Genomic DNA, 283,196 nt, shown 5'->3' with positions numbered 1-283,196 from the left:
TTAGCTAATAGGAAGAAAAGAGAGAGAAGAAATGACAGGTTCATACTAACTATTAGAAACAAACATTTTCCTCAGTGGAGTAGAGTCTCTGCAAATAGAATCCCGGCCTGTCTTGGAGTTTCTGAGGAATTCTGATTGAAATGATCACCAACTGCAGCTTCAGGTGGCATCCATCTTACTGATGGTCAGTTTGTGCTAGAATCCAGTTTGGGATCTGAAGGGTAGCGAATGGGATTTAAGGCCTTTGCACCTCATGTGTCTTTCCCACTGGTGTGCCCAAAAGCTGTTGACAGAGTGACTTTGAGACATGGTGTTGCAATGACTGCTTCAAATGGACCTTTATGTGGTTCCCAGCCTTTCTTCTTACTCACTGAAAGCAGCTTCTGAAAGATCCTGTTTCTCCCAAATGGGCATGCAATTATTGGAAAGAAAATCTGCAGAAGGGAATTCTGTCATGTAAGAGCTGCTTTGAGAAAGAGGAAATAAGGGTCTTTGCCTTCTGGGGGAGAATAAGCAACTTCATAGGGAGGAGATATACCATGTTCAGCAAGAGCCCTCCTGAAGCACATGATTCTCTGGGCTTCAGTCACCTAGGCAAAGGACCATCCCTCTCTAGTGGGGAGGTAGCTTCCTCATCCATAGGCAGCTGGTTTCATCAAGACGAGAAGCACAGAGGTTAAAAACAATGTGGGGGAATGATGGAACTTATTGTACAGGAACTCAGACTATCTCTGTTTATGCAATTGGCATTACATGCCTTTCTGTAAATAACAATGCAATTGTCATTACATGCCTTTCTGTAAATGTGACAGATTTTTCCACCTGGATCTTGCACATTTCTTATTAGGATATTCCTAAGCATCTTCTTTTTTGTTTCTGATGAGAATGGAAGTCCTTTGAAATTGAAATTCTCACTTGGTTATTTCCAGTGAATATCCTGCTATCTACATTTGTATGTAAATTTTGAATCTATATATCTTGCTGAACTTTTTTATTAGCTGCAGGAGTCAACTTGTGAATATTTTATTTAGGATGTTTGTACCTTTTTCATACGTGTGATTTGCATGTCATTTTCTCACGCTCTCCTTGTCTAGTTTTGCCATCAGGGTTATGCCAAACTCATTAAATGAATTAGAAGGAATCTCTTACTTTAGCTCTGGGATAATTTACACAGTATTGGAGGTATCTCTTCTTAAGAGATTGGTAGAATGTACTTGTCCAAATTTCAAACCGAGTGGCATTTATTAGGAATATATCTTTGATCACTGTCTTTCAGGTTTCCTGTGGGGTGTGTGTGTTTGTGTGTGTGTGGGGGCAGGGGAGTGTTTCATGTCAGATCTTCTTAAGCCAAATTTTGATTAATTTTTTCTCTACACAGAAAATCATCTTTCTCATTTATATTTTCTATATTTAAGGCAAAGTCACAAAAAGTATTCTTCATTGTTTTAAAAATCTGTATCTTGAGTCCTGCTCTTTGTTAATTCTAATTTTTCTTATGTATGTGATTTCATCTTGTTCTTGATGACTTGCCAAAGATTTGCCAATTTTATTCAGCTTTTGTAAAGTACCAAGCATTTGTTTTGTTCATCCATCCTACTAATTTTTTTAAATAACATTTTGCTTAATTAGTTGATTTTTTTCTTACTCCTTAGGTTTGACTTTGTTATCTTCTTAACTCTTTTAGTGCCAGATTAGTTTACTTATTTTCAATTGTTCCTATTGAATTAGACTTCTTTTACTTACCCACTTCTACTGAGTATTTATGTTTTAGGTGGAGCAGACCCGCTCCTCATTCAAAATGGTCACATTGAAGTTAGTGGACTCTTGCTTCTTAGCAAAGATGCTCATTTTCTCTTAGGGTTGGTGAACTGAGGGTGGATAGGCCACGCACTGCAGCTGATTACTATTTTGCCACTACAGAAAGAACCTGCCTAAGAACAAAGGCAGCACAGAGGAAATAGGAATTGATGGTGTTTTTTGAGCACCTGGATCTAACCATGTTCGAACTCTACTCTGGACTCTAATTATGTAAGCCAAGTTTTTCCATTTGCTTAAGCCGGTTTGAGTTGGGTTTTAGACTCTTGTAACTAAGGAATCCTGCCTTGTCTTTGAATAAGGGCTTTTAGGCTTATCTATTTTTTTTTTTTAGCATATTGACTATATGCTGCGGGTTTTGATATGTTGTACTTACTGTATAACATTTCTAAACATGTAGCTAATAATTCTTATTTTAAATTTCCCTTTAACTTGAAAGGATTTAGAGTTTTAAAATTCTAGTTTGATAATTTTTAATATATTTTTTGTTTCTGTCTATCTCTATAATATTAATTTTATTGCATTATTAGTGAATGTGGCTTAATTTTTGCTTGATTGGGAATTTCAGAATTTGTTGAGATTTTCTTCCCATTAATACATGAGCAGCTTTAGGAATGTTTTATGTAGGTTTAACAAATATCCCAGCACTGTTCGGAGGCCGAGGCAGGAGGATCACTTGAGGCCAGAAGTTCAAGACCAGTCTGGGCAACATTGTGAAAAAAAAAAAAAATTAGCCAGGTGTGTCCCAGCTACTTGGAGGGCTGAGGTGGGAGGATCGCTTGAGCCTGGGAGGTAAAGGCTGCAGTGATTCATGATTGCACCACTGCACTCTAACCTGGGTGACAGAGTGAGACCCTGTCTCAAAAAAAGATCATATATTTCTTATGTCTGCACAGATATAATTTTGGTTTTTGTATAAGTATTGTTTTGTAAACAGTAATATATACATATAGATTAAGGTTATTAATTGTATCATTCAGATGCTGTGTATCTGTCTATCCATTTTTGTGGGAAACACTTTAAAATCTTTCTTTAAGATTGTGAATTTGTTTATTATTCTTTGTGTTTGTGCCAGTTGTTGCTTTATGTAGCTCAGGCAATTTGTTGGTTATATTAGAGTTCATGTTATAATTTCCTAGTTAATCGTAACTCTTCACAATATGAAATACAATCTCTTTGTTTCTTTCATTGCCTTTTCTTTTGCCTTGCATTCTATTTTGTCTGGTATTGTATTGTCACACTTGAGGTTTTTTGTTAGCATCTGTTTTGCAAAACTTTTTCAACCTTTCTGTATCATAATTGCATCTCTGGCAAGTAACATATAGTTGCATTATCTTATTGTTTTTGTTTTGTATCCAGTGTGAGAATATTTAGCAGGTGAACGTAATTCACTTATTTTATTGTAATTGCTGGTATGTTTACTTTCTGAAAGTAGAAGTAAAATTGAACCAATTAGTGCTATAGTTCCACACAAGGAAATATTCTTCTAAAATTATTTCCCTAAAGTTATGTTCTTAAGATTTTCTTCCCTTTCTTCTTTCTATCCTTTTCCTTAAGGTAGATGTTACCATATTTGGATATGTTCTCTAAGACCTTCCTTTCCCATTTTCCATCTTTCTGTCATTTGGAACTATCTTCTTAGAGAACTTTTTAGCTCCATTCTCCAGCACACCGCTTTTAAGATTTATCTATTTGCTATTGATCCATCTATTGAAATTGTTATTTCAATAATTATGATTTTTATCTTCAAGTCCCCTATTAGTCATACAACCTGATTTTGCTTCGGGAATGTGTGATATCCTATTCCTTCTGAAGATATTATTCATAATGACATCTCTTTTCATCCTCCCATCTCTTTCCTCTATTGGCTCTGTTTTCTTTTATTTCAGTTCTCCTGTTTATAAGTTATAGTGTCTCTCTTAAGTTGTTTATTTACCTAAAATGTTACGTAATTTTGGTTGTGGTTCACATTTGCATTTGAGATTCTCTCCTGCCTGTTTGTAAATGCTACATCTTGTCAACCTCACTTGTCCCAGTGATGTAAGGAAGGGGGAGGGTGTGCTGTCAGGGTGTGTTCTAATCAATAACTGGTATCCTGGGTCTAGGTCTCCCATGCTCCCCCTGGCTGTGAGCTGCTTCTGGGTCCGAAGTGCTCACAGCCACTCCTGAATGTAACTGAAGGGAAACATTCCCGCCTGCCATTTTGTGACATCCCAACCTTTCATGCTGTTGTGCTTTGTGCCACGTGGAAGCTAAAAACACCCTTAGCTTCCAAGGGTGTTCCTGGAACTACACCCACCATAGACAGCAGGCTTCTTCTCTCTTTGGGCTTCATTTATTTTATTTTATGAATATCCAATTTTTAAATGTGCTGGATCAAAATAGTTTGCAGCCCCCTGACACATCGCAGGATCACATAATAGAATTGACTCCTTTCATAACCTTAGTTTCAGAAGGTCTCACATTTGTATTACATAATTTAAAATATTTACACTTTGAATTTGCTTCAGACTGTCCCTTTAAAAAACAAGGAAACATTTTCCAATTTAAAGTGAGATGTTTCTTGGAATTATGTTGCACATTTCACTGTGTTCCAGAGGGTTTATAATTAATAGTCAAAGCAGCACCTGCTCTAAATCTTAATTGCTTTCTTCCCCACGAAAACTGATTCTGCAAGTGTTGGTGAATTGATTTGTGCTACATAAGAATGGCTGCAATCTCGGCTTTGGCATACGCAGTTTAGAAAACTGAACCCAGTATTGAAATTTTTCCCAAGGAAAAAATTAATTATATTTGTTTCAGATATTCAAGTCAAGTACCTGCGAATGGCTGTGATGGCAACAGTACCATTATTACCATTTTGGGTCACCCATGACTCAGGGGGTGAGGTCTATGTTCAGACATCTGAAGAGATCCAGAAAGTGTTATAATTTATCTGATAACAATAGAAACGTTCTAGAATTCAGTAACTTTGTTTAGCATAAACTGTCTGCAATAGATTGAATGTTTGTGTCTCTCCCAAATTTATATGTTGGAATCCTAAACCTCAATGTGATGGCATTGGAACTTGGGGCCTTTGGGAGGTAATTAGGTCATTACCTTATAATGACCTGGTGTAAGGGACCACAGAGAGCTCTCTCACACTCTGTTATACCTTATGAGGGTTCGAGGAGAAGTGGGTGATCTGTAACCCAGAAGAGAGCTCTCACCAGAACCTGACCTTGCTGGCACCCTGGTCGTGGACTTCCAGCCTCCAGAACTGTAAGAAATCAGTTTCGGCTGGGCACAGTGGCTCATACCTGTAATCCCTGCATTTTGCGAGGCTGAACTGGGAGGATTGCTTGAGGCCAAGAGTTCAAGACCAGCCTGGGCAATATGGTGAAACCCCATGTCTACAAAAAAATACAAAAATTATCCAGGTGTGGTGTTGCACACCTGTAGTCTCACTACTTAGGAGGCTGAGATGGGAGAATTGCTTGAGCCTGGAAGGTGGAGGTTGCAATGAGCCAAGATCATGTAGTTGCCCTCCAGCCTGGGTGACAGAGTGAGACTCTGTCTAAAAAAAAAAAAAAGAAAAAGAAAGAAAAAAAGAAAAAAAAAAAGAAAATTTCTGTTGTGTATTGTGTATAAGCTACCTAGTCTATGGTACTCTATTATAGCCATCCAATCTGATGAAGACCCTGCCCTAATTCCCTTTGTATTCAGCCTCCTCATCACTTTCATTTCAGTGCATCCCTCTGTGTAATGGGGTCCTGGGATCCAAGTCCACCTGTGCCAGTCACGGATGTGCCTGTGAGTCCATCACTCACCTTCCTTGAACCTCGTCTTGCTCATCCTACAGAAGGGTTCAGAGTCAGGCTTGGCAAATGCACAGCCTGCAGCTGTAGTAGAGTTGGCATCAGCTTTAAGACTCTGTGAATAAGATTTAATTCAGAAAATATTTACGGAAATACCGCTTTTGTAAATTAAACTGCATTAAAAAGAATATCTTCCATTACTTTTTCTTTTTTAAAAAGTCACATGTATTTGTTTCAGAAGAGAAAAAGAGACAGAGAGAGAGAAGCGAACGAAGTAAATTTCCTGCACTGCTTTAGTTATAGCCTTCAATACTTAATCAGCTGCATTTTAAATGTCCTAGGGGGATGCGGACCTTAAAAGAAGCAGAAAATGAATTCTTTTGTAATATGAATGCTTGATTTGTTAGCTCAATTTTTCATGTAGTAAATTTACTCTTAAAAGTATTCAGTGGTATTTCTTGTGATAGACTCATCCTTTCGTTCAGAAAACCCTTCAAGGGTCCTTCTGCTGGAAGACCATTTCTTGTCCCTACTTCTTTCTGTGTCACCTCTTGAGTCAAGACTACTCTTTTTTGTGTATAATTGCAGGTGTTTTTGTTTCAATTTCACAGTGTGGGGCAAAAGGCCCACTTGTCTTTTGATTGGCTCACCATCCGTGCATTTAAGGGCCCTAAGTTGCAGAAACTCTGGTGACTCAGTGCAGACAATGAGATACCAGTCAAATACCTAAGTGAGCTTTATTGGTGTTGCATTATAAATCTATTCTCTAAAGGAAGCATTTTTAAAACATGATTTACTTTGGGGGTGAATTTATTGCTTTTTTCCCAGTCCCTTGGGTGGAGAGGTAGGTGAGGGGCCAGGACAGCGAACTGATAATTGCTCCAGAGGGGCTGAGGGAGAGAGCTGCCAGCCTCACTCTGACCATGTATTTCATTAAATGCTTAAGTGGAGTAATCAGATTCAAGCGCAGACCAAAGAGGCGCTGGAAGACTTGAAAGGCATAGGTCATGTCACATCTCAGGTCTTATTGTAGCTGTTGTTCTGACATCCCCTATCTGAATGTAGAACAAGGAGGCCCATTATTAGTCTGCCCTGAAGGAACGATCATCATAAAAGGAAGCCAGGCTGATTAATTCAGTCATGGTCTTTTGGATTCCCAGTTCAGCTTCTCATGTTAATGAAACATGCGTAGTCGTTACAGTAGCTGTTGAAATTACCTGTCATATTTACGGTTTACCACAGCCTTTTCTTCTGAGGTTTCTAACAAAATGACAGGGATTTCCCAGTAGTCTCGTTCTTTATTTCTCTGGGTTTATTTGAGATGACAGTAGATGCAAGATGTGAGTTTTAAAAATGTCTATTTTTCCAAAAGAAGATTTATTTGATTCTCCAAAAACGTCTTCTTTTGTATAAAAAGATAGCTATTCACAGTATTGTCTTATTATCATAAGTATAGCATGTCAAAGCACGTTGATTAAAGCAACCAAGTGCACAGTGCTCAAACACAAGTCACCCTCGCAAGGTTTTCAATAGATTGGCAGTATAAATGTAGGCATATATATCTCAAATATATGTACATTTTATATGATGATTTTAGGTCTCGACATAAATTTTGGAGGCTGTTTTATTTGCTTGGTGCATATTTACAAAACATATCCTGAAGAAAATATGAGATCGGTATTTATAATTTCTAATGTACTTTAGACATCAGCTTTATAGCATTAATTATTAATATACTATTGGAAATAATTATAAAATGCTGGAAGCTCTGTAGTCATTTGAATTTATCTACAGTGAGTTTTTAAGGGTTTAATCAGTCATTACTATTATTATTTATTTTTTTTTGAGACAGAGTCTCGCTTTATTGCCCAGGCTGGAGTGCAGTGGCATGATCTCGGCTCACTGCAACCTCTGCCTCCTGGGTTCAAGAGATTCTCATGCTTCAGCCTCCCAAGTAGCCGGGACTACAGGCACACACCACCATGCATGGCTAATTTTTTGTATTTTTTGGTAGAGATGAGGTTTCACCATGTTGGCCGGGCTGTTCTCGAACTCCTGACCTCAAGTGATCTGCCCACCTTGGCCTCCCAAAGTGCTGAGGTTACAGATGTGAGCCACCACTCCCAGCCATCAATTATGTATTAAGGGATTTCTCTGCATTGTGTGAGTGAAATAAGACACTATTTCTAGGTTGTAGGGAAATGATGCTTCAGTAGAGGGACAGCATCTTTTGCAGAAAGGGGGCAATGAACTGCTACAGATACGGATGATGGGTAGATATTCAGGCCAAATACAACTGGGCCACTAGGTGAAGGATCATTAGTCCATATGGAGGTAAAAGAGAGAGCTCAATTCTCATGCAACGACCCTGGGTGAATCTTCAATTTGGTCTCACACGGTGACATTCTGACCCACAACGTAAGAACAGCACATAAATGCAACCTACTTAATGTTGACTCCAGGAGTGGGACGAGTGCAGTCAGTGGGTTCCGGCTACTTCCCTAACTTTCCCCACATAGTTGCATCTCTTCCTAAAAACTGCCCAGCTGTGACCAACTCCTGGTCACTTATTTTATACCAAGAGGAACACAGAGAGTTCTCCAGGCTCCTCACAGAGACAGGGTTTGGCCAGGCATGGCGGCTCACGCCTGTGATCCCAGCTATTCGGGAGGCTGAGATGGGAGAATCACTTGAACCCGGGAGGCGGAGCTTGCAGTGAGCTGAGATCGCACCACTGCACTCCAGCCTGGGCAACAGAGCAAGAGTCCGTCCCCCCCGCCAAAAAAAAAAAAAGGAAAGAGAAAGAAAAAAAACTCAGAGATAGGCTCTACTTAATTATTGTTCTCGTATTTGAATTAAAGGACTTACCTGTTTCTGGTTAGAAATTGATGGACATTTTCCTTCCTTGGGTGGGTTAAAAAAATAGCAGCCATGATTTGTATTAGCCTCTTTGGTTTTCTCTGCTACTTGTGTTTTTCTCAGCAGTTTGTCATTTAATGTGTTAAAGTCATGGTTCTCAATCGGAAGTGATTTTGTCCCCCAGAGGACACTTGGCAATGTCGGGAGACATTTTTGTTGTCACAGCCAGGAGGCAGAGTGGTGCGAAGATGTGGAAGAGGCCAGGGATAGTTAATAAGCACCCTACAATACACAGTAGAGCTCCCCCAACAGTTTTCCAATCCAAATTATCAATGGTGCCAAGGTAGAGAAACCCTGTGTTAGAGAATAACATGATCTTTTCAAAGCATGAGGCTGGGGGAGATGTGAAGATGATGGTCTGAGTGGAAGGGGATAATATTTTTCTAGAGGTCGGTCTCTTGGTTGTGAAAACTTAAAGGCACATCTGCCTCCAGAGACATTTAGCAAAACCTATGGCAAGAGGCAGCAGTGGCTTGCTGACCTGTCTGAAATGGAACTCACTGGATTGTTGCTTCTGTGGGCAATTCCTTCCACCTTCCAACCGGCCCACCATCCATCCACGCACACACCTTCCCCTCTCTTCCAACCCAGTGTCTCTGCTGCTCTTCATTTTCCATACTTTCCCCCTTCTTTTTTTCAGATGGAGTCTTGCTCTTGTCACCCAGGCTGGAGTGCAATGGCACGATCACGGCTCACTGCAACCTCCGCCTCCTGGGTTCAAGCAATTCCTGCCTCAGTCTCCCAAGTAGCTTGGATTACAGGTGCCCACCACCACACCCAGCTAATTTTTGTATTTTTAGTAGAGATGGGGTTTCGCCATGTTGGTCAACCTGGTCTCGAACTCCTGACCTCAGGTGATCCACCCACCTCAGGCTCCCAAAGTGCTGGAATTACAGGCGTGAGCCACCCCAACTGGCCTCATATCCTTTCTTAAATGCTGTTTTATTTCACCATGAAATACCACCCATGAGAAACACAACCCTGGAGCCTGCAACCTAATTCATACAGCTGAATCCTTCTTCAAATTAAAGAATGTTGATGGCAGGAGCCGATAACAACTGCACATTTTTTTTTCTGGCATTCGCAGAGAGACATGTATTTCAAAAAGCTGCCTCTTCTTTCCAATAACCATTAGAGGAAACGTAAAGCAATTTACCCTTTGAAGTTTTTTCATTAACAAAGGGTGGGGGGAAGAGTGGTGGAGAGAAAGAATGAAAAAAGGAACTTTCCTCAAAGGAAATATTCTAGACAGATGACTTGATTTAGGGCTCTTAATGCACTCAGCTTTTTAACAGTCTGAATAACTCAGCAAGACTGAAACAAAGAAGGTTCTAAAAAAGCAACCCGTGGCTGGGACTGTGGGTAATGAAATTTGCTTTGAACAATATGATCACTGTATGTGCATGTTTCAAATGATCACCACAACATACACACAAAAATCTTTGTTCTGTTAATGCTGTTCTAATCTTAGAACCAGATTAGATCTTGTGCTCTTCCCACTGTGGAATTTCGCTTCCCATGGAAATAGTTGCTCCTTCCTTATCCTTACGAGTGGGTAGAAGACAGTATTTCAAGCAGTGAGAGATGTTCTAAGGCGGAGGTGGCGAAGATGTGTGGCATGAACGTCACAGCTGCTGGTCTCTACTCCCTCTCCTTTCCCATGGACAACACTGTAAAATCATCACCACCTCTTTCTGGTTGAGCCCAAACAAGGTCTCAGAATCCTCACATGGCATTTCCTTCTGTTCTAAGACACTCGAAGAAGTCTCACTGTAGACTAGAAGATCTGGCCAGAGGTGTTTAGTGTCCCTTTTCACCCATACAATGCAGCCCAGAATGTTGCTCTTTATGAAATACAGCCAAGCAACTGCACTACTTTAGCTGGACCAGAAGTATCTGTGAATCCTGAATGATCAGGTGAACTACTCAGTTTTCATAACTGTAGTGGACTGATCACAAAACAGCTCCAACCACCCCCTATATCCATACTCTATGAAATGTGATGTTGCAGCTACTCCCATCAAGACATGTGACTGCTTTGCACCTTGTATTTGATCTGATCTAGTGACTTGCTTTGGCCAATAGAATAAAGTGAAAGTGACAATGTGAGGGCTGCCTGGGCCTCAGAGGGCTTCGTGCTCTTCCACTGTGTCTCTGGCTCCTCTGTCCTCCTCCTGACACTGTTTCTACATCCGCTGCTAGCCTGCTGGAGGACGGCGAAGTGGAGCAGAGCCAAGTCAGCCCACTGGGCCTAGCCAAGTCCCCAGATTTGAAAGGGAGCTCAACCAAGATCACCAAAACCACCTAGACTGCCACCACCAACCACAGATGCGTAAGTGTGCCCTGCTGAGTCCAGTTCAGATCAACACATCCAGAGCAGTGAGCAAAAATCCGTGTTTATTACATTATACATCTGAGGTGAGCAGTGGTTTATGAAACAGTAATAGCTAACATACAATAACAAATCTCTGCTCAATTTGCACCTCGTCTATGAAGTATTCTTTTCTTTTTTCTTTTTTTTTTTTTTTGAGACTGAGTCTCACTTTATCACCCAGGCTGGAATACAGTGGCGTGATTTTGGCTCACTGCAATTTCCACCCAGGTTCAAGCAATTCTCGTGCCTCAACCTCCCGCGTAGCTGGAATTACAGGTGCTTGCCACCATGCCCGGCTAATTTTTGTATTTTTAGTAGTAGAGACGAGGTTTCACCATGTTGGCCAGGCTGGTTGCAGACGCCTGACCTCAAGTAATCCACCTGCCTCAGCCTCCCAAGGTGTTGGGATTACAGGCGTGAGCCACTGTGCCCAACTACAAATTATTCTTAACCACTTCAACCATACTGACTTCTTGCTTTTCTGCACACCAGGAAGAACTCACTGACCAAGCCCATGGTTCCCAACTTTTGTTCCAGTAACAAAAACTTTATGTATAACTTTGTGCTATACCTTTAACGCTTGGGAGTTGAAAAAACAAACCATCATGATCACCTGAATTCAGTAACCGTTACAAATGAATATTTATTTTCATAATCACATCACTGTATGCACGTGAAAAGAATAGTATGCATATGTATGAGATATTATGTATTCAGTCAAAAAACAATGTGTGGTTCAGCTGGAGATTCAAAGCCTCCTTATTAAACTTGAGTGTTCTTTGGGAGTCTTGGACCCCAGTGATGGAAAACGTTGGTCCTTGCTTGCTTTTTAACATTTACTCATGCAATATTTGGGAATGTGAGTTAAATGTTCTCCCAGGTATCCTGTGACATTGTTCATGTTTCAGAGGAGGGATTCTGTCTTGTCCTTCCCTCGCCCTGTTTAGTGCCCCACCTTGTAGCACATAGAACCATGTTGTGCACACAACAGCATCAGTGTGGATGAGGCTGGTTCCAGCCACCCAGGCCTTGTGCTATTTGGAAGGCTGTACCTTCTAGTCATTAGACAAGCAGGCTCTGCAGTCAATGGGCCTGGGTTCAATACCTGGCTCTGCCACTTACTAGCTCTGTGACCTGGAGCAAGTCACTTACTTAGCCTCTCTGCCTCAGTCTACTTATCTGTAAAATGGGCATATTCTTATATCCTCATTAGCACCCATCATTTAAGGTTCTTGTGAGGATTAAATGAATTAATACATATAAGACACTTAGCTCATTGCCTGGCACATATTAACATGTTAATTTGTTAATATTAACTTATTAGTAATATAATATAAATATTAACTTAAATTATTGTTAATAATGAAGTCCTTAGAAAGAGTACCTGGTGCAAGTAAATGTCATTAAACATTAGATGTTGTTATTAATGTTGGTATTGTTATTATTACTATGAAACCCTCAAAGTCCCTGAAAATTTTTGATTTGTTTAAAAAGACATTTTGCCAATATCATTGCTAAATATATAATCCATGATCTAACTCAGCAAAGCTCCTCAATATGGTAAATTTGGGGCATAACTTTGGTTACTTTTGGTAGGTGGTACTCGATTTCATGTGGGCAGACAGACCATTCTGAGGAAGCAGCCAGCTCCCTTTCTGTGCAGGAGGGAATATCTGACAGGTCCTTGCAAAGTGTTTTTCTGGTCAACATTCTCTTCTGATCCTTGGAGTTGTTCATGCTCACTTTCTATACTGTGAGCCCTTTCACATTCAGGAGAAAGAGAGGTAAAATCTGGGGACACCTAAAAAGGAGGTTTCTAATGTACTGTTGAAATGATACGGTGTCTGGGATTGATTGCTTCAAAATAGTTACGAGGTTGAGGACAGGAGAGAGCGAAGCTATTAAACCAGATTGGCCATAGATTAATGACTTGAGATTGGATGATGGATACATGAGATTTCATTTTCTTGTTCTCTCTGCTTTTGTGCATACTTAGCAGTTTCCATAATTAAAAAATTTAAAAAAAACCTGCATGTACCCTGTTAAGAGGGCTAAACAAAGAGATTTCATTGTCTTCTAAGATAATGTATTATATTGTCTCTGAACACTTGCTTTTAGTTAAATGTTTCCTTTTACTTATTCTTACATGAGTCTATTCTTCACCTAAGGTTCATTTCTCACGGCCAATGAAAAAAGAGCCCATGACCCCTTGTATTAGTCCATTTTCACACTGCTGTAAAGAAATACCTAAGACTGGGTAATTTAAAAAGCAAAGAGCTTCAACTGACTCACAGTTCCACGTGGCTGAGAAGGCCTCAAGAAACTTACAATCATGGCAGAAGATGATCCCTCAATACCTGGGGATTACAATTCAAGATGAGATTTGGATGAGGACACAGAGCCAAACCATATCATCCCTCATTCATCCACTCTATAAACACTTATTGAGCAACTACTATGGACGGTGTATAAGATAAAGAATGCTTCTCTTCTCTCTCATGGAGTTTATATTTTACTAGGAAAAATAGAGTACAAGCAAATAAGCAAGAAAAATAACAGATAATGAGAATTTTTATAGAGGTGACAATTTTTATAAAGGTGATCCCTTAAACTGAGGGGTTATCTTAAATTAGATGATCGAGAAAGAGCTCCCACAGGAGATAACACTTAAGCTGAGATCTAAAATTTAAAAGAAGCCATCCATCAAAGGTTGGCAGGAAGAACACTCCAGCCAGAAAGGCCAGGCAGTACAAAAGCTTCAAGGCAGAGCAAGCATGGTGATGTTTCAAAACCGGGAAGATGGTGGCCATGCCGGGTGTATGCTGGGCAAAGGGATTGTGGCTCAAGATGAAAGTAGGACAAGAGAGAGGCAGAGGTCAGTTCAGACTTTGAAATCCAGGGTGAGACTCTTGACTTTTATCCTAAGTGTGTTGGAAAAGGAGCTGGAGGGTTTACAGCAGGGATGTGACATGACCTGGCTTCAGATTTAACAAGAATACTCTGCTGCTGTGAGAGAATGAGGTGCAGCAGGACTTATCGCAGGCAGAGCATGTGGGAGCTTTTATGGCCAGTCTTGGCCAGAGAAGGTACTGTTTTAGAGCAGGGCTACAGCAGGGAGGTGATGAGAAGGGGTCCCATCCAGGCTATTTGAGGAGTGGCATTGACAAGTCTCGCTGCTGGCTGGGGTGGAGGTAGGGGGATGGCGAGGGAAGGACAGGAATAACTTTTGCGTTTGGAACTTGAATGACTGGGTGGATGGAGGTGCTGTTTTCAGAAATAGGAAAGACTGAAAGGAGACCAGTCTTTTTTGGCATTTGCATGGGTAGAGGGAGTGAGGGTGGGAGTCATTTGCATGCGCCAAGTGGTTAATACTAAGTAGCTAAACACAGTTGTCTTAAACTCTGGGTAGCAGCTTCTTTCATTGGCCTGATATGTAGATGTGTCAAGAAAACAGTCACCGTCGCAACAGCTTTTTTGAACATGGCCAAGATTACAACTGCTTCTTAAATAAGTTCACAGGATCAAGTATTTGGTAGGGTTTTCTTTTACAGCCTTATGTGCAACGAAGTACATAAGGAATGCCTTTTCATGAGAGCAATAGTGATAATTCATTGGGGAAAGCCGACATTTATCTTATAAACCACAACAGTGTGATGATGTGTGTAACTGCTGGTTTATTGTCTGTCTCTATCACTAGAACGTAAACTCCCCAGAGGCAGGGCCTTATCTGAAAGGTGGAGAGATGAAGACAAAGAAGTCAGGGACCTCAGGATCTAAGGGAAGAAAAAAGTTGGTGAGTTTCTTTTAGCATCATAGACCTGAGACTAGTAGCTGAAGAAGTAGCTAACCCAGAAACGCAAACAGGTGCAGACAAAAAAAAATTTCCCCCCAAACCTGCTCTCTATAGCCAAAGGAGCAAGAAAGGAGAAGCCTAGCAAGACAGAAAACTTGTAGACAATAACCATGGTACTCCAGCCAAACATGCGGAAAAACTACAGCCTCACCCCATCCATGGTATTAAGGACTAAATATTTGTGTTCCCCCCAAAAAGGAATATGTTGAAATTCTAATACTGTGATGGCATTTGTTGGCAGGGCTTTTGGAAAGTAATTAGAATTAGATAGAGTCATGAGGCTGGAGTATTTATCAATAGGGTTAGTGCCCTTGGAAGAGCTTGCTGGCTTCTCTGCACCACGTGAGGATACAGCAGGAAATGGGCCATCTGCAATCCGGAAGAGTCCTCATTGGAACCCGGTGATGCTGGCACTGTGACCTCAGGGTTCCAACCTTGGAACCATGAGAAATAACTTCTGTTGTTTATAAGCCACTCAGTCTATGGTAATTTGTTATAGCAGCCTGAAATGACTAAGACACACACCAGTACATCCAAGTGGAGAGCCAGACTTCCACCCACACGAGACTGTCTCAAGGTGCTCCAACACCTCCCCTGTAGGGAGCATCTGAGACAGTCAAACAGAGCCTGTCATAAGGCCACCTCGTGGTATCTGTGGAGAATGTCAGGAGAGTCTTGCCTTTCTCCTCCACCAGCAATAACAAAGCGCCTGTCCTCCTACCATCTGGGTGGCGTCAGAGGGATATTCTAGTGGAGACTCGGGACTTTCAAGATTTACCATCAACAATGAGGTCAGCTCTACCTCAGTATCAGTGGAGACCACAAACACAGCTGAAAATTCCTCTTCCATCCAACCGTAACAAGGAGCATCCCCACCCCCAAACTTGGGTGTCAATGAAGGATGGGTGGAGAACCTGGATTTCTTCCTCTACCTGGCAGTAAGAGACTCCTGTTTTCCTACTGAAGTAGTGTTGAAAAACAAAACAAAACAAAACACAGCTCAAACAGAAGGTTTAAATAAGATCCAGGGGCTCACAACATAGTAAAAAAATATCCAGGTTTCGAAAGAAAAACACTCATCATACCAATAAGCAGGAATAATTGTAAATGAATTAAAAAGTAGAATCAAACTAAGCATGATGGCTCATGCCTGTAATCCCAGCACTTTGGGAGGCCGAGGCAGAAGAATGGCTTGAGCCTAGGAGTTCAAGACGAGCCTGGGCAACATAGCAAGACCTCATCTGTACGACAAACAAACAAACAAACAAAAATAGAATCGACAGATGTCAACATTGAGATGACAGAAATGTTGAAATTATCTGACAAGGATTTTAAAGCAGTCATTGTAAAAATATTTCAAGAACACACTTGAAACAAATTAAAAAATAGAAGGCCCAGCAAAGAAATAGAAGATATAAAGAAAAAACAAACAGAAATTTTAGAACTAAAAAATACAATAACTGAAATAAAATTATCCATGATGGGCTTAATAGCAGAATAGAGGGTATGAAAGAATAATGCAGTGAGCTGAAGGAACAGTAGATGTTATGCAATCTAAACAAGACAGAGAAAATAAACTAGAATTCAATTAACAGAGTTTCAGGGACCTGTGGTCTCTAACAGAACAGTAACATTCAGGTCATTGGTGTTCCAAGAAAAGAAGAAGGACGATGGGGCTGAAAATGTATTTAAAGAAATAATGGCAGAAAACAGAAATCTACAGATTTAAGAGCCTAAGTGTAACTCAAACACACACCCCCACAAAGTTCCATGCACAGACACGTCATAATTAGACTTCTGAAAATTAGAGGAAATGAAAAAGTAAACCTTGAAATCAGCAGAAGAGAAATAAGATCTCACCTACAGGAGAAAAACAATTAGAATGGCAGCATAGTTCTTATCAGAAATCTTAGAGCCAGAAGGAAGTGGCACAAGGCTGGTTCATGTTTTGAAAAATCTGTTAATGTAATCCACCTTCTTAACAGGCTAAAGAAGAGAAAGTATATGATTATATCAATCAATGCACCGAAAAGGCATTTGACAAAATTCAGCATCTGTCTGATAAAAACCCTCAGAAAATTAATAATAGAAAGAAATTTCCTCAACTTGATAAAGATTATCTGTAAAAAGCCTGCAGCTAACATTACACTTACTTAATGGTAATGAATTGTTAGCAGTGTAGGGAATTAGAGGCAGTAGAATTGCAGAGTGCCCGTAGCTGAAGGAGTGACTTAAAGGCCGCCTAATTATCCTTCTCACTTTTTAGGCAGAAAACCAGCGTCTAGAGCTCTCTAATATCACGACAGTGCCAGATGCACGTTTCCACATTCTCAACAACTGTTTTTCTTCATCTACATATTTCCCCTCAGCATTTGATGTCTAATCTCAGAAGAATAAAGAATATAATACTTCCAAGCACAGTGGCTCACGCCTGTAATCCTAGCACTTTGGGAGGCCGAGGCAGGTGGAGCACCTGAGGTCAGGAGTTCAAGACCAGCCTGGCCAACATGGTGAAACCCCGTCTCTACTAAAAGTACAAAAATTAGCTGGGCATGGTGGCACGTGCCTGTAGTCCCAGCTACTAGGAAGGCTGAGGCATGACAATCACTTGAGCCCGGGAGGTAGAGGTTGCAGTGAGCTGAGACTGAGATCACACCACTGCACTCTAGCCTGGGTGACACAGCAAGACTCTGTCTCAAAACAACAACAACAACAACAAACATATATATATATATATAAAATACTGTATGTTCATAATTTGCTTCTATGAGAAATATTAGACTATAAGTCCCTGGAGGGTAAAATTTCTGCTTTTTGTTTTTTTGTTGTTGTTGTTTTTTAGAGACAGGGTCTTGCTATTTTGCTCAGGCTGGATTCGAACTCCCGAACTTAGGGATCCTCCCACCTCAGCCTCCGGATTACAAAGATTACAGGCACTGGGATTATAGGCACCTGCCTCGAAATTCAGCTTTGGTATTCATTGTGTATACCATCTAGCTCAGTCCCATGTGTGGTCATTGAATACACTCACATTTGAATGGATAATATGAGCATTTATCCCTTCTTTCTTAAGGCGAGTGCTGGTGATTTTTCTTGATGAGGGCCTGCATGACATTTGCATTTCTCAGAAGGGAGTAGCTACACAGAGATAGTTCTGGGCAGAACTGCCAAGCAAAACTTTTGGATGAGCCCTGGCCTGTGCACTCGGCAGGTTCGCTTTCTCACAGTCAGCTCATCCAGGGGCAGTTTGATCTCCTCCCGAGCAGGGTTCTTAAAGCTAAGGGGTGGTTCCACACTGCTGGCAGAAAGGCATTTTTCTCCTAACTGCCTACTTTTTAACTGATTGACTTAGGGTCCAACCAATTTGCAGCACAGTGACAAGCAGGAAAAAAAAAAAAAAAGCACATAGTCACACGTATACACATTTTACAAATTTGCTAAGGACACTGTTTGAAGTTGATTTCTACTTGGACATTCCAAGCCAACTGAGAGCCTCTCAGGTGTTTTGACATCCACGGGCATAACTGCTAATTATCGACTTTGATTTGAGTCTTTTTTAATTCCCTCAAAGCTATCGGCTCATGCAACTTCTCTGAGAATTTGAAATGCATCATCCAGGTGAGTTTGAAAGGGGGTCACCGTCCTCAAGAAAACAAGCGTATGAATAGTCCTCGTGGAAAAAAAAATCTCACACTTTCCAGATATCAGATCTTAAAGGATAAGAAGCCTTAAAATTATTTACGGTGATTGGTGTGAGATTTTTAAAGCCTGGCTATGTCTGTGACTATCAGAGGGCCCAGCCTCTTCACCCACTCTGGGAGCACAAAGTGACAGAGATATGGGGCAACACAAATATGAAATGGAAATGATGCTTGTGATTGCCATCTGGCAATACTTATTACACGACGTAGCCCAGAACGTCACAGAACAAATCACTTAGCCCAAGAAAAGCATTCAGATCAGGAGCAGCTGGTTGGGGTGTGTGTTTCCCCATTACAAAACTCACAGAGTTCGGTGAGTCCTGATTGGTACCTCCCACTGTGTGTGGTTCCTCCCAGGGGAAGCAGGTTAAGGAAGGGTAGACAAATAAGCATCAACTTCTTATCCCATGAGCAAGCTAGCCAGGGGTCCTTTTGTACATGAAAAGCAACCTGTCCCTTTTTTTCTTCTAGTTTCAGAAAATTATTTTAGGAATGAGCTCTCACTATGTCACCCAGGATAGAGTGCAGTGGCTCTCCATATGCATGATCATAGTGCACTACAGCCTGGAACTCCCAGCCTCAAGCAATCCTCCAGCCTCAGCCTCTCAAGTAGCTGGGATTACAGGTGCACACCACTATGCCCATCCCGTTCCTTTTTGTAATCCCCAAAGCAACTATTGCTAAAGAAAGATGTCTGTGAAAGAGACAGCTCCAGCCAGGACGGTAGTTCGGAGTGTCTGGGCTCAGTTTCCAATCGCAGATGATTGCAAAGCATTCCTTCTCCCCTTCATCTTCCAAACTCCTGGATGATGAGCTAGTATAGTAGAGGAAGATGAAACTGGTGGACTGCTGCCCAGACAGAAAATCTTAAAGGACCATATTGCCCTTTGCTGAGGCTCCATTACCACTGAGATGCATTCCTTCACCCATTCATCTTCCAAACTCCCAAATGATGAGGTAATATAATAGAGGAAGATGAGATCGGTGGACTGCTGCCCAGACAAAATCTTAGAGGCCCATATTGCCCTTTGCTCAGGCTCCGTTACCACTGAGATGACTGGAACCTTGGATGGTAGCTGGTTTCACAGTGAGGGCCTTTGATGTGGTGCACAACTGTTTCTTTGAAACCATCATAGTGCATTCCTTTTTTTTTTTTTTTTTTTTTCAGAGAAACACAGCAGAAGGCATAGCAAGTCCATGCCCATCCCTTCTTCCCAGAGGTAACATTAAGCTGGTGAATATTTCAGCAGCCCTCTGGCCATGTCTCCTTTGACTTCTGCACAGGACTAAACAAGTGAGAACAAAATCAGAAAAAAAGTTAGTGCACACACAGACCTTGTCTTCTGTGATAACTCAGAAAAAAATAGAATGTGAGGAGTAGAATTACGCAAAAGCACTGACTCATTTTTAAAAACTTTTTCTGTGTATTTCATATCAAACTATAATTTATTAACATGGCAGTACACAAATCACAAGTAGCTAAGTGGATTTTGACAAATGCACACTGCTGTAACAATCTTCCAGTTAGTCATTATTTTTAAGTGCTCAGATTTCTAAAAGCAACATTAATGGGCTAACCTAGTTTCTCCATTGTTCTCAACTGAACCTGTAATTTTTTTTCTTGAAAAGTCAGATCTTGGAGAAGTTGATAAACAGAGAAGGGATAACAACCTCCTGTTTCTTCATTGGACAAGAGTTTTATGAGTTTGAGCTAGGTAAGAACCCACCCTTCAGAGAGAAATCAAATCTTTGAGTAAGCCAAAGTTTCTTTAACTTTCGGTATTACAGAAATCTTTTTTTTTTTTTTCTTTTTTTGAGACAGAGTTTCACTCTTGTTGCCCAGCCTGGAGTGCAATGGCGCAATCTCGGCTCACTGCAACCTCTGCTTCCCTGGTTCAAGCGATTCCTGCCTCAGCCTCCTAAGTAGCTGGGATTACAGGTGCCTGTCACCATGCCCAGCTAATTTTTGTATTTTTAGTAGAGACAGGGTTTCACCGTATTGACCAGACTGGTCTCAAACTGCTGACCTAAGGTGATCCACCCACCTCGGCCTCCCAAAATGCTGGGATTATAGGCATGAGCCACCGCTCTCGGCCAGTTTTTGGTATTATAGAAATCTTGAAGCAAGTCTTTAAAAAAAAAATACTCTTTCTACTTTTTAATTGAATTTCCGATAATTTTTATTTGACCAATTTCCTCCCCCCAACCTATTAAGAAAACAAAACTGTGACCTTAAAAAGAAAAGTCTGAAGAGCTCTGAATGCTACTAATTTCAAAAAGAAATATTATTTTTGATGTGTAATTTTGATTCAATATGGCATTGAATTTTAGGCAGTGCTTTCTAAATCCGAAAACATTAGGCTTATTTGAGGCAGTTATTAAAAATGTAGCCCCACCTTAAGCCAGTCAAATTAGAATCTCTGAGAAGTTGTATTACACCAGATGATTCTGAAATCAGGGCTCCTAGAACAGTTTGAGAAACTCAAAGTTAAGAGGACATAGGCAACAGGCCTAATGAATATCTAGAAGTGCCTAAAACTATACAAAAGTATTGTGTTTTTCCTTTTTTTTTTTTTTTTTTTCTTTTTGAGACAGAGTCTCACTCTGTCACCCAGGATGGCGTGAAGTGGCACAATCTTGGCTCACTGCAACCTCTGCCTCCCAGGTTCAACTGATTCTCCTCGTGCCTCAGCCTCCCGACTAGCTGGGACTACTGGTGCTGGCTACCACACCTGGCTATTTTTTTTTTTTTTTTTCTTTCTTTCTTTCTTTCTTTCTTTCTTTCTTTCTTTCTTTCTTTCTTTCTTTCTTTCCTTTTTTTTTGTATTTTTAGTAGAGACGGGGTTCTACCATGGTGGCCTGGCTGGTCTCGAACTCCTGACCTCAGGTGATCCACCCGCCTCAGCCTCCCAAAGTGCAGGGATTATAGGCGTGAGCCTCTGCACCTGGCTTCTTTCCTTTTTAATTACATCAGTGTCACCTTGATGGGTAGGCTCTGGTCATGGTCAGCTGTGCAGTCCACGGTTTGAAATCACTCAAGGGCAACATGATTATAGGGTTAACTTTCAGCCTCATACACCAGACTTAAATCCCAACTCTACCGCTTACTCGCTGTGTGACCTTGGGCAAGTTGCTGACCTCTCTGTACCTTCATTCTTTCATCTATTAAAATGAGAGTGACATTTTTGGAATCTGTTAATAAATTTTTTTACAACTTATTCAGGATTCTGGAACTCATTCTGAGTTCTTGATCCTTATCAGGATCAAAGAGGGGCGAGGATAACACCTACTTCATGAACTGTTAACAATTAAATGAGTGAATACTGCTGATCCTCTTAATTCTGCATTTGTGATCTTGCCTACTTGCTAACATTTATTTGTGACTCCCAGATCAATACCTAGGACACTTTTGTGGTCATTTGTGGACACGTGCAGAGCTGCAAGCATGTGTGTCACCAACATGCATGTTCCCAGCTGTGGCTGAACAAGGTTACCCTCTGCCCTACTATTTCAGCTCTCAGTTTGTAAACACGTCTTTTTTGCAGTCTATTTAGTACACATTTATTGCACGTTTGTACTTTTTGTTAGTCATTTTTCTATCTGAAATGGGCCCCAGGCATGGCGCTGAAGTGCCGCCCCGTGTTCCTAAGCACAGAAAGTTGGGACGTGCCTTACAGAGAAAATATGTGTGTTTGGAAAAGCTTAGTTCATGCATGAGTTATAGTGTTGTGGGCTGTGATTTCAATGTTAATGAGTCAACAATATATGTGAAATAAGATGTCTTTAGACAGAAGCTCATAGAAAGCCAAATTATGTACTGACCTGTTAACAAAACATTGTGACCTTCTGCTCATACAAACCTCACTCTGGCTCTCCCCTAGGAGCAATGGTTCAGTATTTGTTAACTCAGTGTTTGCTGAGAATCTATAGAACATAACTACATACCAGGCGTGGTGGCTCGCACCTGTAATCCCAGCACTTTGGGATGCCCAGGTGGGTGGATCACTTTAGGCCGGGAGTTCGAGACTAGCCTGGCTGACATGGTGAAGCCCCATCTCTACTAAAAATACAAAAATTAGCTGGGCGTGGTGGCAGGCACCTGTAATCCCAGCTACTTGGGAGGCTGAGGCAGGAGAATTGCTTGAACCTGAGAAGCGGAGGTTGCAGTGAGCTGAAATCATGCCATTGCACTCTAGCCTAGGTGACAAGAGTGAAACTCCATCTCAAAAATAAAAAAGAAAAAAAAGAACATAACTATGGCAAGTAATGAGAATTGATTGTGTATGTAAAACACAGTGCTGCCAGGCACATAGTGACTGTTCTAGAAGTGTTTGTTAAATGAAGAATATCTGATGGAGTTTGTAGGGAGGCCAGATCCCATCTGCAGGGAGCTATACAACCCAGTAGAAAGCAGATAGACTGGGTAGTTCCAATGTCCTTCTGATGAAGGAGACCGGGGTCCAGGATGAAGGGAACTGCAGTGGGTCAAGGCAGATCTGGTGGGTGGAATCTCAGGTCTCGGGCCTTCTTACAAGCACTGATGCTGCTTTCACCAGGGTCAGAGGTGTCGGTGGGAGGGGCTGGTGCCGTGTGACAATCTGGTGCCTGATCCAGCTAAGGACCCAAATTACCAGGAGGGCTTTAGAAATATTTGCTGAGGCGTATTTCTCAGCCTCACCTCAGAACTTCTAAATCAGTTTTTCCAGAGCTAGAAGCAGACATCTGTATCCTTAAGCAGCTTCCAACACCAGTCGGCAGGTAGTATTTGGGTTCTACTCTCATCATGGAAAGAACTCTTTCTTTGGAGTAGGACCAGCCTGGCTCCAAATCCAGCTACATGGCCCTGGGGTAGGTGACTGAAAGTCAGTGAGCCTGAGTTTCTTCCCCTGTAAAATGAGGATGGTAACTCCAACCTTGGGGCCTCCTTTTCTTTTCTTTTCTTTTCTTTTTTTTTTTTTGAGACAAATTCTCACTCTGTCACCCAGGTTGTAGTGTAATGGCACGATCTCGGCTCACTGCAACCTCCGCCTCCCAGTTTCGAACAATTTTCCTGCTTCAGCCTCCTGAGTAGCTGAGATTACAGGCATGTACCACCATGCCTGGCTCATTTTTGTATTTTTAGTAGAGGCGAGATTTCACCATGTTAGCCAGGCTGGTCCCAAACCCCTGACCTCAAGTGCTCCACCTACCTGGGCCTCCCAAAATGCTGGGATTACAGGCATGACCCACTGTGCCCAGCCCAGGTCTCATCTTTGAGAATAAACTAGAGTGAACGTAAATTGTCAGATCCAATATCTGGTATGTTGTAGACATCCAATACACGTTGGGCCGACCTTCCTTCTTGTTGGTTCAGCTCTGACTGCTATTTCCACATTCTTCCTTTATCTGTGAAAGTGGCATTCGTCCAGAAGGGATTGGATTCTTTTCCAGCAGGGTGGAAAGTTAGAGCCAATCCGCTCACCTTCCTTCTCCTCCTCCTCCCACTGGCTGGGCTCACAGGTTTGGTGTAGAACATACGAATGCAAGGGCACCCGGGCAAGGGCCAGGAGCACTCAGCCTGGTCTCACTGTCCTTGTGGTTTCTGTGACGCAGGGACACCTGCCACAGGCTGCATTGTTGGTTCGAATGGGAACGGGAAGGAAGCATTCCTCCCTTGGGTCTGATGTCAGCCTTCCTTGGGAACTTGATCTGGAGCCCCTGGAGCTTTTGCAGATGCTATCGGTGGGCTGAGTAAATGCACACAGGCCAGGTGGGGAGCGCGGGTGCCAGAGCTCAGGTGGTCACTGCCTCGCGGGCATCCTCCACCACCAGCTGCATCTTTCCCAGGGTCATCCGCAGGCCCTCCAGGCTACATCTGTTCGCCACTGTTCGGAATGCAGGCCCCAGGTCCCTGAGCAATGAGTCTACAGGATGATGAACTGTCCTTAGTGAGAAGACCGTTCAGCCTTCTTCCTTTCCTCCCCTTCCATCTCTGACACTTGGTCCAAAACTGCCTCTCTTCCTGTTCCTTTCCAGTCTCTCCTCCAACTCCCACCCCATCTCCAAGTTGAAGCTTCTCTCCAGTTTGCTTTGGGTTATTCCCAGCCTTTCTCCTTCATGTTATTGCTGGACCTGTGCTAAAGGCTCGGCAAACAGGAAAGCCTCCCTTTCTAGTGGCAAAGCCATAACCCTCTGATAAAAGTAATTTCCCTCTGATTCCCTGGTTGTTAACTTGCAAAAAGATGTCAGTTTCCTGGCAGACTGAGATGAAGTCCCAGATGGCTTCCCTTCTGTTCCCCTTGACTGGGCTTGGCCTCAGTCAGTGTCCAGAGCTTCTTGAAGTTCAGTCCTGACCATTAGAAGGCAAGCATCGTATGATCTGTCATCAAGGTGCTTTCAAGTCAAGTGGAATTTTCCTAAACTTTCAAGTCTGTTCCATTGCTGTCATCCACGCTGATTGAAGAATGTGGACAGCTATGCTGGATTGGAGAGAGCTGAAGGGCAGTTCATGAACACGTGGACTGTATTACCTGACATTTCTTGAGTGCTTACTCTGTGTCCAGCTCTGTTGTGTTATATATGAATGAATTCATTTACTATTTTCAACATTCAAGGAATTAGGTACTATTAGAATTAGGTATAATCCTAATTTTATGGATGACAATATTGAGACATGGAGGAATTAAATAATTTGAACAAGATCTCAAAGCTTGGAAGCAGCAGCAGCAATCAGAAACCAAATTGAATGTCCCCAGAGCCAGGGCTCGTAGTCGCCATGCTGGGCTGGGCTCTACTTTGCATTTTTGCAGCTGAGACACCACTGAGTCTTAGAGTTCCTGAGACCCTAGGAATAGCCAGGGAAGTAGAAGGTACCAAGTTTATGGGGCACCAAGTTACCCTGCCTCTACCTGCCTTCCCCAGTATCTGCTGCAACCACAGCCCTTCTGCTTTTATCTGGTATAGATGATGGACATCCATACAAGTCTTAACTTGAAAGGGGGGATCCGAGGGAAGTATGTGGCTCATCAGACTGGGTTCCATCGGAAAGGAACTGTTAGATTTGTGTTCCTAACTCTGGCACCTAGTCAGAGGTCTGGCAAGGGGTCGCTTCCTTAACAACTGTTTGTTGGATGAGCAAACAGAGAAGTTTCCTGGCCCTGCCTTCTTCTCCTTTTTAGAGATGAAGAAATGAGGCCAAGCATAGTAGCTCATGCTTGTAATCCCAGCAGTTTGGGAGGCCAAGGTGGGTGGATCACCTGAGGTCAGGAGTTCGAGACCAGCCTGGCCAACATGGTGAAACCCTGTCTCTACTAAAAACACAAAAATTAGCCGGGCATGGTGGTGGACACCTGTAATTCCAGCTACTTAGGAGGCTGAGGCAAGGAGAATCACTTGAATCCGGGAGGCGGAGGTTGCAGTGAACCAAGATCGCACCATTGCACTCCAGCCTGGGCAACAAGAGCAAAACTCAGTCTAAAAAAAGAGAGAGAGAGAGAGAGAGAGAGAGAGAGATGGAGAAACGAGCATAGAGAGAGGAAGAGTGTGACCAAGTGGCCAAAGGCGGCCAGCATGATTCTGGAAGTGACCCTGCGCTCACTGCGCTCCTCAACCAACGAGCTCCATAGGTTTCAGGGGCCTCACTTGCAAACTCTAGGGTTCGGATTACAAAACCTCAAGTTCTAGTACACCTTTAAGTTTCTGTGTGTCAACAGTCAGGATGCCAGAACCGGGAGCCAGCTCAGCATCGGAGGTGTCAATCACATCTCTTTTTTTTTTTTTTTTTAATTTTTTTTTTATTATACTTTAAGTTTTAGGGTACATGTGCACATTGTGCAGGTTAGTTACATATGTATACATGTGCCATGCTGGTGCGCTGCACCCACCAACGTGTCATCTATCATTAGATGTATCTCCCACTGCTATCCCTCCCCACTCCCCCGACCCCACCACCGTCCCCAGAGTGTGATATTCCCCTTCCTGTGTCCTTGTGATCTCATTGTTCAATTCCCACCTATGAGTGAGAATATGCGGTGTTTGGTTTTTTGTTCTTGCGATAGTTTACTGAGAATGATGGTTTCCAATTTCATCCATGTCCCTACAAAGGACATGAACTCATCATTTTTTATGGCTGCATAGTATTCCATGGTGTATATGTGCCACATTTTCTTAATCCAGTCTATCATTGTTGGACATTTGGGTTGGTTCCAAGTCTTTGCTATTGTGAATAATGCCACAATAAACATACGTGTGCATGTGTCTTTATAGCAGCATGATTTATAGTCCTTTGGGTATATACCCAGTAATGGGATGGCTGGGTCAAATGGTATTTCTAGTTCTAGATCCCTGAGGAATCGCCACACTGACTTCCACAATGGTTGAACTAGTTTACAGTCCCACCAACAGTGTAAAAGTGTTCCTATTTCTCCACATCCTCTCCAGCACCTGTTGTTTCCTGACTTTTTAATGATTGCCATTCTAACTGGTGTGAGATGATATCTCATAGTGGTTTTGATTTGCATTTCTCTGATGGCCAGTGATGATGAGCATTTCTTCATGTGTTTTTTGGCTGCATAAATGTCTTCTTTTGAGAAGTGTCTGTTCATGTCCTTCGCCCACTTTTTGATGGGGTTGTTTGTTTTTTTCTTGTAAATTTGTTTGAGTTCATTGTAGATTCTGGATATTAGCCCTTTGTCAGATGAGTAGGTTGCGAAAATTTTCTCCCATGTTGTAGGTTGCCTGTTCACTCTGATGGTAGTTTCTTTTGCTGTGCAGAAGCTCTTTAGTTTAATTAGATCCCATTTGTCAATTTTGGCTTTTGTTGCCATTGCTTTTGGTGTTTTGGACATGAAGTCCTTGCCCACGCCTATGTCCTGAATGGTAATGCCTAGGTTTTCTTCTAGGGTTTTTATGGTTTTAGGTCTAACGTTTAAATCTTTAATCCATCTTGAATTGATTTTTGTATAAGGTGTAAGGAAGGGATCCAGTTTCAGCTTTCTACATATGGCTAGCCAGTTTTCCCAGCACCATTTATTAAATAGGGAATCCTTTCCCCATTGCTTGTTTTTCTCAAGTTTGTCAAAGATCAGATAGTTGTAGATATGCGGCATTATTTCTGAGGGCTCTGTTCTGTTCCATTGATCTATATCTCTGTTTTGGTACCAGTACCATGCTGTTTTGGTTACTGTAGCCTTGTAGTATAGTTTGAAGTCAGGTAGTGTGATGCCTCCAGCTTTGTTCTTTTGGCTTAGGATTGACTTGGCAATGCGGGCTCTTTTTTGGTTCCATATGAACTTTAAAGTAGTTTTTTCCAATTCTGTGAAGAAAGTCATTGGTAGCTTGATGGGGATGGCATTGAATCTGTAAATTACCTTGGGCAGTATGGCCATTTTCACGATATTGATTCTTCCTACCCATGAGCATGGAATGTTCTTCCATTTGTTTGTGTCCTCTTTTATTTCCTTGAGCAGTGGTTTGTAGTTCTCCTTGAAGAGGTCCTTCACATCCCTTGTAAGTTGGATTCCTAGGTATTTTATTCTCTTTGAAGCAATTGTGAATGGGAGTTCAGTCATGATTTGGCTCTCTGTTTGTCTGTTGTTGGTGTATAAGAATGCTTGTGATTTTTGTACATTGATTTTGTATCCTGAGACTTTGCTGAAGTTGCTTATCAGCTTAAGGAGATTTTGGGCTGAGACAATGGGGTTTTCTAGATATACAATCATGTCGTCTGCAAACAGGGACAATTTGACTTCCTCTTTTCCTAATTGAATACCCTTTATTTCCTTCTCCTGCCTGATTGCCCTGGCCAGAACTTCCAACACTATGTTGAATAGGAGTGGTGAGAGAGGGCATCCCTGTCTTGTGCCAGTTTTCAAAGGGAATGCTTCCAGTTTTTGCCCATTCAGTATGATATTGGCTGTGGGTTTGTCATAGATAGCTCTTATTATTTTGAAATACGTCCCATCAATACCTCATTTATTGAGAGTTTTTAGCATGAAGGGTTGTTGAATTTTGTCAAAGGCTTTTTCTGCATCTATTGAGATAATCATGTGGTTTTTGTCTTTGGCTCTGTTTATATGCTGGATTGCATTTATTGATTTGCGTATATTGAACCAGCCTTGCATCCCAGGGATGAAGCCCACTTGATCATGGTGGATAAGCTTTTTGATGTGCTGCTGGATTCGGTTTGCCAGTATTTTATTGAGGATTTTTGCATCAATGTTCATCAAGGATATTGGTCTAAAATTCTCTTTTTTGGTTGTGTCTTTGCCTGGCTTTGGTATCAGAATGATGCTGGCCTCATAAAATGAGTTAGGGAGGATTCCCTCTTTTTCTATTGATTGGAATAGTTTCAGAAGGAATGGTACCAGTTCCTCCTTGTACCTCTGGTAGAATTCGGCTGTGAATCCATCTGGTCCTGGACTCTTTTTGGTTGGTAAACTATTGATTATTGCCACAATTTCAGAGCCTGTTATTGGTCTATTCAGAGATTCAACTTCTTCCTGGTTTAGTCTTGGGAGAGTGTATGTGTCGAGGAATGTATCCATTTCTTCTAGATTTTCTAGTTTATTTGTGTAGAGGTGTTTGTAGTATTCTCTGATGGTAGTTTGTATTTCTGTGGGATCGGTGGTGATATCCCCTTTATCATTTTTTATTGCGTCTATTTGATTCTTCTCTCTTTTTTTCTTTATTAGTCTTGCTAGCGGTCTATCAATTTTGTTGATCCTTTCAAAAAACCAGCTCCTGGATTCATTGATTTTTTGAAGGGTTTTTTGTGTCTCTATTTCCTTCAGTTCTGCTCTGATTTTAGTTATTTCTTGCCTTCTGCTAGCTTTTGAATGTGTTTGCTCTTGCTTTTCTAGTTCTTTTAATTGTGATGTTAGGGTGTCAATTTTGGATCTTTCCTGCTTTCTCTTGTAGGCATTTAGTGCTATAAATTTCCCTCTACACACTGCTTTGAATGCGTCCCAGAGATTCTGGTATGTGGTGTCTTTGTTCTCGTTGGTTTCAAAGAACATCTTTATTTCTGCCTTCATTTCGTTATGTACCCAGTAGTCATTCAGGAGCAGGTTGTTCAGTTTCCATGTAGTTGAGCGGCTTTGAGTGAGATTCTTAATCCTGAGTTCTAGTTTGATTGCACTGTGGTCTGAGAGATAGTTTGTTATAATTTCTGTTCTTTTACATTTGCTGAGGAGAGCTTTACTTCCAACTATGTGGTCAATTTTGGAATAGGTGTGGTGTGGTGCTGAAAAAAATGTATATTCTGTTGATTTGGGGTGGAGAGTTCTGTAGATGTCTATTAGGTCCGCTTGGTGCAGAGCTGAGTTCAATTCCTGGGTATCCTTGTTGACTTTCTGTCTCGTTGATCTGTCTAATGTTGACAGTGGGGTGTTAAAGTCTCCCATTATTAATGTGTGGGAGTCTAAGTCTCTTTGTAGGTCACTCAGGACTTGCTTTATGAATCTGGGTGCTCCTGTATTGGGTGCATAAATATTTAGGATAGTTAGCTCCTCTTGTTGAATTGATCCCTTTACCATTATGTAATGGCCTTCTTTGTCTCTTTTGATCTTTGTTGGTTTAAAGTCTGTTTTATCAGAGACTAGGATTGCAACCCCTGCCTTTTTTTGTTTTCCATTGGCTTGGTAGATCTTTCTCCATCCTTTTATTTTGAGCCTATGTGTGTCTCTGCACGTGAGATGGGTTTCCTGAATACAGCACACTGATGGGTCTTGACTCTTTATCCAACTTGCCAGTCTGTGTCTTTTAATTGCAGAATTTAGTCCATTTATATTTAAAGTTAATATTGTTATGTGTGAATTTGATCCTGTCATTATGATGTTAGCTGGTGATTTTGCTCGTTAGTTGATGCAGTTTCTTCCTAGTCTCCATGGTCTTTACATTTTGGCATGATTTTGCAGCGGCTGGTACCGGTTGTTCCTTTCCATGTTTAGCGCTTCCTTCAGGAGCTCTTTTAGGGCAGGCCTGGTGTTGACAAAATCTCTCAGCATTTGCTTGTCTATAAAGTATTTTATTTCTCCTTCACTTATGAAGCTTAGTTTGGCTGGATATGAAATTCTGGGTTGAAAATTCTTTTCTTTAAGAATGTTGAATATTGGCCCCCACTCTCTCCTGGCTTGTAGGGTTTCTGCTGAGAGATCAGCTGTTAGTCTGATGGGCTTTCCTTTGAGGGTAACCCGACCTTTCTCTCTGGCTGCCCTTAACATTTTTTCCTTCATTTCAACTTTGGTGAATCTGACAATTATGTGTCTTGGAGTTGCTCTTCTCGAGGAGTATCTTTGTGGCGTTCTCTGTATTTCCTGAATCTGAACGTTGGCCTGCCTTGCTAGATTGGGGAAGTTCTCCTGGATAATATCCTGCAGAGTGTTTTCCAACTTGGTTCCATTCTCCACATCACTTTCAGGTACACCAGTCAGACGTAGATTTGGTCTTTTCACATAGTCCCATATTTCTTGGAGGCTTTGCTCATTTCTTTTTATTCTTTTTTCTCTAAACTTCCCTTCTCGCTTCATTTCATTCATTTCATCTTCCATTGCTGATACCCTTTCTTCCAGTTGATCGCATTGGCTCCTGAGGCTTCTGCATTCTTCACGTAGTTCTCAAGCCTTGGTTTTCAGCCCCATCAGCTCCTTTAAGCACTTCTCTGTATTGGTTATTCTAGTTATACAGTCTTCTAAATTTTTTTCAAAGTTTTCAACTTCTTTGCCTTTGGTTTGAATGTCCTCCCGTAGCTCAGAGTAATTTGATCGTCTGAAGCCTTCTTCTGTCAGCTCGTCAAAATCATTCTCCATCCAGCTTTGTTCCGTTGCTGGTGAGGAACTGCGTTCCTTTGGAGGAGGAGAGGCGCTCTGCGTTTTAGAGTTTCCAGTTTTTCTGTTCTGTTTTTTCCCCATCTTTGTGGTTTTATATACTTTTGGTCTTTGATGATGGTGATGTACAGATGGGTTTTCGGTGTAGATGTCCTTTCTGGTTGTTAGTTTTCCTTCTAACAGACAGGACCCTCAGCTGCAGGTCTGTTGGAATACCCTGCCGTGTGAGGTGTCAGTGTGCCCCTGCTGGGGGGTGTCTCCCAGTTAGGCTGCTCGGGGGTCAGGGGTCAAGGACCCAATTGAGGAGGCAGTCTGCCCGTTCTCAGATCTCCAGCTGCGTGCTGGGAGAACCACTGCTCTCTTCAAAGCTGTCAGACAGGGACACTTAAGTCTGCAGAGGTTACTGCTGTCTTTTTGTTTGTCTGTGCCCTGCCCCCAGAGGTGGAGCCTACAGAGGCAGGCAGGCCTCCTTGAGCTGTGGTGGGCTCCACCCAGTTCGAGCTTCCCGGCTGCTTTGTTTACCTAAGCAAGCCTGGGCAATGGCGGGCGCCCCTCCCCCAGCCTCGCTGCCGCCTTGCAGTTTGATCTCAGACTGCTGTGCTAGCAATCAGCGAGATTCCGTGGGCGTAGGACCCTCCGAGCCAGGTGTGGGATATAGTCTCCTGGTGCGCCGTTTTTTAAGCCGGTCTGAAAAGCGCAATATTCGGGTGGGAGTGACCCGATTTTCCAGGTGCGTCCGTCACCCCTTTCTTTGACTCGGAAAGGGAACTCCCTGACGCTTGCGCTTCCCAGGTGAGGCAATGCCTCGCCCTGCTTCGGCTCGCGCACGGTGCGCGCACACACTGGCCTGTGCCCACTGTCTGGCACTCCCTAGTGAGATGAACCCGGTACCTCAGATGGAAATGCAGAAATCACCCGTCTTCTGCGTCGCTCACGCTGGGAGCTGTAGACCGGAGCTGTTCCTATTCGGCCATCTTGGCTCCTCCCTCCACATCTCTTATCTCTTATCAATAACAGGGGAATCCTCCTCTTTCTGCAAGGAGTGCACAAGGCAAGTTGTTCCATGCTGTCTCTGGGAGTTTCCCTGGGGAAAAATTAATATTAAATTTCCCCAGGAAAGAAACAAACACATCGATAGTGTCATTTCAAGCGTAACTGATCAAGAATGCTGCGTGAGAATAGGACTTGCAAGAAGGTTCTGTCTACAGAGATAATGTCAATGAAAGACTTAGGCCAATAAGTTACTAAGGACCTACAATGAGGCCCCACTGTTACTCAGACAGAGAAAATAACAAATGCAGAGATACCACCAATCAAATCATGCCCCTCAAGCATATCAACACTTAGGAGAGTAGAATGGTGGCCACCAGAGGCTGGGGTGGGTAATGGAAGGCAGGGAAATTGTAACGGTTAATGGGTACAAAAATATGGTTACATACAGTGAATAAGATCTGGGATTTGATAGAACAACAGGGTAACTACAGTCAGCAATAATTTGTTGTACATTTTGGATTAGCTGAGAGAATACAATTGGAATGTTCATAACACAAAGAAATGATGAATGCTTGAGGTGATGGAAATCCCATTTATCCTGATGTGATTATTACACATTGCATGCCTGTATCAAAATATCTCATGTAACCCATAAATACATATACCTACTATGTATCCATACAAAATAATTTTAAAAAATAACACGCAAGACAGATAACCAGCTCTTTTCAGAAGCATTGAAATAATTTTTAAAATTGTTTCTTTTATAAACAGGATTTAAGGCCATGTGCAGTGGCTCACAGTGTAATCTCAGCACTACAGGAGGCTCAGACAGGAGGATTGCTTAAGTCTGGGAGTTCAAGACCTGCCTGGGCAACAAAACGAGACCCTGTCTCTAAAAAAATAAAAACAGGATTTAAAATGGAATTCTTTCCACCCTACTGTTGGCTAAGATTCTTCTATTAATTTTCTGTGGCTGCTGTAACAAATTACCCCAAACTGGGTGGCTCAAATTTATAACAATTTATTATTTCCCAGTTCTGGAGTCCAAAAGTCCCAAATCAGTATCCCTAGGATGAAATCAAGGTGTCTGCAGGGCCGCACTGCCTCAGGAGGCTCTGGAGGAGAATCGATTCCTTGCCTCTCCCAGCATCAGGTGCCGCCAGCATTCCTTGACGTGCGGTTGCAGCACTTTCATCTCTGCCTTCATGCACGCTGCCTCCTCATCTGTGTGTCAGCTCTCCCTCTACCTCCCTGTTCTAGGGATTCTTATGATTTCGTGAAGAGCCCACCCAGGCTAATCCAGGATAATCTCATCTCAAGATCTGGGGCAGCCCTGGAGAAACACCTGAAAGAGCTCATTATTTTCTTTAGCAGTAGATAGCTGAGAAAGCTCAGTATTATTTCTTTTTTTTGTATTGTTTTTTTGAGATGGAGTCTCACTCTGTCACCCAGGCTAGAGGGCAGTGGCTAATTTTTGTATTTTTAGTAGAGATGGGGTTTCACCATGTTGGCCAGGCTGTTCTCAAACTCCTGACCTCAGATGATCCACAGATATTATTTCTTAAACAGCTTATTTTATTCTCTGGATCTCTTGGTATGCTAGCTCACAAGGACTCCTGATGGTCCAGCAGCTTCAGAACATTTTACCAGTTATCAGAGGAAGATAAAGCCTGCTCAAACCCAGAAAAAACCAGAACCAGCAACTCCTTGTTGCCTTTAGATCATTAACATATCATTATAATACTAAAAGCCCCACCCATGGAAGAAAATCGCCGCCATTTTCTGAACATGCTTTGTATGAAGAGGCATGTTTATGATTTGCACCTGCACATACTTACAAACCTCCCACATCCATAGCTAACGCCTTAAAATCCCCCAGCTTCCCACAGCTTGGGGAGTAGGAGGTGTCTTGGGAGCGAGAGCTCACTCCTTCTCCTTCTCTGGCCAGAGAATAAATCCTGCTTGCCTTTTTTCCAATTGGGTATTCTTTCCCTGTGACCAATGTAAAGTAGGAAAGGAACTCAGTTTACCAGTGACAGATGCTCAGTTTAACCACATTTTTTTGCCAAATAAAGTAATATTCACAGGTGAGGATTAGGACCTGTAATATTTGAGGAATGTTTTCCATTCTACTATGGCTCCCAAAGGCCAGGGACAAACCACCAGGAGCCAGGCTAATGCCAGACTCAAAATGCATCAAAGGGGTAAATTAAAAAAAAAAAAAGAGTCAAATGCCGTCACCTGCCTACATGTACAGCAGGGGACACTGAGGAGGCCCAAACAGGGGTATAGCTTGTGCAAAGTCAGCAGGATGAGTTTCCTCCCATCCCCACAAAGGAGGAGAGGGGACCTTTTCCCCTTTTCCCTTCCCATCAGGCTATGTACAGTGCTGCTGGGAACACAGGGGAGCAGGGTAGCCACTTTTAACTTGATTTGCATCCCCTAAAACTGTGCAGAGTGCAGACATTGGCACCTGACTTATTTCTGGGGAAAACTAACAGCAGAGACTGTGACCACTGGCCTGACCTAGAAGAACCGAGTGAGAGAGGGGTGGGACTGCTATGGATAGAGAAGAGTCTCTTATGAACCACATGAGAAGCCATGGAGGACCCTGCCAGCACAGATGGCTTCCTGGAAGGCACCATGACCCAACAGAGGGACCGACACACAGAAGCCCCAGGATGGAGGGAGGAATCTTCATAAAGCTGCTTGCCCAGAACACGGCACTGCCTGCATCAAGAGATTCACAATCCAAAAGGTCCCGGAAGGGAGAGATGTAGAACTGGTCATCTCTACACCCCATGTCTCATTACAGCTGTGCCCGCCAACGAGGACTTTCTGGTCCCTTCCCATATCTCCTTCCCCTCAGCTCCAGCCCCAGGGAAGCCAGAATCAATATCACGAGGCAGCAGGAGGAGGAAAGAATCTCCAGTCACGGATCTTGAGCCTCAGGCAGGCACAGAACAGAAGAGGAAAAGAACTTTGGCTTTAGATAAAGCTTTCTGTTTTGATGCCTACATTGCCTTGGCCATTTTATTTATTGAAATGCTTGATTTCCAGGAGACTCATCTTGGATTTTAAACAACCTAGAAGACTTTTTATTACCAATAGCGATAAAGTTATTTGATTTGCCTGATTTTTCATCCAGCGTTGCAGAATGTACAAAATTACAACATGGATTCTAATGCATTGGAGAGAGAAAATAAGGTCGTTTTCTGCAGGTACCTTATCAAGGCTGGTTCATTCACTGTATTTGTTGTAATTTCTTTTTATCTTTCTATCTCCTTTTATTATTTAAGCCAGAAAGCTATATTTCACAGATGTTTCTAAGACACCAGGCAAGGCTACTATCAGTATGTGTAGCAGCCAGAGCTTCCCGCGTCTTTCTATTTTCAAAGATGAACTGTAAAAATCACCTTCACAATGTATGTCCCTAAGCCATAGATTACAAAGATTTCTGGGTCTGTGGGGAGTGCCCGTGGTTCCACAATTAGCTGAACCCCTGACCTCGCCGCTTAACAGCAGTTCATTTGGCTTCTAAATGCCATCCAGCCGGCCGATGTCAGTTTAGATACAGCATTTTTCTGTAGCCTGGGAACAAAGGTCACTGTTTTCCTCATTCTTCCGGTGCCTGGGAATCCCCTGTCTTTTCTCACCCTTTGTAGGTGCTGCAAATGTGTCCATCTCTGCATTGATCTGCTTCTAGGGTAAGCAGCCCTCACAGTTGGAGCAGATAAAGACAGACAAGAATGGAATGAAAGAGTTTTACACCAGGCTTCCCTCTTCTGTTTCTCTTCTTTGTAGACTCAGGCTGTGAACATGAAATTTGAATCAAGGTGATAAACAGCATCAAGGTTTCCCATAATCTCTGGTGGGCCCAGGCACATCATTCTTTCCCGTTTCAAGTGTTGTCCTCGGAATAGCCCAGGATAGCATCTGAACACGTGGAAATGGCACTGGGTTAGATGTCAAGAGACCTGCGACGTGGTCTCGGCTAAGCGCCCTATTATTCCCGTGGGCATATGAAGGCCTCCTGACCTATCTAAAACGGCTGTGAGAAGCAAGTGAAGCAGGCTTGTGGAGGTGCTTATACACACTCTCTAGCAGGCAGACAGTCGATTTTCTATCATTTTAATAAAAGTGGTGATGGGGCGCTCTGATTCCTCCATTAAGGATGATGGATTGAGCACACTCGTTTAGCTCCACTCCTATCTGTGTCCCCAGTAAAATGAGGGTAGAAAGTTTCAGTGAGGACATAAAGTCACTATGACAAAGAGATTGAGTCACAAGGTCATATAACAGATACATGTGTGTAATATAGATACGTGTGCATACTTTTTTTTTTTTTCACACAGAGTCTTGCTCTGTCACCTAGGCTGGAGTGCAGTGGCGAGATCTTGGCTCACTGCAATCTCTGCCTCCTGGGTTCAAGTGATTCTCCTGCCTCAGCCTCCCAAGTAGCTGGGACTACAGGCACACGCCACCATGCCTGGGTAATTTTTGTATTGTTAGTAGAGACAGGGTTTCACCATGTTGGCCAGGCTGGTCTTGAATGCCTGACCTCGTGATCCACCCACTTCGCCCTCCCAAAGTGCTGGGATTACAGGTGTAAGCCACCGCTCCTGGCCCGTGTGCATGATTTTTTTTTAAAGCAGGGGCATAACTAACTGATCACTGGCAGAGTGCATTCTGGACAGATGCATTCTAAGTCAGCCAATGGGAAAAGCTGAGATGCAACTCAATTTGCATCCAGGTCCTTGAAAAGCCTCAGGAATGGATAGCATGGGTACCTTTGGAAGGGAGGGTAAACTAGGAGCTTAAAAGAAGATGGTTGGTGAAAAGTGTTTTCAAAACATTTAGATGCACAGATCCCTTTCCTAACTCTGCATGTTAGTGATACCGATGCTGGAGTTTCCTGAGGAAACGTTCAGTGAAGCCAGAAGAGACAACCCTCCTTCTCCCCATTTATGCAGTTTCCAGTCTGCTTTCTGCACCTCTCTGACACTCACGAGCAAACAGCCAAAGATCACAGAACATCTGAGGCGGATTCCAGAAGAGACAAACAAAAAAGCAACTTGAAGTAAACAGAAACTATGCAAGAACATGAGATTACACCTCACCCACCAATGAAAGCAAACAAACAAACAAACAAACAAGAAACCAACAACCATGATTACTCTGAGAGAGATAACAGCAGATTCTACACCTTGGTAACAAAATAGAGTTGTTTAAGAAAGGAAAGAATAGTCATATGGTGAACATATTGCATAGCTCTGCTATTTACACAATTCATAATACTTACACAGTCCAAATAATGTAATCCACTCTGGTATCATCAAAGGTAGATCAGGAGAAGTGGGCAGTAATGGGCAATGAAATCTACACCCTCATTTTCCATTTGGGAAGGTAACAGCCAAGCCTTGAAGTGAAAAAAGCAAAAGTCACATTATAAACAATGATAGAGGCATAGATATCAATATGAAAAGAAATAGCCAAAATGATTAAAAGTGATCACCTTGAGGATGAGGAAATAGATCAGCTGGGGGATAAGAAGGGGACTGGTAGACTGGTATTTTTGGTAATGAGCTTTGGAGAACTATTTGACTCCTTAAATTATGTATATTTCAGCTGGGTGTGGTGGCTCACGCCTATAATCCCAACACTTTGGGAGGCCGAGGCAGGTGGATCGCTTGAGGTCAGGAGTTCGAGACCAGCCTGGCCAAAATGGTGAAACCCCGTCTCTACTAAAAATACAAAAATTAGCCAGGTGTGGTGGTGCACCCCTGTAATCCCAGCTACTTAGGAGGCTGAGGCACAAGAATTTCTTGAACCTGGGAGGTGGAGGTTGCAGTGAGCCGAGATTGCGCCACTGCGCTCCAGTCTGGGCAACAGAGAAAAACTCTGTCTCAAAACAAATATAGGCCGGGTGCGGTGGCTCATGCCTGTAATCCCAACACTCTGGGAGGCCAAGCCGGGCAGGTCACGAGGTCAGGAGATCGAGACCATCCTGGCTAACACAGTGAAACCCTGTCTCTACTAAAAAATACAAAAAATTAGCTGGGCATGGTGGTGGGTGCCTGTAGTCCCAGCTACTCAGGAGGCTGAGGCAGGAGAATGGTGTGAACCAGGGAGACGGAGCTTGCAGTGAGCTGAGATTGCACCACTGCACTCCAGCCTGGGTGACAGAGCGAGACTCCATCTCAAAAAATATATATATATTATATATAATTTATATATATTATATATAATATAATAATATTATATATAATATATAATAAAATTGATTATGTACATTTCATGTTTTAAATAAAAAGCAAATTGTGAAAGAGCTTTGCCTCTGAAGTCAGATTGTCTAGATTAGTAACTGGTTCTCTTCACTGGCTCCCTGCAAAAAGCCTTGGAAAATCTACTTAAACTCTGTGCACCTCTATCTAGTTCCCCTTCTGTTTAGGTGGGATAGTAAGAATACCGCCTTATAGAAGAATTGTTAGGATTAAATGAGATCATTCATGTAAAGCACATAGCTTGGAACCTGATAGGCAGTATATGCTCAGGACTACCTGCTGTTGTTCTCACTGATGTTTTTCCTACCCCAGAGATCTGATTTAATTGGTCCAGGGTGCAGCCTGGATATAAGGAGTTTTCAACTCAACGCAGGTGATTTTAAGGTACAGCAAAGGTGGAATACCAGTGGCCTGCAGCCTAGAGGAAGCTTCCATGCAGAAGTGGGTGAGGATATGTAATTACTGCCACAAAATAGCTGATTCCAGATGTTTCCTTGTCGGTCATTCCACTTCAGCCCTACACTACCCCGATGATAAGGAAATGGAGTGTTAACACCACCGTACTCCTCATTTTATGAGTTACCCATCTGAAAAAGTTGACTGTAAGCAGTTATCTAAATTGAACCCCATGTACTCTCTTAATTAGGTTTGATTTCAGAGATAAATTCCCACAGGAGAATGCTGACCCTAAGAGATACCAAAACTCAGGCTTAAGAATGTAGCAAAAAAATTTAAGAATGTACAATTTAACAAGAGACAATGATATGAAAACTATGAATAAGCTCTACATTTGTGTTGGGTTCAGCTATTGGCATCTTGAAAGCCCATAGTTTGAACCAATATCAAAAGCTTGGGCGGGGGGGGGGAAACCAATGTATTTCATCTTTAGACATTTTACAGATCCGCCTCCAAATTTCCAGGTTTAAAAATGGCAGTACTCCAACACAAGTCAAGTTAGCCTGTGCAAAAGTGGGAATTAATAGGCTCTGGTAGCTGGGAAGGCCGCTGTTGAAACCAGCAGAATAAAGGAAAGAACAGCTGGGACCAGCACCCGGAATGCCAGGATTGCAACTGATTGTAGTCACTAGGTTTCAGGGGCCATTCAGTGTTTCAGCTGAGCGTTTCAGGTTTCAGCTACACGGTGATGAAAATTATGACATCAACAACAAACAGAAAAATAAATATATAGTGTGCAAAAATTACAAAAAAAATAGCCGTGTCAGAAGACAGAGAATTGTGTGAGTGGAGGGGAGGGGTGTGGTGGGGTAGGGAAGGCCCTACTACTAAGGTGACATTGAATAAAGGCCTGCAGGGCTTAGGGGGTGAGCCCTGCCATCTTCCAGGCAGATAGAATAGCCAATACAAAGACGTGAAGCTGGGAACGTGCATGTTCTGTTCAAGGAACAGTGGGGAGGACCGTGAGCAGAGGTGGACAGCAGGTTGCAGGGAGTGGCAAACTACCGTAAGGCATTGGCTTTTACTGTGAGTGAGATGGGAATCATTTGGAGAGTTTGAGCAGAGGAGCGACAGAATGTAAGGACTGTTTCAAAGCTCTCTAGCCAAGCAGACAACAACCAAATGACCTCTTTGCTATATGGAAACTAGCCTATGCGGAAGCAAAGCAGAGAGCAGGGAGACCAGATAGAACACCACTGTTGTTTTCTAGGAGAGACCTTCTGCCCTCTGGACTTAAGATTGTCAAAGTGGGCCTGGTGAGATGTCATTACATCATCAGAATTTGGTTCTCTTTCAAAGGTGGAGATGAAAGACCTCGCTGATGGGTTTCACATGGGGTTGGGGAGAGCGAGGAGTTGTGGTCGACTCCACACTCCCAGGACTCTCCCTGTCATGCAGCTTCATGCCCGCCTGCATTTATCTTTCATCCCTGCCACCTGTCTGTCGGCCTCATTCCAAGTCTCCCCATGTCAGGTAATAACACGGTGCCCAAGAGCCCCAAATTCACAGCCTCCTATGGAGCAACCATGGATATTTACTTTATATTTATCGGACCTTGGCAAGACCCAGTTTGACCCTTGGGTCAATCACTAACGTCAGGACAGAATGATTGGTCACACCTGAATACATACCTACCCCTGTGGCCAGGGAAGCAGGCAGCCTTCTGGAACTGGTGAATTAGGAGAGGCTTTCTTGGCGAGCAAAACAAACAAACAAAAAAAAACAAAGTTAGCGTAGTCTCACCACCAACTACAACCCAAGTTGTTTTTCCTTTGAGTTCAGTCCTCTTCCCTTGGATCCTGAAGATTCTACCCCAAACCCAGAGCAGCTTCCAATATGGGGAACTCACTCACCTCAAAAAGAATATTGCTCTTTCAGTATAGAACAATAAGAGATCAAATTCAAAGCCATAGTAATTCTGAATCTGGCTTCAGGGCTCAGGTTAGCCTGTCACTCAAAAGCAACTGGAACTGGGAAAGAGGAAGAGGGAGAAGGTTTTTCCCTAACTGCAGGAAAGCTCTTCCATCCCACACCAGCTTAATTGTTGAAAGAGAGCCGCCTTTAAACGCTTTAGACAAAATCTGGATGGAGAGGCACTTCCAACGAGTTCTTTCATCCTGAGATGTTTTAGGGCAAGACACACCTGCATTTTTTATCCTACCCAGGGCTTACTGAGCTCTTTGTCAGTTGAGGATTCTTGGCCTTAAACCAGCTCCACCACTAGCATTTGTGTGCTTTGGAAAAAACCTCTCTGCTGAAGAATTGAGAAAGTAGTCCATGGTCTCAAAGTAATGACACACTGTGGCGATACAGGATCTTGAAATGTGTGGGTAAGATGTGGCAGGGGCCTCGTGTGCTGTGACGTTGGCTGCCCGGCCACATTAACCCTCAGTGACTTCCCTGAGCCCAGGGTCTCATTGCCCATCCCACTGCAACTGCTATCTTCATCCTTCCTTTTAGAACACCTGCTCCCACAGTCCCTGAGAAAGAACTGTTCTATGTTGACAGTTCACCCCAACCCCAAACCACCTTGGGCTGTTTACAGTAAATACTGCACACTAGTGAGGTCTTATTGATCTCTTTCTTCCCAGACACCTTCCCAGCCCCTCCCTCCCTGCTCTCATTTCTGTGTCTGCCACCTGGAAGCAGCAAATGCGGCTCGGCTTGCTTTTCTGCATACCAGAGGCAATGATAATATTTACCGTGGCAGTTGGAGGACTTTGCTGCAGTCTTCACAGCTCTGGCACTCAGGTTGCAGTGAGATCCAGGGAGAGCCAGAAGTGAGGCGCCCAGAGAAGTGTTCACTTGTGGCTCGAAGTCCAGGTGTGATACTGCATGAAAACCCCCCGATTTGGCCATCCAGAGCATGGTAATCAAGAAACGCCTAGATGTTTCCAAAAATGGATTGGGTGTCCCTCCAAGTGTTCATGAAAAGGTTGAATTTCCTCTTGGTGGGGAGTTACAGAGGAGATTAGCAGATCAGGCTGAATTAGGTAAGTTGTCTCCAAAACAGATTCACATATCCCAAAAGGAACAAAGCTAATCCATTAAGGCACAGGAGAAAATATTATCATTTTATTTATTTTTCTTTTTAAATATAATTTTTGTATATGTCTTAAAGTATGTTGGTACAGAAGTATGTCATTTATAAATGAATAAATATACATCAATTGAGGTTACATACTCAAATTATTTTTATTGCTTAGGACAACTGAGCCAAACCATTTGAAGCCCATTAAATTAGGAGATGCCTAGGCTCTTTTCTCACACCGAAACTGGGGTGTTCTGTAGTTTTATGTTCTGGGACAAATTCTGCCATGATAGACCTGAGAAGGGGAGAGAGGAGGAAACTGACAATTGAGGCAACTGGTCTCGGCTGGGCGCAGTGGCTCACACCTGTTCACACCTGTAATCCCAGCACTTTGGGAGGCCAAGGTGGGCAGATCACTTGAGATCAGGAGTTTGAGACCAGCCTGGCCAACATGGTGAAACCCTGTCTGTACTAAAAATACAAAAATTAGCTTGGCATGGTGGTCAGCACCTGTAGTCCCAGCTACTCAGGAGGCTGAGGCAAGAGAATTGCTTGAACCCTGGTGGCAGAGGTTGCAATGAGCTAAGATTGTACCACTGCACTCCAGCCTGGGTGACAGAGGGAGACTCTGTCTCAAAAAAAAAAAAAAAAAAAAAAGGGCAACTGATCTCCCGGTGGTAGCCAGATTCTGTGGGCTTTCTGCTCTCTGAGACTCTTGATCCTCCCGGCCTCCTGGAACCTGGGATCATGGCGAACACTTGAGATGGAGATGAATGAGTTTACAGGCACAGGACAGAGGATGGGCTGGTTGTTGCCCCTTGGAGACATCCAGGGGCTCTGTCTCTTCTGGGGGTGCAGCTTCAGCAGGCAGTGGGACCAGGCTGGATCTGATACAAAGAGAATGATGGCTTCTAGTCTTAGAGACTGTGCCGCCTAGATGGCATCATCCTAGTTCTGTTGAGGATTTTTGCCTGATTCAGGCCATGTTATCTCCAGCTTTAAAGTGGAAAGGTTAGCAGGAATTTCTGATGTCACAGAAAAAAATTAAAAATGAAAACATCAACTGGAAAGGCCTGTCTGCTGATCATTTGGCTTAACTCTGGGTGCTTTGTAATTCCTCTTCGGAGGTTTAATAGAAGATTTTTCTTAACCTTTCCACTTTTTTGTACTCTTTTATCATCCAACTACTCTCATTTATTGTTTCATCACTTTTCTTCTTGCCATTATTCATTCCACCTTCCTCCTTTCTTCTGAGGATGCCTGACCATCTGTGCCCCTCTCCCCCAGGCAGTACATTTTGCCAGTGACTCCATTCCATTCAGCAATCATTTCATAAAGAACCTCTGGGGAGTGTGAACCTTCACTTCAGTTGCTCAACATTGATATGGATTGGCGGTGTGTCCCCATCCAAATCTCATCTTGAATTGTGACTCCCATAATTCCCACCTGTTGCGGGAGGGACCTGGTGGGAGATAATTGAATCATGGGGGCAATTTTCCCCATATTGTTCTCATGGTGGTGAATAAGTCTCACAAGATCTCGTGGTTTTATAAGGGGAAGCCCCTTTCACTTGGTTCTCATTCTCTCTTGTCTGCTGCCATATAAGACGTGCCTTTCAGCTTCCGCCCTGATTGTGAGGCCTCCCCAGCCACATGGAACTGCGAGCCCATTAAAACTCTTTTTCTTTATAAATTAACCAGTCTCGGGCATGTCTTTATCAGTAGCAACAAATACACCATTCCCTGCAGTGCTTCTCACCTATCCTCCCAAACTGCTCCTGCCTGGGAAATTCTCACTGATATTTTTAAAAACACAGCTTAGACATCACCTCTTGCAGAAGCCTTCTCTACTTCCTTATACACCATCCAAACAAACTAATCACTCCCTTCATTATACTGTCTGCGTATGTGTCTTTCATGGCATCGATGATGTTTGGTTGCACGGATACATTGGCGTATCTGTCTCCTCTCCCTCTGCTGGTCTGTAAACTCATTCATGGCCAAGCCTGAAACCCTTTTTACCATCTTCTAGCACAGTGCCCGGTGCATAGCAGGTTCTTAAGAAAGTGAGTGAATAAAGGAATGAAGGAGATTTGAAGTCAGCTACTCTTTCTTGGTCTTCTTGTGGGTTCACCAGAGCTTAGCCAGCTGCAGAGCTAATAACAACAACAACAAAGCTAGCATTTATTGTGTGCTTTCCTTTGTTCTCAGTGAGAAACCAATTACACATATCACTGGTTGAGTGGAGACCACCAGACCAATTAATTATATACTCCTTTCACTAAGAAGCAGCGCCCTTCTCCCCACTTACTTGGAAAGGATGTTCCAGGCTAAATAACAGTACCCTGCTGGCTTGGTTCTAATTGCCAGACTGTTTCTCAGGTTCATTTCTGTCTTTTAATCAAAGTTTACATACATCTTTGTTCCTGGATCTTAGTAATTCAAACCTTGCACCAGGAGCAGTAACATGTTCTTGCTCCCAGAAATGTATTGTACAATTTTCCAGTAACAAAAAGACTAAGTCCAATTGAAATACATTTTTTTTCTTTGAGACAGGGCCTCACTGTGTTACCCAGGCTGGAGTGCAGTGGTGCAATCACAGCTCACTGCAGCCTCGACTTCGCAGGCTTAAGCACATCTCCCACCTCAGTTTCCCAAGTATCTGGGACCACAGGTGCGTACCACCAAGCCCAGCTAATTTTTCTTATTTTTTGTAGGGATAGGATCTCCTTAAGTTGCCCAAGCTGATCTTGAATGCCTGGGCTCAAGCAATCCGCCTGCCTCGGATTTTCAAAATGCTGGGATTACAGATGTGAGCCACCATGTCTAACCTGAAACACAGTTTTAAATGAACACAATTTGTTGTTGTTGTCTTCTCCACCAAAGAAAATTAGTTCTTTAAAGACTCACCAAGTTAAAAAATAAATAAATAATACAATTTATCAACTTTAGTTTCTAATTTCTTCAACTGATCCCTCATTCACAGCCAGGAAAAATCACACTTTTTTCTTTTATATCTGATCTCTCTCTCTCTCTCTGTCTCTGTCTCTGTCTCTGTCTCTCTCTCTCTCTCTCTTAGAGACACACACACACGCACACAGGCTGGAGCCATGAAACTTTAATTCCCAGGCAATGAAAGCTTTTGCACAGGTGAGAGCTTTACTCTCGGCCTTACAACCGAGTCAGGTCTTACAACCCAAATCCTCCTATTAGCAGCTGCCCAGAAACCGACAGAACCTGGGAGAATAATCTACCCCACTCTGGCCTCTGCCAGAACTTGCCTTTTCTTCCCAGTCCCCACTCCCAGACTGACACACCCATCCCAACAATGTGTCCACGAAGAAAAACCCTCTTGAAAGGCATGGAGAGCCCCTTTTTAATGTTACAGGCATGGCTGTCCTGTAACATTAAAAATATATCCTCCCCTCTCTGGTTGAAGCTGTAATCACCCAGTGACATCATAGTGTAGCCTGGAAAACTAAAAATTGAACTAATAACCAAACATCCAGGTTCTAAGATCATCATCCATGCGATACCTGTGAGACCCATGATGTTTCATTAAGCCTCTCTGAGCCTCTCTGGGTCATTTGCAAATTGGGCAAAATTGCATTTTCTCCTCTTTTTCCTTCTTTCTCTCTGTCTCAACTGACCACTCTCTTATTCTCTCTGCTTCTGTCTAAGGCCATTGCGAGGACAAACAAGATAATGTTTGTGAAATGCCTTAAATTCCTCCAAAGGAGGTTTATCAATTCAAAACACTATTGATTTTTGAGATGTTATTTTTAGTGCTATGCCAACGCTGCTAAAATATTTGTATTGATGAAAAGAGTTCTGTGGACAGATGGTGATGGTGGTACAACACTGTGAATGCCCTTGATGTCACTGAACTGTACACTTAAAGATGGTTAAAAGAGTAAATTTTACGTTATATGTATTTTACTGCAATTTTAAAAATAAATGTATGCAGCCATGAAAAAGAATGAGTTTTTGTCCTTTGCAGGGACATGGATGAAGCTGGAAACCATCATCCTCAGCAAACTAACACAGGAACAGAAAACCAAACACCGCATGTTCTCACTCGTAAGTGGGAGTTGAACAATGAGAACACATGGACACAGGGAGGGGAACATCACACACCGGGGCCTGTCAGGGAGTGGGGGGCTAGGGGAGGGAGAGCATTAGGACAAACACCTAATGCATACGGGGCTTAAAACCTAGATGATGGGTTGATGGGTGCAGCAAACCACCATGGCACATGTATACCCATGTAACAAACCTGCACATTCTGCACATGTATCCTAGAATTTAAAGTAAAATTAAAAAGTAAATAAATAAAATAAATGTATGAAAATAAATCACTGCAGCAACTAAAATCTTTATATTGTTCAGGTAACTCTCTGTGCCCCCATGTTTCTCAATTTGTGTGATTGCTCTTGTGTTTGGTGTAGAATTTTCACAGAGGATAAGAAAAGGGGTTTATTTCACTCCTTCTTCCCATGTAATAGATGAGGAATGAGGCCCATTCGAATGAAAGGGCCAGCTCCAATGTAAGTTTCCTAATTCAAGGTCAAATGCAGTCGTCATAGAGGAAAGTAACACATCATCCTATGTATTGTCAGTAGCAACAACTCATGATATTAGTAGCTATCATAACAAAAATCTGTAAGAAGAGCCCCCATCAGCACACCCACTCCTACTGGCCCTAGGAGAAGAGAGAGCTACAGAGAACTGCTCCCAGCTTGGTGCAAGCTCGCAGCATTGCCCCATCCCCTCCTGGGAGGGCACACCCCACAGCAGCTGCTCTGGGACTGACAAGCAAGGGCGGGGCTGCCACCTGGAGCGGACCTGATTTCCGTCCACCTCTCCCTCAGCTTTCAAAGTGACCAGTTCGCAATGCTCTGCCATCTCAGAGAACTGAAAGCCAAGTTTCGCCCGAGAATGGGCACTTTACAACCGGCTTATAAACTGTAATCAAGGGGCTCTCCGAGACGTTGACACAACCTCCAGCTAGCCTGACCAAGTGGCGCCACAGGAGCTGGCCCTGGTTCCTTCTGGAGAGTGCTCTCCCTGGAAACAAATGTGCTGAACGTGCTGTGTCATCACCAGGCAGGGCAGAGTCCTGGGAAAGGAGGCACAGCTGCATGAGTCACAGAGAGACTTCTAGAAAAGCAGAGCAAGAAAGGGCTGCAGTGATCTAGACAAAGCCCATCTTTCTGTAGATAAGGATCTGAGGACAGGCACCCAGGGTGGGGTCAGGCCAGCAACCTGCCCAGGGCCGCCATCCATCAGCTGCATCTAGGAGTGGACACCACACCATTTAACAGCCGGCGTCCAGCGTTCTTGCCCCCAGTGCCATCCCACCCGTAGCCCGAGAGGCAGAAGGGTACGGTGGGAAAACACGCACTTATAAGCCAGACCCAGCTATGCATCCCATCTCCCTTCATGGCTCCAAAGCTTTGGGCAAGTCACTGTCTCTGAGCCTCAGTCTCCTCATCTATAAAACGGGCATAATAATTCTCATCTTTCAAGGTTAACGTAGGATTAAATTAAGTGATGTGTGTAAAGTGTTGGTGCAGTTTCTGGCAGAACAAGTGTCCCACAAGTGGTAGCTATGACTTATGACTATTAATATTACCTTGGCCACTACAGTTCTCTGTGCATGATGGTCCTTATCTGGGGCAGGATTCCCAATGCCCTGTGGGTCCTGCTTATTGGATTAGGCCAGATTCAGAGCGCAGAGTGAGGCCGCAGATCAGAATGGGGCAGAGGACAGAGAGAAGGCTTCCCTCCATAGATGGAGTGCCAGTAGGTAGGAGGGACTCCAGGCAGCTGGCTCATGTATGCCCAGGACACCATGTTCTTTGGGATTATCTGACACCACAGGGGAAATTAGATGGCTTCTAGAAAAATAAATAAATAAATAAATAAAAAACAAGAACAGCAAAGACTGAAGCCCCTATATTTTGAGACTGGAAAAGAAGAGGCTGTCCCACTTCACCAGGCTTCAGTGACTTGAGCAAATAAAATGCACAACTTGCCCTTCAAGCACACGCAAAAGAGCATCCAGGGAGCTCTGTCGCTGATTTGAGAGGGCCACAAGGAATGCTGGATGGTTTCCTTGTCTCAGCACATGGTAACATGGTACACCTCGGCTAGGGGTCCTCAAAGCGTGGTTCTCAGTCCAGCAGCATCAGCATCACCAGTGAGCTTGTTAGAAATGAAGAAACTCCTGCCCCACCTTTACCTACGGAATCGGAAACTCTGAGGATAGGCTCCAGGAAACTGTTTACCAAGCCCTCCAGGCAATTCTTAGCTCTGTTCCATGGCTGTCAATCTTGGCTGTACCTGAGAAGTCAAGGCTACACCCCAGGCCAATTTAATCGGAGTCTCTGGGATTGGACCAGGCACCAGGTTTTTAAAAAACTCCACCAGTGATTTCAATGTGCAGCCAAGCTTGAGTCCCACTGGTTCAGAACAAGAATTTGAATGGATCTGTAAGTAATTCATAATGTTTGTTAGAATCCCGCAACATAAAACAGTAGCCATCAACTCCAAATACTGGGGACCTACCTCTTTTCCTGTGTTTAGTGTTTCTGTTTTATTCCTGCCACTACTTCTTCAACGGTTCTGTGCAAATTCCGTATCCTAGAGAAGTTTCGAATACACTTGTTACCCCTACATATTCACCCACCAGTACCACTGTTGATTCAATGAAGTTGAATTCTTTGGCTCATGCTAAGGAAGACTGAAGAGGAGCCTCCATTCATTCCAGACCCTTAGGATGCCACGCAAATTTGCACACTAGAGATAACTATGTTTCTGACATGTATGTCTCTTTTCTGTTGGATTTTGTCTAGTGTTCTTGTTATGTTTATGCATTTATTCAGCTTTTAATTCAGATCAGCACCAAAGCAGGCTAATAAGGCCGCCTTTTTTGTTGTTGTTGTTGTTGTTTTCTTTCTTTCTTTTTTTTCTGAGACAGAGTCTCACTCTGTTGCCCAGGCTAGAGTGCAGTGGCGCGATCTCCGCTCACTGCAAGCCCCGCCTCCCGGGTTGACGCCATTCTCCTGCCTCAGCCTCCCGAGTAGCTGGGACTACAGGCGCCCGCCACCACAACCGGCTAATTTTTTGTATTTTTAGTAGAGACGAGGTTTCACCGTGTTAGCCAGGATGGTCTCGATCTCCTGACCTCGTGATCCACCCGCCTCGGCCTCCCAAAGTGCTGGGATTACAGGCGTGAGCCACTGCGCCTGGCAAGGCCGCCTTTGTTTTATGTTTTCTTCAGCCTTTGAAACGCATAAAGGTTTCACCTGATACTTAACATCAGTGAGAGGGGGTGATTCTCACCAGTGCTTCCTCAGCTGGGGGATCAAGGGGCAAGGATAGGAAAACAGAATCAGTTATTCTTGAAGTTTTCTGTGGATTATACTGCAAGAAAGCTGGTCAGTAGACTTAGGATCAACTCTTTCAGGTCCTAATGAAAGTACTATATTTTTTATATATATGTAAAATATATATATATATATTTAAAAATAGGGCAGTAGAATAGTACAAGATGTTGTCATAAAGGCTAAGCTTATGCCCTTAGCTTCAGATCAATTACTTGGAAGGTTTAGAAGTCCTCCAAGAGCCCAATTTAGAAATATGTACAGTTTGTGGAGTTAACAATCTTCAGTCTGCCAATATAAAACAAATGTTAATTCACAGAGTGTTTCCCAGGGTGCCATTTTCCACGAAGTCTCCAGGAGTTCTGAAAAGACTCTATTTATGCAGCAATGAATATTGAGTATTATTGGCCATGTTTCTCCTCACACGTTAAGGTGAAAAATCATTCTGAATCAGAAACTCTGCTGGGCTCCTGGAAGCTGTTTACCAAGACCTCCAGGCCATTCTTAGGCACATTGCAATTTGAGAATCACTGACCTAGGCTGTGTCTCCTGAGCTCTGCTCAAGGGTTGTCAATCTTGGCTGCACGTAAGAAGTCAAGGCTGCACCTCAGGCCAATTAAATCAGAATCTCTGGGAACTTTTCCATTTTAGCACGGAAAGTCCCACATCCTGGGAAACCCTTCTATCCCAGGCAAACTGAGACAGTTGACCACCCTATATTCTCCCCAGATTTCCTCGCCCACCATCTCATTCTTTTTTTTTTTTGGTTCATAAATCCTTTCTGTGTATGATTCATGATGCACTACCTCATCTCAGAACATCAGCACTTGTGCTTAGAAGAAAACACACACACACACACACACTCACACACACAGTCACTAAACGTTCCCAGTTCCTCAAATGCTACTGCAAATATATTCATGTATTTGTTTCTAATTTCTACTTTGCATTTTCCCATTGCCATCACCACCTTATCTCTCCACAGGGATGATTCCGAAAACATCTTGTTTTTTTTTAAATCAGATCGACAGAACAAATGTAGGAAAGAAAGAAAAGTGACTCCTACGTGTCAGAGCTGAATGTGGATGAAAGAGTCCATCATAAAAATTAAAGAATGCCTTTTTTTAATCCAGTGAAATAAATCTTTATTGCCTGACCCTTCTGTGCCAGATACTGTGCTACTCAGCATCTGCAGAGCACCAGACAAGTCACCTATGTCAGGCTGAGAAATGAGACAAGTGTGCTCCCTTAACTCAGTAACACTCACCAGTACCCTAGATTGCTTTGTTCCTTGACTTCCCATCAGACTGGAAAAACACGACTGTGCTTTTTGCCATTTCTTATCTTGGGCTGTTAAAAAATCAGCTGGATCTACTACCAATTCATGCTTTCTAACTTCAGGGCTTCTCCAAAGTTATAATAAACTTAATTTCTCACAACAGTTCCAAATATTTTCTACTCAGCACCTTAGCCCTCTGTCAGGCAGCCCATGACTTTGTCACCTACCTTCCTGAGATCAAAATCCTTTCTTAAAAATAATTTCAACTTGTATTTTAGATTTAGGGGGTACATGTGCAGGTTTGTTATGTGGATATATTGCATAATACTGAGGTTTGGGGTACAATTGATCCTGTCACCTGGGTAGTAAGCATAGAACCCAATGGTTAGTTTTTCATTTCTGACCCCTTTCCTTCTCTTCCTCCTCTAGGAGTCCCCAGTGCCTATTGTTGCCATCTTTTAAATTTTCTTTTGAGACAGGGTCTCTCTTTTGTCACCCAGGCTGGAGTGCAGTGGCACAGTCTCAGCTCACTTCCGCCTCTGCCTCCCAGGCGCAAGCGATCCTCTCACCTCAGCCTCCCAAGTAGCTGAGACTACAGGCATACCTCACCACACCCAGCTATTTTTTTGTATATTTTGTAGAGACAGGGTTTTGACATTTTGCCCAGGCTGTTCTCAGACTCCTGGGTTCAAGTGATCTGCCCAACTTGGCCTCCGAAAGTGCTGGGATTAGGGATTACAGGCACGAGCCACTGTGCCTGGCCTGTTGCCATCTTGATGTCCATGAGTGCCCACTGCTTAGCTCCCACTTATAAGTGAGAACGTATGGTATTCGGTTTTCTGTTCCTGCATTTGCCTAGAATTATGGCCTCCGGTTGCATCCACGTTGCTGCAAAGGACACAATTTCATTCTTTTTTATGGCTACATGGTAATCCATGGTGTATATGTACCACATTTGCGTTATGCAGTCCGCCACTGACACTACCGTGAAGTCCTGCGATGAACATACAGGTGTACATGTCTTTTTGGTAGAACAGTTTATTTTCTTTTGGGCATATAACTAGTAATGAGATTCCTGGGCCGAATGGTAGTTCTGTTTTAAGTTCTTTGAGAAAATGAGATGGAGATCATTGGATGGAATTTCAGCTAACATTGACTCTTCTACATTAAATTTTCTCTGGTTCATCATGGTCATTTTCTCTTGCCCTTTTGTCTTTTTTTTCATCTTTTAACACCTCTCAGATATGTGTAGCCTCTCTTGTCTTAAATAAGGAAATATATTTTCCCCTCCTTGAAGCTACTTCCTTTTTCCTTTATCACTTCCTCTTTTAACTTGTTTTGTCAATAATTACTCGTCTGATGTATTTTTTTTGTCTTTTGACTTCTCTTCAACATGCAAATGTGTTTACATCACAATTATTCTTAAGAAAAACAAGAGGCGATCTGATTTCACCACAACTCTGGAATTCCCACACCTTTCCCTCTTTTTTGTGCCTCCCCTCCCCCTTCTCATCTCCCATCCTTCTCAGCCTTGTGCAGTCTGGGATTTGCTCCTGCTAAACTGAAATCTTCTCTCAGGGGGTGCCAGTAAACTACTTGTAAAATGCAATGCCTCTTCAAAACTCTCATCCATTCCAGTGTCTGCATCCAGAGAAATGCAATGCCTCTTCAAAACTCTCATCCATTCCAGTGTCTGCATCCAGAGAAATGCAATGCCTCTTCAAAACTCTCATCCATTCCAGTGTCTGCATCCAGAGTGCCACGACACTTTTTTTTTTTCTGAGATGGAGTCTTGCTCTGTCACTCAGGCTGGAGTGCTGTGGCACTATCTTGGCTCACTGCAACCTCTGCCTCCCAGGTTCAAGCGATTCTCCTGTCTCATCCTCCCAAGTAGCTGGGATTACAGGCACCTGCCATCATGCCCAACTAAGTTTTTTGTATTTTTAGTAGAGACAGGGTTTCATCATTTGGCTAGGCTGGTTTTAAACCCCTGACCTCAAGTGATCCATCCGCCCGCCTTGGCCTCTCAAAGTGCTGAGATTACAGGTGTGAGCCATTGTGCTGGGCTTTTTTTTTTTTTTTTTTTTTTTTTTTTTAGAAGAATCTCACTCTGTTACCCAGGGTGGAGTGCAGTGGCATGATCTTGGCCTCACTGCATCCTGTGCCTTCCAGATTCAAGAGATTCTCCTGACTCACCCTCCTGAGTACCTAGGATTACAGATGTGAGCCACCATGCCTCGCTAATTATTATTATTATTATTTTTTGTATTTTTAGTAGAGATGGTTTTTTACCATGTTGGTCAGGGTGGTCTCCAACTCCTGACCTCAAATGATCCACCCACCTCAGCCTCCCAAAATGCTGGGATTACAGGTGTGAGCCACCACACCTGGCCAAGAGCACAACAACACTCTATGTGTCATTAGAACTACCCCTTGTGACTCCTCTCACCTTACACATGCCGATTCTCCTTGTCGTGCTCCCACAAGGCCGTGTCGCCTGCTTCTGTTCCTTGCCCAGTCCTTGGTCTCCTTCTAGCCCCACTCTGTTCCTCTTGCAGTGTCATGGCCTTCAGCTGCAGCTCCGTTCAGTTGGCTCCCAGATCTACAGCTTCATCCCTGAACTCTCTGCTGAGTTTTCTATCCACGTTTCCAAACAACAAATGGAACAGCTCCACATGGGAAAATTCAAAGATCCTCAAACTCATTTTGCCCAAAACTAAGTTCATCATTATTATCATCATCATCTCCAAAACCTGTCTCCGTGTGTTTTCTATGAGTCACTGAGTCCACCTTGCTCGATATTCCTGCTTGATTCTTGACTCTTTTCTCTTGCTCACATCTCAGCATCTGCCAAATAACAGCATGAACTTTATTATTATTAGAACTTTTTTATTACAAATGCAGAATTCCAAATCAAGTTAGATTAAACAAGGAAAAGGGATGTATTGGCCCATGAAAACAAAACGTAGAAAGGAAGTTTTCCCAGGAATGGGGGCAGATTTCTGCCTTCGCCTCTCATCTCAGCCTCTGTTTTGGCATGGCCTCATTCTTTCCAGCTTCTTCGTGTGGACGGGACCCAGGGCCACTGGCAGCTCTGAATGCATCCCCTGATAACAAGAATGAGAAGAGACACTTAGCATATACCAAGTACCATTCTAGGCATGAATTCTAGGCAGAGCTCATAAGGCAAGAAGAAAAAAAATTCTCTACTTCAGATTTATTTCTCAAAAGAAGACATACAAGTGCCCAAAAACTATGAGTACATGCTCAGTATCGCTAATCATCAGAGAAGTGCAAATTAAAACCCCAATGAGACACCATCTCAAACCAGTCAGAATTGCTATTATCGAAAAGTCTAAGTACAACAATTGGCGTGGATATGGAGAAAAGGGGACATTTCTACACTCTTGGTGAGAATATAAATTAGTACAACCTCTGTGGAAAACAGTATGGAGATTCCTGAGGGATCTAAAAATAGAACTACCTTTCGACCCAGCAATCCCAATGCTGGATATCTACCCAAAGGAAAAGAAATCATTCTATCAAAAAGATACCTGACCTGGCATGGTGTCTCACACCTGTAATCCCAGCACTTTAGGAGGCCGAGGTAGGCAGATCAAGACTGAGGTCAGGAGTTCAAGACTGGCCTGGCCAACATGGTGAAACCCCATCTCTACTAAAAACGCAAGAATCAGCCAGGCATGGTGGCAGGCACCTGTAATCTCAGCTATTTGGGAGACTGAGGCAGCAGAGTTGCTTGAACCCAGGAGATGGAGGTTGCAGTGAGCTGAGATCGTGACACTCCACTCTAGCCTAGGCAACAGAGTGAGACTCTGTCTCAAAACAAAACAAACAAACAAACAAAAAGACACCTGCACTCATATGTCTACCAAAGCACTATTCCCAAGAGCAAAGACAGAATCAATCTAAATGTCCATCACTGGATGACTGGATAAAGCAATGTGGTATGTATACAACATGGCATACTATGCAGTCATAAAAAAGGATGAACTCATGTTTTTTTGCAGCAACATGGCTGGAACTGGAGGCCATTATTTTTTTCTCCCAAGGACAGGGTGGTGTTCTTATTTTTTAAAATTTTTATCTCAATAGCTTTTGGGATACAACTGGTTTTTTGTTACATGGATAAATTCTATAACGAATTCTGAGATTTTGGTGCACCTGTCACCCAAATAGTGTACATTATCCCTAATATGTAGCTTTTTATCCCTAGCCTCCCTCCCTACCCTCTGCCTTCTGAGTCTTTAAAGTCCTTTATAGAGCTCTGTATAAAACCTCTGAGTACTCATAGCTTAGCTCCCACGTAGAAGTGAGAACATGCAGTTTTTAGTTTTCCACGCCTGAGTTACTTCACTTACAATAATGGGGAGGTCATTATCCTAAGTGAATTAACTCAGAAACAGAAAATCAAACACTGCATGTTCCCACTTCTAGGTGAGAGATAAACAATGGGTACACATGGACATACAGAGAGAAGTAATAGACACTGGGGATTTTAAAAGCGGAGGAGAAGGGGAGGGAGGCGAGAGTTGAAAAATTACCTGTTCGGTACAATGTCCACCATTCAGGTGATGGGTACACTAGAAGCTCAAACCTCACCATTATGCAATATATCCATGCAACACACCTGCACATGTACCCCCGGAATCTATAATTTTTTATAAAGGCCTGGCCGGGCGCAGTCACTCACACCTGTAATCCCAGCACTTTGAGAGGCCGAGGTGGGGGGATCACCTAAGGTCAGGAGTTTGAGACTAGCCTGGAGAACATGGTGAAACCCTATCTCTACTAAAAATACAAAAATTAACTGGGTGTGGATGAATGTGCCTGTAATCCCAGCTACTTGAGAGGCTGAGGCAGGAAAATTGCTTGAACTGGGGAGGCAGAGGTTGCAGTGAGCCGAGACCGTGCTGTTGCACTCCAGCCTGGGTGACAAGAGCAGGACTCCATCTAAAAAGACAAAAAAAAAAAAAAAAAAAAAAAAGGCGGGGTGCGGTGGCTCATACCTGTAATCCCAGCACTTTAGGAGGCCGAGGCGGCTGGATCACGAGGTCAGGAGATCGAGACCACCCTGCAGTGAAACCCCGTCTCTACTAAAAAAAAAAAAAATACAAAAAATTAGCCAGGCGTGGTGTTGGGCACCTGTAGTCCCAGCTACGCAGGAGGCTGAGGCAGGAGAATGGCGTGAACCCGGGAGACGGAGCTTGCAGTGAGCCGAGATTGTGCCACTGCTCTCCAGCCTGGGTGACAGAGCGAGACTCTGTCTCAAAAAAAAGAAAAAAGAAAAAAAATTACGAAGGCCAAATGGATAAATATTGGTATTGAACTTAGAAAACTGAAATTTAGAAAATTCACTAATGGAATATAATCTGGACCAGCATGAAATATAATCTGGTCCATACCGAATGGAACAATCACTGGGTCTGGAACCAGGAAGTAGAGTCACTTATCAGGCTTGGTGCATTTTCCCACCTTAAAGATTGGGTGTTTCAAGTAAAAGAGCCCTCATGAGGCATAGTAGGAGAAAGTGTGCATGGTGGACTCTGGGGCAAGAAACTGAAATCAGAAGCTCAATGGTGCTAATTAAAGTACACATGTCTTTGCATTATTTTATGAAAATTAAGGGGCCCAACAAAAAATGATTTCTAAATAGATGCCTCACCCACCAAAAACAAGCAAACAAACCCATACAGAAGAGAAACAAGACTTTCCTCACAACAGTTTTGGGAATACACCAAAACACAAATAAATGAATCATCAAGGCCTAAAGTTCTATGCCAAGAATTCCTAGCCCTTCAAGTACAGAATCCTCCTTAAAAATATTTTTTAATGTTTCAAATTTCTAAACGCTAGTGGCTGTCATGAGAAAATGTGTGATGCTGAGAAAAGAGTGCACCGTCGTGTAAGATCACTGGTTCAGCTTGCAGGCGATGGCTGATGCATTCCTTGTCGGCCTCTTGCACTGACTCCAAAGTCCCATGGAAGTCTTACAGTCACGGGTGAAATTTCGCTTTTCTTTCGTAGAGCGTTGGGAGGATTTGTACGTGGAAAACATTCAAAGTGCATTCTGAAATTGCCCACTGCAGCCATGCAGATCTCAATAATGTACCCATAGGATGTCTGTTCTACACAATTTTTCTTTCTTTCTTTTTTTTTTTTTTGAGATGGAGTTTCGCCTTGTTGCCCAGGCTGGAGTGCAATGGCTTGATGTCAGCTCACTGCAACCTCTGCATCCTGGGATCAAGTTTTTCTCCTGCCTCAGCCTCCTGAGTAGCTGGGGTTACAGGCATGCGCCACCATGCCGGGCTAACTTTGTATTTTTATTAGAGACAGGGTTTCACTATGTTCACCAGGCTAGTTTCAAACTCCTGACCTTGGGTGATCCTCCCACCTCGGCCTCCCAAAGTGCTGAGATTACAGACGTGAGCCACTGTGCCCAGCCTTTTTTTTTTTTTTTTTTTTTTTTCCAGACAGGGTCTCACTCTGTCGCCCAGGCTGGAGTGCAATGGAGATCCTCCCACCTTGGCCTCCTAAGTAGCTGGGACTTTAGGCATGCGCCACTGTGCCCAGTTAATTTTCGTATTTTTCTACAGATGAGGTCTTGCTATGTTGCTGAGGCTGGTTTCAAACTCCTGGGCTCAAGCGAGCCTCCTGTCTTGGCCTCCCAAAGCGTTGGGATCACAGGCTTGAGCTACCACACCTGGCCTCCACTGTCCCTTTCTAAGATAAATAATTACAAATTGCAACCTTAGGTAACTGCACAAGTGGAATTGATGTCATGGTTTTAGACCCCAGAATACTGTGCATGCAGATAGCACTTACGGTCGTGGATGGTATACTCTGTTTTTCTTCTGGTTCTACATTCACAGTTCCTCTGGGTGTTTATTGACTTCTCATTAATCAGAAGAGAATTTGTAAACATAATGAAGCCTAAATGGCGAGCAGATGAATATGAATTCCACAGCATGTATAAATTAAGCCTCCCACTGCAGCATCTGGGGGAGATAGTTCTCCCGGGACTGAATGCTGCCAACTGGCAGGTGTGTTATGAGACGCTATTTTCATCTTCCATGGTTTAGGGTTTAGGATGTGACTGGAAACATTCCGTGTGCTTGGGGAGGAGCTAGCCCAGTGATCCTTGTGGGAACTGTTATTCTACATCATGCCCCACTGGGCTTGGGAGTGAATAAAAACCAATGTTCAAGAATGCCATTTCCACATTCAGCTAGTTCATCTGTTTTCTTGTCCTCTTGCACCTAAATGTGGCCAAAAGATCTTCTAAAATAGAATGCAGTCAGCCTTGTATGAAATCAAATTAATTGCTTATTTTTATTTTACCAGAGAATATTTGGCCTGAGTATTATTAGCCTGCAAAGCTATTCTATTAATATTTATGAATAATAAAGAACAGAAATAGGGAAAGCCATTTGAGTTAAACATTAAAAAGAGAAAGCTATATAGTGTGTTCTACATTTGCAGTTCTGCGAGCTGTCAGGAAACTGAATTCTTCCGGTAAGGAGAGAAAGGCATCTATTTGTTGGATTTCTCCACCTCAGTGTTCACTTTTACCATGCCCAGTCAGATGTGTATGAAGTTCAAAACGTTCTAAGAAATGCCCTGCCCTAGCCAGGATCAAAGAGAAAGCTTTCAGAATGGAATATCAGCTGTGCAGCTCCCTTTGTTCATGTTTTCCGCTCCATGTTATTTTTTTTTACTATTAGCAGTGACTACGTTTCAGAAACAAAGCCGCCTGCTATCTAACACAAGTGAAGGAATAGGCTTTGTGTGTGTGCATGCAGGCATGTGTGTGTGTCTGTGTTGGAGAATATCGATCTATGTGTTTCCATGTAAGAGGTGTTATTTACATGTCTAACCTTCAATAGTGTTACTTTCTTTAGGCTATTACAAAATATTCAGCAGGCTGTAATTAACGTCTCTGGAGACTGCTAAACCCCAAACAGACGTGTCAGAGAGTGACGGCTCAGTCACCTCTTCATAGGAAGGGTCAGAAGTTGTGTCGTGAAGGCACTCATGCTGAGAGGCTTCTAGCTTAGCGGACAGAGCATTGGCCTGGGGTTAGGAGACCTTGTTGGGGGCTGCAATTCTTCTTCTTTTTGTTTTTTAATCTGGAAGATGAAAAGTTTGGATTAAGTCAGGAGGTCTGCAGTCTGGCTGCACATTAGACTCACTTGATTTTTTTTTTTTTAAATAGTAATGCAAAAGCCTTACTCCAGACCAATTAAATTAAACTTCTGGGGCTGAAACACAGATCTGGGTATGTTTTTTAAAGCTCCCGGTTGAGTCTCCGTGCCCTCTGAGGTCTCCACAGTGCGAACCCTACTTAGATTTGCTCCTGTCAAGTCAGGTGCCCATGGGGCCGGCTCTATCTCCTCAGCTGTCTGCCTTGCCCACCCGTTCCGTCTTTAATGGAAGGTTCCACGTGCATAAGACATTAGGACCGCAGCCCCAGCAGAATCTGCTGGAACGATCAATGTAATTAGCTGGACTACCCAACCTAAAGGGTGAAGAGATTGAGAGAGTGGAGTGAAGCAGCTATTGTTAAAGGAAATCTTCATGGTTCCTAAGAAAACTACGGGACGGCAGCAGCGAAGCCAGCTCTTTTCTCCCTTGGAACTCTGCACAGCAAGCTCATTTGCCAGTTTGCATGGGCTACGATTCCTCTTTTGCAGCGCAGCGCTGTGCTGCAGAGATAAACTAACTTAATCAACAGCAAGAGCTGCATTTTGATCTCGTAATCATGTCACATAATTTCCTTTTCCAGGGCAGTGCCACACTTCTCTCTTTGAGTCCTCTCATCTCTCAAAGCTTTTTATTTTTTCTCTGACTTCTTTTCAGCCCATCCATCCCCAAGTCATATCATCCGCAGACCTGCCCTACTGCTGCGTGTCCCCAACACCTTCTGCGAGAATCTTTGATTCTCGCCCCCTCTTTTGTGTGCTGCCCCACTTCTTCCTACCCCTCCGTTTCCCAGCCAATATTGCTGGGCCGCCAATGGCTGTGAGGATGTGACAATCTGAAACACAGGCATGAATAATGAATTGGGAGAGCCAGACTGAAGCCAGTGGAACTGAGAACAGTATTTCAGAAATGCAGCCAAATCATTTAGAGAGAGGCAATATTGAGTTCCTGCAATCCCTGGAAGACCCAGACACACTGTTAATTATGAAAACGCAGTTCTGACTACGTAAGAATCCGCCTTCTTCCAGAGGCCGACTAAAGCTTCCTCCCATGCTTTGGGGCTGAAACTTGGAGCTTGCCTGACCCCATTGCCCTGACCGGCTAGAGAGCCTGCTACCTCATTCCAGAGTTATCACTGCCACACCTCGGGGTCGGGGGTGGAGGCTCGATAGGGCTGGTTAGAGGGTCTGGAACTAGAAATTCCACATAGCAGCCAGATGAGGAAACAGGGAAGACGAGCAATCTAGAGCTTGAGGTTGCCAGAGGGGAAATAGGCCAGAGCTCTGGAAGCCAAGGAGGGCACTGTTGCTCTTCCCAGCTATTAGGAGTCAACCTAAGCACCGGCCCTGGGCTCAGAGCATTTCTTTTTTATTTTTATTTTTATTTTTTGGGGACAGTTGCCCTCACTATGTTGCCCAGGCTGGTCTCGAAATCCTGGACTCAAGCGATCCTCCTGCCTTGGCCATGCAAAGTGCTAGGATTACAGGCGTGAGCCACTGCGCCCAGCCTCAGATTATTTCTGATTCCAGACTGTTCCCATCTAGTCTGAGCCCTCCTTTGGACCTCCTTCAACAAGCAATACTTGGTGATTGGTCTGTGAAGCCCTTGGTTTAATCTGGGGACTTAACTGGAACTGGGATAGCACAAGAGGACTTCAGGACAATCATCTTGGCTTAGTATTCTTACTGCACCTCTGCATCCAGACACATCTTTGTAAAATGTAAACTTGGCTATCCCGCTCTCTTGCTGAAAACCTGTCAGCAGGTCCCTGTCAACTACAGAATAGAGGCTAAATTCCTAATCATGGCATTCAAGACCCACCATGACTTGGCCCAAACTTCCATCTCCAACCTCATGTCTCCCCGCTCCCTAACCTCACCTGACAATCCTGCAGCGCCAAATGCCTTGTCCTTTCTGCATGCTCTGCCTCCCTCCCTTGCATGCCTTTGCTCAGGCTACGTCCTTGGCAGCAATTTCTTCCCCAGTCATCTTGTCTGGTGTAATGAGCTCCTACTTAGCCTCCAAGAGTCAGGTTAGGAGTCCTCTTTTCCGGAAAGGTCTCCTGGTCCCTCGAACTAACCAAACTCTCCTCCCCTCATGTTCCCACCATGCCTACTCCCCACTGCACATTGAAAGCATCTGTTTGGAACCCTGGAATGGATACTCTGAGGCCAGACACCATGTCTTTTTCACCCTTTAAGGTGCCTGGCATCCGATACAATGCCTGGAATATAGTAGACACGGGTTTCTATTTGTCTAGAGAATCCTGGCTGGGGTAGGAGTATAGGATAATTCCAGTCTCATAGGCATGGATATGACCATAGTCCCAGCAATCTGAGCAATGGTCCCCTTCCCTGCTCCTTCACAATAGAGAGCTCCCCAGCACCCACCCCACAATTCTAATGTGCCACAGCTGTGATCTCATGGTATCAGTTGCTCCCAGTTCCAGACTCTTTTCATCTTTATTCTGCCTTGGCAGGCAGCGGAGACACGCCCTGATGACTCCTGCATTGCCAGTGGTGAGTTGAAGTTTCCAAGCCAAACCTGACTTCATTTTTGCTAAATAAGGGCAATGCTTGAGTCATGGAGGAACAGGTAGAGCAGGTTTGAATCTTTATCTGCGAATTCAAATGTGCAAAAATATGTATCTTGATTTTTTTTCATAGCTCAATTTAACTTCTATTTAACGTCCCATTTCTTTTCCTGGGGTGGCAGAGTCAGTTTTCATCCTCTCCCTTTTCCCTAGGGTGGCATCAGAGCCCCAGGGGGTTTGTGTGGTGCTGGGTGGGATGTATCTTGTCCTCATCCTCAGCATCGTTTGTTCACTCTGGTTCTAGCTGGGAGGCCCAGTCTTGTCAGATATCACTGTCCATCCAGGTGGCTCCTGAAGGGTGGCCTCATTCCCACCCGCTGTCTGCCATTCTACAGGGCCAAGAAGCCATGTGAAGGCCATGATAGGTCCTAGAGAATACTGTAGGCTGATTAAGGCCATGTTCCTCTATTCTCAGATCCCATAAACTTCTATGTGAAGGTTTTCTTTGTTGTTGTTTTTTTTTTTTTGTTTGTTTTTTTATGGAGTTTTGCTCCTGTTGCCCAGGCTGGAGATCTCAGCTCACTGCAACCTCCATTTCCCACGTTCAAACGATTCTCCTGCCTCAGCCTCCCAAGTAGCTGGGATTACAGGCATGCACCACCATGCCAGGCTAATTTTGTATTTTTAGTAGAGACAGGATTTCTCCATGTTGGTCAGGCTGGTCTCCAACTCTTGACCTCAGGTGATCCGCCCGCCTTGGCCTCCCAAAGTGCTGGGATTACAGGCGTAAGCCACCGCGCCCAGCCCTATGTGAAGGTTTTTAACTGGTTGGCTTGCTGTTTGCTTGGTTTGGTTGGTTTTGGCTCCAGCATCCCTAAAACTTGACATGGGACCCAGGGTTCATGGACCTCTTTCTCAGGGACCTACCACTATCTACACTCTCAACTCCCAGACCCAATTCATTCTCCTCCCAGTCTTAGGCAGCCTTTTCTAGCCTATATGTATGCAGGCGTGAAAGGCAGAACCTCTTCCTATTATTCATTTGATATTCTATGTATCTCTTGTCTCTGTCCTGTCTCCGTTTCCCTCAGAGCTTACCTTTGAAACTTAAAAGCCAGAAGAAGACTTTTTTCTCTCTCTGATCTTTGCCGTCACGTCCCTTCCCTGTGTCAATGATCACAGACTACAGTCTAGTCATTGGCTGGAGAGAAGGAGCAAAGTGTCAAAGGAAATTCACAAAGGAAAATACATTTAAGAAGATAAGCAGGCATTTCTCTAGTTTTACAAGGAATCAGGCACTGCTGTAAGGACTTTGCAGGCATTAAGTCATTAAATCACAGCAGCTCAATGGGGCATATATTGTTATTCCCATTTTACAGATGAGAAAACTGAGTAGGAACCAAGTGGGGGAGTTAGAACTTGAACTCAGGCATCTAGCTCCAGAATTTGCACACTTAACCACTAAAATGACGGCTTCTTATACATCATTGCCCCAACACACATGTTATTCCATTGTAGATTCTTCTTCCTTGAAGATGTATAGGAAAAGGAAAGTTTAAAAATATAATAGAGGCTTCTTATTCAATTCAAAGTGCTTTTGCTGGGATTTAACAAATTTTGGTTTTTATGAGAAATGTATCAGTCATTTGTGTGCCTGTTAAAGAAAGAAAAGTGTAGACATCTTTAAATACAATCTCCTACCACGAGCAACACCATTGCCTTCATCTGCTTGGAAGTATTTATTAAACCCTTCAGCAGTGGGGTAAGAATTAGAGGGCTTTACTTTGTTTTGTTTTGAGACAGAGTCTTGCTCTGTCACCTGGGCTGGAGTGCAGAGGCACCATCTCGGCTCACGCACTGCAACCTCTGCCTCTTGGATTCAAGTGATTCTTCTGTCTCTACCTCCCGACTAGGTGGGATCACAGGCATGCATCACCACGCCTGGCTAATTTTTGTATTTTTAGTAGAGACGTGGTTTCACCATATTGGCCAGGCTGGTCTTGAACTCCTGAACTCAAGTGATCCATCTGCCTCGGCCTCCAAAAGTGCTGGGATTACAGGCTTGAGTCACCATACCCAACCCTTTGAGGGTTCTGTCTAAGAACTATGATCCTTTTTAATGAAAAGATGTCCAAGAAACACTTGTGTGCTTCTAATTCCTCTAAAGCAATCATTGTTAACATTCTGTAGATCAAAGGATTTTTGCAATCTCTAAGTACCTTCCCAGAAAAAAAAAGATGCATAGATCCAAATGCATAAACAGTTTGTCATAAAATTTTAGGCAAATTACTGAGCTCTCTGCTCTGAATTCTTCTCAGAGAGAAAGTTACTTTACTGGTTCCTGTACCTTCAACAACTAGAAGAGAATAAACTCATTGAGATAGACCCATTCTCCTCCGACTCCAGCCCATGGATAATGTCTTTCTATAGTACCATAGGAGACAGCAAATCTTCCCCCACTTCTTTGTCCACCTCAGATTCTCTGCACATGCCTGGTGCTAACAGAAGACAGTTCTTTGTGTGTTGCTTGTCTGGGTACTTGTCTCAGAGAGCCAAGCACTGACTTTTTGCAGGAACTGATTAGAAGTGGCCACTCTGGTTCTAGACAATTTGGGGATTGCCCACATAACTCTACATGCCTCGTAGGAGCCAGGTAGGAAAGCACAGACACTCTTGTCCTCTAAGCCTCTTTATGTCTGCAAGGTAGACAAACCCATGACTGGGATTTCCCCTTTCAGGAGGAAATTATTTAACAGCTCAAGTTTTAAAATATCTTCTCAAAACAATTAATGGGTTTCCCTGCAACTGAAGAGTATCATGGAAGTGAAATTAACTCAGCTTCTCAATTCTCTAATCAGGCAGCAGAGAGATGTTTGGCCAAGGCCAAACATTATTCTTTTTTGAAGGAAGCACAGAGATGGTTCAGAATAAACTTTCCATAAGCAATTCAGAGAGCTTTGCAAGAAATCATTGTACCAGCAAGTGCAAACACTTGCATGATTATCATTTGCGATTAGTTGGATTTATGCCACCAAGCTGATTATTAAGAATGCACAGGCCAAACAAAGCAGATAAAGGCAATATCTTCTTTCATTTCTTTTTTTCCTTTCCTCTGGTGTTGGGTGGCATGGATTATCTTTTTTGCTCCTTCCTGTCAGCATTCTCTTCATAAGTTTCTTCGATGATTTTTTTTCTTGTGATCTATTCTTGCTATCAAGTTTTAGTATCTTAACTGTGTTCATCAATTCCTGTATTATACCCGTAGAAAAGGCCACCTGATTTCTTATGTTGATCTCTGAGCCTTTGTGGTTACACATCCATCAGTAACTATTCTGGACATGTTCCCTGTTATGAGCATATTTATAACTATATAAAGTACATGCATATAAAATCGTACAAGCACATTCCATATATTATAAAATTCCACTGAAATAAATTGTAAAATGATGAGATGAAATCATTGTAAATAGAGCTCAAATATTTTATTCCCTCTCTTAATAGACTGTCCACTCCACCTTGGGGTTTAGGAATCCTGCTTTGGAACATAGGGCTAGTGTTTCATCAAGAAAATAAACATCAGAGCAAAATACTCCAAAATATTTAAAACTGACTGTCACTGCCTTCATCATGACATGTCCCTTAACACCTGACATGTATATAGGTGAATTTGTAAAAGACTTAAAAAAAACTTACCTTATTATATCTTTAGTGTCAACTTTATAAACATGGATTATTCCTTTACTCAAAACTCTGTGAACTCTACCAAGTTTGTCTTCTGGTACCAATTTTATGACCAGCTTTGATGCAAAAGTATGAAATGTGTATGAGTGTGTGTGTGTGTGTGTGTGTGTGTGTGTGTCAAGTAAAGAAATACTTCAGGTTTATAGCATTTAAAGTAAAAATAATCTGATGAGTTTATGGAGTTTCAGAAATGTACCAGCTTCCTCACTGTGCCATGGTGTAACCGCTCGCATGTCATAATTGATTTCAGCATATGCCTCAGAGAGGCAAAAATTGAAGTGGCTGTGAGAAGTAATTAGAAACTGAAGTTCAGCTGTTAAGAATTTTCTGGGCTGCTGTTTCTTGACATAGTGCTGAAGAGATAGCCTCATCTGCTGTTCCACTGAAAACAACAAAAATAGATACCAGTTTCATTTACTTATTTTTAAATAAATACACCTCTTTCTAAAGCATTTATGAACATACAAAAGAAGAAAAATCATTGGAGAGTATGAGTTAGTTGGGTGTTGGATTGTTTGTTTTGAGACAGAGTCTCACTCTGTCACCCAGGCTGGAGTGCAGTCCTGAGTTGAAGTGATTCTCCTGCCTCAGCCTCCCGAGTAGCTGGGACTCCAAGTGTGTGCCACCATGCCTGGCTAATTTTTGTATTTTTAGTAGAGACAGAGTTTCACCATGTTGGCCAAGCTGGTCTTGAACTCCTGACCTCAAGTAATCTGCCCACATCTGCCTCCCAAAGGGCTGGAATTACAGGCATGAACCACTGTGCCTGGCCAGAGTATGAGTTAGTTAAAAGAACAAATACTTATACACAACTGAGCACTGAATCCACCTTTTGTACTGGGAAAATATTTTAAAATGTCATTTATTTGAGTTCTGGTTTTGACAACTGTGCAAAGTGTGAGAGACGTAAGAAAAATCCTTGAGTCCAACCAAAGAGGAGAGTCTGTAAGGAAAAACCCACGAGCAATCTATGAACATGTGACAAAGCTAAGAACCCACAGAAGGAACTGTTAAGAAGTACATCTTTTTTCAATCTTGGAGCTAGTCTCTCTTACCGAGAACTCGCAACCATAATCCAATTTCCATAGGAATTTTTTTAGCAGAAATACTTCAAACCTAGAATTGATTTTAAAGTTTCCCTTTGAAGGGAGTGCCCTTCTGGTGCCAGGTAGAAGTAAATGCACATTCTCTCTGAAGGAACTTACCTTCAAACATGGTTTCAAAAATTACTAAATGTAAAGCACCAAGGAACATGTAACTACAATCAAAATTATAACAAATATATAAACGCAAGGCATCATGAGTGAAAGATTATAAAATCAATATAAAAGATCTCAAAATAATGTTTGAAAACAAAAATACAGTAAATTCAATTTAAAACTCAATATTCAAATTACATAACAAATAAAGCTTAAGACTAGGTTAGTGAAATGGAAAATAGCTCTTCAGGAATTAACCAAAATGCAGCACAAAGAGAAAATTAAATTAAAAATTTTCAGAAGATATTAAGAATTTTATAGTATGGAGTGAGTTTAAGAATCACAGAATCACAATCAGAATTACAGAACATAATAGAAAGAATGGGGAAGTAGCAATATTCAATTTGAAAATGGCTAAGGATTTTCAGCCGGGCATGGTGGCTCATATCTTTAATCCCAGCACTTTGGGAGGCTGAAGTGCATGGATTAGTTTGAGCTCAGGTGTTTGAGACCTGCCAGGGCAATATGGCAAAATCCCATCTCTACAAAAAATACAAATACAAAAATTAGCCAGGTGAGGTAGTACATGCCTGTAGTCCCAGCTACTCAGGAGGCTGAGGAGGGAGAATCACTTGACCCTGGGAATTGGAGGTTGCAGTGAGTTGAGACCCTGTCTCAAAAAAAAAAAAAAAAAAAAAAAAAAAAACCAAGAATTTTCTGTTACTGTTGAAAGATTCCAATTATTATATTTAAAACACATTCAAAGAAGATTAAATCTTTAAGAATCTACAGCTATACACATCATAATCAAATTGCAGAAGGAAAATAATGAGAAGATTTATCTAAAAGCAGCGAGAAAGAAGTATCAGCTACAAAAGGGTAACAATTAGACTGGCAACTGACTTCTTTACAGCAACAATGGAAGTCAGAAGACAGTGGAACAATACTTTCACTAAGCTGAGGGGAAAAAAATGCTCAAAACCTAGAATTTTACACCAACAAATCTATTATTTGAAGGTAGAATAAAGACATTTTAAGATACATAAAAACTGATAGTGTTTATAATGTTTTCATCAAACAGACGGTTGCTATAAGAATTTCTAAATAAGCATTTTATACAGAAAGAAACAAATGTCAGATATAAGATCTGGGATGAAAGAAAAAATGGTGAGTAAAGAAATTCATAAAATTGTGGGGATACATAAGCACATTTTAATGTGGAAGACAATAGTATCTTCTTTCAGAGATAAACAAAAAATATAAACTACACAATGGCATGGAAGTAAGAAAGAGGTGATTGGAGTTAAACATTTATAGATTGAGTTGTTTGCGAGAATGCTAAATATATTGGTTAGTTTTATAAATCATTTGCATTCATATTAAAAACTGCAAGGGTAACGACTAATGGAATACAATGCACATATTCAACAATTCTACTTTAAGAACTTGCAAGAATAGCAACAAACCTGAAACATTATAAATGACTATTAATAGAAAAGTAGTTAACATATTTATGTTATAACAGTAGAATGGTATGCAGCCATTAAAGATGCAGTAGAGGCCGGGTGCGGTGGCTCATGCCTGTAATCCCAGCACTTTGGGAGGCCAAGGCAGGTGGATCACCTGAGGTCAGGAGTTTGAGACCAGCCTGCCCAACATGGCAAAACCCTGTCTCTACTAAAAATACAAAAAAATTAGCTGGGCATTGTGGCAGGTACCTGTAATCCCAGCTACTTTGGAGGCTGAGGCAGAAGAATCACTTGTACCTGGGAGGCAGATGTTGCAGTGAGCCGAGATTGCACCACTGCACTCCAGCCTGGGCATCAAGAGTGAGACTCTGTCTCAAAAAAATGAAAAAAAAAAAAAAAATGCAGTAGGTACATATGTATTTCTTTGAAAGAGTCTCCAAAATAAAAGCAAAGTTCAGAATGGTGCATATCATGTGCGACTAATTTTAGTGGAAAAAAATTAGTAGAAGGGATAAAAAAATTATATACGTACATAGATGCTTGTATTTTCATAGAATATCTCTTAAAGATACATAAGAAACTGACAACAGTAATTGTCTGTGGGTTGACTTTTGAATTTCCTAATGCATATATATTCAAAAGAAAGATTTCTTTTAGAAACTAATCAAATAAACAACAATAGCAAAAAGCAGGAGATAAACACACAGAAATCAACACCCAGAGAAAGATACACATGCACACATACAAATACACAAATATAAATTCATAAAGGAACCCATGACAAAACGTTCCATCTTTAAACGGTGTTCCTTTGTGGAAGAAAAGCAGTTAAAAGAAGCACTCTCACTTTTCCTCCTCTCATATATGATTACCAAGCTTTAATTCTTACATTTGTTGGAATGTCTAGTATAAACGTTACTCCTTCTCTCCTCTGCACCCTCTGTACATTTCTTGAGGGCCTGACTCAATTACATTATTTCCTTTCTCATTCTCATAAAACATATAGTATAAAGCTTTGAATGTCGGAAGGATTTCTAGGATCAATACAAAAAAAAAAAGCTTTGTATAACATATAGTAGGTGCTAAATAAATAATTAACATATATAAGTTACTATGCACCATATTTTATGGGTTTGAAATTGTTTAAGCTACTAATTTTATCTGAATCATATTGAGATTTTTATAACATGATATGCAATGGAATGCAATATGAGTTTTGTTTGGCTTTAAATTTGAAAGTTTACAGGTTTCTTGCACTTCTAGATTGCTTGCTAAATTTGGCACAACAGGGAAGCCTTACTTTAGGCATTTAGAAAAGCAAAAAAAATGATATAAAATGGTCTTATAAGCCACCATATTAACATGTTCTTAATGTCTTCATTCTGTGTGACCTAAAAGTGTGCATATGAAATGCATTGCATGATCATGTTTGTATATGTCACCTTCTTAAATTTTATCTGAAATCGGGATCTGTTGGGCTAAAGGCCAGATTTGAGTATTAGCTGGGGGTAGGTTCTTGGGCGTGGAACTAGGGGTAAAGCATTAATTCTAGATACCCAAACCAACACTTACTGGGGTTTTCAGGGATCTCTGAGTTGTACAGATTAGTTGCAGCTAGAGATGCTGAACTGCATCTTAGTGGTAGATGAAGTAAGTAGCTTTCTATGTACTGAAGTTATCTGGACAAAATCACTTTCTTATGCCTTCATTTGTATTCTAAACAGAAAGAAATAGCCATTGAAGATAAGCATGAGACGGTCCCCTTCTAAATATGTATGTTGGAATAATTGTTTCTTACTTTTGTTTTTCTTGCCACAAAAGCATTTCTGCAAATGAAAGCATAGGGAGGAATCTGAAATATAAAATAGATAAATGTGGAATGAGGTGGGGCATCTGAGAACCCCAATTTCCAATTTCTAGCTCTATGACCTCTTAATCAGCAGTGGTTCCCAAACTTTAGCTTGTGCAAGAATCACCTGGGATTCCATAAAAGATGCAAGTTACTGGGTCTAACCCCTGGAGAATCTGATTAGAAGGTCTGAGTGGAACCTGAGAGTCTAAATTTTAACATGCACCCCGGGGGTTTTGGAGACTGTGAGGCTGGCCAGGCATTCGTGCCTGTAATCCCAGGACTTTGGGAGACAAAGACAGGTGGATCATCTGAGGTCAGGAGTTCAAGACCAGCCTTACCAATATGGTGAAACCCCGTCTCTACTGAAAATACAAAAATTAGCTAGGTGTGGTGGTGTGCACCTGTAGTCCCAGCTTCTTAAGAGGCTGAGACAGGAGAAATGCTTGAACCTGGGAGATGGAGGTTGCAGTGAGCCAAGATCGCACCACTGTACCCCAGCCTGGGTGACAGAGCAAGACTCTATCTCAGAAAAAATAAAAAAGGCTGTGAGTCCCAAGGCCTGTATTGTCATCTCTGTGGTGGTCTCAGTAGAGCCCAAAGTGAAAACTGCCATGCAAGGGCATCCAAAGTTAGGCTGATTCTTTGAGTTAGCAATAAAGTGATGGAGGCCCAACAGTCTCAACCCACTTTACTTGACTTTCCAGTAATTTCCTATGCTCTCAAATCAGAGGACACAACTAGATTTTATCAGGCTGGGATAAAGAATTCTAAGAACCTGTTTATTTTAAAGCAGCATTAGTGATATGTACAGAGACTAAAATTCCATCTGACACTGATTTCCCAAATTATATCAACCGAAGGAAGTGGGGCACCTTCTAGGTCATGTGGCGCTGGTCAGGGCACCAGCTGAAACCCTAAAAATAGCTGAATCATGTCTGAGGCCCAATCAGAGAATTCCTTCCAGACATTTGTCTTCAATGGATTTCCATGAATGCACAGCTGCCCGGGGCCAAGCAAAACCGCCCCACAGTGATGAAACAAAGAGTCTTACATTTCAGAGACGCTGGTCATGGGTGCCCCAACATTTGACTTGCTATTTTCTTGTCCAAGAAATTGAACATTGGCAAAACCTCTAGGTCCCGAATAGGGAAGTTATGCAGGGTAGGAAATGCATTTGTTGGCGTCTTGGGTGTAGGAACGCATCACACTTGAGTGGGCACCCTATCTCTAAGATTAGACGCTGGAGATACCACAGAGCAGGAACCAATGTATCTGGTTTTGTTTGTCCAGATTCTATCACATTTTGTTTTGTTTTTATGGTGGTTGGTAATGCCAGGTAATTCCCTTAGGGCAGGAAAAACCTGGGGTTTTCAGAAGACATCATGAGGATACTTAAATATGTTGACAGAGGTCACAGCATGGTGGTTTTGTGAACATAACATCTAGAACTATGCATTGGCTTAAACAGCAACAACTAAACTATAGTATTGGTATTGGTATTTCTCTAGAATCTGAAATGTCAGAGAACTTGAGAACCCACTAAAAAGACATTATATAATGTATTAGTCAGGGTTCTCTAGAGGGACAGAACTAATGGAACATATGTATATATATACATATACATATATATACACATATACATATATATGTGTGTGTGTGTATATATATATATATATGTGTGTGTGTGTGTGTGTGTGTGTGTGTGTGTGTGTGGGAGCTTATTAAGTATTAACTCATAGAATCACAAGGTCCCACAATAGGCCATCTGCAAGCTGAGGAGCAAGGAGAGCCAGTCCAAGTTCCAAAACTGAAGAACCTGGAGTCCAGTGTTCCAGGGCAGGAAGCATCCAGTATGGGAGAAAGATGTAGGCTGGGAGGCAAGGCCCGTCTCTCTTTTCACATTTTTCTGCCTGCTTATATTCTAGCCAAGTTGGCAACTGATTAGATTGTGCCCACCAAGATTAAGGGTGGGTCTGCCTTTGCCAACCCACTGATTTAAATGTTCGTCTCCTTTGGTGACACCCTCACAGACACACCCAGGATCGATACTTTGTATCCTTCAATCCAATCAAGTTGACAATCAGTATTAACCGTCATATATAACTTGCTCTTTTTTATAAGGATTGTGGAAAATTTCTGTCTAAAATTTGCAAAGCCCTCCAACTTTGTGGGAAATAGCTGGATGGGAAAGATATGATTATCAAGTATTAACCTAATTTTTAAGTGAATAGGGTAGAATATTAAGATTAAAGTGAGCATTAATTTTCAAAATAGTCACCCTAGAAGGTTATGCCTATAGCTCAATGCAACTGCTATTTCTCAAAATATTTCTAGAGAATTATTTTTGAATTGCATTTAAAATTGAGTTAGGAGCCACCCCAGAAAAGCAGTCTTATTACAATATACTTTAACCTTTTTAAAGCTCATATATCTTTTTGAAATATTAAAGGAAAAAACAAGACCCTCAGCTACTCCCTATCCCAAACCTCATATCACTTATATCATATAAGAAGGCTTAGAATTTTTTTTTTTTTTTTTTTTTTTTTTTGAGACGGAATCTCACTCTGTCTCCCAGACTGGAGTGCAATGGTGTAATCTCGGCTCACTGCAACTTCCCCCTCCCTGATTCAAGCGATTCTCCTGCCTCAGCCTCCGGAGTAGCTGGGACTACAGGTGCCCGCCACCACGCCCGGCTAATTTTTTTTGTGTGTAATTTTAGTAGAGACGTGGCTTCACCGTGTTAGCCAGGATGGTCTGGTGCCCAGCCTTCAGACAGATTCTTAAGGACTTTTTATATTGCTATTCTGAAATGGACAATAGCTTTTGTATACTTAAAATCCAATAGATTAATTTTAAAAAATTAAATTAAATTTTAAAAATTAATTAAAAATTAACTTAAAAAATTAATCTTAATACTCATATCTATGAGTTACAGTTTTTAAACATAAAGCTTGTTCGGGCCCGGCGCAGTGGCTCACGCCTGTAATCCCAGCACTTTGGGAGGCTGAGGCGGGTGGATCAGCAGGTCAGGAGATTGAGACCATCCTAGCTAACACGGTGAAATCCCATCTCTACTAAAAATACAAAAAATTAGCCAGGCGTGGTGACAGGTGCCTGTAGTGTGAGCTACTCAGGAGGCTGAGGCAGGAGAATGGCATGAACCCGGGAGGTGGAGCTTGCAGTGAACTGAGATTGCGCCACTGCACTCCAGCCTGGGCGACAGAGCAAGACTCTGTCTCAAATAAATAAATAAATAAATATTGTTCTTGTGTTACATGTCATTGTAGATTAGAATCACATGTACTTGGCCAGGCATGGTGGCTTGTGTCTGTAATCCCAGCCCTTTGGGAGGCTGAAGTGGGCAGATCACCTGAGGTCAGGAGTTCGAGACCAACCTGGCCAACATGGTGAAACCCCGTCTCTAATAACAATACAAAAATTAGATGGGCGTGGTGACAGGTGCCTGTAGTCCCAGCTACTCTGGAGGCTGAGGCAGGAGAATCGCTTGAACCCGGGAGGCGGAGGTTGAAGTGAGCCCAGATCTTGCCGCTGCACTCCAGCCTGGGTGACAAGAGTGAGACTCTGTCTCAAAAAAATAAAAAAGAATCACCTGTACTTAGAGAGCAACATCTGATCCCAAGTTTAGTAGTGACACAGTGTATAAATCTGGGGACTTGAGAGACAGGCCATGGGAGGACATTTGTACTTAGAGAACATCAGTATATAAGCAAGTTGTTATACAAGTAAGTGTGTGTGTATGCAATCGCGCGCGCGTGTGTGTGTGTGTGTGTGTGTGTGTGTGTTTTGGGTTGGTGAGTGAGTCAGGCAAAGCATATATTGAAACTTACTTCAAAGACACTTTTGAAGGCTGACCACTATTATGTAAACAATGAAAAGAATTTGACTGATCAAAGAGAGAAGTTTGTAAATGACCTCTGCCATGCATGCATCTTGAATATTTGTTTTCACTTACACAAAGTCTGTATCCTGTCAAAGTCATGGTTAAAATATTTGAAGTTTGAACAGGCATGGGTAATTGTGGGAGATAACTTGTGGGGGATAATTTATGATAGGAAAATCATAAATTCACATGAGGAAGAGGAAACTACCTCATCTGTCCTATCCTAGGAAAGTCTGATGATGATGATGGTAATGATGACAGTGACGATAAAAATGATGTTGTTGGTGATATTGATGATAGTGGTAATGGTGATGATGGCTGTGGTAGTATTGATGATGATGGTGTTAATCATGTTTCTGCTGGCTATGGTTGTGGTTGTCAAATTGTTCCTTACAGGGGCTGATTCTTCAGATTTTTATAGCAACTTTGTCCCAGTTGGCTCCACTGAACCAAACAGGACTTCCTGAAGTTTCATATTATCTCAGAAGCAAAAACACAGAAAAAGAGTCATCTTTGTTTTAAAAGAGTGGAAGAAAATGTACCAAAGTGAGAGACCATCTATCTTATCAGAAATAGTATTTTTATTCCATAGCGAACCTGGGATCTGAGCCTTAATTCCCAGGCAGCTCTCCAGCCATACGAATTCACTGTGACATTCAGTGGTGTTCTGAAGCTTTGTTGTATTCTGGTAAAGGTTACAAAAATATCCATTTTGAAGTGCCAATGTGAGTTTCTCTAGAAATACAATTTTTAGCAGCATCAGGATTAATATGAACATTTCAGAAGTTAAACTGATTGTTTAAAAAAAAAAAAAAGAGTAAGCCAAGCATGATGGCTCATGCCTGTAATTGCAGCACTTTGGAAGGCACAGGTGGGTGAATTGCTTGAGTCCAGAAGTTTGAGAACAGCCTGGCCAACATGGGGAAACTCCATCTCTACAAAAAATACAAATATTAGCCAGGCATGATGGTGTGTGCCTGTAGTCCCAGCTACTCAGGATGTGAGGTGGGAGGATCTCTTGAGCCCGGGAGGTGCAGGTTGCAGTGAGCCACGATCGTGCTGCTGCATTCCAGCTTGAGTGATGGAGCGAGACCCTGCCTCAACAACAACAACAACAAAAAAAAAAAAAAAAAAGAGAGAGAGAGAGAAAAGAAAGAGTAAACAGCAAGATATTATACAATTCTGAGGAACTCGGGTTCAAATCTCATCTTCCCACTCTCATGCTTTATGAAATTAAACAAGTTAACCTCTCTGAGCCTCAGTTTCTTCATCTGTGAAATGAGAATAATCTATTTGCCACATGAGTTAGAGGGATTCAATCTGTCGCTTCTTGACAGCCACCTGGGTCAGAGCAAGTGTTCCCTCGGTGGCAATGACCTAATCTCTCCTCCTCCCACAAAGGCACAGTCATCATTCCTTTGTGCCAGTCTGTGAGCTGAACACTCCTAGAGATGCAAAAAAAAGTCGCAGACAGGTTATAGTCTTCCAAACACCTGCATAGATTTATGTGGGCCCCTTAAAGAGATAATGATTTGTAGCAATAGAATTTTAGCCAGCTGGGCATTTATTGTTTAAGTGTGTCAAGTAGCAGAGTGTTTTGAATGTCAATGATTAGCTTACTTCCACCCAGAGTTTAGACACTTACTTCATGTGTTTGTTTGGAGATCAAGGCCTGCGATACCAAAAAAGGAAATGGAACATAGTTCTCTCACGTGCTCAATCTAGAGAATTAGTTGGAGCTAGGGTCTGTCTAGTCTTTTTAAATGAGCTGTTGTATATACCTTTGCTTTTTAAAAAAGAAAAAGAGAAAGAAAAATCTACATAGCTACAACAGCAAGTGTTATTCAAATGAAATTAAGCATTTTTAAGCACTTTATGAACGGTATGGAACTCTACAAATGTCTGGCAAGCTTCCACCCACACATTTGATTACCTTTCTTATTTTAGTGTGGGTTATAATCAAAGGTTTTAGGATTGTAAGAACGTAAGTCCCCCACCTGCACTGCGGATGCTTGAGAGACAACAGGGTATGTGTGCCTGGGAGTGCACAGACTCCAGGGCCTATGGGAAGAGGTCAAAAGGGAGATGTGGCACTTATGGGCTGCCATTAGCTTAAAATGTTTGAAATAGTTTTGTTTTGTTTTGTTTTTGTTTGTTTGTTTGTTTGTCTGAGATGGAGATTCATTCTGTTGCCCAGGCTGAAATGCAGTGGTGTGATTTTGGCTCACTGCAACTTCCACCTCCCGGCTTCAAGTGATTTTCATGCCTCAGCCTCCAGAGTAGCTGGGACTATAGGTGCTCACCACCAAGCCTGGCTCATTTTTGTATTTTTAGTAGAGATGGGATTTCACCATGTTGGCAAGCCTGGTCTCGAATTCCTAACCTCGAGTGATCCACCCGCCTTAGCCTCTCAATGTGCTGGGATTACAGGCATAAGCCACCACGCTCAGCCTAGTATTTTATTTTTAAATGCTATTTTTTTCCAAGTAGGTACTGAATTTGTTTCTGATGTGCAATATCGTGCCTTTTATGGTAGAAAATTTACAAAAATGCGTTATGGAGAAGGGAAAACCTAAATGTAACCTCTGTGTCCCTGGTATTTCCGAACTGTGGCCTACAACTGAAATCATACTGTCTTTGCACTCCAAAGACATTAATGCATGAGCCTTCCCTGGTGTAGTTACTAGAATGTGGCCCACAGTGCATCCCCATCCATTGCCTTACAGCTGTTCTCAGGTTTCTCAAGGTGCTACAATATATGTTATCAGGGACAAGTTTGGGGGTTTGCTTAGTTTTCACTTCTTGGCCTGCAGCCTTTGCTGCCCCTTATAACAGTGCTGCTCTTTGAGGCCATGCATCTCTGTCATCACAAGCAACCCTTCCCAGCCTCCAGGAGGGATACAGTCTCTTCAACTTCCCTTAGTACATCGGTATGTAATCTATAGTACATCTTTGCTCAGGCTCGTAGTAGGATTTTACAGAAGCCTTGGTCATAAACTAACTTAATTCCCAACTGCTTTTAGAATTGGATGCCCTTAGAGTTTCAGGCTCAGACCCAACCTCTGCACCCTGGCCTAGTTTCCATAGATGTCCCCCAGTGCAAGGGCCCCCAGTGATCCCCAACACTTCAGAGCCCAAGCCCTGTTCAGTCTCCAAAAAAGGAAAAAGAGCCTGCTCTTCCTGCTCCAAAACCCCTGGACCAACTCCTCTCTTCCTTGGATTAATTGATCATTGTTCCTTCTCTTTTGATGCCCTTCTCCCAACCAGGTACAATCTGACCCTCAGAGCTCAAGCATGACAATCATAGCAGTCATGAGAACGTCCCAATGTCCGGTATATTTCATCTTTGATAACCACTCATATGGGCAATGGCAGCAGTGCAAGCTGCGTGAGCTTGGTCCAGCCATTTGCTCTCACATTCCTTCCTCCAGCCTGGAGGGAACAGATGTTCAGGGAAGCTTGTCCTTCCCAACTAAGCTGCTGATTGCTCCCAATTTTTCAAAAACTACTGTTTGTACAACAAAGTACACATACCTCTCACGAGCAAAAATAATAATCTGCAAAGATTTGGGGAAAACCTTTTTCTATCTCTGCAGACTCAGGGTGAAGCATCTGCCCTTGGTTTCCTTTCCTGTGTTCCAAGTTTCCCTAGAACAAGGGGCAGTTGTTTGCCTTATGATTTATCTTCCAAAAGGTCCTGCCAAACAGTCCCTCCTACCACAGGGGGACGCGCAACCCCCAAAATACTGTTTACATCTCCTAGTGTGGCAGTGTTTTACACATCAAAAGATATATTCCAGTGTCAATTGAGCGCCCTGTTATATTACATTAATGTTAAGATTTTAAGTAAATCTTTGTTCAACTTTTCAACTCAAACATACTATTCCAGAGTACAGCTCCTACCTTGTCTCAATCATATACACCTGCTGTGGCAGTTGTAGTAATGGATATTCCCCCATTTAAGACTACTTTACAGCCGGGCGCAGTGGCTCACGCCTGTAATCCCAGCTCTTTGGGAGGCTGAGGCAGGTGGGTCACCTGAGCTCAGGAGTTCAAGACCAGCCTGGACAACATGGTGAAACCCCATCTCTAGTAAACATACAAAATTAGCTGGGCATGGTGGTGCATGCCTGTAATGCCAGCTACTCAGAAGGCTGAGGCAGGAAAATCACTTGAACCCAGGAGTTGGAGGTTGCAGCGAGCCGAGACTGCGCCATTGCACTCCAGCTTGGACAACAAGAGTGAAACTCCATCTCAAGAAAAAAAAAAAAAAGATTATCTTACAGCACTATAGGGTGGGCGGCCATCCTGGGAGTTGGGCAAGGGGAACGTGGAAAGATTTACAAAGCATTAATATTCTTAAGGAAGATAATCTATTGGTTGATTTGCTAATGCCAGCAAGCCCATTCCTCCTCCCTCACCTCCCCGTGACTAAGAGCAACAAACAACAACTGTCTTTCCTTCCTTTATTGGCATAATTCTACATGAGCAATTGTATTAGCTGTTTAGCTAATGTGGTTGGCGTAACAAATAAAGCCTATTAAAACAAAAAACAATATCGTAGATCACTTGCAAGTGTAGATTGGCTTAATTGTTGTTTTCAGCAATCCCAGATTGACAAAGGGGGTTATAATTTAAGTTGTGCTGATGGCTTTTGTATTAGACAAAAGCTAGTGTTGATTTTAGTAGTTATTATTCTCCCCTGCAGTTTAAATTGCTTTTTTTACTAGGAGCAAAAGAGCAGTAGGAGAAAAACAATTCTAACCTTACATAAATGCAGTTCTACAAATAGATTATTTTCGCAGATTCTGGAACCACTGAGGGAGGCATAGTCACAGATCTAAGGAATTCTAGAATTCTGGAGATGTGGCCATAAATATAACAATCTAGTTTCCTTATTTGGTGCTTTTTAAACTGTCATACCCGTGCCCTGATTATGCAAAGAGGTACCGGGGACAAGAAACTATAAGATAAGATCCCCCAGAGTGACACTGGTACAGAACCTAACACAAGGTAAGGCCCTTGGGAAATATTTGTTGAATTAATGAACCCCCTAGCTAATCAGTTTTACTGGATGTTAAGTAATTTAAAATTTTTTTTTCCTATTAAAACAAACCTGCACAAAGAGTGAGCCTTAGTGTATCCAGATTTTTAAAAATCAGGAGGTGGAGGAACTCCAAGATGGAATGCAGAAAGTAACAAAACAAATTTCACTGTATTGCAATCTCACTGTATTGTGATTTAACCATATTATGATCTAACTGTACTGTATGAAACAACCTCAGTGAAGGATGTTGGGGGAAAGGTGCCGGCCTTAGTAACTTTGGAAATGAGTGGAGTCTGTGAGACTAAAGGCAAAAGAAGCTGCACCTAAGCATTGCACTCTGGTTGATAAAGTAGTTACCTGTGGGGTATGAGTTAATAATTCAGATACTGCTGTACATGTATTCTGGAAATGAACAATTTAAGTAAATGAATGACAGATGGTGGGAGTTAGATTTATCATTGCTGAATGAGAGTTTAGCAAAGAGAGAAGGCTAGAAGAATCCATGTGTTAATGCAGGGGTTCCCAAGTCCTGGATCACAAAGTCTCTTGGCCTGTTAGGAACCAGGCTGCACATCAGAAGGCCAGCAGCAGGTGAGCAGGCAAGGCTTGATCTGTACAGCCACACCCCATCTCTCGCATTACTGCCTGAGCTCCACCTCCTGTCAGATCAGCCGTAGCATTAGATTCTCATAGGAGCATGAAGCCTGTTGTGAACTGCACATGCAAGGGGTCTAGGATGCGCACTCCTTTTGAGACTCTAATGCCTGGGCCACGTGCGGCGGCTCACACCTGTAATCCCAGCACTATGGGAGGCCGGGGCGAGTGGATCACCTGAGGTCAGGAGTTTGAGACCAGCCTGGCCAACATGGTGAAAACCTGTCTTTTATAAAAATACAAAAATTAGCCAGGCATGGTGGCGGGTGCCTGTAATCTCAGCTACTCGGGAGGCTAAGGCAGAAGAATCACTTGAACCTGGGAGGCGGAGATTGCAGTGAGCCAAGGACGCACCAGTGCACTCCAGCCTGGGCAACAGAGTGAGACTCTCTCTTAAAAAAAAAAAAAAAAAAAAGCCTGATGATCTGTCACTGTTTCCCGTCACCCCTAGATGGGACCATCTAGTTGCAAGAAAACAAGCTCAGGGTTCCCACTGATTCTACATTACAGTGAGTTGTATGATTACTTCATAATGTAATAATAATAGAAATAAAGTGCTCAATAGATGTAATGTGCTTGAATCATCCTGAAAGCATCCCCGCATCCTCCCACCCCGTTCGTGGAAAAACTGTCTTCCATGAAACCGATCCCTGGTGCCAAAAAAGTTGGGGACAGCTGTTTTAATGGATTTCATTTGGAAACATTGTATGAAGATTAATTTAATATAGATACAAATGTATATGTACGGATGGAAATATTTTTAGATATGTTTCCTTGCTCCATCAGCTAAGAAGGACTAGAAGAAACAATTATCACACATACCTAGCAAGTGGATATTGGTTTCTAATGCCATTCACCAGTAAAAAAACACACAGGACTACTTGGAGAAATTGACTGATTCTAGGACTGAGGCTAGAAATACTCAAGATCAGCCTGGAGTTTCTTATAGTGCCAGAAAGTAAGAAAGTGCTTGAAAAAAAAGAACCACAGAGTCCCACAATAATAGGAGTATGTCAAAGACATGAAGGAGCCAACTGAAGGAGCTCTTAATGGCCAAAACTCGAAAAATTGGAGCAATGAAATAAAGTAAAGCAGAATTGGATTATAACCTAAAGTATAAAATAAGTATTCATAAGTCTATGCCAATAGAAATGATTGAATAAATAAATGAGGAAAAGGGGCAAATTTCCTGTGCAGAGAAATTCCAGCTGATTTATGTACTCCTCTCTCAAGTTGGAGTATAACACCTAACTTCTTAAGTGTCGGTTGGACTTAGTGACTTCCTTCAAAACTATACAGTATGAAAGGGGAAGGAAAAGGTAACTTTACCTGGAAAAAGCTGACACATGCTACCTCAGCCAGGAGATCAAGTTCAACATCAACAGTGATAAGTCATATTGATGGTATGTACATTTATTTATGTATTTATTTGTTTGTTTGTTTTTGGTAAGAGACAGGGTCTCACTCTATTGTCCAGGCTGGAGTTCAGCGGCAGAATCATAGCTCACTGCATTCTCAACCTCCCGGGCTCAAGCGATCCTCCCACCCCAGCCTCCCCAGTAGCTGGGACTACAGGTGTGCCACCACTCCCAGCTAATTTATCTAAAAATTGTTTGTAGAGATAAGGTTTCACTATATTTCTCAGGCTGGCATACTCTTGATATGATGTGCTGAGAGATGTACTTCGTCTGACCTCTTCCTCCTAAAAACCCACAACCCCAGTCTAACCATGAAAAAAATAGCAGTCAAATCCCAACTGAGAGACATCGTACAAAATACCTCACCATTCTTCAAAGTTATCCAAAATAAGGAAAGTCTGAGTATCTGTTACAGCCATAAGGAGGAGTATTTGAAAACTTGGCTGTTAAATATAATGTGATATCGTGGCCAGGTGCGGTGGCTCATGCCTGTAATCCCAGTACTTTGGGAGGCTGAGGCAGGAGGGTCACTTGAGCCCAGGAGTTCAAGACCAGCCTGGCCAACATAGTGAGACTCCTGTCTCTCTCTCTCTCTCTCTCTCCATATACATATGTATACACACACATATATACACACTCATCTATACAATATATTATAAAATATAACAATATACTATATGTATATAATATTCATATATGTATATATGATATAAAAATTGTATATGGTATATGTGTATTATATATGTTATATTTAGTATTACTATACATATATGTATACACTATATATATGTATAATGTGGTATCCTGAACCAGAAGAAGAATATTAGGTAAAAATAAAGGAAATCTGAATAAACTATAAACTTTAGTTAATATTATATCAATATTGATACATTAATTATAACAAACATATTATACTAATGTAAGATGCTAATAATAGGGTGACCTGAGTACAGGGTATATGGCAACTTTCTACCCTATCCTTGTGATTTTTCTATAAATCTAAAACTATTATAAAATAAAAAGTGTTTAAAGCTGGGCACAGTGCCTCACACCTGTAATCTCAACACTATGGGAGGCCGAGGCAGGAGGATCACTTGAGCCCAGGAATTTGAGACCAGCCTGGGCAATGTGGCAAAACCCCATCTCTATTCTTAAAAAAAAAAAAAAAAAAAAAAAAAAAAAAAAAAGTGTTTGAATCTCTAGATAGGGCATGGGTAAATGCTAAATATATATGAATCTTTAAAGATAATAGGATGAAGGCAAGCTGGGTGAGAACTGCCCCAGAATGTTAGGATATGCCTTGACTCTTCAGTGGTGGCAACGTTTATGGTTCATAGAACAGCTTCTTAAACTTTGGACTTTGCCTGAGCTAACTCCAAGGAAACTTCAAGGATTTATGATCCTTTTGTTGTTTAAGGCGTGGAATAAAGCGAAAGACTTGGAGTTCTGTAATGATTAACCAAGATGTTTACATTATCCAGGTTTAGAAAGAACTTCATGTATAAAGAATTAAATCAATCACTTAACAGTAAGACTTACTAAAATATTTTGTTTTTATAATTCATGAAAGTGATAAGTAAAGCTACTTTATTCTAGCAGTATTTTCTTGCTCACTTTTAAAGTCCTTTGGAAGTTTATAATGACTGCATATATTTATTCAAATAATTCACTCAACCTCATTTCCCTCTTTTCACTTTTCTTTGCAAATCTAATATCCCAGGTAATTCTTGGGGATGAAAAATCTTATCCATTTAGTTTATATTTAATATAGATACTTAAAAGCCTTTTAAAATGTATTATACTTACTTTTCTTTATATAAGGCCCATCGTAGCTATTGTGTTATAACTTGTGTTTTAATCCTAAGTAAATCATACTTAGTTTTGAAAAAAAGTCTCATCAGACTAAATACATGTTCTATTTTGTTTAATAACATTATAGACATTATAAGTGAACTTTTTTCTCTCCTTCCTTCCTCCCTCCCTCCCTTCTCCGATCCTGCCTCTCTTCCTTCCTATTAAAATGCTTATTGAGCATCTGCTTTGGTTGGGATTTAGGAAAATCAATATAAATAACATATGGTTGGTATCAAGGAGCTCACAGTCTAGCACAAGAAGCAGATGAATGGGCAGATAATTACACCTCATATTATGATGAGGTTTAGGCTAGAGAAGTGCCAAGATAGGCATGATGAAACACAGGACAGAAAGCTGTTACTCAGACAAGGAGTCCTTTCTGTCCAGTCCCCTCCCCTCACAGAAAATGTGGCTGTCACTTTCAAGAGGTTGCCTCTTCTGCCCTGAGGTGCATCTGAAATGTGATCACTTCAATCAATTTCCAAATGCATCATATGTAATGGAATCAACCTTCTTTCTTACTATGTTCCAACTTCTCTTTGCAACATCTTCTACGAGTAAAAACTAAGATGTTTTGACAAATCCTTGTGAGGGTAATGAAATTCTTTCTGTTCTCCAGGTCCTTTCCACATTAAATACATAAAGCAAAGTGGTTTAGAAAACTGATCAGGTTTGATGGCGTCATGTACTATTTAGCTAAATATTTGAATAGAAAGCCCGATTCTTTTAAAGGTTTAGAAAGCTAATGAAATAATTTTGAATATTTCTATAAAACTGTCTTCTCTGATAATATTTTGGCTTTTTAAAGTTGTTGGTGATTAGGGACGCCTGGTTTTCACAACAATCCAAAGTGATAAATAGCTATCAAGCCATAATCTGTTAGTGCTGGTCTCAATGACTGTCTCAGAAAAAGAATGTCCCCATTGTAATGTTGCAAGGGGCAAAGTGGACGCATTTCAGAGGGTCTTAGTGTCACATTTACTTCAAAATGTGCTGAATATCATGGTCTCGTGTTATATTACTGTGTAAGGCAGTGCCTGCATCAATACACAAAACCTTATTATGTAGAATAGATAAGCACTACCAACAAATACTAACGCTGACATATGAGCTGTTAAACTGTCTCTCAGCTCAGTCTTCCAGCCATCAAACTCTGCAGTAGACTTTCTAAGGATTTCATGTAGAAAATGTTTTATTAAAATTCTTATTTATTACTTAATTCAGGACAGAGATAGTTTTAATTTGTGAACATTGGAAGAAAAAAATATGTTATTTATGTGTAAATTAGAAATACCCCACCATGCTTTATTGAGTGTTTAAATCGTATCCTGCAGAGAGTCTGCTAATGCTGAATCTTAGTGGAAGATATTTATGCAAGTGCCAGGCCGACATCTGAACTCTCCTTTTGTGAGAGCCAACCATTTCTGAAAAGAAAGAGACTACTGCTTACACAAAGCACTTAGTATATTACCTGGCTTGAATAAACTGTGGGTGAAAGTCTGGGTGCAGTTTTGGTTTGTCAACAATAGTTTCACTAAATAAGGAAAGTCCTCAAGGCAGTTCTTTGATTCAACAGCACACTGGCAGATCATGCCTCAAATCAAATGTAGATAAGGAGAGCTCTGCGGAGGAGCTGTAACTGGCACCACCCAGGGTGAGCGCACCCTCCCCGGCATGTGGAGGAAAAACCTGATGCTGTTTCATACTGAGTAAGGTGCTGTTACCAGAAGAAGAAACAGACAGGATTTGGGGCTTCACCGAGGTCCGTGATTCAATAGAAGACACTTCGTCAGTTACAGGGCTGGGCTTCATTCATCTCCCAGAACACTGTTCTGCAGAAGTGTGGTGGGTAGTAGGCTGAGGCAGGAATTACCTCCCGGGAAAGGCTATCCAGAACGCATGGCCAAGTGGCTGCCCAGGTCTCCAGAGCATTTGCTATTCTTCTTCCTTAACTTACCTCCTTTTCTCTTTTCTCCCCTTCAGTTTGTTGGGAGTAACCATTACTCATCCTTTATGATTCTAATCAGACACCACCTGTGCCAGGAAATATTTCTTGTGACCAGCCTGGCCAACATGGCGAAACCCTGTCTCTACTAAAAAATACAAAAATATTGCCAGGCGCGGTGGTTCAGGCCTGTAATCCCAGAACTTTGGGAGGCTGAGGCGGGTGGATCACTTGAAGTCAGGAGTTCGAGACCATCCTGACCAACATGGTGAAACTCCGTCTCTATTAAAAATACAAAAATTAGCTGGGCGTGGTGCCAGGCGCCTGTAATCCCAGCTACTTGGGAGACTGAGGCAGAAGAATTGCTTGAACCTGGGAGGCGGAGATTGCAGTGTGCTGAGATTGTGCCATTGCACTCCAGCCTGGTCGACAGAGCAAGACTCGGTCACAAAAAAAAAAAAAAAAAAAAAAACCTGGGCGTGATGACGCATGCCTGTAATCCCAGCTATTTGGGAGGCTGAGGCAGGAAACCTGCTTGAGCTTGAACCCTGGAGGTTGAGGCTGCAGTGAGTTGAGATTGTGCCACCGTACTCCAGCCTGGGTGACAGATGTGCCAGGATAACTTAGTTGCCCCCATGGTCCCACCACACGCTGTAGCAGTTACCACCTGCAGGGTGGGTGGGCGCCCCTTGAATTCTCTTTATGATGTTATTACTCCAGCAGTGCATGGCGATCGCAGTCACTACTTGAACATTTGTCCAGACAAAAACTTTAAAGAGAAGCGAGAATGTGATAATGAAGGGTGATGGGGAATTGGTCGGGAGGAGAATGATTTGCAAGACAGAATGCAGCCTGCTCTGAAATCACCAGTGTGGATTTCAGCACAAGAGGAAAAAGATGAAGGCAAATGTAGTCACTCCCAGACTGGAAGAGAAGAGGAACAGAGTGAGGACAGGAACAACTCTTCCTCTTGGAAGCAAAAGAGGAGTTATGACAAAATAAATCTCAACAGGGAGAAGGCTGGAGTGCCGGAAATATGTGTGCATGTGTACATATGTGTGGATACATGTGTATATAGACAGCATATACATGACACTGAAAGTGTAAACAATTGTGCCAGCCATTCTTGGCATGTTTCCCTTTGCTTTCGAGAGGAATTTTCTGGGTATGCCATGACTGGCGTTAATTCAAATGAGATAATCCCAGCAGAAATACTTACCAGGTCACTCCAAAACCCAGATAACATTCCAAGTTTTAAGGTAATTATTTCTGTCCTTCTCTCAGAGGTGATTAGGCCACACTACTACTTCCCAACCTTATCAAAAAAGAGATCCACGAGAAGTCTGTTACTCATGATACTGGCACTGTTAATAGATTCAGAAGGATCCTACTCAAGAAGCTATAAGGATGACTAATTTTTGTTCAAATATGATAAACTGGGTCACAGAGTTCTAGCAAGACTGCCTGGTATCTCTAATCGGGGCCAAGCGTGGTGGATCATGCCTGTAATCCCAGCTCTTTGGGAGTCTGAGGTGGGAGGATTGCTTGAGCCCAGGAGTTCTAGACCAGCCTGTGCAACATAGTGAGACACTGCCTCTATTAAAAAAATAAAAAGAATAAAAAATAAAATCTTCTAAATCTAATATTAGGGAAACCAACGTAAAGATAGCTATGTAAGAATGTGGCTCCTGATTAAAAAGAACATTACCTAGTCAAATTACTTGTGAGTTATTACTGTCACAATTTTCCCTATCATAGGTCAGAAGTCAGGAAACTTACTCTAGAAAGGGCCAGACAGTAAATATTTTCAGCTTTGCACACCGCACTGTCTCTGTCACCATGACTTAACTGTGCCATTGTCGTGTGAAAGCAGCCACAGGTAATACACAAACAAATTTGTATGGCTGTGTTTCAATAAAATTGTGGGAGTATAAGAAAGGGTTTCTAGCTCTTTGGGGTTTTTTAGTATCCTGTCTGCATTTTAGGCTGCAATAACATATACAGGGTAAAGGATTTTGATCTAGGTAGGATCAGGATTTGAATGCTTGCTCTGCCCCTAATTAGCTTTGTGACACTGGGTGATGTCATTTAACTTTCTATGCCTTGATTTCCTTATCAATAATATAGGTTAACACTGGTAGTTATGTCATTGGGTTGTTGTGGGAATTAAATACAATAGGTGTCAAGCACAGAGCATGGTAACTGCTTAATAATGTCATCTGTGGGCAGGCACGTTCGCTGACACTCATAATCCCAGCATTGTGGGAGGCTAAGGAGGGAGAATTGCTAGAGGCCAGGAGTTCCAGATCAGCCTAGGCAGGATAGCAAGACCCCCATATCTACAAAAAGTAAAAAAATTAGCCAGGCTTGGTTGCATGCGACTGTGGCCCCAGCTACTCAGGAGGCTCAGGTGGGAGGACTGCTTGAGCCCAGGAGTTTGAGGCTGTGGTGAGCTATGATTGCAGCACTGCACTGTAGCCTGAGTAACAGAACAAACCCTATAAAAATAATTAAATAGCCGGGTACAGTGGCTCATGTCTGTAATCCCAGCATTTTGGGAGGCCGAGGCGAGCGAATCACTTGAAGCCAGGAGTTCGAGACCAACCTGGGCAACATGGTGAAACCGTGTCTCTACTAAAAATACAAAAATTAGCTGGGTGTCGTGGTACGTACCTGTAATTCCAGCTGCTTGAGAGGCTGAGGCATGAGAATTGCTTGAACCCAGGAGGAAGAGCTTGCACGGAGCCTAGATCGCACCACTGTACTCCAGCCTGGGCGACAGAGCAAGATTCCGTCTCAAAAAAAAAAAATAAAATAAAATAAAATAAATAAATGTTATCTGTGACATGCATTTACAATGTCCTCAAAAATGCCACATTCATCACCAAGAAAGCCAAGCACTGCCTCACCTGCCTGTGAACTCAGCAATTTTAAATTCTACAGAGTGATTCCCAACCATTATAAATGTTGGCTGCCTATAAGTTCTATACACGGACTAGCTCCTTCAGGGGCTCACCTAATGATTACTTTTAAGGTTAAAAATTAAGGTAACCAGGCCGGGCAAGGTGGCTCACGCTTATAATCCCAGTACTTTGGGAGGCCAAGGCGGGTGGATCATTTGAGGTCAGGAGTGTGAGACCAGCCTGGCCAACATGCTGAAACCCCATGTCTACTAAAAATACAAAAATTAGCCGGCTGTGGTGGCAGGCACCTGTAATCCCAGCTACTTGGGAGGCTGAGGCAGGAGAATTGCTTGAACCCGGGAGGTAGAGGTTGCAGTGAGCCAAGATCGTGCCACTGTATTCCAGCCTGGGCAATAGAGTGAGACTCCAACTCAAAAAAAAAAAAAAAAAAAAAATTATCATAAATGCCTTTAAGCAGTCCTGCATAGCAAAAAGACATGAGACCTTTTTACATTTTTAAAATTAATGTAATGGTGTCATTTAATTGCACTTGCTCACAATTTCGTGTTCTCTTCCAGGGAACAAGGCTCTTTTGTCTTTGATTTTCCAATCAAACCAGAACAATTTGCATTCTGGTTTGCCTCTTCTCCAAAGAATCACAACTCCTCGCCAGCAAGGGAGAAAAACTGGGCAGAGAATGAATTTAATGAGTTGACAGAAGTAGGCTTCAGAAAGTGGGTAATAACAAACTACTTCGAGCTAAAGGAGCATGTTCTAACCCAATGCAAGGAAGCTAAGAACCTTGACAAAAGGTTAGAGAAATTGCTAACTAGAATAACCAGTTTAGAGAAGAACATAAATGACCTGATGGAGCTGAAAAACACAGCACGAGAGAGAGCTGGTGAGGCATACCCATGTATCAATAGCCAAATCGATCAAGCAGAAGAAAGGATATCAAAGATTGAAGATCAACGTAATGGAATAAAGCATGAATACAAGATTAGAGAAAAAAGAATGAAAAGGAATGAACAAAGCCTCCAAGAAATATGGGACTCTGTGAAAAGACCAAACCTACGTTTGATTGGTGTACCTGAAAGTGACGGGGAGAATGGAACCAAGTTGGAAAACACTCTTCAGGATATTATCCAGGAGAACTTCCCCAACGTAGCAAGACAGGCCAGCATTCAAATTCAGGAAATACAGAGAACACCACAAAGATACTCCTCGAGAAGAGCAACCCCAATACAGCAAGCGCTTAGTAAACGTCTTCTGAAGGAATACTCGTAACCGGATAGAATGGAGACGAGGAACCAATTTAAAATAAAAGTACCTGCCTGTGATTCCCAGCGTGTTTCCCAAGGCCATGGTTTCCCATTCTATATCCAGACCCTTCCAGGGACAGGACTATTCTCAGAGCAAAGAGTCATTTTCTCTAGCTTCTTTGCAGTGATGAATAAAAGCCACTGTGGAACTCATTCTATTCTCTCAGTAGTGAAGAAATGTCACTAGAAATGTAAGACATGTAACTGGCTAGATTTTTCTATAAACCCGACTAAAATTTTCTCTCATGCCCCTATTCAGTGGAAGAGATTTAAACCCAGCCAATTCCAGTTTTCTTCTTTCTTGCTTGCTCTGTCATTGTGTCTATAGCATTGTGGGAGCTGGGGTTCATCTAGTCCCTGGCTATTACATCTCCAAGCCACATCCCTGAGAGACGCATCATCTGGCCTGGCCCTGGTCACCAGGTGCACAGTCCATGTGTGCTGTGCTCCATTGCCATCTGGGCAATTCTCTCTGATGCATTGCCCTTTCTGCTCTGTCCCTCCTCCCCCCAGGCACCCAGAATCGACTCTGTCCTCTATGTTCCACCATCTTCCCTTCCATGGAGCATTAGGCATGGCTGTCTTAGGTGATTTAGAACATCCTAAATATGCAAACGAAACTCGTTAATATTCCAAAATTATTCTGCTGCATAGATTATTCAAATTTAGATCAACTGGCCTGGCGCTGTGGCCCATGCCTGTAATCCCAGCACTTTGGGAGGCTGAGGTGGGTGGATCACTTGAGGTCAGGAGTTCAAGACCAGCCTGGGCAACATGGCAAAACCCCTTCTCTACCAAAAATACAAAAATCAGCTGGTTATGGTGGTGCATGCCTGGAATCTCAGATACTCAGGAGGCTGAGGCAGGAGAATAGCTTGAATGCAGGAGGCAGAAGTTGCAGTAAACTGAGATCACGCCACCACATTCCAGCCTGGGTGACGGAGCGAAACTCCATCTCAAAAAATACACATAATTAGTTAATTAAGATTAACTGGACAAGGGGAATGTACACCTGTGTACAAGCAGCCTATGCGACTGCCAGACACCATTTTGGGCCAAAGGGTAAAAGACATTGGGAAATAGATTGGGCTTGCCATATAAAACAAACAAACAAATAACCAAAACAAAAGAACTTGAAGCAATTAAAGCTATCCAAAAATAAAAGTCGCTGCCTCTTTAGCTAGTGGTTTACTGGGCAGAAAATATTCAGCTGCAGTTCAATGCTTGCTTAGGCAGATGTTAGAGAAGAAACTTATGGGTAAGGGTTGGAATAAATTGTCTTTAATACTTTCTAAAATATAGAAGTTCTGCGATTTCTTAGGAAGGGTGTGTGTGTATACAGAGGGAAAGAGAAAGATGAATTGGCTCACACAAACATGGAGGCTTAGTAAACTCAAAATCTTCAGAGGAGGCTAGCAGGCTGGAGACGCAGGGAAGAATTGCTGCTGAAGTTCAAAGGCAGAACTCCCATCTTGACTTGGGAGAGGTCAGTCTCTTATTCCATTCTGGCCTTTAACTGACTGGATGAGCCCTACCCACATTACAGAGGGTAATCTGCTATATTCAAAGTCCAACAATTTAAATGTTGATCTAGGCCAGGCGCGGTGGCTTACGCCTGTAATCCCAGCACTTTGCGAGCCCAAGGTGGGTGGATCCCTTGAGGTCAGGAGTTTGAGACCAGCCTGGCCAACGTGATGAAACCCCACCTCTACTAAAAATACAAAAAATTAGCTGAGCATGGTGGCGGGCGCCTGTAGTCCCAGCTACTTGGGAGGCTGAGGCAGGAGAATGGCGTGAACCCAGGAGGCGAAGCTTGCAGTGAGCTGAGATCTTGCCACTGCACTCCAGCCTGGGTGACAGAGCAAGTCGCCATCTCAAAAAAAAAAAAAAAAAAAAAATCAGCCAGGTGTGCTGGCGAGCACCTATAATCCCAGCTACTTGGGAGGCTGAGGCAGGAGAATTGCTTGAACCTGGGAGGCGGAGGTTGCAGTGAGCAGAGATCACACCACTTTACTTCAGCCTGGGCGACAGAAGGAGACTCTGTCTCAAAAAGAAAAAAAAAATGTTGATCTTATCCAGAAAAACACTTCACAGAAGAAACATCCAGGATGACGTTTGACCAGATATCCAGGTGCCCCACAGTCCAGCCAAACTGACGCATAAAATTAACCATCACTCTGTGGTTCGCCACCATAACTCATTCCAGTTCCTACTTAGTTTTCCATGTCCTATCCACCCAGTAACGTTCAATAAGTCTGATCAAGAAAACAGCTTTTGAGATTCTGAGATAAAAGGTGCTGTATCATTACCCAGGCTTTCTGCTTCCTTCTTCTCCACTCTCCCCGCTCCCATTTTCTTTCCTTCTTTTTTTCCCTCCACCTCCCCTTTTGCTGGGCAGAGAAAGAGGTTAGAGAAGGAAAGATAAGTTTCAACAGCAATAGGTTTGCAGCAGTGATATGGTAGCATGTTGCAACACTATTATGCCTGAGGCAAGTGTATCTAAAAGACAAGCTTTCTTAGATGCATGTTAACTATATAATAAATCAGCACTTCTGGATCTTAGAACTTTGATGTCTTTATAGAGATTTCTCTTCTCCCTTCTCAGGTAGGTAATTTTAAAAGTGAAGCCAAGTCTGATGTATTAAAGTTTGGCTCCCAATTTCCTATAGGTAAAGTTTAAAAACCTTTTACATATGATTACTTACATCATTGCTTTATTGCAAAAGGGACTACTAGATCTCAGGCAATCATCCTGTTCTCTTCTGAGCCCTTCAGCTAAGAGTAGCTTTGCCAGTTAAGATGTGGACAAGAACCAGGGTTCTCGTCTCCACATGGAAAGTTACAGGCCTGGAATGACAAGTGCAGAAAGAGGGATACCTTTTGGAACACCTAGGACAAGGCTGCCCTCATAATGATTATATTTTAGAATGAATGCATTAGCTGAAAGGGCAGAAGAAAATTCTTTAATTTCAAATCAAACTAAAAGTGCAATTGCTAACTGTTAAATGAGTAAGTTTTGATATGTTGCTTGATAAAACAAGGTTGATTTAATTTAACAAAAAAAAAACTTTCAAAATAAATTTTTGTTTTAAATCGCCAAACCCCATAAACAACTCATCTGTCCACCAATTGGCAAATGGATAAACAAATTTGGTTCATCCGCATAAAGAAAATACCATGTAACAATGAAAAGGAGCTAGGCGCGGTGGCTCACGCCTGTAATCCCAGTACTTTGGGAGGCCGAGGCAGGTGGATCACCCGAGGTCAGGAGTTCAAGACCATCCTGGCCAACTCGGTGAACGCTGTCTCTACTAAAAATGCAAAAATTAGCAGGACATGGTGGCGGGCGCCTGTAATCCCAACTAATGAGGAGGCTGAGGCAGGAGAATCACTTGAACCTGGGAGGCGGAGGTTGCAGTGAGCCGAGATCGTACCATTGCACTCCAGCCTGGGTGACAAGAGCAAAACTCTTTCTCAAAAAAATTAAAATTAAGACAATAAAAAGAAACAAATCACGACTACTTGTAACAACTGGATAAATTTCAAAAGCATTATGCTAGGTGAAAGAAGCCAGACTTAAAACACTACCTACTATACAACTCTACTTATATAACTTTTTGGAAAAAGTAAAACTATAGGAACAGAAATCAGACCAGCAATTGCTAGGGAACTGTGATGGCAGGATGGGGTAGCCTATAAGGTGTATGAGAGATTTTGTAGGGGTTATGAGAATATTCTGTATGTTGATTGTGGTGGTGGTTACATGACTGCTTAAGTTTGTCAAAATTTATAAAATAGTAACATCTAAAAGGGTATATTTACTGATTATGAATTATGCCTCAATAAAGGTGAGCTCTGAAAACATGATGTAGGATGATGCAAATGTCCGCAAAGAGAGACAATGATTTCTAGCAAATGGTTTCAGCAGGGAAAAGATGGCAATTATGAATTACCAACCCCTCATGCTCTCCTGGAGCTCAATTCAACAAGGAAGGGCACTGAGCAACTGGTTGGAGAAGTAGGAGGAAGGGAAGTGACAGAGCACAACCCTGTTCTCTGTGCAATTCTAGACACTTCTGCTGAGATTTGCTTGTGCTTCAGTTTCTTCATCAAATACTTACCCTATCTTGTTTTTTTTTTTTTTGGAGACGGAGTCTCACTCTGTCACCCAGGCTGGAGTACGATGCTGTGATCTCCGCTCACTGGAACCTCTGCCTCCCGGGTTCAAGCGATTCTCCTGCCTCAGCCTCCCTAGTAGCTGGGACTGCAGGCATGCTCCAGCACACCTGGCTAACTTTTGTATTTTTAGTAGAGACATGGTTTTGCCATGTTGGCCAGCCTGGTCTCGAACCCCTGAGCTTAAGTGATCCACCCGCCTCAGCCTCCAAAAGTGCTGGGATTACAGGCGTGAGCCACCATGCCTGGCCTCACTTGCCCTATATGAAGATTGAAAACATACACAACAATTTAAAGCTTCTTGGTGCATGAAGGTGTTGGACAGGTGATTCCCCCAGAAGAGAAGCCATGTTCTGTCTGGAACTTTCTTCATGGGTGTATTAAGTGGAGTTAGTTGTGTTTCCTTCTTTCTGTTTCTGGGCGGTGCCTTTTGGTGGTACATAAGAAAAAAGAAAAAATATATAAATATATAAAAAAATATATATATATATTTTAAAGGAGTCTTCTATTTGCCTTGAAGAGCTAACCAAAAAGGGGGGAGGGTGCCAGCATAAGTCAGCAAAGGAGTTTTAGGGCAGTGACGTGCCACTAAAAGTGCCAGCCAGTGTTTCATTTGGACTCAAAGCCAGCGAGAGGTAGCAGAAACAGCATGATTGAATCCTAATTGTCAGCAGAAGGGGAGGAGTAGTGAAATAGAAGCCCTGACGGTGAGAAAAGAAAGTTAAAAGAAAAAGACGGCCAGGAACTGTGGCTCACGCCTGTAATCCCAGCACTTTGGAAGGCCGAGGCAGGCAGATCATTTGAGGTCAGGAGTTCGAGAACAGCCTGGCCAACATAGTGAAACCCCGTCTCTACTAAAAATCCAAAAATTAGCCAGGCATGGTGGTGCACGCCTGTAATCGCAGCTACTCGGGAGGATGAGGCAGGAGAATTGCTTGAGCCAGGCAGGCGGAGGTTGCAGTGAGCAGAGATCATGGCACCGCACTCCAGCCTGGGCGACAGAGCAGACTCTATCAGAAAAAAAAAAGAGAGAGAGAAGAGAATGTAGGTCTTAATAGATTCAAATAGGCATCTCAAATTGCATCCACCAGTGACTTGAACTACTGAGCTACCTCCAAAGTATACTGTGTCATTTAAACATCTCGTTTCCTAGTGCCATATGCCCTAATTTGCTAGGGCCTTAAATCCGTTTTCTTCTCTGCAACATACAGTCATTAATGCATACTCTGCATTCTCCCCACAGGGGAATGTGGGAAAGCCATTTGTGCAGCCCTGACATACTGCTGACTTGCACTGGAATTGCAAGTCAGATGTTACCTCAAGATCCTCTGAAAAATACACGGCATCATTACTGCTAGCTTGCTTATCAGCTCAGTCTTGCATTGTGAATAAGCTGCAGATCTCTGGCTTTTGCAAGCTGTGTGCTTTTTCTCTTCCCTCACCTGAGACCACTCATTGTGCACACCTGTGTTAATCGGACAACGAGCATTTGAGCCCTGTGCTAGATGCTGCAAGAGATAGGGAAAGATTATCAGAGCTACCTATAGAGAATAACCCCAGGCAAAGAAATCAGTTGGAGCCAAGGAGAGTTCCACTGTTATCAGTAAGTCTAGCTTCCCAGGAATAGTTTGCTTGTCCTGCCTCTCCTCTCCTGGGATGCTTCCCCATAACTTGACTCTTCAGGAGTATCTTTTGAGCCCACCAGTAACCTTCGGTGTAGGGAGATAAAAAAGAATATATACTCTTCATAATAGCTAAAACTTACTTCCTATGTTCATATGGTGCTAGGTGCTTTCCATGTACTATTTTATTTACTATTAAAAACAGTCCTGGCCTGGTGCAGTGGTTCACTCCTGTAATCCTAGCATTTTGGGAGGCTGAGGTGGGTGGATCACCTGAGGTCAGGAGTTTGAGACCAGCGTGGCCAACATGGCAAAACTCCGTCTCTACTAATCATATAAAAATTAGCCGGGCATGGTGGCACACACCTGTAGTCCCCGCTACTTGGTAGGCTGAGGCAGGAGAATCACTTGAACCTGGGAGGCAGTGGTTGCAGTGAGCCGAAATTGCATCACTGCACTCCAGCCTGGACAGTGGAGCGAGACTCTGTCTCAAAATATAAAAAAATAAAAAATAAAAACAGTCCTATAAGGAAGGTGCTATTAGCACTTCCATTTTCCCAGTAAGAACACAGAGACCTAGAGAAGTGAACGTATTTGTTGAAGGGCATTCAGCTACTTAGAGGGCAGAGCTGATATTTAGCCTGTGCATTGACAAGACTAGAGTTCTTATCCATTCAGCAAAGACTACTCCATCCTTGTAAAGTAAAGCCGTTTTTTTTTTGTTTTTTTTTGTTTTTCTGAAGTCATGGACATCTCTAAACATGGCCTTTTATCTTTCAAAATATGAAGGATTTATGATTAGGGACTATAAGATCCTGTGCAAAAGGGATATAGCATCAGTTTGGCCTAGATTCAAATCCTGGCTCAACAACTTAATGGTTGTGTAAACACAAGTGAGTTGCTTGTTCTTCCAGCTCTATCAACTGTAAAATTAGAATAACAATGCTTATCTCGTAGAATCATTTAAGAGTTCGATTGTGGTAGTATGTGTGAAATTAACTCAACAAATGATACTTTTTCTGCCAAGAATAATACCATTCCCTAAAAGTCAAATTATTTTCTACTCCCAGCCATTGTACATAAACATGCCTGGACATGTGTAAAGCAACGTGTGTTTTTCAAACTTTTAAAGGTTGCAGAATGCCTAAAACCCTGGTGTGTGTATTGAGTTGTGCATTGGACGTGAAGGAAGGAACAAAATTGGTATTGTATTGTCTTCTGCATGACTGCCATCTTTTCAAAAAGACTACCTAGAATGAAGACATCAAGACTGATTTGGGGCAAGACTCTCCCTTTCCCATACACAGACCTGCAAATCCTGCCTTTGTATAAAATCTTGATTCATTTGAAGCTGGAATTCTATTTGTTTACAGCTGTATATCTCATGAAAGACATCAATGAATTGGAAATCATCACAGGTTTAAAGAAACTTGGAGTCAGATTAATTTGCCTATGTCATTAGGGAGCATTTAAGTTTTAGTTACATGCAATGTAGGAATCTCTTCCATTATATCTCAATTAATTATCTGAACTCAAATATTTATTTATTAGTAGAGTTGGGAGCTCACTTGCTGTGTTCCTTCAATAGTAACGAACAGTTCCTTCAATTTTTAAACACATTGAGCCTTTCTGTAACCTACCCTTACTAGTTCTAGCTTTTGTGTAAACTAAGTCTCACTTCCGCATGTGTAGATGAAAATGCAAGGTCCATCTCTATCTCCAGCCATCTTTTCTGGGTGAAACAGCTTCCAGTTCCTTACTGCTTCCTATCAACAGCGTCCAGTCTCCTGGCTATATCCATTACCTCATCCCTCAGCTCGACACCCGACATTATAAGGAGGCTAAGATTGTATTCACTTATTTTAGGAACCCATCACCTTGTTGTTGGCTTACCACTGAGCCTGTAATGATAGAAACTGCATCAGGAAAAAAATGAGGTCCACTGACTCAGAAAAGTGGTGATGAGAGCCTGGTGTGTGTGGTGAATTTGATTAGGACAGAGGACCCAGACTGTATTGACACCCTGAAGGTCAGGAATGCTGTCAGTGGGAGGATGAACCTGTGAGACTCATACAGTCTACAAAATCCAGAAAGCTAGTGGATCAATTCGCAATGACTAATAACCGGCTGCTTCAGCCAGAAATGGCTCCAATTGATCACAAATATTTATTTTCCCTTCTATCACACAAAGTTAAAATGAAATTCTTGGTCTATGCCTCCATGAAATCTGTCGATGTTCTATATACTGCATCATTTTCACCCACCAACATGATCATCCATTGAACCCCTTTCCTGCAACTTCATATGGAAATAACCAACTTCCATAGTTATCTCAGATGTCCTCGTGTGCACAGACAGCAATACAAGTGATCCGAGTGGGAAATGAACTTGGCAAAGGGACCAAGTTGAACTCAATGTCTGGACAAAGATTGACAGGGAAACATCAAAGACTGACACATGGCATATAGTGCGGCTCACCTCTACAGGTTAAGAGGCACACAATATGAGGTGTAAATCAGGACTTCTGACCTCTGGGCTCTTATTGTTGAGACAAGAGCAAGAGAGAAACCTGTAAAATGGTTGTGAACAATAAAAGAAGGTAGAGAAGTAAACATTAAAGAATCAACGTAGGCTGGGCGCGGTGGCTCACGCCTGTAATCCCAGCACTTTGGGAGGCCGAGGCGGGTGGATCACTTGAGGTCAGGAGTTCAAGACCAGCCTGACCAACACGGAGAAACCCCATCTCTACTAAAAATAGAAAATTAGCCAGGTGTGGTGGCACATGCCTATAATCCCTGCTACTCTGGAGTCTGAGGTAGGAGAATGGTTTGAACCCGGGAGGAGGAGGTTGCGGTGAACCTATATTGCACCACTGCACTCCAGCCTGGGCAACAAGAGTGAAACTCCGTCTAAAAAAAAAAAAAAAAAGAATTAATGTAAATGGTAAAAACATTCAGAATGCATTGGACCAAGGAGGAAAGGACACAGGGACAAAGGAGGGGAAGAAATGACCTAAGATGAACTTTGAAGGATGAATAAAATTAAGTGAGATGCTGTGTGTGTGTGTGTGTGTGTGTGTGTGTGTAAAGAACTCTAAAGGTAGAACTGACTAAAATAGAAAACGTGGAACAAATACCCATCGGTGAGGGTAAATACATTCCATCAATGGTGATGGGTTTAAGGGGGTGTTGTCTAGAATGTACTGAAGCTTAGAGAAGAACAAGAGAGATTTGAGGAAATCCTGCAGAAGCGATTAGAGAATATGAATTGCTTCCCTGGACCCCAAAGGGGAAGCAGGATTACCCCCTGAAGGTTGAAAAACACAGCATTTGGATTAAGTAAAATACACTGATACTTTGCAAAGTAGGTGGAAACCTTATAGAACTTCTTAAGCTATTTATTTTGTTTTTATTACTATGATTCTTTTTCTTTTCTTTTTTTTTTTTTTTTTTTGGTTTTTTTGGTTTTTGTTGTTTTTTTTTTTGTCTCCATCTCCCAGGCTGGAGTGCAGTGGTGCAATCTCGGCTCACTGCAACCCCCACCTCCCGGGTTCAAGCAATTCTTCTGTCTCGGCCTCCCAAGTAGCTGTGACTACAGGCACGCACCACCACGCCCAGCTAATTTTTGTATTTTTAGTACGGACGGGGTTTCTCCACATTGGTAAGGCTGGTCTCAAACTCCTGACCTTAGTTGATCCACCCGCCTCAGCCTCCCAAAGTGCTGGGATTACAGGTGTGAGCCACCGTGCGTGGCCTTTTTTTCTTTTTTATTAGGCTGTAAGTTCTAAAAGCTTCTTAACCTTAAAACACGTGGACTACATATTTATTTTTCCAAAAAGCATAAATATAAACTCATGGTTCATACACACCTGGTCGGTCTCTTAATAAAGAGAAACCAGGAATGTGTCCACACCCTGACTCGTGTCAGCATCACAAAGATTAGCAATACCTTTTTTTTTTTTTTTTGAGACGAAGTCTCACTCTGTCGCCCAGACTGGAGTGCAGTGGCGTGATCTCCGCTCACTGCAAACTCTGCCTCCCGGGTTCACACCATTCTCCTGCCTCAGCCTCCCGAGTAGCTGGGACTACAGGCGCCCACCACGATGCCCAGCTAATTTTTTGTATTTTTAGTAGAGACAGGGTTTCACTGTGTTAGCCAGGATGGTCTTGATCTCCTGACTTCGTGATCCGCCTGCCTTGGCCTCCCAAAGTGCTGGGATTACAGGCGTGAGCCACCGTGCCTGGCTTAGCAATACCTTTTCTTAAATTACCCGTGGAGTTTACTAACCCCATTGACAAGACCTCATTGAGTCATTCTTGAGTTACGTCTTAAGCTGGAGATTCCATAGAACATAGATTGCATTTCTGAAAAGAAAGTTTTTCTAATGGCCTAGTACCCAAAAAGCGTCACTTGATCCTTCAAAAGTGTCCAGTTTTCTTCGAAGTAATGTGTGTATCAATACAAACTGACCGTATTGTCTCTATTTTTATATATATATATATTTTTTGAGATGGAGTCTCACTCTGTCGCCCACTGCAAGCTCCATCTCCTGGGTTCACGCCATTCTCCTGCCTCAGCCTCCGAAGTAGCTGGGACTACAGGCGCCCGCCACCACGCCCGGCTAATTTTTTGTATTTTTAGTAGAGACGGGGTTTCACCGTGTTAGCCAGGATGGTCTCGATCTCCTGACCTGGTGATTCGTCCACCTCGGCCTCCCAAAGTGCTGGGATTACAGGCGTGAGCCACCGCGCCTGGCCCCCTTATTGTCTCTCTTGATTGCCTTGTAAATCCATTGTACTTTCTAATCTGTACATTTCTACACTAGTGAGACAGAGTCACGCTCTGTCGCCCAGCCCGGAGTGCAGTGGCACGATCTCAGCTCACTGCAACCTCCGCCTCCCGGGTTCAAGCAATTATCCTGCCTCAGCCTCCCAAGTAGCTGGGATTACAGGTGTGAATCACCATAGCCGGCTGATTTTGTATTTTTAGTAGAGACGGGGTTTTACCATGTTAGCCAGGCTGGTCTCGAACTCCTGACCTCAGGTAATCCAGAAGCTTCTGCCTCCCGAAGTGCTGGGATTACAGGTGTGAGCCACTGTGCCTGGCCTAGAAAAGTCTTAAACAATAGAATTTGGGATAAGTGTTGAAAAGATTGTTTTACTGTAGATTTGGCTAAAAATAAGTGCACTATTAATATGCTGTCCTTTTAGATGGTTTATTCTTGTATGTAGTAGCACATCAGAGTATCTTAATTTTGGTTACTTGCTTTCCATTTCTAAACCACTAACTTTCCCTTTCAACAGCAAGAGCCCAAGGGCTGTTGCAATTTATTACTAATAAAGAGTTTCAATGTGACCCCTGAGTCTATTCCACCAAAAAAGTGGATTCCACTTTTTGAAACTTTTGTTTTATAAAATGAGGGGTTTTATGTTGATGTTGATGTTTGGGCTTTTTGATGTTGATGATACCAACATTTTATGCAGAAAATATTTAAATTCCAATAGAACTGCAAAGCACAATTTTTACCATGATTCCTTTCTTCTGATAGAAAACCGGAGATTAAAAACCCCAGAGCCCTTAATACCTCATTTAACTGGCAACACATTTAAATTCTTTACAAAAGCGTTAACAGAAAACTTGTGTGCGGGTGGTAGAGGCTGGCAGGGAAGCACACGCTGGCATGAAGAACGGTGTCTTTGGTCGCTATGGCTTAGGGATTAAGGAAATGCCAAAAAGGCCTTCAGGAAAAGTATATTTGTTTTGTATGTGGAGCAGCCAGAAGAAGATTTGGCACAAGTCATAAAAGGGCAAGACATTTTCTGGTATCCTGGAGAGCCTAATTTCAGCCAGGTGACTGAACTTGCTGTATGGCCTTGGTGCAAAGTGAACGGTTTCTTTGCTTTGTGCTTTTTCCAAGCTCTTACCTATAGGCTCAAAACAATAACATGGAAATGCATAAGGGAATGGCGCTCAGCAGAGCACCTCCAGCACGGTTGCTTTTGGAGCTGCGAGGATATTAGAGCTAATGACTCAGAACGGTTTTGAACTCTCGGAGGGGTTCATGTTTCCATGGCTTGGCCTGCACTGGGCACAGATAATGAAACATTGGCTGAAATAAGCATTATGATGATAGGGCGGAGAAGTCCCACGTCTCTCCTAGCAATTGCCCTTACAGTGGGATGGTGACAGAATGCTTTACTGGTGGTGGCTCTGACATGGATTTTAATGGTCTAGAAATGATTAAATTGGATATATTCCAAAGGGAAAAGACCATGGAGAAAATTAAGGATTTTTTCTCTTATTTTATCCTTTCTGTTTCTTTCTTTCCTTCCTCTCTTACCTTACCTTTCTTTCTCTCTTTCTCTTCTTTTTTCTTTTCTGCTCTTGAGGAGGTACTATTCCATACTATTATACTTTATTTAGACCTGGAAGGGACCTTAGCAGTAGTTTCCTTTTTTTTTTTTCTTTTTTCTTTTCTTTTTTTTTTTTGAGACAGAGTTTCACTCTTGTTACCCAGGCTGGAGTGCAGTGGCCCGATCTCGGCTCACCTCAACCTCCGCCTCCCGGGTTCAAGCGATTCTCCTGCCTCAGCCTCCTGAATAGCTGGGATTACAGGCATGAGCCATCACGCCCAGCTAATTTTGTATTTTTAGTAGAGGTGGGGTTTCTCCACATTGGTCAGGCTGGTCTCGAACTCCCAACCTCAGGTGATCCACCAGCCTTGGCCTCCCAAAGTGCTGGGGTTACAGGCGTGAGCCACCGCGCCCGGCCAGCAGTTGTTTTCTTAAAGCTTTCCGTTTTACAGACAGCCGTGTGGTATAGTCAAGAGACCTAGAATAAAAAGGCCTAGATTTTAGTCTAAGTTTCACCACCTACTAGGTGCATATATCTTGGGTAAATACACAGTCTTTGTGAGCCCGTTTTTTTTTTTTTTTTTTTTTCTTCATCTGTAAAATAAGAATGCTGGCCAGGGAAAGAATTCAGCCCTCCTGACTCTCAGCCCAGTGCTCCTTGGCCACTTTGCTCCAGTATTCCACTGGCATCTTCCTACTTACCTCCACAATCCTCCAGCCATGTGTCCTCCTTGCAGACCCCTAACCTTCTCCCCGGCACTGTCTGTGTCCCCTCCAAACCCATCCCTGTGATGCCAGAGAATAGCTACTCACATACTAGAAAAAGCACTGGAATTCAGTTCTTCCAAGTTCACAGCCAGCAATATTTTGATCCTCTAGGAGTGTGAAATTAAATGACAGACCAGATACCCTTGCCCATTTTCTGCCTCTTTCCCATGTGTCATACTCCAAGGGGTCAACCCTGATCTTTGGAATCTCAGCTCCAATGTCCATTGATAGGGAAAACTGCCTTGACTCCCTAGAATATAAAGCCCCCTGCTCTATGACCTTATAGTGCACTGGCCTTTCAGAGCACCTGTCACAATGTGTCATCAGAAATGCATGGGTGGCCGGGTGCAGCAACTCACGCCTGTAATCCTAGCACTTTGGGAGGCTGAGGCCAGAGGATCACCTGAGGTCAGGAGATCGAGACCAGCCTGGCCAACATGGTGAAACCCCGTCTCTACTAAAAATACAAAAATTAGCTGGGCGTGGAGGCACACGCCTGTGATTCCAGCTACTTGGGAGGCTGAGGCAGGAGAATGGCTTGAACCTGGGAGGCGGAGGTTGAGGTGAGCCATGATGGCGCCATTACACTCCAGCCTGGGAGACAGAGTGAGACTCCATCTCAAAACAAAACAAAACAAAACAAAACAAAACAAAAACAAAAAAGAAATGCATGGGGGCATCTGGTTGTGTCCCTACCTCTCGCTATGCTGTCCTATTCAGAAAGTCAGGAAGCATATCTGTTGGGCTTGTTGCCGCATCTTCGGGGCTTTGCTCAGAGCCTGGCACAAGGTGTTTCCTGGATCAAAGGCTGCTGGTGAGCGAAGGAATGGATTTAACTTTCTAATGAATGCCCTAGCACCATCATTTATTGAGAGCATATGATAGGCCAGGTTCTGAATTGGGCACTTTACATAACTTAGCTTATGTAACTTCCAAAACAACCCTCTAAGGAAGGTGTCACTAACTGCATTTTATATAAAAGGAAACTGAAGCTAATGGCAGCACCAAGAAAAATCATCCAGCCAGGTGTTGTGGCTCATGCCTGTAATCCCCACACTTTGGGAGGCCGAGGCTAGCAGATCACTTAAGCCCAGGAGTTCAAGGCCAGCTTCTGCAACATAATGAAATCTCACCTCTTCCAAAAAAAATTTAAAAACTATCCACATGTTGTGTTTCATGCCTGTAGTCCTAGCTCCTTGGGAGGCTGAGGTGGGAGATTCATGGAGCCCAGGAGGTTGGGGTTGCAGTGAACCATGATTGTACCACTGCACTCCAACCTGGGCAACAGAGAAAGATGAGAGAGAGAGAGAGAGGAGGGGAGAAGGGGAGAAGGGGGAAAGAGAGAAGGAGAGAAGGGGAGGGAGAGAAAGGAAAGGAAAGAAAGGAGAGAGAGAAAGAAAGGAAGAGAGAGAAAGGGAGAATGGGAGGAGGAGAGAAGGAGAGGATAGAAGGGGAGAAGGGGGAGAAGGAGAGAAGGAGAGAGAAGGAAAGAAAGAAAGAAAGAAAGAAAGAAAGAAGAAAGAAAGAAAGAAAGAAAGAGAAAGAGAGGGAGGGAGGGAAGGAAGGAAGGAAGGAAAGAAAGAAGGAAGGAGAGCAAGAAAGAAAGAAAGAAGGAAAGAAAGAAAAGAAAGGAAAAGCATCCAACTCAGCTTCCAGAGTTGACAGGAGGTGACAGTGATGACACCCTTGCCTAATTCCTTCCAAGTCCTGCTGAAATCAAATTCAAGTGTTCTCCTTATCTGGTAACTTAGCTATCTCAGTGGGAATTTAATATATATAAATTGATCACACAATTGCTATTTACCAAGGCTCTATTAGCTGTGGGAAATATCAATGAATATAAGACACAGCCATCTGGAATGGATCCCGTCTAAGCTGATTGACCATGGGAGGTACGGGGATTTTTTTTCTTTGCTCCCCCACTTCCACCTCACCCAAACCTAGCTCCTTGGAAACCAAGAACTGTGCCCTTCTGGCTCTCTTAAGATACTGGTGCCCATCTGTCAAGCACAGATTTCGCCGTGTTAGAGCCCCAAAGATGTGCATCTCGTAGCACAATAGCATTGTAATGCCTGTTCTTTAACTGAATTGCAAACAAAGCAACACTCTGCCTTGATATGAAAAGTCACATTTATTTTCATTTTGGACACTAGCTCTGTGGGATCTTGCAAGTGAATGTTGCTGTCATCCCCACTAGGACTTAGTCAGCTGAGCTGGAAGAGATTTTGTGTTTGTTTTATTTACTTATTTAAAAGAAAGGAGATTAGTGAATACATGTCTATTTGAGAGCAAATTCCATTTTGATCAAAACACCAGCTCCATGCCCTGGCGATGAGTCCTCTTTCATGCGTCTTGTGATGCTGACCTAGGGTTGAGAATATTAGATAATGAAAGTCATTTAAAGGAGAATCCCAAGATAAAACTCTACCATTCCCTCATCTCACAAATGCACATTTTTCTTTTCCTTTTATGCTCTTGTGCTACATCTTTTTGGAAGCTGTTTTCTCATTCAAACAACCCCTACTGGGCAAGCCTGTCTGCAAGAGCTGCAGGTGTCCCCGCAGCCCAGCTTACAAAGCCTGCTTGTTAATCAGCCCCATCACATGTCTTTTGACCGCCTTCCTACCCAGCTTTCTGCATATCTCTCTCCCAGCCAACCACTACTACTACTTCTAAAAGAGAAAAAAAACCAACAGCCAGTCAAAAGAGCTATTATCCTAAAGATTCCTTAACAAGGCCTGTGGCTCTCCAGGAAATTAGTCCAAGTTTTGCTCCCCTCCTCCTTCCTCTACATGGCGCCCCCTCCTCCCATTCATTGGTGGCTGCAAAACTTGTTGACCCTGCTACATTCTGTGACCACTGGACATGCTACCAAGTGTCTCTCCGGAAGCCTCTCAGCCACCATTATTATATGGTGTGGCCATACGATAATGTATGGCCATTACTGTATGGCTTCCCCATCAGAACCAGTTAGGAATATAAATACACAAGGAGATCATCCTCTGACTAAACAAAGTCCAACAGTGGTGACACTGTGCAGTGCCTTTAGAGAGTTTCAACAGGGGATCTGGAAGACAAATAGGTCACTTTCTTCCAATCTTCTATGTTTGATAACTGACTGTTTGACTCTATTAGTCCTCCCCGCCTCAATTTCCTGAGATGGAAAATGAGAATGTTAATTCTATGCACCGTGACTGGGGGAGAAGTAATTTGCTAATAAGAGCCAGTGTTTGTAGAAGGCTCTGGGGTTGGCATAGGTAGGTCATAACTAATCTATGTCAATCACGTACCGTGGATCTGAAATTGAAGGAAGGCTGCACGTATCCACAGGCCCTAAAGGGGAGGTTTATTTGCTCTGCACTATCACCTCGTCCCACTCCACCCCACGCGGAAATCAGACATCTGTCTCATGACCGAATTAGTGCTCTCAGAAACTCAAAAAGAGGAAGCAAATTATGTCTTTTGGGGGGTTTTACCGTCTGGTGTACTATGCAGAGAAATAAGTTTTCCCAGAGTTACTTGTGTTGTATCAAAATGGGATTTCCTCAATGCTTTTTATTAGCAAAATGCTCTAAGAGTCCAAAGGATTGTCTTAAAATACTTTCATGGCCTGTAATCCCAGCACTTTGAGAGGTGAAGTGGGTGGATCGCCTGAGCTCATGAGTTCGAGACCACCCTGGTCAACATGGTGAAACCCTGTCTCTACTAAAATACACAAAATTAGCTGGGTGTGTGGCATGTGTCTGTAGTTCCAGCTACTCAGGAGGCTGAGGCACAAGAATCGATTGAGCCCCAGAGGCGGAGGTTGCAGTGAGCCGAGATCGCACCACTGCACTCCAGCTTGGGCTACAGAGTGAGACCCTGTCTCAAAAAGAAAAAAAAAATCCTTTTATGGCTATATTTATTATAAGAACCATAAGAAAAAAAAAGGGAAAGAGAGAAGGCCACTCTATTTCAAGGATGAATAGGTCAAAGAAACACCATTTTTCAACAGGTTTATAAAACTATTAAAAATGGCAAATGACACATTCTTTTTAGATAAATAGAAACTTTCCTTTTCCTGCCACTGAACAAGCAGGCCTCAGGAAAACTTGATTTAGAGCATCGGTTTACTTTTGCAAGTAAAACGCCCTAAGAGATGGTCCATGTCATGACATTTTCACAGCTGGATTTTGGCACATTTAGGTCTCAGAGGTAACATCACACAGAAGCCTTCTTGTAGAAGTCAACAAAAACCACCCAGAAGTCAGGACGGACTGAAGTCTACTGACCTAGTAAAACCGAAAATACACAGCTACCTCCGGAAGGACAGAGGGAAAAGCAACATTCAGGGATGGGACTGTTGAGCCACAAGAAATTATGTGACAATTTTTCATCCATGGTTTATCAAGCAGCAATAGGCCTGAACTTTAAACAGTTTACTGACAGAAACATATGTGGCCTCTCTCTCTATAATTATAGTTTAATTATATTAACTACAATTGTGACTAGTTGTAATTATGTGTGTGTGCGCATGTGTATATAACATGATAAAATTCATTTTAACCATTTAAGTGCACAGTACATTGGTGCATTCATTAGTACATGCACATTTTCGTGCAACCATCACCTGAATACTTATCATCTTCCCAAACTGCAGTTCTGTACCCACTAAACATGAGCTCCCCACTCACCTCTCCTCCAGCCTCTGGCTACCAACATTCTGTCTCCATACATTTGTCTACTCTAGGTCCTTCCTATACGTGGAATTAAACAGTATGTATCCTTTTGTGACTGACTTATTTCACTTGGCATAATATTCTTAAGGTTCATCCATGTTGTAGCATATTAAGCATGAATAATATACCTTTCCCTCCCTTCCTTCCTTCCTCCCTCCCTCTCTCCCTTCCCTTCTCCTTCCTTCCTTCCCTTCCTCCCCTCCCCTCCCCTCCCCTCTTCTCCCCTCCTCCTCCCTTCCTCTCCCCTCCTCCTCTCCCCTCCTCCTCTCCCCTCCTCCTCTCCCCTCCTCCTCTCCCCTCCTCCCCTCTTCTCTTCTCTTCTTTTCTTTTCTTTTCTTTCCACGGTCACCCCTGTTGCCCAGGCTGGAGTACAGTGTTGTGATCATGGCTCACTGCAGCTGGGCTCAAGCGATCCTCCCACCTCAGCCTCCCAAGTAGCTGGGACTATAGGTGAGCACCACCACTCCAGGCTAATTTTTGTATTTTTTTGTAGATACGGGGTTTCGCCATGTTACCCAGGATGGGCGCAAGTGATCTTCCCACCTCAGATTCCCAAGGTGCTGGGATTACAGGCATAAGTCACGGCGCCTTGCCACATTCTCTCTTCATATAAACAGTGTTACTGAAATGTAATTTACATATAAATTTCAACCATTTTGAGTCTACAATACTTTTTAGTAAGTTTGTCAAGTTCAGTAATCATTGTCACAATCCAGTTTTAGGACATTTTTATTCTGCAGCAGGAACCTTTGTGTTCATCTCCAGCCCCATATCCCTTTACCACCCCCAGCCCTAGGAAACCACTACTCTACTTTCTAGATTTGTCTTTTCTGGATATTTCATATAGAAGGAATAATACCATAAGTAGCCTTTTGTGTCTGGCTTCTTTTTCTTTCTTTCTTTTTTTTTTCTCTTTTTTCGAGACGAAGTTTCACGCTTGTTGCCCAGGCTACAGTACAATGGCATGATCTCAGCTCACCATGACCTCCGCCTCCCGGGTTCAAGTGGTTCTCCTGCCTCAGCCTCCCGAGTAGCTGGGATTACAGACATGAGCCACCGCCCCCGGCTAATTTTGTATTTTTAGTGGAGATGGAATTTCTCCATGTTGGTCAGGCTGGTCTCAAACTCCCTACCTCAGGTGATCCTCCCGCCTTGGCCTCCCAAAGTGCTGGGATTACAGGCTTGAGCCACCATGCCTGGCCATGTCTGGCTTCTTTCACTTAGCATAAGGCTTTTGAGGTTTATCCATTCTGTAGCACGGATCAGTATTTCATTATTTTTTATTTCTGAATAGTATTCCATTGTATGGGTCCATCACATATTGTTTATTCATTCACTAATTGATGGACATTTGGGTTGCTTCCATTCTTTCGCTATTATAAATCATGCGGCATGAATATTTGTGTGCAAGTCTTTGTGTGGACGTGTTTTCATTTATCTTAGGTAGATACCCAGGAGTGGGGCTGCTGGGTCAGACCACAAATTTATGTTTAATCTTTATGAAACTGTCAAACTGTTTTTCCAAAATGGCTGTACCATGGAGAGGTTTTCTTTGGGGTAACTGAACAGATTCTTCAGATGGATTAGTTTTTCCCTTTGGGACCCCTCCTAATGTGAAATACTTTGCTTTTTTAGACTCTGACCTCAGCTCAGTCAGAAAGCCAAGCAGTGGGAGTCATGAATTAATTCCTTAAATATTTCTCATTTTCATATTCTTAACTCATTGCTGAGTTCATATTAAAACCAAACAACCTTGAAAGCTCAGAAGAATAGTGTTGTGAAGGTGAAGGATCAGGGCCAGGTGCCGTGGCTCATGCCTGTAATCCCAGAACTTTGGGAGACCAAGGTGGGGAGATAACTGAGGTCAGGAGTTCGAGACCAGTCTGGCCAACATGGCAAAACCCCCGTCTCCACTAAAAATAAAATATAAAAATTAGCTGGGAGTGGTGGCAGGAGCCTGTAATCCCAGCTACTCAGGAGGCTGAAGCAGGAGAATCACTTGAACCTGGGAGGCAGAGGTTGCAGTGAGCCAAGATCAAGCCACTGCACTCCAGCCTGGGCGACAGAGTGAGACTCCATCTCAAAAAAAATTAAAATTAAAATTAAAAAAAAAAGGAAGTGAAGGATCAGACCTGGATGATCCCTAATGTTTCCCCCATCCATTAATGCATCTCTAGAAGTGTCTCTAGAAGTGTTTGTGGACCAAGAGTAGTCTCTTGATGGGCTTTGAGCTATGTCTCACTCCACACTATCTGAAAGTAGAGGTGGAGTTTCTAATCATTCATGTGCCCGTTCAGCTAAGGAACAAGCCCTTTCTCCTGACCATAGACCCTAACATTTGAGGAGGAGGGAGCTGTAGATGAAAGGATGACCATTCTCCTTGTAGGCCAATCAAAGCTCCCACAGAAAGAATAAAGGGATATCCCACTTTCCTACTGTGGTGAACTGCCTGGCATTCCACCCATAGCAGCCATTAACATGTCTCCTGTATGCCACTTCCTTATGAGCTGATTTTTGGAAAAATATTAACTTTCTAACTAAGAGCATTAGTGTATATCAATCATTGGCATACTTTAATTTTTTTTTTTTTTTTTTTTTTGAGACGGAGTCTTGCTCTGTCGCCCAGGCTGGAGTGCAGTGGTGCAATCTCGGGTCACTGCAAGCTCTGCCTCCCAGGTTCACGCCGTTCTCCTGCCTCAGCTTGCCAAGCGGCAGGGACTACAGGCGCCTGCTACCACGCCCGGCTAATTTTTTGTATTTTTAGTAGAGACGGGGTTTCGCCGTGTTAGCCAGGATGGTCTCGATCTCCTGACCTTGTGATCTGCCCGCTTTGGCCTTCCAAAGTGCTGGTATTGCAGGCATGAGCCACTGCGCCCGGCCGGCATACTTTAATTTTAGTACCTTCACTCCTTTGCTAGGTTTTTGGTTTTTTGTTTTTTGTTTTTAAACAAGGTCACACTCTATTTTCCAGGCTGGAGCACAGTGGCGCAATCTCAGCTCCCTGCAACCTCCACCTTCTCAGCTCTCTGCAGCCTCCACCTCCCTGGCTCAAGTGATCCTCCCACCTCAGCCTACCAAGTAGCTGGGACCACAGGCAGTGCCACCACGCCTGGCTAATTTTTTTTGTATTTTTGGTAGAGATGGGTTTTCACCATGTTGCCCAGGCTGGTCTCGAACTCCTGGACTCAAGCAATCCACCTGCTTCAGCCTCCCAAAGCACTGAAATTATAGGCACGTACCACTACGCCCAGCCCCCTTTATTAGTTTTTTAGGGCTACCATAACAATGTACCAAAAACTGCGTGGCTTAAAACAAGAGAAATTGTCTTATAGTTCTGGGGACTAGAAGTCCCAAATCAATGTGTCAGCAAGGCCAGGCTCTCTTTGCCGACCCTAGAGGAGAAGCCTTCCTTGCCTCTCCTAGCTTTTGGTGTTTGCTGGCAGTTCTTGGTGCTACTTGGCTTGTACCTGCATCACTCCCCTCACATGGCTGTCTTCATGTCTCTCTACAGATGAACACCAGTCATTGGATTAGGGCCCATCCTAATGACCTCATTTCAACTTGATTACATCTGTAAAGACCCTACGTCTAAGAAGGTCACATTCTGTAGCACTGGGGGTTAGGACTTCAACATTTATTTTCTGGGGGGTTAGGTAGGGGGAACCACGCAACTTAGCCCATAACAGTAACATTTTGAAAAAACGACGTTTGCAAAAACTTAATGTATCTGTCACTGAATGCACACCCACATATAGTTATATATTGATATGGGTTGGCCGTGTTCCCATCCAAATCTCATCTTGAATTGTAGCTCCCATAATTTCCACATGTTGTAGGAGGGACCCAGTGGGAGGTAATTGAATTATGGGGGTGGGTCTTTTTCATGCTCTTCTCATGATAGTGAGTAAGTCTAATGAGATCTGATGGCTTTTTTTTTTTTTTTTTCAGACAGTCTTGCTCTGTCACCAAGCTGGAATGCAGTGGCACCTTCGCGGCTCACTGCAACCTCTACCTCCCAGGTTCAAGCGATTCTCCTGTCTCAGCCTCCTGAGTAGCTGGGATTACAGGCACCCACCACAATCCAGGCTAATTTTTGTATTTTTAGCAGAGATGGGGTTTCACCATGTTGGCCAGGCTGGTCTCGAACTCCTGACCTCAGGTGATCCACCTGCTTCAGCCTCCCAAAGTGCTGGGATTACAGGCATGAGCCACCGGGCCTGGGCCTGACGGTTTTATAAAGGGGAGTTTCCTACACGAGCTCTCTTTGCCTGCTGCCATGTAAGATGTGACTTCACTCCTCATTTGCCTTCTGCCATGATTGTGAGGCCTCCCCAGCCCCATGCAGAACTGTGAGTCCCTGAAACCTCTCCTTTATAAATCACCCAGTCTCAGGTACGTCTTTATTAGCATGTGAGAACAGACTAATACATATAGAAAAGGGGAAAAAAGTGTTTTTCTTCTTCACCACTGACATCTGTGCTCTGTGGTGCTTGAGCACAAAAGAAAGATCATAACAACCTTGAACCTTTGGCTCTCAGTCCTGTGTGGTTTGATATTCTGACCATCTGTAGTTATTACTTAAATAATATCTTTCAGTTTGGGCAAAAAAAATCTATTCAGTGCTTGGAATATGATACTATAAATTATTTAGAATGTTTTATCTTGCATAGTGCTGCCTAGAATTAATGTCTGAGAAGAATGGGATGTTGGATATGTTTTTCTTAAAAAAGGTGGGACATGAGGATGTGATTCCATAATCAAAGGACAGGGATTAACTGATAAGATATGTGAATTTCCACACCTCAGAGAAGAAAGAGATAGCTTTGGGGTGGCAAATGATAGAGCCGATTATCACTCTGAGAGGAAAGAGAGGAGTGGGGCTGTGTGCGTTTGCTAGACCAAGCTCTAACTGGCTTGCTGAGAATGTTATCTCCTAGCAGGACAGAAGGAAGCTAGAAGGGCTCATCACAGCAAGTTTTTGAAAGATCTTTTTCCTTCCCTCCCTATGCAGTCCTCTCCATGGTGGTTTTGGGACCCAAATTGCCACTAGGGCAGGCTTAGCTTTCAAGCCTGGAGCAGATGCCCAGGACGTCCAGGGCACCAACCTCTCCCATCTGCAATTACCCTCCTCCCCTTATGAAATACTCCCTTTTGTTTTGTTTTGTTTTGCTTTTCTTTTTGGAGTCAGTGTCTCACCCTTGCCCAGGGTGCAGTGCAGAGGCGCAATCATAGCTCACTGCAGCCTCAACATCCCAGGCTCAAACAACTCTCCTGCCTCAGCTTCCTGAATAGCTAGACTACAGGCACACGCTACCTGTATGTGCCTGGCTAATTTTTTAATTTAATAGAGACAGGGTCTCACCGTGTTGACCAGGCTGGTCTTGAACTCCTGAGTTCAAGCAACCCTCCCACCTTGACCTCCCAAAGTCCTGGGATTCCAGACATGAGCCACTGCACCTGGCCAAAATACCCCTTTTTTCTATCAGCATCCGTATCAAGCCTATCTTATCCATTCCATTTGTCCTCCCATCTAATTCCTTTCTTCCATGGGGTCCTTTAGAACCTCCTGCTACTATAAACAAAGTCACTAAGAGCTTAAGCTTGTCTCAGACACTCCCTGGCTCATGCAATTAACTGGAACCTGGAATTTCCGTGATAACATCTCTTGCCTTTTTGTCCTCCACAAGAGATCTCTCTTTAGACTGCTCTGCATTTTAAAAGGTCTGGAAGGGAAGGGGTCATGCTTCTTGTTTTTCTTATGGCCTCTTCTGTATTCCTGGGTCCCCCAATTCTTGGCCTCTTCCTATCACTTTTGCGCCTTCTTCACAATACTCCTGCAACCCCTTCATTTGTTCTGGGGGCTCCAAACACCACTTCTGGCAGGATGACTTCATTCACCAAACGGTGGCTACACACTTCCAACCCAACAGACCACAGACTGAATTCTGTGACTTTCCCGTTTGTAATAATGATACCATCATTCTACCGGTCTCTAGGGGCTAAAACTCTACTGGTCACCTTTGATTCCTTCCTCTCTGTCAGTAATAGCACCTACTCCTGTGTTTCTGCGAGGCTTACATGAGAAAAGCCAGGTACATCACTGATCACACAGGGCGTGATGCTGAGTAAGTGCTCCATAATGTAAGGCTTTATTCGTTAATAGATTATTGCTCACAGTGAATCCACGAAGTAACCAATCCCCATTTCTCCCTCTTCATGTCTCTCAAAACCACACACACCATCCATTCTTTCTGTTTCCCTTGCCATGTTCCTTATCAAAACACATCAACTGCCATCTGGACCAGGGATAGGAACGCTAAGCCAGACTCCTTGTCTCCAATCTCTTCTCCCACTTCCTAATCCATCTGGGATACAAGATCCAGAGAAAGCTAATGAAAAACCACCTTAGTGATGTCATTCTGCTGCTCGGAAATGTCAACACTTTCTTGATGGCTCACCTGGAAACGAAGTTCTTCTCTTCTAGTGCCACACTCCATTTCCAGGCCTGTCTCCAAAAACCATGATCCAGCCAGTCTAGAATGCAAAACCTCTGAAAAGTCTTCCGCCTCTCCCACGTCCATTCATTTGCAGATAACATTGTCTCAGTCTGGAAAGTCCCCATCCTCCACAGATTGAAATCGTTCTCATCTTCTAAAGCTCCCCTCCTCTATAGAGCCACTTTCTGTGTTTCTTCTGTCTGTTTCTCCCTTGAACCCCCACTGCCCCGACTTATCTTCCTCTCATAGAGCTTATTTTTTTTTTTTTTTGCTCTTACTCGTCTTTCTTTTCCCAGTAGGACCTCATGCAGTGCTTATAAGTAGAAGTCACTCAATACATATTCGTTGAGAAAACTGAATATCGTTCTCGCTTTTAGGTGAGATGCATGTCTCTATTATTTGAGATGTATGCTCTGGCTGAGGAGATAATATGTGTGGGATTTCTTTGGCTCAATCTTCATACTATCTGACCCCTCTCCAATACCCCAGCTTGTATTTTTGCAGTATAATTTAATGGCACATCCTTCCTAATCCTGCCATTTTGCCTAATTCCAAACTACCTTACTTTACTCACCCCGAAGCACTCCCAGCCTTGACCTCTTGTCCCAGTTTCCTAAAATATAACTGCTCTTGTACGGAATGGTGCCGCTGGACTAAAACTCTGACGAGGAATTGCTGTTCTTCAAGGTCTGGTCTGTATCAGGGAGCCCACGCCCTGCAGTTAAAAGTGTCATAAAAATGGACTGATAAGTAGCTAGAAGCAGAATGCTGTGTCTACACAAATTACACTGCATTGCAGGGTACAGTTTGGAAGTTCAAGCAAGAATTCTTTATGAAAATGAATGAGCTTACCGTAGCTTGACTGAGGATATCATATACTTAACAGTCACTGGTAGAGCACTGCCTAAGAGTGTGGGTATTTTATGTGCATCCCAGTGACTCCTTTGAAGTGTTTCTTGATTCTTTTCATTAGGCAAGATGAAGTCGTCTCTATGGCCATGTTGCTGGCTTTTAAAAAGATGCACATTATATGTCAGCAACTACAGTATAATGCATTTACTTTGTGTGAGCACAGCAAACCACTTAAGAACACACTTTATTTTGTAGACACACTGAATTTACCCTTCAAGTACTGCCCCATGCCACAGAACTACAAGTCTTGCCACATTATGGCTTTCTCTTATAATTATGCTCTTTAGCCTGTTCATGTATTAAGAATAAATTAGGGGCCGGGCGCGGTGGCTCACACCTGTAATCCTAGCACTTTGGGAGGCCGAGGCAGGCAGATAACTTGAGGTCAGGAGTTCAAGACCAGCCTGGCCCAACATGGTGAAATGCTGTCTCTACTAAAAATAGAAAAATTAGCAGGGCATGGTGGTGGCCGCCTGCAATCCCAGCTACTCAGGAGGCTGAGGCAGGAGAATGGCTTGAACCCGGGGAGTGGAGGCTGCAGTGAGACAAGATCTTGCCACTTCACTCCAGCCTGATTGAAAGATGAAACTCCATCCCAGGAAAAAAAAAAAAAAGAATAAGTTAGGTAAAGAGAAGAAAATAAAGTGCAAAAGTAAGTGCTTCTTTTATGTGTTCAGCACAGCCTTTATTCTGTGAGGTCAATGTCTCTCTTACAGAGGAAAGAAGTGAAACATTTAGCCTGAATCCTGAGAACCAGGAACTTCTCAAACATCTTAGTTTGCCCTCTCCCAGTGTAAATGAATTGCACACTTTCTGAAGTCACTTTTGTATTTCTCCATTGCAGACCACTTTGTACCTACCTGTTTAATCAACATCTTCCCCTCTTGAGTCTTGGTAGGGTCTGGATCTTTCAGCTCTGTTGGATGCTCATGAAGTGTAACCAAAGTTTCCCTTCCTTTTTTTTTTTTTTTTTTTTTTGAGACAGGGTCTTGCTCTGATACCCAAGCTGGAGTGTAGTGGTGCGATCTCAGCTCACTGCAACCTCCACCTCCCTGGCTCATGTGAGTCTCCTGCCTCAGCCTCCTGAGTAGCCGGGATTACAGGCGCCCACCACCACACTCGACTAATTTTTGTATTTTTAGTAGAGATGAGGTTATACCACATTGCCCAGGCTGTTCTTGAACTCCTGGCCTCAGGTGATCTGCCAGCCTCGGCCTCCCAAAATGCTGGGATTACAGGTGTGAGCCACCGCGCACGGCCAGTATTTGTTCAAATGATTTCTCTCCACTTAGGGGAGAGAGAAAAATAGGGCTGGACTACCTGCACTTGGCAAGGGCAGAGTGGCAGAGTAGACTTGCCTACCAGCGAAGCCAGACAGCCTTTGGTTCCAATCTTAGTACTACCACTTTTCAGCTGAGGAACCCCAGCAAATTGTGAGGCCCCCGAGCCTCAGTTTTCTTATCTGTAGAATGGGGATAATGATGCTCTCCTCATAGGATTGCTTAGCGCTGGGTAGGTCCTTAAGGAATGTCCATTGCACTCCCATCCCTCTACAGCTTCCCCCAGATTCTGTCCTCTTAGGAGGCATGGGTGTCACTGGAACATGAGGAAGAATTCCCTGGATCCTTTTTTCCCTTTCCTCACACAGAAGCCAAACCTCAAATACACATCTTCCCTCTCTGTCCACACCCACAGCAGCAAAGAGGAGAGCCAGGGATCTGGGGGTGGGGGTGGGGGCCCATCTTCCTCCTCTCAGTGGGTGGGGGCTCGCAGGCTGACTGGCAGAGGACCTTCACTGGAGTCAAAATAAACTGCCTTCCTGGGGAGGGGATAGAGGGCGAGAGAAGCCGCAGGTATTGTTTTGTGGGGGAGGGGGGTCCTCTTCCTATTCCATTTCACTGAATTCTTCCCACCCGGCATGGCCCTGGGAGGTGACCATAGCCCTGGCTCCCCGAGTAAACACCCAGGTCAAGCTACAGGACTGACTGGGTCTTAAGCTATTATACTCCCAGTGAAAAGATTTTTTTAGCCCGAGGACTATCTCGAACTCGTTCTATCTCAGTGAATGACTCACTGGAAACGGTGTAAACACAGGTGTATTACTGGCCTGCGGAAGACTTGGATGTCCCAGCATGGTAGAAGGCCAGGTCCCTGCAGTGCAACGCTTGCATTCTACATCCAGAAAACTAAAGTTCAAAGAGGTTAAGCAATTTGCCAGAATCCTGCAGTCCAGGGACTGAGCGGAACCTGGAATCCGCCACCGGGACTTCCAGCCCTGCTCCCTCCGGCGCCACCCTCTTCCCAGAGGTAGGGAGAGCTGAGGCTCGCTGTGCTCACGTGGCTTTCAGAGCCCGCCTCGGACCCTGACCTGTATTCCACTCCCGACCCCACACTTCCTCGTTTCCCCTTCCTTCTCCCTCTCTTCCCAGGGTCCCGCAGGGCCGGCTGGATGAAGTGATGCCGGGCACCTATACACGCATGATGGCAAAAGGAGGATTGCAACGCCAGAGCTCGCCCCTCCAGAGCTGTGCAGGGTCCCCACCGAGGAGGGGGTGCAAACGGGTGCTGGGCTCGGGGGTCAGCCCGCGCCAAGTCTGGGGCTGGGGGCGGAGCCTGCCGGTCCGGGGCGGGAGGGTGGGCAAGAGAGGGAGTCCCGGGGCCTGGAGACTTTGGAGGAGTCGGGGCCCTGGGGGTAGGAGACCGCCGGGTGGGAGCGGCAGGCGCAAGCCGGGCGGCGGGGCGCGCGGGCCAGGCGGGGCCGGGCGGCGGCAGGGACTGCGGAGGTGCGGCGTGAGCTGGGGCGGGCGGCGTCACCGGAGGCGGAGGGGGCGGAGCCGCGCTCACAGCTGCCACCCGGCCGCCGGGCCCAGGCAGAAGCCACCCGCCCGCGGCCGGGCACGCACCGCGCGCAGACCTTCTGCGAACAATGCTCCGGCCGGGCGGCTGGCGGCTCGGAGACCGACGGAGGGGCCGGGGGAGCGCAGCCCAGAGGTGAGCCCGCGACGCGCTCTCCAAATTCGGCCTCTTTTTGTCTGGCGAGCGTGGTCGCAGAGGGGAGCTTTGGAGGGGCGCTGCGATCGCCGAGCGGGCTACCCCCGGGGTGACAGGCGACCGCTCGGGAAGTGGGCAGTGCCGGGGCCGCGTGAGCCCCGGGTGGTGCCCGAGGTGCAGGGAGGCGCCCGGCCGGGAGGACCGAGGAGCTGGAGGGTGTTTTTGATTCATTCGAGAATCGCGCTCTTTAAAACGGGGAAACTTTCCTACGAGTTCCAGGAGGGAGGACCGACTGTTAGGATGGTTTCTCTGGTCTTGCTGCTCTGTCTGCGGCCGGAGGCTGAAGCGCTTTGAGGACTGCTTTCCACCGCTAGAGTATTGTCAAGGGGGAGAGACGGAAGGCCGCCTGGCTGCTGGGACCAGGACCCGGGGGGATGGTTTGGGGGTGCAGGGTATGCAGCAGCGGGGCTCCAGAGGCAACGAGATGATGCCCTTTTCCCCGAGCCCTGGCTGAGCCCTCTGAAACGCATGCTGTGAGCACGTTATTAACCTTTGCTGGTATCCGGGGACACACACACTTAGAACATAGAATCCTCTGCTGGGCATGGAGGCGGCCGGGCATTCGCAGCGGAGAGCGCCAGCTCACGGTGTGTGCGTTTCTCTCAGGTAAGCTCTCCCTGCACATGGTTTTGCAGAGCCGATAGCAAAGCCCAATGGTCTAGGGGCGAGGAGTTTTGGCGATGCATTCAGTGCGGAGTCAGGCTCAGAAGGCTTTCCTGATCACTGGCCTGAACTATTCTTAACAACTCCTCTCCCCTTCCCTTTCTGAGAAGAAAATTTGACAGAAAGCCCTAGGGAATTCCGCAGTTATTTTTCTCTCCTGAGGTCTGGTTGGTTTCGACTGTAGTGGGTGCAAAACCACATTCCTCCCTCTGAGATTTTCTTTCCTCCAGCACTGGAGGAAGAAAAAAGAAAAGGAAAAGTTGGGTGAATATCGTAATTTACCCTCTGCGTGAGTAGGGAGGCAGGGGGCTAGTGGGTGGTAAAGTTGTCACTTTCTCCTTTCTGCCTGGTCAGCCCTGGCCAGTGGAGTGTGCTGAAGTTCAGACACTTTCCACACATATTTCTTTCCTTTTACTGGCGTTGCATTAATTTAACTGTAACATACAGAAAAAAATTTTAGGTGAATGTTTTCTGCAATTCTGTCACTTCAGAATAAGGCATAAGCAACTTCTGATGTAAGTCTGAGGGGGTATTTTGGGCCAAAATATTTAATCTTAAAGATCTGGCCACCTTGATTCTTCAGATTCTTTTTTGAAATGGGGTGGGAGTGTATCTGACAGCTTCAGTCTTGCAAACTGTAGCCACAAATCTAGTGCAGAAGTTTGCAGAGGCAAAGACATTTTTTTCATGACTTGGATCAGAAAGAATGCTGAGCTCTTTTTTCTAATCTGACACTGCAGCCTCCTACTGAAATGGGGAGGATTTGCATAATTCTGGGGGCTGCCTCCCCTCAGAAGTAAGGAATGTGGGCTGCGAAGTGCCTTCCCCATGCTGTGGAGAGCTGGCACTGCTGCACCAGGCAAGGCGAGGCAAGGCTTTGTGGGTGCCACTTGTGTTTCTCACCATCTTTTACTTAAAACAAATAGGAGATAATTCCAGGCACAGAAGTGCAACGGGAAAAGAGGTTTTTTTTTTTTTTTTTTTTTTTTGGCTGCATGCGGTGGTAAATTCTGTTTGCTGCGACTGAGAAACCAGTTTTAACAGGATGCAGTGAGTCAATGACAGTGGGAAGCCCAGGGCTTCATTTGTTCTTTTCTTATTCAATGACTTCCCTTTAAAAATCTTTGCGTCCATCCGTCCCTGGCAGTCGTGTGATGAAAGTTGCCTCTCTAAACATCCAAGGATTTCTGAGCTGAGAATGGGAGCAAAGAGTGCTCGTAAACTGATGAGACATTCTCAAGGAAACTTCCCCCACGCTAGCAATCCAGATCCTTCCACACTCCCTTTGCACAGGGCTGTGCAAAGGTTGGGGAATCTTAGAAAGTAGGGCCTCTGATACCAATGTCACCCCTTCCGCAAAAACAAGTTTGTGTTCTTACTTGCCTGTTGAGGAGGCAATAAGTCGCCAAGCAGAACTGCTGCTTTGTGAATCTGTGATAGACCCTGAGGAAGTGGTTGGGCACCCACCTCCTCAGATAGCCCAGTGTCAGGAGGAGCTGTGGGAACTTGCAGAGCCCACACAGAGCTGGTTTCCAAACTGTCTTCCTCCATCCCGCGGAGCAGGCATGGGAGCATCTGCCTGCAGTGGAGGTGGGCTGGACAGTGTCCTTTCTGTGGCCTAGAAGGTGTAGACAGTCTTCACCCATCAGCGTCCCAGGAAGGGACCTACTGCCTATTCCTGAAGGCTGGAATACTTCCTCTGCTTTTTCCCCCTCCCAAAACTTAGCAGCAAGGCTACAGTTCTCTGTGGCCTGAGATTATAAGAGAAAGACAAAACCTGGCTATTTCCTCCGCTTGTTGAAGCCCAGTGACCTCTTCTGGAGAACTTGGCAAAGAAGGAACCTGCTACTTGGGTGTATTTGGAGGAGGAGAAGAACCTAGCTAACAGTCTTCTTAAAGAAAAGGACCTGTGAGACCCTAACAATAACTGCTAAAAGATACTTTTCTTTTATTTCAGAGGATTTATTTAGCTTAAAGATGCAGTGGGCTTTATTCTTAACTTTTTTTTTGTTTTTTTAGACAGGGTCTCACTCTAGTCACCCAGGCTGGAGTGCAGTGGTGTGATCATGGCTCACTGCAGCCTTGACCTCCTGGGCTCAGGCAGTCCTCCTACCTCAGCCTCCCAAGTAGCTGGGACCACAGGCATGCATGGCTACACCTGGATAGTTTTTTTAAATAATTATTATCTTTGTAAAGACAGAGTGTCTCTGTGTTACCCAGGCTGGTCTCAAACTCCTGGGCTCAAGCGATCGTCCTGCCTCGGCCTCCCAAAGTGCTGGGATTACAGGCGTGAGCCACCGCGCCTGGCCTCAACCCATTTTTCACTTTGGAGGGAAAAGAGGCACACGTAGCTTCAGCACTTGTTGAATGAACACCCCTGTCTATGAGTGTGGAGATAAAAGAGAGCACTTCCCACAAACACTCTGGAATGATTTTTGGGGTACCCGGCTCATTCCACCTGGTTAGTCCTGTTGACAGTTTAGAGATTATCAAACTTAAGGCAGATCCTTATGGGAGGAAAGTGGAGAGAAAACCCTAAGGCAAAATGGTCCCTATTTAATGAGAACCTATTCACCCTTATGTTCTTAAGGAAGATTTTGCTCTTGAACATTCTCCTTATGGGAAGTCAGTTTATTTTAAATAGGCTAAGAAGAGCCAGGAGCAATGCGCAAATCACCACTGCAGGGAGGAGCCGCCTGCAAAGTTGGCTTCTGTTTCTAGAATGGGCAAACTCTCCCGTGTCTATGGGCTGGTCCAAGTTCTTGTGTTTGCCATAGTTTCCCCACCTGTAAAATTGGGACAACAGCTACCTGATGGAATGATTTCAAGGTAATTGGTTAATGGCTGCAACTCTTTGAGCTCCTTCTCAGTGGTGAATTTACAAGGGACCATGGTGCAAACTGTTACTTGCAGTTTTACTCTAAGAAGCAATGAATTTTTTGAGCAAGCCAATTGCCTTCTCTCCAGAGCCATCACTTGGAAATAGCTCTTCGTTAATCTCTTCTCTCTCTTATCATCTATCCAGCCACCTTTGACCATGAATTTGTCTTACTACTGGTTTGCCCCTTTGGCCTATAACACCCAGCATTGTGGACCTCAGCAGCACACGGTCAAGTAATGTATATTAAGCAAGGGATATTTCTCAAGATGCCAGACTCTGCATAAGGTCTAGAGGACAGGCCAGCACCCCACTTCTCCCGTTTCCCAACCATTCCTTTCTCCACCTGGTTGGAAGTGTGGATTACAATGCACCTTTCAGGGCCTAAAGCTGCCTCCCCTCTCACACAGTTCTTGGTCAAACATTATTTTCCAAAAGCCATTGTTTTTATTTGCTGTACTGCTTGACAGTTCTTGTTTCTGTGGGTCAGCGTCCCAGACTCTAGGCCCCGGTGTCAGGGAATACATGGATGACGTACCAGCTTCTCATCTTAAACCCTACGTGATTTCTTCCCATAACTGCCCAAAACCTCCCAGGATTTTAGGGGACTCCCCACCCAGGATTTTAGGGGACCGAAATGTCTTTTATTTACTCCTTTAAAGCAACAAGGCTATGTTTAGTTTTTACAGCTTCTGATAAGGCCACACCACCAGAGAATGTTTAAGAGCCTTGTGACAAATGGGCGAGGGTCCCAAAATAAATGGGATCCTAATCTTTACCTTTTTCTCCTCCTTCTCCCTGATCAAATAGTGAGACTCTAATTGATAATGCACCCATTGTCTGGCATGGCAAATCTCTAATCAGGAAACTGTCCTGCCTTTCTAGGAAGCCGCTCTGTGACCCACCTCTGAATCCCACAAAACTGCACCAGAGAGCCGGGCGCAAGATGAACCAGCACCCTGTCGGCTCAAGATGCACCAGACCCTCTGCCTGAACCCCGAGAGCCTGAAAATGTCTGCGTGCAGTGACTTTGTGGAGCACATCTGGAAACCCGGGTCCTGCAAGAACTGCTTCTGCCTGCGGAGCGACCACCAGCTGGTGGCCGGCCCTCCCCAGCCCAGAGCGGGCAGCCTGCCCCCTCCACCGCGCCTGCCTCCCAGGCCTGAGAACTGCCGCCTGGAAGATGAAGGTGTGAACAGCTCACCTTACTCCAAGCCCACAATTGCCGTGAAGCCCACCATGATGAGCTCCGAGGCCTCTGATGTGTGGACAGAGGCCAACCTGAGTGCCGAAGTCTCGCAGGTGAGGCTGACTAACACTCGTGGTATTTTTACAGGGGCTGCTCCTGTTTGAACACTTGGTGACTGGCTGGCAGCCAGGGAGGGCTGTTCCAGCAAGAAACCTGCAGGATAGCTTCCTGTCAGTTTGCCCTGAGATGGCTCCTGCCTGGGATTCGCTGTAGCTGCTCTCCTTTCTCTCTGTCCCTTTAGGCTAAGAATCATTAATCCAGTCCCCCAGAATTTCCTCCTGTGATTTGCAGACTGTGTAGGGCAGACAAAAAATGAAGCTTTTTTAAAAAAAAGTTTTAAATTTTCTTAGTTGATCATTTTAAATATATATACAAGTAGCAATAATTGCAAAGTGAATTGCATGCACCCAATACCCTTCAATATGAACTTCAGCAACCATCAACTCCTGACCAATCTTATTTCACCTCCCTCACACTGACCCCCTTCCCTATGATTTTAAAGCAAACCCAGATATCACATCATTTCAATAAATACCTTTCAAAGATAAAGTCTTTCTGAAAAACATAACCACAATACCATTATCACACTTAATTTTTTTTTTTTTTTTTTTTTTTTTTGAGATGGAGTCTCTCTCTGTCGTCCAGGCTGGAGTGTAGTGGTGCGATCTCAGCTCACTGCAATCTCTGACTCCCTGGTTCAAGCGATTCTCCTGCCTCAGCCTCCTGAGTAGCTGGGATTACAGGCACCCACCACCATGCCCAGCTAATTTTTGTATTTTTAGTAGAGATGGGTTTCACCACGTTGGCCAGGATGGTCTCGATCTCTTGACCTTGTGATCTGCCCACCTCGGCCTTCCAAAGTGCTGAGATTATAGGCGTGAGGCACCGCTAATTTTTCTTTTCTGTCACTCAGGCTGGATCTCAGCTCACTGCACCTTCTGCCTCCAGGGTTCAAGCAATTCTCCTGCCTCACCCTCCCAAGAAGCTGGGGCTATAGGTACATACTGCCATGCCCAACTAATCTTTGTATTTTTAGTAGAGACGAGGTTTCACCATGTTGGCTAGTCTGGTCTCTAACTCCTGACCTCAAGTGATCCACCTGCCTCAGCCTCCCAAAGTGCTGAGATTATAGGCGTGAGCCACCGCGCCTGGCCTATTTTTTTAGTTTTTAATTTTTATTTTATTTATTTATTTTTTTTTGAGACAGTCTCAGTGTTGCTCAGGCTGGAGTGCAGTGTTGCGATCTCGGCTAACTGCAATCTCCACCTCCCAGGCTCAAGTGATCCTCCTGTCTCAGCCTCCTAGGAATCTAAGACTAGAGGTACATGCCACCATGCTTGGCTTATTTGGCGTTTTTTTGTTTTTGTTTTTGTTTTTTGGTGGAGATAGGATCTTGCTGTCTTGCCCAGGCTGGTCTTAAGTTCCTGGTCTCAAACTCCTAGGCTCAAGTGGTCCATCTGCCTCAGCCTCCCATAGTGCTGGGATTATAGGCATAAGCCACCATGCCTGGCCCCACACTTCAGAATATTAGCAGTAATTCCTTAATATTATCTAATACCCAGCCAGTACTCCTGTTTCCAATTTTGAAGCTTGGATTTTACCAGCTTTCTTCTAGGGTCACTAAAAACAGTTACAACCTAGAGGCTAGACCATTCTGCTCATTCCACAGGTAACCTTTACAAACTCAGAGGGCACATAGCCCGGGTCTGCTGGCATCTGCTGTCTTTAGACACATTTAGGAAGCTATGTGGCTAAGACATATCCTAGGAACTGCTTGCTACCTGTTTGACCTCTTTGCCTGTTCTAGTTTTCTTGACCAATATGGTGAGTAGGTCAGGAAGGCTGTGTGAGCATATATGAAAACTAAGGTCAATTCTAAATCAGGGGAGTCTTCATTGAGGAGAGGCATTTCCTTTGGTTGCAGTGAACTTGATGTCCCCTTCCGGGCTGCTCTGTTTTTTCCTAAGCTGCTTACACCCATTCTCCAGGCCATTCTCAATACCTTCAACCTTCACCAACCTGAGCCAGGGACTCTTTAAGCTCAGAATCACCTGGGAAAGAAGCCAGAGGCAGGCCCTGCTTTGAGGCTGCTTCTAAAAGTGGGGGTAAAGGAGGACTTTAGACCAGAAGGAGGAGGAAACGGTGACTTCAGGGATGGTAATGACCAGTCCACATCTCTGTCTCATAGCCCAACGAGTCCAACCACTCGCACAGGCTCAGGCTGAGGTCACTGCTGTAGGCGGGAGAAAGATGACCTCTGGCATAGTTGGAAGCAAAGCACAGAAAGAAGCGAGGAAGCCCAGGTCCAGTTCAGAAGCCACCCCTCACCCTGATCCAGCTCAGAAAACACCCCTCACTCTGATCCAGTTCAGAAGCCACCCCTCACCCTGATCCAGTTCAGAAACCACCCCTCACTCTGATCCGGTTCAGAAGCCACCCCTCACCCTGATCCAGTTCAGAAACTACCCCTCACTCTGATCTGGTTCAGAAACCACCCCTCACCCTGATCCGGTTCAGAAACCACCCCTCACCCTCCTGTTCTGCCCACACCCACCCACCCAATGTGTTTCTTTTTTCTTTATTATTATTATTATTAATTATCATTATTTTTGGTACAGGGTCTGGCATTGTCGCCCAGGCTGGAGTGTGGTGGTGTGATTTGGGTCACTGCAACCTCCGCCTCCTGGGCTCAAGACATCCTTCCACCTCAACCTCCCAAGTAGCTGGGACTGTAGGTACACACCACCACGCCCACCAAGTTTTTGTATTTTTTTGTAGAGATGGGATTTGGCCATGTTGCCCAGGCTCGTCTTGAACTCCTGGGCTCAAGCAATCTGCCCTCCTCGGCCCACCATAGTGCTGGGATTACAGGTATGAGCCACGGCATCTGGCTCCAGTGTGTTCAGTGTGTTTTAAAAACACTTAAGACTTCGATTTCTTCAGGCATGCACTGTGATTGGGTTATCAAAAAACCCACAAACTCAAAGCAAAAATTAAACAAAACCCCAAGCTCCATTTTCCAATCCAGTGGAACAACTTGTGTCACCCAGCAGCTGGTTGCAAGGGAGGAAGAAGGCACAGTGTTCTTTTTCAGAGTTATATTTTTCTTTTCCTACTTCACAGACTTAAGCCAAAAGCATTACAGTCCATGGGTAGGAAGGGCAGCTCAGTGTCTGGGAAGACAAATGGCTCAGCGGGTGCCCCAGCAATGATCACAGGGCCGTGGGGAGATGAGAAGGTGGGCGTGCACTGAGTCCCCGGCCCCAGCGCCCCTGCACTGCACTACAGAAGACATTCTACAGTATCGTTGCCCTTCCCTCTCACTTTTCCTCTCTCTCTTTTTTCTATGACAAGTTCTAATATAAGTCTTTTTGCGTTGGGCTTGTGTGTAGGTCATCTGGAGACGAGCCCCTGGCAAGCTCCCCCTCCCGAAGCAGGAGGATGCCCCCGTCGTCTACCTGGGCAGCTTCCGAGGTGTACAGAAGCCTGCTGGTCCCTCTACCTCCCCTGATGGCAATTCTCGCTGTCCCCCAGCTTACACCATGGTCGGCCTGCACAACCTTGAGCCCCGCGGCGAGAGGAACATTGCCTTCCACCCGGTGAGCTTCCCGGAGGAGAAGGCTGTGCACAAAGAAAAACCCTCATTTCCTTACCAAGACCGGCCCTCCACCCAGGAGAGCTTCCGCCAGAAACTGGCTGCCTTTGCTGGGACCACATCTGGCTGTCACCAGGGCCCTGGGCCCCTGCGGGAATCCCTGCCCTCGGAGGATGACAGTGATCAAAGGTGCTCGCCCTCCGGGGACAGCGAGGGTGGAGAGTACTGCTCCATCCTGGACTGCTGCCCTGGGAGCCCTGTTGCCAAGGCTGCCTCCCAGACTGCAGGTTCCCGGGGCAGGCATGGTGGCAGGGACTGCTCACCCACGTGCTGGGAGCAGGGGAAGTGTTCCGGGCCCGCAGAGCAGGAGAAGCGGGGCCCGAGCTTCCCCAAGGAGTGCTGTAGCCAGGGCCCCACTGCCCACCCATCCTGCCTGGGCCCCAAGAAACTGTCCCTCACCTCGGAGGCTGCCATTTCTTCCGACGGCCTCTCTTGTGGCAGCGGCAGCGGCAGCGGCAGCGGCGCCAGTAGCCCCTTCGTCCCCCACCTCGAGAGTGATTACTGCTCCCTCATGAAGGAACCTGCCCCAGAGAAGCAGCAGGACCCTGGCTGCCCAGGGGTGACCCCTAGCAGATGCCTTGGGCTGACGGGGGAGCCCCAGCCCCCGGCCCACCCCCGGGAGGCTACACAGCCTGAACCCATCTATGCTGAGAGCACCAAGAGGAAGAAGGCAGCTCCGGTGCCTTCCAAGTCACAGGCCAAGATAGAACATGCAGCTGCTGCCCAGGGCCAAGGCCAGGTATGCACAGGTAATGCCTGGGCCCAGAAAGCAGCATCTGGCTGGGGCCGGGACAGCCCAGACCCAACTCCCCAGGTGTCAGCCACCATCACAGTCATGGCGGCCCACCCGGAAGAGGACCATCGGACGATCTACCTGAGCAGCCCTGACTCTGCAGTGGGGGTGCAGTGGCCACGAGGGCCTGTGAGCCAGAACTCCGAGGTAGGTGAAGAGGAGACTTCGGCTGGGCAGGGGCTGAGCTCCAGGGAAAGCCATGCTCACAGTGCCAGCGAGAGCAAGCCCAAGGAGAGGCCCGCCATTCCCCCCAAGTTGTCCAAGAGTAGCCCTGTAGGGTCCCCGGTGTCACCGTCTGCTGGAGGGCCCCCAGTGTCACCGCTGGCTGACCTTAGTGATGGGAGCTCTGGCGGCAGCAGCATTGGGCCCCAGCCTCCATCCCAAGGTCCTGCTGACCCCGCTCCTTCCTGCCGGACCAACGGTGTCGCTATCAGTGACCCATCCAGGTGTCCCCAGCCTGCCGCCTCGTCAGCCTCGGAACAGAGGCGGCCCAGGTTCCAGGCAGGCACCTGGAGTCGTCAGTGCCGGATAGAGGAAGAAGAGGAGGTGGAGCAGGAATTGCTGAGTCACAGCTGGGGAAGAGAGACCAAAAATGGCCCCACGGACCATTCAAACTCCACGACCTGGCACCGTCTCCACCCCACAGATGGCTCCTCTGGGCAGAACAGCAAAGTTGGGACCGGGATGAGCAAATCCGCCTCTTTTGCCTTTGAGTTCCCCAAGGACAGAAGTGGGATTGAGACATTCTCACCTCCTCCTCCGCCTCCAAAGTCGCGGTGAGTACCATTGTCTGCCTGGGACTCTGTCTGCAGGGCAAAGGGCTCTTCCAGAAGAAACCTTTGCCCTCATCAAAGCTTTCAGGCCCAGGTCCCAGAATCTGCCCAAAGGCCCTTGTGCCTTTATGTAAATTTCCCAGGGTCCCAGTGCAGCCCTCGGAGAGCAGGAGTTGTGGCCCTCTTTGTACCCAGCAAACAAACCTACTTGTGGTCCCTGCTTGGGATTGGTGATTTAAAATCAATCTTTCACCAAGCTGTTGCCATTTGTTGGTGCCTGTATTTTTATAATCTGGTCCTCTTTTTATTCCCCAGTTCTCTGAAGTGTCTTCAGTAGGCTTTTTTCCAGGAAGTCCTGAATATTTTCCGTTAATTTAAACATGCAAAAGAGGGCAAAAGGAGGTTATGCTACAAGATTTAGGGAGGGCTGGGTATGATGGCTCATGCCTGTAATCCTAACACTTTGGGAGGCCGAAGCAGGAGGATTACTTGAGCCCAGGTGTTTGAGACCAGCCTAGGTAACATAAGGAGATCCTGTCTCTATTTTCTTTAAATAATAACATTTTTAAAGTTAAAGTTAAAAAAAATTTTTTTAAAGATTTGGGGAGGCAAACAGTTAATGCCAAATAAATGCGTGCTCAATAAACTGTTACCACAATGGTGATTAGGTCTTGGGGCCAAAAGCAGAAAAGAGGAAGTTTTACATGTGGTTAGGAACCCTCAGATGTGGGTTTTTAAAGAAAAAAATGGGGCTGGGCGTGGTGGCTCACGCCTGTAATCTCAGCACTTTGGGAGGCCGAGGCGGGCGGATCACGATCAGGAGATCGAGACCATCCTGGCTAACACAGTGAAACCCCGTCTCTACTAAAAATACAAAAATTAGCCAGGCGTGGTGGCGGGCGCCTGTAGTCCCAGCTACTGGGGAGGCTGAGGCAGGAGAATGGCGTGAACCCGGGAGGTGGAGCTTGCAGTGAGCCGAGATGGTGCCACTGCACTCCAGCCTGGGCGACAGAGTGAGACTGTCTCAAAAAAACAAAAAAAAAAACAAAGAAAAAAATGTAGTTTTGTGTTAGCATGCTGAAACTCAGTTTTCCCTACTGCTTCCCTGCTATCTCCTATCAGTTTAAAGTACCTTTTAAAGACTCGAGAAAAATAAATTTTTTTTTTTTTTAGTTATTGAGCTGTGCATGGGTTTTAAATGCTGGGGAAAAAAAATTTCTCTCGATTAGAGCGAAACTGATTTCTGTTAGGAAAAGGAGAAACCTACTGTTTTTCAAAAAATTACAGCGTTTCTGAACAGACTTTCTCGAGTCATGTCATTTCAAGTGGTTCTGTTTCAGCTGATGTGCCTCTGGGCTGATGTCAGAAACAAGGAAATTGACCACAGAGAGAAGCAGTCAGGACGCTTGACTTTGAACATCACGGCGTCTCAGGCACTGATGTGATCTAACGTGGGTTTTTTTCTCATGACCACTACTTTGTTCTGGTATTGCACTGGCCGCCCACCATGGAGAACAGACATCTTCCAGATCCTGAGGTGATTGCAGACTCTTTGGCAGCCGCGTGTAGTCCCCGAATGAATGAGAGATTCAGCAGCTAAGATGAGCTTCCATTTATATGGCACTCACTATGGGCCAGGGATGGATTTAAAAGAATTAGACATAACAACTCATTTCATCCTCAGAACAGCCCTAAGAGGTAGGAATTGCCAGCCCCAATTTACAGATGACAAAGCAGAGATAGAAAGCTAGGGTAACCAGCCTAAGGTTCCTGCTGTACCTGCAAGACTCCTAAGTCTACGCTCCTCCTGAACCTACAGGACATCAAGGAGCATGGAAATTGAGCAGGGCGTGAGAGTAAAACATCCAAATTGTATCTGCCTGCCTCAGTCCTGGGTAAATTAGTGGAAAGCACAGGTATTGGCATTAGAAAACCAAGTTCCTATTCCCTCTCTCTCACAAATGGAGTGACCTTGTATAAGCCACTCACTGTGACTGAGTCTCCAGTCCCTTCTCTAAAAGAGTTGGTCTCTAAACTGAGAGTCTGGAGTCTCTTCTCTAAAATGAGATGATAATAGTACTTTGATAACACCCTGCTATTGTAAACCTCTAATGAGACAAACAATGGAATCCAATGCAGAGGTTAGTGATGATGTAGGCAGAAGCCACCCAGGCTGCTGATTGTGCAATGACACCCACACCCTATGGGAACTAGCATGGCTCAATCCCAGGAACGCCACTCTGAGCCTTGGAGAAGTAACTAAAATTTACTCCTTTAAGAATCTCGGGGCTTGGAGAAATCCCAGTAACCATAGCAACATGACTCAGGTAGGGTTTTAATTAGCATCTGGGTTGAGATCAGAGTTTTTTCGGCCCAGTTTGTTATGATAAAACCCTTAGATTGCATATAGCTCAAGCTTGATGGGAATCTTGGAGGTTCAAGGTTTCAGCTCTTAAAAAATAAACAAGTTAGAGGAGAAAAAAGAATTAAAAAGAAGGGCCGGACTTAGTGGCTCATGCCTGTAATCATAGCACTTTGGGAGGCCAAGGCAGGCAGACTGCTTGAGCCCAGGACTTTGAGACCAACCTGGGCAACATGGTGAAACCCAGTCTCCACCAAAAAAGATATGAAAATCAGCCAGGGATGGTGGCACATGCCTGTCATCCCAGCTTCTCTGGGGGCTGAGGTGGGAGGATGGCTTGAGCCCAGAAAGTGGAGGTTGCAGTGAGCTATGATTGTGCCACTGTACTCCTGCCTGAGCAACAGAGCAAGACCCTGTCTCAAAAAAAAAAAAATCTAGAAAATAAAATTAGCTTAAGAGAACACAGAAAAACAAGAGCATCTTATTTTATTCAAAATAAACTAGAATATATTTTCATTTGGGGAAGCATTTTCATTTCTCAAGCATTACTGACATTATCTTTCGGATCTCCCTGTGAGAAGATAAGAGGGCAGGCCTGGGAACATATGCTGACTTTTAATTCTGGAACTCAGTACCTCCGCTGGGGATAGTGCCAGGAACCCCAGAGTCTTCCAACCTAGTAGGTCAGGGTGTTGGCAAATCAGAGTGTTAGTGAGAATGCAGCCAGCAGTTGATCCGGCACCAATTCCAGTACACACTGGTAATTATGGCAGGCTGATGTCAGTTTTCCAAAATGGAAGAACGTGAAAGGTCTTCAAGCAACATACAAGGTCAACCTGATTTCTTCACATGGGCCCATTTGTGAAATAGATCCTATTTCTAATGATCAGCTTCATTATGTGCGTTACCTACGCTCACACCTCTAGAAAAAGGACTTGCTTCATACAGGACACTGTTTCTTTCCACTTACATGGTGTGAGAGAGACAGATCGTCTGCTTCCTTAGGTCATTATGGAAGAACGGGGAATGATTTTCTCTTTTGCCTGTTGTTCTGTTTATCGCCCTATTTTACAAAACTGATTCTGACCTGGAGGGAAAAAAATAGATGTTAAGAATGACTTGGCTTTCCTGTGGTCCTGTTTTGAATGTTTGGCAGTAGCTTATCTGTCTTTTTGAGATATTGTCCTCTGTAAACTCCCATTCGTGTTCCTGAGAAACCTCTTGCTGGAGTGCCCTGCAGGAGAAAGGCTCTCCATGCTCATTTTATGCCCAGAACAGTTCTTCTTTGGAGGAGGTTAAGTGCCTGCCCAACCCTCCAACCCAGGCGGGTACGGCAAGGCCTGGATACTTCCTTCCCTGTTGCCGTCAAGGCAAGCTTTTATACCCACAAAGTCACACTTACTAAGAATGATGGATCTCACAGAGTCTCTGGGTCACCCCTGTCCCAATATAAGGCAGAATTATAAGATGAGGATCAACAAATACTGCTGGTTAGGAAACAAAAATACTTCAGGAAAGAAGGGTGAACTCATAGTTTAAATGTCATGCTTAAGACTTAATGGCAATTTGGCCAGGCATGGTGGCTGACACCTATAATCCCAGCACTTAGGGAGGCCAAGGCGGGTGGATCACTTGGGGTAAGGAGTTCAAGACCAGCCTGGCCAACATTAACGAGAACAGCAGAGCTGGGGAAACAATTAAGATGAGAAAGAACCAAATTGCTTTCTGCCTTTTGCTTTTTCACAGATGCAAACCCGGTTTTAAATGACTTAATGACTTTTGGGTGACTAGGTCAGCTGAAAGAGAATCATCTGGTTAGTGCAGATAAGCGTTTCACCAAGAAACCTCAAGTTAGGAGAAGAGGCCTGAGCCCAGGTGGAATTGAGGATGACAGGTGACTAAGAAATAAGACCGATTCATGTGGTTTCAGTGTCTAAATGGTCTGGCCCTAGGTGAGACTAATCAAAAGAAAAATTTCCCCAAGAAAGTGGGTGACGTCTTTGTTTTTTGTGTGTTTCGTTTTGAGACAGAATCTCACTCTGCCGCCCAGGCTGGAGTGCAGTGGTGCCATCTCACTGCAGCCTCCACTTGTCAGACTCAGGTGATCCTCTCACCCCAGCCTCCTGAGTAGCTGGGACTACAGGCACGTGCCACCATGCCCCCGCTAATTTTTATATTTTTGTAGAGACGGAGTTTCACCATGTTTCCCAGGCTGGTCTCGAACTCCTGGGCTCAAATGATCCACCTGCCTCAGCCTCCCAAAGTGTTGGGATTGCAGGCATGAGCCACCACGCCCAGCTGATGTCTTTGTTTGAAAGTTATCACTCATGGTCGGGCGCGGTGGCTCACACCTGTAATCCTAGCACTTTGGTAGGCCAAGGCGGGTGGATCACGAGGTCAGGAGATCGAGACCATCCTGGCTAACACGGTGAAACCCCTCTCTACTAAAAATACAAAAAATTAGCCAGGCGTGATGGCGGGCGCCAGTAGTCCCAGCTACTCGGGAGGCTGAGGCAGGAGAATGACGTGAACCCGGGAGGCGGAGCTTGCAGGGAGCCGAGATCGCACCACTGAGCTCCAGCCTGGGCGACAGAGCGAGACTCCACCTCAAAAAAAAAAGAAAGTTTTCGCTCAATTGAATTTCAATTTTAACCCACAACTTGCTAAATTCACCCCTTTTTCTGTGGGGCTGCTGGGGAGCAGAGGTTAAATCTATTCTTGGGCTTTTGCTCACTCTTTTTTTTTTTTTTTTTTTTGAGACAGAATCTCTGTCGCTCAGGCTGGAGTACAGTGGTGGTACCTTGCCTTACTGCAACCTCCGCCTCCCGGGTTCAAGCGATTTTCCTGCCTCAGCCTCCCAAGTAACTGGGATTACAGGTGCGCCACCACGCATGGCTAATTTTTATATTTTAGTAGAGATGGGGTTTCACCGTGTTGCTCAGGCTGATCTCGAACTCCTTACTTCAAGTAATCCACCTGCCAAAGTGTTGGGATTACAGGTGTGAGCTACAGCCCCCGGTCTTTTGCTCACTCTTAATTCTCCTCCTGAGCTGCTTCTCAGTAGACAGGTAGTGACAGTGTCATGAGTGGAGTTCGTTTCTGTCCACAGAAGTGGCCACATCAGTAACCAGAGGAACTGACATGACTTCACTGTGTGGGCTCTCCTGTAACATGATCTCTGGGCATGAACCGGGAGGATGGGCATAGGATGAGTGAGATGGGTGTTTGTCTCCAGTGTCCACATCGAATCTGATTAGAGCTTCCAATGTGTTCTTCTAGAGGCCCTTTCTGCTATAATGGATGACAGACAGTTGGGTGGCAACATTTTACTAGGAAATCCCATACTCTTGATGCATAACGGCCTTTTCTGGGCGGCATTTTGAAAATCACAGTTTGTATTAGGAAGCACTGTATTTAGAGAATCTTCATGGACTGTGTTTAGCCATTTTGACAAAACTTAAATAAGTAGGCTGGAGGTCAAGTTGGTCAGGGGAGAATGAATACTGGCCGTATTTCAGTGGCCCCCACAGATACACAGAGTTTGGCAAACAGAACAAAGCATATGTACCAACAATGCATGTTTATATTCTGTGCCATGCCAGGGGCAAATTCATAGTTGGCCTGTTTCCATAAGTGTGGGGATGGAACCTTGAAACACAGGACATCTCATAATGCTGTAAGCAGGGACCATTGAAATTGATTCCTAGAGTCTTGTTCTACAACTTCTTTAAAAATTACTGATTTGACAGCAGTATGTATTCAACATTTAAGACTTTCTGTCTAATTTTGAGCATACATTCTTGACTAAGGCTAGCAATTAGAGATTCTTTCTTTAATTTATCAGATATCTATTAATTGTCTACTTTTGAGTGGGCTCTGTGCAAGGCGCTAAAAAGCCAGTTACTGGGGTTCTGTTCCTTAAGGATCCTGAGAATTGAGTTGCTAAGAATTAAATCAGCAGGCGTGCAATATGACTGTCAAAGCTTGACCCCTGCTTTGATTCCCTTTGTTGAGACAGGTTCTTATAGGACCTGGATTCTCACCACATCCTCTGTTCTGTTTAGGGAACACAAAGGTAAGCTCAGCTCTGTGTCCAGGAGTACCTTATAGTCCTCTCCCTTAACTGTGTCTGTTTCAACTTGATCCAAGATCAGGATTAGTACAAGCTTGTAAAAAAAAAAAAAAAAAAGTTTATTTTTTACAAAATAGACCAGATGCACTTTGAAGGTAAAGTGCATGCTTAACCATCTGCAATTCCTAAGGTTGAGCTCAATGCATCACATGTAGTAGATGTTCAAGAAATGTTTGTTAAATGGGCAGTTGTAAACAGAGACAGTGCCGTGTTTATTTCGTTTTCCAGAAAGGCACCTGACTCCTTGCTTTGCACATAACAGGTGCTCAAGAAATGTTGAAGAAAAAAGCAAATTGCTTTGAATGCAGTGTATCCTAAAACCAGATTTCCAGGTTGCCCCAGTACTCTGTACAGGCCTCCATTTTGGCTGTTAACACAGTGTATCTTTTGTTACATTAAAATGGGTCCACGTTTGCATCTCCTCCGAAATTATAAACTCCTGGGAGTGCAGGGATGTGTCTCATACATTCTTCCTTGACTTTTCCACAGCATACCTTAGCACAGAGTTGGATATGTAGTAGATGTTCAATGGAGAATTACTGAATTTTCTTAAAAAAAAAAAAAAGCAAGCCAGAGTGAACTACAAATGTAATAGTTCCTGGCCTGATATTTCACTGGGGACCCATCATGATTCTGCAACTATTCTCGCTCAACAGAACATTACCACCTTGAGTTAAAGAGGCTAAGAAGCTAAGGTTAATCATTATTAATGATTCAAGGTGGGCAAACACCATGTGGGCACAATGCATCCTTTCATGGATTAATTACTCTCCAATGATTGTACATTTCATTCCTGCTACCGGTCTCTATTACCCTGCTTTTTTTTTTTTTTTTCAACCTGAGCAGGTGTGTAGAGCCAGCACTCTCTTGCCAAAATAATATTTTCTCAGGTAGTAATCATCTAAACACTTTTTTTTTTCCACCAGAGAGTTACAAGGAATTCTAAGGTGTGGTTTTGCTTGTCTGAGAATAGCTTTTCCATGCTTTGTCAGGTGCATTGGAAAATACAAGCTTAGGCAGTGTGGTCAGTCCCCCTCTGTCCCTGACGTCGTCAGAGGGACTTTGTTCCTAGAATGGCCAGCCTACATTTGATCTGCATAATTGGTTGTGAAACTCACCAATTGGTAGGAAATTTTCTGTTAGTGGCCCAAGGAATTTTTTGTTGTTGTTTTGGGATTGTTAATGCCCTCATTAAAGATCTTACGTTTCCTTCTATCAGGGTTGATAGACCAACTACAAAGAATATCCTGTGTCTCTTTCTGCAGTAATAAATTTCAGAGTTTAAAGATCAGAGTCTGCATCCTCTGTGCTTGCATTGCTCATTATTTCTTTCTATTGACTTTTGGGCAGAGCCCTAAAAATGTTGGGCGTTAGGAGTGTTTATACTATTCCCATACAACTCTGTAAAATTCCCTGCTTTAATTAGCTTCAGTCTGATGCACTGGACGGCTTCTCTGTGCTTCTCTGACAGGCAGACTTATATAAACAGCTGTTCTTTGTTGGATCATGAGAGGAGCTTCCAGGCCGAAGGCTACTTTAAAAAGTCGTTCATTTTTGTTCTCAGATATTTTCTCTCCAGTATACCTATCACTGTTGAATGTTCCCCCCAACTTCCCAGTAGTTTGGTTTTTAGCCATTTCATACCAATTTATACTTGTGCTATGATAACTTTTCTAAAGTCTAAAACCTAAACAAATAGCTGGTGGTGATATTACTTTATGTTCCTGAGGTGTAGAAAGCTCTTCAGAATAGCTTCTGCTCTTTGTGAGCTCCATATGGCAGTCAAAATTAATGAAATTAAAAAACACTATATACGGCCAGGCGTGATGGCTCACGCCTGTAATCCCAGCATTTTGGGAGGCTGAGGCAGGTGGATCACGAGGTCAGGAGATTGAGACCATCCTGGCTAACGTGGTGAAACCCCGTCTCTACTAAAAATACAAAAAATTAGCTGGGCATGGTGGCACGCACCTGTAATCCCAGGTATTCGGGAGGCTGAGGCAGGAGAATTGCTTGAACTCAGGAGGCGGAGCTTGCAGTGAGCTGAGATCACGCCACTGCACTCCAGCCTGGGTGACAGAGCGAGACTCCATCTCAAAAAACAAAAAACAAAACCACCAGATACATACAAGAACAGTTGAGATAAATTGACATAGTAGTAAGTAATATGACCTTATGACCTTGAAGGTCACGAAGAAAAGGAGGGAGAGTCCAATTTTAAAAGCAGTCAGCGTGGTGGCATCACTTAACGCGATTCTTTTTTTTTTTTTTTTTTTTTTTTTTTTTTTTTTTTTTTTGAGATGGAGTCTTGCTCCTTTCACCTAGGCTGGAGTGCAGTGGCACGACCTCAGCTCACTGCAACCTCTGCCTCCCGGGTTCAAGCGATTCCCCTGCCTCATCCTCCCGAGTAGCTGGGATTACAGGCGCCTGCCACCATGCCTGGCTGATTTTTGTATTATTAGTAGAGATGGGGTTCACCATGTTGGCCAGACTGGTCTTGAACTCCTGACCTCATGTGATCCACCCGTAATTCTTATATTATGTACAGATCAAAAGGATGGTAAGATTTTATGACTGCATATTGTTGAACCATGAGAACACTTGGGTTGCATCCTCCATGCCAATTCTGATCATTTGGAGCCCATGCATCAGGAATGCTGGCCATCATCTATTTGTGGTGTCTGCAGGTTGTAGGGAGGTGGGGGTGCAGATACATGTCATGTGCTGGCTATTTGCTGATTCAGCCATAAAATCTAAAATTTGTCTTCTAAAATGCATGATGTAGCTGGGCACGGTGGCTCATACCTGTAATCCTAGCCATTTTGGGAAGCAGGAGAATCACTTGCACCCAGGAGTTCAAGACCAGCCTGGGCAACATAGCGAGACACTACCTCAAAAAAAATTACAAAAATGAGTAGGGCATGGTGGCACATACCTGTAGTTACAGCTACTTGGGAGGCTGATGTGGGAGGATTGCTTGAGCCAGGAGGTCAAGGCTGCAGTCAGCCATGGTAACACCACTGCACTCCATCCTGGGTGACAAGGTCAGATCTTGTCTCAAAAAAAAAGATAAAAATAAAGTGCAAAATCTCAAGTGGTTAATACCCATTTTTGTTAGTAATTCAAGAGTTTAAGAGTTCCCAGCTGGGCTCAGTGGCTTACATCTGTAATCCCAGCACTTTAGAAGGCAGAGGCAGGAGGATCATCTGAGGTCAGGAGTTCAAGACCAGCCTGGCCAACATGGTCAAACCCTGTCTCTACTAAAAGTAAAAAAATTAGCCAGACATTGTGGCAGACGCATGTAATCTTAGCTACTCAGGAGGCTGAGGCAGAAGAATTGCTTGAACCCGGGAGTTGGAGGTTGCAGTGAGCCAAGATCATGCCATTGCACTCTAGCCTGGATGACAAGAGTGAAACTCCGTCTCAAAAAAAAAAAAAAAAAGAATTCCCATGCCTTTGGGTGGTAGGGGGACTCTGTCTAGCCACTTCTGTTTGGCAGATGACGGCCATTCTCTTTGAATAGAGACTCTAATTTTAGACCGAAATGCCAAAATGTCTTGTTTCTTCTTAGTGAGTGATTATGAACGTCCCATGAATTTTAACCATTTGTGGAACTCTGCATTTTAGTAAATAACAGTTACTATTAAGTTTATTACCCATTATTTAAAGGATTATTTTCCTTTATAGACCTTCAATTTACTGTTTCTATCCTTAAATCTTATTAAGCAATGTGTTTTCACTTAGCCTTATTTTGTTTGTTTGTTTGTTTGTTTGTTTTGAGACAGGGTCTCACTCTGTCACCCAGGCTGTAGTGCAAGCACGATCTCAGCTCACTGCAATCTCCACCTCTTGGGTTCAAGAGATTCTCCTGCCTCAGCCTCCCAAGTAGCTGGGATTACAGGGGCATACCACCATGTCCAGCTAATTTTTGTATATATATATGTGTGTGTATATATATATATATAGGGTTTCACCACATTGGCCAGGCTGGTCCCAAACTCCTGACCTCAGGTGATCCACCCTCCTTGGCCTCCCAAAGTGCTGGGATTACAGGTGTGAGTCACTGCACTCAGCCCACTTAGCCTTATTCTCTTTGGCTTGTTGCATATATTTATTTATTTATTTATTTTTGAGTTGGAGTTTCACTGTTGTTGCCCAGGCTGGAGTGCAATGGCGCGATGTCAGCTCACCACAACCTCCAACTCCTGGGCTTAAGTGATTCTCCTGCCTCAGCCTCCCGAGTAGCTGGAATTACAGGCACCTGCCACCATGCCGGGCTAATTTTTTGTATTTTTAGTAGAGACGGGGTTTCTCCATGTCGGTCAGGTGGTCTCGAACTCCTGACCTCAGGTGATCCACCTGCTTTGGCCTCCCACAGTGTTGGGATTACAGGTGTGAGCCACCATGTCCAGCCGTTGTATTGATTTTCAGTGCCCAGGATTGGGGAGTGAGGTGGCAGATGCAGGAGCTGTGTCAGAATCTTTGGGAGGGATAGTTTAACAATGAAAATTCAGTGATGTAACATAATTTAAATTGGGAAGATGAAAACAAAACTATTGTTTTCCTAACACATACTACTTATAGTTTTTCTGAATCTTCTCCACTGGTGAAAAGACAGACCATCATTTTTATAGAGATGCTTGATTGAAAACAGGTCATGTCTCCCTAGGAGAAAATAGAAGAAAACCAGGACAGAGATATTTGCTGACCTGTCATATTTCCTTGGTATCCTTTCTTCAAATCTTTCAAAATATCTTCTCTATATTCATGTCATCTTCAAGACGTGAAACAAGGAAATTGTCTGTACAGACAATTTCCAGACCCTTGATCCCAAACACTCTCAATGCTTGTCTGTGTTTCCTACAAAAAGCAGAAACCTGAGAAAGATAAGGAGTACTTTGCATGTAGAATAGAGAAGATCCTTACAGTTCAGGGTCTGAGATTCCATCTTGACATTCATTTGATCGCTAAATATTGAAGACTTCTTTTAGGTGGAGCCGTGACCATACATTGGTAGGAAAAGTACAGATTGCTTACGAGATGATTTTGGCACACTTGTTGACTGTATGGAGAAAACAAAAAAAAAAACAACATTGAAATCCTGCCATATAGTGTCATATAGTGTATGTAAAAGTGGACTGCAGATGGAATAATGATCCAAATGAGAAAAATAAGACCAAAAAGCAAATTTAAAAACATTCACAGCATTTTTAAGACCCTAGAAGAATAAGCCATAAAATGATGGCTTTGACTTCATCAAATTAAGGATTTCTGTTGAACTGAGGATGCCATCAGCAGTTAATAGATGGGTGAGAAATTAAAGCAGTGTATCAAAGACTGACAAGGCATTAACATGTAAGGTGCTCTTGTAATTCAAGCAGAACAATATGTGGAAACCAGTAGAAAAACAGGCAAAAACATGGATAGGCAGTTAACAGGAGGGAAAAGCTAAATGCAGGGCAAGAATTTGAAGAGCTACTTAACTTCATTAATAATCAGAGAAGCATAAAACAGTAAAATAGCACATTATGTCCATCAGATTGATGACAATTACAAAGTGGGATAATTCCAAATTTCAGCAAAAATACAGGAAAATGGCTATTAAACAGCTGTTAAATTAAGTATGAGACTACATCTTGTCCCCACAACCTTCATTCCTGAGTATATATTCACACAGGTCAGTAAGGGGACATAAACAAGGAAGTTTGTCATAACATTATAGTAGCAGGGAGTTAGAGCAAGTCCAGGTATTCATCTCTAGAGAAATAGGTAAGTAAAATGTTATGATTATGAAATAAACTATTTAATAGCAGTCAGAAGCAATGAACTAGAAATATGTCCAGAAACATGGGTGAACCTCATACTGGTATTGACTGAAATAACTAAGAGAATGAAATCTATAGCACAATATACTTAATATAAATTAAATATAAACAGTTTCATAAAATAACACTATGTCTGTTTTTAAGGAAAGCTGCATTCTTAACCTTTTATGTAGTTTTTAAAAAATAGACATACACATAAAATATGTATATATGTTACATATAACATAAAATTCACCATCGTAACCATTTTAAAGTATAAAGTTTAATAGTAGTTTCCATTTGTTGTATATTAAATCAGTCTCCAGGGAAGTCTTTTCATTTTACAAAACTGAAACTCTCCACCTTTAAACAACTTCCTGTTTCTCCCTTCCCTTAGCCTCTGGGAACCACCATTACTTTCTGTCTCTGAATTTGACTACTCTAGGTACCTCATATAAATGGAATCATCCAGTACTTGTCTTTTTGTCATTTGCTTGTTTCACTTAGCATAATGTTCTCAAGTTTCATCCATCTTGTAGCATGTGTCAGAATTTCCTTCCTTTTAAAAGTTGAGTGATAGTCCATTGCATGTATATACCGTTGTACTATTGTGAAATACATATTTGGTCTTTTTCCAGTGTCCTGGCAAACAACTCCTAAAATTTTTGGTATCTTCAAAGTTGTGAAAATTAAAAAGTTCCTCTTCAAAGTTTCCTTTTTATTAAGGAATAAGTCATAAGTGTTAGAAGTAATAGTTTCTCTTAAAGACTAGCTTTTTGCAATAACTCTTTGTTAAACCTTATATAGTCATTAAGTGTAAAAGGATAAGTATATTATATATAAGTATATATATATATACACACGCACACATATATATATCTATATATCTATATCTATATATATATATCTTTATACTTTAACTACAATATTAGTTTTGGCTTGCTCAGGCATGTCTCAGCATGCCCAGGCATGTCCCAGCTCACAGCTTATGTCTCTTCCTTATTTGGAAATGTTATTGCTTCTATAAGCCTTTACATAAGCGACTTCCTCTTTTCCTTTGTTCTGCACAGTCTTTACCTATTTAGGAAAGTTTTGGATTGTTAGCCAATCAGGCTAAGCTTAGACTGTGAGGTCCAGCTCCAGCCAGTAGAGATAGGACAGAGCAATAGGGACTTTACATGTAAGGGATAAATATTCCTGTGTCTCTTCGTTCAGTGTGCTCTTGTGGCAGGATTGCTGATGGGCAGTACCCTTTCTGCAGAAAGTACTGAGAAAAGTTTTTATCTGACTACTGATTCTTCTTTGTGGCACCGAGGAATAAGCATTTATTTCCAACAGTTTGGGGGCTCATCCAGGATCACCCATTCTCCTCTGGGGCAGGGTCTCTGATCTTTCTCCTAGGGGAGGTGCCCCACTGCCTTGTTGCAGTGGCCTCAGGGGTTGGGAATCAGAACTCACCTGTTGTAATGAATAAACCCAGACTCTCAGCAACACGGGAAAGGATGGACAGGCTTGCACTGCTGTGGCAACCAGGTAAACTCTGTGCACAGACCAAGTAAGAAACGTCACAGGGGTGTGACAAAGTACTTCCTTGGTGGTCCAGATACTCTGGAAGTTGAAAGTGTGTGTGAATGGTCTCAAGCCATGCGGTGTTGCTTGTGTGGATGGTGACAAGTCCTGCTGGACGGAGTGGGTGGGTGCTACCTGTGGTTCCATGGCCACCTCATACAGCTTAGGGCAGATCCTGACGTGGGTTTATATCAGCATGCCAATGCTAAGAGGAGCCTAAATTTCCATTAGGGAAGCAGCCAGGTAGGACGAAGTGAGTGAAGAGTGTAAGAAAGCTCCAGGGGTGGGGGAAGAGGAGTTAAGATCCTCCCCAGGGAAAATGAAACCTCAAGTGCGTGAGGTTAGGAATTTAAGCAAGCTAGGGAAAAACAGGATAGACAAGAAGTCTCTAGAATTAAGAAGTTGAGTCTACCCAGCATTCAGTATGGGAAATGTTTCTAGTAAATTGGGAGCGAAGAAAGATGCAAGTGATCAGATTCCCCCTAATAATCCTTTAGGGTTTATGTTAAAGATTGGTAAGATAATGAAACAACTAAATTCAAAAAGAAGCAGTAGATGATTAAGTATTGTTGCTTCATTTGAACTAAAGAGCCAATCCTCCAGCCAGCAGTTGTTTGGCCAAAATTTGGGTCAGATGAAGATTGAGTCTGTCAACTTTTAAAAATGTATGTTAATGACAAGCCTGTAATTGAAGGACTTATTAAAGATGGGCTGCTCGAACCTTGTATGTCCCCATCCAATACTCCAATTTTCCTGCATCACAAGAAGAAATAGATTGATTATGCTCTATGCTGGTGGCAAGGGCCTGTTCTTCTTTACCCTCTGAAAACAGGTGAAGGGGGACAGGAGAACAAGGAAGAGTCAGAGATTGCCTCATCTGATAAGAAATGGGACCCTCTAGACCACCTTCCCCCATTTCTTAATAACCCACTGCCACCTCCCCAGGCAGCTGCTGCTGCCCTGTACCCCCTTCCGGACCCGATCCCAGACCTGACTGCTGCTCCAGGCCCTTCCATGTTATTTCCTCCCACCATATAACCCAGATTCTTGGGAATTCCAGGAATCTGGGCATTCTAAATATCCTTCCTTAAAGAAAGGACTTCAGCAGGAGATAGAGCAATGTAAAAAGGATATTCAGAATCTTCCCTTTCCTCCCCTACTAAGAGGTCAACTTCAACGTTCTTTCCTTTAAGGGAAGTTCCTCAGTGAGGGGGACATTGACTTTGTAAATGCTCCCCTAACTGGGTCTGAGGTCCGAAGTCTGAAAAAGGAACTCAAGCTACTGTTAGATGATCCTTATGAGATGTCAGATCAAATTGATCACTTTTTAGGCCCTCAGTTATATACTTGGGCTGAATTAATTTCCATCCTGGATATCCTCTTTTCAGGGGAAGAAAGAAATATGATCCACAGAGCCGCTATGGCAATTTGGGAATGTGAACATCCTCCAGGTCAAAATATTCTGGCAGCAGATTACAAATTCCCTGCTCAGGAACCGCAGTAGGATAAAAATAATGCCACCCACTGAGATAATATGAAAGATTTAAGGGAAATAATAATCAAGGGGATTCAGCAATCAGCACCCTGAACCCAAAATCTTTCCAAGGCATTTAACATACAACAAGAAAAGGATGAAGGACCTATGAGATTCTTGGACTAAGAGAACAGATGAGAAAATATGCAGATTTAGACCAAGAAAGCCCCCTTGGGCAAGGAATGTTAAAACTGCACTTTGTTACTAAGAGTTGGCCAGACATTGCTAAGAAGTTACAAAAATTAGAGAACTGGAAGAATAAGTCAATAGAGGAGTTGTTAGGAGAAGCTCAGAAGGTATATTTGAGGAGAGATGAGGAAAGACAAAGGCAGAAAGTGAAAATCTTTTGGCAGAATTCACCAGGACAGATGATGTAGGGGGCTAAGTCTAGACCCACACCTGTAGGATTTTCTAGAGGAGGCAAGAGGAGAAATTTTGGTAATTCAGGAATGCAGAGAGAATGAAGGCAAGGTCAGTATTTTAGAGGAGAAGGTAAAAGTAAGTGCCATAGGGGCTGTGGATATGAAAATAAAGAGAAGAAGAAAAGGGGCCCTGGGCTTGGAAGACAGGGAGGGCAAGACAGATGTTACAGATGTGGGAGGCCAGGTCATTTTAAGAACGAATGTCCTGAATTGGAAAAAGCAGAGGAAGCTCTCCCATTTGTGACTACTTCTGAAGAAGAATAGAGGGGTCAGGGGCTCTGTCTTTTCTATTTCGAGTCCCACCAAGAGCCCTTGATAAATTTAGAGGTGGGACCCAAACATGAATTAATCACCTTTTTGATTGACTCAGGAGCTGCTCACTCATCTGTTGGTTTTCCTCCAGCTGATTTAGCTCGTTCCTCAGAGGAATTGACAGTTTCCAGGGTCAAAGGAGAAGGATTTAAGGCAAAAATTTTAGAAAATATGGAAGTTAAATATCAAGATCAATCGACTTGTATACAATTTTTATTAATTCCTGAAGCAGGAACCAATTTGTTAGTAAGGGATTTAATGATAAATTAGGTATAGGTTTGCAAGTTGGTCCAAAAGGTTTTCTAACCTCTTTAAATTTGTTAACTGCGATAGATGAAAAATACATACATCCAGATGTCTGGTCAAGGAAACTGAGGAAAGCTACGAATTCCTCCAATACATATTTGGTTAAAAACTCCAGGGGAGGTAGTAAGGAGAAAGCAATACCGTATTCCTTTATAAGGAAGAATAGGGTTAAAGCCTGTAATTGAAGGACTTATTAAAGATGGGCTGCTCAAACCTTGTATGTCCTCATCCAATACTCCAATTTTACCAGTCAAGTAATCAGACGGGTCATACTGATTAGTGCAAGACCTTAGAGCTATCAATCAGATAGTCTAGACGACTCATCCTGTTGTACCTAATGCTATTTCTAATTGGCTAGAAGGATGGTCCGGTCAATAGAAAGAAACTGTAGCCTCAATTCTTACTTCTATAGCAACTGTAATAGGCATACTCCTTCTTCTTGGGTGTTGTATTATACCATGCATCTGGGAATTAGTAATAAGATTAACAAAAACAACTCTTACTAAAACCCATCTTAACTCTCCTCCACCTTATTCAGAAAAAATTCTCCTTTTAGAAATTCAATCAGAGCAATTAAGCCAAGAAATATTAAAACAGTTTGAAGAGGAAAAACTATAAAAAAATAAGAGGAGGGAATTGTGAAAAGTAAAAAGTTCCTCTTCAAGCTTACCTTTTTTATTAAGGAATAAATCATAAGTGTTAGAACTAATAGTTTATCTTAAAGACTAGCTTTTAACAATAACTCTTCATTAAACCTTACATAGTCATTAAGTGTAAAAGGATAAGCATTTTATATATACATATACTTTAACTACAATATGAGTTTTGGCTTGCTCAGGCATGTCCCAGGTCACAGCTTATATCCCTTCCTTATTTGGAAATGTTATTGCTTCTATAAGCCTTTATGTAAGCAACTTCCTCTTTTCCTTTGTTTAGCACTGTCTTTACCTATTTAGGAAAGTTTTAGATTGTTAGCCAATTGGGCTAAGCTTAGACTGTGAGGTCCAGCTCCAGCCAGTGGAGGTAGGACAAAGCAATAGGGACTTCACCCATAAGGGATAAATATTCCTGTGTCTCTTTGTTCAGTGTGCTCTCGTGGCAGGATTGCTGATGGGCAGCACCCTTTCTGCAGAAAGTAAAATTGTCTTGCTGAGAAAACTTTTTGTCTGAATGCTGATTCTTCTTTGTAGCACCAAGGAATAAGCATTCCTTTCCAACAGAAATGATGTGTCTTTTTGTATGCTTATGAATTGACTGAGGGCTGGCAGCCCCTTGGTCACTTCAGTAGGGGAGTTGGTCACCTGAAAAACCAAGACAAGATTAGAGGGTTGAGACTTTCAGTCCCACTCCAACCCACAGGGTTGGGGAGAGAGGCTGAAGGTTAAGTTGATCACTAATGGCTGATGCTTTAATTAATCATGACTATGTAATGAGGCCTCCATAAAAACCTAAGAGGACAGAGTTCAGAGAGTTTCTGAATAGCAGAACCTCTGGGGTTTCCTTGAGGGTGGTTTGTCAGAGAGGGCATGGAAGCATCATGCCCCTTCCCACACGCCTTGCCCATGCTTCTCTTCTTCTGTATCCTTTGTGATATACTTTATAATAAACTTGTAAGCATTTCCCTGAGTTCTATGTGCAGCTCTAACAAATTAATTGAACCCAAGGAGGAGATTATGGGAGCCCCAATTTATAATTGATTGATCAGAAGCACAGATAAAACAACCTGGGCTTTGGATTGGCATTGGAAGTAGGGGGAAGTCTTCTGAAACTGAACCCTCAACCTGTGGGATCTGACTCTACCTCTAGGTAGATAGTGTCAGAATTGAATTGAATTTGGTAGCAACCAGCTGGTGTTTGCTGCAGAATTGATTGCTTGCATGGTGTTGGGGTGGACAACTAACAAGATCTGAGGTCACAGAAGTATTTTGTATTGTGACAGTATAGGAGGAACTGAATTTGTTTTTCCCATACATTCACAGAACCATATTGTGTTTATTCATTCGTCTGTTAATGGATACTTAAGTTGCTTCTACATTTTGGCTACTGTGAATAATACTGCTATGAACACAGGTAAGCAAATATCTGTTAGAGACCCTGTTTTCAGTTCTTTGAAATATATACCACAAAGTGGAATTGTTGGCTCATTTGGTGATTCTATTTCTAATTTTTTGAGGAACTGCCTTACTGTTTTCCATAGCAGCTGCACCATTTTGTATTCCCACTGACAGTGCACAAGGGTTCCAATTTCTCCACATGTGTCTTCAAAACTTGTTTTGTTTTTGTTTTTTATAGTACCCATCCTAATGGGATGAGTTGTTGTCTCATTGTGCTTTTGATTTGTGTTTTCCAAATGATTAAAGATGTTGAGTATCTTTTTATGTGCTTACTGGCCCTTGTGGGTTTTTGTTTTGTTTTGTTTTTTGACAAATTTAAGTTCTTTGACCAGTTTTTAATTGGATTGTTTGGTTTCTTGTTGTTGAGTTTTAAGTGTTGTTTGTTTATTTTGGATATTAACCGCTTATCAGATGTAGGATTTGAAATATATTCTCCCAATCCATGTGTTGCCTTTTCACTCTATTGATTATGTCCTTTGATGCACAACATGTTTTTATTCCCATGTAGTCCAGTTTATCTATTTTTGCTTTTGTTGTCTTTGCTTTTGTTGTCATATCCAAGAAATCATTGCCAAATCCAATGTCATTAAGTTTTTTTCTTTTTGTTTTCCACGAGGAATTTTATAGTTTTAGGTCTTAAGTTTAGGTCTCTTACCCATTTTTAGATAATTTTTGTATACAATATTAGGCAAGGGTCCACTTTCATTTTTTTGCATGTGGATATTCACTTTTACCAGCACCATTCGTTGAAAAGACTGTCATTTCCACGTTGAATGGTCTTGGCACTCCTGTTGAAAATCATTTGACCGTATACATGAGGGTTTGTTTCTGGACGTTCTAGTCTATTACATTAGTCTATATGTCTATATGCTAGTACTCCACTTTTTAAATTACTGTAGTTTTGTATCAGTTTTGAAATCAGGAAGTGTGAGACCTCCAACTTTGTTCTTTTTCTAGATTGTTTTGGCTATTAGGATATGTTGAGGTTTTATATGAATTTTAGGATGTATCTTTTATTTCTGCAAAAAATGCCACTGAGAACCTCTAGGCCAGTCGTGGTGGTTCAAGCCTGAAATCCCAGCACTTTGGAAGGCTGAGATGGGCAAATTTATTGAACCCAGGAGTTCGAGCCCAGTCTGGGAAACATAATGAAACCTCATCTCTACAAAAAATACAAAAAAATTAGCTGGGCACAGTGGCACATGCCTGTAGTAACAGCTACTTGGGAGGCTGAGGCAGGAGGATCACTTGAACCCAAGAGGTCAAGGCTGTGGTGAGCCATGATTGCACCACTGCACTCCAGCCTAGGTGACAGAGTGAGACCCTGTCTCAAAACAAAACAAAAACCTCTATAGTTTTCATAATGATTTACATTTCCACCAAAAATGCACTAGTGTTCTCTTTTCTTCACACCCTCACCCACATTTGTTGTCTTTCATATTGATAACAGCCATCTTAATGAGTGCTAGGTGATATCTCACAGTGGTTTAAATTTGCATTTCCCTGATTAGTGATGTTGAACACCTTTTCATTTATCTGTTGGTGAGTTTTATGTCTTCAGATAAATGTCTGTTCAGATCCTTTGCCCATATTTTAGTATGGTTACTTATTGCTCTGCTATTGAGTTGTAAGAATTCTTCATAAGTTTTGGACATTAACGTCTTATCAGACACGTGGTTTGCAAACATTTTTTCCCAGTTCCTAAGTTGCCTTTTCATTTTGTTGATTGTTTCCTTTGCTGTGCAGAAGGTTTTCTGTTTGATGTAGTTCCATTTATTTATTTTTGCTTTTGTAGTCTGAGCTTTTGGTGCGATATCCAAAAAATCATTTCCAAGGCCAATATCAAATAGATTTTCCTATGTTCTTTTCTCATAGTTTTATGACTTCAGGTCCTACATTTAGGCCTTCTATCCATTTTGAGTTTATGTTTGTGTATGATATAAGATAAGGGTTCAGTTTCATTCTGTTTCATGTGGAGATACAGTTTTCCCAGCACCATTTATTAAAGAGACTATCTTTTCTATGGTGCCCTTTTGATGCTCTTGTCAAAAACTAGTTGACCATGTATGTCTGGATCAATTTCTGAGCTCTGTATTCTGTTTTATTGCTCTATGCTTCTGGTTTTATGCCACTACCATATTCTTTTCTGATTACTATAGCTTTGTAATATAATTTAAAATCGGGACGTATGAAGGCTCCAAATTCATCTTTCCTTTTTTCTTTCTCAATATTGCTTTGACTATTTGAAGGGTTTTTTTTGTCATTCCATATGAATTTTAGGATTGTTTTTTCTATTTCTGTGAACAATGCCTTTGGAATTTTGATAGAGATTGCATTAAATCTGTATATCACTTTTGGTGGTGTGGACATTTCAACAATATTAATTCTTCTGATCCATGAACATGGTATATATTTGCATTTAATTATGTCCTCTTCAATTTCTTGCATTTAATGTTTTATAGTTTTCAGTATACATATCTTTCACCTCATTGTTTAAATTTATTCCTAATTTTTTATGCCATTGTAAGTTGGATTGTTTTCTTGATTTTTGTTTTTTCACCTGGATTGTTTTTTTGTATGTGGAAATGCTACTGGTTTTTGTGTGTAGATCTTCTATCCTGCAACTTTACCGAATTCATTTTAGTTCTTTTTTTGGTGGAATTCTTGGGATTTTCCACATACAAGATTATGTCATCTGTAAATACGGATAATTTTACTTCTTCCTTTTTTTGTTTGGATGCCTTTTATTTCTTTTTCTTGTCTGATTGCCCTTGCTAGTACCTCCAGTACAATGATGAATATGAAGTGGCAGAAGTGGATTTATTTGCCTACTACTGGATCTTAATGGAAAAACATTTAGTTGTTCCCCATTGATTATGATATTAGCTGTGAGTTTTTCATAAATGGCCTTTATTATGTTGAGGAACTTTTCTTTTATACCCAAGCTGTTAAGAGTTTTTATCAAGAAAGGATGCTGTACCTTGTCAAATGCTTTTTCTATGTCAATTTAGATGTGGTTTCTATCTTTCATTCTGTTAATGTGACATATTACAATGATTTATTTGTATATGCCAAACCAGCCTTGCATGCCAAGGATAAATCCCACTGGTCACATTACGTAATCTTTTGAATGTATTGTTGAATTCAGTCTGCAATACTTTATTGAGAATTGAATTAATATTCATCAGCAATATTGGCCTGTACTTTTTCTTTTCTTGTGGTATCTTTGTCAAGCTTCAGTATCAAGGTGATGCTGGCCTCATAAAAAGTTTTTGGAAGTATTCCCTCTAGCTTTATTATTATTTTTTTTTTTTGGAAGAATTTAAGAAGTATTGGTAATAATTGTTCTTTGAATGTTTGGCAGAATTCAGCTGTGAAGCCATCTGGTCCTGGGGTTTTCTTCGTTGGAACGTTTTTAATTACTTCTTCAATCTCTTTATTTGTTACTGGTCTGTTCAAGCTTTTTATTTCTTCCTGATTCAATATTGAATCTAGGAATTTATCCATTTTCTCTCTGTCATCCAATTTGTTGGCATATAATTGTTCATAATAGTCCCTTATGATCATTTTTATTTCTGAGACATCTGTTACAATGTCCCCACTTTCATTTCTGATTTTATTTGAGTCTTCTTTCCTTATTTTCTTAGTCTATCTAGGGGTTTGTTGATTTTGCTTGTTTTTTTCAAAGAACCAATTCTCAGTTCTATTGACTTTTTTTTTCCTTATGTGGCTTTTCTGTTCTTTATTTTATTTATTTTTGTTCTAATCTTTATTATTTCCTCCCTTGTGCAATGGGTGGTCTTCCTCTTCCTCTTCTACTACTACCACTACTACTACTACTACTTCTTTATCTTCTTCTTCTTCTTTTTCTTCATCTTCTTCTCTTTTGAAACAGGGCCTCACTCTGTCACTCAGGCTAGAGTGCAGTGGATCAATCATAGCTTACCGCAGACTCAAACTCCTAGGCTCAAACAGTCTTTCAGCCTTGGCCTCCCAAAGTACTGGGATTATGGGCATAAGCGCCACACGTGGTTTTGTCCTTTTTCTACTTCTTTGAGGTATATAATGTTATACTATTTATTTGGGATCTTTCTTTTTTAATGAAGGCATTTATTGCTATAAAATTTCCTCTTAGAACTACTTTTTCTGCATCTTATACATTTTGATATATTGTATTTCTATTGTCATTTTTCTCAAGATAATTTTTTAATTTCTGTGATTTTTTTCTTTAACTACTGGTTGTTTTGGGAGCATGTTGTTTCATTATTACATATCTGTTAATTTTACAAAATTCCTCATATTATTGTGTTCTAATTTCACACTGTTGTGGTTGGAAACAATACTAGATATGATTTCAATTTTCCTGAATTTATAAGACTTGTTTTATGGCCCAACATGTGGTCTATCCTGGAAAAAGTTCCATGTGTGCTAGAGAAGAATGCTGCTGTTATATGGAAAGTTCTATATATGCTTTTTAGGTCCATTTGGTCTAAAGCTTAATTCCAGTTCAGTATTTATTAATTTTCTGTCTGGTTGATCTATCACATTGTTGAAAATGAGGTGTTGAAGTCTCCTACTATAATTATACTGCTATCTATTTCTTCTTTTATGTTCATTAATATTTGCTTTTTATATTTAGATACTTTAATGTTTGTACATATGTATTTACAATTGTTGTGTCCTCTTGATAAATCACCCCCTTTATTATTAAATGATCCCCTTCTTTGTCTCTTGTAACCATTTTTGACTTGGAGTCTATTTTATCTCATATAAGTATTGCCATCTCTGCTCTCTTTTGGTTATTATTTGCATGGAATATCTTCTTCCTTCCCTTCACCTTCAGCTTATGTATGCCCTTAAAGCTAAAATGGATTTTTTGTAAGCAAGTACAAAATCTTTATTCAAAGAAAAACTCAAGATATAAAACAAACATACAGGTATACCAAATATAGTGTGTATACCTAGAAGTGAGATATTGGGAAAGTGGCAAATTAGAGTAGAGGTAGAGATGAAGGGAAAAACTAAAATAATGCAGACCAATGTAAAAATGTGTCATTAATTAGGCATATGGTCATCTCACTTCTCTGCACTTAAGAACTAACAGGAAGAGAAACTGTGAGTCATGGAGAAATAGAGGACTTACTTGAGAGAGATGAGTATGGTGACTAAGAAGATGAATAAAAGTGATGAATGCTTGGAACAGCTGATTTGGGTCAAGTACAAGCATTACCAGGGAGCCCTGAGAGGTAGTATGAATTAACTGTGGCCCCAACCTGCATAGTTGTGGACTTTTTCCTGGAGAAGCACTGGGCTGCCTGGTACAGGAATGAGGATGGAAAATGCTTGGGGATATCCAGAATGGGGAGGTCAACTGAGTCTGAAGACAGAGAGCTGGACCTGTTGAGATGCAGATAAGAGAGTGAAGAATTGATCAGGGAGTGTGGAGAGAACCTGTGATGGTGTCTGCTCCTTATTGGGCAAAAGGCTGCCCCAGCGTGAAGAATGGGGAAGTAGCTCATCCTAAGAGCTTTGGTCCAAATAACCTCTCAAGCTAGAAGGGTAGAAATGAAGTCTAGTATAAAATACACTGAAGCTGGTTCAACAAAGTGAATTTGAAATATTCACCAAATCAAGAAAATTAGGGTCTGAGAATTCTGAAAGCAAGGTCACCAAAACCATTAGTCTAGAAACACAAAGATTCTGGTCAGGCACAGGTGATCTTGGTGGGATTTCAATAGGATTCGATCAAGCCCAGAACTGCAGTGACTCCCAAGTGGGTAACAACTCACTAGTGTTTTTGTTTAACCAAACACCAGAGGTAGATGTGTGCTGGGGGATGAGGAGATGGTGTGAAGGGAGAAAGGAAAGTTCTAGGAGGCTAAGGGTACTCATGGGAGATTCTTTTTTGCAAGGGGAAGGCAGGCTGATGTAATAAAATAGGTTGTTCTCTTTCTAGATCTTTATATACTGAAAGCGAAGTGATAGAGCTAAGCAACCTGATTAGCTGAGGAATATGTCACCTCCTGGATCTGGGGCTATACTATAAATTATCTAGTTCTTGAACACACAAATTCAAAATGAGGTCTGGTCAATGGACAAATCAACTCTTTCTCATGATTTTAGAATAATGCATGTCCTCAAAGCATCATTCTATTTATCTTTCCTTGCAGATCTTTTAAATGTTGTAGTAAGAGTAGAGACATCAAAGTAGGGTGAACCTCTAGACTATCTGAAGATTTCTGCTTCTGTCGATAGCAAAAAGAATTACTCAGTCATATGGTTTGGATCTGTGTCCCCACCTAAATCTCATGTTGAATTATAATCCCGAATATTGGAGATGGGGTCTGGTGGGAGGTGATTCGACCATGGGAGCGAATTTCCCCCTTTGGTGCTGTTCTCATGATAGGGTTCTCATGAGATATGGTTGTTCAAAAGAGTGTGTGGCACCTCCCTCACTCTCTTCCTCCTACTCTTGCCATGTGAAGTGCTGACTCCCCATTTGCCTTCTGCCATGTTTTTAAATTTCATGAGGCCTACCCAGAAGCCCACCATACGCCAACATCTTGCTTCCTGCACAGCCTGTGGAACCATGAGGCAATTAAACCTCTTTTCTTTATACATTACCCAGTCCCAGGTATTTCTTTATAGCAATAGAGAACTAACTAATACACTCAGTATACTGGAGACTGCAGAAGTCCTCTGTTTGCCTGTTTATCCATCCATTGATCTATTCATCCATCCATCCATGCACCCATCCATCCATCCATCCATCCATCCATCCATCCATCCATCCATCCATTTAACGAGCACTTTCTATGTACATGGTGCTGTTTTGAGCAGTTTATAAATAATAACTCATTGAATCTTTCTAATAACTGCATGAGGTATGTATTGTCATTATCCACATTTTATAGATGGGAAGCTGAAACAGAGAGAGATTAAGGGCCTTTTCCAAAACACACAGCCAGTAAGCATTGAGTCAGGACCCGAACCCAGGCCGTGAAGCACCAGTGTTCATGCTCTTAACCACCACATCATTGGCCATCCTTGGTGACTCTGAAATCCGTCTAGGAAGTTATTCAACTGCTAGCATCATTGTTCTTCCCAGTAGCTCCTGAGGGCCCTGGGATACTGTGCTTGCCTATAGGCAAGGCAGCTGGTAGGAGAGGCCCTTTTGTGGAATGCAGTTACTCTCTTGTTAGTTCCCACTTTTTCTCTTTTCATCTCCTTTTCTTCCCATCTGCTCCTCTTGTGTGAACAGATGTGAGTTTCCTCCTTGACTTTCCAGGCCATGAGTTGGAACACGTTGTTCTTAGGTGATCATTTTAGAGATGAAAGTGTAGTGTACAGGGGTGATGGAGCCAAGCTATGAGTTCTTCATCACTCTCTTACCTGCTCATCAGCAGCTCCATCTCCCTGTCTGCAGCCTCAGCTGAAACCTCCGCACCTGGATACCCCCAAACATCTGCCATCCTCACTCCTGCACCAGGCAGCCCAGCACTTCTTTGGAAAAGTCCACAACTGTGTAGGCTGGGGCCACAAATAAAAGACTTGCTTTTCTGAAATCTGAATTGTCATCTTTAAAAAAATGTTTCTATCTCTCATGCTAAAGTATATCTGTATATAATCAGGGTACACTTCCATCTGACCAATTTAAGAATTTTTATCCTTGACTGAAACCAACTAGTAACCGAAATGTGTGTGTGTGTGCATGTATGTGTGTTTGTGTGGTATGTGTGTGTGTGTGTGTGTGTGTGTGTGTGTATTTTCCTATCTTTTAATGTAACTATGAGTTTATCCTGTGTTAAATGGTTTCTACTGAATATGAAGTTAAAACAAAGGGCTTTTAAACTTGTAGAGCTCCAGAAGAGTCACTAGTGCATTAACTGAAAATGCAAATTAACAGGCCTGCACCATGGGGACCACAGAGGTCATCTGACCAAAGATGAAACTGATTTCCTATATTTATGCATCCTAATAAATCAGCGGGTGGAAAACATGCCCCCAGAGAAGATTGGCCCTATCAGTTTTTTCAGCTGGCATTTAGGCATTTGCAAAATAGCTCCCTTAGCATCTTCATCAAAAAGCTCCAACGATAAAAATAATAGAAACCGGCCGGGCGCGGTGGCTCAGGCCTGTAATCCCAGCACTTTGGGAGGCCGAGGCAGGTGGATCACGAGGTCAGGAGATCGAGACCATCCTGGCTAACACAGTGAAACCCCGTCTCTACTAAAAATATAAAAAAAATTAGCCTGGCGAGGTGGCGGGCGCCTGTAGTACCAGCTACTCAGGAGGCTGAGACAGGAGAATGGCGTGAACCCGGGAGGCAGATCTTGCAGTGAGGCGAGATGATGCCACTGCACTCCAGCCTGGGTGACAGAGCGAGACTCTGTCTCAAAAAATAAATAAATAAATAAATAAATAAATAGATAGATAGATAAATAATAGAAACCTCCCTAGCTTAGTTATCTGCCTTTCTCCTCCTATCTTCTGGATAAAAAAGCATTTAAAAACTACAAGATTTGTGAAAATTCAGAATATTTTAGAACAGGTGTATTTTGTACTAATGGCAAAAACCACAATTACTTTTGCACCAACCTAGTAGATATGAGAAAGTTTCAGCTATTGAATCTGGTATTCTTGATGGTTATCAGTTGCTCTGTGTTCCTGCCTTTTGCAAGTTTTGCTGGGCAAGTGTAATTCTTTCTTAAAGGAAACATTTATTCTCCCAGATGCCACTGTGGCCTCAAAACAGAGGCAGATAAACTTAATCAAGAACTGTTTAATAATGACTCTGTGTTCCAGCACGTCTCAACTGTGACACAGCTCCTCAAACCATTTATAATTTTGGAACGGTTACAAGCCTATTTCACATCAAACAATTAGAAAAATGTAACCAGGATTATAACCAAATTCTCAGTGATGTGATTCAGACTCAGTGCAGTGTCAGTTACAGAAGGATGAGAAGGGTCAGAGAAGACTGAAATAGTTTGGGAGGAATTTGTAGGTAAGTGAAACTGATGCTGGGTTTTGAGGATGGAGATGGTTTGAAAGGGAGAGAGGAGCATTTCCTCTGAGCCACAGTTAGGAGAAGAGAAGGAGCACTTTGGTGCTTTGGAGACAATCAGAGGACAAAGACGAGCCTGCTTGGAACAGAGGATTTAGGAGGGGAAATAGCAGTATGTTAACCAAAATGATGATACTTTGTTTTCTAAACCAGAAGCCTAGGAATGTGTTGGAATGTGTACAATGGAATGAATAGACTATGGGGAATATTTGAAATTGAGATTGTCAAAGAAAATTTGAGATGTGTGTTTCTGTCACTACAGAGGACCTGAGTCAATCCAACATGGTGGCTAAGCTAGAGAGAATCCTTATGGGAGTGCCAGGTAGGGCTCTTTCAGGATCGTCCATTTTACAAAGATTTTGAGTCAGGGTGCTTTTACCAAGGTTGCAAATATTCTCTGAAGATGTGAATTGCTGGGTGTGGTGGCTCATGCCTATAATCCCAGCACTTTGAAAGGCCAAGGCAGGTGGATTACTTCAGCTCAGGAGTTCGGGACCAGCCTAGCCAACATGGAGAAACCCTGTGTCTCTTAAAAATACAAAACTTAACCGGGTGTGGTGGCATGCACCTGTAGTCCCAGTCACATGGGAGGCTGAAGCATGAGAATCTCTTGAACCGGGGAGGCAGAGGTTGTAGTGAGCCAAGATCACGCCACTGCACTCCAGCCTGGGTGACAGAGGTTGTAGTGAGCTGAGATCATGCCGCTGCACTCCAGCCTGGGTGACAGAGGTTGTAGTGAGCTGAGATCATGCCGCTGCACTCCAGCCTGGGTGACAGAGTGAGACTTTGCCTCAAAAAATAAAAAAAAAAGATGTGAATTGATCTCTCACTAGAGGAGCTTGATAAATATTTCTCTCCTAGGTCTGCAGGTTTGTTCAAGCACAGGGATCTTGTCAGCTCTGTTAACCATTGTATCCCCAACACCTAACAGCGCTTGGCACAGAGTCGGCTTAATGCTGAAAAGCCTGGGAAAGGTATTCAGGATAGACAAGGAGGAAGATCCACTGCAGGTAACACAGGCATATGATAAGTTAAAAACAGAGTGTTCTTATCCACCAAGAAAACTCGAATTGCTTAATGATTTTGACTTTAGTAAGTGGCTAAATAGTAGAGAATAAATGAAGAGAAACTTAGTGTATTTTAGAGCATATTTGAATTGCTTTGAATCATGGAGCCAAATAAGACAATTGGAGATTGAAAGCTGCAGGTCAGAGAGGCAGAGCCGTCTCTGTTTTCCTGTGCTTTTGCAGGAAGTGCATTTTATAGAAAAGTCAGAGAGGAACTGAGGGGAAACAGAGAGCTCTGAGCTGGTGAATTCACAGCAGCCTGGAGAAGCATTCCGGCTGCCTCTGAAGCTGGCTCTTCACACCCAAGGGCTGCCCCTTGGGAACCTGAAGTCACTGTCCCAGCTAGTCACAAGGCCGGGGAGGCCTCACTGATGAGGACAGCACTACGGGCCTGAGTCTAGAATGGTAAGAGGTTCTCAGTCTTTGAGACAATTATTGGTTGTTTGAGTTTAAAACCAGTCTTTTCCTTTCTTCTTTGTAATTGAAAAAACATGTATAGACTGTTTAAAAACTTGTTCTTGCTTTCAGAACATTTATTTGATGCTCTAAAACTTTCCTTTAGATCTTCTCCAGATCATTACTAAACTTACTAGTGTATTTGACCAATCCCAAGAGCCAGCAGTGTGAATGCCTGCTGGGATTTAGAGAGCCAGTCTGAAACTGCATGCTGGCATATGTGGGTTTTCAAAGATTCCGCTCCAGTGGCAGAAAGCTCTCGGCCAAATGTATGTGAACCAAACAAAAGTCAGGGGCAGTGAGAATGAAAATCGGCCTCAATCACACTTTGAATATTGCTGTCATATGAGGATTTTAACAGCCATGGAAAGTGTGAGATTCACTCTCTGCTGCACACTGGGGCCCCGCATCCGTTAAGGATTGTGGGCATTCTGAAAGCTCTCATTCTGAAAGCTTCGGGGGTATTTTTAGATGAGGCTTGTTCCTACGAATGAGGAAGTCTAGCAGATGGCTCTTCCGGCTGGAGTCTTTTTTTCCAGCTTTCCACCAACATAGTATGGAGACCACTCTGGCAAGACCTCTCTCTAAGGACAATGGAGGGAAAAGCTATTCTCAAAACACTGGGCAGCAGCTGCAGGGCTGGGGCTCTGAGGACACCGTGCCACTGGCCTGTACCTTTCACCCTGCCTGCCTGGACTGTATGTAATCAACAGTGGGAGGCCGAAAGGAAGTTTGAGGTTAAGCACAAGATGTCTTTTATCACACTACGTGAGTGAAGACATCTGTGGAGACTGTACTCTCACTGTAGATGATAAGAATGTTATTCACCAAACAGACAGAAAAGACTGGAGTATGAGGTTTTTGTCCATGGAAGTATTTTGCAGATGGTTTGCACCAGTTTTGTGAAAGACAGATCAAATTATTATTAATGAAGGAAAAGTGCCTTTAAAAAAGGCTAAGTAGTCTTGTTATACCGCATTGAGTACACTCATTGTCTTTTGGCCTCACATCTGATAGAACAATCCTTTAGGGCTCAGAAAAGTCATCATTGCAATAGTAAGCCTTTTCCAGGGATTCTTAAGAAGTCTATTTTACACACAGTGTAAAGACCCAAACAACTTGATTGTAAGTCTGTGCTTTGATGGCAAGCTTCCTGTTCATTTTTTAATTTGATGTGGTTTTGCTCATGCCCTAATTAAAGTGGCAATTCTCAAAAAGTACAGATTGCACAGGTTTCCAGGGCGGATGCTTTTTAATGCAGTTCATAAGAAAGAGTCATCAGTCCTAAGGTTTTATTTTATTTTATTTTTGAGACAGAGTCTCGCTCTGTCACCCAGGCTGGAGTGCAGTGGTGCCATCTCAGCTCACTGCAACCTCCGCCTCCCGGGTTTGAGCGATTCTCCTGCCTTAGTCTCCTGAGTAGCTGGGACTACAGGCATACACCACCGTGCTTGGCTAATTTTTTGGTTTGTTTTTAGTGGAGGTGGGGTTTCACCATGTTGGCCAGGGTGGTCTCGAACTCCTGGCCTCAAGTGATCCACCCGCCTCTGCCTCCCAAAGTGCTGGGATTACAAGTGTGAGCCACTGTGCCCAGCCTTAAGATTTTGCTATTAAGCAAAAGGGTCACCTACGTGTGTTTTGGAAGACCTGTTATATCCCCATTTACAACTGAGCATTCCAAATGCCTACTGATTTCTGATTTTCTTTTTCTTTCTTTCTTTCTTTTTTTTTTTTTTTGTAGAGACAGGGTCTCACTATGTTGCTTAGGCTGGTATCAAACTTCCAGGCTCAAGTGATCCTCCCACCTCGGCCTCCTAAAGTGCTGGGATTACAGGCTTGGGCCACGATGCCTGGTCACCTGTTGGGTTTTAGCGACCTGGCAGGAAGCTGGATTTCTCAAGCTTTTCCAATAAAGAAGAAGCAGTTAGATCCCAAAAGCCATGAAAATTCCACTTGTGGCTTAGAAACTAAGATTTACCAAAGTCCACTTTGGGAGGCTCCCTTCCTCCCTAACACACACACACACACACACACACACACACACACACACACACACACCCTGCGGATAATTTATCCTGTAATCACAGGGATAGACTAATTTTGTCTGCATTCACTTGATGAGAGTTTTGACAACAGTGACTTCTGCTATAGTAACTATAGACAGAAGAATTAACTCCCAAGTCTTAAAAGAGTAGTTAGGTCTATGATGCAACTGTTTCCAGCCACAGGGGTGCTCTGTGGTGGAACCAACCCTCGTTGAGACTGCCTGTTCCCACTGAGGGGTCTGATGGAAATCCCACTGTGTTATTTTGTGTGTTGTTTGCCTTCCAGAGGCGCAACAACAGATCAACAGGAGCAGCCACCCCCTGCCTCATTCAGGCCCTGTGATTTGCTTTCTCACTAGAAATTTTCATTTTTAGTGTATCAAATATTCCAAGCATGCAGTGAAGTTCAGATAATAATTTAACTGACCTGCAGGTGTTCCCTAAGATTTTTCAAATATTAACATTTTGCCATTTGCTTTAGATTTTTTAAAAATAAAATGTTACTGCTACTGTGGAAGATCCCTCCCTATCCAATTCCCATTTCAACCTCCCATTGCTACCCAGAGCAATCACTGTCTTGAAGTTGATGAGTATCATTTACATTTTATTATGTGCTCCGTAAAACATGTATATATCCTTATATGTTTTTAATCTCTATACAAATGGCATCACATTTTACTTGAGCCTTTTGTAAATTACTTTTAATACTCAGCATTTTAAAATATTTCTTCATATTGCTACCCTAAAATCCAGTTCATTTTTTTCTACTGCTATAAAGTATCCCACCAAAAGACTATACCACAATGTTTTCATTCCTTTGTGGAAGCACCGTTCAACAGTTTAGAAGGTTATTTGCTATTTGTAACGTTGTGAACACCTTTCTCCACTTATAAGAGTTTCTCCAGCTCTGTACTGCACAGTATGGTAGCCACTAGCTTAAAATGTGGTTAGTCAGAATTGCAATGTGAGTAAATATAAAATGCATGCCACATTTTAAGGACTTAGGATGAAAAAAACATATGGAATATATCATTAATAATTGATATAGGTTATACTGATTACTGCTTAAAGTGACAATATTTTGAATACATTATGTTAAATAAAATGTATTACTATAATTATTTTTTCCCATTTATTTTACATTTTTTAAATGTGGTTACCAGAAAACTTAAAATTACATATATGGCTTGCATTATAATTCTATTGGACAAGGCTGGTCAAGACCAGCCAGTAACTGATTGCCCACATGCAAGACATCTGTTTTTGTAAATAAAGCTTTATTAGAAAACATGCCACTAATTTCTATGGTGGCTTTCCAGCTACAACAGCAGAGTTCTGTAGTTGCAACAGAACCCTTATGGTCCACGAGCCTAAAATATTTACCATCTGGCCCTTTAAGGAAAAGTTTGTTGACTCATATTCTAGAGCAGTAATTTTTAACCTTTTTTAAAAACCATGACCCACAATAAGAAACATTAATATCATGACCCAACAAACACACATCTGAAACAAAAGTTTTACAAAACAAAGTTTCACAAATCCTTTCTATGTATTTTCATATTTTCTGTTCTGTTCTGTTTTGTTAAAATAAACTGCTGGTCAGTAAACTGCTAGTGACCCACTCAAGTGACTTAGCCATTCATTCATTACTAGTTATTTAAGTAACATTGCTCAAGGACATATACCCAAAAATGGAGTGACTGGATTATAGGAATGTGTGTATTTAACTTTACAAGATTCATCACATTGTTGTCCTGTGTGTGAGTTTACCAATCTACAGTCTCACAAACAGTGTGAGAGAGTTCCTATTTCCCTATATCTTTAACAAAATCTGACGTTGTCAGTCTGATCTGATGGGTATGAAATGAAATCTTGTTTTATTTACAATCTGATCATTCATAATTTTAATAATCTTTTCATGTGTTGAGTGGCCTTTCTTGTTTCATTTGTGAGTTGCCTGTTCATTTCCATTTTAAAAATGGGGTCATTTGTCTGTTTCTTAGATTTATAGGCACTCTTTTTTATTCTGCCTACCAGTACTTTATTAGTAATGCGGGTTGCAAAGATGTGAGTTGGCCACTCCAAGGTTTGTTTTTTTTCACTTTTTAATGGTGACTTTTATGTTATGAGGCAGAAGTTTTAAATTTTAAAGTAGTCAGATTTATCTTTTTCTTTATATTGCTATTTTTTAGCCCTTATTTTAAAAATTATTTCCTACCCCAAGTTCATAAAGTTTTCTCGTTATTTTTTCTGATGAATTTAAAATTTAATGGGTGTTTCTTTTCTGTTGAAAATTCGTGTTTCTACACGGTATGAGATATGGCTCTACTTTCTTTTTTTCTTCACATCATAAATAGCTGGTGTAAGTACCATGAATTGACTTGTTAATCCTCCAGTCTGTTTCTTGGGTCTGTGTCCTGGAAATGTTGGTCCTAGATTTATCAGAACCAGATCTTTACTGATCTCATTTATACAGCAACTGGTCCTTGATGGTTTTACAGGGTAGTTTTCGCAATCTTTCAGAGAACACATAATGTTTCTCTTATAAAAATTACCTGAGATAAGGCCGGGCGCGGTGGCTCACTCCTGTAATCCCAGTACTTTGGGAGGCCGAGGCGGGCAGATCACGAGGTCAGGGGGTCGAGACCATCCTGGCTAACACGGTGAAACCCCGTCTCTACTAAAAATACAAAAAAATTAGCGGGGCGTGGTGGTGGGCGCCTCCTGTAGTCCCAGCTACTCGGGAGGCTGAGGCAGGAGAATGGCGTGAACCCGGGAGGCGTAGCTTGCATGAGCCAAGATGGTGCCACTGCACTCCAGCCTGGGCAACAGAGCAAGACTCCATCTCAAAAAAAAAAAAAAAATTACATGAGATAATTGAAAAAGTGAAAGTTACTCAATTCATTTTATAATTCCTTTTCTTTTTTTTGAGACACAGTTTCACTCTGTCACCCAGGCTGGAGTGCAATGGCACCATCTCGGCTCACTGCAACCTCCGCCTCCTTGGTTCAAGCGATTCTACTGCCTCAGTCTCCCAAGTAGCTGGGATTACAGGCGCAGGCCACTATGCCTGGCTAATTTTTGTATGATTAGTAGAGATGGGGTTGGCCTGTTGGCCAGGCCGGTCTCGAACTCCCTACCTCAAGTGATCTGCCCGCCTTGACCTCCCAAAGTGCTGGGATTACAGGAGGGAGCCACCGTATCCGGCCGTCATTTTATAATTCTATTTTAACCTTTATATCCAAATTGGACAAGGACAGGACAAGAAAGAAAAATTATGGGCTAGCCTCTATTTGAATGTAAATGTAAAAATCTTAAACTAAATATGAGTAAAACTGAATCCAGCAATGTGTAGTAAAATAAGTTCATACAACATGTGCAAGGATGGCTTAATTAAGAAAAGCTATTAACATAACTCATCACATTCACAGAGTAAAGGAGAAACATGATATGATTTTTTTCCCATAGATGTAGAAAAGGCATTTAATAAACCCTAATAGCCAAAAATGATTTTGAAATACAAAACCTTAGAAAACTTGAAATAGAAATAAACATCCTTAGCCTGATAAAGTGCGTCTACTGAAATCTGTAGTAAATATACGCTTAGTATTGAAGGATCCCTTGTACTGCCTGTGTGTGGAGTTCCCTCTTTGTATCTGGCACCTGAGAATTGTTCTTTCTTTTAATCTTGGCTGTTACTTTAAGTAAGTATGTGTGTGTGTGTGCATATGTATATGAATATATATATATGCTCATACATACACATGTTTATGTATTTTTTGGTTTTGTCTATTTACATACATTTCATGAAGTTTGTGGAGTGGGAAGCTGTGCCAGCTCTGTAGCCATGGTGCTGTAGTTTCTCCCTTAGTGATTTTCTGGGCCTGAAGACCAAGAAACTCTAGAAACCACTTTGGAAGGGGCAAAGTAGGGGATAGCCACAGAGCTGGCTCTGGCTTCTCTCCTAGACTGAGGAGTTGTTATGCATGACTTCATATCCTGGCTTCCCTTGGAGAAAACTATTAGTGATAGATCTGATGTGGATATAAGAATATTGTATGAAACTGTCTGATTTTATTTTGCCAGGAGATTAGGCAAGGATCAGCTACTGCCATAGCATTTCCTAAGGAATTGATATTTCCAAGGTTCCCACAGCGATACTGAGATACAAAGATGAAGATTAGTCATAATGTTGCCTTCACTGTCACATTTTTTTTTTTGACAGATTTAACACAGTTTAAAAGTACGATTCTAAGGGTTGGGAGTGGGGAGAGGGACGTGTTTTCAAGGAGCACTTTTTGTGGTAGCGAACAAACTTTAAACCCTCCTGTTGATACACAGGGGATTCCCGTGACTATGAAAATTAAAACAGGGCCTGGCAATGTTGAACACAAAGAACAGCCAATAAATTCTTGACCGTAAGGTCATGCGCATTAAATAAGGCAGTTCTGATGCCAAATCAGTACTGTACTGTATATTTCCCATAGCAGATATTGAGATATGGATCTGCCGTAGAAGGAACAGGAATGTCATCAGGAAATATCAGTTCAGACAAATGTGGGTTTCCACCAGCAGGGGAAGAGCTGGACCTGGTGTGGATCTGTCTCCCTTCATGGTGAGAATGTCAGATCAGAAATGAATATTCATGTGGCCCTTGGAAAGTGGGAAGGAGAAATCAATAAGCTAAACACCCAACCTAATAATAGAACTGTTTTCTCCAATGTGAGTGTTTTTCTCTTGAAGTTGGTATTTCTGTCCTTGATCTGTTGGTGATGCTATTTAGAGATGCAACAAAAGATTTCACAGAAAAGCAAAAGGTTGGTTCCATTGTTCTGGAATAAGGGTTATGTCAATTTGTTTCTATCTAAGCATGTCACTGGAAGTCTGGTTCACATTTAAAGTTTTCCTTAATTCCAAGAAACAATCTAGACCCTTTGAAGCTTTGGCAAAAGAGTACCAGGTAAAAAAAGAAATCCCACTTGTAAAGGCCTAGTTTGCAATTCATTTGTCCTGGGATCTTGCAAAAACAACCCAATATCTGTATGTCTCTATACATTGGTGTGTATGATAATATCTTTATTTTTCTTTGTAGAGATTTTACACAGGATATAATAAGTGACACAACTGTTTTGGCAGATGGGGTCAGAATATGAAGGCAATTCCTTCCATGTAAGAATTTTGGTGCTTGTTTAAATTTAATAGACTCGCTTCTCCTAACCACACTCTGGAAGTCTCCTGTCATTCATGCACATAAGAACTCAGAAGAGAACCTCTACTGTCTCCCCAAAATCTTTTTTTTTTCTTTTAATAAACTTGCTGACATTGGCCAGGTTTCAAGAGCATGGTAAGTTCATGATCCATCAGCCTGGTTTCTGAATGGAAATCCAATGAGTTATTTGTATTGTTTGTTCCTACCTTTTCCAGGCACCTTCTAAAAATGAACAAGAGCAGCTCTGATTTGGAAAAAGTGAGCCAGGGCTCTGCAGAAAGCCTCAGCCCATCCTTCAGGGGTGTCCACGTCAGCTTCACCACCGGCTCCACGGACAGCCTGGCCTCAGACTCTAGGACCTGCAGCGATGGAGGTAACAAACTTGACATTGACGGAGAGGCTTAGATTCTCCTGGACCTTCAAGACCAGTCCTGCGTTGCTTGCGGGATTGGAAGGGCTGAGCAAGGACTACTGTCTTGGTCCTGCTTTCTCAATGAAGTAGACTCTTCCAGGGAGCTGTTGAAGTCAATTATCTACTGAATATATGGCAAGCCAGCCCATCCATATTGCCCTCTCCAAATTATAAGAGTGTGGACGTGGCAACATGGTGGGAGGAAGATGAGGTTGAAAGGCTCCTATTTCCTTGGGTAATGAGCCATCTGTGTACAGGCCTGCTTTTTACTTCTGTCCTCAGGATGGGTCCTAAACCACACATTCTCACTATCTCTTTCTCTCTCTCTCTCTCTCTCTCTTTTGCATCTACATGTGCATGTACCCACATGTACACACTTACTGGACACAGCAGATGTTTACATAATGTTTGCTGAATTAAGCATGAAGACTACATTAGGCCACCATCTAGCCTGCTTTTTGGATTAAGCTCTAAGGCCTATGGGTGGGTCTGTCCTCCACTGGGCATGTCCCTAAAAAGGAACTCTTGTTTTTCCATAGTTGTGGCCTGGATGGGTCATATTTAAAACCTCTCACCCTTTCAGCATTCTTTGTGTATGTGTCCTCTCCTGCGTTTCTCTTAGACTTGCGTTAGCATGTTGGATTTAGACTTGTACTCACATGACTTCCTTTTTCAGTCCTATGGAAATATTTCTTCTCAATAGGCAATGACACAGTAGAGGGTTCCATTGCAAATTTACTGTCAGCAACATTATTCTACCTAAACAATAGGTACTGGCTGAGACAAAAGAGTGTGTTATAAGTCAGTCTGTGGTGTGTTCTGATGAGAAACCTCTGACAGTTCTTACTTAAAAACAGGAAATATCTTAGTCTTGATTTGGGAGGAATGTAGCAACAACAGATTTTCTTTTTCTGTAGATTTTTCTAGGCTCTTATCTTCTTCCTTTTCCCAGCCCATTGTATAACAAATTCAACAAGGCAGATTATTCCATAGAGGGCAGTGCATCTCGACCACGAGCCCCTGTGCTGGTTAGCTCTGATCCACTCTCTTGGAGATTGTAACCAGTTCTGGGGAGTGATCTACAATGAACCATCAGTCACCAACCAGCGGGTGTCAGGCGAACTGGACTTCATGGCTTCACCACTTTGTTTCCCAGAACCAGTAAACCATGACGTCCACTCGCAGGGTTCCTAAGAACTGACTAGGAAAGATAAGGTTAAAACACATGGTACATGGGTGGATGGGATATGGTAGGATATTGGGCAGCCCAGAACATGAGTGCTTCTTATAAAGGCTTCCAGAAGAGACAGAAATCAATGAAGGCTGGTGGAGGGTTTAGGGAAGACTTTATGAGAACATGGGACTTAGAGATCAGATCTGAAATGTGGCCAGAACTGGGGAGGTAGGGGGTGAGGAGGAGAGGGCTTTCCAGGTTTAGAGAACAATAAAAGAGAAACAAAGCCACAGGGATGGCAGTGCATGTGGGAGAAGGATGAGACCAGTCTGACATGCTTCAATAGACACCGGCAAGGGGAAATGGGACATGAGCTTGGTGGGAAGCAGGGGCTGAATTGTACACGGCTCTCACAGCAATCTGTGCAGGTGGGAGACAGAGAGCTGCCGGAGGTTTGTGAGTTCAATGCTGGAGGTTTGCGAGTTCAACGGGGAAACCTATTCAGACGTTTTCTCATGTTCGTTTCTGAATAACATGAATTAAAATGAATATATTGTCGTGGTATTCCTTTATCACAAGCTAGTTGTTCAGTAGAAATGCATTTCAAAACTTAGACTCCCAGACCAACAAGAAGATATGTACCTTGTCCCTGGACTCTAGCCCCTGAGAGCCAACCATTCTATCTGCTGCCCCTGGACATGGCTCTCTGTACCCGGAACCATGTTTTGAAACTGGCAAGAGACCAAAGGCATGACATTCTTTCTCTCTCTCTCTCTTTCTCTCTCTCTCTCTCTTCTTTTTGACATCTTTTAAACATTAATCATTAATCTGGAGAATATACAGAACTACTGGTCATGTAATATGAGAAATCCTTCATTCACTTCTCACCGCTTACCAAGGCAGCTTAGATTTGTTATTGCACAATTATCTTCCAGTCCCATGGGTCCTTAACTCACTTTTATCTTGTAACTGAAATATTTATCCATTGCAACTTTAGTTACTGTTTGGCATGCAGTACCAAAGCTGAGAGATTAGATCCAAATAGAAAAAGAACTAGTTCACGCTGAAGTTCTTTGAAACTTGAATGTAGTGTCTGCCTTTCTAATATTATACATTAAGCCAAAAGATACCATTAGACTCTTCTACATTTATTTTGTCAGTAAGAATCTGCTAGTGAAAACTATGCGTTTCATTGACTTTTTCCATCCACAGTATAGGCTGGCCTGAATGAATGGAGGAAAAAGTCATTCCAGGGCATATCATGATAGTAGTTTGTGTAAACTTCTTGGAAATGTATCAGCGTTAATGGCTAAAGTTAGTGATTCATGCTTTATGTCGGAGGTGGGGGGAGGGGGGAAAGGGGTGTGGGGAGGGGAGTGGGGGGAAGGTTTTAGTTGTATAAGGAAAACCCTAATAGAAATCTCTAACTTTGTTACATTTTTAAAACAGGTGTTTATTCTAAATGTTTCAGTGGCAAAATGCCACTTTTGTGTCAATGTTAATTTCACCTTTTTATACTTTTATCAGAGTCAATGGCTGAAGTTAATGATTTGCGTTTTATGGGTGGGGGGAGGTTTTAGTTGTATAAGGAAAACCTAATCGAAATCTCTTACTTTGTTACATTTTTAAAACAGGTGCTTATTCTAAATGTTACAGTGGCAAAATGCCACTTTTGTATCAATGTTAATTTCACCTCTTTATACTTGTATCAGATTACATATTCCTCCAGTGCATCTGTTATCCCATTTGTCCAATTCAATTGAACAGCCAGTCAACTCAGTGCAAGGAAAATTTGTCGAAGCAGTTGTTTGGTTTATGCTTGGTTTAGGAGGTACAGACTGCATGTGTCAGGACAGATCCATGAAGGCTGCCAAGGGGAAGGTTTTTGCAGGGAATGGATGGTTGGACGTGTGAGGGAAATGATGATCAGAAATGGTCATCAAGAGACCTTTTTGCTTTAAGTGGTTACTTGTAAATTTGCAAACCTAATGTCTCATTGAGATCATTTCCCTCTTTGATGTAGGATACCATTAAAATTCAGTTCAGCAGTTCGGCAAACATTTCTGAATGCCTGGAGATTAGAGAAGATTAGAGAGTTCTCTGTTGAACTGAAACCATTGGCACCAGCAATAGATAAGAAGTCTGAAAATACAGTTCATATAGATATTCTCACTTGCATGAATACATGTACCAGGGCAGTGATACCATTCTTATTTTTATAGCTGGCAAACCAGAGATACAGAACACTAATTAAATATATTGACAGTAGTCAGTCAGCTTGTTTTTCTCAACAAGCTGACTACTACTGGCAAATTTTTAAGAAATGCATATTAATGCAGTCATTCATTTGATAGATATTGTTGATTGCAAACTCTGTGCTGGGTACAATTCTAGATGCTGAAGTTTCAGCAATGGAAATAATTCCCAGTCCCTTCAAGGGGCTTACATTCTGGTAGGAGAGATAGACAATAAGAAAGATAAGATGTAAAGTAGCTACTGGTCAGAAGGCAGCGAGTGCCAGGAGAAAAATCAAGCCAGGAACAGGGTGGGGAGGGGTGGAAGTGCTCCAAAGGAAAAAAACATTTATTTTTAAAAATTTTCTGTGGCCTGAGCTATAATATCACTGAAGTGAAGCTTCAACTTCATTTAAACCTTCCCCGTTAAACTGAATTTTAAATAATATATTATTGTTCCAATAAAGTCAATACTTTTTTTTTATAAAAATTCAAACAACAGAGAAAGGAATAAAATGAAAAGTCAGTTTTCTGACACCCCATCCCAGCTCCTACCATCACTTTTAAGATTTTTTTCTGTATCATCCCAAAAATGTGTATCCATATGTGAAATATAAAATTCAGTTCTACAGATTTTTGCACTTTATCTTGGGGCCTTTCAAATGAGAACCCCTAGGACTGCCTCATTTTTTGAAATTGCTGCTTATTTTTCATTATATTATTTGGTTATAAATCCCTCTCTTGCTGATGCATGTCTAGGTTGATTTCATTGCAAGACTTACAGTAAGACTCTGTGCCATACATTGGCATGATTTGGTGAGCAAATCTGTAAGATAAATCCTTAGAAGAAGTGGAACTGACATATCAAACTGTATGTGTATTTTAAATAAATATTACCAAAGTATCCTCTAAAAATGTCTATTTACTTTTCCATCACAGCATCTGAAAAGTGCCTTTTTTTTTTCGAGACAGAGTCTTGCTCTGTTGCCCAGGCTGGAGTGGCACAATCTCTGCTCACTGCAAGCCCCACCTCCAGGGTTCAAACAATTCTCCTGCCTCAGCAGCTAGGACTGCATGCGCGCCACCACGCCTGGCTAATTTTTCTATTTTTAGTAGAGACGAGTTTCGCCATGTTGGCCAGGCTGGTCTCAAACTCCTGACCTCAAGTGATCCGCTCACCTCAGCCTCCCAAAGTGCTAGAATTACAGGCATGAGCGACTGTGCCCGGCATGGAAAGTGCTTTGAATTAACTTTTAATTTTACTAACTCGGAAGAAAACCATTAATGATTATGTTATAACAGGAGATTGAAAGATCATAATTCCAGGACCACATGTGAGCTGTAGGCAGGGCATTCGAGATACTTAGAGCCTGTTTTCCAAAGTGAGACAGAGCTTTCTCTTCTTTCGCATGTAAATCACATTCACATCTTGATTATTGTTTCCTGGGATGATTAAGTGGTCTGGAGAGACTCCTCACAAATGCCACATTTTCCATCCAGTTGTAAAATGCTAATAACCTGCTTCCAGTTTCAGAACACGTTTATCTTCTTGAAAAAAGCAAAGGTTTCTTTTAAAGAAATGCTTTTTTTTTTTTGAGATGGAGTCTCACTCGGTCACCAAGGCTGGAGTGCAGTGGTGCAGTCTCAGCTCATTGCAACCTCCACTTCCAGGCTCAAGTGGTTATTGTGCCTCAGCCTTCTGAGTAGCTGGGATTACAGGCACACACCACTATGCCCAGCTAATTTTTGTATTTTTAGTAGAGACAGGGTTTCACCATGTTGGCCCCTCAAACTCCAGACCTCAGGTGATCCGCCTGCCTCAGCTCACCAAAGTACTGGGATTGCAGGCATGAGTCACTGAGCCCGGCCTGCTTTGCTTTTTGTTTTTGTTTTTTCTTCTACATTTCATGTTGAACCTGCTCTGACTGTGGAACCAAACAAGAGATTGCAAAACTTGCCTTCAGAGGAACAAGTCCGTGTGAAGCCAAAGCATCCCTCTGCCCCACCCTTCATCCTCTCTGATGCAGGAATAGTTAATGGGGGTTGGCAGAAACCTGCATGACAGCCACTTCCTGGGTGATATTGGCAAGGTGCCCGTGCAGATGGCTTTAGTTTTCTCACCTCTCACATGAGAGAATTGCACTAGGGCCCCAGGGCACAGGGTATGGGTGAGGTTTTCTCCATCCATATTCCACTTGCTTTACCTTACTCAAAGTTGGAGAATGGTCAAACACAAAAGCTAAACGTTTGGGGAGACTTAGTTGGGACGCTGCCCTTTGCTTCTGCATTTGTTCTGACCCAGCTGCTATCACACAGCAGAGCTGTGCAAAGAAAGAGCCAAAACAGGACTGACCACTTCCTCTGTCAGCTCAGCTCTCATTTTGGCTGCAGAGAACAATGAAAGTGCCTATTAAAACCCAGCAAGAAGAGAGGACTCTATAATAAGGAAAACCTCAGAGTACCATGTTTGAACTTATGGCCTGCATTTCTGCAGAGAGGTTAAGCTGTTCTTCCCAACCACTGAAATCCTGATTTCTCATCTCTGCTTTCTAAATATAATGACACCAAACTAGTGCACCTTCCCTTGGTCTTTTTAAGATCCCATCCAGTGCAGCATACGTGATATGTAGCTTCTCACTAGAAATGCTTTCTCTTCCCTGAAGCACGTTCGCTAAAGGCATGGAGCGTGTTGTACTCTATAGCCAGGAACTTCCTTTATATGCAGAATTGGAAATTCGAAGGAAAACTTAGGACCTGAGGTTTGGAGCCCTCTGGCCCAATTAGCATGCAAAATTATTAAAAACCAACAAATGAGGCAACTGAGACATAGGCCAAGGTCCCAGAAAAATGTTCTCCCCTCTCACCCCTTTTGCACCCTTAATTGTAAGGCAGAATTTGGAAACAGCAATCCAACACCAGCATCAAACCAGGATGTGTCTGAGTTAGTCTCATGTCCCTTGGGATCCAAGTCTGGAGAATATTGGCTGTTGGCTAAAGTCGTGGAGGATTTTTTAGGCAGACTTTTCTGAACCAGTGGTTTGCCTGTGAACTCGGAAGTATTTTAGGTGTCAGGGTATATTTGTTCCCTGTTATTTCCAGCTTGCCTAATCCAGAGTGTGGCAGCCGTTGCAAACAGTAAGAACATAGATGCTGTGTTGCCTAAGGCCATGTTTATGGAGAGATAGTTCCCCAGGTAAGAGTCAAGAGAATTAGCCAGAGGAGGTCTTTAGGAGTGCCTTTAGATTCCATAGAAGACAGCTACCATTTGCCATGTAGTGGAGAAACCAATTTCATCTACAAGGGCTGCATGTTAGCATCTATTTCAAAGTATCCCCAAGAGTATTAACACCTGAGAAACTATAGGATCCTCGGAGGCCTGGAGTGGCCTGGAGGTGGTGGGGTGGGGGTGGGGGCTCCAAGAGTGAATTCTGACCTCTCACCAGCTGTAATTCCACACCTGGAGAGCTTTAAGGATCCGTAAACTCAGAGGAAGAATGCGTTAGGTTGGAATGCAGTATGCTTGTCATAGAACCAGGCATATCTTTTCTGAATACAAAAATCATAATAGACCGGGCACAGTAGCTCACACCTGGAATCCCAGCACTTTAGGAGTCCGAGGTGGGTGGATCACCTGAAGGTCAGAAGTTCAAGACCAGCCTGGCCAACATGGTGAAACCCCGTCTCTACTAAAAATACAAAAAATTAGCTGGGCGTGATGGTGGGTGCTTGTAATCCCAGCTACTTGGGAGGCTGATGCAGGAGAATCACTTGAACCCAGGAGGCAGAGTTTGCAGTGAGCCGAGATCCCACCATTACACTCCAGCCTGGGCAACAAGAGCAAAACTTCATCAAAAAAAAAAAAAAAAATCGTAATATGTGTAGATAATGCCCAGGTATCCCTGTGAAGTCCACATTTCAGGGGAGCTGTATTTCACCTGATGAGGTTTGTGTAGCTACAGGACTTTACTTCTGCTGGGCAAGGGCGTGGATAGGGAATGTTTGGGTATGCAGTGCTAGCCTCTAATGAGTGTGTGTATAATGCGGCGAGTACTGAGTTTGGTGCCCCAAACTCATAGCATCTAAGAAACAAAGAAAAATTAATCAGTGCATGTGCTAATTCTTGAAGTTAAGCTTCTCTGCTAATACCTAGTACCCCTTGTCAGATTTACCCAAGTAGTGATACGGTGTAGATCTGATCAAAGTCACTGACTAACAGCTCCTACAGGAAAGCAAGAGAAAACAGAGGGAAGGACAAAATCACTTCCTTCCAGCTGCCTGAATACACGAAGGGTTTTTTGTGCTGGGACCTACCATACAGTCTAAAGCAGAACCTCTTGGTTCTCTTTGGTCATCTAGGGAATTAGAAGTGTTACCGATTATGTTGCTAAAAGATCCCTGGTCTCCTCACAGATTGGAAAATGTACCAGTGGTAATTTGTGTGAACTAGACATAGAAGGAAGAACAATTGAACCGAGATAACAATCTGCCTAGAGCTATTTGATTTCAGGGGCAGCTTTGAGACAAAATGCATGTTCAGAGAGGTTGAAAATGGAGAGAGTAGCTGAAATTATAGACTATTAGTGCTGCAAGGGGCCTTCACAATGATGTCATCGGTCATTTTCTAAAGGAGGAAACTCAGGCAGGGCAGGCTGACAGCTGGTGAAGTGTTCACTCCACTGCTCACCCTCAAATTGGAGCAGAAGCAGAAAGGGGCATACTGGTGGCATCAGGATAGCCTTGTAGTAAAGACAAGGAAGACAAAATCAATAAACATGGAGAAATAAGCCTAAGGCTTAAAGAAGAGACTAACCAGGAAACTGATCTGTTATGAACCTCCCTAGCCGACTGGACTTGGGATGGGAAGGAATCCTGACCGTAGGCAGGTTGTCCTTGTCTCTGAGGGCACTGATGAAAGCATTGACCAGGGTTCTGATCACACCCCACTCCCATCTCCCAGCCTCAGCTTCTGTTGTGTTGATGATAAATTGAGAATCAGACGCCTCGCTGGTGACGGTTTCTGCTGCCCAGAATGCAGAAAGGTCAGGAAGTGGATGTGTGCTCACGGCTCCCAGTCCTCCTGCTCATCAGGCTGGGAGTTTGGTGACTGAGGCTTACAGTCCTTTGAGAGCCTCATAAGTAGGTGGTCTTACCCTCCTTTTTTTATCCAGGAGGTGGCAACTGATCCTCCTCCTGCTCTCAGCCTCTTCTGTTAGAGGGAGGAGGGAGAGGAAGTGAATCATCTGCCCTAGCCTCCGTCTGTCCCCATTGCTTTCCTGGGGAGCGTGGGATGGGGAGACCTGTGGACTGCAGGATTTCAGCACCTGCTGAGATCACTGCCATCTAGATCTTCCCTCTTCTGGCTCGCTATTTCTTCTGCGCCCTTCATTCTGACTATTGAGGGGGAAATTCGTGGGCATGTAAAAGTGACTGGTCCAGACTGCACCACCACTGCTTGATTTATTATTAACTTGAGCCCTCCTGGAAGGGGTATAAATCACTCACTCAGCCTTGCTGCCAGGGGCCCCGCCTATCATTAGCAAATGGGAAGGGCAACTCCCTATGATCTTGATAAACCACAGGGAAACAAGGATTGCTTACTACAGATGGGAAAGTGGGCAAGGAGAGCTTAAGAAACACGGTGCTCCCTCTTGAATTTCATTTTCACTTGTGACAGTCTCACTCTATAGCCCAGGTGGGAGTGCGGTGGCACAGTCTCGGCTCACTGCAATTTCTGACTCCTAGGTTCAAGTGATCCTCTCCCCTCAGCCTCCTGAGTAGCTGGGATTATAGGCATGCACCACCACGCCCAGCTAATTTTTGTATCTTTTGTAGAGTTGGGGGTTCGCCATTTTGCCCAGGCTGGTCTTGAACTCCTGAGCTCAAGTGATCCTCCCGCCTTGGCCTCCCAAAGTGCTGAGATTACAGGCATAAGCCACCGTGCCCAGCCCCTGTTGAGTCTTATGATAGATGATAGAGCCAAGGAGGATATTGGTGCAAGGACCCCATAGTCTTGCTCAGCTCCCCAGGGCTTTTCTTTGCATGAATCCATTGGTTCTCAGCTCCTGTGTTCAACAGGTTGCATGCACTGAGTTTGTCCTCCCGTCAGCGTTGCATTCAAGGTTGTGCCCTGCTGTCGCTCACTAATGCTGCCTCGGTCACTGAGGCTGGGGCATGAATGTCAGCCCATGGCCATCCATCTTGCTCCCTAGAGAGACCCTCCTCCCTGTGGAGCAGCAGAAATAAAGAGACCCAGTCTTGATCTATGTGGCTTGCAACTGGTGTTTGAGCCTCAGGGATCTATTCTGTTCCCTCTTGGGTTGGAGAAAGCAGAGAAGGGCTCAGTGTGAGCTAGAAGGTTATTAACTGTTCAGGAGCAGCCCTAGAAATGTCCTGTGCACCTGAGTGAGGTGACACAAGACTCATAATTTGCTTCCTTTGGGGCCTTCTACCCCTTGTCTTCTCCTATGCTTTTGTTCTGCTTTTTTTTGTTGTTTTCTGGTCCTACTGCCAAGGTGTGGAAAGGCATAGAGACACTCCATGCTCTTCCCTTAGGGTGATGTGGCATGGAGAACTCAATGAGGGGCACACATCCTAAGTACACATTTCCTTAGGGCTGCAACCCATTATTATTATTATTATTAGATGAAGTTTCACTCTGCCACCCAGGCTGAGTGTAGTGGCGCAATCTTGGCTCACTACAACCTCCATCTCCCGGGCTCAAGCGATTCTCCTGCCTCAGACTCCTTAGTCGCTGGGATTATAGGCACGCACCACCACCCCCAGCTAATTTTTGTATTTTTAGTAGATACGGGATTTCACCATGTTGGCCAGGCTGGTCTCAAACTCCTGAGCTCAAGTGATCCGTCCACCTCAGCCTCCCAAAGTGCTGGGATTACAAGCATGAGCCGCCGCACCCAGCCAAAAGGGAGAATTTTACCATTGGCCAGTTACACCCTCTATAAACCTGACTTTTAAAAAATTCCACGGAAACCACACATGTTCGAGTTTGTTATTGCTGTTGCAGCATTGTTTGCAAAATATTGGAAACAATTTAAGTGTCCATCAAAAAGGGATGGTTAAATTATGATACTTGCATATGGTGATATATTATGGTGAGACTGTTTAAAATAATTAAATAGATCTGCATATTTGATTTAAAAATCTCTCCAAGATGTGAAAGAAAAGCATTATTCCAAACAGTAGCCACCGTTTGCTCTTTTCTATGTAATTTGTGTGTGTGTGTGTGTGTGTGTGCGCACGCGTGCAGGCACGCATTTGTTTGGATTGTTGGAGGGATGCATGAAACACTACTGACAGTGGTTTCCTCTGATGAGAGAGCTGAGTATGAGGGACAGGGTAGGAGGAAGACTTAGTTGTCAATCTATACCTTTTCTGCATTTTGATTTTTTCCATTGTGCATATATTGTCTATTAGAGAAATAGAAAAGAAGTAACATAAAATTAATTGCTCTGACCAAATAAATAAATAAATAAAGGGAAACAAGTCTGCAGGACCCTGGAATTGAGTGGCACTGGCCTTGGTCTTATGGTTTCTGTCTCTCCTCTTCAGGTCCCTCGTCTGAGCTGGCTCACTCGCCCACCAACAGCGGGAAGAAGCTCTTTGCTCCCGTTCCGTTTCCTTCAGGCTCCACTGAGGACGTGTCCCCCAGTGGCCCCCAGCAGCCCCCTCCACTCCCCCAGAAAAAGATAGTGAGCCGGGCAGCCTCTTCACCGGATGGCTTCTTCTGGACCCAAGGCTCCCCCAAGCCCGGAACAGCAAGCCCCAAGCTGAACCTAAGCCACTCGGAAACCAACGTCCACGACGAATCTCACTTTAGCTATTCGTTGAGCCCCGGGAACCGCCACCATCCTGTCTTCTCCTCTTCCGATCCTCTGGAGAAAGCTTTCAAAGGCAGTGGCCACTGGCTTCCGGCAGCAGGGCTGGCGGGCAACAGAGGCGGCTGCGGGAGCCCTGGCCTCCAGTGCAAAGGGGCCCCCTCCGCCTCATCCTCCCAGCTGAGCGTGTCCAGTCAAGCCTCCACCGGGAGCACCCAGCTTCAGCTGCACGGTCTCCTGAGCAACATCAGCAGCAAGGAGGGCACCTATGCCAAGCTGGGGGGACTCTACACCCAGTCCCTGGCCCGCCTTGTAGCCAAATGTGAGGACCTCTTCATGGGCGGCCAGAAAAAGGAGCTCCACTTCAATGAGAATAACTGGTCGCTCTTCAAGCTGACTTGTAACAAGCCCTGCTGTGACTCGGGGGATGCCATTTATTACTGTGCCACCTGCTCTGAGGACCCCGGCAGCACCTATGCTGTGAAAGTAGGTACCACTCCCTCCTTGCATTCTGCTGTGCCACTGGCTGGTGCTGGCTTGGGCAGAACTGTGGCCTGAGCAAGTCATTTCACCTGTCTGGGCATTAGGAGGGGAGTTGATTCCTAAGCATTCTTTTTTTTCTTGTAAGATAAGAGTCTCACTTTGTTGCCCAGGCTGGAGTGCAGTGGCACAATCTTGGCTCACTACAGCCTCCGCCTCCCATTTTAAAGCGATTCTCCTGCCTCATCCTCCTGAGTAGCTGGGATTATCTGTGTGCACCACGGTACCCAGCTAATTTTTGTATTTTTAGTAGAAATGGGGTTTTGCCATATTGGCCCGGCTGGTCTTGAACTCCTGACCTCAGATGATCCACCCACCTCGGCCTCCCAAAATGCTGGGATTACAGGTGTGAGCCACCACCCCTGACCCCTAAGCATTCTTTTAACACTTAGTGCTCAGCAGCTTCACTCTCTCTCTGCCCCAGGACATGGTGCAATGAGATTTGTAGTATGAATATAAGACACATTCTGTGCTTTAGCTGAGTTAAGAAAACAGTTGCCTTTTAGTGCAACGGAGAGTTTATTCATTTATTGACCAGGTTTTTATTGAGTGTCTACTATAGGCCAGGTACTTTGCCACAATCTGAGTATGTAGGTGTGAATATAAGCTTCCTTATAGAGCTATGATGTAGTGAGGGAGATGGATAATGAGGTCATTCTTCTAATGTTAGATCCAGAAGGAGCATTCGACCTAGGAATCATCTTGAACAATAATAGTAATAATATCATTTGTGTGAGCATTCACTCTACAACTAGACTCTTACCTCTAATCCTAACAGTAATCCTACAGGTTAGGTAGGTTTTACAGATGGAGGATCTGAGGCTCAAAGTGGTTAAGTAATTTGCCCATAGCTAGTTGGTGGCTGGAATGGATTTGAGCTCTTCTGTGTCTGTCTCCAAAGCCTAAGTTATGTCCCTACCATTTAAGATAAATGAAGTTCAGAGACATTAAGTGACTAGCTCAAGGCAGCACAGCTCTTTAACCTTTGATGCTGGATCAGGCCTCTTGCTACCCACACTGTATTGCACTGTCAGAGTGCAGCTCTGTGTGAGCTAGTTGAGCCATCTGCACCCATTTGGGCCACTGGAGTCTCTACCATGAACTCCAGTCCTTCCTGTGGCCCTATTTGTCATCTTCTTTTGCTGTTCCTTGATTACCTATTGAGACCCTGGCCCTTCTATAAATGTGGGCTTTTATTGGGAGTCAGGAGGGAGACCCTGAGCTATCTTCTCTCATCACCTGCCCTAAGACATCGCTTTTTTTTCCAGTTAGAAAAGTGCAAAGAATAAGCTAATTTGAAATGGCCTTGGTGGGGTAGCTTGCTTACCAACAATTTTTTAAAATAATATTGCTAACATTTTAAAAATAATATTAAACAATATTTAAGTAATATTATTATTACTATTAATATTCAGTATATATAAATAATATATAGTAGTTGTAATTAATAGTAGTAATAATACTAATATTCAATATATATTATTTATAATTATTTATTATTTATATATACTGAATATTATTAATAGTAGTAGTAATAGTATTATTATAAATAATATATACTGAATAATATTATTCAGTATCAAGAGACAGCTGACCTTTCTGTTTTGAGGAGGAAAAAGCCTGGTGGAAGACACTGAATTCCTCTTGTCCATGGTATAGAAAGTGAGGTGACCCTTCTGCAAGAAGTAAGGGGCCCTTGGGACAAACTTTTTTTTTTTTTAATTATTATTAATGTATTTATTTAGAGACAGAGTCTCGCTCTGTTGCCCAGGCTGGAGTACGTGGTGTGATCTCGGCTGACTGCAACCTCCATCTCCTGGGTTCAAGCGATTCTCCTGCCTCAGTCTCCTGAGTAACTGGGACTACAGGCGCCGCCCCCTCACCACGCCTGGCTAATTTTTGTATTTTTAGCAGAGATGGGGTTTCCCCATATTGGCCAGGCTGGTCTCGAACTCCTGACCTTGTGATCCACCTGCCTCGGCCTCCGAAAGTGCTGGGATTACAGACATGAGCCACCGTGCCCCGCCACAGTTTTGTTTTTCACAAACATAAATAATTGTGCTGTGCAGCTTGGATTCTAGGGCCCCATATATTACTGCAGAATTAGCCGTATTCTCTAATAAACAACACAAAAGAAATTTAACTTTCCTTAAGAATGTTAAAAACAAGTGTTGCTCCTTATTTCATTAGAAACAGAAGCCACACAGAAACCAAAAGATAAGCCTTAGCCCTCTAAACAGGAGCCGCAGGGGTTTCCTAGTTGACTTTCCTGGAGACGTGGTAGCTCAAGGACCGTCTCTGTGCCACGTGAAAAAGGAAAGTTGGAGACTAGCATCCAATATGCAGAGGATGGTAATTCTTGGAACAACGTTACCAGGAACAATATTAATTTGCAAATGTGCCTGGCCTGGTCATTGGGGGGGCGGGCCGTGGGGGCCCTGGAGCATCATTTCGCACGGGCAGCTGTTCCACTTCATTAGCTCTCCAGTCTAGACGAAATACAGTCATCTGGGGATCCGCAGGAGGGGGAGTGGGTCTCCCTTCCCAGCCAGCGAGCTGCCTGTCTGAGGCTGAGCGCATTTTATCTGCACATGTTAAACAGGGAGCCGGCACTGAAGGCAGACGGAGCCTCGTTTGCGGTCGCGGAGTCCTAGTTAACAATAGCAGGCTCACACCTGCTCCTTGCTGATGCTGGAACCTACTACTTTGGGCTCAGCGCCCTGCAGCAGTGAGGAGATAAAGCTGGTTCTTGTAGCTCCACCGCATGAATAGGTGACAGGAAAAAAAAAATCATTAGTTGTGTGTGCGTCTTCGAAGCAGTTTCATTTCTCAGCCATCTAGACAGAATTCTAGTTTGGTAATTAGGGCCCCGTTTTAAGCTGCTGGGCCTTTTTTATTTAACAGACATGATTTAGCCCAGACTTTCGCCCGTGAATGAGGCCCTGACTCCAAAGTTTAAATGAGTCCTGGCTCAGCAAAACGTTAGAAACTTGAGCTGAACCAAGAGTCTATGTAAAGTTCTAGAGCTAAAAATCCGAGTGCAGGGCCCCCTGAAAATGAAATGAGGTTGGTTGGGGGCAGGGAGTAGGGAGATGGAGATGGAGAAAAAGCCACTCCCTCCCCCACCGCCCCTTCCCCCACCCAGTGCTGTGGAATGATCTCCGGCGCGGGCCTACAGCTCACTCACAGGGCTAGTTAGCATGCGCCCAACGCAGCCTTCTCCGTTGCTGGCCTTTGAGGAAGCTGCGGGTCTTGCCAAAGGCCCAGTGCACTGATTTTGAAATGCATCCAGCCCAGTTGCCATTTACTCTGCTCCTTCATTTACATCTCTGTGCAAAATGTCAGCAGCCTGACTGGAGCTCCAGGCCTCAAGTGTTTGCTGGGCCCAGGCTTTTCATACCCCTGAGAAAAAGGAGCCTTGGAAACTCTTCCCAGGCCCCTGGGCAGCTGTGCTCTTCGGGTTTGCACAATACCTGCAGGCCAGCTCTGGATGCCTCCGCATCACCAGAGGGCTACAGCCGAGATGGCAAGAGCAGTCACCATAGCAACCTTCCCCATTGTGCTTGCCCTGGGCTGGGCCTGGCGCTGAGAGCCATGCCTGCATCATTTCATCTGATCCTCACAATGGCCCTACGAGGAAGGACTATCCCTGCCCCTGTCATTCAGAGGAGAAAACATGCTTTGAGATAAATACCGTCCATCTTCATTATTTATGGATTCTGTATTTGCAAAATCATCTACCCGCTCAAATTTATGTGTAATTCCAAAATCAATACTCGAAGCGCTTTCCAGTGATTTCTGGATACGTGTAAGGGAAGGAAAAATTTGAGTCACCTGATGTTTAGTTCTCACGATGCTAATAAAGACATACCTGAGACTGGGTAATTTACAAGGGAAAGAGATTTAATTGACTCACAGTTCAGCATGGCTGGGGAAGCCTCAGGAAACTTACAATCATGGTGAAAGGGGAAGCAAACACGTCCTTCTTCACATGGTGGCAGCAAGGAGAAGCCAAGCAAAAGGGGCAAAAGCAGCCAGGTGCAGTGGCTCATGCCTGTAATTCCAGCACTTTGGGAGGCCAAGGCAGGTAGATCACGAGGTCAGGAGTTCAAGACCAGCCTGGCCAACATGGTGAAACTTCATCTCTACTAAAAAATGAACAATACAAAAATTAGTCAGGTGTGGTGGTAGGCACCTGTAATCCCAGCCACTTGGGAGGCTGAGGCAGGAGAATCACTTGAAGCCAGGAGGTGGAGATTGCAGTGAGCCAAGATGCGCCACTGCACTCCAGCCTGGGCAACAGAGCAAGACTCTATCTCAAAAAAAAAAAAAAAGGGAGGGAAAAGAAAACCCCTTATAAAGCCATCAGATCTCATGAGAACTCACTCACTATCATGAGAACATCACCAGGTTCCTCCCACCACACGTGGGGATTATGAGAACTACAAGATGAGATTCGTTTGGGGACACAGCCAAACCATATCACCCAATGTGCATGTTTCCAGCTGAAGGGGAATGAGGCGACAGTCTCCCATCTTGTTTCAGCCCTCATCCTGGAAGCCAGGGTCATTTTTTGCAGTCTATTTAGTGTCTTGTTTTTCACATTTGTGTGCTTTTTGTTTGTTAATGAAAAGAGTCCAACTCTGTAAAATATTAGATTTATTCTGAGCCAAATATAAGTCACCTATGGCCCATGACACAGCCCTCAGGAGATCCTGAGACCATGTTCCCAAAGTGGTCAGGCCACAACTTGGTTTTGTACATTTTAGGGAGACACAGTTATCAATCAATACATGTATGATGTACATTGAAGTTGAGGGGGCCGGGGGAGCTTCCAAGTCGTCGGTGGATTCAAAGATTTTCTGATTGGCACTTGGTTGAGAGAGTTATTATCAATAGAAAGGAATGTCTGGATTATGAGAAGGGGTTATGGAGACCAAGACTTTATCATGCAGACGAAGCCTCCAGGTAGCAGGCTTGAGTGAGAACACATTGTAAATATTTTTATCAGACTTGAAGAGACTGCCCTATCAGTAATCCCAACAGGGAGGAGGGTAGCATGAGGCATGTCCAGCGCCCCCTTCCCATCATGGCCTGAACTCATTTTTTTATGTTCACTTTGGAATGCCCTTGACTGAGAGGAGGGGTCCATTTCAGATGGTTGGAGGGCCTTAGAATTTTATTTTTGGGTTTACATGTTGGTGATTTTGCTGTTTAAAATGGCCCAAGCTGGATCACCTGAGGTCAGGAGTTCGAGACCAGCCTGGGCAACATGGTGAAACCCTGTCTCTACTAAAAATACAAAAATTTAGTCGAGTGTGGTGGCAGGCACCTGTAATCCCAGCTACTCAGGAGGCTGAGGCAGAAGAATCGCTTGAACCCGGGAGGCAGACATTGCAGTGAGCCGAGATCGTGCCACTGCACTCCAGCCTGGGCGACAGAGAGACTCCATCTCAAAAACAAAACAAAACAAAACAAAACAAAACTATATATATAAAATAAAATGGCCGAAGCATAGGGCTGAAGTGCTGTCTAGTGTTCCTAACCACCACAAGGCTGGGATGTGCCTCATGGGTAAAAACATATGTGTTAGATAAGCATTTTTCAGGGATGAGCTCTAGTGCTGTTGCCCGTGAGTTCCTCTTAATGACTCAACAAGGTATGTTAAACAAGGTATCTCTAAACAGAAGCATACATGAAACAAGGTTGAATACTGGTGGGTTAATGAAAATATTGTGACCAGAGGTTCCCAGGAAACTTACCTTGTATTTCCCCTAGGAAAAACGGTTCACTATTCACTAATTCAGTGTTTATGGCTTCTTCACAGAACATAACTCCTGCAAATAATGAAAATCCCCTGTAACTTGACAAAGGTTACAGAGCTAATACTTAAACCCAGGCCTTTTTTCACTCCAGAGCCCATGCTTTTGACCTCTGCAACACTTCTCGGTTGTATAGTCCTGAGCAAATAATTTAACTTCTGGAAGCCCCAGTTTCCTCCTCTGTAATAGCATCTTCCTCCTTGGATTTAATGAGATTGAATGAGATGCTGCATGGAACCCTCACAGTTGGCACAGTACTTGCACATGCAAGAGCCCAGTCTGTAATCTGTTAGGGGTGAGACAATAACAGTGATGTCCTCCCACATCTCCACTGACAACACAGCGTATATGCAAGATGCTTTCTTTGAGGACTTCCCCCACCACCATTGCTGCAAATTTCCTTTAGTTTAATAGTGCTCCAGAAGCCTGCCATTTAAAAACCAAGTGCAGGCCAGGCACCGTGGTTCACGCGAGTAATCCCAGCACTTTGGGAGGCCGAGGTGGGAGGATCACTTGAGCCCAGGAGTTCAAGACCAGCCTGGGCAACATGGCAAAACCTTGTCTGTACAAAAATTCCAAAAATTAGTTGGACATGGTGGTGCACACCTCTAGTCCCAGCTACTCGGGAGGCTGAGGTGGGAGGATCGCTTAAACCTGGGAGGTCAAAACCGCAGTGAGCTGTGATTGCACCACTGCACTCCAGCCTGTCTCAAAAAGTAAAAAATAAAAACCGAGTAGAGTTGGGTAGTCCGGAATAAGAAAGAGCCTGAACAATGCCTTTTAGGCATGTATTTCAAAATCATTTTTGTTAGTGTAATAGGAAGCAATGTCTGGGGTAAATGTCTTTCCTTTTTATTACCATTCTGCTTTTATAATAGACAGATTACTAAATTAATGTGTTACCCACCATTCCCGACAATTAGCTTTAAAAACATCTCTTGGAGGCCAAGCTCTTGTATGCCAGGTTTCATGCTGAGAAGCTTTGCATAGCTGCAATATAAATAAATCTCCGTGAAAAGGTGCTTGCAGTAGAACTTCTAAAAGTATCGCCTGTAAGCATTGAGGTACTTCAAAAACACTGCTTCATCATCATTCCAACACTGCAGCCTGAAGGCAGGGTTATTTTAGGAGTGTTTGCAGGATAATATTTTATAGGTAGATGTGAGATGCCTTTCTTCTCACATCTGATCTTTGTCTTTCTACATTACACATTGATCTTTGTCTTTCTACAAAGCCTGGGTGAGGTTGCATAATATTCATTTGAGAGAGGGGACTTCAGTCCCTTTCAGGGTAATGACAGGGAGATTGAGGCCTGACAGAGGGCCATTACGGCTGGTTCAAGACTCTCTAGTTGAGTGGCAGCCAGATGAGGACTAGGATTGCTAGAGATCCCCAGGTGGCTGGCACTGCCATTTGTACAAGAAGAAATGGAGGAGGCGAGAAAGACAGAGTTGTGTGGATCCCCAGCTATGCTTCCCACAGAGAAGCCTGAGACCTTCCATCTTGTTTTTCCTACCTTCATCTCAGATGGTGCCCTGGGGTTCCTCTGAGGGTTCCTTCTGGTTCCTTCTTCCTTGGAGAGCTTTCTGGTTTCTTTCAGCTGCTGTGACTCACCTTGAAGGAAAAGTATGTGGGAAGTGAGGCTGCTTTCTTATAAACACTATTTGCCTTCTTGAGAATTTGTCCATACTGTGCACAGAGGGATGTCTTCCTACCAATACCTCCCGACCACACTGTGTGTTGCTCGGCAGGGACCCCACTCACTGGGTCATATGGTCATTTTATGTTTAACTTTTTAAGAAACTAACAAACTGCTCCAAGGGGTCTGCCCCATTTTACATTCCCATCAGCAATGTCTGAGGTTTCCCATTTCTGCTCATCCTCATAGACACTTGGAATTGTCTTTTATTAGAACCCATTCTAGTGGGCGTGAACTGATATCTCACTGTGGTTTTGATTTGCACTTGCCTGATGAATAATGATGTCCAGCATCTTTTCACATGCTTGTGGCCATTTACAAATTTTTTTGGTGAATTACCTATTCATATCTCTTGCCCACGTTTTTTTGTTTGTTTGTTTGTTTTTTCCTCCATGCCATGATTCTGTATCCTTTTTTAATTGGGCTGTTTGTCTTACTGAGTTGTAAAAGAGTGTTTTTTAATACAAATTCCAGAAACAAGTCCTTTATTACATACATTTTGGCAGATATTTTCTCCCAGTCTATTACTTGTCTTTCCACTTTCTTAATGGTGTCTTTTGAAGCACAAAAGTTTAGAACTTTGAGGTTAAGTTTGTGATTTTTCTTTTCTTTTGTGAACTATGCTATTGGTGTGATATTTAAGAAATCTTTGCCCAACCCAAGGCCTCAAAGATTCTGTCCCATGTTTTCTTCTAGCATGTGTATGGATTGCTCTTACCCTTAAGCCTATGTGGATAGGCTTATTGCACGTAGATACTCAAATGTTTCCACACTCTTTGCTGGGCGGAACCATGGGCCCCACTCTTGATTTCACTTCTTCTTCTCTCCACAGATCTGCAAAGCCCCTGAGCCCAAAACAGTCTCCTACTGCAGCCCGTCCGTGCCCGTGCACTTTAACATCCAGCAGGACTGCGGCCACTTCGTCGCCTCGGTGCCGTCCAGCATGCTCAGCTCCCCCGACGCGCCCAAGGACCCTGTGCCTGCCCTGCCCACACACCCCCCTGCCCAGGAGCAGGACTGCGTGGTGGTCATCACCCGAGAGGTGCCACATCAGACCGCCTCCGACTTCGTGCGGGACTCGGCGGCCAGCCACCAGGCGGAGCCCGAGGCGTACGAGCGGCGCGTGTGCTTCCTGCTTCTGCAACTCTGCAACGGGCTGGAGCACCTGAAGGAGCACGGGATCATCCACCGGGACCTGTGCCTGGAGAACCTGCTGCTGGTGCACTGCACCCTCCAGGCCGGCCCCGGGCCCGCCCCCGCCCCCGCCCCGGCTCCCGCCCCCGCCGCCGCCGCGCCTCCCTGCTCCTCTGCCGCCCCGCCTGCTGGTGGCACTCTCAGCCCCGCAGCCGGCCCCGCCTCCCCGGAAGGGCCCCGGGAGAAGCAGCTGCCCCGGCTCATCATCAGCAACTTTTTGAAGGCCAAGCAGAAGCCGGGCGGCACCCCAAACCTGCAGCAGAAGAAGAGCCAGGCCCGGCTGGCCCCCGAGATCGTGTCTGCTTCCCAGTACCGCAAGTTCGATGAGTTCCAGACAGGCATCCTCATCTACGAGCTGCTGCACCAACCCAACCCGTTCGAGGTGCGCGCCCAGCTGCGGGAGAGAGACTACCGGCAGGAGGACCTGCCGCCGCTGCCCGCGCTGTCCCTCTACTCACCCGGCCTGCAGCAGCTGGCACATCTGCTACTGGAGGCCGACCCCATCAAGCGTATCCGCATCGGCGAGGCCAAGCGCGTGCTGCAGTGCCTGCTGTGGGGGCCTCGGCGCGAGCTGGTGCAGCAGCCGGGCACCTCGGAGGAGGCGCTGTGCGGCACGCTGCACAACTGGATCGACATGAAGCGGGCCCTGATGATGATGAAGTTTGCGGAGAAGGCGGTGGATCGCAGGCGGGGCGTGGAGCTGGAGGACTGGCTTTGCTGCCAGTACCTGGCGTCTGCGGAGCCCGGGGCCCTCTTACAGTCGCTGAAGCTCCTGCAGCTTCTGTGAGCCAAGCCCCAGCCTGCACCGTCGCTGCCCCTTCCCTGCCTAACCCTTTCCTGTCTCGCCTTGGAAGCACCCATGTCTCCCTGGGAAATGGTACAGATGACTGGGATACCTGGATGTAAAATATATAAATATATATATAGAAAATACATATACCATATATAAATATGAAAGACTAAGGATGCTGTTGCCCGTCCACACTCGTCTCCTCTCTGCACTAAGTCCTCCCTGTTTTCTTCTGTAATTATACACATTTCCAGTTCCATGCAACGTCCTGAGGACAGTTCTGTGAACTGAATGCAGCCTGGACACTGGCCTCAATACCTTGTTTAGGATTTCTTCACCCTTTTGTCAAATTGTTATTTAAAGAAAAAAAAAAAAGAAGAAAATTCCATTAAAATTTTTTTTGGTTGAGTCATGAGCAAAGCTCTTTATCCTTAAGTGCCTGAGTGTATTAATATGTTTGGTGGGTAAAACGGAGCTGTCTTTGGTCTTAACGCTTTTCAGGAGATAGAGCAGCAGTCTGCAAAGGACCAGGCAAGTGGGTACCAATTCATCTTCCCTGTTTCTCTTCCCACCTGGCAGCCTTCTGGAAAGAATCCAGACACAGCCGCTGTGATCCCAGTGGTTTGGAATTCAAACCCATTTCCAGTTTGCTAAAGCTGGTTGCCATTTGTAAAATTCAGAGACGTGCCTGAAAACAGAGTCCACCCCAGATGGCTCAGATGAAAAGAACTTAAGGGGACCACTTAGCTAGGTGTGATCAGGGTTATGAGAACAAAGGGTGACAAGGCCAAAAGCAAGGGCCAGAACAGCAGGACAGGGGAACATACAGGAGGTATTCGCGCTGAGATCTCTACAGCCGGAGATGGGAGTCTCTGTTTCCCATCTGTCATCTCCAACCTAATAGGATGCCAGACAGCAAGGGACCTTGGGTGATGCAGTCTGGAGGATCAGCCTCCTGGGGCAGGGAGGAGGGAGAGAATGCATGGGACGCCAGGTGGCAAACGGCCCACTGTTCCTACCGTACTAGATACTGGCAGGGCAAGCATAGAATTCAGGTGTTTCAACTCCCAGGCCAGTACTCCCTCTGCTGTTCGGGCCTCCTTCAAGTCTCCTTTTCTAAAACCTCATTTAACGCACCCATTGGCACCTACAGCTTACTGGAGTCAATGTTTGTTACTATGCCTTTAAAAACACACAAGGAAAATTAGGAGGCATCAGATCTTTCCTCCTCAAAACTAGACACAGGCACGAAAGTCAAAAATTACCTATTTGAAGAGAAATAGCCCCAAGACTCTTGTATTTCTACCTAATGGGTAATCTTCCAACTACAGAACTAATTGATTTCTAAAACCTTGTGAATAACTCTGGACAAATTAAAACAAATACAAAGATCTGAATGGATGTTTTAGAAACCTGGGGATGCACTTAGCAGGAAGGATAGGGAACTCTCCCAGGTCCTCTTCTGCATATTAATTTCAATCCTTTTGTGAGTTCCACCTTCCAGCCCCTGACTACATGTAAACACATTCATCTTTCCATGCATCGTTGGTGAAGACAGCACCTGGGGCGCATTTGTAATTTCAATTGTTTCCTGAGCATTGAGGAAAGAACTGAACCAAAACCAGCTCCCAACCCGTTTGTACAAGAGAAGGAGTCTGCAAACGTGGAAATCATATTTCTCCCCAGGACCTATCTGTTTCGGGGGGGCATTATTTGCCAGTTCTTTCTTTGTCCCTCGGAATTTTCCAGGCAAACCTTCTGCCATCAATTTGCTGTCTTTTGCTTTTTTGTCCTTTTTCACTTCAAGTAAATAAACAATGGAGAGGGAGGAGCAAATATTCTGACAGGGGAATGCAGTGCCATTAGAAAATAAGGCCCAGCGTGGTGGCTCATGCCTGTAATCCCAGCAATTTGGGAGGCCAAGACATGTCAATCACCTAAGGTCAGGAGCTTGAGACCAGCCTGGCCAACATGGAGAAACCCTGTCTCTACTAAAAATACAAAAATTAGGTGGGTGTGCATGCCTGTAATCCCAGCTACTCAGGAGGCTGAAGCAGGAGAATCACTTGAACCCAGGAGGTGGAGGTTACGGTGAGCCAAGATCATACCACTGCATTCCAGCTTGGGTAACAAGAGTGAGACTCTATCAAAAAAAAGAAGAAAGAGAAGAAAAGAAAAGAAAGAAAAAGAAAGAAATAAAGGAAAAAAGAGAAAGAAAGAGAAAAAAAGAAAGGGAAAGAAAGAAAGAAGGAGAGAGAAAGAAAGAAAGAAAGAAATGTCTTAGGAGCCACATTTTTAATTCCTGAATTAATTGCAACTTTTTTATACCACCCACTTCAGAAAAAAAAAATGAGGTTGTAAAAACTGTTCTAAGAACCAACATGAACCAAAAAATAAAGGATAAAGAAGAAACAATAGCAATAAATTCTGAATGAGAGGAATAAGAGCAATTAAACATAAAACTTACTTCTGAGCTGTCCACCAACCTATAAAAAGAAAACTGGTTGCAGAATTCTTTTTTGTGTGCAATTTTAGGAAACAGTTCGTCAGAAGGAAGAAATTTTTGCCCAGTGCTTGGTTCTGAAGGAAATTTGTCAAGGATTCTTTGTTTGAAGACATTGAATAATGCCCCAATAGCAGTTTTAAAAAGAAAAAAAAAAAAAAAGAATTTTTTGAACATAGGTGTCATGAGCGATGCCAGGTTAAAAATAACCAGGTCCACACATGCTTGTGTCTTTCCAGAATGTCAGGCTTTTATTGATGCTAATTCAGTCACAAAAGCCAGAGGCTACATGGAGTTCCCAAGGAAGCAATTCTCTTTAGTACCTCCTGTTCTCTTGGTAGTCAGAGCCGCAGGCACACAGGCTTGAGCCACTCCACAAGTCAGTCAATATGGGAAACCATACATAATAGTATGCTTAATCAATATACATATATTACAGATTAAACATTCCACAATAAACAAAGTAGCATTGAACATGAAGAGGAGAAAGAGATAGGAGAAAGGTTAAGGAACCAGTCCAGTGGGAGCAGGTCAGTCTTGCAAGGAAAAGTGTTTGAGGTGGCAGAAGCAGATGCCAAGTTCTTATCATGAGTGACTGCAAGACAGTATCAGTTAAGACAGCCCCATTTCGAGCTGCTGAAGGCCTGACATTTTAAAGTCACAGAGGCCTCTGGTGAGAACTGATCTTGGACGAGTGTCCTTGTTTGTGTCTTTATCTGATTGGATGCAATCTTTATCTTTTTTATTTATTAAACAAAACATCTTATCCTTGTTGGCAAAGTGCCCTCTGAAACATAAAATGAAGTCTTATTCTAAGATGGAGTTTGTTATATCAAGGGTACTCTATACAATAGGGCATTTTTTTATCGCTACCATTGGTGAAGTTTAAATATGGAGTGTTAAAATCTAGTTTCCTCAAGTTCTCTGGAAATGCTTGCCTACTCACTCCTCTCCGTGGATTGGCCTTTTCCATAAATGATTAGTCATGTGGCTGTAAATATTAGGTTTAGCAAACAACTTCATTCGCACTAAATTCAGAGGTTCAATATAACTGGTTTTTTGTTACTTCAAAATACACCTAGGCTGCATGGCTTTGTCTCACAGAAGACTCTAGCATGATATCCATTATGCCCAGAAACGATAGTTTGTTCTGCAGGACTGAGGTTCAGAAATAATCAGGGACTTTTGTACGAGGACAGTTGCAGGATCTGGCAATTTAATACTCCTGTTATCAGTGAGTTCATCTCCCATTTTTCTTGGCTCTAAACCCAACTACTGGTATTTAAATCTCCAGTTTTTCTTCTCTCCCACTGAGTCAAGTCACCCCCATTATGTTTTCCACATACGTAATTTTTGTTGTTTGTAAGCCATTCTCATTTTCATGCCAAGATGTGGAATCGTTTTTCTTCTAATTTTTTTAATGTAGGCGTTATAAAGCCTCATATCTAAATAGTTATATCCTTGCCAGAAGCCAGATAAGCGCTTTAGGGATTATTTATTTATCATAACATATGGCTCAGATCTGAAAAGACTGGTTTTGGGGAGCTGTAGTTACCACTTTATATAACACTTCATGGTTTCCAAGAGCTTAGAGCTGAAAAAACTCTTTTGAGATGTACGCGTGTACATAAAATAATTATAAAGATTTTCTAAAAAGAAGACACATGTTACTTTAGTGAGTTCTAAATTTGCGCTTAAAATACAGTCAACAAATGAAGCAGCCCTTTTCTGCTCTGTTGAATATCTGAAAACCTTTGGAGATCTAAAGATTAGCTTACCAAATCCCACTAAAAATAGTAGATTTGTAACATAAAACCAACTTGCCATTTTTAAGAGATGGTGATGTGAATGGAATTTATTTATTAGAAATCAAAGTTTAACCCAGCTGATGTCATTGTTGAAAAAAAAAAAAAAAGCAAGAATAAAATGGTTGGAACAAGTACCATGGGATGATTGTCTTGACAATTACCCTTTCTTTCTTTTTTCCAGTGCTAATTAATGCAGGCAATGGGGCAACCTCCCTGTAAAAGATATCCTAGGAGGAGGAACTGCACCCCGGGAAAGTGGTCAGGAGGTAACCCGATGGACTCTAGGGTTCCAGAAAAAGAGTCCAAATTCACTCAAAAGTGATATTGTTGGTTTAGGGGACTCTGGGGTTGGGCCAGAACATCTGTGACCAATGTGGATCCTTACCAGATCCAGGATACTCAGTCTTGTCTGATCTGGATCTTTTCTCCCAGAAGTTGACTACATCCATGCCAAGCTTATGGAACTGGGGAAGGAAGGTCAAGTTCACTCGAGATTTTTCTGCGTGTCAACAGGCTGACTTTGTATTGCATTATCCCTGGGGAGTTTGAACATAGACATTGATCACATATTCTAAATGTTAGACTCAAATATTTCCAGCTCCTATGCCAGAGGTGATTACAGCTATTTCCTAAAAAAATACTGCCCTAGACACCAGATGGGCTGAGATTGTGAAGATGTTTGTGCACTGTAACAAACTTAAAGGTTACTCTGCAGACTTCTGCTTTACTGCCTTATTAGGGCAAAGCAGACATGGAGACAGGTTGAGGGAATTGAATGTGGAGGTCTAAGGAGAGAAGACAAGGCGGGAATTGAGAACACAAGATTCGAAGACAAACTACCTGCTCTATTCGGTTGGTGCAAAAGTTATTGTGGCCTTTGCCATTACTTTTTAATTACTTTTAATGCAAAAACAGCAATAGCCTTTGCACCAATTTAATATCATATGCATGGATCCAGCCCCGGTGACTTTCCACAATCCTGAAAAGGTAATCAGGCCTTCACTCCTTTACTAGGATTACACAGACATTTGTATGTCCATTATTTTCTCAAAGATTTCCAGGAATGAGGAAGCTGTAACCATTTCCTCTTTTCTAGATTGTGTAGAGTTCAATTTCAGAACTTACAGCAGATTCTGTAAAAAGTCAGAAAGACTTTAACAACTGAGCCTCTTATTTAAACCCTTTATTTACTGGCCATTCCCACCACCACAATGACATAAGCAAGTTCTGGTTTTCCTAAAAGAGAAGCGGATTTTCTTTTTCCTACCCCTCAGCTTTGTTGGTTTTATTTATTTGAGTAGGCAAGCCCTAACATGGCACTCAAAGATAAAACTATCCAACAGGTGTACTCAGGGCTGGGCACAGTGGCTCACGCCTGTAACAGCATTTTGGAAGGCCAAAGCTATAATCCCAACACTTTGGGAGGCCAAGAATTGCTTGACGTTGGAGACCAGCCCTGGGCAATTTTGGGAGACTCTGTCTCTACAAAAAAATAAAAAACAAAAAAATTAGCCAGGCATGGTGGCACACACCTGTAGTCCTAGCTACTCACCTCCAGTGAGGTGAGAGGATCCCTGGATCCCGAACGATCAAAGCTGCAGTGAGCTAGGATGGTGCTACTGTACTCCAGCTTGGGCAACAGAGAGACAGAGAAAGGCTGTCTAAAAAAAAAGAAAAAAAAGGATGCTCAGAGCACTCAGAGCAGGTATCAATCCTCCATGCTTTCTCCTCCATGCCATTTTCCCCTCCTTTCCCCTGTGAGCACCCACCCGCTGTGGTCACCAAAGTCACCAGTTTCTGCTTGATCCTTCCTGTGTTTGTTCACAAATGAGCAGATACAAGTATATCTTTCTTTCTTACACGGAAGTTACCATGCCTGAGATGCCAGAGCGCTTTGCTTTCCTCACTTAGCAGTATGTCAACAAGAACTTTCTTTCTTTTCTTTTCTTTTTTTTTTTTTTTTTTATTTTTTTGACACAGAGTTTTGCTCTTCTTGCCCAGGCTGGAGTGCAATGGTGCAATCTCTGCTCACTGCAACCCCCTTCTCTGGGGTTCAAGCAATTGTCCTACCTCAGCCTCAGGGGTTCAAGCAATTATCCTGCCTCAGCCTCCCGAGTAGCTGGGATTACAGGCATGTGCCACCACACCCGGCTTATTTTGTATTTTTAGTAGAGATGGGGTTTCTCCATGTTGGTCAGGCTGGTCTCGAGCTCCCAACCTCGGGTGATCTGCCCGCCTCAGCCTCCCAAAGTGCTGGGATTACAGGTGTGAGCCACCGTGCCCAGCCGGAACTTTCTTAAAGAGAAGTGACTTGATTTCTCCCCTGAGTTAGGGAATTGACAGGTTTCATCACCTTTTCCCCAGGCATTAAAACGTCATTTGCACTGCTTGGAGAGCATTAACTCATCAAAAATTTAATGATCTCTTATTGGTATTGCTCCTTGTTTTTGGTCTTAGGACAACTCATTTAATTTCCATTGGGAGATACAGACTCTTTTTCTTCCCAGATGGAAGTCCTGAGGCTTGCTCTAAAATGCAGTTAACATTGGCAGCAGAGCCCTGAGTTAATGATAAAATTCACCCTCAGGCCCTTACTAGTCCCTGGAGTGACTCTGCTAGTCTTTGCACTTGCAACTCAACACTTCTTTGACAAGGTCTGCATTGGTCCCTTGTGGCAAACCCAACCTGGTGCCTATGGCCGGTTCTCCAAGGAAAATGCTTCAGGATGATCTTTCAGAGATAGTGTTTAAGGAAGAGCAAGGTTGTGCTACTCTGTGCCTTGGCTTTTCTGTGCCTCCAGTGTGGTCATTTCTTTCCATGACTTTAGAGAGCTGCAATGTAAGCAACAAGGACTCCACTCATTGAAATAGTTCATGGAACTTGGAGTCAGCTCTTGAACAATAGAAGCCTGATGCTGTTAGTCTTGGCTGAGTACAACATGAGTCATGTGCTGTTTCAAGTACCCAACTGAACATGGGTAGAAAGAAGGGGCTCCCTGGGTGACAGCCAGTGGAACAATTCCATGTGGAGATAGGGTTGGGGGAATGAGGTGGGGTGGGGGCTGCGCTCCCAGCACAGGAAGCAGACAAGGGTGCAGATCAGCCTGCCTTCCCGGTCAGTGCCGACTGTGCCCTGCAGCCGGGGTTGGCAGACACCTCCCAACTATGAGTCACACATTTGATCACAGCGTTCATCCTGCAGACAGGCCTCACTGGAACCAGCTGCTGGGCCCTGGCCTATTACCCAACTACCCCCTTTGTTTCATCTCTGAAAAGGCAACAGTTCATTGGAGAAAGAGTCAAAATGAAGAAAACCAAGGGCAATGTTAAATGGCTATGGCAGTCATTCATTCTTTTGGTAGGATATTCACTTCTATTTTTTTTTTTCTGAGATAGAGCCTTGCTCCATTGCCCAGATGGAGTGCAGTGGTATGATCATAGCTCACTGCAGCCTTGACTTCCTGGGCTCAAGTGATCCTCCGACTTCAGCCTTCCAAGTAGCTGGGGCTGCATGTTCATGCCACCATACCAGACTAATTTTTTGTAGACATGGGGGTCTCACTAAGTTGCCCAGGCTGGTCCAGAACTCCTGGTTTCAAGCCATCCTCCCACCTCCATCACCCAAAGTGCTGGGATTGGAGGTGTGAGCCACCACATCCAGCCCAAGATAACCATTTCTAAACAACACCTGTCACAGGTGCTCTCATAAAACGGCTTTTCACTGGGGCACAGGCCTCTGGTAGCAGTTTGATGGAGGGTTGGAATCATGACCTTCAGTTGGACAGGCCTGGTGAGGTCTGGAGTGTTTCCCTTGTGGTAACTCTAAAGTTATTGGGAAGGAAAGGAAATAATGCAGGAGACAGACAGTGAATATTCCTGCAGAGATGTTAAGAGCATAATACAAGCCCTGATAATGGCCACAGCTGGGCTCTGCGGGGTATCTGTGTTTCTGTAAATGGACACTACTCAGTTTAGCAAACGGAAAGTGGCATTACATCCGGGTCCTCTGTCTCATTTTCATTCACAGATCCCTGTGGGCTGAGCACTGAGGAAGGAATTCATTAATGCCGCTGACCTGTCATTCAAAGACTCCCTGGGTTGCTTGAACAGAAGATTTTAGTTTGGTGTCTGATGACAATGTTGGAAAACTATGAATGACAGAATAAGAGTGTCTTTGTTTACTTGACTTCTCTGCTCCAAGATTTAAAGTCTTGTTATTTGAAATATTATTTTACCTTCTTAAAACATTCCTCTGATATATGGAGAAATCTAGAAAGATAATCTCTATTTTAAGAGAAAATTAAGGTGTGGAAAAGTGAAATGATAAGTGAAGTGTAAATTCAGGACTAGAGTCTAGGCTGCATGCCTTCCATTCTCTACTAAGTACACTGTACCTCCATGTGTATACCCCAGTGTTTACTGGCTACCCATCAGCATCTTGCCCGTCCTTCAGTTTTTTTTTTTTTTTTTTTTGGGATGGAGTCTCACTCTGCTGCCCAGGCTGGAGTGCAGTGGCATGAACTCAACTCACTGCAGCGGCATGATCTCAACTCACTGCAGCCTCCGTCTCCCGGCTTCAAGCAATTCTCCTGCTTCAGCCTCCCGAGTAGCTGGAATTATAGGTACCCACCACCACGACCGGTTAATTTTTGTATTTTTAGTAGAGATGGGGTTTTGCCATGTTAGCCAGGCTGGTCTCGAACTCCTGACCTCAGGTGATCCGCCCACCTTGGCCTCCCAAAGTGCTGAGATTACAGGCATGACCCGCCACACCCAGCCAGTCCTTCAATGTTTGGCTCAAGGCACACCTAATTCAAGAACATAGAGAGTAGAAGGATGGTTACCAGAGGCTGGGAAGGGTGGCAAGGGGCTCAATGCAGGGAGGTGACGATGGCTAACGGGTGCAAAGAAATAGCCAGAAAGAATAAAATCTACTATTTGATAGTATAACAGGTGACTATAGTCAATAATAACTTCATTGTACATTTGAAAATAGGGAGTGTCACTGGATTGTTTGTAACTTTAAGGATAAATGCTTGAGGGGATGGATACCTCATTTTCCATGATGTGCTTATTTCACATTGCACATAATATTTATCTCATGTACCCAATAAATATATACACTTACTATGTAGTCCCCAAAATTAAAAGCAATAAAAAAGAATAACTAATAAAAATAAAAATAAAAAAGTCCTCCCCTGCTTATGAAAGCTAGTGTCCCTTTCTCCTCTGCAATTATCCACTACTGCATCTCTCCGAACCTGGGAGGCAGGCAGTTTTTTAAAAATCTGAACATAAGTATATTCTTTGTCACTGAGTAGACTGTAGGACCATTGAGAGCAGTGACAATGTCCTACACGGCTTGCTCCCTCATTCCCTTGCCCCCTGCGTTGTATGCAGTAGGTGTTTAATAAATGTGTTGAGAACATTTATGATGATGCCTGGTTTTTAGTTAATGACTGTGTCAACCGCTTAAGAAGAATGATGTTCCACAAATGACACAGAGCTTTACAGTTGGCAAAACACTTTCATGTTCCTTATCGCCCAACAACCCTCTAAAGTCATACAACATCCTCACCTGTAGAGCATGACAGGGAGCCTCTGAGAGACAAAGCAACTTGCCAGAGAGTCCTTATGACTGGCTGGTGACAGGACTCAGATTGCAACCAAGGTCTTCTGTATTCAAACCCAATGTTCTGTCCACCCCAGCACAGCCTCGCCTCTGTTTCTGATGAATGGTGCCCCGGCCGTCACCCCAGGATCCACATAGCCTCTGTCTTTTCCACTAAAGCTGGTATTTACTTTTCCTGTATTGAGTGGCTTCCACTGCAAGAGTGACTATGTAGTGAGTGCTCTATTGGTGACATCCAAACTTGGGTTCACGGAGACATTTTCTATTTTCTTGGGCAGGTCATCCAAACACTATCTACCTCTCTGCAATGTGTAGCAATGAGGGGTGTCACAGATGCACACAAACTTTGTTACAACCATTTTCAGTTGCAATACCCTAAAGGCACTCCCAGGGTGATGAAGCCCCTCCAGCATCCTGGAGGGAGAATATTCTTTCTTGGTTTGTCTGCTCCATTCAACCCTGGACTATGCCAAGCTGCCCCACTGCTTAGAGGCCTTCTGGGGCTAGTCAGGTGGGCATGTGGGGGATTTCAAGGTGCTTGCCCAGTTTAGCCCCTGCCAGGACCTGCTGCAGGCTCTGCTCCTGCCCACCTGCCGCACCCCCAATCCTCCTAGGCAGCAAACCTGCAGGCAAGTGGCTGTGCCTCCACAATCACCTTCCCAAGTGACCCCCACCTCAGGCTTGTCAGTTTGGTGTCCAATTTCTAGCAGGACAGGTGGACAAAAGACGTAGTACCGTTCTGCTGCCAGACTGCTACAAAACATCACATTCCATTTTCTACACCAAACTACCAGGACAGAAAGGGAGCAAGAGTCCTCAAACCTCCCAAGCTGCTTATTTTTCCCTCTGTATTGTAAGATTTTTCTCCTTAAAACTGAGGCTGGGCTGAGTGCAGTTGCTCACGCCTGTAATCCCAGCTTTGGGAGGCTGAGGTGGATAGATCTCCTGAGTCAGGAGTTCGAGAGCAGCCTAGCCAACATGGCAAAAACCATCTCTACTAAAAATACAAAAATTAGCAAGGCATGGTGGCACATGCCTGTAGTTCCAGCTACTCCAGAGGCTGAAGCAGGGGAATTGCTTGAACCTAGGAGGCGGAGGTTGCAGAGAGCTGAGATTGCACCATTGCACTCTAGCCTAGGCAACAAAGTGAGACTCCGTCTCAAAAAAAAAAAAACAAAAAACAAAAACTGAGGCTGAGTGTTAATGAAACGCCAGCCTGATGAGCCACCTCAGGTTTACTCTGAGGCTGTCCCTGCACTACCAGGAACTGAACCTCTATCACGGGTCTCAGGTCAGCAAGATTTGGTGCTGAAAAGCATTGATACGGTTAGGCTTTGTGTCCCCACCCGAATCTCTTCTTGACTTGTAATCTGCAGGTGTTGAGGGAGAGACCTGGTGGGAGGAGATTGGATCATGGGGGCGGTTCCCCCCATACTGTTCTCATGATAGTGAGTGAATGCTCATGAAATCTGATGAAGCATCTGGCATTTCCCCTCCTTTCACTTCTCTCTCCTGCCGCCATGTGAAGAAGGTCCTTGCTTCCCCTTCACCTTCCGCCATGATTGTTAAGTTTCCTGTGGCTTCCCCAGCCATGTCGAACTGTGAGATAATTAAACCTCTTTCCATTATCAATTATCCAGTTTCAGGAAGTATCTTTATAGCAGCGTGAAAATGAACTAACATAGGCATGCTAGACACATAAGATAACTTAAAAGTTTGTCAGTGATTCTTAGGGAATATTGACAAAATTCCATGAGCAAAATATTCCATGTATGTAGGGTTAAATGCTCTCTAGGTTTCCCCAAATTTGGATCAGCTTTAAAAGATACACTTCTATTTCTTGGCTATGGATCATAGATTCCTTCTTTTTGGGATGTTTCCTAATGGTATGTTTTTATAGCAGGAATTTGGTTTTCCAAAATAATTCCTGAGAACTTATGGAACCTACTCCGGGGTCCCTGACAGCTACAGTTGGCAGGGTCCAGACCTTGGCCTAGTTTCTTTCCTATTTCTGGTCAGAAGGGTCTGTCAAAGTGAACTAAATCCTGGGCTGATTATTTCATCAGCCCCAGTAAAGGCATGTCTGAGTTCTGCCAGGAAGAATCTGGTTTCTGAAGCAACTTTCCTTTTAAAGTGCCAGGGTAAACGCTTCTGCCCAGACTCATGAAGCTTGCATTGCAGGAAGTAAAAATATGATAGCACAGCATCTTGGCAGAGAAGCTTTTCCCTGTCTCCTTAGCCTCCAAACAAATAGCTCTCTGGGGGAGTGATGTCTACATCAAAAGCTACTTGTCGCTCAGTGGGCCTCCCAGAGGGAGAACTGTTTATTTTGGCTGTGACTGAAAATATTTTCTATGTCCAGAGCTGGGGGCTGCCTGCAATGGGCTCTTTCTGGCAGCAACAGGGCAGATTTGTGGTTGCCATGCCTTTTCCCTGGCTCCCATTATCCAGAAAGATCAGAGAAAGTTAAGACAAGAAATCCAACCATCTCTCCAAGGGCCATCAACATGAACTGAAAATCTCCGAAAAAGGGCTGAGGCTACTGGGTATGGCAAAAGGCCATAGAACCTCTTCTTAGTCCTCTGGCAAAGTTGGTAATATCTGCTTCTGGGTAAAATCTAGGATCTCGAGGTCGGCTAAAATTCAATTTTTTAAAAATAGCACATAAAAGGTAGAAATATGTAAGTCTTACTATTTGACTTGTTCTCATATCCACAGTCCTCCTCAGGAAATTTGTCTGCGCTCAAAAGTAAATGAAACATGACAAGCCAGAATCCTGGAGTGAGAAGTCATGCTTTCTCTTTGTCAATTACTGAGCTATAATGTGATCACTGTTTAATGTCCCCAACTGTAAACAATGTCCTCAGTCACTGCTTTTTTCACTGATAGAAATCTGTAACCTTGTGCAGTTATTAAGAGCTATGATAACCTCAGAAAGTTTTCCCAAATCACTTTTTACAGCCAGGTAAGACTCTCACTCTCAGTTTGTGTACCACCTGTCCAGCCTCCTTAGTAAGGAACAGGGTAGCCTGTTGGACCATTCATCAGTTGATGCACCTCTGGGTTGTCCACTCTTTGGCTGTCATGAATAAAATTGCTTTGAACATTCACATACAAGTGTTTGTATGAACATGTATTTTCGGCCGGGCACAGTGGCTTACACCTGTAATTCCAGCACTTTGGGAGGCCAAAATAGTCAGATCATTTAAGGCTGGGAGTTTGAGACCAACCTGGCCAAAATGGTGAAACCCCTTGTCTACTAAAAATACTAAAATTAGCCAGACGTGGTGGTAGTTGCCTATAGTCCCAGCTACTCAGGAGGCTGAGGCACAAGAATCGCTTGAACCTGGGAGGTGGAGTTTGCAGTGAGCCGAGATCACACCACTGCGCTCCAGCCTGGGTGACGGAGTGAAACTCTGTCTCAAAAACACAACAAAAAAAATCTATTTTCATCTCTTTTTGGTATATACCTTGAAGAGGAATTACTGGGGCATGTCTTAGGTTTTTAAAGCATTTTCATCTTGTAATCCAGACAGCAAGTTCTGCTGTCCACATTTAAAAGGTGAGGAAACTGAAATTCAAGGGGTTGACTTACCTGTGTAAGGGATGATTGTCTAGTCCTGTCTTTTGACTTTCAGTTCATTAGACTGGTAGATGGAATAACTGAAAGAGAATAAGTTGGTTGGTCTTTCCAAGATCACCCAAAAGATTTAGTTTAATGAAGAAAAAGAATGATCTTGAGTTTACAATATTCTTTCTCCCAGTCCTAGAGTATAACTGGGAGCCTCATAGAGTTCTTTGGCTTGTAGACTGAACTTAAGTCAGAAAATGAAGTGTTTTATGACTGTCAATTTTCAATCAAAGTTTGAAGTATACAAGACAGTCTGAAGGGGAGCCACTTTTAAAGACAATCACACACACACACACACACACACACACACAAAAAAAAAAAGAAAAAAAAAAAAACCAAGAACAAGACAAGGTCTCTTTATTCCCTTTGCTGTTTTGCTAATTAAACTGCATGGTTACCTCTGCTTTCTGCCAGGCATTACAAGTTGATGTCTTGAGGGTTGCCTTTGGTAAAACATTAACTTTAAGCATTTCTTTAGGACTTATTTATGAGATTTCTGTTGTACCTTTCTGCTTAGGAGCTCAAGGTGCTTGTCATATAATCTTTAGGATGTTATTTTTATCATAAACTTTTCTAAGCATCTTAATGCTGATGGGAACATCAACAGGAATGGTTCTAGTGTAACTAAAAAGAAAAGGCAACAAAAAATTATTAGTGACTTAAATATGAGCTATAATGGAAAAATGATCTAAGGTGCAAGGAGAGTACACAGGAAGAAAAAGCTAATTTTGGCTCATGAGGTGGATAAGAAGAGGAACTGGAAAGGTCATAGAGGGAGTTATAATGAAGGTGAATTTTGTTGTTGGTTGGTGTTGCTGCTTTTGAGACAAGGCCTGGCTCTATTGCCCGGGCTGGAGTGCAGTGGCACAATCTCTGCTCACTGTAACCTCTACCTCCTGGGCTCAAGCCATCCTCACGCCTCAGCCTCCCTCATGAGTAACTGGGACTACAGGCACTCACCATCATGCTGGCTAATTTTTTATTTTCTTTTTTTGTAGAGACAGAGTTTTGTCATATTGCCCAGGCTGGTCTCAAACTCATGAGCTCAAGCAATCCTCCCACCTTGGCCTCCCGGAGTGCTGAGATTACAGCCATGAGCTACCTCACCCAGCCTTGAAGGTGAATTTTGAAGGATAATTCGAAGTCTACAAGATGGACAAGATTGGGAGGGACTTTTTATTTTTAACAGCTAGTTTGAGGTACAGTTGATTTCCATAATGAACTGCATATGTGTAAGTGTAAATAAACTTGATAAATAAAAAGTTGATAAATTTGGACATACATATACACCCATAAAATCTTTGCCATAATCAAGATGATGAACATTTTCTTCTTCTTCTTCTTCTTCTTCTTCTTCTTCTTTTTTTTTGAGATGGAGTCTCATTCTTGACGCCCAGACTGGAGTGCAATGGCGCAATCTCAGCTCACTGCAACCTCCACCTCCCCACCTCCCGATTCAAGCGATTCTCCTACCTCAGTCTCCCAAATAGCTGGGATTACAGGCACCAGCCAGCACACCTGGCTAATTTTCATAAATGATGAACATTTTCATCACCCACAAAGATTTCCTGTGGTTCTCTATAATTCCTCCCTCCTGCCTTGCTACCTATCCATCCCCAGGAAGCCACTGATATGTTTCCTTTCCCTATACATTAAGTTGTATTTCTCTAGAATTTGTTATAATTAAAATCATAGAATATATATCCTTTTTTGTCTGACTTCTTTCATTTGGCATTAAACATTTTGAGACTGACCTGTGTTGTTACGTATATCAGGAGTATATTCCTTTTTATTGTTGAATGGTATTCTGCTGTATGGCTATACCATAGTTTGATGTATTCATCACTTTTTGGAGGATATTTCAATGCTGTCAGTTTGGGGCTACTATAAATAAAACCACTAGGGACACTTACATACAAGTCTCTGTATAGGCATGCCTTCTTTTAATGCACTCTGCTTTATTGCTCTTCACATATTTTATCATTTTTACCAATTGAAGATTTGTGGCAACCTTGCATTGAGCAAGTCTGTTGACGCCATTCTTCCAACAGCACATGCTGACCTCATGTCTCGGTGTCACATTTTGGTAGTTCTCGCAATATTTCAAACTTTTTCATTATTATTATGTCTGCATTGAAGTCAAAATAAAAATGTAGAGACAAATCTCTAAATTTAAAGTTTTATTGGGGACAAAATTGCAATTTGGGGCCTACACACAGACTAGGTGGTCTCCAGGATGTCCAAAAAACAAAAAGAAGGTTAGAAGATTTATAAAAAAAGAAGAAATGTTACATATTGCTTTTTCACAAAGTTTATTGGTGCTAGTAACTGTTTGGGGAGATTGCAAACTCTGATCTGTGACCGATGGCAGTGGGCATAATTAGTCCTAGAGTTGCAGCAAGTTATCACCAAAGGTATAAATAATACTGGTTTCAGGTTACCACAAGCAGTTACAGCAGTCAGGCTTGCAGATAATTGTGTTCTTTAAACAGTCTTTTGTACCCTGAGTGTCTTTTCCTCTCTGGCTTCTGGTCTCTGTTTTAGTTGGGTATGACAAGTATGACCCAATTCTTATGACCAACTTTCACATCTGTTACGTGATCTGTAATCGGTGTGATCTTTGATGCTTTTGGTTGTAATTGTTTTGCAGCATAACAAATCATGCTCACATTAGATTATTAATGGATAAATGTTGTGTGTGTTCTGAGAACTCCACTGACCACCTGTTCCCCCATCCCTCTGCCTCTTCTTGGCCCTCCCTATTCTCAAAGGTGCAACAATATTAAAATTAAGCCAATTAACAATCCCACAATGACCTCTAAGTGTTCAAGTGAAAGGAAGAGTCACATGTCTCTCACTTTAAACCAAAAGCTAGAAATGATGAAGCTTAGTTTCATAATAAGAAATTTCAAGTCTTTTTATTTAAGAAATACAATTAATAAGGCTATACTGCCATAGATAGAAGAAGGTATGCTGAAAGCCAAGATAGGCCAAAACTGGGCCTCTTGCACCAAACATCCAAACTGTGAATGCAAAGAAAAAGTTCCTGAAGAAAATTAAAAGTGCCATTCCTGGGAACACACAAATGATAAGAAGTGAAACAACCTTATTGCTGAGATGGAGAAAGTTTAGTGGTCTGGATGGAAGATCAAACCAGCCACAACATTTCCTTAAGCCAAAGCCTAATACAAAGGAAGGTGCTACCTCTCTTCAGTTCTATGGAGGCTGAAACAGATGAGCAATCTGCAGAAGAAAAGTTGAAAGCAGAGGTTGGTTCATAAGGCTTAAGGAACTAAAACATCTCCATAACATACAAGTCCAAAATGAAAGCAACAAGGGCTGATATAGAAGCTATAGCAAGTTATCCAGGAGATCTAGCTAAGATCACTGATGAAGGTGGCTATACTAACAACAGATTTTTGATGTAGATGAAACAGCCTTCTCTTGGAAGAAGATGCCTTCCAGGACTTTTATAGCTAGAGAGAAAAAGCTGTTGCTTGCCTTTAAAACTTCAAAGGACAGGCTAGCTCTCTTGTTAGGGGCTAATGTAGCTGGAGACTTCAAGTCGAAACCAATGCTTATTTACCATTGCAAAAATCCTAGGATCCTGAGAAATTATGCTAAATCTTCTCTGCCTGCGCTCTATAAATGGAACAGCAAAGCCTGGTGACAACACATCTGTTTACAGCATGGTATATTGAATATTTTAAGCTCACTGTTGATATCTACTGCTCAGAAAAATATTCCTCTCAAAATATTACTGTTCACTGACAATGCACCTGGTTACCCAAGAGCTCTGATGGAGATGTCCAAGGAGATAAATGTTGTTTTCATGCCTTCTAACCCAACATCCATCTGCAGCCCACAGCTCAAGAAGTAATTTTGACTTTGAAGTCTTATTATTTAAGAAACACATTTCATAAGGCTGTAACTGCCATGGATAGTGATTCCTCTGATGGATCTAGGCAAAATCAATTGAAAACCTTATGAAAAGGATTTACTATTCTAAATGCCATTAAGAACATTCTTATTCATGGAACAGGTCAAAATATCAACATTAACAGGGGTTTGGAAGAAGTTGATTCTAACCCTCATAGATGACTTTGAGGGGCTTACGTCTTCAGTGAGGAAGTAGCTGCAGAGTTGGTGGAGATAATAAGAGAACCAGAATAAGAAATGAGCCTGAAGATGTGACTGAATTGCTGCAATCTCAAAATAAAGTTTGAACAGATGAGAAGTTGCTTCTCATGGATGAGCAAAGAAAGTGGTTTCTTGAGATGGAATCTACCGCTAGTGAAGACACTACGAACATTGTTGAAATGACAACAAAATATTTCAAATATTACATAAATTTGGTTGATACAGCAGGGGCAGGATTTGAGAGAGTTGACTACAATTTTGAAAGTGCTATTACAGATAAAATGCTATGCAACATTCTTACACGCTACAGAGAAATCTTTTATGAAAAGAAGAGTCAATCAATGGTGCAAACTGCGCTGTTCTTATTTAAAGAAACTGCCATAGCCACCCTCACTTTCAGCAACCACCATCCTGATCAGTCAGCAGCCATCAACATCAAAGCAAGACCCTCCACCAGAAAAAGATTACAACTCCCTGAAAACTCAGATGATCATTAGCTTTTTTAGCAATAAACTATTTTAAAATTAAGATGTGTATATTTTTTCAGACATAATGCTATTACATCCTTAAGGGAGTAGAGCATAGTGTGAACATAACTTTTATATGCACTGGGAAACCAAAAAAACCTTATGACTTGCTTTATTGAGGTATTTGCTTTATTGAAGTGGTCTGGAACTGAACCCACAATATCTCTGCGGTATCTCTGTGTAGATATGCTTTCTTTTCTCTTGGGTAAATACACAGCAGTAGAATGACTGGGTCATAAAGTAGGTGTTAGCTTAACTTTTTAGAACCTGCCAAATAGTTTTCCAAAGTGGTTATGCCATTATATATAATTGCCTGCTGTCTATGAGAGTTCCAGTTCTTCTGTGTGACTTGGCATGACCAGTCTTTATCATTTTAATTTTACACATTTGTGTGTGTTTCGTGTGTGGGGTTGGGGGAAGGATTTCTTGTGATTCCTTTGGGAGAGAGTCATTGAGGTGATAGGAACATTTTAAATCTTTTGATTCATATTGTAAATTGTTTTTCATAAAATTCTGCTTTCTGTTTACCTTCCCACCAAAGATTTCATCTTATTGGCCTTTGCATCTAAAATCCCCTTCATTTCCCTCCAAATTCCTATACTGCAAGTCCCCATGTACCATCCTTCAGTAGGGGTAGTGTGTGTGGAGAAGAAAGGTTTTGGGGGGTTTCTTGATATTATTGTTGGCCTCCACTATGGCCCCCTGCTCTTCCTCGAATCTTTTCAGGGGTAAAGATTTCAAAGCATGAGGTAGGATGGAGTTGATGAGGTAGAGATCGAGGAAACGCAGGCTGTGGTGGGAATGGGAAGGTATTGTTAATGAGCATCCAAGGCTGATTTCCAGACCATGAGCTGGCTTTTGCCCAAGAGTAGGATTTAACTGGAGTTCCTAAAAGCCTGAGCAGCTTTTATTTTTCTGTCTCTCGAGCACCACTTCACTATTTGTAATCACTTATGGATACTTTTTTTTATAATTGCTCCATCTATAATATCTTTTTGGAAAAATTCAGCCCAGGGGTTACATTAGAAGGCCATCTTTCATGTCGTTTCCAGTTTTATGGTTCTCCTGAGGCTGTTTTCCCTTAAAAAAAAATCAATGACTACTGCATGTGTCTCTTTCGCAGTGAAGGTTTCTGCCCTTGCACAGATGTTAGAGAACTTTATCATGGGTGCAGCCCCATCATCTTACCTGAGCAGTGAGCTTGGGGATCCACAAATTTATTTTTCCTGTCAAGTTTTAGCCCATTAGCATTCCTCGTATGGGGAGTTTGGCAGAATATGGAGGTTTATCTGCTTGGACAACTGGCTCAGCCCAACCTCTAAGGGACTGGATGGGATTACTCTTTTGAAACCCCAGCCAGACCCAGCCGAGGGCCTGCACGAAGGCTGATCCCTTTCCAGCCTGGCTAGCTCACACTGGGGTCTAGGCAGGGGAGTCTGACGTGCCGCCTTGTTTTGATGGTCACAGGGTGGCATGTGAGTTGGCTTTTTCTGTGCTTTGTAGGAGATGTGAGGGCCTTGACTTGGGGGAATATGGGAAGATACAGGATGAACTATTAATGACTGGATGCAACAGTTCTTTTAACTTACAATTAAAGTTATTTATTTGTTTATTTATTTATTTATTTATTTATTTTTAGAAGTGGGCGTCTCCCTCTATTGCCCAGGCTGGAATGCAGTGGCGCGATCATGGCTCACTGCAGCCTCAGACCCCTGTGCTCAAGTGATCCTCCCACCTCAACCTCCGGAATAACTGAGACTACAGGCACATGCCACTACACCCGGCTAATTTTTAAAATTTTTTGTAGGGATGGGGGTCTCACTATGTTGCCTGGGGTGGTCTTGAACTTCTGGCCTCAAGAGACCCTACGGCCAAATAGATGAATGAGTAAGATCTTCAATAACCACTATCAGCAATCAAGATTACTGAAGAGTCTCTGTCATGTTCTTCTTACCACCATCCTTCTGAAATATATATCGGGTTATCTCAGTCTATTTAGTATTGCTCTGAAGGGAGGCCTGAGACTGGGTAATTTAGATAGAGAAACATGTTTATTTGGCTTACAATGCTGGTGTCTGAAAAAGTCCAAGTTTGGGCATCTGCATCGGTGAGGGTCTCAGGTTGCTTCCACTCTTGGTGGAAGTTGGAGGGGAGCCAGCGGGTGCAGAAATCACATGGAGAGGGAAGAAAAGAGAGAGAGGAAGCGCCAGGCTCTTTTAAACAACCAGTTCTTGCAGGAACTAATAGAGAACTCACTCACAACCCCCTACAGGGAGGTTATGAATCTGTTCATGAGGGATCTGCCCCAGGACTCAGCACCTCCCGTTAGACCCCACGTCCAACATTGGAGATCAAATTTCAACTTGAGGCTTGGACAAACATCCAGACTATATCAAGTCTTTGTATTTAGCTAACACTTTGCTTCCAGAGGCTAAGCCTTTCTCAAGATCGCCAAACAGCTTACTTTAGGAGAGGTTTTCTTGAATTTTAGCATGAGTTTTCCCCTGAGAATGAACCCTCTGCTGTAGCTAGCGGTCCTTTCTTCTTTCCTCTTCTCACATTATCTTTCTCTCTCGCCCTCTTTGGCCTTCTCTTGATTTCCAGCTGCTCTTTGTCTCAACCCATTATTCCATGAGTGGGGAGACATTTCCGCTTATTAAAATCCCTCCCCCAGAGTTCCCCTAATCCAGAGGAATTATCCAGCTGAGCCAGCCGCCCTGTCTGGGTGCTCAGCCCTCAAAGGGGTCTGTGCATTTTCTGAGCCTGCTCACCTTCCTAAGTAAAGCTATGAACTGGAAATCCTAACCCCAACAGCTAAAGTCTGGAGAGGAATTTATTTCCCACAGTTGGTCTTTCCTGGCCATTTATCAGGTCATTCCAAGTCTTGCTTTAGCAAACTGAACCCTCGTGATTTTTTTTTTACTAAGATGCCACCACCACGTCAATGTTTATATTTCCTCTGTGTCCTTCTGGGAGGTGGCAGGAGATAGCATTAGCTCCATTTCAAATCAGAAAGAAACTGGAGGACATCAAAGTCCCCACATCATGTGGTTTATACAACTCAGAGGCTAAGGAAAGACCTAAATTTTAAGTGTTCTATTCAAAGCATCATCTTAAATCAGTAGGCTTCACTGTGTTATTTGAACCAATCTAAGCTTTTCCATTGCCCATAAGAGGGCTCTTTCCTCATATCTGTACTGGGATTTTCAGCATAGACCCATAAACATGGAGAAGGTCCCCACCACCACCTTTTGCTTTCCTGGTGTTCTTCCAAGCCTGGCTGAAGGCAGAGGCTCCTTTGGCGGCCCGTTTTCAGCACACAGGGGCCTGGGAATAAGAAAATGTCCTGTTGCTCTACAGAGGACGCAAACAGTGGATCAGGATCCCCATAGCCTTGCTCCGGTGACTCACCCTTCCTGGTCTGTGGGCGCCTCTGAGTAAGCTTTGTCTTGCTGCTCTGCAGAAGTCTCTGAGAAGGTATGACTTGCTGAGTTCCTAGGAAAACTGCCTACCCTTAGAAAGTGGATGTGAGAAGGAAAGCAGCAAGCCGGGAGCAGTCACGCACTGGTGTCCCCAGTGCCCCTGCGGCCCAGGGCGGAGGTGACTGCTGAAGTCAGCCTCCTGGAATGCCTCCAGGTAACCCTCCCTCCCTATCAAGGTCAATGAGTCAGAGGATAGGAGAGAAGCCGTGAGTAAAACTGCACACCAGGTGAAAGAAAGGGAGGAAAGCCGCATGGACCCTCCACTCCCAGCAGAGAACAGGGGGTGAGTCACTCAGCTCCGCTCCAGGGCACAGGGCAGGACTCTCGGCTCAAGGCTTCATCCAGCGAGTCCAGCATATTCTCCTCTTCAAACAAATGGAAACTTTCTGCTGCTCCATGATGGGATCACTCTTTCTGGGCTCCTTGGGAGCAAGTGAGAGGAAGCCCTTACCTGCACCAGCAGCCTCCATAAGGAAGGGAGCATCCGATCAGAGGTGAACAACGGGAGGCAGTGTCTCGCCCCGGCACATGGGGTCAATCTACAAATATTGATTCAGAGACATGAAAAATGGGAGTTTTGCACGGGAAGCACTTTCCAGAGATCTCACTCTCCAGTCTTTGCAGAGTCACATTTTCTCAACAGAATGGGTTAGAACTAAAAAAAAAAGGTGCTTGCTCAGAAATGGCACTGATGGCTCAGCACTTCCATTTATTTTATTTTATTCCATTTTGTTTTCTTTGATCTCACCTTTCCTTTGAGGTACGTCCAAAGAGAAGACTGGCAGCTGAGAGAAGATGATGGTGACCCTGATGGTGGAATATGGTTTGTGACCCAAAAACCAGTAGTTTCCACACAGGTGGCACAGCCCTTCCTAAGTGGGCTCCAGGGCCATGGACCTGAGGCCACAGGCCAAGGTGAGGCTGTGGGGGTCCCACACTGCAGCTGAACAGTGAGGCTGCCTGGAGCCCTGGCATGGTGCCCAGGGTTCTAAAGCCACTGCTGTGAACAGGGTAGATCATCCAGGAGAGCGCCCAGAGGTGGGGAAACAGGCCTGCAGCAGGCGGGGACATCAGCTGGCCTTGCTGTCCTTTGATTCTCACAGTTACTGCTTTTTGTTCAAATGTTACCTTATTTTTAATTTTATTTTTTTAGGGACAGGATCTCTCCTTGTCGCCCAGGCTGGAGTGTAGTGGCACAATCTTGGTTCACTGCAGCCTTGAACTCCCAGGCTCAAGAGATCCCTCCATCTTGGCCTCCCAAGTGGCTACAACTACAGGCATGTGCCACCACAAGTGGTTAAGTTTTTTTTTATTATTATGAATTTTGGTAGAGTTAAGGTCTCGCTATGTTGCCCAGGCTGGTCTCAAACTCCTGCGCTTGAGCAATCCTCCTGCCTTGGCCTCCCAAAGTGCTGGGATAACAGGCATGATCTACTGTGCCAGGCGTGTTTTTACATACTTGGGTCCACACTATACTCAGCACTCCTCATTCTACTGGGAGATGCCAATTGCACAGTCAGGAAGGGGTGAGTAGAGAGTGGTGGACTTGGCCTCAGCCATGGTCAAGCCGTGGGGGGTTAGGTGGAGGAGGGCGCCAGCCAGGCAGAAATAGGTTCTCAGTGTAAGGCCCAGTCAAGTGTCTCATTCACAGGAGGAAAGCCATTGAATTCCGCCTTCCCATTGCCTCCTCCCACTGTCGCCTCTTAACAACGTGGAGCGATCTCACTACGCTGGACTTCACCGGCATCCCATTGCCCTTTCTTTTCACATTGGCAATCTCTCCTCTTGCCAAGTATCTCTTTATCTTTCTTCTTCTTTCATTGAATCCAGCATGTAATTACCGCTGAGCAAGTACCATGTGCCAAACCCTTTATTAGGACAGGGGTGCGAAGTCCCAGCCTGCATGGGCTCCCAATGGCATTAGGGAAATGTCACCGCATCATCAGAAGAGTCCAAGGTAAGTTCCGGGCTCGTGATGAGAGGGGAGCACAGAAGGCCAAGGAATAGGGACTAGACGGGGACACGGGGAATGAGGGGATACTTCTTAGGGGATGGTTAAGCCCATGCTTTGAGCTGAGTCCTGAAAGGTGGAGTATGGTTTCCAAAAGAGACAAGTGACGCTCAATCCAAGAAGAAGAAACAACCGCACAAAGGCTCAGAATTTGAGAAGCACGCGGCGTTTGGAGAGCCATGGCAGCTGAGGGTGCCCAGAGCACGCTGAAGCCCAGTCTGCAGGGTGAGCTCGGGGCAGAGCTGTCCTTCCCTTTCTGGACCCTCCACGGGGTCGTGCAAGCCTCATGCAGTCCGTGAATCTGGAGGAGGCTGTGGGGAGCATCGAGAACTCTCTTCTCAGCCCCCTCCTCTTCTTCTTTCCCAGGATCATTTATTTCTACATCCTCTCACCTGGATCCTGACTCACTCCTGCTTGTCCTTGATTTGACCCTGAAGCACCACCCACCCTCCCATTTTCCCAGAGAAGGGAGGAAAAACCGAATGAGATCAGCAGCTACGCGAACGGAGAAACCAACCATGTCAGGAATCCTAGCAAAAGTGCTCAACAAAAGCAGGAAGGATGCAAAAAAAAAAAAAAAAAAAAAAAAAAAAAAAAAGAAAAGAAAAAAAGAAAAAAAAAATCCTCACACAGGAAGTAGGGAGGCAAAAAGTAGAAAGAGAAAAACAAATTTAGGTCACCTGTGGAAACTACTAAGTTGTCTAATGAAACCCAGGATATGAGAGCATGAGTTAGAAAAAGCCGGGAAAATAATAATAGCTAATAGTTACGTAGTAGTCACTATATAAATATATTTCTAAGCATAAAACATTTGTTAACTCATTTAAGCCTCACAGAAGTCCTATGAGTTGAATACTATTATTATCCCCGCTTTCCAGATGGGGAGACTGAGACACAGAGGAGAGAACCTATAGCTATATGCAATGGGTTAGAATCAGTAATCTGGCTGGGCGTGGTGGTTTACGCCTGTAATCCCAGCACTTTGGGAGGTCAAGGCCAGAGGATCACCTGAGCCCAAGAGTTGGAGACCAGCCTAGGTAACAGGCAGATCCTGTCTATACAAAAAATAATTTTAAAAAGCTGGGCACAGTGGCTCGTGCCTGTAATTCCAGCACTTTGGGAGGCCAAGGCAGGCGGATCACTTAAGGTCGAGAGTTCGAGATCAGCGTGACCAACATGGAGAAATCCCGTCTCTACTAAAAACACAAAATTAGCTGGGCCCGGTGGCACATGCCTGGAATCCCAGCTTCTCGGGAGGCTGAGGCAGGAGAATCGCTTGAAACCGGAAGGCAGATGTTGCGGTGAGCCAAGATCGTGCCATTACACTCCAGCCTGGACAATAAGAGCGAGACTCTGCCTCCAAAATAATAATAAAATAAAATTTAAAAGTTAAAAAATTTAAAGAAATTAGTTGGTTGTGATGGTGCATGCCTTTAGTCTCAGCTACTTGGGAGGCTGAGGAGGGAGTATGACTTGAGTCTGGGAGATGGAGGCTGCAGTAAGCCATGATTATGCCACTGCACTACAGCTTAGGTAAAAGAGCAAGACTCCGTCTCAAAAATAACAATAAAAATAAAAAAGAATTAGTAATCTGCATCTAACACCAATTTACAATGAATAAGTATGTAAGGGGTTTGGGAATCTTCCCTCTCATTCTCTTCCTATATAACTTTCCTGCTCTTCTCACCAGCCAGCGTTGCATTAGCTAGAGTATGTTGACAGTGCTGTCTGAATACATCAACTCTGGGACCCAGACGTGGCTTTGGCAAACAGCAGTCTATTTCCACGAAAACCCAAGTGACTCCCGGGGAAGAAAAATACACACATAAGTAAAACTTGTCCCAAGGGGAAAGAGGAGCAGGCCGGCCCATGTCTTCCAAGACTGAAGAGTCAGTTATCCGGGAGAAGAATGGCTGTGTTTGTCTTTCAGATCTTTCCCTGGTCCAGCCTAGTGGACTCATGCCTGAATCTTATTTTAAATAGAGTAGGGGCTGGGTGCGGTGGTTCACACCTGTAATCCCAGCACTTTGGGAGGCTGAGGCAGGTGGATCACTTAACGTGAGGAGTTCGAGACCAGCCTGGGGAACATGGTGAAACCCCATCTCTACTAAAAATACAAAAATTAGCCAGGTGTGGTGGTGGGAGCCTATAATCCCAGCTACTCAGGAGGCTGAGGTGGCAGAATGAATCGCTTGAACCTGGGAGGTGGAAGTTGCAGTGAGCCGAGATCGTACCACCATACTCCAGCCTGGGCGATAGAGGGAGACTCTGTCTCAAAAAAAAAAAAAAAAAAAAAAAAAAAGAGTAGAGGTAATCATATAATTAAAAGTGAAAATGCCTGTTTCTCAAAACCTTTGGGTATAAGCTTTATACCCAAACTTCTGGACCAGTTTAATGGAGTACAGCCCTCAAAGGGAGGCAAGAATTCTCTCCCACTTTTCCAAGGAATATTATGCAGTTCAGCATCTCCTCCCCAACCCTGAGGTTCCAGTACCTCAGCATCTGCTGTATGGGCTCTAGGGTGTCTGCAGTGAAAGCAGCTAATTGGAGGCAGTGATGTCAAGCAGGGCCAGAGAGGGTGGCAGGGGCTGCAGCACCAGCAGCCAGGCGATGCTCAGCCTGAGCATGGCCAATGCACCCTGTGTAGCATCCAGGAGAGGCAGCACATCCCTACCAGAGCCATGGTACAAAATACAAGCCACCTGGGTATCTGGAAGCGAGGGTGGGGCTTGGTAATAATTACTAAAGCATGCAGCACAGCAACAGCCAAAGAGAAGAAAGGGAAAAAAGTGAAATATGTAATCTTATTCACAAATAAATATAAGAACAAATTCCACTGAATCCCTGAAAACAAAATGTGGGGCGAGGGCAGTAAACGCAACTGACTACTGTAAATGCAACCTCACCTTAAAAGATTACCAACTAGCTAAGCATGGTGGCCCACGCCTGTAATTCAAGCACTTGGAGGCTGAGGTGGGTGGATCATTTGAGGTCAGGAGTACGAGACCAGCCTGGTCAACATGGTGAAACCCCTGTCTCTACTAAAAATACAAAAGTTAGCCAGGTGTGCTGGTGTACATCTGTAATCCCAGCTACTCAGGAGGCTGAGACAGATGAATCGCCGGAATCCGGGAGGCAGAGTTTGCAGTGAGCTGAGATTTGACTATTGCACTCCAGTCTGGGTGACAGAGTGAGATCCCATTTCAAAAAAAAAAAAACAAAAATTACCAACTACTAGCCTTATGGAGCAATATTTAAGTTGTTTTTATTTTGACTTAGACTTTAGGGCTAAATCTATGTTTTAATGAAGAAAAAATGTGTTCATAAATAATTATTTTCCTCAGAAGAAAAACATATTTTCTTTTATCACGTTGCCAGCCCAAAGGAGAGCTCATGTTTAAAAAATCACAGTGTTAGTTTATGACCAGCCTGGGCAACACAGCAAGATCCTGGCTCTACCAGAAAAAAAATTTTTTTTTAATTAGCCAAATGCAGTGGCACATGCCTGTAGCCCCCACTACTCCTCAGGAAGCTGAGGTGGAAGGATCACTTGAACCCAGGAGTCCAAGGCTGCAGTGAGCTATGATCATGCTACTGCACTCCAGCCTGGAAGACAAAGCGAAAACAACAATAACAACGACAACAGCAACAAAAAGCAAAAATCACAGCGTGTCTTAGGACTCATGTTCACTTTCATTTTTTTAAAGCTTTGCTAATTACTGATTAATCTTTTCTATTCCCTGTTGCTTAAACAATATTAGAATGTTTCTGTGCACAAAATCCAAGACTCAAAAACACAAAATAAAATTTGATGGCTTTTAAGTAAAAATTTGTTACTCAACTTATTTTTACCGCGATTTAGATTCATTGTGATGTTGGAGGTATGACCTTATCTATTCATCTGAATGACATTTTGTTTCAACAAAAGGGCAGTGCTCTCAATGTCAAATAATAAGATAGAAATCTTTAATCCCTTTAGTCCTTCTGTATACCTAGGTCATTTTATTTTAGAGTGTATGTGTACAGAGAGTATACTCAACTAACCCTCATAGTGATTACACTGGTTGTACCTAATGCAACAAATACTATTCAACTTTAACAAAATAAGAATTTTATACTGTCTGGCTTATTCTTAATTCTTCCCTAAGGGCCTATTTGGTTTAGCATCAAATACAAGATTAAGAGACTCTAAACGTTAGCTGAACAGCCACTCAAGGGATTTAGACATGATCTCTTTACACAAAAGAGTTAGCATACATCTGATATCCCCTGCACAGAGAACACATGTTTATACATATAATAAATCTCCTTTTCCTACCGATGATTATTTATTTGAAAGCAAAATGAAAAACAACCTTATCGTATCCTCAAAAAAAATCTACGCCGGTAGTGAAAAATTTGGGGCAAGGTAAATGTCTATTAATTTACACTGAACAAAGCAAAAAAAGTAGATGAAGATTGTAGGAACTATATACTCTATTAAAATATGTGTGTATATCTACATGTGTTTATGTGTGTATTTATGAGCGTATTTGCATGTACCTTAAATTTGGATGACGCAAATGAAATGGGTAAGCATGGAAGAAATCCTTAGGAGGCTAACTGACTTGTCAAACCTAGCAATAGCCTCAATAGGAATTCAAACGTTGATCTTCTAAGACCAATTCCAGTGCCTATTGCGTTACCCTGTGCTGTAACCCAAACTGCAATAGAAACTTGTAGGGCAGAGAAGAAAAAAATGCAGGGTAATATTTCTCAGTCCTACCAGGTGGCTAATGATTCAGTCTTTTTGCACGTGTAGTGAACCACAATATGCATTGTCTTCATATATTTACATTTAATAAAGTCATTTTAACGGTCTTAAAGAGATAGCAAGGGCAGACAAACAGGAAACGAGAGTCAGATGCTAACAGAGATAAAGGGAACCTCTCTCTCTCTCTGTCTCTTTCTGTGGAGTAGCTTTTCTCCAAAGAGTTCCAAAATTCCAAAATCTTACCCTATGAAGATAAAAACTGGAGAATCAGGCTTAGAAATAGGCAAGGGAAAGGAGGAATGCAACGGGGAAGGTCCAGGAAGGCAGAGAATGTGAGGCAACAGCGTGCAACTTAGCCAGACCTGGCTGAGTTGGAAAGTGTTCAAGTCACTGTGACCGTGCCCTAGCAGAGCAAGCTCACTCTCCTAGTTTATTTGCATATGAGAGGAAATGTATTTTTTAAACATTTAACTATTGTTTTTGCTGGGTAAATGCAACTATTTGTATACATAAACACATTTAAACCATGCTGGTGTGATAGTTATGTTTTCTAGAATTCATTATTTCCATGTGTATAGTGCTTGGGTGCACATCGAATTGTCTGGTGGAGGGAGAGCACAGGAGTAGTATACCAATCCTTCATTTCCAGAGGAGGGAATGGATGTGGATAACACACACGGTTTGCATATCTATAGCTTACGTAAAGTTATATTCTTAAATGTGAGGGAGTTATTAAGCATTCAAAAATTATTTAGACTTTCTTGGCTTTCTTTGCTTCTTCAGAGCTCTAAGTTTTCTACAAATGGAATTAATGTAGTAGGCTTTGTTGCAACTTCATTTCCTCACCAATGCATCAGCTCTTCCTCTCAGCTGGCCTCTGGCCCTGGTAGGAAATGCTAATCCTATGGCAACAGCAACCAAATAAAAGATGAGGTGATGTGGGGGAATGAGTATTAGTCACGACTTGGTATACATCCTGTCAATGATCCCTCCTGATAAATAGTGTGTGACCGGAAACAGGGACATGATAAAACACCTGGACAATCCCACCTCCGTCGAGAAGGCAGGGCAGTTGAGTGATTGCATACCGGGCACCTTGCCACATGCATGCCACACAGGAGGGGCTGGTTCATTCATCAAAGACCCTGCCGCACACAGCCTCTGCTCCGTGAGAAAGTGCAGGTCTAAGAGGCTTTGATATTCAGGTCTGGGTCAATGAGCCAAGAGTATAAAGAGCCCAAAAGGAATGTCTTGTCGCAAGCCAAAGTATTAGCTAAGAGAGCAAGATGACAATTATGCAAGCAGAGAATACAGCATTGCTTACACTCGGGGTCAGGAGTTCGAGACCAGCCTGGCCAACATGGCAAAACCCCAACTCTACTAAAAATAAAAAAATTCACTGGACATGGTGGCGTGCACCTGTAGTCCTAGCTACTGGGGAGGCTGAGGCAGGAGAACCACTTGAACCCAGGAGGTGGAGGTTGCAGTGAGCCAAGATCGCACCACTGCACTCCAGCCTGGGTGACAGAGTGAGACTCCATCTCAAGAAACAAAAAAAAAAAAAAAGAAGAAGAAAAATAGTCCTTTGTTCATTCTCATTTTCCAGTTTATAAATATCATGATCTAATCAATATACAATGAGTCTATTTTTCCATATCTCCAAATTTGTTAATGGAGAGTAAATAACTTAATTTTAGAATTCTGGCCAACCCAGAATTACAGGTATCCTGGTGGACCTCACATCTAGGTTCTCACCCAATGAAGGGACACCCACTCTAATTCCCTGGATCCAGTTACTCCCAGACTATCACCACTATTGTGGGCAAACCATGACCTAACCAGCATGTAATTCTACTTTCAAACAGCTCTAATGATTAAAAAGGACTTCTGTGATAGGATAGGCTGATTTTGAGTATTTCTAAAAGGTTGCATCTCCTTTGTCAGGTATCTATGTGCATGAAGTGATACGATTGGAAGGTTTGTTCTGATCAAAATGAGGAAGAGAAACGGGAGACAGAGAACAGAGGCTACATGGTTTCCTATCTAGCCCATTGGCGTGGTTGGAACCCCAGTGCAAATAAGGATTAAGGGCCAGAAAATGAAGGACTCTGAGCGCAGGCACAGGCAGGCTGCCGTGGGACTCAGTAACAAACTGGCCAAGAGGGAGTCTTTCCCTGCAGCTGTTCCTGGAGCCCAGCTCTGCCCAACTCCGTTGAGGAAGGGCGGCTTTGGGAGAACTGGGTGAAAGCACCTTTCCACAGACATTGGGCCTTATTTGGGATTCTATCAGCTACAGCAAGAATGTGGCTCCTTCAAGTAGGCAGCTGACATGGAAAGAGGAGAGAGTGGGAAGTGAAGCATGTAGCTGATGTCTTGCGGGGAGAGACCGGGAAATGAAGCATGTAGCTGATGTCTTGGGGTTACTGATGTAGTCAAGCTTGTTTGGTAGCAAAGAGAACGTCTGGAAATTCCCAGAAATATTTTGGTCGGGAAGGAGAGCGACAGGAGCACTTTATGCAGGGAACTGCCTGTGTGGAGCAATGTGGGTAGAACAGGCTCCCTGAGTCACTGATGTTAAAGTATATCCAGGCTGGGGAAGAAGAGAAGCATTTGGGCTACTTCCTTTGCAACACAGGCTAATTAAATTATTCCTCACGTCTCCGGATGATGGGGATCAAATGTGTTACTAACTCCCCGAAAAGTTTTTCTTCCAAGCCACAAATTGTTTTTGTTAATAGAAATAAATTGTGACTTCTATTTTTTTCTATAAGACACTGTCTAGTCTTCAGCCAGATAAGCAGAGAGAGGCACTGCAGTAAAGGCAAAAGCTGTCACTTAAAGGAAGAGTGACCATAACATCCATCATCCAAACCAGGACAAGACTGAGAGTGAAAGAGGATGTTATTACTCATTATGCTGGGACAAGAGGCAATAATAGGGACTGTTCTGGGTAAATGAGAACATCCAATTACGTCACCTGAAGATTATGGGTGACAAGTAAAACTGAAATCAACTGGCCATACTTGTATTTATCCAACAACGCGGAATGCAGCCTGAATAGAGAGGGGCTGACCTGAAGCCAACCTCTGCCTGCTACAGGCAACCTTCCTAGCCAACAAGAATAACAAAGAAAGAAGAAAAAAATGCAGACTATTCCAGAAACCTCCAAGAGTAATGTAGATGTTTCTTTGAGGTTTTCTTGAAAGAGATTTAAATGAGTGCATTACACATACAGCCAAACACCCCAAAATTCTTCTTTTCTGCTCCCGCTTCCCAAAGTGTCCATTGCAACAGCCTGCCCTGTCCTCCCCACGCCTAAAGGCTTCCTTTTTCCCCACAGTTGTCTCTCTCGTTATTGTCCCCTCAGATCTGTCCTCTCCCCTTCTGCCAGCCTCTCCCCGCCATGTAAATATGTGTGATAGGGGAAAGATGGAGATTGTGAATATCATTGTGATAATGAATATGAATGCATTAACTTGTGCTGTGTGTTTGTCAAATTTTTTAGATTCTGGTTACAATAAAAATTAAAAGCTATGTTAGAGAGCTTGGCGATCCCAATTTGAGACACAGGGAGTGGGGGCTGAAATTCAGACGGAGGTACGAGAAGCAAGAAAGCTGGTAGCTATGAAACACAGTCCTGTGATGAGTGCTTTACTCACACAGTGTGAAAATGGCACTTCCTGTCTGGGTTTGACTGAGGTGTGAAGACAATAGATGCCATGTTTCTCTCCCATGGAAACATTTTTATTTGATTTTATTATTTTTTAGAGACAAGGTCTCACTCTCTCACCCAGGTTGGAGTGCAGTGGCACAATCATAGCTCACTGCAGCCTTGAACTCCTGGACTCAAACAATCCTTCTGCCTTAGCCTGCTGGCTGGGACTACAGGCATGCACCATCATGCCTAGTTATTTATTTATTTATTTATTTATTTATTTATTTATTTATTTATTTATTGTTTTGTAGAGATGGGGCCTCCCTATGTTGCCCAGGCTGGTCACAAACTCCTGGTCGCAGATGATCTTCCTGCCCTGGCCTCTCAAAGTGCTGGGATTACAGGCATGAGCCACCACACCCGGCCACCTGGAAATTTGAAGCAAGTCAGAGATTCACCTACACCAAGGGTGAGAGGGATCGGGTTGTTGGAGACCGAAGAGGTTTGTGGAGATGATCTGGCAAAGGCTGCTGGAGTATAATGAGACCCACCATGCCTGCTCCTTACTTCGAGCAGAGAGAGGGGCCTTCAAAGGACCCCTCGGGAAATTCATGTCCCTGAATCTAGATGGACGCAGCTGACCTGGATTTGACTAATGCCTGTGGATCTGAGATTCCAAACTGGCCAGCTAACTTGATGGCAAACTAAAGTGAATTCCCAGGAGAAGGATCAGCCAGATGCCCAGAGTCTTTGGTCGGGGGGTCAAATAATTCATGACAGTTTCTTGTAGACCTGATGTAACGAGCCCATGATGAAGAGAAGGAATGGGGATGCATTCCAGAACTTGTTCAAGTAGCTGTTAGAAAAACACCAGGCTCCAGCGGGGGAGAAGCTGGAGCTGCTCTTTCTTTCCCAAAGGGGTAAGGGGAATTCAGCAACCACGAACTAGATTCCACATGCCCGAGCCAACGGACCTGGAATTCCGAGACTGGATGGATCAGGGGTTGGCAAACTGTGGCCCCTGGGCTGGGTGTTACTGTAACTGCAGATTTGTTGGAACCCAGCCACACCCATTCATTGGCGTTACAAGGGCAGAGTTGAGTAGCTGCAACAGAAGATGTGTGACCTGCAAAGCCTAAAATATTCAATATCTGACCTTTTACAGAGGACATTTGCTGACCCTCAGGATAGGTTCTCGGAAAACCCCTCAAAAGTACTGGGGCAGCTGTGACAGATTTGGCCTTAAAATAGTTTTCACACTCGGAGTGCATGAAACCATCTTAAAACATTACCATTCAAGTAGAAACTTTCCATCTCCTCCTACTTCTTGCTTTCCCTACATCAGCCAAATACGGTCAGAAACTTCTGTGGGAGGAGGAGCAAAGAGAGAAATGACCAGCCTTCTTTACCCACTGGAAGATTCCAGACCTCAGCAGACCCCAGTGCTGGGTGGATGAATGGGAGGAAGGACAGTGTGAGATTTTACTCTAAGTCTAATTTGAAACTTTGCTTATTCTATAGGCCTTGCCACTAATTACCACACTGAGAAGCATCTGATTTAAAGTAAATATATTTTTCATTCAGAGATCAGGAAACGACTTCCACCCCAGGAAAACATACAGGAATGGCGGAAGATGAAAAATAAACTTCGCTTTAAGATAACATCCCAAGACTCCTGCATGTTTTTTTGTTGTTGTTCTTGTTTTTGTTTTTGTTTTTTTGTTTTTGTTTTTGTAATGGAGTTTCACTCTTGTCTCCCAGGCTAGAGTGAAGTGGCACAATCTCGGCTCACTGCAACCTCCGCCCCCAGGTTCAAGCGATTCTCCTGCCTCCGCCTCTTAAGTAGCTGGGATTACAGACGCCTGCCACCACGCCCGGCTAATTTTTTTTTTTTTTTTTTTTTTTTTTTTAGTAAAGATGGGGTTTCACCATGTTGGCCAGGCTGGTTTTTAACTCCTGACCTCATGTGATCCACCCGCCTCGGCTTCCCAAAGTGCTAATATTACAGGTGTCAGCCACCGCGCCCGGCCAAAGATCATCTCTTCTGGAGCTCGATTTTCTCATCTGCAATGTGAGTGTTGGGCCAGCACTAAATGATTCCTATCAGCGCTGATATTCTGTGATTCTGAAGCTCAGCGTCTGTCCTTCAAGATGGTTCATGTGTCTGTGACTCTTGCAGTTCTGCATGCCATTACTGCTGTAGCCTGTGTGTAGCTTGTACCCAAACATTGGAGAAATGATCCACCTAGGGGCCCCCACTGTCACCTTCAAGATAGTCCTTCAGTGCTTAGTTAGGAAGCTGCTCTCATTTGCATAGAGCACAAACAGCTGAGACAGGCCTTGAGCGGGAGCTTCTATGTTGATTTGGCCAGGAGTTAGGCTGTGTTTACTGTTTGCTATAGCTGTGGTGTCAGCGGCTAACATTCCCTCAGTGTCCTTGTTTTTGTCTCCCCTGTGGTCTTCTAGTTTGTCTAGAGACTCCTTAAATGGGGTCTGAGGCTTGCAATTCTTTCAGCTATATTCCCCTGCTATTATATAAAACCTCTATTGATGTGGTGGTGAGGTGTTGAGGGGAGAAGAGGCATTTATACTCCTAAGATTAGGTCTCAGTCCTTTAGTGAGCTTCACTTAGGTATTTTCCTTCTCCTTGATTGGTTAGACTCTGGTAAAATGTTTCTCTTGAGGGAAGGCCTTTTTAAAAAGAACAGAAGGAGCCAGGTGCAGTGGTTCACACCTGTAATCCCAGCACTTTGGGAGGCTGAGGCGGATGGATCACCTGAGTCAGGAGTTCGAGACCAGCCTGGCCAACATGGCGAACCCCTGTCTCTACTAAAAATACAAAAATTAGCTGGGCGTGGTGACGGGTGCCTGTAGTCCCAGCTACTCGGGAGGCTGAGGCAGGAGAATCTCTTGAACTTGGGAGGTGGAGGATCTGGGTATATTTCAAATGGTTTATATGCTTGTCCCGGCTGCAAGAAGCACAAGGGGATTTTTTCTTGATCTTCACATGACAACCTGTTAGGGGTCCTGGAGGTAAAACTCTTGAAAGTGTGCCCCTCCCAAGACTGGGCCCCCAGAAATATAACTCAGGCTGGTCCACTGAGCCTCCCAACAATTCATCGGTTACCAGTGCCAGCGTTCGGACGGATACTGGCTCCAGCCACAGGCTTCTTCTGCTCCTGGGCTTCTGTTCCAGGAAGCTGTGATTCTTTGTCTGCCTTTGTCTCCAGTTGTAGGGGTTGCAGTTGACCCTGTGACCTCAGTTCTCTGATGGAACTAAGAAAAGTTGATTTTCCCTTCGTTCAGTTTTTTTCCTTGTTGTAAAGACAGGATTAATAACTTTCTTTCTTTCCTTTTTTTTTTTTTTTTTTTTTTTTTGAGACAGGGTCTCAATCTGTTGCCTAAGCTGGAGTGCAGATGGAGTACAATCTCAGCTCACTGCAACTTCTGCATCCCAGGCTCAAATGATCCCCCTGCCTCAGTCTCCCGAGTAGGTGTAACTACAGGTGCGTGTCACCACACCCAGCTAAGAAGCAATAACTTTCAAGCTCTTTACATGTCAGACCAGAAGCCAGAAATCCTCTCATGTATACAGAAATTGTCTTGTATATGAAATTGTATATAGTGTACAATATGTTTCAAACAAACTGGCAATTTCATCTATTCAGGCAAATAAGAATAATTCATAGAGTGCAGGGAAGTGGTGAAATTTGAGATTCAGAGCACATTTTCCAGGATACTCTGGAATTATTTTAAAAATGTAATATAAAATTCTATCTTGGAAATTCAGTTATGTAAAACCCTAAAGCAATTTTTAACTATGACAACCCAGCACTGTTTCGTACAGATTCTTCCTGCAAGTCCTTTAAATAATACGCGACACATATTTTATTTAAAAATAATAATTACTTCTAGCGCTTTATACTTTGCACAGATTTTCACATATATTTCCTCAAAGATGGGTAGAAATCTGTGTGCTTTGCAGGTATCTTTGTCTCAAGACCTTCGCAACTTCCTATGACAATAGGGACAGTATGGTGTGTGGACAACCTGGGAATGGGTGTTGCTATTCTCTGACAGGTATTTGTACAGAATATGCATTTGCAAACCAAAATTCATGTATAGAAGAAATGCAATGATTCCTATATTTTAACTTAAAGTAATTGTGATTTAGGATTCCTATTCTGTAAGGGACCAGCAGAAAATTCCATTTCTATCATCACAAAGGCCGCTGTCCTCTCTGAGATACAGAGAGCCCAGGAAGTCTATAGGGTACTCAAAAGGGAGAAGGATCCCCATGCGTTCTTCAACCCGGTAGAGCTGCCATGATTATGCAATTCTCTGAGCCTGTGGTCCCTGGAAGTGAGCTGTTCCTCATTCTCAGCCCAAGCAGAGTTACCTTTCTCCTTTGCCAAGGAGCCCAGGTGTCTAGCTATACATGGCAAAGTCCCCCTTAGAAGTGCTATGAAAGATTGGGGTATGGATCTCCAGTGCACCTAGACTGCATGATCTCCCTACAGAAAAAAAGAAAGAAAGAGAGAGAGAGAGAAACAGTAACAACAAAAAGTCTTTCCTTCCTTCCTCCCTTCCTCCCTCCCTCCCTTTCTTCCTTCGTTCCTTCCTTCCTCCCTCCCTCCCTCCCTCCCTCCCTCTCTCTCTCTTTCTTTCTTTTTTTCCTTTCCTTTTCTTTTCTTTTTCTTTTTTCTCCCTATGGGCACAGAGCGTATTGTCCTCAGTGAGCTCCAATTTTTGAAAAAGAGAGGTAGCAATATTGTCCATTATTTTATGCTTTCTGCACTGCTAAAAGTGCCAGAGGCAAGGGATCGGCATCCATTATTGCTGAAAGCTCGGGGAGAAAGAGAAAGAAGAAATACATTTTAATGTTTCAGTGAATTATCCTGGCACACATTCAACACATCAGTTAAGAAATCAAAACTTGGCCAGAATAATTACATAATTTGATTTAATTCCTGAACAGTCTTTCCCTAATTTCCTAGATTTGAATATTAATTATAGAAGGCATGTGATGAAATGATGGAATGCAAATAAATCTGCAGAATAATATTCAATAAAACTTGAAGAAAAATTATAAATTTCTTCTGAATAAAGTCATCCAAAGACAAACACATTAGAACATGTGATTCAAGAAAGTGGAGAAAAGATAACAAATATTTCCTTGAAATTAAGACAGAGCAGTACACATAGAATTATATTTTTAAAAACAGATGGCACCATTAGCTTGATAAAAAGAAGACTCTGTTGTAGCTTTAGACAGAAAGTGACTGAAAATTAGAACATTGTGAAGAAACAGTAAGAAAATTCAGAGTAAGGAACAAAGCCTTAAATGTAAGTCAATTACATTATTAAAGAAATTGTCGCTATTTTGCTTTAATTGCCATTGAGTGTGGGTCTATAGGAATTGAGAGACGTTTCTTGAATCCAATATGTAGCACACCTAGACAGAAGATTCTTTTCATTACTTAAAGTGCACATCAAATGATCTTACATTGAGTGAAATTTTAGTTATCTAATACCTATCACAATCAATCATCAATGATCAATAACCAAGTACACTACAAGACTTAAAGATTTCTATGTTTTAGTTTACTGACATGTACTTATGTTTTCTTTCATGCCTTTATTTCTGTGTTTTGCACCATTCATTAGTTAATATTATAAAATTTTTCTGTACTCCAGAAATGCACTGAAGCATGTTATTCTAATTTTACATGCCTGCTGGAGAACAGTCTCTGAATTCTTATTGCAAGATATGAGAAAAATCAATCTATCTTAGAAAACTTTCAGGGTATCAGAATAAGACAGAGGAGGATGAGGCAGCCCAGCTAAGGCAGTGAGATGACTCACATGTTAATTAAGGTAAGGCACTGTAAAGGGCTATGAATATTTCCTTGAGCAAATCAACAAGTTTTGTGCACGTACGTACACACACACACACACGACCAGTTCAATTTCTAGTAATATGGCAGATAAGATATTCAAATAAACTTTTGAAAGTATATCTCAGTTAAAAATGATAAATGTATATTTACATGAATATATGTGGTGGATAGATAGATGGATAGATGGATAGATAGATAGATAGATAGATGGATGTATATTACATGACTTGGCATGTGAGAAGTAAGGGATTTAGTGTTCAGAAATGACAAGAAATATTGAATCCAAGAGGCAACACTTGTGCTGGAATTTTCCCTGGAGATATCTGGGTGGCCTGGTAACCTAGAGCCTTAGTCACAACAAGCCACACATGGGGACCAAGAGATGAAGCCTTAAGTCTGAACATCATGAGAGGTCACCTATGAGACCCACTGCATAAAGCTGTACCTCCGTAGGTGACATTCACAGTTTGAACTAAGAAAGAACTTGCCTTGAAGAGGAAAACAATGATCATACATGCTTGTGTTGGTTTTGGTTGTGGTGAGACTAGAAGAAGGTAGGAGAAAACTCTCCTGTGAAAATTTCTAACCACAAGATCATACTAACAAGTCTGCAAGGCCAGAACTTCTACTGTCTGTATGTTCTGGAAGACAATAAGTTTAAACTTCTAGTAGTCCTGAACTGGTAGTGCCCATAAGGTGATAGTGTTCCCAGACCAATGGAAGAAGACTCACCATTTAAACCAGATCTCCTGCCCACAAATGAGGAAGGAGCACATCAGCGTTAAGCATGAGACTCAGCAGAAACAAGAAACTGCAGATTCAGATAGACAAAAACAATAGGTGTTGGAATCGCTAAAAATACAAAATAAACAAGTGTAGTATATTTAAAGGAAAAAGACAAAGTGAAAGAATGACCAACTAATAAGAGATTATGAAAATTGGCCAGATCAACTTGAAAAAGAACCGAGTGAATATCTAAAGATGAAAAACTGGAAATTGGAAACTCAGTAATAACTGGATACATCACAAATTACTGAAAAACAGAGCTGGTGAAATTACTCAGACCATTGCACAGACAAATGTGGAAATGGAAAATCTGAGCAGTTAAGCTACATGGAGAGGAGAGTAAAATCAGTCAACATTAAAGCACGTCTAATGCTTCCTAAAGAAGAGAACAGAGAAAAAGGAGAAAAGGTAGGCGTTTGAAAGATAATGATGATCGAGCACTTTCTTGGACGGCTGGAAAAACCATATCTTAGATTCCGGAAGCCCAAGCAATCCAAAGTAGAGTAAATTAAAAGAAATTCAACACCAAGACATATAATAAAACTGCAGAACGCCAAAGGTTATTAAAAAAAAAAAAACCTTAAAGGTATCCAGAGGGAAAGGATAAATTGCTTAACACTTGGTTAACTATATAATTTATTGGCCAAATTTATTGACCAAACCAGGATACAAGGTTACTCTTTTTTTTTTTTTTTTTTTTTTTTTTTTACGGAGTCTGTCGCCCAGGCTGGAGTGCAGTGGCGCAATCTCTGCTCACTGCAACCTCCGCATCCCAGGTCCAAGTGATTCTCTTGTCTCAGCCTCCCTAATAGCTGGCACTACAGGCATGTGCCACCATGCCCAGCTAGTTTTTTTGTATTTGTAGTGGAGACAGGGTTTCACCATGTTGGCCAGAATGGTCTGGAACCCCTGACCTCGCATGATCTGCCCACATTGGCCTCCCAAAGTGCTAGGATTACAGGCATGAACCACCTCACCCGGCCAAACCAGGATACTCTTGAGAATGAAAGGGGTGCTAACCAAACAGGTGAAGAGTATCACAGAAATAAATAGGAATTATGGAAGGCAAATTAGGGCATATGTCAAAATCTATAAAAAAAATAACAATTCCATTGACAGGAAGGACAATGAAGGTCAGGAAGACAATGCATAACATCTTCAAAGCACTGAAAATATATTCAGCTAGAACTGCATGTAACCAAACTCTCTTTTAGTAACAAGGGACAAAGAAAAACACATTTAGATAAGCAAAAACTGAGAAGTCGTGACGAACAGACTCCCTCCAAAGTAATTTCTTTATAAGAGAACAAAAGAATCTCAGAAAGAGTCTAAGAGGCATGAATGTGAATAAACAAAATTTATATGACTGATAAGGTTATGATAAAAATGTTCAATGTATAAGACCACAAAAATTAAGATATGTACATAAATTTCTATACAAAAAATAGCATAAATGTCAGGAGGAGAAGAAAATGGGAGAAAGGCCAACTGAGGCTCTTAGATTTTGGGGAGGAGGGTAAAGCTGTTGATTAACTTTACATCTTGTTAAATTAAACATGCATGTTATATTTTCTGGGTCATTACTAAAAACAGAAATAATTTATCATTTAGAAAATACTAAGGAATGGAACAAAAACTTAATCCAAAGGAGAGAAAGAAAGGAGTAAAAGGGGAGATAAACTTGGGAGAAAATTAGAAAATACAAAATAATAATAATCACATTAAGTATAAATGGACTAATATCTGCAGTTCAAAGATAAAGACTGTCAGACTAGATTTTTTTTTTGAAATCTAGTTATATTCTGTTTAGAAGAAGTAAACTTAACACTTTAGAACACAGTAAGGTTTAATTGGAAAAGATATATTTACATAGATGAAAGTAGGAGAATTATTTTAATAATAGAAAAAATAAACATCAGAAATAAAAACATTAATGACAATGAAGAAGATTATTACATGTTCATAAAAGTTTCACCTCAACAGAAAGATGTATCCATTCTAAATTTATACAAATTCAATAAAATAGCTTCAAAATATATAAAGGTTAATTTGGAAGAATATAGGAAGAATTTTACATACCAATCGTGATAGTGGGGGATTCCAATGTACCTCTTTAGCAATTGATAGATCAAGCAGGCAAGACAACATAAGCTGGATTTAAAGGTCATTACATATAAATATTACATTTTGGGCCACAAAGCAAATGTCAATGAATATTTGAAAAACCTTTTTCTTATAGACAACAATCTCTGGCCATAGCACAATTAAATTAGACACCAATAGCAAAATGTTCATTCTACACACTCAAAAATTGAAGTTTTAAAAATTAAAAATAAGCTGAATCATCCATGGGTCAAAAGAAGTTCTAACTTCTCTTTTTTTTTTTTTTTTTTTTTTTTGAGACAGAGTCTCACTTATCACCGATGCTGGAGTGTAGTGGCACGATCTCGGCCCACTGCAACCTCTGCCTCCTTGATTCAAGCGATTCTGCTGCCTCAGCCTTCCAAGTAGCTGAGATTACAGGCATGCGCCACCATCCCCGGCTAATTTTTGTATTTTTAGTAGAGATGGGGTTTCACTGTGTTGGCCAGTCTGGTCTCGATCTCCTGACCTCAGGTGATCTGCCTGCCTCAGCCTCCCAAAGTGCTAGGATTACAGGCGTGAGCCGCGTGCCCGGCCTAGAAGTTCTAACTTCTTAGAAAATATTTGGAATTACAAAGTAAGGAAAATGCTGTACCTGAATGCTTGGGTATTGCAATAAAAGCTGTACTTAGCTAAACAACAAAAACAACAAACAAACAAACGACTCATAGCCTTAAATTTTAAATCTGTTTGGGTTTAAAATGTACCCAAATAATACAGAAGAAAGAAAACGTTAAATAAATATACCTCTCTTATTACTTTATGGCTGCTATTTAACATTGTTATTCCTCTGTTTCCCTTCTTATTTTTTTCGGTCTTCTTGTGTTGCTATATATTTTATCTTTATCTTGTTAATTTAGGAGTTCTATCATAATATTCCATTCAATTAATGACCTGGCTTTCTCCTGCTCTCTAGATCAGACCAAATGACGCTATTGTCCTATTATTTCGATGGTATCACTCCCTCTGAGCTCTACTTTCTCCTCTACTGATTTCTTCTTGATTCCTTCATATTTTGCTCACCATCTAATGGAATGAAATCTTTAGAATTCTTCATTTTCCCCTTTTCTGCCTTCTCTCATATCCCTCAGTCCTTAATTAAACTTTGAGATGATTTTACTTCCTGTTGCATTCTTAATTCCAACGTATTGCTAAAATAGTTTAATACATATACATCAGATTTTCACTTACCATCTTTTTGTTCTCAGGGTCCGCATTAGGGACTTACGTAACACATTGTATCTTTATCCGTGAACATTTAATGACATATTTATACAGCCAAGACGTTGTTCATCTCCCATTCTTTCCGGCTTACCTTCCCCCATCCGATGCTTCTGATCCAGTTCATTTGGTCCTTGGAAAGCTCCTTTTCTGAAGTATTTACCTCGGGTGGGGTACTCAATGATTTATTCTCTGCATTAATGCGTGTTCTCAAATATCTCTGTGTGTTTCATGTTGCTATAACAGAATACCCGAGGCTGGGTAATTTATAAAAAGGTTTATTTAGCTCACAATTCTACAGACTTGGAAATTCAAGGGCATGACCCTGGCTCCTGGTGAGGGCTTTTGTGCTGTGCACATTATGGTGGAGAAGGTAAAAGGGGAAGCAGATACATGAGAAGAGGCAAACCTGAGGGGCATTCTGTCTTTATAGCAATCCACTCTTCAGGAATTAATCCATTCCTATAACTAATCCAGTGTCACTGGAGCAAGAACTCACTCACTACCTAGATAATGGCACCAAGCCATTCATGAGGGATCCACACCCATGATTCAAACGCCTCCCGCTAGCCCGCACCTCCCAACATCACCACTTTGAAAACCAAATTTCAACTTGCATTTTGGTGGGCACAAACCATACGCAAATCATAGACCTTTCTCTCACCTTAATAGATAAACAACTGCCTAGTATAGAATTCCTGGGATTTTCTCTCAGTTGCATGAATTTAAAAATTCACTGTCTTCTAGTTTTCTGAGTTGCAGGCAAGAAGTCCCATGACAGTTTTATTTTTTTTTCTTCCAAAAAAGAAAAAAACCTGGAAATTTATTTTACCAAGATATGCCCACCTGCCTGTTTTTCTTAAGAATTCAGCTAAGAATTCTGAGCTTTTCTTCTTTGAAGACAGGCTTAGGAAAACTTTCTCCTACATTGTATAAAATTATTTCTTCTACTCCATGTGTTCTTTCTTCCTCTTTTACAACGTCTGTTATTCAAATGATAGGCATCCTGCTTCTATTTTCCGAATCTCTCACCTTTTCCATTATGATTTCTCCCTCTGTATTTTGCTCTGGGATTTGTGATGCTGTTTGTACTTGACCTTCCAGGCTACTCATTCCATTCTCATCAATCACCATCCATTTTCTTAATTCCTCTACTGAAATAGTAAGGTTTTCAAAAGCTCTAGGAAGTCTTTTTCTTTTACTTGCTGTTCTGTTGTTTTGTTCTTAAGGGTTTTTTTAACTTTTTATTTAGGAACTTATTTGCACCACCAGGTCTGTGCCGCTGCTTGTGTTATCTGATGGTTGTATCGATTTGTCCTCTCTTTGGCTTCCGAACAAAGTTAAATATACTATTATTTTTCTCTGATGGCCTATTTGAGCTCAGGCTTATTTTTTTGTGTACTACTCTAAAGATCAGGAAACTCTCAGGCCAAGGGATCTCATTCCTGTGAGCCGGGTTGTAGAAAATGACACACCTGGGGACACATCCTCTCAATGGCTCAGGTGTCTCAGAGGCATTTAGAGGAAGCATTCCTGCTCCCAGGATTATCTTGGGCTCTCCCAGTGCTAAGGGCAGGAAAAACTTGTCCAAATCTTTAAGTCCCTTGGGGAGTCCTGGCACACTCAGGTAGGACAGGGTGGAAGCTCTCCCCCCACCAAGGGTGCACATGGCTTGGCAAGACTTGCTCTTGTCTCCAGCTCACCCGGCTCAACACCACCTCTTTCTGTGAGGGAGGGGAGCTCCTGAGAGCGCAGGGTCTCGTTTATATTCACTGTGGGTCCTGAATCTTGAAAGGCAAATATCTTGGATTTGGGTGTGGAAGGGAAGATAATTTCACTTAAAGGACCATTTTCTGAAAATTCCCTGCCCAGTTGTTTCTCCTGTAAAAATAGAAAATTTAGACTAGTGTTAGATAATACTGAAGAGCTCTTTTGGCTCCAAAAAAATCTATACATTTGACAGCTACAGTAATTGATGGGATTAGAACATGTCACGAAAGGAACATTTTAGGGCAGGTTCTTTTACGAAGAGAAGAGTTTTTGGGCTGTAATGCAGATAGGAAAAATCGGGAGACAAGAAACTGAGCTTGAGACTGGATGACAAATGCCTCCAGTTTTTATATCTTCAAATTCTGATCATATACAAAATATAAAGTGTTTTCTTCCCATAACCTAGAGAAGAGATGGGGTCTTACTCTGTCGCCCAGGCTGGAATGCAGTGGTGCGACCTCGGCTCACTGCAACCTCTGTCTCCTGGGTTCAAGCAATTCTCCTGCCTCAGCCTCCCCAAGTAGCTGAGACGGGCTTTCACCATGTTGGCCAGGCTGGTCTCGAACTCCTGACATCAAATGATACACCTGTCTCGGCCTCCCAAAGTGCTGGGGATTACAGGTGTGAGCCACTGCGCCCAGCCTGGAAGTTCTCAAATTTTGATGTGCACATGAATTCCCTGAAGTCACATCGCTGCAGGTTCTGATTCAGCAGGTCTGGGATCAGGCTGGAGATTCTTACCAGTGAGGACACCCACACTGCTTGCCTGTAATCGCATTTCAGTAGCGAGGCCTGGAGTATTTGTAATGGTGTATAGCCCTCTGGTGGCCATAGCGGGAATGTACAACCATTTTGTTACACACTGGTACCTTCTTTTTCTGCGACTGTTAAAAAAATAAATCCCTCCCCAAAGCCAGCAACTGATGTAGCTGTAACCAGCATAATATTGGCAAAGCCAACATAGTTTATTAATTTGGACTCTATTAGTTGGGAATTTGGAGTCATTCCAGACAGACCACACTGCCAGTGACGATTAACGAAGAGACATGTTTAGTCTACTTAAACGCTAAGGCAAATGCATTTTTTCCAAAACAACATGAGAAACCAACCTCGTAGTAGCCTTTATATACAAATAATAAGTGAGTAACAAATGATTCATTTTTATTAGTTTTTTTAAAATTCTCTAAGCTTTTAATTTGATTCCCCTATCCCTGTCAAGTGCTGCCATAAATTGCGTTTTTTATACAGGGTTCTCCAATTCAGGCCTGTCTCTATGAATCAGACTAGCCTACTCTTTAATTAAGAAAAATGGGGCAGTTTTATAGTAATTTTGAATTTCTCAGACTTTTGGCTCCTCTCAGTCTATGCTTCTCAAACAGAAAATTAAAAAAGGGCTATAGCACTTGACTAACTATTGTCAGTGGTTCAAATTAAACAAAGAACGCATAAATGTTTGGAAGGTATTCAACTTAGGAAACACTACTTTTTTCTGTTTTTTTTTTTTTTTTTTGCTACAAATATGCTTCTTATTTTGAATGTTAATAGACACATTTCCTGGCTTTGCCATGGTAAATAGATAAATGTTCCAGAAATCATTCCATTTTTTGAGATAACAAAATTATTATCATTCTAGGATGGAAAGTGAACATCCTACCCAAAGAATGTACATATACGCAAACTCGAAGTCCACCTCATTGAAATAAACTTGCAAACTATTGTCAATATCAACTTGACGCTGACATAAACCTCTTACCTCATGTGTCACCCGTTATCACTGGACCGTAGCCCTGAGCAGATACTGGAAAATCGTTCACTGGCTCAGGGGAAGTTTCCTGAGAATAGTCATGACAGTGTCCCTGTTTGTATGTGGACGCTAAATGAGATCCCAAAATGAGACTGTTTGCTTTGCTGATTTTCCGTAGTATCATTATATCCCTTTATGTTACAAGAGTTTCACAGATCTTGTACATTCTAGGAAGTTTTATATGTTGATTCAAACCTTTTATTTATCAGCCTTATAAAAACAACTGGAGTAATTACTACTAATGATCTGGGCTTGGCAATTATTGAGAGAACTGTCTGCATAAATAATTTCAAAGGCTCCTGTTTGGGGGTTTAGGAGTTAGGGTGACTTTTTCTGTAAAGACTTGGTGAGAAGTACAGAAAAATGGTTATTTCTAGATGTTTCCCTACCCTTAGAGCCTCTAAAATCAAACAACAGTTTATATGCATTTCTGACTCAGGTTCATGTGGATCATGAATATAACCAGACGTCACCTGTTAATGGCCTTGATAGTTGGTTTATTAACCTTGATAGTTTCATTACATTTTAAAATATCTATCATAGAGATAAAGCAGGTGAATATTCCCCATGCCTAGCAGCTGGTTTTGCTTATCTGCAATTCATAAGTGTTCATTACATCAAGGTATAAGGAAGGAACAGAACCTGGATTGATACCTGAAATTCAAGACATCAGTCACTTTCTACTTTAAAATCTAATTGATCCCTTTCTTTAATTTATTTTTTGTTTGTTTTTGATTTTGTTGTTGCTGTTGTTGTTGTTTTGAGGTAGGGTCTCACTCTGTCACTCAGGCTGGAGTGCACTGGTGCAATCTCAGCTCTCTGCAACCTCTGCCTCCTGGGTTCAAACGGTTCTCCTGCCTCAGCCTCCCGAATAGCTGGGACTACAGGCACTCACCACTATGCCTGGCCAACTTTTGTATTTTTAGCAGAGACAGGGTTTCACCATGTTGGCCAGGCTGGTCTCGAACCCCTGGCCTCAAGTGATCCACCTGTCTCAGCCTCCCAAAGTGCAGGGATTACAGGCATGAGCCACCGTGCCCTGCTTAAATCTAATTTTATTTCCCTCCATGTCTTTCATTCTATGGAGTTTTTCTACTAAGTGAAGCTGAGAAAACAAAAGTAATAATTGGAGGGATGTTTAAGACAGAATTCGAAGCCAGCAGTTCCATATGCCAGCTTTTTGCAACAACTTAAAGGAAATAGTAAAGAAGCAACATTGGTTAGAACAAATGTATATTTCACTACCCAAACCCCCAAATCACACAAGAAATGGGGCACCCATGTTCTTCCATACCTTTGATGCCCATTATGACAACCACAAAAGCCACTGGAAAAAAAAATTAAACATTTATGGGATCTGTTTATCCAGAAGTTGAGTAAGGAAAGAGGTGGGGACAAGACACAGCTCCCAGTGGATGTGAGGAGTTTCCATCTCCCAGGAAGGAGCGACTAACACCAGCTTGGGGCTTCTTGCACCCCAAATATTAAATAATTCATTCTGTATTGTTACATTTCCTGACTTCTAAAAATCAAACATATATTTAAGATATAACCTGAAGTGTTAAGTAGGTAATGGGTACCAGTAATTCCCATAGGGGATAGAATCGGTTTACTCCGATGACCTCTCTCCTGCCTCTGCAAGACACTTAAGGAACAGCAGCTTTCACAAAGTAGAAGGAAAGGAAGGATGACTGTCGATTATGGACTTATCTCTGCCTCAGATGAGGCTGGCCAGAGTACACACTCAGTCTGTGGGTAGGGTGGGGCAGAGGAAGGAGGTATTTCTCTCTGGGAGTCATGGGGCAATGTACAGATAGGTAAATACTGAAAACCAAGTCCCTGGAAGAATGCAAAGTCAGGGCCAAAATAAACATTCCAAACTGGGACAGCAATCCCAGGAGCCAAACAATGAATGGGAAGTAAGGTAAGGTGCCAAATGGGTTAGAAAAACAAGGCAGAAGAGAACCGCGGAGAGAGAGTATCGGGCAAGACCCAAAGAGGGGGCCATGACTGAGAAGTCATGCAGACCACATTTAGAAGAACTAAAATGGCTCAGAACTAACACCCGCCCCCGACCCCTTTCCCAGCAGGCCTTCTCCTTTAGAATGTCTCTAGGTTTGCCTGGGAGAAGCCTCTAAAGATTTCTGGAGCCTGCATTTCAAAGAAGGAAAGTGGGCTCATTGTCACAGTGGATCAATTCCTGGAGCCCCTGTTGGGTCCTTGGCGGGTGCTCTTGGTGTCGCAGGGAGCTATGCAGAGTGGTGTGGATGTTTTCAAAAGAGGGAAGCTAGAGGCAGAAAGCCATAGGGTTGGTGGCCTCAGACACCTTGAAGGGCCCAGGAGGCCCTCTGGTTTCTGGAATATCAGCTCTGCAACAATCTGAAGGAGATTCAGGCATCTTCCATTGAAATGTGTTCCCTGGGGGATGGACAGCTACCAGATTATGATTTATTTTGACCTTAGCACACCACAGGGTTGACTAGGGGTCTTTTGAAGTGGAACCCCCAACCTCTAGGTACCCATCAACTGCCAGGCCTATTGCTATAGAAAGGGACATTCTTGGGGAGGTACACAGGGCATTGTGACAGTAAAGGCCACTAAGTGGAGACAATGAACTAGTTATTTTGGTCCCTGTAGAGCTGCAGAAGCTTCCTTTGGGTTTGCCCTTTTACCAAGCTAATGATTAATTATTTATATAAGTCAACACAGTAATAAGCAATTTATGTGCAATTCCCACTGAATCCTTCCCACACTCTATAGCAGACCCTCCCCAGCATCCACGACCCTGTTTTTCCCTCTATAGCACCCCAATTCTGTTTTGTTCTCCACCTCCACCCGCCTTGTACCCCAGAAGCAAGATGCCTCCTTCTCTGCTGTACAATGGCTCTGGTTTGTTTGAGGGCCTCCCATTTCTTTGGCTAGTTTCTCTTTCAGGAACAAGCATATGACCAACTTTTGGCTAACAGGACCTTGAGGGGACGTGTACCAGAGATCTAGGATGCGCTCCTAGGAGAGAGCTGTGAGAAGGGGGAGCTTCTCTTCTTTCCCTGTTGCACACTGTGCCTAAATCTAATTTTTAGAGCTGCCATCTTGCTACTTGCCTGAGGTTGAAACCTACAAAAGGAGAAAGATGGACCAAGAGGGCCACAGAGAAATGCAGCCAGGGATCTGCTCTTCCATCCCTGGGGCAGATTACGTTTTCTATAAGATAATGCATCTCTTTATTTTTTAACCAATTTAACTGTAGATTTCTGCCTGCTGCAGTCAAATCATCTTAACTGCCACAACAATATGAGGCACACTTTTTTTTCCTCCCTATTCTATACATGAGGAAATTGCAGCTTAGAGAGGTTGGGCAATATTTCCAAGGTTATACAGCTTCTTAGGTGGGGTCAAGACTTGAAGCCAAGGTGGCTCAACTCCTAAGCCTGTTTTCTTAACATGCAATTCTGAACCCATGTGATATCACACCTGGGTGATATGACTCATCTGATTCTGAGTCAGAAGGTCGTAGGCTATGGACACAGATGCAAAAGGCTTTGAGTATGCTGGGGGCTCCCAATTCAGGGTCGCTGACTTCTTGTCAGTGTGCTGGTCCTGGAGTTGGCCCAATGGGGATGGTGACAATGGAGGTCCAGGACAGCTGGAACCAGGGGGTCACATGTGAATAAGAGAGGAATTCATATGGATCAATAGGAATCTCTCTACATTATATAAAGACTTTCATTCATCCTACATGAGTCATCTTAAATGCCATTTCATCAGAGATGGTTTCCTTCTACACCCAAGACTTGGCCAATCCCGGCATCACATGCTTTTGGAGCACCCTAAATGTATTATATGAATCTCAATTGTAATTAGGTGATTGGTTCATATTTGCCTTACCTATAGACTATAAATTCCTTCCTTTTTTGCTTCTTTCCTCGAATCCCACCTAGGTCCAAGCCATTTATGTGGTTTTCATACCAAGTGAGAAGGGAGCATTTGTCAAAACAGACAATACATCTACAGGCAATGGGCCAGTCCTGAGTGCAGTGCTACATGTAGGCAAGGAAGTGGGGGTTCCAAGGTCAGGCTGCAGGAGAGGGCTGAATCCCTAGGGTCTAAAGAGAGCGTGCCACCATGACATATATAGCATGCATACATGACAGCATGGCAGAGTAAAGACAGGAAATCAAAGAAGATCAAAGATAACCCCCATCGGTTTCAAAACTTTGATTTTAAATTCCATATGTGGAAAAGAAGGAGCAGCATTACACAACCTCTTTACCAGACACACACACACACACACACACACACACACACACACACACGAACTTGAACTAGTTCTTTTGTAACTACAATCAAATTAAGATTTTGGGGACTGGTTTAAAAACTTAATTGTCATTTGCAATTTAATTCTTATTGGAAAACGCTTTGAGAGTTCCTACAAATATGTGTTGCCTACAGAGTTCATAAAATCCAATTATTGCTTTGCGTTGAAGTGAATTTTGTTGATTTCAGCTCCTTCTAAAGACAAGTGTAATGCCTGGAACCTAGCAGATGCTCAATAAATAATTATTTAAAAAGGGAAGAAAATTGAGTATTGACTATGTGTTATGTCTATGCAGAAAATAGAAAGAAATGCATTTACTTTAACAAAGAGTGCATACGTTACTAAGGATATGGTTGCAGATGGAATTCTCTTCAACCAATATTGGCTGAAGAAGAAGAAAGAAAATAGCTAAGAAACCTCAATGTTGTTAGAAGCAAGAGGAAGCTGTAAGAAACTAAGGCCAGTTTAGGGCCTGCTGTTCCTTCCTTCATCATGAATAGGTGTCTATTCAGCACAATACTCATAGTACTCCTGTAGATATCACTTAATTGTGAAGTGCACATAAAGAGATATAATACATGGTATAATACACCACAATCACACTGCCCTTTAAAGTCATTATATGAGCATGTTATTCTCCTGCTTAAAGATACCACATTGCCCATAGGATAAAGAGAAGAATCTTTAGTTTGCATGTTCAACCTAACTCACCAGCCCCGTCTCAAGTTGTTCTCCTGCCCACTTTCTGCCTTTCAAACCTACTGGGCTTTGGGTCCTTTGAATGCTTCATTCTCCTTTCCACATACAGTACAGTTTTATGCACATGATATCATCACCCTCTCCCTTCACCTAGGTAACGCCTACTCACCCTTCAGAGGTCAAATGGAATCTTGCTTATGGAGGAAGACCTCCCTAAATCTCCTAGACTGGTTCCAGCTGCTCTGCCATGACCTGTCATGCAAGCTCTGTGCCTCTTCATCCAAATAGTGATTAAGCAGATGGGCAAATTATGTGTTTAATGTTTGTCTCCCCTCTAGAATTCAAACTTGAGGAGAGCAGGCATGTTTTTCTTATGTTTTTCTTATCTCTGTTGAATTTGTAGGGCCTAAAAATTGCTTTGTGCATTTTTGTTGAATGAATGAAAGAATGGATGCTGATTGCAGTTATCTGCTCATGCTCAAGCTTCTGTTGTGGGCTTCTTTTCTCAAAAAAAAGTCAGAGTTGTTTCGGATTCTTCCCTGAGTCCTTATTTTTCTCTCTTTAGTTAGCCTTCCAGTGAGATGCCAGGGCGTCGTTCACCATCCTGATATTTATTTATGTATTTATTTTTGAGATGGAGTCTCGCTCTGTTGCCCAGGCTGGAGGGCAGTGGCTCACTTGGCTCACTGCAGCCTTCGCCTCCCGGGTTCAAGCAATTCTCATGACTCAGAGTAGCTGGGATTACAGGCATCCACCACCATGCCCAACTAATTTTTGTATTTTTAATAAAGATGGGGTTTTGCCACATTGGCCAGGCTAGTCTTGAACTCCTGACCTCAAAGGATCTGCCTGCCTTGGCCTCCCAAAATGCTGGGATTACAGGCATGAGCCACTACACCCATCCTCATCCTGATGTTTATGACTGCAAAATGTGTATCTCCTGCCAAGACTTCTCTCCACAATTTCCCACCCTCAGAACAACTGCTTCTCGGACACCCTCATGTTGGTCTCACACACAAGTACCTATACTTCATTTTTGGTACAAGCCCCTTTGTAAAACTCTCGTCTAGTTATTCCAGTAATTTCTTTGTTCACTTTCTCCCCAAGCTTTCAGAACAACTGGCAACTCTAGAATGCAGCTTCTCCCTGTTGCTGATGAGCCTTTGCGCAGCTGTGTTCAAACACGCAGAGAGGAGTTGGAGGAACGGTGAAATGCAGGATATTTTGTAGGAGAGTAGCATAAGGACAGTATTTCAGACAGCTTTATTTCCCTTATTCTGGAATCTTAAGCATTATATTTCCATCAATGACTTGGATGATGAAATAGCTATATTCAGGAAGTTTGCAGAAAATATTTACAAGCTTTTAATTGAAGGACACTTCATGAATTGGAAAAATAACAAGAACATAATTAAATGAAATGAGAGGAAAAGCAGAGTACTGCAAGAAGGGGAGAAACTTAAGAAAGGGAAAAGAACATTTGCTCCAAGAAAGTGTGGCTATCAAAGATTAAGAAAAGCAAAATGGCATCTGATATGGCTGGGCTGTGTCCCCACCCAAATCTCATCTAGAATTGTAGTTCCTCTAATTCCCATGTGCCATGGGAGGGACATGGTGGGAGGTAATTAATCATGGGGGTGGTTACCTTCATGCTGTTTTTGTGATATCGAGTGAGTTCTCATGAGATCTGATGGTTTTATAAGGGACTTTTCCTCACCTTTGCTCTGCACTTCTCCTTGCTGCTGCATGTGAAGAAAGACATGTTTGCTTTGACTTCCACCATGATTGTAAGTTTCCTGGGGCCTCCCCCGCCCTGCGGAACTGAGTCAATTCAACCTTTTTCCTTTATAAATTACCCCATCTTGGGTATGTCTTTATTAGCAGTGTGAAAACAGACTAATACAGAGTCTTAGTGGAAAATGCTACAGCATCACACTTCCAAAGCTGATTTGCTTCTGGTTGCATAAACACAATGCAGGCAGGAAGGAAAAGGAGCTGATTGGTGCAATGAAAACATGCCTGATCCAGGAGCCTGAAGATGAAGATAAATTCAAGTCCTAGTTCCTCTGTACGTGAGGCCTCAGCAGACTAGGAGCCCATTCAATTTGGGAGAAAACAGAGATCATCTAATAGAAACTTCTCACTAAAGACAAGAAATTTGAGCCCACAGAGAAGGAACTTCCAATGTCACACACCAGGAAATTGTAGCGAGAGACCCTCTTTCTTCCAAACTTGGCTATCTCATAAACTTATAGGGAAAAACACCTGAGATTCTGTTTGTAAGCAATTATTTCAGCATGCAATTTCAATGGAAGTATTGTTGAAAGGAGCAGCCACTTGTAATCCTCATTTATAAAGTAACAGTGGTCAAGTTAAAAATAGCTGTCAACACTAAAATATACAAGTGGACCTATTCCACTTCTCAAGAGCCAAGAGAGCACCTAAAAGAGAGCCAGAGAACTGAGGAGTAAGTGGTACAATAGAAAGCTAGGAGAAATAGTTAAGGACACCTATTTTTATTAGTGGATATTTATTAAACATTTATTAAGACATTGAGGTAGGTGTTGGGGATCCAAAAATGACAGGCACAGCCCCATCTCAACAGAACTTACAATCTAATAATAGCAGGCAAATGCATAACAAATACATTCACTAATGCAAAAGAATTAGAACAGAATTGTGCTCCGTGTCACAGAATTATGTTCTGGGACCAACGGGGGCACTAAGGAAGAAAGGACAGACGTTCCCGTGAGTGGTGATCTCATGAGAGTAATTATTAAACCAGAAATGTGTCCTGCCCAGGAGTGGCTCCTTTAGAGCAATGACAGATCTAGTTACACTTGAAATTAGGAGAGAGGGGCCGGGCGCAGTGGCTCACGACTGTAATCCCAGCACTTTGGGAGGCTGAGGCAGGTGGATCACGAGGTCAGGAGATCGAGACCATGCTGGCTAACACGATGAAACCCCGTCTCTACTAAAAATACAAAAAAATTAGCTGGTCGTGGTGGCGGGCGCCTGTAGTCCCAGCTACTCGGGAGGCTGAGGCAGGAGAATGGTGTGAACCCTGGAGGTGGAGCTTGCAGTGAGCTGAGATCTCCCCACTGCACTCCAGCCTGGGCGACAGAGTGAGACTCTGTCTCAAAAAAAAAAAAGAAGAAAGAAATTAGGAGAGAGGATGAGCTTTTGTTGTAGCATCAAAAGAGATGGGCAATAATGAGGAAAAATAGCTTTACAATGAAAGTTATTCCAAAAATTATTTGCTATAAATGGTATAGAATCTTCTTTCTTAGAGAAAGGATACACTGTCATCTGGCTGGGGTGGCTTAACTATGTTCACTAAGGTTCTCAAGACTGCTAAACTGTTATTTTTGCAAAAACACAATAACTTTAAAAATTGGCTGTAAGCATGCCTGCTTAAGCACTCTAAATGCAAACAATTACTGCTTATATAACAGTGACTCATACCCTATGGTGTCACCTAAAACCTGACTATTCTCCAAAGCTTTCTAGTTATAGATGGAAATTCTCATACTTAAAAACTTGTAACTTACAAGCCATCACAGGTGCAAAGCTATTTTCCAGAGCAAAAGCATATCAACTCCGTCTGGCAACAAGACATGCAGTAACAATTATGCACCATCCTTTTAGTTCAAATATACTTTTGCCCGAGGCATTAGCCATTATTCTAGTGTGTATTTGCTATGTTTACACTTAGTTTTGAGATACTTTATGAACATTTACTCCAGTGTCTCAAATAAATGCAAAAACAATAAAGCTTGTAAAAAAAAATACTAGATTGAAGAAGCGGACAATCACAAATGAAACAAAAGTAGAAATATGGTATTAGAAAAAATTTTAAGAAAATGATATGTGCGTAAGACGTTTCTCTTTGGCTCATAGGAATAATTCAGTATGACAAAGCAATTTGTAGAAACTGCTGCTCTAATCATCTTTAGCAAAAGATGAGAAAGAATAACTACCAAAATGGAAAAAAAAAACAGAACAAAAAACCACAGTGAGCGTGGCAAAATTTAATGAAGAAGAAGCCTGGAAGATTATCCAAAGCTTCAGCATGGTAAAAGTAGCCAGGCACTAGGGTGGCCAGCCACACTTGTAGGTGCCTAGGTCTTTTCAGATCTGCATAATGCAAAAGTCACTGGTGACATGTCCATCACAAGCAAAAGTGAGTGGTGACACATCCATCACAAGCAAAAGTCAGTGGTGACATGTCCAACACAGATGGGGCAGCGGTTCTCTGTTGGTAGACTCCGTCCCATACAGGGGAACAAGGCTTAGTGATTAGAACAAGGCTGCAATCCGGCTTCCATTTGCCACCTCAGTTGGGTGGCCAACCTGCATCTACAAATTGCTTGCTAGAAAACTCCTCACAACACAAGTGGCACTCATCCTGAAGTGGGGATACCTACCCAAAATATTTTTGTTATAGTGAAAATCGATCTGGTTTGGAAACAGATGCCAAGTGGAACTTACAATATCAAGGAGGAAAAGACTCTGATTGTAAAGCTCTTAGAAGAACAATTCACTGTCCTACTGGATGATAATGCAGTGAGGAACCACAATCACAAGCCTCTTGTAGCCATAAGAACCTACATGGGGGAAATTGGCTTATTTACAAATTTTTAGGTATGGTTGGTGGTAGGCAAACATGTTCACCAGCAATTCCTTCTACCACTGGTTGCATGCGCCGTTTCTTCCATTAAGAAATGAAGTCTATTTCCTTTCCCCTTGAACCTGGCCAGATCTTTTAACTTGCTTTACTTGCTTTGATTTCTCCCCCTAAAAGAATATAACAGAAACGACACTCTTGAACCTCCGAGCCCAGGACTTAAGATTGACAGTTTCTTCTTTCTCCCTCTTGGAAGCCAGCTGCCATGTACATAGTCCAACTACTCTGAGGTCAATATGCTACAAAGAAGCTCAGGCTACCAAAGGAAAGATCAAATAGAGGAGAACCAAGGAACCCCAGCTATGCCCCCAGCTCATCAGCCAACTAAATGCAGTTGCTACAATGATCCCAGGCAAGACCATCAGGAAAACTTAACTGGTTAACTTATGAAATCAAGAGATATAATATATTGCTTTACTTTTAAGCCACTAAGTTTTTTGGTTGTTTCCTTTGCAGAGCCTAATTAGATCATAAAAGTAGAGGAGCTTTTGTAATAACAGATGTGTGAGCCAAAAAAATATATAAACAGATTCCTCCACAAGATTCCATGGAAACCACAGTGAGTGGCAGGATGGCAATAATCCACACATGAAGAAACAAAGGCAAAAAGAAAAATTTTCTATAAGAACCTCTGCAAATAGAAGGGCTACATTGTCACTGGAGGAACAAGAACAATGACCACTGATAAAGTCCGTTGGGAGAAGATTCCTACATGGGGTAGAAAGTTTGCATAGATCAGTGGTTTTCAAACTATTTAGCAATGGAACCCCGATTGCAAAATTAATAAAATTATATTTTATTAGTAAATTATTTTTAAGTTTAAAGCCTTCCTTTTACTTCCTATAAAAGCCACTGATATGGTTTGGCTGTGTCCCCACCCAAATCTTAACTTGAGTTGTATCTCCCAGAATTCCCATGTGTGTGGGAGGGACCCAGGGGGAGGTAATTGAATCATGGGGGTTGGTCTTTCCTGTGCTATTCTTGAGATAGTGAATAAGTCTTACGAGATCTGATGGGTTTATCAGGGGTTTCTGCTTTTGCTTCTTCCTCATTTTTCTCTTGCCACCACCGTGTAAGAAGTGCCTTTCTCCTCCTGCCATGATTCTGGGGACCCCCAGCCATGTAGAATTATAAGTCCAATTAAGCATCTTTTTCTTCCCAGTCTCAGGTGTGTCTTTGTCAGCAGTGTGAAAATGGACTGATATAGCCACTATCCATGAGATCAGTAAATGCATTTCAGTGCAAACAAACCAAGTTTAATGGCAGCTGTATTCTTTTTTTTTTTTTTTTGAAATGCATCCTAGGTCTGTCACCCAGGCTGGAGTGCAGTGGCACGATCTTGGCAACCCCCGCCTCCCGAGTTCAAGTGATTCTCCTGCTTCAGCCTCCCGAGTAACTGGTATTACAGGCACATGCCTCCATGCTTGGCTAACTTTTGTCTTTTTAGTAGAGACAGAGTTTCGCTGTGTTGGCCAGGCTGGTCTTGAACTCCTGACTTCAAGTAATCCACCTGCCTCGGCCTTCCAAAGTGCTGGGATTACAGGCATGAGCCACCACACCTGGCCTATAGCAGCTATATTCTTATTCCTACTATCCGTTTCATGTCCGTATGTTGTTTTGGATGTACTGAATAGAGGAAATTCACATTCATCCAGAAGTAGGCTAAGGGGAACTGCAGTTCAAGGGCATGTCCCTCAAGCAAAGCAAAACGCCCAAGACATGACGGGTGCCCAGTGAATACTTCCTCAATGTGCAAAAGAGAAGTAGGTTGCAGGAAGGGAGTTCCTGATCAGGTGCCTGTTTCCAGAAGTGGCCACTTGTGTGGCAGCTGGCAGTGATGAAGAGCCCTTTGGCTGGAACTGGTCCCAATCTCAGCCCCTTCACTTGCTGCTTAGTTCTGGAGCCACTTAAGAGAATCTGTGCCGCCTTTATCCACTCAAGGCATAGAGAGCTCTCAGCCTCTCTCCCTTCCTTTTTTGCCAGGGAGGATGCCCTCTCTGATACAGGCACAAGATCAGCACTGTCTCCTTCCGTAATCAGCCTGTTTCTTTTTCATTCCTCTGCCCACTTTAATACAACCAATACAGCTGTTTTGTTACCTTTGCCATTTTATTCCCAAAGTTGCAGCTTATATTGGGTGAACCTTCCCAAAGGAGATAATTTCATTAATGTCCATTTCATTCATTTTAAATTCATTCATTTAAAATTCAATTTCATTAATTTCCATTATGGAAGCTTAGGTGATGAACAAAAATCAATGGACTTACTTTATAGCCTCATGGGTTAGTAGTCTCTGAAGGGTGATTTTGTTTGATTAAGCTCAGCTGATGATATGAATTCCAAGCAGCAAATGATCACTGAGTACCTGTTTTGTGGAAGGAAGGCATTGGTGTACACACGTGGAGGCTGTGGACTTCATATGTTGTACTTGGTTTCAGCCTTTACTGAAACAAGTGCGGACACTAAATGGCAATGGGGTCCGTTTAGCTGACTGGATATTAGCTGCTCAGGCTATTTTTACAAGGACCGTTCTAGCCACATCACCACATGTAGTGCCCTGTGACGCAAAATGACTCCATTGATGGAAATGCTTTTCTCCTCTTCCTCTGCCTTTTGCCAAGGCTAAGGGAGCTGAAGGAGACGTTAGGTAAAGGGACCGAAGAAAATGTAACAGACAGCAGCTCTAAACAGACTGGCCTCTAGGAGACTTGCTAAGAGGAGGTCCTTCTGGGCTGAGTCAAAGCTCCCATTATTTTGGAGGTTTTCTGGAATCTTCTGCTTTGTCTGTCATTCTCCCCTCCCTCAGGGTCCATAGCAGTGTACACATTACCTTTTCAAAAGCCACTTATCACTTTGCATGGCCACTGTGAATGTACATGTCTCTCACACATATTGTGAACTCCTCGAGGGAAGGAACTCTGCCCTGGACGTGTTTGTAACCCCTGTCCCTAGCTTGGTAGATACAACAGGCCTTGCTTAAATAGTATTTTAACAAAGAGCCCTGTGTCCTGTACAGTTCTAAGACAAAGAAGAAAGCAGTTACAGTCTTGTGGAAAAGGTGGGAAAATGTGGGAAGATGGTAAAATCTGTTCCCTGATTCTTCTGGTGCCTGCTGGTACCTTCTCTGGGCTGACAAACAACTGCCATCTCTGGTAAGGAAGGGTTGCTGTCCTGCTGCCAGGCACACAGATGCTGAGGCATACTGCTGCCCTGAGCTTTCCGTCTTTCTAACTTAATAATCCTCAACATTTTGGAGAGAAAGCTTTTGATTTCCTTCAAGGTGTACAGGGAAATTTTACCAAGATAGATCATATTCTGGGCCATCAATTACGTTTCAATGAATATGAAAAGATTAAAATCCTACAAAGCGTGGTCTCTGATCACAATGGAAATAAAGTAGATATAAATAAAAGATATTTAGAAAATCCCCAAGCATTTGGAAACCAAGTAATACAATTAAAATATCCCAAAAAGATATAGTAAATAGTTGAAAAAGAAAATTTATGAGATGCAGTTAAAACAATGTTTAAGGGAAATTAAGCACCAAACACCTATATTAGAAATGGAGAAACATCTTACTCAATATCTTCAGCCTCCATTTGAAGAAAGAAGTAAAAGAAGAGCAAAGTAAACCCAAAGTAAGCAGAAGAAAGGCAATAATGAAGAATATAAATCAATGAGATAGAAAACAATAAAACAATGAGGAAAAATCAATAAAACCAAAAGCTGTTTTGTTAAGGAGAAAAATTAAAATGAGAACCTGTAGCCAGTCTTATTAGGAAATAAGAGAAAAGACACAAATTACTAATGTCAAGAATAAGAGAGGTAACATCACTATGGATTCTATACATCCTAAAGGGATAATAAAAGAATGTTCTGGCTGGGTGTGGTGGCTCATGCCTGTAATGCCAGCACTTTGGGATTCTGAGGTGGGTGAATCACTTGAGCTCAGGAATTCAAGACCAGCCTGGCCAATATGGTGAAATCCTGTCTCTAATGAAAATACAAAAATTAGCTGGGCATGGTGTTGCATGCCTGTGGTCCCAGCTACTCAGGAGACTGAGGTGGGAGAATCACTTGAACCCAGGAGGTGGAGGTTGCAGTGAGCCGAGATCATGCCACTGCCCTCCAGCCTGGGAGACAGAGCGAGACTCTGCCTCAAAAGAAAAAAAAAAAAACAAACAAAAAAAAACCAGAATGTTCTAAAAACTTCATGCTTTCATGCTAATAAACATTCAACAACTTAAATGTACACATTTCTTGAAAGACACAAATGAGCAAAGTCCACTCACAAAATAAATAATATGAATAGCTCTCTATTAAAGACATTGAAGTTGCCATTAAAAACCTTCCTCAAAAAACAAAAAACAAAAAACTTCAGGCCTACATGGCTTCACTGGTGAATTTTACCAAATGTTTAAGAAGCAATGACACCAGTTGTACACAAACTCTCCCAGAAAAGGAAAGAGATAGAACTCCTTCTTAACTCATCCTATGAGGCCAGCATTACCTGCTACCAGACAACAACATGACTAGAAAAGGAAACTACTAACCAATGTCCCTCATAAACATAGATGCAAAAATTCTTATCAAAACTTTATTAAACTGAATCCAATTATATACAAAAAGCATAGTAGATCATGACTAAGTGAGTTTCCTCTCCCATGAATGGAAAGTTAGTTTAACATTTTAAAACTGATCAATGTAAGTAAATATATCAACAATTTAAAAAGTAAGAATCATACTATCATCTCAATTGATGCAATAAAAGCATTTGACAAATCCAGCATCTATTCCTGATAAAAACTCTCAACAAACTTGGAATAGAAGGGCACTTCATCCACCAGATAAAGGATTTACCTTTATCAGATAAGAAAAACATAGACTCACCCCTACTTAATGGTGAAAGACTGAATGCTTTGTCCCTGAGAATAGGAACAAGACAAAGATTTATGTTATCAATTCTCTTCATCATTGTCCTGAAGGTACTAATCAGTGTGATAAGGAAAAATAAATAAATACAATAAAAGACATTTAGATTTGAAAGAAAAAAATAAACTCTCAATTCACTAATGACATCTTGTTAAAAATGCGAAAAAAATCTACCAAAAAACTATTAGAACTACTATGTGCATTTAGCAAGGTTGCAAGATATAAGGTCACTATACAAAAATCAGTTACAATTTTATGTACTAACAACAATTGGAGATTGAAATAAAAAAAGGTCACTTGACATTTGACAAAAATGTCAAATACTTTGGGATTCATCTGTCAGAAGATGTACAGGACCAGTAAACTGAAAATATCAAAATATTCCTAAGAGAAATTAAAGATCTAAATAAATGGAGATATATACATTGTTGGTAGATCAGAAGACTCAATAATATTATAATGTCAATTCTCTCAAAAAAAATTTTTTTTTGAGACAGAGTCTCTCTCTGTCGCTCCAGGCTGGAGTGCAGTGGAGCAATCTCGGCTCACTGCAACATCCACCTCCCAGGTTCAAGCAATTCTCCTGCCTCAGCCTCCTGAGTAGCTGAGATTACAGGTGCACACCCCCATGCCCAGCTAATTTTTGTATTTTTAGTAGAGACGGAGTTGCACCATGTTGGCCAGGCTGGTCTCGAACTCCTGACTTCAAGTGATCTGCCCATCTTGGCCTCCTGAAGTGCTGGGATTACAGGCCTGAGCCACCGCGCCTGGCCAATTCTCTCAAAACTGATCTAAAGAGTCAATGCAGTCTGTAGAAATTTTTGTTAAAATGTACTAGATTATTACATACTTTATAAGGAAATATAAGTTATCTTAAATAGCCAACACCTTTGAAAAATAACATAGTTGGAAGACTTACATTACCTGACTTCAAGGTAAATGTTAAAGCTAGAGTTGTCAAAACAGTGCCGTATTGGCATAAAAATAGACAGATCAATGGAAGAGAACAGAGTCCAGAAATAGGCCCACGCACATACAGTCATTTGTTTTTTAACAAAGGTGCAAAGGCTATTTAGTGGAGAAAGGATAGTCTTTTTAATAAATGGTGTTGGAAAAATTATATATTTTTATTTTTAAAAAAATCTTGTTTCATACATCACAATATATACAAATATTAACTCAAAATGAATGAGGCCTACTTGGAATGACAAGTAAACGTAAAACAAAAACTGTAAAATTCCTAGAAGAAAACATGCAAGAAAATTTTTGTGAGCTTGAGTTAGGCAAAGATTTCTTAGATATACAACCCACAAGTGAAAAGCTGATAAATTGTGCATCATCAGAAATACCTTCTGGTCTTTGAAGAATGGTGTTAAGATAATGAAAATTATATACAGTAGCTGAAAAACATAGCATTTAGATTATATAAAGAACCTCTAGAAGACATTATTAGAAAACAAATAATGCACTTTAAAAATGGGCCCAGATTTGAATGGACACTTTACCAAAGAAGCTATATGAATGGCAGATGAGCAAGTGAGCTGATTCTCAGCATAATTAGTCATTTGGGAAATGAAAATTAAGGTGATTTCGGACCACATAGTTATTAGAATGTTTAAAATTTAAAAGTCTGAACATACCAAGGACAGGATATATCCATAAGGTAAGGATAGGGAGGAAGTGGGACTCTCATCCACTGCCAGTGAGAAGGTAAAATGGTACAACCAATTTAGAAAACAGTTTAACAAGTTCTTTAAAAATTGAATATCCTTCTCTCATATGACCCGATCACTCAATTTCTTGTTATTTAGCGACAAAAAAAAGAAAGCATATGCTCATATAGAGACTTACATACAAATGTTTCTTGCAGTTTTATATATCGTAAGTAAACTGGAAACAAGGCAAATGTTTATCACCAAGTAAAAGAACAAACAACTTGTGGCGTATTCATATAATGGAATTCTAGTAAGAAAAGATATGAAACAAACTACTGGTGCATGCAACAACATGAATTAATCCCAAAATAACTAGGCTGAGTGAAAGATGTTAAGCAAAAAACAAAGAATGCTTAGTGTATGATCACGTTTACATAAAATGCTAGGAATTGCAAACCGATCTCAAGTGACAGAAAGCAGATCAGCCAGCAATTGCCTGCCTTAGGCAGTGGAGCAGGAGGAAGGGCGTGAGAAAACATTTGGAGGGGGTGGAGGTGTTCAGTCTTGACTGTGGTCACAGTTTTATGAGTGTTATCCAGAAGTCAAAACTTATTAAATCTTGCAGTTTAAACATGTATAACTTTTGCATATGAATCAAAGGAGTTTTATCTATACCTGCGAATATGGAAAGATTTCCAAAATATGTTTTATATAGAAAAAGAGAGAAGGCTTATAGCAGTATTTATGGTATACCACATTAGTTGTTTGGTTTTTTTAGAGACATCCATATGTAGTCTGGTCATCGAATGAAATTTCTGAAAGGATTCACAAGAAACTGTCAATAGCAGTTCTCTGTAGGTAAAGGGAACTGAGGTTTTATGGGGGTATAGAAGGAAAATAATCTTGTTTTTCATTTTGCAGAGTTCTATACTATTCGGAGGTTTTACGTGATTTACACATTACTTTTATAGAAATGATTCTCGAAAAAAGAGATCTGGAAAGTATTGGGCAAAAAAGAAACATTGTAAGAGTAATTTCTGCCTAAAGCAAATGTTGCTGGGGTTAGTGCTCAGTATCTATGTAGGTATCTGTAAAGCTTGATAGTTGTGCGTCTTCTGCAATTTAACTTTGTGATTTATTAAAGCACACACAAAGAACTTGAACATTGGTGAAAACTGCTGCACTGCTGCATATATTGGGGTGGAGACTGCTATTTGTCCCCTAATATATTTTGGAAAGTTTCCTCCCTTCCCATCTCTCTTCTGCTGTATCTTTTTCTTGTAGAGACCTCATGGTGGTCAGACTTCGTACAGGATGGCTGAAGGGTCCCAGCATAAGTATCTTAAGAGAGATGGCAAAGGTTTCGTTTACTACCTACCTGATGAATCATGCAGCTTCACTTCTGCCACATTCTGAAGGGCTGCCCAGGTTTGAGTGGAAGGGGCATGTTCCCCATTTCTTGATGGAATGTCCAGGGGTTCATGGATACATTTCCAAACCCTTACAGAGACATTTTTTTCTAAAGATAGTGTATGCATGTGCCCTTTCCCACTTCCTCATCTTTTTCTCCATCCCGTTGCCTGGAACGTGGCTTTTCCCAGGCTAGACCATGAGGCTGCTTCCAGGCCCCGCCCAGGAAGAAGATGGAAGGGCTCTGGGTCATGTTGGAACATCGCAGCAGCCCCTTGACACCTACTTAAGCTCTGACTGCTAGTTTGTTTGAGAAAATGTAATTTTGAGTTTTCCATCACTGAAAGCCAAACATAATCTATACTGATTACCAAAGTCAGCAGGACTCGACAGTGAAGGCCTTAAAAGGATTGGTCAGTAAGAGTAATCCGATGAGAGCACAGGAAAAACAACATTCCACTAGCCTACCACTCTTGAAAATGTGGGGTTATTTTATTGACCTTGCAGGGAGAAATCCAATGTTGACTCGTGATGGGTAAAGTCCTCAAGCATTGGGCTAGCTTTGTTGGATTTGAATTGCTGTGAGTCTGCTGCACGTCTGGGGGTGGTGTGTGTGTCTTGAGGGCAGTGAATCTGAGAGCCTGGGATGCATGTTTATCTGGCTTATCTCATTAGATTCTTTGATCAAAACTCACAAATTCTGAAATCAGAGCACTTCCATCACCTCTTAACCCAAAGCAGCATTTCGAATCATAAATGAGATTTGGGGGCAGATTCCAAGGTCTGCTTAAGGTAGGTAGTTATTCAAGTAGGGGAATTATATGATGAGTAGTTATATATAATTTATATATGAGTAACACAAGTTCGATCCACTCCCACTAGGATTAATATTTTTCTGTGTAAAATATTCATGCAGTTGCTTTTTTGAGAAAAAACTTAACAAAATGCCTCTGAAATTATTTTGTGAATTGCCTATTCTTTCCCCATTGGTCAGCTGGAGTTTTCCTCTGTGTGGTATCTATGTGTTTCTTTCTAAATCAAGGGTTCTAGCAGAATTAATTTCGGTGCATCGAATGTCAGTCTTAGAAAATCATAAATGTTCCATGTTGGGTATTGTCAAATGTTGGGCATCATGGTTCTACATGAATAATCTTTTGGTTGATAATTGCTAGAGAGACTTATGGTTTACTGACCTGCTGGGTTCATGCAGATTTATTGACTTAGAGCTAATTAAATTGTTGTGTGTTGCTTTTGAGATTCTACCATAGAATCATGCCTGTCATTAGCACAGATTTTGTGCAGGAGGCTTGAATTGGATTGACACAGACATTTTTTCCTAAGTGCTTCCCTGGAGTGGGGTAGAGGTGAGGAGAGAGGAGAGTAGGATGGCTTCACAGAGGTTAAAGATGTACATACAAAAACTTCAACTTGGGCACTTGTTTTGGTTTTTTGGGTTTTTTTGGTTTGTTTGTTTGAGTTTGGTTTTTGGTTTTCTTAGATTTTGAAGCTGTATGTCTAAGCTTGCTGCATTTCCCTCCAGAATTATCTCTTTGAATAGGAGCTTTGTTTGGCGGTCATTCTGATTTCTTTCAGCATATAACATTTAGGAAAAATTTAAGTATATACTATGCTGCAGGCTGCAGGGTTGTGAATAGATGAGTCATTTGGGATAACTTTACCAAAAAAAAAAAGGGTATGTTTTTCCATTTAGGATATAACTGAAGAAACCATAGGAGTGGAGCTAATCAGCATCCATGGTCAAATCAAGTCTATAATGTCCCTTTGCATCTGGTTTTTAGGATTAGAGCTGATCAAGAAGCCAAGCTGGGACTTGCAGTCAACTGCTTTGCTCTTCCGGCCACTAAGTGTGTGGCCTTTTTGCCAGTGACTGAGTGTTCCTCAGTTTCTCGGTTTCTTCCTCTGGAACATGGTGATAGTAATCATACTATCCTATAGGATTGTTGTGAAGATTAAAAGACCACATATGCAAAGGCTTTAGAATAACAAGTAAATGTTGATTGGTATTTGTATTAATCCATTCTTGCATTGCTACAAGGAAATACCTGAGGCTGGGTAATTTATAAAGAAAAGAGATTTAATTTGCTCATGGTTCTGCAGGCTGTACAGGAAGCATGGCTGGAGAGGCCTCAGGAAACTTTCAGTCATGGCGGAGGGCAAAGCAGCAGCAGTTTCATTTTACATGGCCAGAGCAGGAGGAAGAGGGCGAGGAGGCAGGTGCTACACACTTTTAAACAACCAGATCTCATGAGAATTTGCTCACTTCCAAGAGAACAGTACCAAGGGGAGTGGTGGTAAGCCATTCATAAGGAGTCCACCCCCATGATCCAGTCACCTCCCACCAGGCCCCACCTCTAACACTGGGGATTACCGTTTGACATGAGATTTGATGGGGACACAGATCCAAACCTTATCACTGTTGCTCATTTTAATTTTTATCATCATCATTAAATGTGTAATAAAACTCACATTTATACTGACCTTTTACAGTTTGAAAAGTTTCACAGCTGACATCTCCTTTGACCTCAATTGTCTGTAATGAAATTGTGTACTAATTTTGCCAGTCTGTTTTAGAGATGAGGAAACTGGGGTTAGAAAGGTTAAGAGTCTTTCTCAAATGACCACTAAGTGATCAAAGAGGAAACTCAGAACGAGCTCCGCTGAATCCAATCTTAACTCTCTATTTACTGCTTCACCCTGCTTTTCCATAGTATTGTCAAATTTAGAACTGGAGGAAATCTCAGAAAACATTTAATTTGCGCCTTTCTTTATATGGATGGAAAAAATGAGGCTCAGAAATAATGAAGACTTGCCTAAAATCACATATCTTGGAGCAGACCCAGAATTCTTGATTACTATCTAAAAGCCCTTTTTCCACTACCATATATCAGATAGTAAAAATTCCAGCGAGGCATTGAGGAAGTGGTGATAACATTCCCACACAAAGAATAAGGTTTCCTTTTAGTAACTTGAGATTCTTAATGTCATTGCTTTTCTGCAAGCCAACTGTTATAAAATTGCTGTAAAAGGCAAATAACATCCTTTCCATAAATGAGTTATTGTCGTACATAGAGGATCCCTTTAATTTCCCTTTTGTAGCAAAGACTTCAGTTGCATCTAGTAATTTCTCTCTGTCTCGTGGAAAACAGAGAATGCTATGGTGTGATTGTTTGCATGTTTAGTGTTTCCAGGAGATATGAGGTGTGTCTAAAACACAAGAAGGTCAGTTTTCACATGTGGCTTCTGGAAGCAGAAAAGGAATAAGGACATGTTGGAACATATTTCATCTTGCAACCTCAGCAGAATAAGTGCGTATGGTTTTGTGGTAGCAATTTTCTTATGCATTTCAGGATACAGCCAAATAAAAGTCCATTTGGTACAAAAGATAGGTATCAAATTTTCCATAAAATCAACTCTTTCAGGCCTGACCCTGTGTTCTAGGAGACATAGGGAGGAAGAAATGTCTAGAGCAAAGTTTATGACTGGCAGAAACAGTGCTTTAAAGATAGACAAACAAAACAAAAGCATGTGTCTACTACCATGCCTAAAGGGGTGATCTAATTGCTCATTAGAATGGAAACATTTCTGGGAAGGGCTTCACCTCCCAACTCATCACCAGATTACTCTTTCCCTTTGACTTAGGGGAAGGGCATTTCTGAAAGGTGACCTTCTGGCTTTCAAATATCTCAAGACCTTTCCCACCTCAGAGCCTTCACTCATCCTGTCTTTCCATCTGCAATGCTCCTTCTGTGCCCGGTCTCATCTCGTGCTTGTCAAAGATGTTTTCCTCGACCACTCCATTTAAAATAGGTCACCCAGCCCTGTTCTTTAAATTTACATCCTAGGCCGGGTGCAGTGGCTCATGCCTGTAATCCCAGCACTTTGGGATGCCGTGGTGGGTGGATCACCTGAAGTCAGAAGTTCGAGACCAGCCTGACCAACATGCTGAAACCCCATCTCTACTAAAAATACAAAAATCAGCTGGTCGTGGTGGCAGGCACCTGTAATCCCAGCTACTTGGGAGGCTGAGGCAGGAGAATCGCTGGAACCCAGGAGGCGGAGGTTGCAGTGAGCCAAGCTCGTGCCACTGCACTCCAGCCTGGGTGACAAAGCAAGACTCCATCTCAAAAAAAACATATATACATATATATGTCCTATTTGCTTCTTGTACAGCACTTATCACAATGTGAAATTACTTACTGTTGTTGCAGTAGATAGTCTATTTCTCCAGCTAGATGTTAATATCCATGAATGGAAATAACATTTAGCCTCAAATTCAGTGCCTAGAAGGTGCTCAGTAAACATGTGCTGAAAGAAGATAGTTGGCTTGGTCAATTAGATAGAGATGTGAGATCATTGCTAAAGAGTTAAATTTAACTGAAGCATTTAGAAACAAAATTGAACTAGATGAAATTATGGTGTGGCTATAAATCATCAGCAGCTGATGGGTATTTTTGTTTTTGTTTTGTTTTGTTTTGTTTGAGACGGAGTTTCACTCTTGTTGCCCAAGCCAGAGTGCAATGGCGCGATCTCGGCTCACTACAACCTCTGCCTCCCAGGTTCAAGTGATTCTCCTGCCTCAGCCTCCCAAGTAGCTGGGATTACAGGCACCCGCCACCACATCCTGCTATTTTTTTTGCATTTTTAGTAGAAACCCAACAGGGTTTCACCATGTTAGCCAGGTTGGTCTCGAACTCCTGACCTTAGGTAATCTGCCTGCCTCGGCCTCCCAAAGTGCTGGCATTACAGGCATGAGCCACCATGCCCAGCCAGCAGCTGAGGTTTTCAAACCAGAAAGTTGATTTATTTAAATTTGTCCTAGAAGTGTAATTCCAGTGTCAGAAGTAGCTTATCTTTTGAAATCAAAGTAAAACCGATTTAAGTCTACACCACATGTGTGTAGTCATAGCTCTAAATCCCCCCAATTCTCTCTAGATTTAGGAGAGGAAGTTGGTTTATAGTAATCTTTGGTCATCTCTAGGTCCACCTTTCATTTTTCTTGCATTGGCGTAGCTCGTAGATATTGATCTATATCTATATTCGTATCTATCTATATATATATACACACTCTCCTATCAAAATTCCATATATATGGGATGAATGTACATATTCATACTGCCCAATCCTTCCAGATCCAGATGTGGAACTTAGTCTGGTTCTGTACCCTGCTCCAGATGTGGAACCCAAGTACATACAAACACATAAACTGTGTTGCCCTTCCCCACTTTCAAATTCCCACTCTTTTCTTTTGTAGGAGTTCTCTCTCTCTTGCCAAGTTATTCCTTAGGGATTTTACCATAAACTCTAAGCTACTTTTCAAGGTATTTTTCTCAGGCAAAACCAATTCCATCTCTAAAAGAAATTGTGGTGCTGTTAAAATAATTTATTATTAATAGTTTATTGCATTAGTTAAAGTTCATTTGGTTTTAAATAAGAGAATCCAAATTAAGCTAAGGTGAGCAGGTTAAGGAATTTATTGTAAGGATACCATCATTTCTCTCTCTCTCTCTTTCTTTGTCTTTCATTTTTTTTTCACCTCAAGGATACTGTGGTTTTAATGGAACTTAAGGCAGAATGAAATAGCTAGACCTTAAGACTGTCTCATGGTAAAAATGCAGATGTTACATATGTAGTCTCTGAGGATCACAGGTAATTCCTATAGAAGGAGAAATTAGTGTGACCTGGCCAGACACCCCCAGAAATGTTTATGGTGTGACCTAATGAGTGTACAAGATTTTATTCCATTTGTAGAGATCAAGTTCGCGTGAGTCATTTACAATAGAACACTTCACAGACTCCAGAGCACATTCACATAAAACCATTTTCAATTTTTTAAAAAATGTAGTCATTATTTCACCTTATTTTTTTAAAAAATTTTTTACCATGCAAGTGAAATATGCATGAGACTGACAAGAAATAATTTTTTTTTTTTTTTTTTTTTTTTAGACAGAGTCTCACCCTGTCACCCAGGCTGGAGTGCAGTGGCGTGTTCTCGGCTCACTGCAACCTCCACCTCCCAGGTTCAAGTGATTCTCCTGCCTCAGCCTCCCTGTGAGTAGCTGGGACTACAGGCGCACACTACCATGCCCGGCTAATTCTTCTATTTTTAGTAGAGATGGGGTTTCACCATATTGGCCAGGCTGGTCTCAAACTCCTGACCTCAGGTGATCCGCCCACCTCGGCCTCCCACACTGCTGGGATTACAGGCATAAGCCACCGTGCCCAGCCAATAATTTATTTTTAAACAAAATTGTGCCAGAAATTACCTTGACCTTTGAAGTGATCATCTTAAAAGCATCTTTATTCTAATGAAGTTGTCATTTTTGGCATTTTTTTGTACACGCACTCTGTGTCCCTACGAGGGAGGTAATAAATACTTCACTCCTACAAAACATGACATATATTATATTTTATCTTATTACAGATGAGAGAATTCAGGCTTAGAAAAGTAAAGTGACTCAGCTAAGATTTCCTATCTAGTAAATATTTGTAAGAATATTAATTCATGGTTCAGGCTCCAAAGATATTATTAAAAAGTGTTCTACTTCTAATAATAAAAAAAATAGTTCCTAAAAAACACAATGACCATATCTAAGCTGGTATTTTTTGTCCATATGAGAGAAAAGGCTTTAAAACATAGATCTGCCCTGGCCAGGCCTTTCATCTTGCAGATGTCGCAGTACCCTCTAGTGGCACAATGAAGACACAGACCTCGAGAGAAATTTTTTTCATTTGAAAACTGAGCCCTTCATTTTTAAGGGTAACAGGGGTTAATGTGGGACTTCCAATTAAAAATAAAATGACCAGATATGTTTAACATCTTTATTTCAAAAACTCCACTAAAATGGAGATAGCAAAATTAAAATATTATTAATCCACAGAGGCAAAGAGAACTGGAGATGATCCCATAAGGCAGTGGGCCCCAACTTTTTTGGCACCAGGAACCAGTTTCATGGAAGACAATTTTTCCACTTACCAGGGTGGGGGAGGAGAAGATGGTTTCAGGATGATTCTAGCACTTTACACTTATTGTGAACTTTATTTCTATTATTATTACATTGCAATATATAATGAAATAATTACACAACTCTCCCACTGTAGAATCAACTGGGAGCCCTGAACTTGTTTTCTTGCAACTAGACGGTCCCATCTGGGGATATTGCGAGACAGTGACACCCGAAGTGTGCCGCTTATGTCCAGTCTACATAATCTCATTTTGGTCGCTATCACTGCAAAAAATCCTGCTTCACAAAGACAGGGTGTTGGAAATGGAACCAGGCTTTTCAGTGCTTTTGTGGCAATTTCAAGATATTCGGCCTTGACTTTAATCCGGAACGTATGGAGATTTGAAATTGTCTCAAACGCCCTTTGTGTGTGTGTGTGTGTGTGTGTGTGTGTGTGTGTGTGTGTGTGTGTGTGATGGGGTCTTGCTCTTGTTGCCCAGGCTGGAGTGCAATGGCGTGATCTCGGCTCACTGCAAGCTCCGCCTCCCGGGTTCAAGTGATTCTCCTGCCTCAGCCTCCCGAGTAGCTGGGACTACAGGCATGCACTACCATGCCCAGCAAATTTTTTGTATTTTTAGTAGAGACAGGGTTTCACTATGTTGGACAGGCTGGTCTTGAACTCCTGACCTTGTGATCCGCCCACCTCGGCCTCCCAGCATGTTAAACATACTTTTAAGGGCACCAAATACAACTGTGCAACTGAAGCACATCAACTCACTTTCCACTATAAAGCCTGCCACCAGATGCAGGTTGTCACTTCCCACTCACTGATAGGGTTTTGATACGAGTTTGCAAGCAGTTGATTTATTTGGTCTCTGTGCTGTAAATCCTCTCTGCTAATGTTAATCTGTATTTACAGCCACTCCCCAGCGCTAGCATCACAGCCTCGGCTCCACCTCAGATCACAGGCATTAGATTCTCATAAGAAGCTTGCAACCTAGATCCCTCACGTGTGTAATTTACAATAGAGTTTGTGCTCCTATGCGAATCTAATGCTGCTGCTGATCTGACGGGAGGTAGTGTTCAGGCAGTAATGTGAGCAATGAAGAGCGGCTGTAACTACAGATGAAGTTTCACTTGCTCACCGGCTGCTCACCTCCTACTGGACCACCTGGATCCTAACAGGCCACTGACTAGTACCAGTCCATCGCCCAGGGGCAGGGGACCCCAGCCATCGGTGACAAAAGACTTCAATAAAATCCTTAGAAGACAGGAAGAGGACAGATGGGGGTGACTGACCTAACAGGACAGAAGAAGTTAAGGCCAGTGGCCTGTATGAGGCACAGCTGATGAAACTGGTTTGTCTTGCTCTGAAGATCACCTACAGGGTTCAAAGCTTGAAGCCACTATATTCTGTGAGCAGACAGATGAGGCAATGGGCTGCAAACTGAGTGGATTCAAATTCCGTTCACCCAGCTACTCACATGGGAGTCAGGAGGTTCACACTCAGGACAGTTTCAGTCCCAAGGCTCTGAGCTCAGGGATAGCAGTCCCAGTATAGACCAGGAGAAGAGAGGATGGGAAATGAGGGAAGATCCACACACTGAATGGCAGGTCTTCAGCCTCTCATGGACTGCTCCCATGCTCCTTTCTGGAGAAGCCGAAGAGTACAACCATCACAAGTCCCTCAGGAAGAAGGCTGGCTAACTGGTGAGCCTTCTGTGAAGCCAGCCTTCAACAAACCCAGCCTTGTTTGTTTAGGTTTTTCTCTAAAATATGAATAGATGGTCAAAGTGAAGCGGCATCATATTCTGGGGTAAATACCCGAGATTTGTTGTCTCACGGCCATGGAAAACTAGGACACAGATACACCAAGAGTGAGCTTAAGGCGGAAGTTTAATAGGCGACAGAAAGAGAAGATCTCTCTCTGCTGCAGAGAGAGGGGTCCTGAATGGGTTTCCACTTCCATGGTGAAATGCAGAGCGTTTTATAGATGAGCTTGAGGAGGTGGTGTCTGTTTTACATATGGCATGAAAGATTGGTTGGACCAGGTGTGCCATTTTACTGGGTGTGAAAAGGTGGCTGCCCACCCTAATCTTTTATTATGCAGATGGTTCTCTACCTGGCGAGTGCCATGTTGCCTGTTTCTTTACTGTACACATGGTGACAAAGAAAAGGGAGGATGGAGCCTCCATGTTGAACATGCCTGGCCCCAGGTAGCCTTTTCCTCGTGGACAGCTGCCGTCATTCACCCGTGGAAGCTTCCAGCTTGCTCACCTATATTTGCAGCTCGATTTTTTCAGGCTGCTCTTTGTTAGAAAAGAACAATTTCTTGGGCTGCTTTTTGTCAGAAGGGAAGCATTGTCGAGGACTCTTTTACCATCACTATCCGCCCAAATAATTTCTTTCTGCCTTCCGTATCAAGAGGTCATCACACATTTCAGGAAAGTCATCACCATGAAAAATGGAAACCAAAACCAACTTAGTGGAAACAAAAGACGCAGGAGACGGTAAAAAGCTACACTTAAATCAGAAGAGCATGTTATGTAAAGATAAATAAGTAAATTTTAAAAAGTAAAGACCTCTTCAAAGTTTATAAAGATGGTAACTGAAGTAACAATTCATTATAAATTTTGAAGGCTAAAGTTGAAGAATTTTCATAAATGTTAAACATTTTTTTAAAAACTAGGCGTTGCTCTGAACCTACTCTGGTTCTAGGGATACCTGATTCTCCGGTTGTTTTTTGCTCAATTAAACTCTGTCAAATTTAATTTGTCTAAAGTTTTTCTTTTATCAGATGGTATTGTAAGTTTCTTGTATCGGTTTGAACCTCGAGAGCGCGCCAACAGACAACACGACAGTGTGGAGCAACATGCTGTTTTAATGAGAGCCTGGGTGCTGGCGGGCTGAGGCCTAAAACGGCGTCAGCCCCAAGTGAGGATGGGGCAAAGGTTTTATAGTCTCCTGTAAACAGGAAGTGTCCTGGTCTGACGTAACTGCAACGTTGTACCCAGATGGCCTCTTTCTCCATCTTCAGAGGTACTTGTCTTCCGGCTGGCTCTCTTCCTGCTTTTGCTATCTTGCTGGCGCATCTGCTCACGCACGCTGCTGATGCAAGCGGCCTTGCGCCCTGGGGCTGGGCCTGAGAAGGGAGGAGTTGCTCAACCCCTTAAGCTTTCAGGCCCTGGAGAGAATCTTACAATATCAGAAGTGGGATTCACATAGCGCTTCCCGTGACCCTCCAGGAATATCAAGTGACCCAGCAAGGTACTGTAACCACCCTATGGGTTCATTTTGCCCCCTGCCCAGGTAGAGACAATTTATCAAGACAGGAAAATTGCAATAGAGAAAGAGCTTAATTCATGCAGAGCTGGCTGAACAGAAGACTGGAGTTTTATTATTACCCAAATCAGTCTCCCGGAAAATTTGGAAGCCAGACTTTTTCAATGATAGTTGGGGAAAGAGAGGGGAGGTGACTAGGCAATAGGTTCTTGCTGCTGGTTGGTTGGGGGTACAATCACAGGGATGTTGGAGATGGTCCTCATGCACGCTGAGCCACTTCTGGATGGGGCCGCGGGAGTGGTTGGCAGGTCTGGGTGGAGCCATCAGTCATCAGACAAGCAAAAACCTGAAAAGACATCCGAAAAGGCTGATCGTGGGTTCTACAATAGTGATGTGATTTGCAGGAGTAATTGGGGAAGTTCCATGTCTTGTGACCTCCAGAATAATGGCAGGTAATCATTTATGTCTACACCTTAGCAGAAATCAGGCTCCTCCCATCCTCTTACCCTGGCGGTCTCTCATCAGCTTTACAAATGTGGTTGAGCTTTGGAGAAGAGCTATTATCATTTAAACTATAAACTAAATGTCTCCCAAAGTTAGCTTGGCCCATGCCCAGGAAGAATGAAGGGCAGTTTGAAGGGTACAGGCAAGATGTGGGATGGTTAAATTTTCTCACTGTTAGAATTTTTGCAGAGGGAGTTCAGTACTCGCCTGCCCACTGTGTCCATTGCTGTCTCACAACTGGGGATTACTGCTCAATTCTCTCTCAGATTCTGAAGCCCCGCTGATTTATGATTTGAGCTATCTGAGTTTGTTTGAGCAAATTTTTTTATCCAAACTGCATTCAGAAGTTGTGACAGAAACTGGACTGGGTCCAGGATCAGATTGGATCCAAGAATTAACTAGCCTGGATCCAGTTAGAGACCTCAGGTGTCTGATTGGGTCAGACAGGAACTGACAGTAAATGGCAAAATTGCGGTGGAGTGTGAACTTTGGCTTTTGGAAATTCGCAGGAATTTTTGTATTCTGTCACCTTTGTTTCTTTTTCTCACATGCTTAGTAGGGAAAATCATTGACAAAGTTGATCAAGGGGATCTGAGAGCCAAAGGCAAGATTCAATGTAAAATGAAACCCTTAATTTCTGAAGAGCTGAATACACTCCACCTTCCAGCTATGCCTACATTTACATGGATAAATATGAGTCCCTGGAAGCAGCAAACACTTACAAAACTGTCAAAATCTTACTAAAGATGATTTAAAATCACAGTGGAATATTCCAAGTGAACAATACCTCACTTTAAGAAGTGCATTTAGAAATGAGATTGTAAAATGTTTCTTACCAGACTTAAAGTCTGCGTTGATATTAATGCCTGACAGGTATCATGAGGCATATTTGACCCCGACTTCCCGGCAATGCCTGAAATAGTCTCTCAGGTTAAATTTTAAAACAGTCTTGGCTGAGGAGGAAGTCTATTCAGATGGTTGGGGGGGCCTTAGAATTTTATTTTTGCTTTACAGACCTGACACCTAATGAATGTGTGAATAGAAAACACCTAGATGCTCAGAAGAATGGGTAGTGAAATATTCGTATTCATATACCAATCAGAGAGTTTTGGCTGATCACAGGCTGCCAACTGTTCAAACCACATTCAAATAAGGTAAATGCTGAGCTGTAACCAATCTGTCTGCTTCTGTACCTCACTGCCTTTTCTGTACATCATTTTCCTTTTTCTCTTCATCAATTTTCTCTGACTACGCAGCAGCGCAGAGCTGCTCTGAACCTATTTTGTTTCTGTGTCTAATTTTTGAGTCTGATTTGTGAATCATTCTTTGCTCAGTTAAATTCTGTTAAATTAGGCCAGGTGCAGTGGCTCACACCTATAATCCTAGCACTTTAGGCACTGAGGCAGGCGGATCACTTGAGGTCAGGAGTTCAAGACCAGCCTGGGCAACATGGCAAAACCCCGTCTCTACTAAAAGTACAAGAATCAGCCAGGCATGGTGGTGAGCACCTGTAATCCCAGTCACGTGGGAGGCTGAGGCAGGAGAATCACTTGAACCCGGGAGGCGAGGTTGCAGTGAGCTGAGATTGCACCAAGGCCTTCCAGCCTGGGCGACAGAGTAAGACCCTGTCTCAAAAAATAAAGAAAGAAATAAAAATAAATTGACGAAGGATTGAGCATGCAAAATAGAATCAGCTTTTGACCCTGAATACCCTGCAGTGAGAATTCCCCTGTGGTTCTCAGGCTTCTGTAATTCCAGCAATACACTCTTCCTTCAGGTTCACTAAAATGCAGATATTGTAAGATAATGCTCATTTCTCACAGCTTGCTTCAATAATAATGATCATCATAGTAATTTACAACTTAATAGTCAACACTGCCTTTTTAACCCAGTCTGTGAGACTGAACCATAAACGTGACATTCTTTGAAGTAAAGCTCTCAATTAATATACCAGACTGCATAAACTCCAATAACTTACCTTTCCACGGAAAGAGAATAGGTGGGTATTCTCTCTGAAGACAAATGGTGGAGAGTAGACTCTCATCAAAGACCCTCTGGCAGTAATAAGTTGCATTCCAGAAGGTTCCAGAAGGTTCTGTGGAAGGCTGCAGTTTGGGATTGGTTCTCAGATGTCTGTCTAACTGCTTTCTAAGGATGAGGACTCCTGGTTTGTGCTTTAGCTACACCCACAGGAGCAACAGACTAAGACATTCCTCCACACAATAACAGAACCAGGGAGTGCAGACCATGTGGGTCTTACCTGGCCTGTTGTCCACCGTCTGGTTTTATCTTAGACCGAGCCTGCTGCAATCCATGTTGTGTATTGGCACTCCACTTAAGTTTCCTGTTTGTAAAAAGCCCCTTTCATTCGGTGATTCCTCAGGGCTTTAGGGGAACTTTCTGGAAACCAGGCAGAAGGAAATAATGGTGGTTTTGCTGAGGATGGGTGACGTTGGGCACGGGACCCAAATGAGTGGTTTGAGCAGAAAGTAGCCTCCACGCTGGACTAATGCAATAGTCCTGCCATGATTTCATTGCAGGGCTGTGACCGTCTACGACAAGCTGGCATCTTTCTTTAAAGAGGCACCTCTGGACCTGCAGCACCGGCTCCTCATGAAGGTGGGCAGCACGCACTCTCTGTTCAGGGCCTGGTAGGCCTCCCATCCTCAGCTGCCTTCTCTCCTGCTCGCCACTGCCCTGGCCTCTCCCCTTCTCACTGCAGACCTGGGAACCCACTCATCCAGGGGTTGGCAAACTAAGGCTACAGGCCAGTCTCCTGCTTTTGTAAATCAAGTTTCATTGGGACACAACACACTCATTAACTTCTGAGTTGTCTATAGCCGCCTTTGAGCTACAATAGCAGAATTGCGTTTTGCAACAGAGAACGTCTGGCCTGCAAAGCCTGAAGTATTTACTCTCTGGCCCCTTAAGAAATGTTTGTGGACCCCTGCACTGTCTTACTCTCCTGCCAATGGGTTCCCAGGCCTGTGGCAGGATCTGTGGACCTGTGTGTCCCCTGGGGTGTCTCATGGGGCTAAGGAAGGGACCTTTGTGCAGGTCCACATACCCTGAGGTGTGCCCCTGGGTAAGCTGGGGTGGTGTGGGAGGGCATCCTAGCACCCTCATCTTGAGTCCAGGGGATGATAAGACAGTAAGTCCCGTGGAGAAAAGGAATGAGTCAGTCTTGTTTGCTGTTGTAACCTTAGCACCCAGAAACAATATTAGAGAAAGCAAGCCCATGCCTCGATTGGCAGGGGTGGCCTGGTGCTGCTGATGCGGCTGGGCACCCCAACTGTTGGGAGCCTGCAGGCCTTGCCATGGCAGGAGATGCCCGTTCTGGGTCCTGGGCCTGCTCTGTGGCCTCTCACAGGGTTTTTTTCTCCTCCTTCAGCTCAGAACCTGAGGACCCAGCCATGGAGCGGTCAGCCTTCATGGAGCAGGATGCTGGGAGCGGGCTGGTGATGCGTCTCCATGAGCGGCCAGCCCTGCTGGTCAGCAGCACACCTGGACAGGTCTGCACGACCCCTGGGGCACTTGGGGCTGGTGTGACGGGCACCTGGCCAACCTGTGTTCTCCTTACCCCTACCAGTCCTGGATGCCCCCACCCCGCCACGGTCTCAATGAGAAGGGGAGGGTGTGTGAGCTGGAAGAGTGCTGTCTAGAAACAGGCCCCTGACATTCAATTCTCTTCTCATAGAGGACGAAGACTTCTCTATCCTGCTGGCAGCTTTAGAAAGTAGGTGTGTGGCTGCGGTGAGGAGCTCTGGGCTTGTCCGGGCCACTGAGCTGTGAGCTGCTTGCCTGGCCTGCAACATGTTCCTGTCCTGGGCTACTGGGTGGGGCAGCCTGGGGACAGTAGGGGTGGTGGAGGTGGGCCTCCCTGAATCCCCATTTGGGTCATTGAGTGACCAGGCCCTTAGGCTGAAATGCGCCCTCCAGGAGAGTATCTCACAGAGGCTGGGGGCCTCCCTGCCAGAGCAGTGCACTTTCTCCACCTGACCAGGGGACTCTGGCTATTGTTTATTTAAAAATTTTTTTCTGAATGGGCATGGTGGCTCACACCTGTAATCCTAGAACTCTGGGAGGCCGAGGCAGGCAGATCACCTGAGGTCCGGAGTTCGAGACCAACCTGGCCAACAGGGCGAAAAGTGTCTCTACTAAAAATACAAAACTTAGCTAGGTATGGTGGTGGGCACCTGTAATCCCAGCTACTTGGGAGGCTGACGCACTAGAATTACTTCAACCTGGGAGGCAGAGGTTGCAGTGAGCTGAGATCACGCCATTGCATTCCAGCCTGGGTGACAGAGCGAGAGTCTGTCAGGAAAAAAAAAAAAAAAAAATTCTATCAGAAATTCCATGTAGAATTGCTTCTTTTTTTAAACACAGAGTTTGAACAACTGACTCTTCACGGACGCAACCTTCCTTCTCTTGTCTGTGTGATAACAGGTACTGCCTGGGACCCTGGGTGTCTGTTTGGCTGGGGGATGGCAGAGGGGGAGGGGCACGCAGCCTTCACCCTGTGCTTCCCACGATCTTGTCTCCTTAATCCTCACTGCAGCTCTCTGCCATAGGGTCTTATACTGCTTGACACGTGGGAAACTGAGGCTCAGAGGGTTTCACAGCAGGGCAGGGAGCCCAGATGTGAATCTGTAGATACCAAGCTTTCTACTTTTTCAGTAGTTTCCAAGCATCTTTTCTGTTGTTGTTATGTCATTGGTGTCTTTTTTTTTTTTGAGACAAAGTCTCTGTCTCCCAGGCTGGGGTGCAGTGGTGCGATCTCAGCTCACTGCAACCTCTGCCTCTCACATTCAAGCAATTCTCATGCCTCAGCTTCCCGAGTAGCTGGGACTACAGGTGCCCACCACACCCAGCTTATTTTTGTATTTTTAGTAGAAACAGGGTTTCACCATGTTGGCCAGGCTGGTCTTGAACTCCTGACCTCAAGTGATCCACCCGCCTTGGCCTCCCAATATGCTGACATTATAAATATGAACCACTGTGCCCGGCCATGTCATTGGTGCCTTAACCAAGCCTCTTTTAATTTTTCAAATGGAAGAGCCCCTGTCCCACAGTTACTGCTGCTGAGCCCTTTCAAGATGACTCAGTGAGGAGGGAGAAAAGCGGAAGTGGTGTAGGAAGAGGCGGGGTCTGGGCCAGCTGCTGGTCCTGCTCTCCTCCCTCCTCTGGCCTCTAGGCTCCCAGGAGTGGTTTGGAAAGCGCGCCATGTGCTCTGGAGGCTGTGGCAGGGCAGGCGCGGATTGGAACCCGCACCATGTGCTCTGGGGGCTGCGGCAGGGCAGGGGGAGTCCTCGTGTCCCCTGTGCACAACACAGACAGAAGGCTGGGTCCACCCAGTGGGTGGTCAGGTGCCAGGCCAGTGCTTACCCCACCATGTTTGCAGCCCGAGGCCAGCTGGCTGCAGGTGCAGGGCTATGCATCAGGGGTCAGGGTGCACACACCCCTGCAGGTCTCGGGGCTCCTGGGTTGCTTCTGGAAGGGCCCAGATGGGGCCTGACTGGAGCTGCCGAGGGGTGGAGCTTCTGGGAAAAGGATCCCTCCTAGGGGGAGTGTCTTGGGCCTGGGGCCATGTGGCAGGGACAGAGACGGGTCCATGGCAGTGTCTGCTCTTCTCTGTGAAGGCAAAGGGCCTCTGAGGGAGTATTACAGCCGCCTCATCCACCAGAAGCATTTCCAGCACATCCAGGTCTGCACCCACTGGCTGGAGGGCCGAGGACTACCCCCGCTTCTAGGTGAGAGGCCAGCAGGAGGCTCAGGGAGGAGGCGGGGACTTAAGCAGGGGTAACAGGCATGGGCATGATGTACTTTTTCTGAAAAGGTGGCTCTGGAGGCCACTTGGGGACAGGACTTGGGCTCTGGCTTAACTCCCAGGAGGAGGCTACTTCCTGGTGTGCCAGCCCCTCCCTGCCAGGTGGCCCCAGAGGCCCTTTACCAAGGGGTTTGAGGAGGCCACGTCCTTTCAGCCTGCCATGCCCTCCATTCAGTCCTCTTCCTTCCTGCAGGAGGCCTGGGCCTGGGGTTGGGGCCACTGTTGCCCAGGTGTGGGAGGGCAGTGGCTTTGGGAGGGGGTCGGGGGTCGCTTGGCCTCTGTGTGTCCTACTGTCTTTGTCGGTGAGATGGGACAATGACAGCACACCCTCACAGGTGCTGGGGGCTGACAAATGTCAGGTCTGAGGACAGTGGGTGGCCCACTACGGGGCCAGTTCCCCTTCTCTATAGTCACCCTGCTCGTCTTCCATCAACTGGGTGCTCAAGACAGTGGAGTGGAGGATCCGCCTGTACAGCCTGTGCTCCAGCGTCATGCAGGCCACAGCTCTGTCCAGCCCTGACCCCGACTGCCCCTCCTGCCACCTCCATTTTATAGATGAGGAAACCGAGGCCCAAGGGCTTAGGGAACCCTGCTCTGAAGCACACAGTAGGGCTGCTGGGCTCAGACCCTCCCTCCCTGTGCTGAGCTACCCTCCTCCTGCTGCAAGCCCCCAATGCCCCGAGCCCACCCTGCTCACCGGCCTCTGCCCGAGTTCCCCTCATGGTGTCGGAGTGTGGGGCATCCTAGCTCTTCCCTGGTGCCCAGCTCTTTCACTTCCACTGGAGTCCTGCAGTGACAGCTCAGGGACATACAGGCCCAGGCTGGGGTGGGGGCTCACCTAGCTCGGTGGTGAACAGCTGGCACGTCTCTCAATTGCGGACAGCGAAGGCCACGTAGACCTCAGAAGCCCGCTGGTGCTCCCGGCAGGCAGCCAGCCTCCGCAGGACCCTGACCAGTGACACAATGGCTTCTGGGCAATACAGCACATCTACGGTGAAAGCTTCAGGTTACTGAAAGGGACCAGCGGACAGTTCCAGGTCACGCTGACCTCAGCAGCAGGGCGAGGCCAGAGAGGCAGCGATCATATGAGACTATTAGATGCCTTTTGACCATTTGAGCCATTAGATGGAAAGGCAATTACTTGGGTGAAAAAGGAGAACCCTTAGTAGAGAAAGCTGCAAAAGACCGAAGCAAAAGAAAAAAATCTCCAGACTCACTGGTGTTCCTTACAAAAACAGCTCTGGTTCTCGGCCTATCTAGAGGGCTTCAAATGACACAAAGCCTGACCCTGCTGTGAACTTCGTGTTTCAGGTGTCTGCTGATTGGTCTGCTGGCTTGCAGGGGTGGGCCTTTGTCCCTGGCCAGCGCTGGACCTGTGGATTTCAGGACTGTGACCCAGGACCACAGGCAGAGCTCTGTTCGACCAGAGAGGGGACTGAGTGTGCTGGCAGGGCTGAGGGGTTTTTGGTGGCCCAGCCAAACACCACCTTCTCTCAAGGGCCCTGTCCTCGTCCCAGAACTGGTTGTTTTCCTCCTGTGGTCTCTGAAGGACACAGGGCATGGCTCTGGGACAGAGCCATGTGGTGATGACTGTAATGGGAGTATGCCTGACTCCAACAAGAGGGCTGTGGCTTGAAGGTCACCTTAAGAGGCACCCCGTCCTTTGATTTCACCCTGGAGGCCCAGAGTAACTCTTCTGGAAGCCCCATCATGTCCATGCCTGACAGCGCCCATTGTTCCCTTTTCCCAGAGCCAAGAGCTGGGTAGAGCTGCAAGGACAGTGCCTGCACAGGGTGCTCAGGGCTGGGCATTACCTGCTGCAATGACAACATCTAGCTGGAAGGCAGAGCGCTGATGGACCGTCACTACGTCCCAGTCCAGCGCTGGGCCATTGTCACCCTAGGGCTGTCTAAGTTGGCAGTGATGTCTGCCTCTAATGAGAGGCCATTGAGAAGGACATTTCCTTGGAGCTGCTCGAGGACTCGGCTGTGACAGTCGCTGAAGATGTATGCCCGGGGGCGGCATATCTTGCAGATGGCCAGGCCTGTGAGGCTGGCACCACTGCCAAGCTCTAAGACAGACCTGGCGAGAGGAAAGGGGACCGTGTCTGCGACTGCACCAGGGTAAGCCCGCCTCGGTGCCCTGCCCTGCGCCCCAAGGTCACCTGTGAGTGAAGGCTGCCGGGTTCTCGATGGCCCATTCTGCAATGTAGAGGGCGGCATCCCATGTGACCAGACCCGTGGTGCTGTGGGAGATGATGGCCATGCTTTCGGAGAGTGTGACCGAGCCTCCCGAGGGCTGCACCAAGAGAGGGCGAGAGAGTCAGTCCAGCAATCAGAAGGCAAGTGGCTTAGAAGACAAATAGCCATCCACCACATGGCCAAATAAACCATGACAGGACCAATTGCCAGTCAGCAATGAGAAGCAGCTAACTGTTGACATGCCAAAAGCTTGCACGGGCCTCAAGGTTGTCATGCGGCATGAAAGACACTCATCTCAGGCCACACAGGATTCCATTTATCCAACATTCCTGAGACAACAGAATTCTGGTGATGGAGCAAAGGTCAGCGGTGGCCAGGGGCTGGGTGTGGCTATGAAGGGGTGGCTGCCTTGTGATGATTCAATATGCTATGTTTTTCCTTTGTGGTTTTCTGTATCTATGTTTTATCTTATTTTTTTTGAGCTCTGTCACCCAGGCTGGAATCAGTGGCACGATCTTGGCTCACTGCAACCTCCACCTCCTGGGTTCAAGCAATTCTCCTGCCTCAGCTGCCCAAGTAGCTGCGACTACAGGCATGCGCCACCATGTCCGGCTAATTTTTGTACTTTTTTTTGAGACAGAGTTTCGTTCTTGTTGCCCAGGCTGGAGTGCAATGCCGCAATCTCGGCTCACTACAACCCCCACCTCCTGGGTTCAAGAGATTCTCCTGCCTCAGCCTCCCGAGTAGCTGGGATTACAGGCGCCCACTGCCACACCCCGCTAATTTTTGTATTTTTAGTAAAGATGGAGTTGCACCATGTTGGCCAGGCTGGTCTCAAACTCCTGACCTCAGGTGATCCACCCGCCTCAGCCTCCCATAGTGCTGGGATTACAGGCATGAGCCACCATGCCCGGCCCAATTTTTGTATTTTTAGTAGAGACACGGTTTCACCATATTGGCCAGGCTGGTCTCGAACTTCTGACCTCGGATCCACCCGCCTCAGCCTCCCAAAGTGCTGGGATTACAGGTTTGAGCCACTGCGCCTGGCCCTGTCAAGTATTCTTTGAGGACTGGGCACCAGGTCCTTGTGAAGCAGGTAGTGTGTGTTACCTATTGGACAAATGCCCAACAACCCCACAACACATGTTATTGTTGTTGAAGTGCTTGATTTACAGACAGGGAAACCGAGGCTAAAGAAGGTTAACGGACCTCATGTCTAAGACTGCAGAATGGGTGAGTCAGGATTTGAACCCACACCCATGTTTTCACTTTGTCTGTGCAGGAAGGGTATCTGGGCTGTGAGGGGGAGGAGGGTGCCCTTCTCATACCAACAAATAGCTCCGGTGGCCCTGGGGGGACTCCTTGGCCATCAGGGTCTCCGCCAGCGCCTCGTACAGCTCATCCAAAGGCTCCGTGTGGACAGCCTCGTGCTGGGGGCAGACAGAGTGAGAGCTTGTTTGCTTTTGTTCTAATCTGTAAAAATGGCCAGATGATTTTCACCAAGTTTGCAGGGGAGATTTGGGATGGAATGGTGTGATACCAGCCAGCTTGCATATAAAATATTCACTTTGTTGGGCGTGGTGGTGTGTGCTGAATAGCCCCAGCTACTCCAGAGGCTGACATGGTAGGACTGCTTGAGCCCAGGAGTTTGAGGACAGCCTGGGCAACAGAGATCTTGTCTCTAAAAAGAAATAATTCCACTTGGTAGGGAAACGTGGATGGGAGGGCCTTCAGCAAGAGGTGTTCAGAGGGTAGGGTTAGGTGTAGTCTAGGGCAGGAGACAAGGATTCCGTGAGAGCTGCCACATGACCATGACAGAGAGCTCTGTGTTTGGATCAAACACAGAGAGGAGGAAAACAAAAGGTGCTTTTAAGTGAGCCCAGGCAGAACTGTGAGGGCGGCCCATGCTGCAGGCTGTGGCTGTCAGCAGGCTGCTTCTCCACAGCTGGCCCAGTCCTAGGATTCACAGGGCAGCAGCAGGGTACACTGGGTGACTGCTGCCCTCTCGTGGTGGCACAGGGCAGACCTGCTGGTGACCAGAGATGCACCCTTTTGGGGAGAACTAGGGAGAAAGCAGGTATTGGAGAAGCAGGGGATTGTTTATTTGTTAAAAGTGTGGCCCTTTCACTCAGCAGGTCTGCTACTGCCTACTAAGGAATGGCCTCTCGACATCCTCATGTCAAACCCTGCATGTTCGGGCCCATCTTTAAAATCCATCCTAGGCCAGGTGCGGTGGCTCATGCCTGTAATCCCAGCACTTTGGGAGGCCGAGGCAGGCGGATCACCTGAGGTCAGGAGTTCGAGACGAGCCTGGCCAACATGGTGAAACTCTGTCTCTACTAAAAATACAAAAACTAACCAGACATGGTGGCATGTGCCTGTAGTCCCAGCTTCTTAGCAGGCTAGGCACGAGAACTGCTTGAACCCAGGAGGCAGAGGTTTCAGTGAGCTGAGATTGTGCCACGGTAATCCAGCCTGGGCAACACAGTGAGACTCTGTCTCAAAAAAATAAATAAATAAATAAATAAATAAGTAAAAAATAAAATCCATCCTATATCAGTCAGGAAAGAGCTCATTCCAGCAGGATCAATGCGGAGAATTCACCAGAGGAACTAGTTCCAAAGGTATGGCAAGAGCTAAAACTTCCAACAGGGGCCCGTGGGGCAACCCAGAGACGGACAAGAGCAGGAAACTCCAAACCCTTTGGTGGGCAGGACAGAGGGTGTGGGTGATGGTTCCAGTGCTGTGGGCTGGTCCAGCCTGGTAGGAATGAGAATCCATATGCTAGGAGCTGGGGCCCCAGAGAAGCAGCTGCTGTGGAAACCCCAGAGGGCAGACTCAGGGAGAGACGCTGGCCTCCCCTTATTCCCACCCTGCACTGTCTCCCATGGGTCACACACACCTGCAGCCAGTTGCCTGGGGAGGCCCCTGCCATGCCGGGGTTTGCAAAGCAGGCCCAGGGCCTGGGAAGGACGGGGTGTGCAGCACGCCGGTGGCTATGCTGTCCAGCTACTGGGCGGACACTGCCCATAACTGACCTTTTTGATGAGTTCTGAGAGAAAGCACCAGGCATACTTGACTGACGGCGGGTGCTTCACACACACAGGATGCCTCACAGTCTACGGCAAAGGACAGAACGTTGGTTGCTCGAGAGCCCATCTTAAGTCTCCTATGAGCTTCAAGCCAACACAGCAGAGGGCAAACTCCAGGCTACCTGATCCCTCAGCAAAGATGCAGATGGACACAGCGTTCTGGCCCCACGCATCTGAAGTTTGTCTTAAGATATAAGCCGTTTCCTAAAGATGCTTCCACTGCAGTGGCACAGGCTATGGCAGCATTTCTAACGCCCATTCTGAGCAGGAACACAGGGCATGTGGGCCCAAACCACCTCCCTCCCAGGGGAGCCAGTGTGAACCAGGGTTTGCAGTAAGGACAGTCACCAACTATCTGGCTTTATGGAAGAGGCGGGGAGGCCCACTCAGCAACTGCTCTCTGGGAGCGTGTGTCCCTGGGGACAGGATGGAGGGGAGGGGACGCTCAGGGTGACTCCAGCTAAAGCCGAGAGAAGCCAAGTGCAGGATGAGCAAGTTCCAGGCAGTGGGAACAGCCTGTGCAAGCTCTGAGGTGGCCACGGGCTGGCACTTGGAAAGGAGGGCAGAGGGACTGGTGCAGCAGGAGGGGGGACGGCGGGAAAACAGGAGACTGGAGGGAGAGGGAGGAGACGGTCCGCAGCGCCTGCTGCCTGGGAGGGATGCAGATTCTGCCCAAGGGCAGCAAAGTACCCCACGCAACACACAGACTCTTCATGCTGGTGCTGCTTTTTCATTTGTTCTGACACAGAGTCTCGCTCTGTTGCCCAGGCTGGAGTGCAGTGGCCCGATCTTGGCTCACTGCAGCCTCCACCTCCTGGGTTCAAGCGATTCTCCTGCCTCAGCCTCCGGAGTAGCTGGGACTATAGGCGTGCACCACCACGCCCAGCTAATTTTTTTATTTTTAGTAGAGCTGGGTTTTTGCCATATTGGCTAGGCTGGTCTTGAACTCCTGACCTTAGGTGATCCGTCCATCTCAGCCTCCCAAAGACCTGGGATTACAGGTGTGAGCCAGTGCACCCAGCCTTGTGCTGGGTTTTAAAGCAGCTCTCCCTACATCTCATGCTTCACCACCTACGAGAGTGAGGCTCAGGGTGAAACTCAGAGCAAGGTGCGAGATAACTTCAGGTATCTCCATCCTCGAAGCCCTGACCTACTGTATTGCCCCGAAAGTCTTCCCTGCTGTGGCTGCATCTTTTCCACGTGGATAATCTTGGTTCACCTCTAGCACAGGAATTCTTCACCGGGGCTCCTAGGATGGGCTGGGTGGGTGGGCGTGGAGGATGTCTGCCTCCCCTGAGTTTGTATGGAAAATGTATTCTGGTGCACTTCTTTCTGGGAGGGAGTCTATTGCTTTGTCTTTTCAGAAGGGCTCATGGCCCTTCGAAGGTGAAGACCCAGGATGCAGGGTGATCTGCACTTGGCCCTCAAGGCCAAGGTCAGCCTGTGGCTGGGCCGCGTGGTGATCCTGGCTCTCACTTGCATGCAGATGCACTTGAGTCCAAACCCCACCCTGGGCAAAGCAAGGGCCCATTTAGGTCTAGAAGAGACAGGAGTGGGCGGGACAGGCCTCATGAATGCAAAAAAGAAAGTCTCTGAGCATCTACCAAATGCTAGAAGCTGTTTTGCACCTGTCATCTCTGTTTTTGCTGTGGATGGTTTAAAAAACATTCCCTAGATTTCCCCCCCTTGCAGATTTTTGTATATTCTGATGTCTTTGTCTAAGTCTTAGATAGAAAACGAAACCGTAGGAGCTGTCGGAGGTGCTGACACCCTCCTGAAGTGCTGACTCAATGGTTTTGTTCTTTGAAGAGGGCTGTTTTTAAAGGGTACAAGCACACCTCTGCTGCTTCTCTCAGGTCTTCCGGAGAGATTCAGGAGGCAGGATCATGAGTCCCAGGGACTCTGGGATTCTTACCTTCTGCAAAATATCCTGCAGCAGCTCAGAATCTGATGAGTCTCTTAACTTTGCCTCTAAGCTCTGTGTGGATGGGAGAGAGAGAAATCTCAAGGGCCCATTCACAGGAACATTAAACACGCAATAGAATGTGTTGGCAAAGCTCTATGTGATCCCTCCCTGGGGACGTGGAGCCAGTTGGAAGTGGAAGCCACAACAGCTAAAAGCCTGACCTTCAGATGTCGCAGGGTGCACCTGGATGAGTCACAGGAAGAAGGCTGACTCTTGGTCGCATTAGTCCTGGCTACTCAGCTGCCACCCAGGTCATGGGCCAGCTCCCTGGTTACACTGGTCAGCCAGGAATTACCAGGGCAGCCATGGCACCAAGGTTTGATGGGCTTGCCATCTGAGTTTAAGTGGAAATGCAGAATGTGCCCATACCAGCCTGGGTTACATTGTCCTCTTACAGGGGCCTCAAGCCCAGCAGTGAGCTTTGGCTCCCGAGTTAGGCAGACTGTCTCGGCTGGTATGTGACACATGGCAAGGCACTTCATTGCTTCAGAGCTCCTTCTATGCCATAAAAGGCCCTACAAGGCCTGCTGCTAATCCCCCTCTCTGGACTATTCTCCCTCATCCCTGGCCCACACTGCTCACTCCACTCCAGCCACACTGGCTACCTTGGTGTTTTTCCTCAACCACAGCTGGCTTGTTTCCACCACAGGGCCTTTGCATATCCTGTTCCCCAAACCCTTCCCATGGCTGGCTGCTTCACCACTCAGGCCCCAGTTCAAATGCCACCTCTTTGGGGAAGGCTTCCCTGATTCCCCGACTTTGGTGACTCTTCTCCCCAGTTGCTCCATTCACCATTCCCCTGTTTTCTTGGCTTTAAAGCCACTCTCATCTGGTCTTTTCTTGTTTATTCATTTATTTGTTTATTCTCTGTCTCTCCCATGCAAGCAGAGCCTCATCTATCATGGGTACTGCTGATCCATGGTGCTTGGCTCACAGAAGGCATTTATTAAACATTTTGAGACTGAGTAAAAACACTAGCTAACACCGACATACATTTACCATGAGCCAGGCACTGATCCACAGGCTTTTGTACTCAACGCTGACAACAACCCTAAGAGGTAGGTATCATTATATCAACCATTTTATGAATAAGAAAACAACAGCACAGAGAGATGCAGTCACTTGCCCAAGGTCACACAGGGCCAGGGGTTGGGCCAGGATTCGAAGCAGGCAGGCTGTCTCCTGGGTCTGAACTCTCAACTACTACACCCTAATCAAACAATCCCTCTGGTCAAATGTGAGTGATAATAATAGTACCCACCTCGTGGGTGTTGAGGGTGAGCCCAAGTTAGCATTCAGCGTGGGCATGTGAACAATTATAGTCAATATTGAATGGAGACCTATGATGCTTTTATGAAGGTTTCTATTTTGGGTTAAAAATGCATAAATTTCTCCTGACCAGAAATGATCTCTGAGTGCTAAATATTTTATATCAATGGAATAACGCAAATGATTAAGCAACACCCCATAAAATGGGGCAGACCCAGGGAGGAATATATATCCAAACTGACTCATCCCAGTGAGCTCACTGCACATGAATTACAAATGGAACGGGGTGCATTAAGCCCCTCTGCTGGCAGAAGGGAGGCTGCTGCCTGACATGTGCCTGTGCTGAGAATGGCAGGTCCCCAGGGAGAGGAGAGGCCAGCCCCTTCTCTATCTCTTCCATCACAGGCGTGAAAGCCTCAGCGCATGAGCTGATTCTATGTAGTGCTCGACATACAGATGAGAACACTGAGGCCCTAGGGACAGCCTTTGACCTGGTCACCGCGCTCAGGAGGAGGTGGTTACCCGCGGGCCTGAGGGCGCTGACTTTTTAGAATGGGCGAGGGCAGATGTGTCCCAGTGACCAGAACGATTACTGCCTTTAAAAAGTCATGAAAATGATCGTGAACTGTACCCCACACCGAGCGCGCGTCTGCACCCCAAGACTGTGGAGACGCCCCCAGCTTCCGCCGCCAGCTCGCGGGGCAGGATGGGTGAGAGCGACTCTGGCCAGGCCCCAGGGACGGGGACCGGGTCTCGCGGCCCTGACCAGGGAGAGCCCAGGAACTCACGTGGCAGGAGCGCCGGGGGTTTCAGCACGGAGACCCATCCCGTCTGCCCCTGGACTCCGCGAGCCCCGCGGGCCTCTCCGCTCGCCCCGCCGCCCACCTGCCAGGGGAAGGAGCGCAGTGTGCGCGCCACTAGGAAGCGGCTCTCAAAACCCTGCAGCAAGAGTTTGGTACCCGCGTTCTCCTCGGGCGTCATGATGTGGGCGGGGCCGCAGCGTTGCCAGGAGATCGGGCGGAAGCCGGGCCTGGATTGAAAAGGGAGCGGGCCCAGGGTAGTGCGCGGGGGCAGAGAGGGGGCGGGGCCTGGGGGCAGGGTCAGGAGGAGCGTCCTGGGGGCGGACTCTAGGGCGGGGCCAAGATGAGCTTATAGGAGGGCGGGGCCTGGGGTGGGGCCAGGATGAGCGTCATGAGGGCGAGGCCTGGGGTAGGGCCAGGATAAGCGTCGTTGGGGCAGGTGCTGGGTAGAGTCCAGGTTGGCGGGTCCTGGGGCGGGGTCAGCATAGGGCGATCCTGGAAGCTGGTCTTCGGAAGCGTCCAGGTTGGTCGCGTCCTGGAGGCGCTGCCTTGCGTGGGGGCAGGATAAGAGTCCTGGAGGCGGGCATTAGGGCGGGGATAAACGCCATTGGGTTCAGGAGGCGGGACTCGGAGCAGAGCCCAGGAGACAGGTCCTAGGGCGGGGCTAAGGCCAGACCCAGAGAAGGGCTCAGGAGGCGGGGCCGGGGCAGGGCGTTGACTATGTCGTACCACATGGCCAGGCGGTGCGCGGACTCTGGGAGGCGGAACTTAGGACGGGCCCACTTGGGGAGGGGTCCAGGGTCCGGGAGGCGGGGCCGAGTCCGGGCTGCAGGCTGCGCTCAGGAGGCGGGCCCTGGGAGGCGGAGCTTAGGGAGGGGCCGGTGTCGGGAGGGACCCAGGGACTGGGAGGCCGGTCGGGGCTGGGCTCAGGGGCCGAGACCTAGCTGGGCTTGGGGCGGGGCCGAGACGGAGCGAGGGGTCCAGGGCGTGGGAAACGGGGAGGGGTTTGAGGAGGGGATCGGAATGTGGCTCAAGTTCGGGAGGCGTTACCTGCGGAGGGTTTGAGGCAGGTCCAGGAGCGAGCCCACGGTCCGCCGACGCGGGACCAGGGGCGGGCCCCAGGATCCGGAGCTTCGGGCGGGGCCGAGTCCGGGTTTGGGGCCCGGAAGGCGGGGCCAGTTAGGGCGAGGGTCCCTGGGATCGTCAGGTCAGGCCTTGGGCTAACGTAGGCACTCTCGCAGTTCCTCCGCCTTCAGGAAAGTCTTTTTAGCAGGGGCCTTACGGGTTCGCGCTTTGGTCCTGGAGGCCTTATCCTAGCCTCCTCTGTATCAGCGCCACCAGTCTGGGGCCCGAAAGGAGGGAGCTTTCCCTCTGTCCCCCAGCCTTTGGACTGTCACCAAACAAGCCATTCGTTCACCAAATACTTATTAAGCGCCTACCATGTGCCTGACAAGGGAGATGTAACGGTGAGAAAAACTAGGTGTGGTCCATGTCCTCCAGGGGCTCAGGGGCTCGTGGAAGAAGTGGACATTGAAGTATTTATCACACAAATGAGTATAAAAGTACAATAGCGATATCTGCCACGAAGGTGAGCAGACAGAGCTAGCGGGGCTTGCAGGAGGAGTTTTGATCTTGCAGGGACAGGAAGGAGGAGTTAGCTCCTGCGGGGTGGGATTGGGGGTGGTGGTGATATAGACGTGGGGACAGACTGGAAAACAACAAAAATATAATTATTTTAGTTCAAAGTTATTGTGTCTTGAGTTGAAAGGCAGGACAGTTAGCAACACAGTTCAGATTTCAGTACTGCCCCTGAAATCTGAACTGTGTACAAAGTCTAAAACGTTTACCGTAGCAAATTCCTCATAAAACTCCATTTGGAAGAGTCCCGAGAGCTAATTTGTTAAGTATACTTGCAGAAGGTAGATGAGGAGACAGATAAAATCTTATTACCTCTTTCAGATGAGAGGCACTTGAGCCCTGCTCAGCTATGAGAATAAGAGAGGGGGAATTAATTCTAATTGAATACACTTGTTCTCTTATAGCTGTTGTTCCCCACCAGAACCAAATGAGCGCAAGATCTGACAAAGAAAAAAAGAAGTTCATCTTTTATTCCCCCAAACCCTTTCATTTAAATCAAGAGGGTGGGATGTGGTTATTGCTGTGTTTTTAGGCAGAATCAACGGTTTCTGGGTCTGAGAAGTTGCATACACACTCTCAGTCCCTGTATCCTGAGATGGAGTCACCTGAGGATCCACAGCAAGTCCTAACCAGGGATGGGTCTGGGTGATTAAGGAAGGTTGGCTTCAGAACTGGGCCAGAGGCACTGCTTTGCTTTTGCTGTTTTGATCAGCTCTGTGCCTGCATGAGACAAGGAAAATCAATGGGAACAGGTTAGTTATAAATCCTGGGCTTATTTTATTAACTCACATAATAGCTATTAATTGTCTTCCTCCAAGGAGAAAAAGGGCATATACGGTCAATGCCATAGTAAGTAACACTGTATTATGTTATACTAAAATATTAATCTAGGTTCGTTCAGTCTTTCCTGATTCCATAGATTGGAAGCGGATTGAAGAAGGACGCTAGTGGACCACAGACCTGAGCCATGCACACAGAAGAAATCTTTTTTTCTTTTTTTTTTTTTTTTTGGAGACGGAGTTTTGCTCTCTTGTTGCCCAGGCTGGAGTGCAATGGCGCGATCTCGGCTCACTGCAACCTCCACCTCCCAGGTTCAAGCGATTCTCCTGCCTCAGCCTCCTGAGTAGCTGGGATTACAGGCATGAGCCACTATGCCGGGCCACTTTTGTATTTTTAGTAGAGACAGGGTTTGAACACGTTGGCCAGGCTGGTCTCAAATTCCTGACCTCAGGTGATCCACCCGCCTCTGCCTCCCAAAGTGCTGGGATTACAGGCGTGACCCACCGCGCCTGGCCAGAAGAAATCTTTATCTTGGTGTGCAGTCTCCGGAGAGGGACAAATGTCATCTCTCTTGGATTTGAATCTGGAAGGATCAAGGCACTGAAGGGATTTTTTTGTTTCAGACAGTCTCCCTCTGTCGCCAGGCTGGAGTGCAGCGGCGCGATCTCAGCTCACGGCAACCTCTGCCTCCCGGGCTCAAGCGATCCTCCTGCCTCAGCCTCTCGAGTAGCTGGGACTACAGGCACGCGTCACCACGCCCAGCTAATTTTTGTATTTTTAGTAGAGACAGGGTTTTACCATGTTAGCCAGGATGGGCTCAATCTCTTGACATCATGATCCACCTGCCTTGGCCTCCCAAAGGGCTGGGATTACAGGCGTGAGCCACCACGCCCGGCCTCACTGAAGGGATTTTTTTAATGTCACGTGGCTCTCACAGGTGCGGTGTGTTTGGGTGCAAGTGAAGATTACGACTGACGCTTAAAAACAAACGTAAAATTCCAGGTGGTGTTGCTATGCGGAGCAGCATTAGGACAATCTGAGTGGTTTCAGTTGCAAGAGTGTGCGTGTACGTGCAAGTGCTACAGTCAAGATTCAACTTCTGGCTTTGAGGGTCTCTTTAATAACAGTAATAGCAACCTAAGTCAGTTTAAGAGTATGGAATGGTTGCCTTTTAGAAGTTAAGCTATGGGCATGGAAGTTCAATCAGTACTTTGAAGTTTTTCCTTTATCTCTCCTATGGTTAATGGTTTCTGCAGAAAAGGACCAATTGATTTCTTTCTAAAATGTTGCTTCAGGGTGTAGAGTCCTTTATAGGTCATGTGTCAACTTACAGAAAATTTTTATAGTTCAAATATAAATTACGTTCAATGTAGACTTTGTAATAGAATTTAAGGTTAAGTAAAGTTTCCACTTTCCTTAGGCTGTTTGCAGTGCCCAGCAGGCCCCATCATATCGAGGTGGAAGTTCTGTTAAAGGAGGAGATTGATCAGGGATGGGCAGAATAAGGAATATGCGCAGCTCAGGCTAATGATACAATGATTGAGATGTAGAAAGAGGGTCAGGCACGGGATAACGCCTGTAATCCCAGTGCTTTGGGAGGCCAAGGCAAGAGGATCGCTTGAGGTCAGACCAGCCTGGTCAACAGAGTGAGACCTAACCTGTACAAAAAAAAAAAAACAACACAAAAAAAACAAAAAAATTAGTTGGGCATGATGGTGTGCACCTGTAGTCTCAGACACTTGGAAGGCTGAGGTCAGGGGATCCCTTGAGCCCAGGAGTTTGAGGCTGCAGTGAGCTATAATCACATAACTGTACTCCAGCCTGGGTGACAGGGTGAGGCCCTGACTCAAAAAAAAATTGAGTCAGGGAAAAAATTTGAAATCTTAATCCTCAGTACCCAGGAATGTGACCTTATTTGGAAATGTGGTCTTTCTAAATGTAATCAAGTAACGATGAGTCATCCTGGATTGGGGGCTGCTGGTGAGGGGGCAGATGCAGTGACTGGTGTCCTTATAAAAGAAGAGAATGAGGGCTGGGGATGGTGGCTCATGCCTGTAATCTCAGCACACTTTGGGAGGGTGAGGTGGGGGGATCACTTGAAGTCAGGAGTTCGAGACCAGCCTGGCCAATAATAACAATAAAAAAGCCATTTTAGGTTCCAATCCACTGAAAGAAAACTGTCCCTTAGTTAATGTCATGTTTATTGGATCCATGAAGTCTTTGAAAATTTAAACTACATGGACACTGCTGTCTGTGGTGGTGGAGAGAATACCAAGGATTTAAAGGTCTTTAAGAAAGAGAATGTAGAAATCGTACCCATTGGAAACAGCAAGATGATGAAAATCGTACTGACAGTAATAATAAGCTCAAATATATAGAGCTTACTATGTATCATGAATTGCTCTGAATGCTTCATAAATATACGTTCCCTCCTTTACCCTCATGGCAGCCCAGTAAAGTCGCCATTCCCCATTTTACAGCTGGGGAAACTGAGTTACAGAGCTTTTCTGCACTGAGTCATCAGGAGCAAATGCTAGATCAGGTAATTGAACCCAAGCAATCTGGTTCCAGAGCCAAATAGATGTATTTTTTATGGTATAAAACATATACATACATTTTTAGGGGAAGGGTGGGGTAGGATGGGATGAGGATTCTGGGTAATTGCTTGGTAAATGCCAAATACCTTTCTTGTCTGTCCCTCTTTTCAAATGATAAAGTAATGTCAATTGCAGCACTTTTTTTTTTTTTTTTGAGACAAGGTCTAGCTGGAGTACAGTGATGCAGTCATAGCCCACTGCAGCCTCAAATTCCTGGGCTCAAGCGATCCACCCACATCAGCTTCCCAAGTAGTTGGGACTACAGGCCCACACTACTATGCCCAGCTAATTATTTTAATTTTTGTAGAGATGGCAGGTGGCTGTGTGGGGGTGTCTCTCTATGTTGCCCGGGCTGGTCTCGAACTCTTGACCTCAAGTGAACCTCCTGCCTCAGCCCCACAAAGCTCTGGAGTTATAGGTGTGAGCCACTGTGGCTGGCTACAATACTATTTATTTATATTTTGGACCAACAGATATTCTAGCATATAAGAAATGTGATGCTCTCTGTACACTGAAGAGTTGGTCTAATATTTGTCCTGGTGGATACAGAAATTGCCTGTCTGCTCCGCTCTGGGTGAAGAAACAAGTCCGACTGTCTCTGAGGCTATGGAGCAGTCCATCAAGAATGAAAGCCCTCTGCCAGGCACGTTGCCTCACACCTGTAATACCAGCACTTTGGGAGGCCGAGGCAGGTGGATCACTTGAAGTCAGGAGTTCGACACCAGCATGGCCAACATGGTGAAACCTTGTTTCTACAAAAAATAGAAAAATTAGCTGGGCCGGGTGATACATGTCTGTAATCCCAGCTACTCAGGAGTCTGAGGCAGGAGAATCACTTGAACTTGGGAGGCAGAGGTTGCAGTGGGGAGCTGAGATCACACCACTGCATTCCGGCCTGGGCGACAGAGCGAGACTCTCTCAAGAAAAAAAAAAAAAGAATGAATATCCTCATGATGGCCTCAAGCACATTGGTCCCTGAAGAGAGTCAAGGAAGGCCCACTTTACTCTGCACTGCAAAGCAGGCAGGTGGACAGGAATCTGATAAGTGGATTCCGTGAGAGGCATTGACCCAAAGGATTTTCTCCCTAATGGTCAGTTCAGCAGAATATTAAACTCAGCACAGCATCCTGTTCCCTGAAACCATCTGTTTTGTCAGTGGGGAATGTTCTTGTCTCGTTAAATGTCCTCATGCTACTGTCAAGATATCCTGTTACAAAATGTCATAAACCAGGTTTACAAATAGGCCAGGTGATTGTGGAATTTCTCCTTGGCAAGGCCTTAGCTACGGGCGTGCGATTGGGGTGCAATAATCACTGTGTTCCGGGCCACTTGAGGGATAAAATATACCTTAGGTGATAAACTGTTGTATTTTAATGTGAATATTTCCACCAACATTAGACAGTAACCTCATGAGTTTTCTGTTACACTGTGGAGTTGCAACAAGCTAACAAGCAAGTTGCAAACATAATGATCGCATTTGGCTCCTATTCACAGCAAGGGTTCTTCAAGCTGTACCTGGGACAGTCTTCCCTCACATGAGGTTTATAGCATCACTTATTTCATTATTTATTTATTTTTTGAGACAGTGTTTTGCTCTGTCGCCCAGGCTGGAGAGCAATGGCGCGATCTTGGCTCACTGCAACCTCCGCCCCCCCGGGGTTCAAGCGATTCTCCTGTCTCAGCCTCCCGAGTAGCTGGGATTATAGGCACCCGGCACCACACCTGGCTAATTTTTGTATTTTTAGTAGAGACGGGGTTTCACCATGTTGACCGGGCTGGTCTCAAACTCCTGACTTCAGGTGATCCACCTGCCTCAGCCTCCCAAAGTGTTGGGATTACTGGTGTGAGCCACAGCGCCCGGCTATAGCATCATTTAAACTGTGTTTCTGCCATGAATTGTTAGTTGGTAGTTAACAAAAAATAGACCACCTCATTTATGTCTCACAGTTAGCATTGGTTTTTGTGTTTTCTTTAGGCTCGTTTTTTAATTGTTTTTAAAATTGTGCAACAGGGTCTTGTTCTGTTGCTGAGGCCAGAGTGCAGTGACACAATCTTGGCTCGCTGCAGCCTCAACCTCCTGGGCTCAAGCAATCCTCCCACTTTAGCCTCCTGAGTAGCTGGGACTACAAACACGAGCCACCACCGCTGGCTAATTTTTAATTTTTAATTTTTTTTTTTGAAATGGAGTTTCACTCTGTCGCCCAGCAGGTTGGAGTGCAGTGGCGTAATCTCGGCTTACTGTAACCTCCACCTCTCGGGTTCAAGCGATTCTTCTGCCTCAGCCTCGGCACCCACCACCATGCCTGGCTAATTTTTAAAAAACATTTTTAGTAGCGACAGGGTTTCACCATGTTGGCCAGTCTGCTCTTGAACTCCTGACCTCAAGTGATCCACCTACCTCAGCCTCCCAAATTGCTGGGATTACAGGCGTGAGCCACCACGCCAAGCCTAAGTTTTAAATTTTTTGTAGAGACCAGGTTTTGCCATGTTGTCTAGGCTGGTCTTGAACTCCTGGGCTCAAGTGATCCTCCTGCCTTGGCCTCTCAAAATGCTAGGATTACAGGCATGGCCCTTATGTCTGGCCCTTAAAGCTGCTTTTTAATAACAGCTTTATTGAAAGATAATTCATATACCATACAATTTACCCATTTAAAGTGTATGATTTGGCCGGGCATGGTGGCTCACACTTGCAATCCCAGCACTTTGGGAGGCTGAGGTGGGAGGATCGCTTGAACCCAAGAGTTTGAGATGAACCCCTAGCAACATGGCAAAACCCTGTCTCGACCAAAAATACAAAAAATTAGCTGGGCATGGTGTGTGTGTCTGTAGTCCCAGCTACTCAGGAGGCTGAAGTGGGAGGATGGTTTGAGCCCGGGAGGTGGGTGGTGGAGTGAGTTGAGATTGCACCACTGCACTCCAGCCTGGGCAACAGAGCCAGAACCTGTCTCTAAATAAATAAATAAAGTGTAAAATTCAGTGGTTTTTAATATATTCACAGAGTTCTGCAGCCATCATCACCATCAATTTTAGAAATTTTAATTACCCCAGAAGAAACCCTGTATCCATTAGCAGTCACCCCTTATTTCCCCCGACTATCCCCACCCCTGGCTCCTGGCAACCATTAATCTACTTTCTGTTTCTTTGGATTTTCATATTCTGGGCATATATATATATATACATATATATATATATATGTATATATAATCTAATATTTGTCTGGCTTCTCTCACTTAGCCTAACGGTTTCAAGGTGTATCCAGGTTGTAGCATGAATCAGCCCTTCATTCCATATTGTGGCTGATTAATGTTCCATCACACGGGTGGACTGTACTTGTTTGCTTATTCATCTGTTGTTGATGGGCATTTGCGTTGTTGCCACCTTTTGATAATTATGAATAGTTTTGCTACGAGCATCTGTGTGTGTCTTTGTATGAACAGACTTGCATATTTTTTGATATGGGCAAATGAGAACCAGCGGCGGGGGGCCTCTGTGGTGACTTTTTTGGTGATCTTTGTGTACTCTGTATAATGATCAGCCACTCAGGCTTGGGGGCAGCACTTAACCTTGCATTTCTTTCTTTTTTTTAAGATAGAGTCTCTCTCTCTGCCACCCAGGCCAGAGTGCAGTTGACGCAGGGCAGGGGAGCCCCGAAGTGGAGCATAGTGTGTCCGGAACTGGTGGGTTCTTGGTCTCCCTGACTTCAAGAATGAAGCCACGGACCCTCGGGGTGAGTGTCACAGTTCTTAAAGGCGGCGTGTCTGGAGTTTGTTCCTTCTGATTCTCGGATGTGTACAGAGTTTCTTCCTTCTGGTGTGTTTGTGGTCTCGCTGGCTTCAGGAGTGAAGCTGCAGACCTT

General features: G+C 43.6%; 1 protein-coding gene, 6 long non-coding RNA genes and 2 pseudogenes across 14 annotated transcripts in view, besides 33 other annotated features; 5 read left to right on the top strand and 4 right to left on the bottom strand.

Moving 5' to 3' along the window:
- Positions 15,358–15,507: a silencer, noted in NCBI's record as "silent region_18896". NCBI's record gives its function as "represses an Ori minimal core promoter by ATAC-STARR-seq in GM12878 lymphoblastoid cells {active_cell/tissue: GM12878}" and the evidence as "EXISTENCE:reporter gene assay evidence [ECO:0000049][PMID:35858748]".
- Positions 31,314–31,940: an enhancer, noted in NCBI's record as "NANOG-H3K27ac-H3K4me1 hESC enhancer chr8:8328681-8329307 (GRCh37/hg19 assembly coordinates)". NCBI's record gives its function as "activates a minimal SCP1, AML or CMV promoter by ChIP-STARR-seq in primed H9 embryonic stem cells {active_cell/tissue: H9 hESC(primed)}" and the evidence as "EXISTENCE:reporter gene assay evidence [ECO:0000049][PMID:30033119]".
- Positions 35,062–36,261: an enhancer, noted in NCBI's record as "BRD4-independent group 4 enhancer chr8:8324360-8325559 (GRCh37/hg19 assembly coordinates)". NCBI's record gives its function as "activates an origin of replication core promoter dependent on BRD2, P300/CBP, MED14 and CDK7 cofactors, and independent of BRD4, by STARR-seq in HCT116 cells {active_cell/tissue: HCT116}" and the evidence as "EXISTENCE:reporter gene assay evidence [ECO:0000049][PMID:35650434]".
- LOC107986913 (uncharacterized) lies at positions 35,640–42,686 on the bottom strand. 2 transcript variants are annotated; one of them, XR_001745796.2, is made up of 4 exons: positions 41,701–42,686; positions 40,630–40,689; positions 37,561–37,677; positions 35,640–36,194 (listed from the first exon to the last, which is right to left on the bottom strand). It is a non-coding gene; the product is annotated as an uncharacterized LOC107986913 (long non-coding RNA). The 2 variants fall into 2 exon arrangements; XR_001745797.2 differs by lacking the exon at positions 41,701–42,686 and adding an exon at positions 40,852–41,149.
- Positions 41,558–41,852: an enhancer, noted in NCBI's record as "tiled region #2598; HepG2 Activating DNase matched - State 5:Enh". NCBI's record gives its function as "activates a minimal TATA promoter and a strong SV40 promoter by Sharpr-MPRA in HepG2 cells {active_cell/tissue: HepG2}" and the evidence as "EXISTENCE:reporter gene assay evidence [ECO:0000049][PMID:27701403]".
- Positions 41,724–46,401, top strand: LINC02950 (long intergenic non-protein coding RNA 2950). Its single transcript, NR_186598.1, has 3 exons — positions 41,724–41,991; positions 44,585–44,702; positions 46,029–46,401. It is a non-coding gene; the product is annotated as a long intergenic non-protein coding RNA 2950 (long non-coding RNA).
- A 32,110-nt stretch (positions 46,402–78,511) lies between these two features.
- On the top strand, positions 78,512–88,906 carry LINC02949 (long intergenic non-protein coding RNA 2949). The gene is made up of 2 exons (NR_186597.1): positions 78,512–78,623; positions 88,010–88,906. It is a non-coding gene; the product is annotated as a long intergenic non-protein coding RNA 2949 (long non-coding RNA).
- Positions 89,749–90,454: an enhancer, noted in NCBI's record as "H3K4me1 hESC enhancer chr8:8270167-8270872 (GRCh37/hg19 assembly coordinates)". NCBI's record gives its function as "activates a minimal SCP1, AML or CMV promoter by ChIP-STARR-seq in primed H9 embryonic stem cells {active_cell/tissue: H9 hESC(primed)}" and the evidence as "EXISTENCE:reporter gene assay evidence [ECO:0000049][PMID:30033119]".
- Positions 90,455–91,162: an enhancer, noted in NCBI's record as "H3K4me1 hESC enhancer chr8:8269459-8270166 (GRCh37/hg19 assembly coordinates)". NCBI's record gives its function as "activates a minimal SCP1, AML or CMV promoter by ChIP-STARR-seq in primed H9 embryonic stem cells {active_cell/tissue: H9 hESC(primed)}" and the evidence as "EXISTENCE:reporter gene assay evidence [ECO:0000049][PMID:30033119]".
- Positions 103,785–113,547, bottom strand: LOC105379222 (uncharacterized). Of its 2 annotated transcripts, XR_002956679.2 has the most exons (3): positions 113,462–113,547; positions 112,849–112,924; positions 103,785–104,037 (listed from the first exon to the last, which is right to left on the bottom strand). It is a non-coding gene; the product is annotated as an uncharacterized LOC105379222 (long non-coding RNA). The 2 variants fall into 2 exon arrangements; XR_002956678.2 differs by having other exon boundaries at positions 112,849–113,543.
- Positions 103,917–104,530: an enhancer, noted in NCBI's record as "OCT4-NANOG hESC enhancer chr8:8256091-8256704 (GRCh37/hg19 assembly coordinates)". NCBI's record gives its function as "activates a minimal SCP1, AML or CMV promoter by ChIP-STARR-seq in primed H9 embryonic stem cells {active_cell/tissue: H9 hESC(primed)}" and the evidence as "EXISTENCE:reporter gene assay evidence [ECO:0000049][PMID:30033119]".
- Positions 116,290–116,969: a silencer, noted in NCBI's record as "silent region_18895". NCBI's record gives its function as "represses an Ori minimal core promoter by ATAC-STARR-seq in GM12878 lymphoblastoid cells {active_cell/tissue: GM12878}" and the evidence as "EXISTENCE:reporter gene assay evidence [ECO:0000049][PMID:35858748]".
- PRAG1 (PEAK1 related, kinase-activating pseudokinase 1) lies at positions 116,672–185,375 on the top strand. Of its 3 annotated transcripts, NR_163138.1 has the most exons (7): positions 116,672–116,790; positions 121,277–121,693; positions 125,033–126,864; positions 145,282–145,372; positions 163,476–163,633; positions 174,650–175,401; positions 183,809–185,375. NR_163138.1 is itself a non-coding variant. In NM_001080826.3 (6 exons), exons 2-6 carry the CDS (start codon positions 121,364–121,366, stop codon positions 184,955–184,957), a joined length of 4,221 nt encoding a protein of 1,406 aa, NP_001074295.2. In that variant the 5' UTR covers positions 116,672–116,790; positions 121,277–121,363; the 3' UTR covers positions 184,958–185,375. The 3 variants fall into 3 exon arrangements, 2 of the variants coding, with proteins under 2 accessions (NP_001074295.2, NP_001356688.1); NM_001080826.3 differs by lacking the exon at positions 145,282–145,372; NM_001369759.1 differs by lacking the exons at positions 116,672–116,790; positions 145,282–145,372 and adding an exon at positions 116,867–117,456.
- Positions 121,008–121,528: an enhancer, noted in NCBI's record as "H3K4me1 hESC enhancer chr8:8239093-8239613 (GRCh37/hg19 assembly coordinates)". NCBI's record gives its function as "activates a minimal SCP1, AML or CMV promoter by ChIP-STARR-seq in naive H9 embryonic stem cells {active_cell/tissue: H9 hESC(naive)}" and the evidence as "EXISTENCE:reporter gene assay evidence [ECO:0000049][PMID:30033119]".
- Positions 121,529–122,051: an enhancer, noted in NCBI's record as "H3K4me1 hESC enhancer chr8:8238570-8239092 (GRCh37/hg19 assembly coordinates)". NCBI's record gives its function as "activates a minimal SCP1, AML or CMV promoter by ChIP-STARR-seq in naive H9 embryonic stem cells {active_cell/tissue: H9 hESC(naive)}" and the evidence as "EXISTENCE:reporter gene assay evidence [ECO:0000049][PMID:30033119]".
- Positions 126,087–127,026: an enhancer, noted in NCBI's record as "H3K4me1 hESC enhancer chr8:8233601-8234540 (GRCh37/hg19 assembly coordinates)". NCBI's record gives its function as "activates a minimal SCP1, AML or CMV promoter by ChIP-STARR-seq in naive H9 embryonic stem cells {active_cell/tissue: H9 hESC(naive)}" and the evidence as "EXISTENCE:reporter gene assay evidence [ECO:0000049][PMID:30033119]".
- Positions 131,753–131,852: a silencer, noted in NCBI's record as "silent region_18894". NCBI's record gives its function as "represses an Ori minimal core promoter by ATAC-STARR-seq in GM12878 lymphoblastoid cells {active_cell/tissue: GM12878}" and the evidence as "EXISTENCE:reporter gene assay evidence [ECO:0000049][PMID:35858748]".
- Positions 139,795–140,994: an enhancer, noted in NCBI's record as "MED14-independent group 3 enhancer chr8:8219633-8220832 (GRCh37/hg19 assembly coordinates)". NCBI's record gives its function as "activates an origin of replication core promoter dependent on BRD2, BRD4, P300/CBP and CDK7 cofactors, and independent of MED14, by STARR-seq in HCT116 cells {active_cell/tissue: HCT116}" and the evidence as "EXISTENCE:reporter gene assay evidence [ECO:0000049][PMID:35650434]".
- Positions 140,150–140,650: an enhancer, noted in NCBI's record as "H3K27ac hESC enhancer chr8:8219977-8220477 (GRCh37/hg19 assembly coordinates)". NCBI's record gives its function as "activates a minimal SCP1, AML or CMV promoter by ChIP-STARR-seq in primed H9 embryonic stem cells {active_cell/tissue: H9 hESC(primed)}" and the evidence as "EXISTENCE:reporter gene assay evidence [ECO:0000049][PMID:30033119]".
- Positions 150,616–150,745: an enhancer, noted in NCBI's record as "active region_26966". NCBI's record gives its function as "activates an Ori minimal core promoter by ATAC-STARR-seq in GM12878 lymphoblastoid cells {active_cell/tissue: GM12878}" and the evidence as "EXISTENCE:reporter gene assay evidence [ECO:0000049][PMID:35858748]".
- LOC124901879 (uncharacterized) lies at positions 181,218–182,854 on the bottom strand. Its single transcript, XR_007060799.1, has 3 exons — positions 182,794–182,854; positions 182,185–182,267; positions 181,218–181,292 (listed from the first exon to the last, which is right to left on the bottom strand). It is a non-coding gene; the product is annotated as an uncharacterized LOC124901879 (long non-coding RNA).
- Positions 206,301–207,212: an enhancer, noted in NCBI's record as "H3K27ac-H3K4me1 hESC enhancer chr8:8153421-8154332 (GRCh37/hg19 assembly coordinates)". NCBI's record gives its function as "activates a minimal SCP1, AML or CMV promoter by ChIP-STARR-seq in naive H9 embryonic stem cells {active_cell/tissue: H9 hESC(naive)}" and the evidence as "EXISTENCE:reporter gene assay evidence [ECO:0000049][PMID:30033119]".
- Positions 206,301–208,124: a biological region, named in NCBI's record as "P300/CBP strongly-dependent group 1 enhancer GRCh37_chr8:8153089-8154288".
- Positions 206,345–207,544: an enhancer, noted in NCBI's record as "P300/CBP strongly-dependent group 1 enhancer chr8:8153089-8154288 (GRCh37/hg19 assembly coordinates)". NCBI's record gives its function as "activates an origin of replication core promoter dependent on BRD2, BRD4, P300/CBP, MED14 and CDK7 cofactors, with strong dependence on P300/CBP, by STARR-seq in HCT116 cells {active_cell/tissue: HCT116}" and the evidence as "EXISTENCE:reporter gene assay evidence [ECO:0000049][PMID:35650434]".
- Positions 207,213–208,124: an enhancer, noted in NCBI's record as "H3K27ac-H3K4me1 hESC enhancer chr8:8152509-8153420 (GRCh37/hg19 assembly coordinates)". NCBI's record gives its function as "activates a minimal SCP1, AML or CMV promoter by ChIP-STARR-seq in primed H9 embryonic stem cells {active_cell/tissue: H9 hESC(primed)}" and the evidence as "EXISTENCE:reporter gene assay evidence [ECO:0000049][PMID:30033119]".
- Positions 214,269–214,769: an enhancer, noted in NCBI's record as "H3K4me1 hESC enhancer chr8:8145864-8146364 (GRCh37/hg19 assembly coordinates)". NCBI's record gives its function as "activates a minimal SCP1, AML or CMV promoter by ChIP-STARR-seq in naive H9 embryonic stem cells {active_cell/tissue: H9 hESC(naive)}" and the evidence as "EXISTENCE:reporter gene assay evidence [ECO:0000049][PMID:30033119]".
- Positions 218,882–218,951: a silencer, noted in NCBI's record as "silent region_18893". NCBI's record gives its function as "represses an Ori minimal core promoter by ATAC-STARR-seq in GM12878 lymphoblastoid cells {active_cell/tissue: GM12878}" and the evidence as "EXISTENCE:reporter gene assay evidence [ECO:0000049][PMID:35858748]".
- Positions 219,532–219,621: an enhancer, noted in NCBI's record as "active region_26965". NCBI's record gives its function as "activates an Ori minimal core promoter by ATAC-STARR-seq in GM12878 lymphoblastoid cells {active_cell/tissue: GM12878}" and the evidence as "EXISTENCE:reporter gene assay evidence [ECO:0000049][PMID:35858748]".
- Positions 223,637–223,696: an enhancer, noted in NCBI's record as "active region_26964". NCBI's record gives its function as "activates an Ori minimal core promoter by ATAC-STARR-seq in GM12878 lymphoblastoid cells {active_cell/tissue: GM12878}" and the evidence as "EXISTENCE:reporter gene assay evidence [ECO:0000049][PMID:35858748]".
- Positions 232,430–232,724: a silencer, noted in NCBI's record as "tiled region #6714; K562 Repressive non-DNase unmatched - State 21:Repr". NCBI's record gives its function as "represses a minimal TATA promoter and a strong SV40 promoter by Sharpr-MPRA in K562 cells {active_cell/tissue: K562}" and the evidence as "EXISTENCE:reporter gene assay evidence [ECO:0000049][PMID:27701403]".
- Positions 258,011–259,210: an enhancer, noted in NCBI's record as "BRD4-independent group 4 enhancer chr8:8101423-8102622 (GRCh37/hg19 assembly coordinates)". NCBI's record gives its function as "activates an origin of replication core promoter dependent on BRD2, P300/CBP, MED14 and CDK7 cofactors, and independent of BRD4, by STARR-seq in HCT116 cells {active_cell/tissue: HCT116}" and the evidence as "EXISTENCE:reporter gene assay evidence [ECO:0000049][PMID:35650434]".
- FAM86B3P (family with sequence similarity 86 member B3, pseudogene) lies at positions 258,246–274,541 on the bottom strand (annotated as a pseudogene). 3 transcript variants are annotated; one of them, NR_024361.1, is made up of 9 exons: positions 274,411–274,541; positions 272,206–272,268; positions 270,237–270,317; positions 268,527–268,628; positions 267,162–267,295; positions 266,812–267,079; positions 265,836–265,985; positions 258,789–259,012; positions 258,246–258,526 (listed from the first exon to the last, which is right to left on the bottom strand). The product of NR_024361.1 is annotated as a family with sequence similarity 86 member B3, pseudogene, transcript variant 2 (transcript). The 3 variants fall into 3 exon arrangements; NR_024362.1 differs by lacking the exons at positions 258,246–258,526; positions 258,789–259,012 and adding an exon at positions 264,185–264,801 and having other exon boundaries at positions 274,314–274,541; NR_024363.1 differs by lacking the exons at positions 258,246–258,526; positions 258,789–259,012; positions 266,812–267,079; positions 268,527–268,628 and adding an exon at positions 263,081–263,484 and having other exon boundaries at positions 274,314–274,541.
- ALG1L13P (ALG1 like 13, pseudogene) lies at positions 258,444–267,108 on the top strand (annotated as a pseudogene).
- Positions 264,605–264,934: an enhancer, noted in NCBI's record as "active region_26963". NCBI's record gives its function as "activates an Ori minimal core promoter by ATAC-STARR-seq in GM12878 lymphoblastoid cells {active_cell/tissue: GM12878}" and the evidence as "EXISTENCE:reporter gene assay evidence [ECO:0000049][PMID:35858748]".
- Positions 265,190–265,740: an enhancer, noted in NCBI's record as "H3K4me1 hESC enhancer chr8:8094893-8095443 (GRCh37/hg19 assembly coordinates)". NCBI's record gives its function as "activates a minimal SCP1, AML or CMV promoter by ChIP-STARR-seq in naive H9 embryonic stem cells {active_cell/tissue: H9 hESC(naive)}" and the evidence as "EXISTENCE:reporter gene assay evidence [ECO:0000049][PMID:30033119]".
- Positions 265,741–266,292: an enhancer, noted in NCBI's record as "H3K4me1 hESC enhancer chr8:8094341-8094892 (GRCh37/hg19 assembly coordinates)". NCBI's record gives its function as "activates a minimal SCP1, AML or CMV promoter by ChIP-STARR-seq in naive H9 embryonic stem cells {active_cell/tissue: H9 hESC(naive)}" and the evidence as "EXISTENCE:reporter gene assay evidence [ECO:0000049][PMID:30033119]".
- Positions 266,851–267,362: an enhancer, noted in NCBI's record as "H3K4me1 hESC enhancer chr8:8093271-8093782 (GRCh37/hg19 assembly coordinates)". NCBI's record gives its function as "activates a minimal SCP1, AML or CMV promoter by ChIP-STARR-seq in primed H9 embryonic stem cells {active_cell/tissue: H9 hESC(primed)}" and the evidence as "EXISTENCE:reporter gene assay evidence [ECO:0000049][PMID:30033119]".
- Positions 269,593–270,498: an enhancer, noted in NCBI's record as "H3K4me1 hESC enhancer chr8:8090135-8091040 (GRCh37/hg19 assembly coordinates)". NCBI's record gives its function as "activates a minimal SCP1, AML or CMV promoter by ChIP-STARR-seq in naive H9 embryonic stem cells {active_cell/tissue: H9 hESC(naive)}" and the evidence as "EXISTENCE:reporter gene assay evidence [ECO:0000049][PMID:30033119]".
- Positions 274,207–274,486: a silencer, noted in NCBI's record as "silent region_18892". NCBI's record gives its function as "represses an Ori minimal core promoter by ATAC-STARR-seq in GM12878 lymphoblastoid cells {active_cell/tissue: GM12878}" and the evidence as "EXISTENCE:reporter gene assay evidence [ECO:0000049][PMID:35858748]".
- Positions 274,767–274,916: an enhancer, noted in NCBI's record as "active region_26962". NCBI's record gives its function as "activates an Ori minimal core promoter by ATAC-STARR-seq in GM12878 lymphoblastoid cells {active_cell/tissue: GM12878}" and the evidence as "EXISTENCE:reporter gene assay evidence [ECO:0000049][PMID:35858748]".
- Positions 275,007–275,496: a silencer, noted in NCBI's record as "silent region_18891". NCBI's record gives its function as "represses an Ori minimal core promoter by ATAC-STARR-seq in GM12878 lymphoblastoid cells {active_cell/tissue: GM12878}" and the evidence as "EXISTENCE:reporter gene assay evidence [ECO:0000049][PMID:35858748]".
- The window catches only part of FAM85B (family with sequence similarity 85 member B), a 126,742-nt gene continuing 119,153 nt past the window's right edge, over positions 275,608–283,196 (top strand). Inside the window, exons 1-2 of the long non-coding RNA NR_147089.1 lie at positions 275,608–275,791; positions 282,929–283,067. This is a non-coding gene — a long non-coding RNA (family with sequence similarity 85 member B). The remainder of the gene's footprint in view (positions 275,792–282,928; positions 283,068–283,196) is intronic.

Source organism: Homo sapiens, chromosome 8 (genome assembly GCF_000001405.40).
Source record: "Homo sapiens chromosome 8, GRCh38.p14 Primary Assembly".
NCBI lineage: Eukaryota > Metazoa > Chordata > Mammalia > Primates > Hominidae > Homo > Homo sapiens.
The sequence above is the reverse complement of the archived record's forward strand: the minus strand, read 5'-3'. Positions and strand labels throughout refer to the sequence as shown.

Bases quoted from the DNA above. Each gene is read 5' to 3' on its own strand.
- PRAG1 (NM_001080826.3), top strand. From the start codon at position 121,364: ATGCACCAGACCCTCTGCCTGAACCCCGAGAGCCTGAAAATGTCTGCG. The intron at 121,694-125,032 runs GTGAGGCTGACT...GCTTGTGTGTAG, and splicing joins TGAGTGCCGAAGTCTCGCAG to GTCATCTGGAGACGAGCCCC. The intron at 126,865-163,475 runs GTGAGTACCATT...TACCTTTTCCAG, and splicing joins CCTCCGCCTCCAAAGTCGCG to GCACCTTCTAAAAATGAACA.